At 43.7% G+C, this 288,358-nt stretch overlaps 3 protein-coding genes and 2 long non-coding RNA genes across 65 annotated transcripts; 2 read left to right on the top strand and 3 right to left on the bottom strand.

Moving 5' to 3' along the window:
• Positions 1-92,805: 92,805 nt before the first annotated feature.
• LOC138922045 (ral guanine nucleotide dissociation stimulator-like) lies at positions 92,806-184,454 on the top strand. Of its 50 annotated transcripts, XM_070258868.1 has the most exons (28): positions 92,866-93,082; positions 94,419-94,558; positions 95,112-95,167; positions 112,609-113,091; positions 116,206-116,300; positions 116,467-116,649; positions 120,567-120,770; positions 125,505-125,774; positions 151,092-151,247; positions 152,495-152,620; positions 157,085-157,134; positions 172,130-172,276; positions 172,678-172,770; positions 174,074-174,184; positions 175,837-175,947; positions 176,815-177,008; positions 177,606-177,713; positions 178,374-178,564; positions 178,711-179,015; positions 179,788-180,003; positions 180,370-180,473; positions 180,983-181,052; positions 181,823-181,891; positions 182,331-182,405; positions 182,982-183,008; positions 183,380-183,501; positions 183,707-183,810; positions 184,150-184,454. In XM_070258868.1, the coding sequence occupies exons 14-28, from the start codon at positions 174,080-174,082 to the stop codon at positions 184,167-184,169; spliced, it is 1,821 nt and encodes a 606-aa protein (XP_070114969.1). In that variant the 5' UTR covers positions 92,866-93,082; positions 94,419-94,558; positions 95,112-95,167; positions 112,609-113,091; positions 116,206-116,300; positions 116,467-116,649; positions 120,567-120,770; positions 125,505-125,774; positions 151,092-151,247; positions 152,495-152,620; positions 157,085-157,134; positions 172,130-172,276; positions 172,678-172,770; positions 174,074-174,079; the 3' UTR covers positions 184,170-184,454. The 50 variants fall into 50 exon arrangements, with proteins under 50 accessions (XP_070114929.1, XP_070114932.1, XP_070114962.1 ...); XM_070258861.1 differs by lacking the exon at positions 112,609-113,091 and having other exon boundaries at positions 92,829-92,956; XM_070258869.1 differs by lacking the exons at positions 116,467-116,649; positions 120,567-120,770 and adding an exon at positions 94,035-94,206 and having other exon boundaries at positions 92,843-93,082.
• On the bottom strand, positions 143,549-149,896 carry LOC138922044 (spermatogenesis-associated protein 31D4-like). Its single transcript, XM_070258826.1, has 4 exons — positions 149,623-149,896; positions 148,831-148,876; positions 148,175-148,235; positions 143,549-147,896 (listed from the first exon to the last, which is right to left on the bottom strand). The coding sequence occupies exons 1-4, from the start codon at positions 149,818-149,820 to the stop codon at positions 144,608-144,610; spliced, it is 3,594 nt and encodes a 1,197-aa protein (XP_070114927.1). The 5' UTR covers positions 149,821-149,896; the 3' UTR covers positions 143,549-144,607.
• Positions 184,455-202,476: 18,022 nt separating the features above from the next.
• On the top strand, positions 202,477-243,341 carry LOC138922042 (uncharacterized). 12 transcript variants are annotated; one of them, XR_011435155.1, is made up of 8 exons: positions 202,517-202,734; positions 204,664-204,737; positions 206,646-206,738; positions 207,076-207,135; positions 208,575-208,671; positions 226,040-226,245; positions 232,459-232,666; positions 235,952-238,840. It is a non-coding gene; the product is annotated as an uncharacterized lncRNA (long non-coding RNA). The 12 variants fall into 12 exon arrangements; XR_011435159.1 differs by lacking the exons at positions 204,664-204,737; positions 206,646-206,738 and adding an exon at positions 231,342-231,408 and having other exon boundaries at positions 202,477-202,734; XR_011435160.1 differs by lacking the exon at positions 204,664-204,737.
• Positions 243,342-244,892: 1,551 nt separating this feature from the next.
• LOC138922043 (uncharacterized) lies at positions 244,893-261,630 on the bottom strand. The gene is made up of 5 exons (XR_011435162.1): positions 260,386-261,630; positions 259,391-259,492; positions 258,806-258,994; positions 246,552-246,715; positions 244,893-245,093 (listed from the first exon to the last, which is right to left on the bottom strand). It is a non-coding gene; the product is annotated as an uncharacterized lncRNA (long non-coding RNA).
• A 48-nt stretch (positions 261,631-261,678) lies between these two features.
• On the bottom strand, positions 261,679-268,002 carry LOC138922047 (transcriptional protein SWT1-like). The gene is made up of 2 exons (XM_070258883.1): positions 267,269-268,002; positions 261,679-261,807 (listed from the first exon to the last, which is right to left on the bottom strand). Exons 1-2 carry the CDS (start codon positions 267,899-267,901, stop codon positions 261,679-261,681), a joined length of 762 nt encoding a protein of 253 aa, XP_070114984.1. The 5' UTR covers positions 267,902-268,002.
• Between the last annotated feature and the right edge of the window lie 20,356 nt (positions 268,003-288,358).

The following is a 288,358-nucleotide window of genomic DNA, read 5'->3' as shown; positions in this document are numbered from 1 at the left end:
GATTAATTCAGTTAAGCACTTGGAGAAGTACCCAAATAGAACGAGTGCTTAATAATTGTTAGGTATTATTAATATAGATTCATATCCTCTTATTCAAAACCAGACATGTTGTGAAATTTAGAATTATTCCTATTTTAGAAAGGCAAGGTGGCAAATAGACCATATAATGCATAACATCCCCAGTGGGTTCTGAGATAGTAACTGTAACCAAACTCTTGAGTATTCTGCCATGAAACATGATCATTCACACAAAATGGGAAAATAAAAATTCTAAAGGTTTTTGTATCACATCAGCTCAGGTTTTGTCACAAAAATTAGTCATAAAAACATTTTGGAGGGCCAGCCCCATCGCCTAGTGGTTAAGTTCCGTGCACTCCACTTCAACAGCCTGGGTTCCGTTCTCTGGTGTGGACCTACACCACTTGGTGGCAGCCATGCTGTTGTAGCATCCCATATACAAAATAGAAGAAGATTGGCACAAATGTTAGCTCAGGGCAAATCTTCCTCAAGCCAAAGAAACGAGGAAAATGAGGAAAATTAGCAACAAATGTTGGCTCAGGGCAAATCTTCCTCAGCTAAAAAAATGAAAAACGCACACATTTTGGTTTCCAGAGCATTTTGGATTTTAGGTTTGTAGATAAAGAATGGGGCCCAGTGTTAGCTTTGAAACATGGTGTGCCAGTGAGTCTTTGTGCGTGCATGGTGCTCTTGAAATGCCCTCTAGACCCCTTTTCATGTGTAAATCCTAGTCATGGCATGATCTCAAACATCACCTCCTCCTTTGAAGACCCATTATCCCCAAGCTAGAAATAATTTCTCCTGCCGCTGTGCTTTCACAGCATTGATCACTCTGAACCCGCTTGTTCTAATTACTTGTATTGATTCTTCAGCTTAGGGATTGTGTAAAACTCCAGGTGCTCCATAAATGTTCTTTGACTTCGGTGCTATATGCTGCCATCACCTAGTCCCTTCTGTCACGCCTAATACTAATGACTATTACTGTAGTTACCATTGCTAATAGCTGTCGAGTACTGGCAGGGTCCCAAGCACTGTGCAGAGCACTTACACTCACTGTCCTGACTTGGTCCTCACATCTCTCTGCAGTGAGGCTGGTCTTAGGCCTATTTTACAGACGAGGAAACCGAAGCAAAGCGAGATTTAATAGCCTGCCAATTAGTAAATGTTGGAGTCTGAGGATGAGAGTGTTGAATTGACATTCAGCCCAAAGACTTTCCATGTCCAGATGGTATTTGTTATTCCTTCTGACTCAGAACCGCAGGGGTACACTGCTTTTCAGAGCAGGTATCATCTAGGGAGTTCTTTTTGAATGAACAAATGAATCTTTTCCACATGGACCTTCCTTCTCCGGCATCCATATGTTGAAGAAAACCAGAGCCGAGCAGAAATTAGAGCAGGGAAAGCAAATTTTCTTCAGGAACTATTGCAATAGAGGAAGAGACCTCAGTATAGAACTGGGCTCCGTTCCAGATACAACAAGAAAACGGGATTCCTAGCCAAGGATCAGGATGGGGGTCAGCGGATGGAAAATTACTAAGAGGAAACACTGGGGGAAGGGGGGTTCTGGATAAACTGACGGTGCAGGAACTTTGGTGAAGCCAGGCCAGGGTGAGAGGATATTGAGGGTGTGGGTTGAGGAATGTGATCAGATATCAAGGGTTGAGAATTTTAGCTAAACTGACCCAGCAGGATTCTTGCTAGAACTGGATTAAATGGGCCAAAGACAGAGCCTAACATTGGGCCTTGTCAAAAATGAAGCTCAGAGGAGCCTGACCAAAGTTTGGTCAAGGAGAGAATCCTGTCACATGGAGATGGTCATCAAGATCTCGTTGGAGTCCCCCCAAAGCCCAGTACCTCCTAGTGCATACCCCTTTCAGGACATTTCAAATTAAGAATTCTCTACAACTTCACAAATTTCCTTTGTTTTACCGACTTGCGATATCTCTTCACTGACCCAGCTTCTGATCTCTTAGGGAACCATATCTTTGGCATCAGTGAGGGCAGTGGGGTGGAGGGAAAAGCGGTGGAGGTGATTGCGGAACACAGATCCATATGTGTCCATGTAGGTGGCCCATCTGACTCCCTGGCCTTGAGTGGCCCTTTCCCAAAGGTCTTCACTTGTCTTTCTTTCCCACAACTTGCTCCCACCGACATACTCAGACACGTGACCTCCCTAAAACGTTAAACCCTGTAAACGGACAGAGGCCAGGTCTTACTCATCTTTGTACTTTCCCTCTCCAAGGCTAGTGCAGGGCCTCACTAATAGAGGACACGCAGACAATATTGATTATCTGTTTAAATGAATGAATGATTGAACGGATGGATGGATAGGTGTTTGGATGGATGGATGACCAGGTGAATAAATGAATGAATGAATGATGATTGTCAAATTTCTTGTTTGATGCCATATAGATCTGACTGCTCTTCTCCTGAAATGTTGATTTTTAAACCAGTTCTTTTGAGTCATTTCAAACATATCTGGGTCAAAGGCTATTGAGGAATTGCAAGCCGAAGGAGGATAAAGGTCCAGGTTTGACACCTGCGAGCTGCATTCCTGAGCCTGGTAGGTAGGAGAGTGTGGACTTCGGAGTCTAACATACTTGCTCAGCATGATGCATTGATCAGCTGGCCTTCAGTTCCTTTGTCTGCAAATAAGTGCAGTAGTAAGCACCCCCACCTGGAGCTGTGCTGAGGATTAAGTAAAATAATGTATGTGATGCCTCTTGACACAAGCCCAACTTGGGGAAAGGCCCTCCGTGATGCCAGCTTTGATCACTCTTCCCATTATTATTGAAAACGCAGCCCGTGGATCCACTCCTCTGCCCCCACCCTGCTGTGCACTCCTTGTCCTGAGCAGCATGTGGATTCCCCGCACAAGCTGTTTCTGTTGGAAGCAGGGATTCTATCCAGGGGCATCCCGCTGAATCTTCTAATTAATCCCTCCCCCTGTAAAGGTTGACCCCCACCTGCTGCTAGGGCCTAGGCCTCCCAGCATCCTTTGGTGCTGGGCAGAACTGGAAGCAGAGAGGGGATTTAGATTAAAGGCTGCAGTCAGCAGTGGGTGTTCCTAGATCAGGCCTGAAGCAATGAATATGCAGCAGACCAGCTTGGAGCCACTGCTGATCTTTCCAAGGGATGCTGACTGTGGTTCCTGTCTCTGCCCATCCAATTTAGTATCCGCGGTGCTGCCTAGAAACTGGATCCTGGATGTGAATTACTGTTACTAGCTGGGTGATATTGGGCTAGTCACTTAACCTCTCTGAGTTTTGGTTTCCTTACCTATGAAATGGGGATAATAATACATTCCTAACTGTGTCAGGATGTACATGCAAGGCAATAAGTCACTAGCACACTAATCATAGGAGCTGTCATGTGGTACCACACACCCATATGGCAGCTTAGAGAAAGTCCAACCTCCCTAGTGAGGCTCATGGGCCTTTACTGTGTGTGCCCTACTTCACATTCTAGTCTTCAGGGTGCAGGCATCGGTACTTCAGCCCTGGAGGTGGCGATGGGCAGCCCAAAACTAAACTCCAGTTGTCGAACCATTTGCCACTCAGTAGAAAAAGCAATGCACTTCCCTATTCTTTAGCACCTTGGTAAGTGGGAGGGAAAACCAGGCCTCCTGATGCCAGTTTTGTCCAGATCCTCCTCTAGATCCCAGTCCAGGGGTCGGTGCTCTATGGACTGTGAGTCAAATCGCTTGCTGCCTGATTCTGTGTAGCCCACGAGCTAAGAATGGCTTTTACATTTCTAAGAGTTTGGAAAAAATCAAAAGAAGAATAATATTTTGTGATACATGAAATTCCTATGACATTCTCACTTCAGTGTCCATAAATAAAGTTTTCTTAGAGCACCTCCATGCCCATTTGTTCACATATTGTCTGCTAGGTGCTACATTTGGCTACAATGGCAGAGTTGAATGGTTGTGACAGAGATGACGTGGGCCATAAAGCTGAAAATATGTACTCTCTAATCCTGTAGAGAAGAAGTTTTCTGAGCTCTGTCCTGGGGAAGCTATTCGGTATAAGAAATGGTCCTTACCTTGGGGAGCTCATGGTCCAGGGTAGCAGAGGAAGAAATTTTCCTCTACCCTTCTAGGTTCTTCTGGCCAGTCTAAGAATTAAATTGACATGAGACAGATTAGTAAGAGAAAATCAGATAAAGTTTGATAACGTGTATACATGGGAGAAACCCAGGAAAAATGAGTAACTCTCCAAAATGGCAGAAGCCACCACCTTAAATACCATCTTCAGCTAAAGACAAAAGACGATGTTGAGAGTAGTGGTTTGGAACTTTAAAGGGGAGAGGAAGGCAATTCACATGGAGATGGAAAAGAGAATGTTTGGTAAAGAAATGTTTGTCATGCCATGCAGAGACAATGGGACATGGGGAGGACTCTGATCAAATGGGCCTTGCTGGGTCCCTCCCTGTCTACCACACCTAATTCATATCATACTATAGTTCTCTATGGGAGAGCTCTTTCCTAGAACAGGCCTTCCATCGTAGATTCTTTTAGACATTTAGGGGAAGAGTTTCTTCCTGAGTCTTTTGTTCTTAAAAATAATCAAGCCAAAGAGACACATTTTGAGATGGCAAATTCTGCACCCTGCAAGCTCAAAAACAGTGACTGTTCAGCTGACTTCTTCCAGGAGAGGAATGGATGAGTTAGGAGGCTGTGCCTTCTGTGATATTGGGCATTTTTAGATGATGGCCATCATTCCATAAAGGGGAGTCAAGCGTTTGTTTGGCAGTTGGACAAGATGGTCTCCTAAAGCTAGTGTCACTCTTTTCTAGCTTTTTAACCTCTCTCGGTCTCAGTTTCTTCATTTTTAAAATGGAAATAATAATTGTGTTTCACTCAAGGGCTGTTATGAGGCTTACACTGCATAAACATGAAAGGCACTCAGCTTGGTGCCTGGAACATATTAAAAAAGAATTAAAATATACGTTATTATTATTCATATTTTTTAAATATTACTCTCAGTCTCTTACTGGCTGTATGACTGAGGGCAAGTTATTCCATCTATCAAAGCCTTGGTTTCTTCATCTTTAAAATGGAGCCAATAACGAAACGAACCTCATCGAGCCGTTGGGAAGCTTAAATGTCTTCATAGATAGCACATTGCTGCATGCAGCCAGCATTCAGTGGATGCCTTCGTAAACCTCCCGCATTTCCCTGGAACACTGATATTCTGTGAGTTTGCGGTGTCCGTAGAACACTGAGGCTTTCACCTCTGGACCCCTCACTTGTCATTAGCCATGTATCATCTTACATCCTTTTAATGCATCTGTCATGGCCCTTTATGAATCGCGTAAGCCCTTGGAGGGCTGGGGTCTGGTGTGGCACTTCTTATTTATCTAAAACTAAGGTGAAGGAAAAGCCAGCTTGAATGATTTTAATATACGAATTGTATTCTGGCATGGTTTGATGGAGCTAAGTCTCGGCTTTCCTCCCAGGATTGGAGAGACCAGGCAAGTTATGCTTAGACTGTTGGGGAGCAGGTGGGGAAGCAGGCACCAAGGCGTGATGGCTCAACAGGCTTTCAGGGAGGAGCTTTGGGATTATGGTTCATCAGGAACCCAAACCCCTGCTCGTGGGTCCTTGCCTACTCCACAAGGCTCTGCCTGTCCATCCCCTGGATGCTAACAAGCTGGTTTATTGGAGGTGGGTTCCCTTTCTTCCTTAGTAATAGAATGCTTCTTCTTGCAGGGCATATCACCACTCATAAGAAGAACTACATCTCCCAGCTTCCTTTGTTACCCAATGAAGCCATGTAAATTCTGGCTAATGGCGTGTAAGCTGAGGTATTCAGTGGAACTCCCAAGAAATATTCTTTAAAGGGAAGAGCCTCACCCTTTTTCACCACTTGCACCTTCCTGGTGGCTGGAATGTGGGTGAGATGGGTGGAGCATGCGTGGCCAACTTAGACCATATGTTAGATTGGGTTCCCCCTGAAGAACAGACTCTGAAGCAGAGATTTGAGAGCAAGTTGTTTATTTGCCAAGTGATCCCAGGAAGCGCTGGTAGGGAGAACAAGGGAGTGAGATAGGAAGGGAAGGAGGCTGGTATAGGGTGTGCTAATGAGCATATTATGGTGGATTCACCCTGCTGGGGAACTCTGGGAAACTGTGTAGCACGTGCTCCAGAGATGTTCTCCTCGAAAAGCCAAAGAGCTGAGGTATTTATGCACCAATGCCTGTCTGCCGTTGGGTGAGGGCTGCTCCTGGGGGCATCACTTCCCTGGCACCACCAGGCTTCCATCTGTGGACCGAACACTGTGCCGGCGCTGAGAAAGGGGTGGAGAGTCTCAAGTGCTTATGGTCAGGAGCTGTTGGCATGTTTGGGACTGGCCAGTACGTACGGGATGTTGAGGCACCGGCAACTTCTGCAGACCTAGAGTTTGAGCAGGGCGGAGCAAAAGGAAAGAAGGTGCCTTGGTCCCTGCTGACCAAGGGGCCATCACACCAGGCCTGGTGGCTTCCCTTCAGACTCTTTATGTCAAAGAACAAAATCTCTTGTTTAAGCCATCGTTGGGCTTTCTGTCACTCACAACCAAATCTAATCCCAAATGATGCATCAAATAATAATAATAGTAATAATGATAATAAAGGTAATTAGCACACACTGAACATATGGGACATTTCAGTCAGCCCACTCCTTTGTTAATTACCCTCCCACACACACACATGTACACCAAGGTAAGCTTTGTGACCCTTCTGACTTGTTCACTGCCTGGTACCTAGTAAGGTGTCTGATACATGGCAAGCTGTCAGAAAACATTTATTGAATGAATGAGCAAAGAAATAAAGTAAAAGCCAAGATTTAAACCCTGATCTATCTGTTCCCAGTTCCCCAGCTCTTAATCACTATGCCTTGGTGAAAGGTTTAGCAATCTTATTTTATAGATGATTGAAGGAATCCAGTATAATGCCAGGGAGCCCAAGTCTTGGCAAAGACAGAAAGCTGGGATGGGATGAAGCAGTGAATGTGCTTGTGAAATAGTCTTCATAAAAAGATCAACATGAGGGGCCAGCACAGTGTCGCAGCAGTTAAGTGCACACGTTCCGCTTTGGCGGCCTGGGGTTCGCCAGTTTGGATCTCGGGTGTGGACCTACATACCACTTGTTAAGTCGTGCTGTGGCAGGCACCTCACATATAAAGTAGAGGAAGATGGGCACGGATGTGAGCTCAGGGCCTGTCTTCATCAGCAAAAAGAGGAGGATTGGTGGCGGATGTTAGCTTGGGCCTAATCGTCCTAAAAAGACAAAATCAACGTGAGGGGCTGAGTCAGAGGCTTGTAGCAAGGGACAATAGCAGCTCCTCACCTGGAAACTCTGTAAAACCAAAGCTGAGCCAGAGATAGGTAGTCCACGTGGTGGGACTCGGAACAAGGCATTTCTGAAAAAGCTACTACATTCCTCCCTTGGCGCTCAAAGCTCCTCTTGCAGATCTGCTGAGCCTGGGACCAGACAACCTTGAGGTACCCTTGGCCCCTAGCACAGCGGCGTTTACCCTAAAATTGTTCAGACAGAGGCTAGTTTGCAAACTGGTCAGGGATGCTACAGAAGATTATGGCTCTGGGCTAGAAGACTAGATAAGACAGGCTCTGTACAGTGTCCTAGAGGTGTGATAAACCCCATCTGTAGCTTTATAGCCTTCAGAATGAGTTTCCAGTCTGCAATTGGCAAGCATCTTTTTTCTCTTAGTGCAAGTTTTCATTCACTGGTAGTTTGTCTCCAGGAAACCCATACAAGTCTGGAGTTTCAAGCATTTGCCTACAATGCGTTAGCACTACAATGCGTTTCCCACTAGGCATCTTTACAATGGCTCTGTTAGTAGATGAGTATGCAAATTATATTTATCTCCTGTGTGGGCGTCACTCTGGTCTCTGTGCTCTATGAGTCTGACTAGGGGTTGCCTAGTGGTAGCTCTACCCACAGGGCACTTCTAATGAGATAATGTCATTCATGTATTTATTCAACAAGCATTTATTGGAGTGGTTAGTATGTTTAGGCCTTGGAGAGTGGAAGATGATATCAATCTGAATAGGACATGCTACTGTAGCTTGCAGTGTTTGGGGAAAAATAGACTCAAGTATATGACAGTGTGCCATGTGCTTTTTTAAGGTGTTATACGGAGGGAGGAGTGACGAAGGTCACCTGGAGGAGTTAGAGAAGCAACAGCGTGTCCTATGTTCTGACAACACTAAACTTCCCAGCACTCTGCAGTACCTCCGTGCCTTTGTGCTTCTGGATCCCTCTGCGTAGCCATCTTCTCTTCTTCCCTGTTCTTGGCAGAATCCCGCCCGTATTTTAAGGCTGTGGCAGACCCGGGCTAAGGTGAGGCTTTGCTTCCCAAAAGTTGCTCGCCTTTCCTCCATGTTTATAGAATCCTGTTCAAGGAGAAATGGCAGCATTTCAGGGAGGTCAGGCCCTGGTAATAAAGTTTGGTTGATCTAAGACAAGCGTTGTATCCGCTTCCCTTTGGCTCATTAATTCATTCTATAATTCGTTCTGTAAGTGTTTTATTAGTAGTAGTAAAGTTTTCATTGCAAAAACATACTACCACTGGGTACCACCAGTGGTAACAGTACCACCAAAGGTATTTAACCTGTGTCTCCCCCTGCCTTCCCCTGCAGTGTTGGTTTGTTGCCTCATGGCCCTTTGATGGCTGCTTCAAGTCTGAGCATCGCATTCACACACCCCCATGCTCATGGCATGAGAAAGAGGCAGGTCGTGCCCTGCTTCTCTTTCCTTCGTAGAGTAAAACCCTTCCTAGACCCCAACTGTGAAGTCTCTTTGGCCAAAACTAGGAGAGCTGCCCCTCCTCAGCTAGGGAAAGGGAAAGGCAAGGAGGGAATGGTAAGGCTAGAATATGGAATACTCTGATGACCCGTGGACGCCTTCCAGAAGCAAGAGGATGGGGGGATTAGGTTTGTGTCTTTACAAAAAGAGGACATCTGGTTTAAGCGTGGGTTTGGTGTTGCACTGGGGTGAAACTGGAGGCAAGGAGGGTCTAGCAATATTTCAGTCGAGAGAAGATCAGAGTCCCTTTGGGGTTAGTAATGGTGAGGACGGGAGGAGGTTGGAGAATGTGGACTCTGGAATACTCTGTGGTCAGAGCTGGTCTCTGATTCCTCCTTTGGAGAGAAGCCCTCCTGAGTGTCAGTCACACAGCACATCACCAACTTGAGCGCCTTCCGCTGCATCCTCTCCAGTAAAGGCCCGGAAAGGAAAATGATTGCACTCGATTCAGAGCAGTGGGCACACCACTGAAGGGATCTGTGTAATTAAATTGTATCTTCAGCTCTGTAGCCTATGAAAAATCCCAGAACCTTCCCCTGCTCTCTTAACACAAGCACTTTAAATCAAAAACAACCACATGAAGAAAAGAAGCTTGTCATTTGGCTAAGTTTAGCGTTTTCCGCCAGCCTGGGTAGTCTAAGTGGTTAAGATCCAACACTGTCACTGCCACAGCCCGGTTCGTTTCCTGGTCAGAGAACCACACCACTCATCTGTTGGTGGTGGCATGTGTTGCTGGAATGCTGAAAGTTTGGCCACTGGTGTATCAAACACCAGCAGGGTCACCCATGGTGGACAGATTTCAGTGGTGCTTCCAGACTAGACAGACTAGAAAGAATTTCCAAAAACATTGGCCAGGAAAACCCTATGAATAGCAGCAGAGCATAGTCTGATAGAGCGCCAGAAGGTGAGAGGATGCCGCAAAAAGACCAGGGCAGGGTTCTGCTCTGCAGTCCACAGGGGCGGGAGGAGTCAGAAGTGACTCGACAGCACTGACAACAAAAGTCTTTTCTCGGAGCCTACTGTGAGATCTGCAATGTGGAGACAGACAGAGGGACTCCTTAGATTAGGAGGTCTCATTCCATGCGCAGCCAGGTAGCATGACCACAGGCATGTGGGCTGCAGGGCAGCCCAAGTGGAGCCCCCTCACAGTCACCATGCACCTCTTTCCACAAGGAGTCTTTGCAGGCCTCCTGTGTGCCAGGCGCCGTTCTAGACTCTGGGTACTCCACAGGAACCAAGCCCTGGGGAGTCAATTTAGGGAGAGAGACAGATAATATGACAGTAATAAATGTTCAGAATAATAACTGCTCTGATGGGACAAATGCCGTGGGAACTCTGGGCCACCTCTGCTGCATAACAAACCTCGTTGAAATTTAGTGGCTTAAAGGATAACAATCATATTTTTGTTTATGATTCTGCAATTTGAGCAGAATGCAGTTAGGCAGACTTTCTTTTGATCTGTGCAGCGTCCACAGCGCTGGCTCATCAGGGCTGGAGCCTCTTCTTCTAGGATGCTTTCACTCACCAGGCTGGCAAACCCTTCCTGGCTTTCTGCTGGAGCCCAGTGGTGGCAGGGCGGCTCCTGCACGGGGCTTTGTCTCGTGGCTAGTGTTGGCTCCTCCCAGCCCTGCGGTGTCAGTGAAGTCAGACTTCTTGAAGGATGGCTGATTTCCTCCAAAGCACAAAAGCAGAAGCTACCGGGCCTTCTTAATGTCCGAGCTTAGTGGCGCCAGAATGTCACTCTACTATATTTTGTTGGTCGAAGCTGTCACAGGGCCAGCTCTGAGCCAAGGGACAGGTAAATCGACTCCATCTCTTGATGGGGGACTGACAAGATCACGTTGCTGAAGAGCCTCTGGAACAGGAGCTGTTGCTGCTGCCACCTTTGGCAATACAATCTACTCCAGGAACCCAGAGAAAGGGTACCTGTCTGGGGAGAGGGAGGCATGACCTAAAAGATAGGCATTATGAAGGACAGCAGAAAATGTACACCATCAGTATTCAGCCCAACACCTGATGTGATCCTGTGGGATTCATGGTTACAGTTGTTTCTCAAGTACTACTTTGCTTCTAGATAAAATAAATGGGAGGGGGGTCATTCTCCGGTGGGTCCATGAGACCATTAGAATAAGCCCCCTGGTCTGCCTTGCCCTGGAGGAACTATACCTGGAATTGTTTGGGTTTGCAGTCTGAAGGCCGGAGTTGCATGCCCACTTTGGCTACAAACTTGCCCTGTGACTGTGGCCCCATGATGTGAGATATCAGAGCCTGGGCCTCCAGGTCTTATAACGGGGAGCATTCCAGTAATATTAGCAAAATGCTGAGTGGTCAGGAGTTGAAAATGAGATAATAAATGTTAAAAATCAGAGTGAGGTTTTATTAACTTGCCTTGCCCAGCCCAACACCCCTCCCCATGAGCTCCCGAAGAAAATATGAATGGAGAGAAGCCTGTCCAAGGAAACCTGGGAGACACCTGCCAACTGCGCTTAATCCCCAGACTCCTGCTGTGGATGTCGGAGAATCAAGCTGAAGCGCTTGGCCTGTTCTCTCCTCACCCCCCGATTCCCCTTCCTGCAGTCCAAAAGAGACAAATTTTAACCCATAGAAGGACAAGAGAAAGCACTGGCCTCAGAGCAGCCCCTGGGACAATTTACTGCATCTTCCATCTTCTGCATGGTTGGAAGAAAGAAGAGATCAAGATCCAGTCTCTTGAGCTCATCTGTTAGTATGTGCGCAGCCAGGACCCCCATTGCAAATGTGCCCCTTAGGTGTCCCGGAGTCTGTCAAATGCACACTATTCCTTCTGTGTGGGAGCCGGGGGAGTGTTGAGTGGTGGTAAGAAGCAAGGGGAAGGATGAAGGCTTCTGCTCCCCAAGCTAGCCCTGATGTGGGCATGCTTATTATGTCTAGTGTCGTGTGACCTCCGCCTGCTCTGCTTTTCTGGTCATATTATTCCTTGTGTGGTTTCTCTCCGTGTGGTTTATTCTTTCATCGCTTTCAAAAGCAGTCACTGAACACGTATTTTACCCCATACTCTTTGAGAGACAATGAGCCTACAGAGATGAACATGATGTGTTTCCTGCCCTCCGGGAACAATAAAAATCAGAATTAATAATAACTACACAGAATATGTTTCTTACCCAGGGGAAGGGGCAATATGTCTGTGCCCACTGCTTTTTTCACTCCAGCTTACTCCAGGTCAAACCTAGGAATCCGAAGTATTATTTTACTGAATTATCAGAGCAACCTAACAACATAAATTTCTGTTATAAAGAAGGAGTAAGGGCCAGCCTGGTGGTGTAGCGGTTAAATTTGTGCACTCCACTTCAGCGGCCCGGGGTTCTCAGGTTCAGGTCCCGGGCGTGGTCCTACGCACTGCTCATCAAGCCATACTGTGGCAGGTGTCCCACATATAAAATAGAGGAAGATGGGCACAGATGTTAGCTCAGGTCCACTCTTCCTCAGCAAAAAGAGGAGGATTGGTGGCAGATGTTAGCTCAGGGATAATCTTCCTCACCAACAAAAAAAAAAAAAAAAAAAGGAGAAGGAGGAGTAAATTGATACACAGAGAGGTTATGTGACTTGTTTCTGGTCACACAGTAAATAAATGAAAGAGTTGGACAGAAAGATAGTTTTCCCTGACTTAACAAGTGCAAGCCCTTAACTTTTTTGCTGTACCACCTTCTAGCTCCTAATTATATATGTATATTTTCTCTGTAAACTGTGAAGAACAGGTATGCAAGGTGTGATGATGTTGTTGACATTTAGAAAATAAAACTCATTAGGCTTTTAGACAACTTGCAAGATTTTTGGTTACTAATTCTCTCTGTAGCCAGGTGTGATTGTAGTATGTGATTATAAAAAGAAGGAAATTGCAGACAAATAGTTCTTGAACACACTCAGTAGCATCTTCAGTATAATTTCTGATGTGGGCAGCTCTCATATACATCCGGGGAGGACAAAAAGGAGTGAGTTCCCCAGTGGGGCTCACGTCAACTCTTGGAACTGGTTCGAGATGAAATCCATCTTGGAAAATGTGAACAGAGCCACCAAAACTATGAACAAGGTGAGGGAAAAAAAGGAAGAACAGATTCCCAAAGCCCGATGGACGTGGGCTCAGTCTCAGCCTTGCCACTCACTGGTTTTGCGACCTTGGACATGTTACTTATCCTCTTTTGCCTCAATGTTCTCATCTGTAAGGTGGGTATGACAACAGTCTCCACCTGTTTTTGTCAGGGTAATTAGCTCATGCTAGCTTCTGTTAAAAAAACAAAACCAAATATCAGTGCCTAACAGCAATAAACATTTCTTGCTCATACAAACTGATGGAGGTCTCACATCTTTCCTGGATGTCTCTCCTTGAAGCAATAACTCAGGGATCCAGCCATGTCCATCATTTGGCTCCACTACTCTGGAATCCTTAATCTTGAAGTCCAGCCTGGAAAACATGGGGGCATCAAGATGGATACTTATCCATCTCAGCCTGGAGTGGCATGCATTGTTCTGCTTCATTCAGAACAAGCTACATGGCCAACCCAGCCGAGGCAGGCTGGGAGATGTGGAGGTGTCACTGGTGAATGCTCAGAATCTCTCACACTGTCTCATAGAGTTGTTGTGATTAAACGAGTTAATACATACAGCATCATCACTTATGTGCTTAGTCCAGCGTCTAGCACTACTAAGTACTCAAAACCTGCTAAGAGTACTGCTATTACTTCTCTCTTCCTCCTCCCATCTGGGATGCAGAGGAAAGCATAGTTATACCAAAACAGAGAGTAAGCCAGGGATAAGTTCCAGGGCAGCAGTAGCAAAAGGAATAAAAATCAAGTCCAGTCTAGAAAGCAATGGTGGGCTTCTGAACCGATGCAGAATCACTTTCTTGATGTATGTCACTTTGGCATCACCCCTGGACCCCACATTGCAAGCAGGGAGATGCAGCAGCTTGAATCTTGAGTTTCCAGATTTCACTCATGAACCAGGACTGTTCCCCGTGCAAGGCTGAAGGTGTCTGCCGCTTCTCTGCCCAACTCCAGTTCTTCGTGCTCCTGACTGCTGAACATCCATGTCTGCCGCCATGATTTACCTTCTACTCTAGCTTCTAGCCTTTCCACCCCCTCCTTAATTAGTGTCTCAGATCGACTATCTAAACTCCTGCCCCTGTGTACAGTCTTGGCACATATGGCCCCGCAATATTGGGAATATTCCCACTATAGTCTGAGAAAAAGAAACCTCAGCCAGTTATTGGTACAGCTGGACCTCAAACTTGCCCTCCAACTGCCCATCTCAAGCTGTTCTTGCTGCCTTTGCCCGACCTGTGAATTTCCCATTCCTAGATAGACCAGATACCATCAGTGAGTTTGACACAACAGCGTGTATCCACAGGGATTCCATCTGCGTTTTATTCTTGAAATCATCAAAGAACTTAGTGCTGTAATGCTGGAGGCAAACTTCCTCCCGTTGTAGCTCTACATCCTTGTCCTTTGCAGACCTGAAGGTATTTTGGTTGAGTGAGGACAGTCTTGCTGGAGGTCGGCTAATCTCGCGTTGGGGGAGGAGGAGCTGGCGAGGTGATTTGGTGTTCTTTGTGGGCAGGATTTCATGAGTGCCCTTGAAAATGGACCATCCGATATAACAAAATTAAAGAGCATTAAAAAGAAATGTCCCCAATCCTCTCATCTTAAAAATGTATGCAGCATTGTGACAGACACTGTTTTAAGTGCCGGACATGTTTCAACTTAGAAAACGCTCCTGCAGCCCTATGATCTCCCACTTTGCAGAAGAGGAAACTGAGGCATACTTATATACCTGCCCGAAGTCCCACAGCTAGAAATGGTAGAGTAGGGTTTAGATCCCAAGGAAGCTGGCTTGAGAGCTTGGACTTTTAATGCTCATGAGTCCTGCCGCTTAGTAAGGGATAATTGTTCAGTACAACGCTTCTTGTACATTCCTTTTCCAATTTCAGCCCAGAAGGAAATATTTCCCCATCAATTCAATCAGAGCATACACATCACCTTGCTTCCTGTAGTTTTATGTAACATTAGCTTATAAACATTATTTCATCTTGCCAGTTTTCTTGATGATATGTTGTAACGATTACATGATGTTCGTATATATCACTTAACCATTTATTCCTTGTATTTCATCTATTCCACAAATAGCTAATAAGTAGCTGCTATGTGCAAGGCAAAAGGCTAAGCACTAGGTGCATTACAATGAATCAGGCAGAATCTCTGTGCTGAAGACACTCAGGTTCACGGGGGACATTGTAACAGATAAAAGAAGGTGGGAATTCAGCTCTAGAGATGCACATCGTTAAAAGAAGGTGGGAGTTCAGCTCTAGAGATGCACATTGTGTTCGGTGTATAAAGGAGCTGGGGAGCTGGAGGTGGAAGATCCCCATCAGCGTGTCTGGGAGGCTGGCCCCTTTTGAAGGAGGTGCAGCAGAGGTAGTGGATGTTAACTTCAGCATCCCGGATCCTTTGCCAGGCAAGTCCGCTCACGAAGCCATGAGCAGAGGGGCTCTGCTATCTCCAGGGCCAGAACTCCTGCCACACAGGGACGTCCCTAATCAGAACGAGTGAGGCAGTGTGGATTCCCGAGTTGGGATAGTTAATGCCCAAGAAGTAAGTCATTGAGTCCACGGGCACATGCATTTCCTTCTGTGAATAGCTCTGACCCTTCCATCCATGAGCTCCATTGCTGTCTTCCGCAAAACTCTTCCTTGCTGAGTCCTTTCCTTTTATATCATGCCTGTTTCTTCAAATATCTTGTTAACCAAAATTTCCTTCTCACTCTCCATATCATGCTTACCTACCTGTACTGGCTTGAAGCGTTTATTCTTTACTCAAAATCATAATGAACAAGATATTTACTAGTATACTTGGTTGCAACATCATGTCTTTTTACATACAGAACTCTTTACAAGTACTTCCCTGTCTATATTATTAAATTTAACAGTGTGCCCCTGTTTCAGAAAATGGCAGCTAACATTTATGAGTGCCTCCCATGTGCCATGGCACTATTCTAAATGTAGTATGTGGGGCAAGTCATTGAATCTTCGCAGTAATCCATTAAAATGGCAGGATTATACCTGTTTTGCAGATGGATAAACTGAGGCCCAAGGAGATTCAGGGCATCCTCCAGGTCACATGACTAGAACGTCATACAACTGGGTATGTTGAACTCATTCAGTTCTGACGTCACTGCCTGCATGTTTCACCACCAATGCTTATCTGCCTCTCACTGTGCAATAATGTTATAATTCTTCCCCATTAGAGGGCTGGTGAGACCAGCGTATTTCTCCAAAATAAGCCCGTGAAAGCACCCTCTGACTCCTGACAGGGCCCAGTGGAGCGGCTCTACCACTTGGAGCATCAAGCCTCTTCCTCCCTTGAAGACTGTGCCTCATGTTCCTACCCACAGACTTGGACCTGGGGTGCTCCGTGGGTGGCCTGCCCCTGGATTCTTTATCTCCACAGGTAGCATGAGCTCCTGCAGGTAGGCCAGCAGCTGGACAGGTTGGTTTTTGACTGGGGGGTGACCGGATGACGAGCATCTGAAAGTTGCAGTGAATTCACCCGTTGGCTAGAGGTGAGAATTCCATCACTGCCCTCCATTTCTATTCTGGGAAGGTGGGTAGTCTGGTGGCAGGGAGACGGTCTTGTAACACATGCCTGCCCAGCTCTACCTAAATGTGAGATGTACTGGGTGGCAGTGGAGAGGTGGATATACCTGGAATGTGTTGCGTAGAGCCCCCTGGAACCAGCTCAGTAAAGGCTCCGGTTCTGAGGTGAAGTGTCTGGGCGGACACTGGAGGCTGAAGCTGCCCTTACCTAACTTTGGTGAGTATATTCAGAATGTTCCAGAGCAGTGGTCCCGGACCTGCAGCATCACTGTAGCCTGGGAGCTTTCTAGAACCACAACTTCTGGGCTCCTCCCCAGCACTGCAGCTTCAGAAACTCTAGGGTTGGGCTCCAGAAATCTAAGCTCTAACAAGCTCTCCAGGTGATTCTGGTGCAGGCTCAAGTTTGAGAACCACTGGTCCAGAGCAAGAACTGGATTTTATAGTTCTTATTTTAAAATCGGAAATTCAAAATATTTTATTATTTCACTTATTACGGACTTATGATAGAAATCCTACAATGTGCTTTTAGGAAAATTAGGAATAGCAAAAGGAAAAGTTAACAAAATTGCCCACAAATCTTCTCTCTTAGCAGGAGATAAGCATGATTAGGGTTTTGGTGTGTTTCTCTTTAGCCCGTTTCCTGCAAAAATCCTAATAAAGTTATCACTAGTTTGCCTTCATCTGGGTGAGTTAATGTGAGAATCACCTCCTGGATTCAGGCGAGAAGAGGGGAAAGATAAGGTTGAGACAGCTGGCTCAGTGGTGGAGTCGGGATCCCCGATGGGGATGGGGAGTGTGTGGCTCAAGGCCTCTGTGCCCGCCTTCATGGAGCCCTGGGGCCGGTGGGGCTTGTCGAGCTGCCCCAGAGGCTGCGGCTCTCGGCTACTCTAATCCACCTGTGAATACGGTGCCCCCTTTATCATTCTTGTTAGACGGGATCAGATTTATGTCAGCTCAGAAATCATTCCAATGATCACAATATGTGGAGGGCCGTCAGAGGGAAGAGGGATTAATCTCTCTGATTACAGGAGAAGTGGAGGCCCTTTCAGGGAGGGAAGGAAGCGGGGTGGGTGCGGGATGGGGTACATCTTAACTTGGGGTCAGGAAGAGTCTCGAGATCAGAATTAAGTGAGATGGCAGGACTGCCTAATGAAGGGGAGGGCTCATGGCCTGAGACCTGCTCGTTCTGAGGATGAGTTGCACACAGGCAGCCTGCAAGGAAACGAGGCCTGCAGTGTGTCCTGCACGGCCAGCACAGTGCTGACGTTTAACATCCAGACATTCCACTGCAGATCAGGGCATCTGCTGTCTCTGCAAAACCAGGCGCTCTGGAAACACAGCAGCCATCTTCCCACAAGGCAGCAAGCAGGGGGAGATGAGCAGTGGCTGCCCCCCCAGATGAGGCATGAGCCCCCCAATTTGCCCCTTTCCCTCATCACCCCCTCTGCTCCATACACTCTTGTTTCCCTGAGTTTGAGTGACAGCTGTCAGTATTTCATTCGTGTTTTTGTTTTCTGACACACCGCCTCCTTCCTGTATTCATGTCAATGATAAGTAGTATAATGTAGTATTTAAGAGTGCAGATTCTAGATCTCAATTGCTTGGGTTTAGATCCTGCTCCTGTCTCTCACTGGCTGTGTGACTTTCGGCTAGTTATTTAACCCCTGTGTGTGTTGTATTTCCTCAACTTTAAAATTCATAAAACAAGGTTGCTATGAGGAATTAATAGGTTAATCCAGGTGAGATACATAGAATAGTGTCTGGTAGTTAGTCACTATCCAACTAAAGCTCTACTTATTAGTGCTAGTGATCATAGTTACTACTGCTAGTCATCACTTACGTTATATACCGGCCACATCCACATGTGAGTTACTACTGGTTTAGTGTTCCTTTAGAGCATCTCTCGTGCTTCCATATCATGGGCCCAAAGTCTTCGGAACACAGGGTTTGGGGCACTTTTCCGTCTGGAATAGATATTTGAGACAGGGATGTTCTGGGATCCTGGCCATATGGAGGCTTCTAGCTGAATTCATTCAGAAATAGTGCTATCCTCCTGGGCTGGTGGGGACCCTGCTGGGAGCCCTGCAGTCTACCTGTGCAGAGCTGGTGGGAGTGGCAGCATGGTCATGTGTGCATGCGTGTGTGTGTGTGTGTATATGCACAAAAGTGCTTTGCAGAGCAGTCAGTGGACAGTGCAGCAGTGGGGTGAAGAGTCTGTGCTCTAGAGCTGGGTGGCCTCATTTCATTCCAGCTCCTCTTTTCCTGGCTGTGAGCTGGGGCAAGTCCCTTCGCCTCTCTGAGGGTCAGCTTCGCCTCCATAAAATGAACGCGGTGGTAACTCAGCAGCACAGGCCATTATTGAAGGAGGCAGTGTGCGTGTACCAGGCTGGCACACTGCAGACGCTGCAGTTTCGTGCCCTTTCCCTTCTTTTTTCCTAAGGGAAATGAAGGGCTTGCCATAGCATGAGCTTGAACTTAAGCTTGCCATGTACTGAGAAGGAGCAGATGGTCCCCATTTCAGATCATCTGGGAGCCTGGGAAAACCAGCTGATTACTCAGTGTGAGCGCCAGCACGGTCACACGCTCTGAGTCCAGGCACCTGTGTTGAGCTCCTAGGAGCAGAGCTCCATCCCAGCCCCAACCCCAAGCAAATGTGCTGCCCCCAGAGCGTAGAGCAGTGCTGCAGTGGCAGTCCTGTGGACTGAACGCATAAATGGACGGCACTCTCACTGTTGGTGACAGACCGGGGGCCGGAGGGGGGACTCTCATCCTAAACATGGGCACCCTCCCTTCCCCAACCCGTTCATCTAGCAGGCATGAATGGCGGGGCCAGCATAGGAATGGCCTTTGGAGTCCGAAATGACGGATTCGGATATCTGGCACTCTGTGTAACTCTGGGCAGACCCATGAGCAGTCTGAGCCTCAGTTTCCCCTTTGCAAAATGGAAATTGGACAGTCAAACTGTTGTGGCGATTAAACACAATTTGAGGACAAGGCCTGGAACATCATAATTGCTCAATTAATTAGTTTCCTTTTCCCCTTCCTCCAATTGTTTTAAAGTGAAGGAAGTGTTTTGGCCTTTGAAAAAAATCACTTTATACATGAATTAGATATTAAAGAAGCTCATGGTTAAATACATCCATGTCATCATAAACTCACTTCATTCATCCATCCATTCATTCATTTTTTTGTTTCATTTATTCACTCAATCATTCCTTTAATAGGGACGCCATTTATATGACACCCTTTCTACCAGCACCCTTTATACAACAAGCCCCTACGAGGCACTAGGGATGTGAAAATTAATAATACGAAATTCTTTGCTTGAGGACTTTACATTCTTTTGAGGGAGACGGAGAATAGTTACCTATGCCCTAACTTCATATGGTGAGATACGCAGCTTGCCACTGTTGCATTATGGCATCTGTCCTTGCCTCATGCAATCTGTTCCCACCCCTTGTTCGCTCGCCTCCCACCCAGGCATTAGACATGGACACTCTTGCAGAGGCTACTTGTTGGTAAAATGCTCTGTCTGGGCTGATGGTACAGTTTGATGAGGTTAATAGTGAGATTGCCACTTCCCTTGGCTCCTTCAGGGGTGAGCACCAGGCCCCTCCAGCGAGGGAAAGGAGAATACCATCCAACTGTTCATCCCTCCATTCTTATAGCATAGGGACCGAGAGTGAAGATTCTGGAGCCAGACTGCCTTGGGTCAAATCCTGGCTCTGCTGCTTATGAGCTGCATGATTTGCATGAAATTGCTGAACCATTCTGGGCCTTGCTTTACTAATCTAAAAAATGGGGTAGTAACTAGAGTACTTAAGTGGTTGTATTGGCTATCTATTGCTGTGTAACATATTACCCCAAAACTCAGTGGCTTGAAAAACAACATTTACCATCTCACAGTTTTCGTGGGTCAAGAGCTTAGGCACGGCCCATGTGGGTCCTCTGGCTCTGGGCCTCTCTCAAGGCTGCAGTCACGGGCTCAGCTGTGGCTGCATTGACTTGAAGGCTTGAGGTGGGTCAGGTTCCAAGCTCACTCAAGACGGTGTTGTCAGGATACAGTTGCTTTCCGATGGTTGGGTCTGAGTTCCAGCTCTCAGTTAGTCCCAAGCTGTTGGCCAGGAGCTTCCCATGGTCCCTCGCCATATGGATCTCTACCTAAGGCAGCTCACAGCGTGTCAGTTTGATGATCAGAGAGAGCAAGTGAGAGGAAAAGAGAGAGTGCCAGCCAGCCGGAAGTCCTAGTCTTTTGTCACCTAACCTCAGAGGTGGCATCCTATCACTTTTGTGTATTCTGTTCATTAGAAGTAAGTCACCAGGTCCAGCCCACACTCAGGGGAGGGGATTAGACATGGTGTGACTGCCAGAAGGCGTGAGGGATCCACGGGAGCCTGTCGGAAACTGCCCCTCACAGTGGTTGTGAGGATTAAATGAGTTATGCTTGTGAAGCATTTTGAGGAGTGTCAGGGACATAGTTCACACTTAATAACTCTTAGCTTATTGTTATTACTAACATTATTATTTATGTCATTTTTTTCAACAAGTATTCATTGTTGCCTACTATATCAAAGTCCCCATCTTCATTGCTAGTGGAATTACTAGAGGTGTAACTAGGAGCACATGAATTATAAGTGGATCCTTCCTCAAAGAATGCCCAGCGCCCTGGGGGATGGATGTTCATTTGAAAAACAAAGACCACAGAGTAGAAAATGATTGTCCTATAGTCAGGGGAGGGCAGGGAGGCGGAGCTGGAAGGCCCTGGATGTGCACAGGGATTAGCAATGGCTCAGTTTGCCTGGAAAGCAGGACACTTGAAGGTTGGAAAATTAGGTTAGTGCCAGATTGTGACAGCAGTGTGGAGTCCCTCTCCTGTGAAGTGAGAAGCCAGGAAGGACTTTTAAGCTGAGCAATGTCATAGGATAGCTGTATGGCCTGGAGGGGAGGGCACAAGGTGGAAGGCTCTGGAGCTACCTATTAAAGTTCAGAAAAGAGGTTATCTTTCTTGGTCACAACAATCCAATGGAAAGGAAATCCAGCGCGAGAAGCCAGTCTATTTCTCCTTCAATTCCCTTCTCCAAGTTGTGCCCCTAAGAGACCCCATTCTCTCCCTCCCAGTCTGAGTACTGCTTGGCTCCTGGAAAACAGTCCTAAGAACTCAGGGCTAATGTTAATGAGTCTGATCCCAGTGCCTTGTTCTGACCTTGAGCACATCATTTAATCCTTTGCAACTCAATTTCCTCATATGAAGATGGGATGATGTTGCTGACCTTGAATACTTGACAGTTACACACACACACACACACACAAACACACAAATGCTACTATTTACTGAGTACTTCTTAAGAACTCAACAGTTTTGTGGGCTTTTATCATCCCCATTCTACAGGTGAGGAAACTGACACTCAGAAAGGTTCATTGAGTGACTTGCTAATAATTGGCAGAGCACGACCCCAGGCTATTTGGCTTCATAGCCCATGGCCTCAACAATCTGCTGGAGCGCCAGTGTCTGAATGCTTAATAAGTGGCCCTTCCCTCTCAGCAAACGAGCTCTCAGAGGCATGGAAAAGTCTGTCTTCCTGAGGATTACACATACAAGATGGCTTGCTCGTAGGGCAGGGGCCAGCTCAGACCTGCCTCAGCTCCTTGCCCAGCTCTGACCAGAGACGAGGCTCTTATCCATACTTGTTCCACAACTGAAGGAATTTGAAATTTATATATTCTCCATTTTTCTCCATAATCTGTCTGCCTCTCTTTTTGAGAAGTCACCTTTAAATCTCTCTGAGCTGTCTTTATCTAAATACCATTTTATCAGTCATCGAGCCATTAGTTGGTACTACTGTATCTGACACTAGATCTGGTGAGACATCAGAGGGCCCTGTGTGGTCTCCAGGACCGTTTGTGCTCAAGCCGTTTCTAACTGCCCTCTGTGGTGTCCCAGGTAGCATCCCAGGGCATGGAGGCACGAAGCTGCCTGGCCACTTTCCAGGACCACATCCTGGGAAGGCCTCGGTGACAACATGAAAATGATGTTGAAATCGAGGCTCAGAAACTACATGATGCAAGTTCCTCCAGAGAGGTCCTTCAGTCTGGATTTCAGGATGGAAAATGTGTCCTGACTGAGAAGCCAGCAAAGGAAGGTGCTGGATTCTGAAAGCTCAGGTGACAGAGAAACTCTCCCCTCTGAGGGTCCTTCAGTGACTGAGGACCATGTTCCAAGAACACAGCATGGGATTTGTTGTCTGCAGGCGAGATATAACAGTGGTTATCTGTGAGAGGGGGCATTACAAACAATTTCTATTTCCTTTGTGTATTTTTTTTTTATTTTCCAAATTTTCTATAATGAATGTGTTATTTTATATGCCTTAACAAAAAATTGTGATTAGAAAAATTGCCATTTAAAAAAATTGTAGATGCTGACCTGGTGGTGTAGTGGTTACATTTGCATGCTCTGTTTCGGTGGCCCAGGGTTCACCAGTTTGGATCCTGGACGCAGACCTACATACCACTCACCAAGCTACGCTGAGGCAGCATCCCACATAGAAGAACTAGAAGGACCTACAAGTAGGATATACAACTATGTATCGGGGAGCTTTGGGGAGAAAGAAAAGAAAGAGGAAGATTGGCAACAGATGTTAGCTCAGGGCCAATCTTCCTCACCAAAAAGCAGAAAAAAAATTTTTTACATTTCTGGTCCTTAAATAACTTGTAATAGGAGATCACTGACATATTCAAAATTATAGAATCACATGAAATTACCATAATGATAATTTTAGACTTAATGTACCCAAACCAAATGCTTAGTTATTTGTTCCTTTCTCTTCCCAAATGTCCTCCAACACTGGCTTCCCCATTTCAGTAAGGAGCTGCTCCCATTCACCCCGTTGCTCAGGTCAGAGGCCTGGAATCATCCATGACCTCTTCTCTCACCATGTGTATCCAGTAACACAGCAGTGAATCCTGTCTTCTCTGCTTTTGAAAAATATCCAGAAGACTTCTTTCCACTGTAACCACACTGGTCTGAGCCAGCATCATTTCTCCCCCAGAGTATTGTGTAGCCTTCTAACGGGTGATCTGCCCCGCCCCCAACTTATTCTTTGCATGGCGGGGAGAGAGACTTTCTAAATGTCCCTTCTCTGTCAGATCTCTCTATGGATTCTGATCTCACCCAGAATAAAACTCACACATTAAATAGCTTCAAAAACATGATTTTAAAAAATGGCTACGTGGGCTGAGTAGTACGATATAGGAAGATAATTTATTTTACTATGAGTGGACCACCTGTATTTATTAATAGCATTCCATGATTCGCATAAACAGTGTCTTTCTTTACATCTCAGATCATTTATCGAAGATGGATTCTTAGAGGTAGAAGTGTTAAATAAAGGGAACTAAATAAAAGAAACTTGTCTGGTTTCATTAGGGAAGAAGTTGAATAATGCTGCCAGTTTAATTTCTGGAAAGTTTGTTCCAGTTTATATTTCCACCAAATGTGTATAAGGGTATCTGGAAAACCATACCCTCAGCAGCAGTGAATTTTACAGGTTTGTCCTGTATTCCAACGTCATCATTTAAAATCTTAACTTCATAATTTAAAATATTATATTTATTTGTTTTAATTGCATTTATTTTATTACAAGTGGCTCATTTGTCTTTTACAAACCATTATTGATCGTTTGTGAATTATCTGTTGGAGTGTCCTGCCTGTATTTCCCCAGGAATGTCAGTTTATGTCTCGACTGTCCTCATCACCGAATCTTCAGAAGAGTTTTGGGGCATCCTGCAAACATACATGGGCAGGGGCGGTCGGTGGGAGGCAGTGTGGGGGCTTATTTAGAATGGGGTGTCTGGGATCCCAGTACTGGTTTCTAACCACCGTTCTATTGCTTACCAGCTCTGAAACACAGCCAGAGAGGGTGCTCCCTAAAATTCTGTTTCCACCAGTAAACTGGGTCTAACAGGAGTGCATACCTGTCTCCTGGGCTAGAGTCAGCAAATTCTGAAGGGACAGGAGATAGTAAATATTTTTGGCTCTGCAGGACGTCTGTTCTCTGTTGCAGCCACCCACCTCTGCCGTTCTGGTTCTAAAGCAGCCACAGACATGTAAACAGATGAGCGTGGCTGTGTTCCAATGCGCTTTATTCCATGACACTGAAATTCGAATTTCATGTAATTTTCCCATCACAAAATCTCCTTCTTTTGCTTTTAGTTTTTTTTCCAACCACTTAATAATGTAAAAACCATTCTTCGCTCACAGGTGGGGTTCGGCCCATGGACTGCAGTGTGCATCTGACCCCTCATTCAGGGTCTTGGGCCGATTGAATGAGCGGATATTTGCAAGTAACTTGGCCTGTTGCTTGACACAGACTAAGTGCTTAGCATATATCATTATCATTATCATCATTATTATTATTATTATACGAACACGATTTTGTAATGTACTGTCCGAGTAGTCATTTTTTAAATGAGGGCTAATTCTCACCTCACATACTTGCTGGAGCATGACTAGGATGATCAATCTAATTTGTGTGGACATCCTCAGTACATCATAGGCATTTAATGCATTTGTTTCTCTTGCCCTGTGTAAATACGAATAATTTGTCTCCCACCTCATTCGTTGCTGCTCCCTACCTGTATTCTGTGCTCCAATTGACTGAAACTTTTTAGTTCTCTGAACACACCATGCTCTCTTTCACCTTTAAATTCTCATCACATTCTGTATCTTAATTCTTTCAACATGGCCCAACCGGTTTCCTGTCAATACTGAGACGATAAATGATCCTAACAGAGCCCCAGGACCTAAAAGGTCTTTACACCCAGTTATTTATTATCCAACCCAAAGTCTCTTTCTTTTTACATAGTTTCCCCCAGAGAATCACGTCCAAGTTTTCTGAACCTGCCCTTGAATGATTTTGAGAACCCCATGCCCAAATTGTTAACACTGCAGCCAGTTGCTGGCTTCTTTGGAATTTCAATCCCCAGTCCCATGATACTCAGCCTATAAAGGGAAAGTGGAAGGACATTGTGTATTCTTTAATGAAAGCAGGAGCAGTTACAGCTGTTGACAGTCTGATTCAACTCCTCTGTGGAGAGGAAGTGGAACTCCAAGCTCTTCTAGGCAACGCCCTGCTGTGTCCACTGGCGTCAGACACAGAGTGCTGCCCCCCAGCCTTGAGCCCTCTTTCTTGGAGGTCAGCAGATTGGAGTGGAAAAAGCAAGGCTTTTGAAGAGCGTCTGACCCAGGTGTGTAATTGGCCTCATCGCTTACTAGCTGTGTAACCTCGAGCAAGTACCTTCAAAGTTTTGAGCCTCTATTTCTTCATCTGCAAAATGGTGAGGAAAATGTCTACCATGCGAGAAGGTGGGAGGAGAGTGAGGCTGCCCTTACTGTGTCTGACGCGCAGTAGGTACTCAAGCCTGGTAACTGCCAACTAGTACTGTGTCAGCCAAAGCTAACTTTGAATTAAAGATGGGAGAGTGGATTGCCATATAATGTGCAGTAAGCTGGGACAATGACAGTTGGTTTTCCCAGTCTCAGGAGTTCCAGTCATTGGAAGAAAGAACAGAGGTATTTTCTAGAGAAAGGGTCAGCAACCTTTTGTATAAAGGGCTCAATAGTAAATATTTTAGGCTTTTCAGGCAATATAGTCTCTGTTCTAACTATTCAACGCTGCCACTGTAGTACAAAAACACTCATAGGTAATACCCTATGCATGGCTGTGTTACGATAAAACTTTATCACTAGATGGCCACTAGATTTGGCCTGGGGCCGTAGTTCCCCTCAGTGATGGTTAAGTTTACATGTCAACTTGACTGGATCATGGGGTGCCCAGATATTTGACTAAACATTATTGTGGGTGTGTCTGTGGGGGAGTTTCAGGATGAGATTAACATATTGATTGGTAGACTCAGGAAAGAAGATTGCCCTCCCTAAATGTGGGTGGGCCTCATCCAGTCCATTGAAGGCAGGAATAGAACAAAAGGCAGAGGGAGAGAGAATTTTCCCTCTCTGCCTGTCAGTCTTCCAGCTGGGATGCTGGTCCTGTCTTGCCTTCGGACTTGCGTTGAACTTACACTATCAGCTCTCCTGGGTCTCAGGTCTTCAGACTGCAGGTCTTAGGGCTTCTCAGCCTCCATAGTCATGTGAGCCAATTCCTTATGATAAATAAATATATATACAGATGGTCCCCTGACTTACAATGGTTCAACTTACAATTGATCAACTTTACAATGGTGCAAAAATGACACATATTCAGTTGAAACCATACTTGGAATTTTGAATTTTGATCTTTTCCCAAGCTAGCTCTAGACAGTATGATGCACGTGATCCCGGGGCGAAGACTGAGATACTCACAACAAATTGCACGAGATATTCAAGACTTTATTATAAAATAGGCTTTGTGTTAGATGATTTTGCCCAACCGTAGGCTAATGTAAGTGTTCTGAGCACATTTAAGGCAGGCTAGGCTAAGCTATGGTGTTCGGTAGGTTAGATGTATTAAATGCATTTTCAACTTACGATATTTTCAACTTATGATGGGTTTGTCAAAATGTTAACTCCATTATAAGTCAAAGAAGATCTGTGTATTATATATACACACATATATATAGGTCACATCTCATGTCTTTTCTTGGTCCAGTGGGTGGTTCTGACCTGGCCAAACCTCAGTTTCCTCATCTGAGAGCATAAAAGTCACTATTCTCTTTATGAATCTTGTGCCAAAATTCAGATCAACACAGGCAAGTCTCAGCATTCTCATTATGTCTTGCATGACTGACTTCCTCAGGATTAGAAACAGAAAATGTAGAAAAAAGGCAGAAAAAAACACAGCAAGGCTCAGGCAAAGCCGGGAAGAAGTTTTGAATGAGATACTTTAGGACCTGGAGACATACGTACCAAATGATAGTGATGGAGAGAGTGTACAACTGTGTCTAAATGAGGTCTCCGACTTGCCGTCTTTCTTAAGCTCTGGATCCTGCTTGCAGCTTTCCGTGGGGTATGTCTTTTTGGATGTCCTGTAAGACTCTGAAACTGAACTTGGCACTTCCCCTCTCCTCACCTGCGACTGGCTTCCTCTCTTCTGTGGCTCATTCCTCGGTGGACGGTGGTACCACCTTCCAGAGGTGCAGATCATAACCCCATGTCGTCCTTGACCCTCTTCCTCTCTCCAGCCACTCTCTTGAATCTGCTTCCTCCATTCCGTTTCCATTGCTGCCACTTCAGGCCCCATTAACTCTCCCTTGGACCATCCCACCTGCCTCCTTCCTGGTCTTCCTCTCTGCTGTCTTGCCCTCCTCTGATCCGTTCTCCACACAGCAGGTGTTTCTAAAACAAAAATCAGACTTGTTCCTCCTTGCCTAAGACTTCAGTGGCTCTGGGTTGTCTCCAGGATGCAGTCTAAACCACAGGTGTGATGTTCCAGGCCCTGTGTCCTCTCCAGCTTCATCCATGTCACTCCGCCTGTGCACTTTGCCCACTAATTCCCTAACACGTCATGCTGTCTGCTCTTGTCCTGGGACACACCCGTCCTCACCTTTTCCTGCTTCTCCTGGGTAACTTTTCCGTACCTTTTGGAACTCCATGTGGGTGTCATTTTGTCTGGGAGACTTTCTCTGATACTCTTTTTCTCCTGTGAGGCAGGATCAAGTCCCCCTCTTTTTGCACTATGAACACCGCGTACTTCCTGACTACACCATTTATCACAGTGTATTAAACAGTGGTTCCACGAAGCCAGCCGCTGCTGGATGCTCTTTGTACCCAGCATGGTGACCATCTCCTGTGGATCCTGGCAACAGAAGTTCAGTGGAATGGTCAGAACCATCCACCAAGGTTTAGGCATCCCTGAACCATCTGCCATCCCACGATAGCTCCCCATTTTTGCGCATACCCACCTGACAGACCCCTGCTGCTTTAAAATGTACCCGGGATTTATTTTAATCAGGTTTGGTAAGACCCACAGACATAGAAATGACTGTCATGAAGGAAGAAGTTTTTATCCTCACAGATCCCTAGAAACAGGAGGCAGGGCACACCACGGAGGGCCACACAGAGCAACATCAGTGTGGGTCAGGAAGCAGAAGGAGCGAGGGGAAAACGTGGGTGAGAGCCTTTCTTGTGGATTGCACGGGGAGGAAGGAATGAGGCAGGCGGGGTAGGCAAGCTTAGCAAGTTTGGGATTGGCTAGTTTGAATCCTTTCGGCAGGACTGTCCCTGGTTGTCTGGTACCTGGCCTTCGAGTCATTAGGGCAGAGGGATAGTGGCTGGGCATGTAAGAGGTAGTGGGGGGCTGGGGGGGGCCCATGTTGGTTTGCATATGAAAGATGTGCTCCAGGGTGAGTCATTTGCTAACTCTAGGAATTAGCCGACCCCTGGAGGGGCAGTCCCTTCCAGCGTCAGCAAGGCCCCAGGATGTCAGAGCAGTAAAATAAAAAAAAACACATATTCAATTCACCTCCCCATACTTCACACTTGAGCTTAGATCGCTTCCTCAGGCTAGATTATTAATCATACATAGCACGCTATGCATCTTCATCATGCAACTGATGTAATTATGGGATTATTAGGATAAATGTCTGTATCCCACATTGGACTATAAGACAAGTGGACAGAGGCTCAAGGTGTATTTCTCTCCATTGTGTTCCCAGCCTGGCATGTAGGAACCACTCAATAAATATTTGCTAAATGAATATATGAGATTAATGGCACTATCATTCTTCTATGAAAAGAAAAGTTTATTGAATTTTGCTTCTATCTTGCTTCTTTCTTCTGCTTTTATTTAGCCTATTTATATCTATATTCATTCACATGGGAAGAGTTCTGTAATATATTGTTCAATGCAAAAAGCAGGTTACAAAAGAGCATGTGTAGCATGATCTTATTTATGTAGAAAATATATATACACACACATACATGTAAATCTATACACATATATACATGTGTCTATGTGTGTCTGGAATGGTGTCCAACAAATTGTTAACAGTGTTTATCTACAGATGGTGAAAATTCAGATGATAAGTAATTTCATATAAACGCACACTCATATATATATATATGCACAATATCAGTTTTTTTAATTTGAATTTTCAACATGGAATTTTATCAGAATAGGATTGTTACTTTTGCTTTGGGTAAAAGAAATAAAAACTCTCTTAGGAGTTTTTAAAGACATAGCAAAAAGTAGGTACTCAAAAATACTGGTTCCTTCTCTTCAACCAGCCTGAGGACTATCCAGTAGATTACAGATTGGCAAATTCGTCTGTAAAGGGCCAAATAGTAACTATCTTAGGCTTTGCTGGCCATACAGTCTCATAGCAATTACTCAGCTCTGCTATTGTAGCCTGTAAGCAGCCATGGATGATACAGAAATGAATCGGTGTGGCTGTATTCCAATAAAACTTTATTGACACAGACAGGAAGTGGCTGGATTTGGCCTGTGGACTGTAGTTTGCCAGCCCCTGTAGTGGGGAGTTAAGGGTGGCACTGTGGTGGTGATTGTTTGCAGATGACAGGTCAGAGAAGCTCTGTTCCATGAGCACACCCCAGGCCCACAGAGGGAGCCTGGTAAATGCCAGAGCAGGGGCCCATGCAGCAGATGGCTTTCACCTGTGGTCTGTCCAGAGTTGCTGTATGGAGGGCACAGAGTCCACAGGCTTCCTCTGCCACCTCATCCTACAGGTGACAGTGGGGCTTTTCATTAAAGACTGAAATGAAGGGGCCAAGCCCCCACGGGGAGGCAGTCTATGCAGGACAGCTCAGCTCCCAGTCTTGGTTCTCCATGTAGTAACTGCCCAGTCTTGGAGCCTCAATCCCTTATTAACAAAATGGGGATAATGATAATGACGCCTGTCTCATAAATGGAACGTGCTCAGCCTGGCCGTGGCACACAGTTAGTGCTCAACAAATGACCCTTGGTATCATCACCTCATCAACAGCTGCAGTCATGTTCCCCTGGGAATTTAGAAGAACGTACATGAGTGCACACCAGCATGTGTTTGTATATTTGCACACACACATGCCCACACATGCACGGGGTTTCCATCCGTCTCCCCAGTGGCCCTCGTTTGTGCCTACACACCCCACCTTCTGGAAAGCTTTGCTAGAAGAATAAGGACCATCCTGCTTGGCCCAGGACACAGCTGAGGCTGGAGGAGGATGTTAGGGGAGATGAACTGAGGGTAACCCACTTTCACTGTGTTCTATGCTCTTCACTCACCCAGCTGGGTTCCCGATTTCCTGGTGTTCTTTGACAAATAGCCATCCCTCTGCCTTCCAAAACCCCCAGAAAAAAGTCAGACCATGTGTGCTGATAAGGCCTTGATTTGGAGCAACATCTGGCAGCCTGCGTAGGGTCACCTTGACTCTGTTGCCTCAGCCACCATTCCCTTGTCACAAACAGGTGCCTGGCTTTACTTTCTGGAGCCAAATGCCTCCCCAGCCACAGCTCTCTTATTAAAATAAAATCGATCATGGCCCTTCTGTTTAAAACTTTCAGTCTCCATATAGAAACCTGTGTCTACCTGAAAGTCCTAGTTGTTAGTCTGCAACCATCTCTTCTTTATTCCACAAATATTTATTGAGCACCAGCTGGGTAGCAGGCACTGTTCTGGGCACTGAGGATACAAGAGTGAAGGAAACAGGCAAGAACCCTGCCCTCACGGAGCTCCATTCAAGTGGAGGGAGGTCAATGATACCAATAAATGATGAAATATGTACTGCGTTGCGTGATGGTAAGTGCTAGAAGAAAAATGCGCAGAGGAAGGGAGAGGGAAGGACAGGACGATGAGGCTGCTGTTGCAGTCCTTTCACCGTCAGCCCAGCTTCCTTCTTTAGGCTCTCTTTCCACCATAGCCCCCTGTGCTCCAGCCTCACCAACCTTTCCACCCTTCCCTAAGCATGTCCAGGTTTCAGAAAGAGGTGGGACTGCTCTCCCTGCTTTACGTGACCGTTGGCTTCATCTCAGCTGTAGAAGGAGGATGATAACAGGACCTCCATCCCAGGATTTTGTGCAAAATGAATGGGATGAAGCATGTCAGACCTGCAGGGCGAGGCTCGACCGGCAGTTTGCACGCAGTGCACGTGTGTTCATAATGCACATCCTGTGCCTTGAATCCTCCTCTCTCCTTTTCTGCCTCCTTCAGCAGCCTTCCTCTGCTCCCTCAGGTAATCACTCCCTTTTATGAGCTCTCTAAACAACCTTTTACTGTTTTTCTGGCCACAGTCACCTGTGTGTGTTATAATTCGTGGTGGATGCCACAGTCCCTGGAGAGCAGAGACTCTTAGTTAGCTCTGACTGCCCAGTCCGCAGCAGAGTCTGGTATATATGTAGTCAGGGCTCCGTCAAAGCGTGTTGACTGAATGAATGAAAGTGGGACGTACATACTGTGTGACACACAGGATTCACCAGCCTGTGAGTCAGGTTTCTGGAAATCCGGAGGAACAGACTCACACAGATGGTGCTTTCAGGGCTGGAGGTTCATTAAAGGATGACATGGTGGCCTGGGGGTGGCATGGCTTCTGTTATCTTCAGCCTACAGTGACTCAGGATCCTAGTGAGACACACAGCATGTTTCATAGAGAACTGGAACAGCAGTTCAGCTTTGGGCCAAGGTGGCAAGGTGTACCAGGTAAATTCTGCTAACTGAACTCCCAGCCTCATCAATTGAGGGGGAGACTCTTAATCTTGGGATAGAAGGTCTTAGCGCAGTGTAGGCGTCATACTGTGGAGGTGGAATGTAGCGGTGAAGAGTGTTGGCTCAAATTAGGCTACTGGGTTTACGTTCCTGGGCCACCAATGACCAGTTCTACAAAACTGGGCAGTCACTTGAATGTTCTCTGTTTCAGTCTGCTTGTTTACAAAATGAATATCTCGTGCTTACATGGCATGGTAGCTGTGGGAATTCGATGAGGTGACACACGTGAAAATACCTACTTAAGTGCCCGGCACTTAAGAGTCACTCAGTACAGGTGACCTGAGACAATGTGAAGGAAGAGTCTCAAAGAAGCTAGAGTAGCAGTGGTTGGGGGAGATAGGAAGTTCAAGGAGAATGGGAGATGTACCAAGACTGGAGGTCCAGTGTTGAGATGCATGCTTGTAGTTCTGCAGAGAGTGATTTCAGGGAAATGGCGGAGCGTGAAAAATGTTCCAGAGACACGAAGCTGTTGGCCTGAGATCGCCAAATTGGTCATGGTGGAGGTGGAGCCTAGGGAGGAAGCGGGTCCTCCTACTTCAAGTTCATTTCTCCCGGAGCTTCCATAATAAGACACAACTCTTCTGTTTCTCCTCGTACTCTCTGGCTATTCTTTAGGTGTCCATTTGTTTCTTCCTTTCCTCTTAGAAGCTCCGTTTGCTAAGGCATAGTTCTCCGTTTTCATTCCTTCATGTCGTTTTCCTAAATTTTACCCATCATCTTGGTTTTATTCTCTGCTCTGAGAGTGAGCCACAAATCCTAAGCCTAACCCCTCATTTCTTTCTCGAAGCTCCAACTTGACTCACTTTCTGTTGAAAAGCTTTTCTTGGGGAGGCAAAGTGTATAGGGTGAATCACACAGTCTGTCTGTCAGTGAGTGGTTCTCAAACCCCAGCATGCACCAGAATCACCTAGAGAGCTTGTTAAAACACAGATGGCTGGGCCCGTCCTGCTGAGTTTCCGATGCAGTGCATGGAATGGGGCCCAAGGACTTGCATTTCTAACACGTTCCCAGGTAACACAGGTGTTGCTAGTCTGGTACCACATTTTGAGAACCACTGTGCTAGAGTGAGATTGACAGAAAACAGTGAGAGAAGAGAAACCTTTCTCTCCACTGTAGCAGGGGAGAAAGCCTGATTTCACATCACACTAGACTCCTGGCAGTTATCAGAGATGTTATGTGTTCATGAGGAGGGAGGGTGGGAAACAGGGACGGTAGTGCTACTAAGATTAGGTCATTGTTGTCAGTTTCCACAAAAGATAGTCTAAAGTCTGGAGAAGTTAACCATTCTGAGTTCACAGAAAAGATGACCCAAGGGTAAGTAAGCCCAGGGCAAATAGATACTTACATTCTGCAGTTTGGGACATTTCAAGAAACAGGTGTTTAAGGTGAGTCCAGGAAGACTCCTTTCTGTGGCTTCCAGTTTATCAAGAAAAGGGACATTTTAGGCCTGAGGAATGCAGTGCTTTTATGTGCAAGGGTTACATAAAGATCCTAACTCTTCCACTGCCTGAGTCCAAATCTGGCTTTGCCATTTATCAGCATTGTGATCTGGAGTAAGTTACTTAAGCTCTCTGAGCTTCCTCATTTTTAAAATATGGTTGCCTCATTCATTCAGTACCTATTGAGTGCCGACTTTGTGCAGCCCTATTGAAAGGGCTGGAGAAAAATGGCACACCAACAAGGCATTTACAGTGTTCAAGGAAGAAGGCACCTATAGTTTCCACCCTCATGGGGTTCAGGGTCCAGGGAGGGAGATAGAAATTCATCAAAGAATCAACAAATAAAGAAAGTCAGCTCTGGGAAAGATGCTGTAAAGAGATGTATAGGGCTTGTGAGAGTCTGTCACAGGCCTTTTAACCTGGGGTGGGCAGGTGTCAGCTGAAGCCACGCCGAGCTGAGAGCTGGAGCAGAGACCTCAGAGGTGGAATTCATGAGACAGGAGGCACAGGGAGGGAGGGGGCACTGCACACAGGGCAGCAGGTGTAGGGAGCCTGAGGCAGGAGGAAGCAAGGGGCTTTGGAGGAACTCAAAGCCAGCGGCCTGACACAGGGAGAGTGAAAGGATGCCTAGAACGAGTCAGGGATTTCGATGTACATCATAAGACAACTGGAAAATCAAGAAGATGTTTTAGCCAACATGGGGGCATTGGAGTCAGGGGTCAGATTTGCATCTTGAAAAGATCAGATGTGAGGTTTAAATATGATAATGTAGGTAAAGGGCTTGTTACCCGTAATACACAGAAGCTTCTTCACAGTAATGATTGTTAAGTAACAACGGTGATGATGATGATGTTGATGATAATGATGGTGTTGATGATGGTAGGGCCAAGGTCTGAATGTTTGTGTCTCCTGAAAATTCATATGTTGAAACCATAAGCCCTAAGGTGATGGTATTAAGAGGTGGGGCCTTTGGGATGTGATGAAGTCATGGGGGTAGAGCCCTCATGAATGGGATCAGTGCCCTTAGGAAGAAGCCTGAGAGAACTCCTCACCCCTCTGCCCCATGAGGACACAACAAGAAGTCTGCAGTCTGGAAGAGGGCCCTCGCTCGAGCATGGTGACACCCTGATCCTGGACTTCCAGCCTCCAGGACTGTGTGAAATAAACTTGTGTTGGCTATGAGCCAGCCAGTCTGTGCTATGTTGTTAGAGCAGCCCAAACAGACTAAGACAGGTGGCATCCAGTACTTCCTGAGCACTTCCTTGGCACCAGGCATTGTAGTGTTAATGGAAGTGAAACTGGGAGAAGTAGAACTAGCAACAGCATTAGATGTGGCACTGTTCGCCTGGCCATGTCAGGTGGGACGACACTGAAGATTATGAGAAGCATCTATATTAGTTATCTGTTGCTATGTAATAATTATCCTAAAATTTCTTAAAACAGCGTGTATGAATTAGCTCACAGTTTCTCTGGGTCAGAAATCCAGGCACAACTTACCCGAGTCCTCCATCTCAGAGTCTGCAGGCTGCGTTCTGGGTCCAGCTGGGGCTGTGGTCATCTCAGGCTCGAGATGGGGAGGGGCCACTTTCAAGCTCACTGCCATGGTTGTTGGTGGGATTCCATTCCACGCAGGCTGTTGGGCCGAGAGCCTCAGTTCTTCGCTGGTTGTTGGCTGGAGGGTTGCCCCCAGTTCCTGGCCACAGGGACACCTCCCCAGGGCAGCTCTCAGTGTGGCTTTCCTTAGAGTGAATGAGTGAAAGAGCCACAGTGCCAGCAAGAGGGAAGTGAGAGTTTCACATCCTCATCTCAGAGGTGACATCTCATCACGTCTGCCGTGTTCTGCCAGAAATGAGTCAGAGGGTGGAGTCTACACCCAAGGCCAGGGGATTCCACCCGGCATGAGGGCATGAGCACCAGGAGGCGTGGATGACTGGGGCTCTTAGAGGCTGCCTGCCATAGCAGCAAGCTAGTTCCAAAGGCTCACTGTGGGTGGAAACGAGGCCGCTCAAGAATGACCCAGAAGTCGGGTGCGGCTGGGACTGCAGAGGAAGGACAAGGCTGGTGATATGCCCTGGGAGAGCCTGGGAAGACACTGAAGACACTTGGGAAGACTCTGGCTTTCCGGCTCTCTTTCTTTTTAAACCGTGTTCTTATAACCCCCTTGAGTTGCTTCCTCCGAGCTATGGGATCTGGGGATAATATCCGCCTTCATTTCTGAGGTAATGATCCGTGTCATTGTCCTGAGTTAATATTTATTGCACGGCGTGGGTCAGCACTTGGCACTCAATGGACCTCAATACATATTAATAAAGATGAGCCAAGTGTATTATTCACCCCTTGCTGCTACTTGGTTTCATCTGTGGTAGCGACATGGGCAGTGTGCCAACACTGGAGTCGATGGTGGAGAATGCCAGGAAAGATCCTCCTGTCAGAGCTGCCCCTGGGGTTTGCCGAGTGTGCATGAAGCTCCATGTGAACCCCAGCATCCAACTAGAGAGAGTGGGGGAAGCGTGCGTGTGACCTTGAGCCTCAGTTCCCTCATCTATGAAGCAGGCAGGGTGATTCTTACCTCACCGGATGTCTTACTTCGGGTTGTCCCAGTGGCTGGCCCTGAGACAACAACTTAAGTGCAAAGAGTATATTCAGAAAGTGTTTCCAGGAGACAGTGATAGGGGCGCACGGCCAGGGAGGGCATCTAATAATGGGTAGGTTGCCACTGTGGGTTCATCATCCCACTGGGAGCTCTGGGAGCCAATGGAGAACTTGATCTTCAAGGTGATCCCACCCAAGAGGCGAGGGAGCTATTTGTATACCACCTCCCTTCAGCCACTGGTACGGCTAGTGTGTCCCAGAGTGTGGACAGGGACTGACGGCGTCTGCTACCTGGGGCGTCACTCAGGACCCCGGACGGCCTCTCTTGGTGCAGTTGTGTACAGCCTCCTCCTCTAGTCTGAGCTTCCTGGGGCCATTTCTTTAGCCTCCTCCCCCCGGTGAGGCGCATCTAGCCAGGACTGAGTGCATGTCTTTTGAATAAATTGTGACGGCTAGAAACATGTATTAAATGTTTAGTGTCGTTTCCAACACTTAGAACGCACCCCATGAACTTTTTGGCATTTTATGGCACTTTATTGGGCCAGTGAAGAAGAGTGTGTACTTAGGTTCCTTTGACCTTTGAGAAGGATCCGTAGCCCCTCGCCGACCTACAGAAAGCTTATCCCCTTTAATTCCCTGATTGTCTGAGGCACATCCATATAGTGATTGGCAGTTTCCAGAGGGGTTCCCTAAGCATCATGCCCTTGAACTCTCGCAGGAGCCCTTGTGGGAGGGGGTGATGGTGCTTTTCCTCTTGTGCGACGTGAGCCAGTCCAGCAGGCCTCCATTGTGTTTCCAAGCAGAGCTGACATGTCTGCTGGCAGATTCATTCCCACTCGTTCACTTGCCTGGAACAGTAGGTACATTTGCCTGTGTGGATACAGACAGACTTGGGGACCAAGGAAAAGGGAAGGGAGAGGGAGAAACTGCTTGCCTTTCTCAAGAAATGAGTCTGATAACTTCACTTTTACACCCAAAGTCCTGGACATTATTATTTTCTCCAGTTTATATGAGGACACTGATACTTAGATGGATGAAAGGACTTTGCCAAGGTCACCCAGTTAGTAAAGTGTAGAATCAGTATTAGAACCTGACTTTATATCCCCATCTCTGTGCATAGTGCCATAGGTGCTAACCAGGTTGTTTTAATTAATGTGATCAGGCACAAAGTACCCTGAACTCTCTTATAAGTTCTTGGTCCCTTAGAAAAGGAATCTGCTGCTGTCCTTAAGGAGCCTATAAGATCTCTGGGGTAATAGAATACATTCTTTGTAATAGAAAATTACGAAAGGGTGAGTCTGCAGGGCTAAAATGTTGAAGAATGTGTGTGCATTAAGAGTCTTTTAGTTGCAAGTGGTAGAAACTCAACTCAAAATGGCTTCAGGAGAAAAGAATACATGTATTGGAACACTTAACTGATTCAGATATGGCTGGATCAAGGAGTTCAAATAATGCCATTGGGTATATATCTCCTTTTGTTTTATTCTTGATTCTTAACCAGTCTCTCCTCAGTAAGGGAAAAGATGGGCACAGGCATCTCCAGGGTCTACACCCTACCAGCTTGTCCACCCCAGAATAAAAATTGTGTCTATTTCCCAACATAGGTTTAACAAACATCCTGAGGTACGGTAGTTGGCCCAGCTTGGGTGGTATCTCATTCTTGGAGCCTGGGGTTGGAGTTGAGCTTCAGATAAATCACCTGGACTGATAATTTGGATGTGCTGGCTCCCTTAAGAGAAAATTGGAGGTTACTTCCAGAAGGAGTGATTAATGACATAGGCAGGCAATAAAACAAAAAACATACTCTCCCTACAGATAGAATATTTGGAGTTTCAGATTAACCCATTTGTCCCGTTGTGATCCCTATGGGCTTCCTGGAGGAAGTAGATCTTCCCTTTGGCCTTGATAAACATGGAGGGTATTGTGGTGAGGAGAGAAACAGGAAAGGTATTTCAGGCAGGGAGCCCCTTCTTCGCAAAGACCTAGCTGTGGGAAGAGGATCAGTGTGCAGGGGCACTGAGGAGAGGGTTTGCCCTCAGAGAAAGGTTAGGGCTAGTGTCTCTTGATTAGGTCCCTGCTGTGTGCCCACAAGTGATCGAGCTCCTCGAAGGTCTATGGATAGTCGAGAGTCATCGCACAGTCTCTGGAGGCGGATGCTTGAGTTTCATCGTCATTTTCAGGCTGTGTGATGGGCAAAATCTTCACGTTCCAGGGCTCAGTCTCCTGTTCTGAAAAATGGGAATAATAGTACCACCTCGCTGTAAGAATTAAAGCCAGTGGGGGCCGGCCCAGTGGCACAGCGGTTAAGTGCGTACTTTCTGCTTCTCGGTGGCCCGGGCTTCGCCAGTTCGGATGCCAGGTGCGGACATGGCACAGCTTGGCAAGCCATGCTGTGGTAGGCGTCCCATGTATAAAGTTGAGGAAGCTGGGCAAGGGTATTAGCTCAGGGCCAGGCTTCCTCAGCAAAAAAGAGGAGGATTGGAAGCTCAGGGCTAATCTTCCTCAAAAAAAAAAAAAAAAAAGAATTAAAACCAGTGATGCCCAGAGAGTGCTTAGCATTGTGTCTGTCACATTAATATTCGATAAACATATTATTTTTATTTCCCTCAGTGACATGAGGTTAGTTTGACTCCCCCCTTTCAGATGAAGGTAAGTAACACGTGTAATGTGCTCTGAATCCAGAGACATGGCCCTCCTCTTATCAGAAAGCTCTTTGTTGGGGGGAAAGACAGTTAGATAGCTAAGGCAGGGCTGAATCGTGTGGAGTCTTACCTTGTCCTAACAGAGCTGTGCTCCCACCATCCCAAATCCATGTCAATGTGGGGTTTTTAGTCAGAAACACTTGCTTTTAGGTCCCACTTCTACCCTGTACTGGTTTTGTGACTCATGAGCTACTCTCACCATGCGCATTTTAGGATAAGTGACATCTTTCAATATCACACAGTTAAGAAGATTCAAAACCCAGATTTGAATGTTGGTCTTCTGATTCCAGACAGGGGAAATCACAATCCAGGATGTTTAACTCTAGGAATCTCTAGAAATTCAAGGGCTAAAATGACATGGTAGCAACCTCCTCCATCCATAAAAGCCCTTAGGAATTCAGGTAGCTCTTGGGGAACCCAAGGCCCCTCCTTGTCTCTCCACACCCCTTGGCCTCGTTCAGTCTCTGGGCCAACAGCTGAGCGCCCACCACATGTGGACGCTGTAGGAGGTAGGAGGCCGCCTGTTGTTCAACACATGACTCAGGACCCTCTGGCCTTCCTGGGGTCAAACGCAGCTTTTCCTGCCCACGGCATCCATCTTAGGGTCGCTCTTGATTGCAGGATGGGGTGTCAGAAGTCTACTCAGTCGTTCACACACATTAACCCACTGATCTGGATTATACAGCTCTGCCGTTTTGAAAGCTCTCTCATATATGTATTTTCGTACCATTCTCCTGGGAACAGCAATACCTACCATCTATTGGATATTTACTGTGTGAGTCTGGCTCTCTGCTCAGGTCCTGATGTATGTAGACCCACCAGGTTGTTTAAATGTCACCTTCTCAGTATGACCTTCTTGACCACTCTATTTAAAATTGCCTGCATCCTCCACCGCCCATTAGCATCCCCAGTCTCCTTCTTTCAGTTAATTTTTCTCAGTAACAGTTACCTCTCCCTAACGTGGCATCCAACGTAATTATTCATTTCCTAGTGTCTGTCTTCTCCCACTGGGATCTAAGTTCCACACAAGCAGTTGTTTCTGTTTTGATTACTTCCGTGTGCCCAGAACCAAGCCTGGAAACTGGCATTATGGATGAATGAATAAATGAGCTTAATATTCACAATATCTCTGGGAGGTCAGTTGTATTATTACCCCACTTTACAGACGATGAGGCTGAAGGTTAGGGGGAGTGCTTTGTTTTCATTTTCGTTTTTAGTTAATTTGCCCCCAATGTCACAAAACAGGAGAGACCAGAAGAGAGACTCACAGCCAGGGTCTCTGGTTCCCAGTCCCCTGCTGTCTGAGCAGCCACGCGGAGGGAAACAAGTCAATTCAGTGGCAGTCCTGTTTGAGTCAGCACTGCTGTTTATGCTTGCAGTGTCCATAAAAATGTTATTTTAGTCCTTACACTGATGCTTATGAATAAAATTTAGTCCTCATTCAAAAGCACATTAGCTGAAGCCATTTGGTGTCCTGTTACAGCGTTAATTTTTATGGAGAAGAATACACTGGCGAGGAGTACCTCTTCCACCTTCAAACAGAACAAGCACCTCGAAGGCCAGGCCTGGTGACGCTCCCTCTGATCATAAGGCATTCCGGCATGTTGCTGCCGCTTTACTTATGGGACCCGGGATGTAATTTTCAGATGCTGGTTTGTTTTGCCGCCGCGTTACATCTCGGGCTTGGCAATTACATTTCATTAACAGGGAAACATCAGCCGTAAATCATTGATCAGAAACAGGCTGTTAATCGGTCTAGTTAAAGCGGCTGCCGGCTGGTAGGGCGCGGACTACAAATTGATGGATGCCTGGGCTCAGAACTTGCCCAGGTAGCCCATTAAAGCAATACTGCTAATAATTTTCACTAATATTTATTGAGCTAGATTCCTATGTGCCTGTAAGTGCTTTATCCTCACAGCAACCCTAAAAGGACTATTCCCATATTACAGATGAGGAAATTGAATTCCAAAATGGTTAAATGATTGGCGGCAGTTTACACACCTTGCACGAGGCAGGGTTTGGACTCTGAAGCTGGTGCTCTTAGTACATTCCTCCTTCCTGAAGTTCACCATTGGAGGGGGAAAGGGGACCGCATTTGAGGCCACTGGCCAAATGTCTGACTTGCACACTGCTCCCCGTGGCGGCCCCTTTCTGGGGAACAGACCTAAGGCAACCACGAGGAGGTTTTGGGAGAAACGTAGAATTTGCAAGACTGAATTTTAATTTGTGCCTCCAAACAGCTGAAGTTGAGCAGCACGGCCAGGCTGCAGGCTAATTCGTCTGACTTCGTCTCCACGCCTGTCGTCCGCGAGCAGAGTGGTGGCAGCTGGGCCCGTTCACATCCTATTAACCTTGTCTGTTGGAATGACACCTGGCTGTGCTGAAGCCTTGGTTCCTGTAATTAGGAATGTAAACAACTCCAGCTTCCTCCCATCAGCGCTGGCTCTGTGCCTGCCTCCAGGTCTCCCAGCCCCAGGCTGTGCCTCCTGAAACAGGTGCCCTCCCCAAGCTGAGGCCCCATGGAACTGTGGGTGCCTTTTATTTTGGGTCTAACAGTGACCTGTTGGTCCCCTTACCCTTTCTAAGGCATGACCTCAGTTAAACTCATAGAGACCTCACCTGGGTTATTTATTCCCATTTTATGGATAAGAACATGACTTTGGGAGAGATTGAATGCATGAGCTAAGGTGACACAGCTACTTGATCGCTGGGACAGGTTTTTTTTTTAATTATCAAAAGTCCAGAGTATACATTAGTGTTCACTCTTGGTGTCGTACATTCTGTGTACAACATAAATTTGTTTGGACACATTTCTAAAGACATATACCCACCATCGTAGTATCATACAGAATAGTTTCACTGCTCTAAAAAATCTCTATACTCTGCCTGTTTCTCTCCTGGTCCCCCAACCCTGTGGAACACGCATCTTATTACTGTTTCAGTAGTGTTCCCTTTTCCAGAATGTCATATAGTTGGAATTATACAGTATGTAGCCTTTTCAGATTGGCTCCTTTCACTTAGTAATATGCATTTAAGCTTCCTCCATGTCTTTTCATGACTTAATACCTCATTTCTTTTCAGCACAGAATAATATTCCATTGTCTGGATGTCCCACAGCTTATTTATCCATTCACCTGTGGGACGACATCTTGATTGCCTACAGGTTTCGGCAGTTATGAATAAAGCCGCTGTAAACATCCACGTGCAGGTTTTTGTGTGGACATAAGTTTTCAGCTCCTTTGCATAAATACCAAGGAGCACAATTGGTGGGTCCTTGGTAGGAGTATGCTTAGTTTTGTGAGCAGCCGCCAAACTGTCTTCCACAGTGGCTGGACCATTTTGCATTCCCACCAGCAATGAACAAGAGTTTCTGCTGCTCCTCATCCTCACTCGCATTTGTTGGTGTCAGTGGTCTGGATTTTGGCCAGTCTAAAAAACTTTTGAACCCAGATGTTTTGGCTCTTAATCCAGTGAACCTTCTAGTGGGATAATAATGCGTATCTAATAGAACCAGTGTGAAGATGAAATGACATCACACATGTATTAGGAAAAGGAGAATATCTAACCTTTGGCATGTGCCTGGCGCTGTGCTAAGTGACAGGTGGACTTCATCCTCACAATAACCTCAGGACTCAGGTGCTGTTACTATCTCCATTTTTCAGATAAAGACAGCAGCTCAGCGAGATTAAGTGCTGTGCCCAAGGATGTGTAGGGAGTGGCAGAGCCAGATTGAAACCCAAAGCTGCCTGACTCTGGAGTCAGTGCCTTTAACCACTGGGCTCTGCCTTGCCTCGTATATAAGATAGGTGTTCAATAACAGTGTTGTTCTCCCTCAGGCACACAGCAGGATCAGTTTCCATTCATTGCAGCAAAGGATCCACTGTGATGCCAGGGTCTCCATCAGGTGGCCTGTGGTGGTGGTCCTTGCAGCTTTTGTTATAAGACCCTGCGGTCAGCTCGCCAGCACACCCCAGCAGAGCCCCGAGTCCGTGCCTGCGGAGAATACGGAAGCCCAGAGCATCACCCTCCTCACAGCCTCAGCATGCGCTCTGAATGCTCGTATCATCAATAACATTGATACCAACTAATTTAAACCCACTGAACCAGTGAACTTGGGCTGCAGATGTGTTTATGAGCAGGATACTAAGTAGCTATTTTAACTAAGTGGAACATTTCTTGCTTCAATTAATGAAAAGGTAGCAACTCTGAGGAAATATTAGGGGCATTAAGTTTTATATTGGCGCCATTGATTATATATGATTTTTAACACTTTTAATCACTTTATTCCATGTTGACAGCTACTGAGAGAAAAAGAGCTTTCCACAGTGAGTGTGACCCAGGAATTACTGTCAAGCTGAGATTGACAACCCCTGAGTTGTCTTGGTCCTTTGAGGAAATAGTGAGGATTTTATTAGTTTTATTAATGGCACTCAGGGATATCAAGTTATTGATTAGCAAAGAATGAGTCCTTAACACGCACATTTCTTGGAAAGGGTAAACGAAGTAGAAGGGAATTAACATTTATTCAGCACCTACTGTGTGCCAGGTGTGTGCTGGGCTATCTACATACTGAATTAAATCTCCAAGCAGTCCTGTGAGGCTGGCTACAGTGATGTCCATTACACAGAGGAGGAAACGGAAAGACTGAGATACTTACTCATTCAGTAAAACTTTTGCACCCTGCTAGTTCACGACGGGGCTTAGATCGTGAATACTATAGTACACTCCCTGCCCTCAGGAAGCTTCTATTCTGGTGGGGGAACTAGATATTTATGATTGTTTTTGATGATTATAATAGTGAAACAAGTGCTGGGACAAGAAGAGAATGGAGGTTCTCTGGGAACCTGGAAAAGGCAAACTTAGTTTAGACCTTAGGGTGAGAAGTTAAGGAGGGCTTCCTGGAGGAAGTGATGTCTAAGCTGAGATCTGGATGATGACCAGGCTCAGCCAGGCAAACAGGGGAGGTGGAAGAGGGGTGGAAGCGTGTGCCAGGTAGAGGGAATATTATGTACCAAGGCACAGCAGTAGGGCAGAACCACTAACTTCCCAAGGCTCGTGTCTCTAGTATGTGACAAAGCTAATGTCTGAATCCAGGTTTATCTGACGCTTTCTATTGAAACCCAAAACAAAAGGGAACCCGTGTTCTTCTTAGCCACATAATTAAAATATCTAGTCCTCAAAGCAAGCATCCAAGTAGTCCGAGATATGCCAGCGGCTCCTAGTTCGTGCCTTGGTGGTCTGACAGTGACGTCCGTGGTCCCAGAGAGTCAGCATCTTAGGGCTTTGAAGCTAGGCGTGAGAATTGTTCTTGGCTTCCTTCATGGTTTCTCACACAGCGATTTAAGGCTTCAAGGGGATGTCTCTGTAAATGTTAGGTTGTGAGGAAGGAATCCCCGGGCTCGCCAGCTCAAGCGCTTGTAAGGTGCGGGGAGCATTTTGCCTTCGCGTTGGCGTGACTGAGGGTAAAGCAGTGCCAGCAGAATGGTGGTTCTTTCTCCACTGCCTGGCTCCGTCTTGCACCCTATGTGGCCCATTCCCAGGCAGGTGCTCCCCCTAGTGGGGTGGATGGCTCTCGCCGTTGTGATTCTTCATATTGTCGGTTGAAGTCCCGACCATACACGCAGGATGGGGTGGGATGCGAGTGACAACCTAAGCTCAAATGGAAGCCCTGCCATCTGAGACCCCTGGCTCTGATTGGCCGGCTTCAGCCGTCTGCTCTCCCTGGAACACTCGCTGTTGTGAAGGGAATGTGATAAGCTGATTGGCTGAGGCCGGGCTCGGGCACTCCACGCCAGCTGCACAGGGGCTGTGCGTGTCCAAGACACGGTTCCGGTGGGGGGAAATGGGGCTGTAACTGAAAGGATGGGTGGTGGATCCCTGGCTCTTGCGAGACTACCTCATGCCCTAAGGATATCAGTCCTCTCTTGAAATCCCAGTGACACCCACGACAAACACCAGCCCTGGGGAAACGCTGAGGGGGAGCCCCAGCTGTTTCAGGGGTCGCGTGGAAGGAAGCCAGTCTGCTCTAGAAACCCCAACACCGGCGTTCCCGTCGAAGCTGCACTTCCACACACTGTGACACCTCAGGCACATCTTTTAGTCACTCCGGGCCTCAGCTTCCCTCTTTGTGAAATAGGAATGTTGATCCTGGTTTGCAGTGCTATTGGTAGGATAGATGGGATATGGGACATAAAACCCCCGGTACCTGTCACACACCGTCCACGCGGTAACCGCCAGCAGATCCAGTGAGCTGCCTGGCTTTGAGTCCTTCTGCTCCTCTTAGTACGTTATTCAACTCCGTTAGCTGTATGATATCTTCCTTTTTCCTATTATTACCTTATCATATTTTTCTTTCTGTTCTATGTAGTCTTGTTTGGTATTTTTAATCTTTTAGATTTATTTTTTAAATCTTATTATAACTTATTCTCTCTATTTACCCATTTTATCTTATGTTATCTACATAGCTTACCATTTCGTACGATATTGTAAAGAGAACATGATATACAGTGTTTATTTTCTAGTCACCATTTTTATCTTTCTAAGACTGCCTTTGAGCGAATTTCTTCTATTAGTAAATGCAATTAAGTTGATCCTACTTATTTATTTTTTAACCAATATTCGTTTCTTTAAATATGTTATTTGTTTTTAATGCTGGGTCTAAATGCTTGATGATTATCTGTTGTAATAATGGCACTGGAACTCTAAGCTGTACCCAGATACCCCAGCAACATTTAACAATATTACATTAGAGCCCTTTGCAATTAAAAAAATAAATAAAAGTACTGTAATAGCCAAGATCTTATTTTCGTCTCACAAAAGCTCTGCCAGGAGGAAGAGAAAAAATTAAAGTTCAGAAAAGTACACCCTCTTGACTCAAATTGCATAGCTGAATGGTGGAAGCAGAATTCTGTTTCTTTTCTTTTGACTCAGAGCCCATTGTTCTTTCCATGTTAACATGTTCTTTTGCTTCAGGACCATGCACCTGTTGAATAAAGCCAAATCCTTGGGAACTGGACTTCACTGTTTTTTTCAGGACAATTGAAATCTCATTTCCATTAAATTTCCCAGAATGTTCTTCACTAATCAAAGAGAGTGTAGAGTTCACAGCAGGCTGAGGACGTGTCAGGTATCACAGCAGATTCTTGAGTGAATTATACTATTTTCCTCCAGCTAAGAGTGTTTTACCAGGAAACAGGGCCTTGTAGAAAGATCATGACCTTTGGAGTCAAGAAGAAAGACGTTTATATCTTGGCTTTATCATTTCTTAGCTCTGTGGTGACTCGGTTAAGCAAGACATTTTCCATACCAGGGACAGCAGCCCAATGTAAAGTGGTTTAAGTAAATAGAGGAATTTATCAGTCTCTGTATATGCAGAGTTCAAAGGTAGCATTTGCTAGGTCTCGTGCCTATCTCTGAACCAATCTCTGTGTCCAGGGAGGGAAACACAGTGATTGGCTCTGCCTCAGCCATGTGCGCATCCCTGGATGCACAAGGACTCAGAATGGGGGTGGATAGTTTCTCAAAGAGAAATCAAGAGTCCTGAAAGGAGAGAACAGTCAGGAAGCTTCATCAAGAAAGTTATCACAATGACCTTGAGCAAATTATTTCACCTTGCTGAGCCTTAGTCTCCTTATTTATGAGACAGGAAGAATGACATACTTACTCTGCTTGTGGTTTGGATGAGATGTCAAAAATATTTTGCATGTAGTAGGTGAACAATAAGTGTGAGTTTTCTTACTCTCTTCTGATGCTTCCACCTCCATTTTTCCCAGACTCTCCCAGGAGTATGTATTGGAACAGCAATGGTGTGTCACCTTAGTAAGAAGCGTAGTTGCTTTAGTTGATTTGTTCTTCCTCCTTATAAAAAATGGTATATTTGTAGATAAGATGGAGCAGGAGATAACCAGTAAAAATAATGATACAGGAAATTCTTTCCTTGCTGAGAACCAAAAAAGAAATGTGATCTGAGACCAGATAAGATTTGGGATGAAAATGCTTTCTAATTGTTGTTTATAGCAATTCTCTGCAGACATTGGTGGTGGTAACATTCTACCCTGATAGTATGGTAACATTCTTCCTAGGTTCTCAGGAGAATCCTTAATTAGTTGTGTGACTGATTGCTTTATACCCGTCCTCTTCTACCAGAGGGCTGGGATAAGACTGAGGACAAGAGAAAGTGCTAGGAGAGAATTTTAGAGCTGTTTTGTGTGGTTTAAATATCTAGAGAGATGCATATCATTTAAAATTATAACATAGGATTTAACTATATTATTTTTTCTTTACATTTAGATTTTTAATCTATCTAAAATTTAATATACAGTATAAAGTAACAGATTTCATTTTTTTCCCAGATAAAAGGCAGTTGTGCCAACACTATTTGTTAAATAAAAGTATGCTTTGGTTACTGGCATTTTTCATTATTTACAATTGTCATCTATAATGCAGTTTATCTCAAGGTTCACCCCCCCATCTATTTATTTATTTATGTTAATACTGCATTGTTTTTATTATGATAATTTCATTATATGTTGTAATACCTTCAAGGCATGTCATTCCTCACTATTCTTCTTTATTGTATTTTTGGTTTTTTGGGGAAATTAGTTCTCCAAATGGAAATCACCATCACTTTATAAAATTGACAAAAGTTTGGTATCCAAATTGAAATTATATTGAATTAATATGATAATTTTCAAATAGTTGATATTTTAATACGTTGTCATGCCATCCATGGACATTTATCTTCCCACTTACTGTATCTACATTCATATTCTTAAATACAATTTTATAGATTTCTTCATTTAATTCCCATATCTTTGCGTTTAATGCATTTCTAAATATTTCCTAGCTTTTATCATGTTTATGAATATGTTTTTTCCATTTTTATTTCTGAGTGCTCAATTCAGAAATGTATTGATTTTTGTGTATTTATATTACACCCAGCCACTTTATCAAATTAAAATGTTTTTGTTTTTTTTGAGGAAGATTAGCCCTGAGCTAACTGCTGCTAAAATGGTTTTTGTCTGTAGACTCTTAGACTTTCTATATTTATAATCGTATCAGCAAAGATAAAAAAATTTTCTCTTCTTTTACAATAGTTCAGCAAGCATTTATTTTTCTTGTCTTATTGTATTTTATAAAACCTCCCCCAAAATGAAAAATAATGCTCGTGTGCAGAGCATCTTTACCTTGTTCTTGATGTCAATGAAATGGTTTTTGAGAGTTTAAGGAGAGCAGTCATGATGTCCATGTGCCATTTCAATTTCAAAATTAACAGTTCCTTTACTCGTATCTCATAAGACATGTTTTAAGGTTGAATTAGGTAGAAATCTTATGGCGGCAAATGGCAGAAACTGAACTTAAACTAGGTAAGGAACATTTGTAAATTCAAATAATTGAAAAGTTCATGTTGGCTTCAGGAACGATTGGACCAAGGTTCTCATTCATGACATCAGGAACCTCTCTCTCTCCATCTGTGATATTTTCTCCACTGGCTTCATGGCCACACTGTCCTCTAGTAACCCCGGACTTACGTCCCATCAATGCAGCAAGCCAAACAGAAAGTGCACATTTTCCTAATAGTTCCAACTGAAGTCCTGACCTGATTTGGTGATCATGAGCCTCAAAACTAATCAGTCGCTTTTGCCCAGAGGATAAAACTGTGACGGGACATGCCTGGATTATATGCCTATTGCTCTGGCTGATTTTAAGGCCCAGCATGGGCTAAGAATGGGGATGGGAGAGATGATTCCCTAAGGAAAAATGAAGTATTCTTCCCTAAAGAATCAGAATCGGCAAAACAACACTTTCCACCGAGTGACTCCTCATTATCCTAGTCTTCCTCTGGATATGTTCTCTCTCTTTTTAAGAAATTAATATTCCTTTAAAACTGAGTACTATATTAAGGTGTACTGACCAGAACACTGTGGAGGGAGACTATCATCTTCTTCTTTCCAGACAGTATACTTTTGCAGTATAACCTAAGATTCTTCACGTTTTTGCTAACCACATCATATTTCTGAGTCCTTTTGAGTTAGTGTTGAATAACTGACATCACAGATGTGACTACTTTCCCCATCTTATCTACCAAAGTTTAGTACCATATTTGGTATTTTTAGAATCAGCTCCATCACTCCAGATTATTGGACTATTTTCCATTCCTAGTCCTGACATTTAGTCCTTTTTTCATTCTTTTCAGGCTTGTGTCATTTGATGAATATTTATTTCCTCCATGTATTCATCCCTCCGAGCCTTTGCCCTCCAGATTCCCATTGCCTGGGATGAAAGTCCCTCTCCCATCCATTTGATGAATCCATAGTCTAATTTTGAGAACTAGAAAAATGCTCCTGCTGAAGTGCCCTGATAAGTTTTTAATATTTCTCTGTGAGCATTTATCACATTATGCTTTAAAAGAATGTTCTATAACAGATTAAATGACATAAGACTTTTCTATTTCTTGAAGATTTGACAGAATTCACTTCTGAAGCTTTCTAGGCATGTATTTTTTCTTGCAAGGTTGGATTGCCTCTGTGTCTGAGACTCTTTCTCCATTCTTCAATATTGAGAATTTGAATTTTGTTCTTCTTCTCTTTATTAAGTGAACAGATTTTTTTTTTCCCCAGAAAACCATGTTTGGAGTTGTATTCATCATTTCAACTTTTTTTTTTTCTATTTCCTAATCAGGTAATTTCTGCTTTGATCTTTGGAAAGTGCTGCCATCTGTTTTCCTTGAGTTAGGTATAATTTATTTTCATTTGTATAATTTAAAATTCATAACATTGAGAACTATGAATTTTCCTCTGAGACCTCCTTTGATACATCCTAGGGGTTCTCAGGAATTCATATTGAACTTTCTGTTTAAAGTATAATTTTAAATAATTATGTACTTACATCTTCTACCTGACTAATCATGAGCAAAGCTGAACAGTGTTTACAGAAATATGTGAACGCAGAATCTAAGAAATGTTAATCTGTTCTGTAGATAAATGTGCACAACGTTGAAGAGTAAGTGTGTGTATTATCATCTGAGTCTGTTACCATGCTTGGACTTCAGCAGCACAGGCCAGTATGAAAAAAGAGCATCAAGTCAGATTCTTGCAGTTGACAAGTTAGCTTAATCCACACGAGAATTTACCCACTCATGCAACTGAAAAGTCCTGGCTAATGAAGGATTCAGGCATGACGCAATCAGCTGCTTAAATGATGTCATCACATATCTCGTCCTCTCTTTTTCTCTTTCACACACACTTCAAGTTGTAGCTATGTTTTCCCTTATTATCCTCTCTCTCTGTATTGTAATAAGCTGCCCTTCCTCTACAGATCCGCACATGCACTCCTTATAATTCACAAGGCTTGAGGAAAAGAGGTACGTCCTGTGAAGTCCGGAGAAAGCCCAGGACAGCTCACCTTGGGATATGTGCCCATCCTTGCATTTCTGTGGCTAAGGAGAGGAAGGACCTTGATTGGCCATTCCTGGTCCCTGATGATATCTCTAGAACCACAGAAGTGGGATATACCCCATGGAAAAAATGAAGATTGAGCAGCATTAGTAAGGAATTCAGGGTTGGGGGGGCGTTCCCCAAAGTAATGGATGTTGGACAGGCAAACAGATTCCACAATGGCTGATCCCTAGGTGTTCAGTCAGACAGGGTTCATGGGTAATATCAAAAGGAGGAATGTGTGGACTCTAGGAAGAGTCAAAATTTAGAGACCTTGAATGCCACATTGAAAATATTAACAGGGTTTTACTTATGTGGCATCCAGTCGGGGAATGGTTCATTTAAATCTCATCATGAGGAAACATCAGACAAACCCAAATAAGGAAAGTTCCATTTAAAAGAAAAAAATGGACTCTACAAAAAAAAGGTCAATGTCATAAAAGATAAAGAAAGGTTGTAGGAATGTTCCAGATTAAAGGAAACCAAAGAGACACAGCAACTAAATGCAATCTGTGATCTACTACGTCCTGTACTAGAAGGAAGAAAACTGCAATAAGGGACTTTATTGGGTCAATTGACGATATTGGAATTCAGACGGTAGATTAGATAAAAGTATTGAATCAGTGTTAAATTTAGTGAAGAGGATAACTGGACAGTGGTGACATAAAAACACCTCTTATTCTCAGAAATACACACTGAACTATTAAAGGTAAAAGGCCGTGATATATATGACATACTCTAAAGTGGTTCTGGAAAATAATTGTGTGGTGTGTCTGAATATTTACATAGAGCAAATGATAACATAAAATGTTAGCAATAGGTAAATCTGAGTAAAGCGTATACAGGTATTCTTCGTAATATTTTTATTCTTTCAATTTTTCTGTAAGTTTTAAATTATTTCCAAATAGAACGTTTAAAAATATATTGGGATTTGTCTTTCTTTAGGCAATAGCAAAGTAATTGAAGTTTTTCAACAAGCTTGTGATATACGATACGTTTTTAAATCTATTTCAAAAGACACTGCAATTAAGGTCAACTCAGCCCTGATTCAGAACGTGATTGATTTCATCCTGTTGGCAGAGATATCACACCATGCTCTTATTGGTTATTTGAGGGCATTTTAAAGGGAATTCAGGAAAGGGTTTCCTCACTGCTTGTATCTGCTGTGCCCTTTTCTCTAAAAATCGAAAACACCTTTCAAAGAGAGATTGTGCTGTTTACGATGGCGAGGGCACATTAGAATGGAGATGACCTGGAGGTGGGAGGGTATTTAGTGGGCTCTTGGCAATAGTTCTGCCGAGAAACAATGAGGGGAAGAGAAGAGAGACTGTCTCTGGGAGATATTTAAGGGAGTGTTGTCAGGACTTAGTAACTAATTGAACATGGAAGCCGGTGCAAGGATGATGAAAAAGCCAAGTCGTCTGCTGTCGAATCCTGAGTGAATGATAATGCCGTTAGCGGAACTGAAATAGAGGTAGAGAAGTGGGTGGATGGAGCTTCTGGAACAACGTGGAAGAGAATGAGGTTGTTTTGGCGTTGTTGCCTCTAAGGGATTTCCAATTGCACGTATTGAGTAGGAGATTGGAATGAGAGGTATGGTGTTGAGAAGAAGAGTCAAGACGCCCTGTGAAGTTTGCGGGTCCTCAGGGCGTAGGTGGTCATAAAGCCTTGGGGACAGCTGGAATTCCTCAGGAAAAGTGGAGGCATGAAAAAGGAGAGGACTCTGGGATCATTGTTTTTTATGGATCACTCCAGAGCTCCTGGGACAATAAAAATTTACCACACTTGAAATATATCTCATGAAGCCAAGTGGGACAAGTTGGGCAAAATCCTAGTTTGTTTATTATCGAGGAAATAACTCAGAAATAGTGGAAGAGGTTAAGACTTAAATTCCTTGCTGACCAGAAATCTGAGTAGCTGGCAAATCCAGGCGAATGGTGGAAAGGTGGGCCTAGGTGTTGGGGGCTATCCAGAAATAAGAGCTGTTGAACATATGCCTTTAGAAAGAACACAAGAATTGGATTATTCCATTTCCAGAGAAAGGACTTTAGCTGCCCAAATGCATTGCTAGAGTTCCTTACTTGAAAACGAGTCACAGAAGTGTTTATTAAGGCTTTTACACAAATAGTCTTTCTCTGCTTGTCAGGTTCCCATCAGTAAAGATTTCTGGGTAGACGAGATAGTTGACTGGTTAAGTCTGTCTCTAACAGAAGGGACAGAAATCCACCTCCAACTGACTTAAACGAGTGTGTTGACTCACGGAACTCACCACCAGGGATTATACAGTATAATGTTTAAACTTTTAGGCTCTGGAACCTGACACCCTGAGTTAGAATCTTTGCTCCACTACTTACTTATCCAAACAGTTTTCTCCTCAGGAAAACAAAGACAATTATAGTACCTACGTCATAAGGCTGCATGAGGGTTAATTGATTTAATATCAGTAAATCTCTTAGAACAGGGTCTGACAGAGAGTAACTGCTAGTAAGCGTTGGCTAATTTTATCCCGGAGTAACTGGTGTTCCAACAATGCCCTGCATGAATCTGCCTCTGCTAGTTTTTGGACTGGCTCTCCTGTTGACATTGATCTCAGGCAAGCTCTCCCCTGCGCAAAGACCACCACCAGAAGCTGCAGGCTCGATGCTACCGGGTTAGCAATCCCGGCAGAAGGAATGTGTCTTTTGCTTAATATTTCCAGCAAAAGTTCCGAGGGGCCGGCTCCGTGGCTGAGTGGTTAAGTTCGCGCGCTCTGCTGCGGCGGCCCAGGGTTCGGATCCTGGGCGCGGACATGGCACCGCTCGTCAGGCTACGTTGAGGCAGCATCCCACATCCCACAACTAGAAGGACCTGCAACTAAGATATACAACTGTGTACAGGGGCGGTTTGGGGAGATAAAGCAGGAAAAAAAAAAGATTGGCATCAGTTAGCCCAGGCGACAATCCTTAAAAAACATTAAAAAAAAAAAATTGGCAACAGTTGTTAGCCCAGGTGCCAATCTTTAAAAGAAAAAAAAGAGTTCCGAGGGTGACTTTCACTGGAACTAGGTAAAACGGCCATCTCTGAACTGGTCACTATGGGCAGTGGAATGAACTAGACTAATGTTCCCTCTGGAGCCAAACACTGTGTTTGCTTCTCTTTCATATTGAAGGTATTTTCATCGTGACACTTGAGAGGGTAGGTTGGAAGCGGGTGAAGGGATGGCCTGGCAGTGCAGGACGAGAAAAGTAGACTTTTAACCAATCCTGCTGTATTTAGCTTTATGCCATGCACTCACCTCTTGCAAGTGCCTGGTACCCCCAAGTCCCAGGCCTTCCACGTTCCTTTGGAACAAATTTGCTTGCTCCTTTTTCGTGTCTGCCAGTGTGGATGCTTAGTTCCAGCTTTTTGCATCCTGCCAAGTCAGTTTTGTCACCCACTCTTGTCCCCTCTCAAGTTCAGTTTATCCGTGTATATTTACGCTACTTAACGTGTATTTACAGTCATGTTAGTGGACTTTCTGGAGAGAAAGGAGAAGAATGCACCTGTTTATTCCACCTTGTAATCTTGATGCCCTACAGAAAGTTTTCTTAAGGCGGTGATTCCTGCCGTGCTGACAAATACTGTTCTTGAGTTTAACGGTTTCCCTCAATAAGATGTGTTGGATAAATAGGAGAGACTATGGGTTCTGCCTGCTTCCCTGAGCAGTGAGGACGCTTCATTCTCTACCAGTGATAGGAGGCACAGCAGAACTATGCTTTAAGAGCAGCTGGTGAAGAAACTGGTTAGTAAGTACCCTTAAAGATGCTGTGGTAAGGACAGCATTTGGTAGAGAGATGGTACAATGGTTAAGATCATGTGTCCAGTCTTATTAATCATAAATAAAGGTAAAAGAGCCCTTAAATGAGATCTGTGGGGAAACTCAACACAAGAAGCAGATGCTTAACTTCTGTGGGCACTTCTGGAAGCATCCATTTCATGGCCAATGTCTCTGCGTTACATATGCAACAGTGTTTCTAGGTGCCAACACCTTGGGCCAGCATGTGGGATATGAAGGTGAATAAAACAGAGCATCCACGGGGGCTTTGTTTCCCATTAGAAGGACTAAAATATTTTGGTAAAATGTGATGGCTGCCAAAATAGTAAAATGCCCACTGTGGGATATGACATATAGCATGTTATACAGAATAAATTAAAATACCTGGTCAAAGTGATTTCCTGATTACGTTTTTTCAGACTCTTCAGTCAGTGGTTTCCACCTGAACTGGGAAGATATTTCTGTTTTTTTGTCCATAAGCATCAGCTCAGTGCCTATGGTTAATGTTCAGAGTTAACCCATTTTTATTATAATGCCTGTGGTTTTTGTATTTGTTGTTGTTACTTAATATCCGAGCTCATCTTCCCATTTAATGTCTTTTCTTTCAAGCATAAAATTTCCCCGCCTATGCTGAAATAGCATTTTAAAGAAAAAGGGTTCCCATATGAGTGTGTATTTTTAGGGCTAAAAGCAAAGATCCTCTTAAGGTGAATACAAAAACTCCACTCTCTAAGTTAGCCTTGGGGCTGGTTAAGACCCAGAAGGTGGCAGGTAGAAGGAAGTGCTCAGGCCGGTTTGGGAAATCAATGGGAAAGTGTAAAAGTGGAATTTCTTAATAATACCCCATCCTGAAAACTAAGGTGACTTTGTTTTTACTCAATAATATAATGAGTTTTATTTTGAGTGATGCTGGATTTAATGGCTAAATCCATATGTGTATTTAGCCTTGGGCTTTATTTCCACAGTAAGTGACAGGAGATAAGCAGCCTTAGAGTGTGTTAATTGGTTTGTGTTTAGCATTTAGGCTAATCAGCAGTAGCAGAGGTGCCCCGGGCCACTTCGGGCCTGGTAATGGGCTTTATCTAAACCAGGCTTTGTTTATGTTACTGACTGGAGTTGAATTGCTCCTGTTTCTTATACACTTGAATGTTAAGCTGGATTTGCAAGTGTAACTCAAGAATTAGCCCAGGTCTGGAACAAGGCAAACCAAATGAAAAGCAAGTATCATGCCATCCCTGGCATAGGACAGCTGTGAGGGGTAATAAGAGCTGGAGAAGACTTAGCTGGGTGAAGAAAACTTTAAACCAGTCATCAGAGCTCGAGGGACCACATGCGAAACCAGGATTTCTCAAATTCAGCACTATTGCCGCTTGGGGCTGGATAATTCTTTGGTGGGGGTTATCCTGTGCATGGGGGGGATGTTTAGAAGCATCCCTGGCCTCCTTCCAGCAGAGGAGAGTAGCACTCCTGCCCCAAGTTTTGACAAACAAGTGTCTCCAGACATTGCCGACTATCTCCTGGGAGCCAGCATCACACTGGATTGAGAACCACTGGGTTAAATGAGGCTCAGATATAGCTTTGGTCCCTGCAGAGGTAGGCATGTATGTATGTGTGTATTTCTATTAGATGCTAGAATTTTAATAGTTTGGAGATTTCACGTAATTATCTGCATTTTGGGGTTCTCCTGAAATATGAGGAGATCTTTCCTCAGTGCCACATGGTAATTACCAACAGGAGGTGGTTAGTAGCTGTCCCTTTTCAAAAAGACACATGCTGTCCAGGCCCCCCTCTGCTGTGTCTCTCCCAGGCTGCTTCTCTCATTTGCCTGCACTGGCTCCTTGAGGCATTTGCTTTTCTAACTCCTGCTTTAACTTTTGCACTGTCAGAAGCTTATCCCTTCACGCCAGGAGGATTTGGGATCAGATGGAACTGAACTTGGGTCTTGGCTTGACCATTACCGCTTTTGAGACTTCTCTGTGTCTCAGTTTCCTTATCTGTTGTATGGTTTAGCCTCAGGAGCATCTGCAAAATGGGAATGTTAACATATTCAATTTAGAGAAGTTAGAGACTTAAAAGGGACCATATCTGAAAGCCCTAGAACTTAATAAATGTTGCTCCCCTGTCTCATTTTTTCAAATGCCCCTGGGCTTCTGTTCCAAAGGTGCGCAGACTCATAAGATTAGGCCATTTCCTCCCTTTCTCATTTGCATCTTTTCAGGCCCTGGCGACTGGAGCCTCTATCCATCAGCTGACAATGGCCGTCAGGGCCGCCACACTTTGTTTTTATGAGCTATGAGGGGAAATGGGGGTTTATGAGCCAATATCAAGGGAAGCTGCTTCAATACTACTTTTCTCTCTTTCCCTTCAAGGACAAACGTCTGGGGACCAAGGCAGTTAGATACGGTGCCCCCGTTACACACACACACATACACACACACAAATCAAGCAGAAAGTCAGGCATTCAGGACATGCAGCACGGATTCGGACTCAGCTGGCGTCTGTGAATTAGCTCCTAGGACCTTGAGGTCCTGAGTAATTTCTCCTGTACTGTCTCACTTGGCAGCTTCCGTCCTGCTGGTGGTCAGAGAAAGTGGGACGTTCTGAGTTAGTTTCGCTGGTGCTTCAGTGGCCTTTACGCAGCTCCTTAAACTGTGGGGTCTTGTCCTGGAGTCTTTGCACGTGCTGTTCCCTCTGTCTCACGTGTGCCTCTCCTCTCCCCCAAACCCTTTATCTAGTTACTTGTTCCCTTCCTTCAGCTCTCTGCTCAATTGTGAATTCCTCAGGGAAATGTCTTCTGATCACCTGATTCTGTTAGTTTGTTTCATGGCCTCATGCTCCTCCTCTCAAAGCATCTGTCATTGTTACGCTGTAGTCTCTTTAATAAGTATTTGTCTTCCCCAGTAGACTTGCACTTCTCTCAGGTCAAAGGCCATATCTGATTTTGCACACTTTTATATCCTTAGCTCCCAGCATAGTGCCTAGAACATATTAGGTGCTCAATAAATATTTGTCAAGTGAATGAGAGAATAGGTTTTCCTGGAGTAGCAATCTCCAGATTCCAGTGGCTTAACACAGCAAAGGGGTCTTTCCCCTTCAGGCACGCTTCTTGTCCACAGCAGTAGGCTCCAGCCTCTGCCACGTGTCATCCTTGTTCAGATCTGTAGGCAGAGGCAGCCTCTGCCATCTGGACTGTTGCATGGTCAGTGTGGCCAAATGTGCACCAGCTCTTAAATAGCCTTCCACCCGGAAGTGACATATTTCACTTCTACTCACATTGTATGGGCTAAAGCAGGTCACATGTTCTTGCCTAACCTCAGTGGGGTGGGAAGTGCAATGCTCCTGTGTAAAAACCAGTTTAACCATCTTGGCTATAAGACCTGTGTGAACTACAGCCACTGACCTTGGGGAATCAACTCTGCCAAGTCAGCCTTTCATTTTAGCTTAATTTATCCTGGCAGCGTGGGCCACATCTCCCTTGTTCTTAGGAAGCCCACATTAGCATCCATTCTTCCATTCCTTCAACTAACATTTTCAGAAACTGCATTCTGGGCCAGGCCCAAGGTGAGCAATGAGGCCAAAGATGAGTAAGGCGTGGTCCCTGCCTTCAAGAGGTCTATAGACTAGTATGGGTGGGAGTTTTTAATGTGTTTATAGTCTAAGTGGCTTTACAGTGTGGAAAGTGTAACTTTTAAATATAGTTTTGTTTGTTAAGGTAGGGCTTTTAAATTGAGGTTCAAGGAAACCTGGCAATCTCTGGATATATTCTTGGATGTCTGTCACTGTCAAGTCTGAGAAGTATTCATCTAGGGGGATATTTACATGGAATCAAATAAATGCAACAAAGTCTGATGACTTCACAAAGACACATTATGTATAGTGCTGAGGGAATACTCAAGAGGGAATGACTGATTCTGCCTGTGGGAAGTGAAAGAAGCCTTCACAGAGGAGAGATTGTCTGAACTGGGTATTGAAGAAGAAGGCAGAATGACTAGATAACTTGTTAGAAGAGAGAGTATGTTTTGGAGCTGATAGCTGATTCCTAGTCTGGGATTTGCCATTGATCAGCTACATGATATTAAACAATTCTCTTAATCTCTCTAAACCCGGGTTTCTCTTCTGTAAGAATGGACGTGACAACACTCCCTGTTGTGAGAACGGTTAGCACACATACCACATTCACAGCTATCATTACCAGCTTGAGAAGGAAAAAAGAGTCCAAGTATGGAGGTACGTGTGCAGTGGCAGAAAGCTAAGACACAGCTTGGCATGGTTAGGAAAGTGGAAGTAGTTTAATGTGACTAGAGCTATGGATTGCTAACTCAAATTCCTCCAGGGGCCAGGCAGGTAAGAGCAACAAGGGAAACCAGAGAATAAAGATGGGTGGAGACTATGGCAAACTGGAGAGCCCACCTGTTGCCTGAAAACATTGAAATTTAACTGTTTAAAACACACGAGCAGGTACAATAAATCATGACTTCAGGCTGGGTTTGGCTGGTGGACTGCCAATAACAGCCTGATAACAGGTATGTGTGTGGTCATGAGTGTGTGTGCTTGTGTGCGTGTGCATGCAGAAAACGGGCTTGGAATGGAGACAATGTGAGGGATTATAATAGAAAGGGAGGCAAAATTACAGGCACTATATGAGGTTGAGATCTGAGTTACAGAAGTGAGGATATGAAATCTATAGATTCCAGGCTTCCCTTCCCATGTGTTATTCAAACCAAAATTAATGAAAGCCGGGCCAGGATCAAAGAGCCTTTGGAGTTTCTGGAAGAGATTGAGAGGGCTGTAAAGTTGGAGAACAGAGTAGATTCTAGACCTGAATAATCAGTTAATGCCTTTTTAATGATTGTGAAGGAGATATGTACAAGTTCCAAGTCAATCGCAAGGATTAATTAACCAAGGCAACAGGGCCTGTGTCTCAGCAGATAAACCAGCAGAGAGTGGCTTGCAGACAAGCCCATTTTACCGTCAAACAGGAAGACACAGATTCGCATCTTAACTCCTCTCACGTGGCATCTGCGGAAAGGACTCAGCATTTTTCTGTCAAAGTGTATGAGATTGAGGAGCAGGGAGAGGAGAAATGATATGCAAGAACACTAAAAAGAATGGAAGGTTTTTTCCTCATCCAATGAGCCAAATCTAATAAAGAAAGCTCCAGGGAGAAGAAAATCAAGATTCAGGCAGCTGAGAAAACCTGGTTAGCGGAATCTTTTCTAAGCGCTATTGAAGATTTCCTGAAATTTGTAATTACACTACCATAGCTTTTTGTTTCTCAGAAGCCACTAATATTTTTTCCATTGTTTATGAAAATGTCCGGGTACCCTAGCAATAAATTTTGTACATCACAGCCTCGGCTGACATGTCCCTGTTGGGAAGACAAGCTGAAAAGCATGAGACAGTTAAATGGCATTTCGAGGCTTGAAATAGTACATTATAATTTTGCCCTTGTCTCTACCCCTGCACTCCAGGAGGTATAGAGGCTGGGCCACATTCTTTATATTCCCTGTGCCTGTTCAAGGGCCGGGAACCTGGCAGGTGTTTGATCAATGCTTGTTGAATAAATAAATTTATTAAATAAGAAATTCACAGTAAAAGCCCAAGTGTGTTTGGAGAGGTCGCAACAAAGAGACCAGATCTTAGATTGGAGCTATTGTTAAAACGTGCAGTTCAGCAGAGTGGTCGGGGGCAAGGTCATCGAGAGCCAACTGCCCAGTTCCTATTCCTAGTTTTACCACTTAAAAGCTGTGTGAATTTGGGCAATTCACTTAAGACACTTGCCTCAGTTTCCTCATCTATCAAAATGGTGAAGAGAACGTTATCTCCCTCAGGAGGTTGTTGTGAGCATCACATACATTAGTTGATATTAAATCTATGGGAAGCACACAATAGAATTCAATCAGTATTATTCCTGGAGTGTTTTCTGGTGACATTCAACACACATTTATGCAGATACCTAAAAGATCCTTGAATTTTCATTTAAGTGCCAGGTACTGAGTTCATTAATTTTGTAGGCTTAATTTTCTTTAATCCTTGATGACTGTGTTTTCCTGTACTTCAAATATGCCAAACTTGTTCCTACCTAAGGACCTTTGCACAAATGATTCTCCTCAGGTGTTCTCGAAGGGCTCTGTTGAAAAGAACATCCACTCCTACTGTCCCTTTCTCTTCTCTTACCTGCTTCATTTCCTTGGTGGCACTTTTCATCATCTGAAGTTGTTCATTTGTGGTCCATCTCTCCTACTGGAATGTGAACTCCCTGAGGGCAGGGACCTCGTGTTGTTCACTGCTGTACCCTGGGGGCCAGTTCAGTGCCTGGCACATGGTGGGCACTCCCTGAATACTTAGTGAATGGACGAATGAAAGTTCTGTCATCACCATTTTACACATGAGGACAGCATGTCTCAAAAAGGTGAAGTCACTTGCCCACTATATATAAGCAAAGGGACAGAATTAGGATTTATAGTCATGATTCCGAGGTCCGGGCTATTTCCACCACACCTATGTGACTTAATGTGTTGGAAACTACTCCTGGCTGTTACAGTGAGCTAAAGCTCTTGAACACAGCCCTTCTCCCAAAGGAGCTATGCTGAGCCACCAGAGAAAAGATTTTTAAGACAAAATTAATAAAATTGATGGTTAAAAATAGATGACCCTATTACACCTGTACTTGGAGTTAGCCAAACGGGAGGTTAAGGATATAGTCTTCTAGATGCCCAGTCTGCCCAAGATTTCTGACTCCAGCCACAAGTTCAGGGATCCTCAGGGCCACTCTCACTTCAGACCAGCTGGTTACAAATTTGGGGGTTCCCACAACTACCCTCGGGTGCAATATTTCACCAGAATGACTCTCAGAGCTCAGGAAAGTGCTATACTTATGATTGTGCTTTATTAAAGCAAAAAGATACACATCAGAACCAGCCAAAGGAAGAGGCGTCTAGGGCAGAATCAGGAAGGCAGTTCCAAATGCAGAGCTTCTGTCCTCCTCAGAGCCTCATCCTCCGGACATCAAGTGTGGCCATTCGCATGTGGTATTGCCAAGGCAGGACGTTCCTCCAAGCTTTGTTGTCCAGAGTTTTCATTGAGGCTCCATGACTTCGGCATGACTGATTGAATGATTGCCCATGTGGTTGAGCTCCATCTCCAGCCCTCCTCCCCTCCACCCACGTCAGGCTGCTGCTGCAAAGCTCAAAGCCTCTGAGCACAGGGTTGGTCTTTGTGGTCAGGGCAGGGCCAGCCCCCTCTCAGGCAGTTGGGTGACAGTTTATAAACTATCTCTGGGCCCCGCTTTGAGGAACTTCATTAGCATAAACTATTCGGGTGCGGCCCCTCATGAATAACAGAGACATTCCAGTCACTCAGGAAATTCTCCTAAGAGCGAGGACAAAGGTCAGACCTCTCTCTAGAGGCCAAATTCCTTACTCCTCAAGCTGCCTCTCCAATTTTTTGGATTTAAGTTAAACCAACATTTCTCAGCTAAGAGTTCTTGGAATCCCACCCAGGGACATTGTCAGGTAGGAGAGACGTTTTTGGTTGTCACAACTGTGGTGGGAGGTGGTGCGACTGTTACCAAAATATGAACAGACCGATTTTGCCCTCTCACACGCTGTCTTGCTCCTGCAAACACAGCAACTCTGATGAGGCTGTCCTTATAGGTAAGGATATAGGAATCTGCCTACAAATGTGGTAGTCAGACCAGGCCCCAAATATCTGATTCTGTTCACCTAGACATGCTCTAAGTCAGAGTAGCTCACAGGTGTGAGTACGGCTGGTATATACTACATCATTCTAGAAGCTACGTGGACAGGGCGTTAAATAACACTGAGTCACATAATTAGGACGTTACTCACATTTTACTTCTCTTTCTGTCTGATTTTGCCAAGGAGAGTGTCTGAGTTTGGGGCTAGTGTATCTTTAACACCTCTCTATTGTTAGCTTACCTCCTTGTTTTTTATAAAGAAAGAGTGGTTTTCGACTTGGACCCTTTATTGACAATATCTACGTAAAATTTTAAAGTGTACTTCGTTTCTGTTTCTGATATATTTGTGCTTACCAGATCATCTATTTTTGGCAAATGATACCAGTTATGTTAAGTTTCCTTATACATATAATTTCTCTCAAGAAGTACAAGTTCTAATTTAAATGAGAGCTTTTTATGTAAAAGTCATTCAATTGAAAGACGATATTAAGTAAATGTGGTATAAACTTGTGGTGCTCACTTATATCTGGTCCTCCCTTTGGGCATCCAAGGGGACTCTGTCCCGTTTTCCTGCAGGTAAACAGGGCCGGGACATTAGTCCTGGCTCAGAGGCAGGCTGAGGCAGGGAGTAGCCCGCGTGATCTCCCCACTGTCACTCAGCCACCATCCACCCAGAAGCCATGTGCTGAGAGGACCGTAAGCACTTTCTGGTGGAGCCTCCCTGAGGTGGGGGCAGAGCACAGCTCCTGCCAGCCAACAGTGGGCACGTGGCATGAGCAAGAAGTAGGCATTGTCTGCATTAGACAATTGACACCTGAGGATTCGTTTGTTATTACAACATAGCCTAGCTCTCTTTGCAACACAGAAATTAGTACCAGGAGTGGGGTGATTTTATAACAACAACTGAAAATATGCAGCGTTAGCTTAGCAGTTGGAAGATGAGGCGCCTGGAAACTGCTGTCAGAGGCCACTGGCATGGTTCTCCCTGGTGGGCAGCAGCAAACATTTGGTCACACTGTCCCTTGTGATAACTTGGGAGGCAGACCATGCACCTGATTGACTGATGGCTCTAAGAAAGAATTGGAAAATAAGATACTAGGAGTGTGTGTTGGCTGCATGTGGCAATATATTGTGTGAAAGCAATGAGCTAGGAAAAAATGGGTCAGTTTGTAGTCAGAAATAAAAAATAAATGAATAAAGAGATTCCAGCAATTGTTTGCATAATCATAGTCATAGAACAGGAGGTATGTAGTTCTGGCCAAAACGGAAACCCTTCATGGCAGCACTGTCCTGAGCTGACTCTTTCTGTTGAGGAGTTACTGTTTAAGTGAAGTCCCCTGTGTGAGGAGGGCACGTCTCCAGGATCAGTCATCAGCAGAATCATGGAGTTCATGTGAAATCAGAACTAGGGTTCTTCAAGTTGGAAAGAGTCTTCAAGGAACTCCCTTGATGAATAAGGCTAAGATATAGGTTTAGGATATTTAAGGCTGAAGGGCTGAGGGAGGCAAGAGCCTTGAGAAGAAAACACAATTTGGAAGGAAAGGCAGGCTCCATGGATGGTACCCAAGGGAGATTGGGACAGCCAGGATTATGCTGAGAAGGACTGTCAGGAGGGAGCAGAGAGGGACTTCTGACATGAATTTTCAGAAGTCAGGGAGCAGCACCAGGATTCTAGAATGTGTTTTCTAAGGTAGGATTATCAGTGAGTTAGACAGCTGAGTCAAAAAGATACGCCAAAATGGCTCCTTGCACACATCTCCACTAGAGAGTTGATCACATGGCATTCCTCTTCCAGGCTCACTTGTTATTCGACCTCTCTAGTTTGGGTGCTGCTTGAGAGCAGAGCTAAGGTCGTTGTCTCTATGCCCAGTGCCCAGCACGGGACCTAACCTAGGAGAGTGGGACTACGTTAAGATTTCATAGATGAATGACTAAATGAGTGAAAGTGGATAAAGGGAAATATAAATTGAGCAAGCAGCAGAGTTGGGGACCAGGGTTTATGTCTTGGTCAACAGGACGAGGAGTTGCAGAGAGAAGACTGGTCAGAACTGACAGTAAGGAACCAGAAGACTGGATGTTAGGACCCTCACTCATTCTTTCATTTATTCAGTCATTCAGTAAACATTTTCTGTACACTAGCTATGCTCCCGGCACGTTGCTGTGCTCTGGGGGGATGCTGGTGAGCAAAAGAGACATAATAATTGCCCTCAAAGTGCTTACAGCCTAAAAGACTCTATTTTACAAATGAGGAAACTGAGTCCTAGAGAGGGAAGGGTAATACAGCCAGCTATTGACAAGGTCAGGAAAGGACACAATATCCTGACCTCTGCTTTTAAGTATTAGAAACTACACCAAAGACCGTAACTAGTGCCCCAGGAGCCATATCTGGTCCTCAAAAACATTGTATTTGGCTCACATAGTGTTTGGAAAATTGGGAAATTTAGACATACATCAAGTTTTCGACTTTCTCTTGAAAATCAGAAGATCTGGCAACGCTGGGCCCATGCTTCCTTGTGGCAAAAAACTGACAGGAGCTGAATAGCAAGCAGGTGTTTACTTTCAACACTGTCACCCCATCTCCATTCCCTTTGTGGCGCCACCTGTCTCCCGTAGTCATGTGACTTTGCAACCCCTGCTCCACACTATCTTTAATTTCCACATCTTGGTGCTAAGGATTCTTCCAGCTGTCTAACAAAGGGTGGCAAACATCACATTCTTATCCTGCAAGTGGAAGCTGCCAGCTACTCAACTTTTCTTTCTCATCCGATCTCCCCTCCATCTTGCCTCTCAAGCCTGACTTCTACTAGAGCATAGGAGCAAAATGGCGGGGTGAGCTGACCCAGGATTCTCTCCCCTCCAAAATACAACAAAAGATTGGAAGAAATGAATTTCAGAGAATAAACATAATGCCAGCTCATTAGAGACCTACAACACCAAGAAGGTGGAGATCATAAACCTAGCTTTACCCCTTTGGAGGCGCTGGAACTGTAGGAGAGAACATTGCTCCCTCCCCTAGAGTCTGCGATCGCTGCGGCGTGGGTCGGGAGGGAGCGGGGGAGGGGCCGCACGACCGGGGGATCATCCAGGACTCCTGCCAGTGATTCAGTGGAGACCCGCTGACGGGGGGAAAGCTTCCGTCCACAGGGACCCCATAAATCAAGGGCCTTGGGAGACCAGAGAACAGAACAGATCTGAACCCAGACCGGCACGTGTGAGTAACAGACTCTCCCCTCCGGCAAAGCCAGTGGGCGCAGCCATCTTGCCCCAAGGCGGAGAGCTAACACACCTCTCTCAACCCCCATCTAGTGGGGACAGGCTGTAACTGCAACTGAATTCTACCACCATGCGAAAAAACCGCTCCTCTACCATCCAGCAATTTATAAAAGCCCCAGACCAGAAGGAAAACAATAAAAACACAGAATTAAGTCCTGAGGACTTGGAATTAGGTAAACTAAGTGATAATGAATTCAGAGCAGCTATAATCAAAAAACTCAATGAGGTAGAGAGAAAGATAGAGAAACAACAAGCCGAGTTCTGGAGTTACTTTACAAAAGAGATTGAAATCATAAAGAAGAATCAAACAGAATTACTTGAGATGAAAAACACAATGGACCAGATAAAACAGAATACGGATTCCCTGAATGCCCGTGTAGACAATATAGAGGAGAAAATTAACATAATCGAAGATAATCTGAATGGCGCCAGGCAGAGGAAGAAAGAGAATTAAAAATTTAAAAAAATGAGGAAAATCTCCGAGAGATAATGGATTCAATGAGGAGTAAGAACATAAGGATCATAGGAATTCCCGAGAATATGGAAAAGGAAAATGGAGCAGAAAGTGTGCTTAACGAAATTATTGAAGAGAACTTCCCAAATCTAGGGATCAATGGAGAAATGTGTGTAGAGGAGGGTTTTAGCTCTCCTAGATTTGTCAATGTAAAAAGACCTACTGCAAGGCACATAGTAGTAAAGTTGGCAAATAGGAAAGATAAGTAGAGAATACTCAGGGAAGTAAAGGAAAAAAAGAGAATAACCTATAAAGGAACCCCTATCAGACTGTCAGTGGATTTCTCTACAGAAAACCTACAAGCTAGGAGAGAATGGAGTGACATATTCAAAGCTTTAAAGGATAAAAATCTTCAGCCAAGAATACTCTATCCAGCAAGAATTTCCTTCAGATATGAGGGAGAAATTAAGTCTTTTCCAGACAAATAAAAGTTAAGGGAATTTGTAAGTAAAAGCCCTCCATTACAAGAAATCCTCAAGAAGGCTCTCATACCTGAAACAAAGAAAAAAGGGAGAAAGGGGACACAATCCACAGACTAGGGAGACCGATGGATAGAACCAGAACAAGAAAGCAAATATTCAATTATAGCATTAGGGTAAAGGTAAGGAAACTACCAAAGCAAAGACGATCTTAGCATTTGAACTACAAATTAGTAAGACGAGTTGGAATAAAAAATGAAAATAATTATTTAGGAGGGGAAGAGCAAAGGGTCTAAATCAGTATTGGTCAAGTAGGTAAGAGACCACCAGAGAATAGACTATATTATACACGAGATTCTAAATACAAATTTCAAGGTAGACACTAAAATAAAGTACAGAACAGAGTCACAAATCATACATAAGGAAAAATCTAAGAAACCCAGCATGAGAAATTGCAGTATTAAATGGGTAGTCTAAAGCAAACAGGAAAAGAAACACAGGAAAACAAGATAATGAGTGACAGATTAACAGCATTAAGTCCACATGCATCAGTAATCACTCTCAATGTGAACGGATTGAACTCTCCAATAAGAAGACACAGAGTGGCAAAATGGATTAAAGAACATGATCCAACAATTTGTTGCCTCCAGGAAACACACCTCAGCCCCAAGGACAAACACAGACTCGGGGTGAAGGGGTGGAGGACAATACTTCAAGCAAATAGCAAGGAAAAAAAGGCAGGTGTTGCAATTCTCGTATCAGACCAAGTGGATTTCAAAATAAGACAGGTAAAGAGAGACACAGAGGGACAATATATAATGATCAAAGGGACACTTCATCAAGAAGAAATAACGCTTATAAATATCTATGCACCCAACACAGGAGCACCAAGATTCATAAAGCAACTATTAACAGACCTAAAGGAAGATGTTAAAAACAGCACAATAATAGTAGGAGACCTCAACACCCCAATCACATCAATGGACAGATCATCCAGACAGAAAATCAACAGGGAAATAGTGGAGCTGAATGAAAAACTAAAACAATTGGACTTAATAGACATATATAGATCACTCCACCCTGAAAGAGCTGAATACACTTTCTGCTCAAGTGCACATGGAACATTCTCTAGGATAGACCACACGTTGGGAAACAAGGCAAGCCTCTACAAATTAAAAAAAATTGAAATAATAACAAGCATCTTCTCAGATCATAGTGCTATAAGGCTAGAAATTAATTACAAGAAAAAAGCTGAGAAAAGCACAAAGATGAGGAGACTAAACAACACACTACTGAACAAGCAATGGATCATTGAACAAATTAAAGAAGAAATAAAAAAATACCTGGAAACAAATGAAAATGATAGCATGCCATACCAACTCATATGGGATACAGCAAAAGCTGTGTTAAGAGGAAAATTCATCGCAATACAGGCACATCTTAACAAACAAGAAAAATCCCAAATAAGCAAACTTAAAGCACACCTTACTGAACTAGAGAAAAAAGAACAAGTGAAGCTCAAAGTCAGCAAAAGGAGAGAAATAATAAAAATCAGAGCAGAAATAAATACTATTGAAACGAAAAAGGCAGTAGAAAGGATCAATGAGACAAAGAGCTGGTCTTTTGAGAAGATAAATAAAATTGACAAACCACTAGCCAGACTTACAAAGAAACAAAGGGAGAAAGCTCAAATAAACAAAATCAGAAATGAGCGAGGAGAAATAACAACAGACTCTGCAGAAATACAACAGATTATAAGAGAATACTACAAAAAATTATATGCCAACAGAATGGATAACCTAGAGGAAATGAATAAATTCTTGGACTCCTACAATCTCCCAAAACTCACTCAAGAAGAGGCAGACAATTTGAACAGACCAATCACAAGGAAAAAGATTGAAACAGCAATCAAAAACATCCCAAAGAATAAAACCCCAGGACCAGATGGCTTTCCTGGGGAATTCTACCAAACTTTCAGAGAGGATTTAATACCTATCCTTTTCAAGCTATTTCAAAAAATTAGGGAAGATGGAACACTTCCTAACACATTCTATGAGGCCAACATCACGCTGATACCAAAACCTGACAAGGACACCACGAAAAAAGAGAACTACAGGCCAAATATCACTGATGAACATAGATGCAAAAATTCTAAACAAAATTTTGGCAACCGGCATTCAGCAATTCATCAAAAGAATCATACGTCATGATCAGGTGGGATTCATACCAGGGACACAGGGATGGTTCAACATCCGCAAATCAATCAATGTGATACACCACGTCAACAAACTGAGGAATAAAAACCACATGATCATCTCAATAGATGTAGAGAAGGCATTTGGCAAGATCCAACAGCCATTTATGATAAAAACTCTGAACAAAATGGGCATAAGAAGGAAACTACCTCAACATAATAAAGGCCATATACGACAAACCCATAGCCAACATCATACTCAATGGGCAAAAACTGAACGCCATCTCCCTGAAAACAGGAACGAGACAAGGATGCCCTCTATCACCACTCTCATTCAATATAGTACTGGAGGTCCTGGCCAGAGCAATCAGGCAAGAAAAAGGAATAAAAGGAATCCAAATAGGGAGGGAAGAAGTGAAACTCTCACTATTTGCAGACGACATGATTTTATATATAGAAAACCCCAAAGAATCCATTGGAAAACTGTTAGAAGCAATCAACAACTACAGCAAAGTTGCAGGGTATAAAATCAATTTGAATAAATCAAGCCTGACTTCTAAACAGTGATAGGAATGTCCAGGGGTCCTGTGGTCTTCACACATCCTTCCATCCCCAGATCCCAAGGCATGGTGTTGGTGTGTGAGGAAGCACACCATCATCCATCCTATCATAGGGCACCATCATTTTTATATCCTAATCCTTCTGGTCTCTAAGTTCATTCATTATGTATGCAAAAATGGTAATATGCTGGTACTTTAATGCTCTTAAGCATCAATATTATTAAAACAAGTGCTGTTTTTTCATCCGTAATTGAATGGTTTGCTTTATTATTGCTTTATAGTAGTGACTTTCGATTTCCATTTTCTATAGAGTGCCTGATTTTACCAGGAGGGCACCCAGAATCAGGAGGGCTGGCTGTACTAATTGCCTTCATTATAAGAGCAGCTAGCATTCAGGCACCAGAGCGATAATGTTCCTGGGACCAGAGTGAAAACACACAAGGAGGGAGGTGGATCCCTCTGGCTCCTGGGAATCCAGTATGCCATTTCTTATCAAAAAAGATCCTGGATCTGCAAAATCTTTTCCTTACTGGTGACAGTTTGAACATTAACATGGATCGAGGGTTACTTATTTCAGTTTGTACATTTAATCAGGTATTTTTTGCAGTTTTCAGCGAGATGTGAACTCTATCTCTGTCCAGGGCGTTTGGTTCAAATCAGCTGAGACAGAGAATAATCAAGATTTATGAATCTCATTCTGACTCCCATCACACAGTCACTGCAATTGCTACTTGCCAGCTGCACCCTCCCCCCGCCATCCCCAGTCTGACTGACACCCACTTCACTTTTTCTCCAGCAAGTGATTTAATGTCCATCTTGAAAACTGTCAAAACACTTCTGGTGCTCCAGATAACAGCTGTGTGGTTTCTGTGGTCCCCCGACACCCCGCCTCCAATTACACCCAGCTCCCACCAATCTTCCCTTCCAAAGGCTATGGACATCTGAAGCCAGGGCATGGGGGCTTCTGAGAGGGGGTGTCAAGCCCAGAGCACACGGTGGCAGTCACCTTTGACAGGTGGTAGTGGAAACAAACAGGTGACTTGAGTCAAACCAGGATAACTTCCTCTTGCTTGATCTTGGCCTGAGTGGAGGGTAAATGTGCAAACCAGAGACGTTCTAAGGCCACAGCCCCTGCTTCTATTTAAAGAAGTGCTGCTCTTCATGAGGCGTCAGGAATTATAGATACACTAAGAGCCATTGGCACTCTCTGCTGTGTCTGCGCTACCCAGGCGAGAGTCAAGGTCCTAAGAGAGGGAGATCTGACACGGGTTACTTCCACAGGCAAGCTGGGCTCATCTGAAAGGGTGGGGCTGTGGGAGCCCTGTGACTGAGGCTTTGCATTTCTAAGCACTCCAGCTTGCATCAGAACCATCTGGAGGGCGTGGCAAACAGATTGCTGGGCCCCACCCCAAAACTTCAGGTCTGGGGTGGGACCTGATGAATTGCATTTCTAAGGGGCTCCCAGGGAGCGGAATCTGCGCTTAACTAGATCTTCAAATGATCCATGTCCACATTAAAGGGGGAGAGTTTCCGCTAAGAACACAAAGTCTGGACCCACGTTGCCTGGGTTCACACCCTATCTCTACACTTATGGGTTTTGTTATCTTTGGTGAATTACTTAACCTGTCTATGCATCAGTTTCCATGTCTGTACAATGGTGTTGGTGAAGATGGCCCTTGCCTCATAAAGGAATAGATGTGTTCACATATGTAAAGCTCTTACAACAGTGCCCAGCATGTGACAAGCACTCATTAAACGTAGTTGTTAATATTTATCTGAGTGTCTGGAGCTTTAATACTTTGAAGTAGACCTTGTGTAAGGACGTGAATATCCATCAGGTATTCAAATCTATGTCTGTCAGGTATACGTCTGAGATCGTTGCGAACTCACACATTTGTGAATTTAATTTTAGCAGACTTGGACAACTTTTCAGCCTACGGACCAAACTGGTCTGGCAAATTTCTATTGTTCCATGTGGTGATTTAAAAAAATAGTTGCCAACTTTTGAATATGGGGAGATTTTATGTCGCCTAATATCTGGATTTTCAGCTTCCTTAGAAACATTAAAAGATCTGGCCACTCTGGCTCTTCATTCCCACCGAACAGTGACCAGCCTGGGGTGGGCAGCAGCCTCCGTCATTAGACGGATGGGATGGGCATTTTTTCCCATTCATCTCTGTGTCTATCACTGCCTGTTGTCTTACAAGCAGCCCACTTTCCTCATTTGCATGATGTGTCTAGCGCCTATAGACATTTGAGTTAGCAGTGCCTGCACTTTATTATATGAGTTTCACTGACAGTGATATAAAGTGGCCATTCCTGAGTCTGCAGCAGAAACCACAGAGCTGCAAGGCAGTGCTCGAGGCCTCTGAACACAACCCATGGAGGTTCTCATCTCAGTAAAACTGGGAATACACACCTCACGGGTGAATCTCGGCTAGATTCAAGAAAGCCAAATCTAAATGTGTTAGTGGGAGGTGATTTCTAAGGTACTGATTTCTACTCTTTATCTACTGTTCCCACAGGACTAATACTGAGCAATGGGCAAGGGGACATGTTTATAATTGCAGCCCTCTAAGTCTGGGGTCAGCACACGTTTTCTGGAAAGCACAGATAGTAAAGATTTTTAGGCTTTAGGGGCTAAGAGGCCTTCTGCTCTAAACCTTTGTAGCATGAAGGCAGTGACAGAGTATACGTAAAGGAAGGCGCGTGGCTGCATTCACACGCTCTACGAAACAGGCAGCACGTCAGACCTGGCCTGTGGATCTCAGTTTGTTCATCCGCTCTAAGTCGATAAGAAGGCCCTGTTTGCAGAGTCCTTTCTAGTCTATGAAAATGCTTTCTAAATCACTGTGGTCATTTCAGTGCACATACCTCTTGGTATTTTTTCTTTTTCGTTATCTCACTTTATTTCTCAAGCATTTTCCTATGTTTTTAAAACATCTTAATGATTTTCATGGTTTATGGCTACAGATTATATCATATTGATGTAAGATTTGTGCCACGTGCTTCCCTATAAAGACAATGTATATCCATGGGTCATATGTATGCGGACCAGATATATGTATGTGGGTTTTTCTCCTGCCTGAAACATTGGCACAGCTGTTTTGATAAGAGGAAAGGTATTTAAATGAACAGAAGGACAGAATTTTAAAAAACAATTTTTTTAAGATTGTATTTTTTTTCCTTTTTCTCCCCAAAGCCCTACAGTACATAGTTGTATATTCTTCGTTGTGGGTCCTTCTAGTTGTGGCATGTGGGACACTGCCTCAGCATGGTTTGATGAGCAGTGCCATGTCCGTGCCCAGGATTCGAGCCAACGAAACACTGGGCTGCCTGCAGCGGAGCGCGTGAACTTAACCACTCGGCCACGGTTCCAGCCCCTAAAAAACAATTTTGATTGCATTGAAAGTCTAAGATGCGTAATAAAGGAGCCATCGGACTTCCTAGTTGATATGGCTCAATAGAGCAGAATGAACATGAGGTTTGCAGCTGGACATGTAAAAGTCTGCACCCTGGCTTTGTCACTTACAAGTCGTGTGATCTCAGCCAGTTGTTCAACCTGAGTCTCCATGTCTTCATCTGAAAATGCTTTTCCTGCAAGGTCATTCTTGGTATTAGAGGCAGTGTATAGAAAACACTTGGCTTAGTGCATGGTATCCAGAAGGTGTCTATAAATGAGATCTCTGAGTATTATCATAGGTCACTCAGTGTTATATCATGACCCAATTTAATAGTCCATCTTCCCTTTAGAACTATGACACAGTCACATGTAAGAAGAGCGCCCTAGAACTATTTTGTCTGTTTTTGTTTTTTTAAAACACGTCTTGTTTCACATAGCGCTTCATGGTTTATAAAACACTCTCAATACCTCTTTAATTGATCTTCGTATAATCCTAGCCTTAGCCAATTGACAGAATATAATCTAGCACAGGCCGCAAGTCAAGTGCAGCATTCCCATTTTTGTGGGTAAACCAAAGGCCAGATTATCTTAGTGACCTGCTTAGAGTTGTGTGGCCAGCTAGGAGCTTATCTGTAGGATATGACTTATCTTGATTTTGTGGACCCCCCTTTCCCCTTCCATTAGTAGTAAAGTTGCTAATGGGTAAGATTCTAATTTTATTTTTTTACTTAATTCCATCCTATCCATTCCAGACTGTGGGGTTCATGTTGCTCTTTTATAGATTTGCGGAGAATAAAAATGACACTCCTAAGCCACCTCTGATATAAGAAACTACGTATAGTGTTGCTTTTTAACAAAAAGGTCAAATTTTTCCAACAGGAAAGTACTACCCTATCACCTGGTGTTCAGATCGACCCCACTTGTGGGTGTGGTTGGTCACCAGGTTTCTCTGATTGCCTCACTGCCTGTTACTATTTCATTCTTACCCCGAGTTCCACATCTAATATCCAAAATGCTCCCCAGGACTCAAAGTGGTCTTTGGTCACCTGGCGATGTGCCATTGGGTCTTCAACTGTTAGCTAGCAAAGAGAGGGTGGTGAAGTCAACTCTTTAGCAAGAGTTTAAGGCTAGGATTGACTACTACTGCCTCTGTAGCATGGATGGATGTCACATGCAGGATGGGCAATCACAGGGAATCAAGTTTCCTAAGTAATGAAAGGCTTAGAAACAACAGTTTTTGTTGATAAACTTCCTTATCTCTCCTTACGTTTACAGCCAGGACCAATTCTTTGATTTCAAAAACTGCTATATTAGAGCTTCATCAGAAAGCGTGCTTTTAGCCGCACGTAACAAAGAGCTTTGATTCTTTCAGGTTACACAATAAGAACAGTTCGTTACTGCACATAAGGAGAAGTTGGAAGGTAGGGTGGCACCAAGGTTGGATAATTCAGCAGCTCAATGATGTCACGGGTGATCTAGTTATTCTTGGCTTTCTCCTCTCCTGTTGTGATAGGTCAGTTTTCTGTACAAGCTAGCTTTTCTTCATGGTCGTGAAGTAGATTCAGTAATATTAGGCATCACACCCAGAATCAACACCATCCAAAAGAACAAGAACGTGAAAAACAAGATATGACACCACATTTCTGGTGCCATTTTTTTTTTTTTGGTCAGAGAGGAAACCTTTCTTGGAAGCCACCCAGCTGATTTCTGCTCAAGTCTGTTCTCCAGAATTGGGTCACATAGCTCCCCTGCATGAATCACTGGCAAGAGAAATGGGATCGTCATAATTGTTTTGGATTAATCAGATGTGTCCTCTAAGGCAGATGGGGAAATGGACACTGGTGCTCAAGCCATCAAAGAAGGAGCCACAAGAACCTGCTGCCAAGGGCAAAGGGGGGAGTAGATGTCGTTATGGGTCATTTCAATGATAAATGACAAACCTTTTTATGTGCATACATCTGTGGGCTAAGCATTTAGAAAATATCCTGCGACACATGATAGAATCCTTACTCCTAAGTCATTGTCTTCCCTCCTCGTTCAAAGGGCCCCTGTTTATAAATTTCTACTGCCTGAGTCCCAACTATAGACCTTTGGAATATGAAAAAATACCCTTTTTAATTTCAGAAGTAAAATCTGTTTTACCTTTTCAAAAGTGAAAGTCAAACTCTGAGCTGGAGAATATTTGCATGCAGCCATGCCGTCGGGGAACTATAGAGAGGTCCATTCTTAAGAGGTAGTGTGGCTTTCATTGGCCGGTAATTGAAACACTACCTACTGAGTGCTTACTGTTCAGTCTAACAGCCCAGCTTAATATTTCCTCTTCCAAGAAGACTTCCTTAGTTCACCCAGTCTGAGGTCCTGTTTCCAGTTCTCTGTGAACATTGTCTTCTCTGTAGTCTAGTTATTTAGGTCCACGTTTACCTCCTCCTTGCTGACTAGTCTGTGAGCTCCTCTGGATCTTGGCCTCAATCTCATTCTGTTTCTGCAAACTGTGGTGCAGAGCTGGACATAGGAAGTATGCAGCAATATTTCTATATGTTGATAAATGAATGAATACGTGACTGAACCAGCAGAGGAGTTAGCTGAGAACAACTTAATAACACTACTGCCAATCACGCCACTACTAATTGTTAACCACCCATGAAGCACGTTACCAATATGCTGGGCGCTTAAGAGTCGCATCCTTATGAACTGGGCATTCCTTTATTACACGATGAAGAAACTGAGGCTTAGGAGAGGTTTGATACTTGCTCGAGTTGACACATCTGGTAACACGAGGGGCTGGGCCTAAACTCAGTTATGCCTGACTCCACGGTCTTAAGCACTTTGCACATCTAAGGATGTGGTTGGATTATGTTCCATCACATGGGAAAGAAATGACCTGGATAACAGAGTCTTCTTAATTTTGGTCTAAATGGACTAAATAGGGTAAAAGAGTGAGTGGGTGTGAACTTGGGGTTCTGTTTTTAAACCCCCTTAAAAATTGTGATAATTGAATAGAAAACTCTGATGCCTTGAATGGATGTGTTTGGTTATCAAGGAGACAAGCTTCTCGATCTGCTTGTTGAGTGCAGCCTGGAGGCCTGGTCCCTGGGATAGCCCAGGGATGAGGTGGCCTCGGCAGCAACAACAGTTTGTTAAGAAGTTCAGGCTACCTGGCGTCTCCAGTTGGGTTTCCTCTCTAGGCTTTGGGAAGATGTTCATGGCACTGGATGGTTGTTGACATGTGTTGATTCCATCTCTCAGCAAAGCCTAACTGGTCCAGGTCCTTTTTACAATCCAGGCACAAAACCTTCTGAAGTCGGGATTAGACACAGAAGCCCTGAGCTGTGGGCAGGAGGCACAGTAGCAGACTGTGTAAGAACATGGGCTTTGGTGTCAGAGGATCTCAGCTTTGAGCCCCGGGACTCCACAAATGTTATGCATTAGTTGTCATTTCATTATTATTCTGATCTTGACGTGGTTACTAATTCTGAGAACTTGATCAAGTCATTCTTGGCCTTACAGATTTAGTTTCCTCAGCTGGAACTTGGGCGTGACAATACTCAGTTCCCAGAATTGTCATGAAGAAAAAGTGAGATAAGGGAGGTGACGTTGTAGCTCAGGGAGACCAGGGGTAGGCCTGGCTTTGTGGGCATGTGGCCTGTGCAGTTTCACAGGGCCCTGTGCTTAGGAGAGCTCCACGCTTGGTTTAATGATCTACTGTCGCCATCTTGAAATTCTTAATAATTTCTGAACAGGGGTCCTCACGTTTTCATTTTGCGCTGGGCCCCACGAAGTCTGTAGCTGCTCTGCCTGGAGATCCCCTGGACATGTTACAGCACCAGTCCCAGGAGGAGAAAGATGCTCCCCAGAAGGAGCTGGCCAGGGAGGGGCTCTTCCTGGTTGGGAGAGCACCGTTTCCACATCTGGTGTCAAAAGGATTGAGTGATCATCTGGCCCATTTTTGGGGGAACCAGGATGTGCTCTTCCTTACCCCTGGACCTTTGCACACCCTTTCCTCTTGCCAGTAACACTTTTCCCCTGCATGCCTGTCAAGACTGAACTCTTAGTCCTCCACATCTTTTGCTCTTTATGAGAAAAGACCTTTCAAACTTGCGAGCAAGTGGCATGATAGTATAGCCCTGGGGACATTTGGGAATCTAGGCTTCCTTTAATGCAAGATCAATTTGTATCTCATCTTTGAGGAGTGAGTAGACATAGTGGGGAGGAATTGGACCCGGCACCAGCCAGCCTGGGTTCACATCCCAGCTCTGCCCCTTCCTAGCTCCATGACTTTGGGGGAGTTTCATAAACACTCAATCCTTCAGTCTCCTCATCTGTAAGAAGGAAATAATACTAAAATTACCTACATTCATAGTCAGCTAGGAGGAGCAGATGAACCCATGCAGACACAGCAGCTGGAGACATGCCTTTGCAGAGTGGGTACTCTTGTCCATAAGCTAGAATTATGATGCTTTTCCACGCTCTGTGACCTGATTAACTGAAAGACCTTTAGAATTAGTAAGAACCAGTTTGCAACTGCCCCTGGGAACTTGCTAGCTGTGCGAACCCAGGCACAAGCTGTTATATCTTGATCTTACCCCTTCAATCATAGGAATTCTGGGAGTAAGACCTGCGATCAGCTGCAAGAGGTAGGATGTAAGGGAAGGAGCATAGGTTCGGGTCTTAGAAGCCAGCGCTTACATTTCATCTCTTCTCTTTATCAGCTGTGTGAAATTCCAAGTTATGAAAACTCCCAGAACCTTATTTTTCTCTTTTAAAATGGGGGTAGCAGTATCATTTAGAGAGGTGCTCCTCCACAAAAGAACATGAGTTCCACAAGGAGAGGGGTTTGCTTGCTTTGTTCTTTGCTGCATCCCTCGGACAGTGCCTAGCACTCAGGAAATGCAAAATAAATATTTGAAGGAAGGGATTGTTCAGAGAATTAAATAGCATGATTTATGTAAAGTACCTAGCATGGAGACAGGCCCCTACATAGCAGATGCTCAGGAAAGCAGTGGCTGTGGATATTTTCAAGTCAGGTGGGTGGGAACACTGTGGGTCTAGCCAAGGGCTCCATTTGGAGCAGGACTGCCTGTCCCTGCTCCTGCCCAGGCGTGCTACTGGGATTGAGAAGAGGGATCTGCCAAAGCAAGGATGAGCAGAGTTGCTGAAGTGAAAACCAGGTGCATGGACCTCTCCAGCAGAACGAGGGGAAGCAGATGGCTCTAGGTCACGTGGCAGTTTCCACTTATGCAGCAGCAGGAAGAATGCCCCCCGACTCCCTCAGGCAGAGATGAGGCTCTCATCTCACTCTTTTCTATCAGAGTAAGCTTAGAATCGTGGTAGAGCTTAGCTTACCTGAGGAAGGTGTTTGTATTCCAGCCAGGGAGGGGCTGGGGAAGGCTGGCACCCACTGCAACACGCTGCACAAAAGCAAGCTCTGATTATCACTCCATTTCTTTTGACTAGGCAAGTGTTAGATCCTAATCAAGCAGAGAGGAGCAAATTGGTTCCAAATTTAAAAAATGAAAGAGAAGAATGATCGTTTAGAAAGCGTGTCAACAAGGCGCTGGCCTGATTCACCGGCAGCATGGCCCAGCGGAGAGTAAGGTGTGGTTTGAGTTCTGATTTCGACTCTAAGCCAGAATATCGTCATAATACATTAGGAGAAAGTGGCTCTAGCTCAGGTGTTCTCTTTACACTCACTGGAGAGTGTGTATGAGGTGAGACCCCCTCATCAAGACCTTGAAGAGAGGCTGTGAAGTTGAGTGGAATGAACACAGGCTGTGGAATTGGGCTGGTCTCGATTTGATGCATGCTCCACTGCTTGCAGGCTGGACAACCTCAGCCTCTCTGAGCCTCAGTTCCCTAAGCAAAAGTAATAAGAACGCCAGTGTGCAGTGAGAATTAAGTGGACATTGCATATAGTCTTGCTTAATAAATGTTCCCTGGGTCCATACCCCCGCAATCCAGAACCCCAGGTTCCACAAACAGATTTCAGCTCTGGCTGATTCTAGGAAAGCCAATGAGAGCTGCAATAAATGATTGAGAGAGTCTCACCCCTGATCGCCTCTTCTCTAGGACCTTCCTGGAGTCTCTGGTGTCTGACTGAATTCCACAGGTTCTTGGGAGGAGGGTAGGGTGAGGGAGGGACGGCGGGAGGCAGGCCCATGGATATCTTGATATCAGGGGCAAGACTCTGCTGGGTTCTAAGTGCAGATGCCCAACCACCGAGGCAGCACTTAAGGGTAATATATGCCAGGATGTCTGAATGACATCTTCAGCATCCTCAGCCAGACCTCATCACTGCTCCGTATATTCATCATCTGCAGAGTCATTAACACACATTTATTGAAGCCCGCTTTGTAACAAGCCTGTCCTGGCCCAAGAACACAAGAGGTTTAAGTCGTGGATCCTGCCCTTATTCTTGGGACCACATGGAATAAGTCAGATAATATCCCCAAGTTACCTTGCTCCCCATCCTGCATGGCTTCCAGCCTGCTCTCTGTGCCGGACCCTTGTCCACAGGACATAAACTAGTTCATCCATTCCTGTCCTAATGTGTAATCTCCCAAACTGGAGATGCTTCATGAAGTATGGAATAGGAGGTCTGGACACATAGAGTACAGGGTTTCAGATTCCAGATGCCTGGTGTCTCCATTTCAAGAAGAAATAAAAGACAAAATAGAATTAGCCTCATCGTCTGCCCAGATCTCTTTTGCCATCTCTATGCAAGGCATTGCTATGATTCTGCCATGAAAAATATTTAACAAAGTCAAAATACCATCTGCAGAAATTAGCAGGGGGGGAATATTGGGTTTAAGTAGGAACAAGTCATGGGTGCATGCATTTTGAGCGGTAGAAAAACCAAGAGCATAAATGTAAGATGGAAAGAGAGAGTTGTCGGAGGGAACACAGAGGGGACAGTTATGAGGTTGGTCTCTGGCTCGCTCTTCTCCCCTCACTGATATAATGCACATCTTTGGCTTTTTACGTGGACTGGCAAGTTAATATCTCCAACTCGGATACATCCTCAGTGTTCCATATTTGTATATCCAATTGCCTCTTAACACTTTCTCTTAGGTGTTTCAAAATACTCCAAACTGAAGCCATGCTCTTCATGACTCCCTTCCTTGAGTCTGCTTCTCTTTCTAATTTCCCTCTATCGGTGAAGTCACCGTGATCCATTCACTTGCACAAAGCGCAAACTTAGGAATCATTTGTGACATCTCTTTCTCCCTCCATCCCCCATATCCAATTCATCACCAGCCTGTTGACTTTAATTCCTAAAAGTCACTTGAGTCGATCTACTTCTCTTCTACCTCCTGCCAATATTCTAGTCCAAACTGCCATTTCTTTCCTCAAAACTCCCCACAGTCCTCCAGCTGGTCTTCTTGCATGCAGTTTCTTCCTCACCCTGCACCCAGAGGGATTCTACCCAGATGCATCTCTGATCACATGATCCTGCCATTGACTCTGTCTTCATAGGGACATAATAAAACTCTTCAGTGGTGGCTCCTTGCTCATATGATAAAGATAGGCTCTAGAGCTGGAGACAAAGTGAGCTCCCCCGAGCTGAGCACGGAAGTGGGAGTGGAGGAAGGGTCCTTTATCAAGGCCAGATACGAAACTGTTACACAAGGGGAAGTGGATGCTGGTCATGGAGAGACAGCAGACATCCACCCCAAGGGCAGTCTCTTAAGCGAGAGTTTTCTCAAGGAAGAACTTTGCAAGGGATTAACAGGATTTCAAGACCCTGTACAGGTGGGCTGAGATAATGGTTTCAGCAAGAGACTAAGAGACCTTATAGGCTTAGGGAAAAGCTGACTGAGTGGAATCAGGGCACGTATATCAAGTTTAGGGCAGCGTTAGTAAGACCACACTAGTGGTGAGGCCAAGGCACCTAATATGCATCTGACTGCTGAAGACTTCCAGTTCATGGAGCTATACAGGAGCAGGCTGGGGCTGACAGGAGTCTGGCATGACTTGGTCATACTGAACCTCCGTTGGCTTCTCCCTGCTCAGAAACCATCTGTTCTATAATGTCTTCTAGAATTGAACTGGGATTTGATGTTGTACTGCCCGATCTCTAATTCCTGGGAGTCGGCCTTGAATCTTTGTTCTTGCCTGAAAATGAGCTCAATTGCTCATCGCCAGTCTCCTGGTGTCTCTCTCACCTACCTACCCTGAAGATTTCTTCTTTCCTTCTTGAAGTTGAACTTATATTTCATAATAGGTGCCTCTGTTTAATCCACCGTTTGAAGTGCTGGAAGAGCAAGGAAGGCCAGACAGAGTTTCTTCCCTTTCAGCCCATCTTCTGTGTCTCTCTAGAGACATTAAAAAAAAAAAAGCCAGCTCTCTGTTTAAAAGCCTCCAATTTTCTGCAGACTAAAGTTCAACCACTCTAATGTGGCACATGGAATTCTTTGTAACACAGCCTGCATCTTGTGGGGTTTCTTGGTTACAGGCACAGTAACTATCTCTGAATGGTGCAAGCCTTATAAAGCTCATGGAATGGAAGGCATAGCTGATCAAAGAAGCCTAAGAAAGGACTGGAACCAGGAGACCTCCAATAATCCAGAGAATAGGACTTAAGCGACAGTCTCTTCAAGACCCTGTGGCTGGTACAAACCAGCTCCAAGACATTTCCCTCAGCCCCTCCGTTCATGATTTAAATTCCTAAGAACCACCTCCCACCACCATTGTGTAGCTTCTTAGAGGAAATACCAACCAAGGTGTCCCACGTCCCTTGGGTAAGGAGCAGTGACCTAAGCTCAGCTGGCTTGATTGAGGAGGGCAGCGCCATTCTTAAGCCCATGCAGAAAACATCCCTGCACTGAGTCATCCACCCTAGAAGTCTCCACTCTAGTCCTTCTCCCATCACGTCTTCCCAGGGGATAAGGAGGCCACAGGCCAAGGGCACTTGCCCACATCAACCTGCACCCTCCCTTCTGGACCATTCTCTTGGTCATGGAGACCCTGGACTTCCCTGCCCAAGTTGGCTCTTCCCTGGATCTGTCCTCCCGAGGGCACATGGCACATGAAAGCCAGAGGGGATGTAAAGACTGCTGTCCACCCATTTTCACTGTGCAGGTTATGATGTACTCACACACGTACAAAAAGCCCCTACAGTGATGGGCAGAGCTGGGAGTAGGAAGAGAAGTGGGGAACAGGCTGAGGGTAGGGATCCGGGAGCCATAAGCCAGGAGCCAGCTCTCCCTATGCTGCTATATTCTGGCAAGAAAATCTGAGAAGTCAGAGGATTCCAAATTTGAACTTGGCCTTCCGAGTCATTATGAAGATAGGAGGATAGTACATATTTTAAATGACACTTTAATAGATTGCTTTATAACTTTCAAATCCCTGGGCATGTGGTATATGGCCCTTCATTTGTACTCTTCCTCTGGGTCCTGCAAGGGTATAGGCAGGTCGGTCAAAGAGCATCAGGATGCTGCTACCCGAGGAAGAGGCCAGTGATGTCCATGTGCTGTTGAGATTCCGTGTTCCCACCCCTGTATGTAGTGACCCAATGCCCCGTGACTCAGCTGCCCAGGCCCTGAGCAGACCCTGCAAATGCCGGAGGCTCCCGTCTCCCTGCCTCCATGTTAGCCCCCTGGAGTCTTCTCAGTCAAGCATCCAGAGGTATCTTTGAAACATATAATGAATCAAGCCACTTCCCATTTTAAAAGCCTACGGTGACCGCTCCCCACCCCCACCTACCCCGCCCAGAGGAAAAGTCAAAATCCTTTCCACATTTCACAAAGCTTTGCACGACACCTCCCAGCCTCCATCCACTGTCTCTCTGTCCTCTTGGTGACCCACTCCAGCCATGCTGTCCTTCTGGTGATCGCTGGCACACGTCAAGTTCAGCCCTGCATGGGGTCCTCTGCACCTGCTGTCTTTGTGGCTGGAACATTCTTCCCTTGGTTGTCCCCATGTCTAGCTCTTTCAGCTCCTTCAGCTCTCTGTTTATGCTACTTCCTAGCACAATCTTCTCTGGTGACCCCAACTAAAGTAGGGGACCCCGTTCCCACCGCAGCATCTCCCACCTCCTTTCCCTGCATTATTCTCCGCACAGCACTCCCCGTCACACTATGCGTCTTGATTGTTTCTTGCATATTATCTATCTAGACAGACTAGAAGAGAAGCAAAGTGCGGGCAGGGACCTTTGTCTGTTCCCTGCTGTCTCTCCAGCACCTGAAACACTCCTGAGCTCAGAGGTGACACTCCACAAATGTTTGTTGACTGAATAATGGGATGAATGAATGAAAGCATACATGCCATGCCCCTGAGCCCCTGCATATGGTCCCCTCTCTTTCTGGGATGCCACCAACATCTTCTCCTTCAAGGCCTAGCTCAGCATTACCCTATCTCTGCGGCACCTTCTCCTCTCCATCCCACCCCAGCAGCATTGTTTTTGGTTCCCCCATCATACTTTACACATACTTCTCTAATAATACTCACTACATTCAATTATTGTCTGGTGGCTTTTTTTCTTTTAAAAGATGTACATAAGCAGTACATGAATACATTCACTTTATTAAATATTCAAACAATATAGTAAGTGAAAGATCTCCTCTAGGCTACTCTCAAAATCTACCTTTCCTTTCCAGAAGGAATCTTGTCTGGGAATTTACATACACATACATGGATAAAAAAGTAAAGTTTTGTTTTGAGTGTGCATGTGTGTGCTTTATTATACCTATGTTCTGGCATTTTCTATGATTTGCATCTTTGACACAGTGTACTTTGTGTGATTGTCCGTTTTGTACCGGTATGCATTTAAATCACTTTAAAAAATACTTTAGCATTGAATTAGATAGAATGGAGGCAAGAAGATTTAGTTGGCCATTCCCCATCTTATGGGTATTTAGATGGTTCACATTGCTGCAGCCATGCCACAGTGAAAGTTCCTACACAGGTCTGTTAGAGCATATGTGTTTCTCCAGACTACATACCTAGAAGGGAAATAGAGGATTTGAAAAGTGTGCAGATTTTAACCTGCCAATTCACCCTTTAAAAAGCCTGTAAAAATTATGCTTCTGTAAAGGTGGGATATTTTTAATATTTGCCTATTTGCTGGGAGAAAATGTCTCATTCGAGTTTTGTTTTTGATTTCTCTGATTATTGCTGAAGTTTACATGTTTGTCTATATTTATTAGAATTTACTTTCTCTTTTGTGACTCGTTTTTCCATCTTCTTGGCCCGTTTTTCTTTTCTCTTGCTGTCACTATCTTACGTACCTGTTTGTTTTACTTGACTGTGAGCTCCTTCAGGTGGTCATCACATCTTATTTATCAAGGTTTCCCCTTCCAGAGCACACAGACAGTGCTTAATGAATGTATATCCAATTGCATTATTGAAGCCATAGGCATTACCCTCTATCGTGGTTATCATTATTATCATCCTCCTCATCACTGCCAGTACCATTTATTTAGTCTCACAGGATGCTAAGCCCTGTCTTGGGAGGTGTGTGTATATTGTCTCTCATCTTCCTAATACCTCGCCCAACAAAGTGACTATTGGTAGCTCTGTTTTACAGATAAAGCAGTTGAGACTCATGCAAGTTACATGGGCTGCCCAAGGACACTCAGCCGGATTATGAAGGGAGGGATTATGGAGCAGAGTCTTTTCAGCCTGGTTCCAAAGTATGTGCAGTCTCCCTTAGAGCAATTGGCCTCTTCCTGGCCACGCATTAAAATCACCTGAACAGGCTTTTAAATGATAGCTATATCCAGTCCTACCCCAGGCCAATTGATTCAGAAACTCTGGGACTAGGTCTGGGGAAGTGGTGTTATAAAAATCCCTACATGATTTTGATGTGCAGAAATGGTTGAAAACCTTTGGTCTACATTGGGAGTGAACCAGCTTTTTTTGTAAAGTGCCAGATAGTAAATATTTTAGACTTTGACTGCCATAGAGTCTCTGTGACAACTATCCACCTTTGCTGTTGTAGGGTCAAAACAGCCAAAGACAAAAATGAACGAACATGAGTGTGTTCCAATTAAAACCCATTTACAAAAACAAATGGCAGCCAAATTCGGTCCATGGGCTGTAGTTTGTGGACCCCTAGTCTATATCATAATACTTCGAAGATCTTGGAATTTCGGATTGTCCCAGTCAAACCACGACATCTGGTCACATTAATTACCTTGCTAAGTCTCAAGGACAGTGGCATGAGAATCCTTGCCCCACCTCAAGAGATTCTGCTTCAGTAGGTTGGGGCCTGGGCGTCTGCATTTCAACAAGGGATGCAGCTGATTCTGATGTAAGCAGACTTCGTGGGTCCTTACTGCAAGAATCACTGGGCTACCGAAGCATAATGTTCTTGGCAAGTAGCGAAAGCTTGGCTGGAGAAGCAGAACTGTTTCTTATCCAAAAATTCTTTAAGCTCACGGATAGACTTTTTTTTTTTTTTAAAGTAGAGATTTTTTTTTTTAAAGATTTTATTTTTTCCTTTTTCTCCCCAAAGCCCCCCGGTACATAGTTGTGTATTCTTCGTGGTGGGTTCTTCTAGTTGTGGCATGTGGGACGCTGCCTCAGCATGGTCTGATGAGCAGTGCCATGTCTGCGCCCAGGATTCGAACTAACGAAACACTGGGCCGCCTGCAGCGGAGTGCGCGAACTTAACCACTCGGCCACGGGGCCAGCCCTCACGGATAGACATTTTGTGCGTCCCTGCCTGCCTTATGTTCCAGCATCCTGCCTCCAAGGTTCTGGGACCTTTGGTGCCCCAGCATCAAATCTTCCCAGTCTGCACGTTGGCAGAGAAGGAAGCCGTCCTGCCTCTTCAACTCTGAAATTAGTAGAAGACCAAAGTCCTTGTATATTTCAAAATATTGAAGAAGAAAGTGACTGTTTAACCACCTACGTGATAAAACTGATACTGGCATTTATCAGTCTGTGTGTGTGTGTGTGTTTTAATAGTTCAGTAGTTAGAAAATGGAGCCTCCATTTTCCCCTCATCCGCTTTGAAGCTATGTAGTGGGTGAATGCCATCATTTCTGTTTCCGACCTCTTTAGCATCCATTATTTCTCTGTTGTCCCCATCTAATAGTCTGGATCCTTTTAGTTGTTGATGGCGCAGCGATTACTGGGGCTGCTGCTTTAGGATGACATCCAAATGTCTCTGAACAGTTGAATTTACTTACTGCTTCCCTCCTGAAAGCTTTTTAGCATGATCCAGCTGGGGTGGTTTCATTGGGAAAACCATTATTTGTGGCTCTCTTTTTTTGAGGAGTAGAAATAAATTTCCCAAAAGATCAAAGTGGACGCTGTTCATTGTGGATCTGCAATCTTACTTTTTCTTCTATCTCCTTCTTACATTTCATTTGCACAGTTTTTCTCAGGAATGACTTCTTTCTGGGGAAATGGAATGTTCTAACTTGCACGATTGAGTCAAATCAATGTTTAGAGTGGTTTGGACTTTTAAGCCTTTTGCTGGATTTTGGCAGTATCATTTTATACTGTAAAACCCCTTTTTCCCAGGTAACCTATAATATTCATATTGAACATTATTCACAGCTTTCTAACACCCCCTCATTTCACTTACCTATCAGCTAAGCAAATAGTGCTCAAGAGTTAAAAATATGCTATTCTTCCTCTACAGCACATGCACTTTTATGTGAAAGGGGAACCGCTCTGTGTTCCTAATCTCTATATACATATCTATCTGTGCATGTCATAGCTTTCAACACTGTAATTAGACACAGAAACCACACCGTGCCAACACAGTGCACACATGCAGGTTTATAGAGCAGCTGTGACAAATATATAATATGGTAAAACACCTTTTCACTAGCTGGGACAAATTCTAGAGTATACAAGGAGAGTTTCAAATGAAAATTAGGTAGAAGAATCTGAACTATTTCATGCAGGAGGACTGCACAGATGAAAATATCTAGGACGCCTCTCTGGAAGAGTGTATTTGAGAGGCAGTGTGCAATACTGGAAGGCTGATAGCTCAAGGAGTCCAATCCTCTTGGATTTAAATCCCAGCCAAGGTGCTGTGTGATCTTAGGCAAGTTACTTTACCTCTCTGAGACTCAAGTACCCTGTTACGTCACAGAGATAATAGCAGCACGTTTACCTCATGGGGCTCGTGTGAGGATTAAGTGAGGTAACAAATGTCAGGCTGCAGACACACTTTCGTCATCTGAGGATCGGAACCACAGTGTGGTGATGAAAATGAAAGGAGATATGTCATCATTACAACAGAACTCTCTGGAATATGCCCCTCCCTGCCACACACACAGCAAATATGAGTCTCTCTTGTGAACTGTCAATGTTAATAGCATCCACATTTACTCAGCTACCCTCATAAAAAAATTAGGAGCTACACTTAAATGGTTTCTCTCTCCTCCTACCTGTCCCCTTCTTCTCGTGCCTGATCCCCCATGGTCACTTGGTACCAAATTGTGCCATTCAGCCTCCGAAATAACTTTCTAATTCGGTCTCCTCAGCTTCATCCTCCCTGTCACTGCCTCAGTTCAGACCCTTATTGTTTTTTGTCTGGATTAATGCAAGAACCTCTTAACCAATTTCAGTATCTTCGGCTTGGATCCTCCATGATCCATTAGTAGCCCCATTTTACAGATTAGAAAATTGAGACAGAGAGAGGTTCAATCAAGAGCCCCAAATCACACAGCTAGTAAGTGGTGTTATAGGGATTCCAACCTCAGCAGCCTGGCTCTAGGATCTCTGCCCTTTCCTACCTTGGACCTTGGTGCAGTGCATTATTTGGTTGTGGAAATCGGCAGTACCTCCTACGTCTGGTAATTGCCTCGAGTGAGTCCTGTTTCCCCCTCACCAGATGTTTCCTTAGAGCTGCTCTAACTGATACATCGATCCTGCAGGAGCTCCAAGGAGCAGCCAAGCCATTCTGCAGGAAGAGAGCGGGTGAAGGAGGAACAGGCAGAAATGTACAAATGAGTTCTAGTGGGAGACCATCAGTGCATCGTGGATGCTGTCCAGAGGCTGACGTGGGCCACGTATAAAAAGGGGAGGCTGAACTAGGGATGGAGAAAGTAGGGATTCAGGTCCATTTCAGCATTTCAGGAGTCTGGTCCAGGGGGTGGGGCCTGGCATGAAGAACTGCCAGGGGGGATGATGCTCGGATTCTGGCAGTAACAGAGGCTGCTGGTTTAGAGCAGGATCGCAGGCAGACGTGATGCTGTGGTACCACAGGGACAGATCATCCATGTTCCCGTGAAGCCACAGCCACTCTGAAGCCGGGGCCAGGGCTTTCCCACGCGCTGTGGTCATAGGCACTAGAGTGGCAGGAAAAGTAAACTGAGAAACTACAAGTTTCTCCTTGTAGAAACCTTACTCATTCTTTAAAGCTCACTTAAAAATTAATATTTATCTAAGGAATCCATACTTGTGCCTTTAAAATCAAATAGTACTGAAGGCTTTATAAAGAACTGTGACAGGCCCTCCCCAACCTCACAACCACAGTCCTTTCTATCCCCCCAGTTCCATTCCCCATGGAAACCACTTTAGCCATTTCTATCATAGCTGTTCTTGTGTTTACCTCCATTTATATAACTAGTACGAATACTTGTATTTAAAAGTAATTTTAAAATATTAGATACTAACTTCTTGCCGTGGTAGATAAAATTTGAGTAGGTAAAATTGCAGGTGGATGAAATTTGGTCGACACCCCATTCCCCTCTTCACTCTTCTCAGTCTGTCCTCACTTAAATCTTTATTCATGCAAAGTTCATCTTGGCATGGAAGGTGACCCCTTTCCTGGAACGTGTTCAGAGACTGCTCCTCCCCTGCTCCCACAGAGCTGTGTATCTCTCTTAGTGCACTGTTCCCCTTGCCCTTCCACGTTGAGGTTATCTATAGAACAGGTCACACAGCTGTGGTCTTTACTGCTGTGTGCCCGATATTGGTAAACCCTGCTCTTCTTCCCTGTCCCTAGCCATCTCTATATCTCTCTGCTTTGCCAGTCTCTGGGTGGGGGGAAACCAAAGTGGGTACTTCATGTGTGCCCTGAAAGGCTGGGACACTGGTCGTTCACTCTGCTCTCTCTTTCCCTGAAAGGAGAGCTCTTTCTAGCTGAGGAGTTCCCTCTTAGCACTGAGTAATGCCAGCTTAAAGGACGGGGTGATGCAGGCAAAATGAAGCTGTTCTTCTTTCTCTTTATGTGTGGTTATTCTCACATTTTTTGTTCTGCTATGTTGCTAAAGTTTCTTAAGGGGGCTTTAGAGCTCTCCCAGAACTCTTTTTGATCATGGGTAGGTAGCAGTCTAATTGTTGATCTTTCTGGGAGGACAGAGGCTAACATCTCCTACTCCCCCATCTTGGTGACATCACTCACTAACACATCGTTAAGGATTTTTCATTTATATTCATGAGGGATAGTGGTCTTGTCTTTGCATGTGATGTCTTCACTTGCCATTGAAATCAAGGTAACTCTGGCCAATAGAATGATGTGAGACCAGCTCTCTCCTTCGATATTTTCTGAAATAGATGGTGGGAGATTGGGATTGTTTGCTCCATTAATAGTCAATGGAATTCACCAGTTGAGTCATCCGAATCTGGGCTTTTCTTCCCTGAAAGGGTTTTAATTACTAATTTAATTTTCTTGTTTGTTACAGATCTATGGAGATTTTCTATTTCTCTTTCAGTCAGTTTTGGAAATTTGGATCTAAGAATTTGCCAATATCTTATAAGTTGTCTAATTTGTGGCATAAAGTTGTTCATAATATTCTCTTATAATCCTTTAATTTCTCTGTGGGTGGCCCTTTATAATTTCTGATATTGGTAAATTCTATCTTCTCTCTTCCTTGGGGATGCTAGCTAAGGGATAGTCAACTTTATCTGGTAAACAGCCAATTTCTGGTTTTATTGATTTTTGTGTTTTGTATTTCACAGACATGTGTTCTAATCTTTTGTATTTCCTTTCTTTTTCTTGTTTTCAGTTTGGTTTATTTTCCTTTCTTTCCTTTCTTAGGGTGGGAACTTAAATTATTGATTTGAGACTTTCCTCTCTTCCACTATAGGTGTTTAATACTATAAATTTCTCTCTAAGTACTGCTTTAGGCACATCCCGTAGACTTTGATATTCTATTTTTTAAATTTTCATTCACTTCAGACTCATGTGTTATTCAGATGGATGTCATTTAAGTTCCAAATGTTTGTGGATATCCCAAATATATTCCATTCTTGATAGCTCACATTCCATTGTGGTTGGAGAACATATTTTATATTATTTCATTCTTGCTAAATCTGTTGAATTTATTTTATGGCTGAGTACACGGTCTATCCTGGAGCATGTTCCATGTGCTATTGAAAAGAATGTGTGTTTTGTAGTCATTGAGTGCAGTGATCTATACACGTCACTTAATTTAATTTGGTTGATAGTGCTGTTCAAGTCTTTTATAACCTTGCTGATTGTCTTTCCTCTTTTTAATCCATTATGGACAGGAGGCAGTTGAAATTTCCAAGTATTGTTGTTGAATTGTCTCTTTCTCCTTTCATTTCTGTCAAATTTTACTTCACGTATCTTGAAGCTCTGTTGTTAGATTTGTAAGCATTGATAATTTTTATATCTTTCTGATGTATTGACATTTTGTCATTTGGATATGTCCCTCTTTGCTTCTAATAATATGTCTTGTTTTAAAGTCTGCATTGTCCAGTATTAATACAACCCTCTAGCAATCTTTTGGTAACTATTTGTATGATGTGTCTTTTCCATCCTTCTGGTTTCAACTTCTGTTTGTCTTTGAATCTAAGATGTGTCTTTTGTAGATCACATGTAGTTGGATCTTGCTTTATTATTCAATTTCCCAATCTCTGTCTTCTTATTGATTTTTAGACCATTCACATTTAGTGCAGTTATTGATAGGATCAGAGTTACATTTGCCATTTTGCTATTTGTTTTCTATGTCTTCAGGCTTTTTTGTTCTTTGTCCTTCCTTTATTAACTTCTTTTGTGCTAAATAAATCTTTCAGTATATCATTTTAATTCCTCTATTGAATATTTTTTACTGTTTTTGAGCTATTTTCCTAGTGTCTGTGCTAGGGATTCCAATATGCATTTTAACTGACTATGGTCTATTTCAAACGAATATTAACTTAATTCCTATGAAATATAGAATGTTTCCTCCAATGTAACTCTATTACTTTCCCCTCTTGTGCTATTATTTTTATATATATTATATCTATATATGTTACCAAACCAATACTACAATGTTACAATTATTTCTTTGTACAATCTCATGTCTTTTAAAGAATTTAACAGAAGAAATGAGAAAATATATTTATAGATTCTTTTTTTTAAAACCCAGAAATTTATTACTTAAGGCTCTCTTAATTTCTTCCAGCTGATTCGAGGTACTGTCTGATGTCATTTTCTTCCAGCCCAAAGAATTTCCTTTAGTATTTCTCACAATTCAGTTCTGATATCAAGAAATTCTTCCAGTCTTTTTAAATTTAAGAATGTCCTTATTTCACCTTTATAATTAGTGGATAGTCTTGCTGGATAAAAAATTTCTTCGTTACCATTTTTTCTTTCAGTATTTTGAATATGCCATTTCTCTGCCTTCTAGGGTCTATCTTCTCTGATGAGCAATTAGATATTATTTATGTTGATGCTCTCCTGTACATGTTCAGTTGTTTTTCCCTTTCTTCTTTCAAGGTTTTCTCTTTGTGTGTGGCTTCCAACAGTTTGACGATGATGTGTCTAGGTAAAACTATATCTTTGTATTTATCCTACTTGGAGTTCAGTAAGCTTCTTGGATGTGTAAATTAACATTGTTTCATCAACTTTGGGAAGTTTTGGACATTATTTCTTCAAAAAATTACAATAGCTATTAGATCCACAATTTGAGGAGGTGTATTAGATGAGATTTGGGACATTTACTGGGAAAGTCTAGGAACCTGGAAATTGGAATGATTACATGTATTTGGATTCAGATATAGCTGAACTCATTGGGCACAATGAGTCTCCCTTGATTTCATAAGCAGTTGTTTCTCCCTGTGTGAGGCTGTTCCTTCATTGCTGGTATTCAACTATAGGATGAATCTCAAAATCATTATCCTGAGTGAAAAAAAAGCCACACAAAAATACACTGTATGATTCCTTTTGCATGAAACCCTAAAAAGATAAAACTAATCTAATATTGACAGGCATAGAGAGAAACAGTTCCCAGATGGAGGTGTCTGAACACTTTGAAAAGTGATCCAATATACTGGGGCTCTCAATAGATTGCCTCAATTACTCACTCAGATAAGGCTTGAATACAAGAATATCTTCAAGAGGGACATTAAGTTCCTCAATATTTTATAAAATGATCACTACCCATATGAGGGTGAATGCCAGGTAAGTACACCTCCCCCAATTACTGCTAGAATGGACTCAGTGTGAGGTCAAGATTAAGGTGAATAAATTGTATTCCTTCACTTACATGGATTTACCGAGCATCTAGGAAGCCCAAAGTTATTATCAGAGGAGAAGGATATGGTCAAACATATACTACTACTTGGTCAGAACAGATATTCTATACTCTGTGCACTTTGCCTGGCAGGTGTACACTTGCCTCTGCACAGCTTTGAGGCTTATTAGACAGTTCAAGTTTGTTGTACCTGCCACACATTCTGCAATTTTAAGGCCTTTAAGGTATACTAAAAGTCACTGCTTTGAGGAGCTTAGAAAAAGAAGTGAAGAGTAACTGAATTCTGACAGTGTCTCTCTCACTTCTCTCTCTCTCTCCAAATCCTAAGGGGTGAGCCTAGTATAAGTTACCCCTGAAGGAGATACACACTATCCTCAGGCCCTGTCCAAACTTCCTTACTGGCTCCAGGCCCATAATGGGAATAAAAAAACAGCTATGTTCAGAGTAAAATTGCAAGAAATCCAGAAATTAAAAAACCAAAAACACAAAAGGAACTCAAGATCTTGCCCAATAAAGCAGAAACTAGGTAGCACATAAGGGGGTGGATCCTTACCATATTAGATTAGAAAGGATGAATTATGTTTGGATAGGCTCAAATTAATCAATATGAGTATACTCCCTGTGGACTCAGGAGCAGCCCATGTTGCATTTCAAAGCAATGGAATATGTATTTCCTCTAATGGGATACTGACAAATGTTTTTTAAAACTCTTAGAGTGTTTCTCATGTGCAGCCATCTTTTGTGGTGACATGGAGCACCTGTGCAGACCCTCAGTAGAATCTGCACACTGGGCCCCAGGCGCGCCAGGATGGGGCTCAGGGGTTGGTGGGTCCGGCGGCTGTAAAGGAACAGGGTGGAGGTCCCAGGTTGAAAAATTGTAAAATTATAATTTTACAGCTGTATAATTTAACTACTTCAGTCATCATGTCTTTTTCTTTTTACAAAGTCAATTTTCCTACATAACTCCAAATTTTTTTCACACCATCTAAGTAATATTTTAATATTTTCCATATCCAATCCGTATTCAAATTTCCCCAATTACCTCCAAATGACTTATGAAAAAAAATGCTATTTTAATCGGGAGCCAATAGCGGATTACCCTTTGCATTTGACAGCAGAATTCAGGCTTAACCCTTAACCTCTTCAGGCTCGGAGGACCCTGGGCAGGAGAGATTTAAGAACACCGTCCTCCCGCTTTCGTGGAAAGGCCAAGAGAGACTTGAAATGTACACGCGGAGGCCTATGGGAAATGTAGTTTTAAATAGGTGAGGTTCACCGCCTGGACTCTGGGAAGGGGACGCCACGCTCCTTCTGCGCAGGTGCAGCCGTAGTCGCCTCGTTTGTCTTCTCAGGACTCCAGAAAACCGTTGGGGAACTTTGGGGTGTGCTCGGAAAATGCAGGGTGCGCACCTAGGGCGAGGAACTAGCTGGGAAGGGTGTGCCTGTGCTTGGGGATGGGAGCAGAAAGTGTCTGGGACCTCGTCGCCCCCCGCGGCGGTGTATAAACCCGGGCGGGCCGTCAGAGCGGGTAAGGCCAATGGGGGAGACCCCGGCCCTCGGGCTCCCGGGGCGCAGATGTACGGGGCGGTCCGGGGTGCCCGAGGATCGTGTGACCAGCCCGCCTGCAGCCCGACCGGAGAGAAGCCCGTGTCGGCGGCGGTGGGTGCGGGAGGGAGGAGTGCGTTTATCAGGCGGACGGTGACCGTTGGTCTGCGGTGGAGCCCGAGCTCTGGAGCACTACAGGCCCGGTCAGTGCCAGCTGTAAGCAGGGGCGACAGAAGGAACCTGGACGAGAGTCAGGGTTCTCATCTATAAATATTAATAATGATTGTTTCACGGCGGCGTTTGGAAACATAGATCACTATTTTAGACAAGTGCCAGGTAGGAAGCCTTAAGTAAGTGACAACTGCTGTTATAGTTAGAGGATGCTTTGTTTTTTTTTCTGGATAGTTTAATGTACCCTGACAACCACTTCACCAGAAACCGAGGCTCGGGTCGGTGGCCCGATGTGCTCGAGTGAGGAGCTCCCAGCCAGGGAATTTGGATTCGAGGGCAGGTGTGCTTCGCTTCAGTCTCAGGCTTTGTCTGATGTCACACCTGCCCAAGACTGGCATTACAGCCTTCACAGCATTTAGGAACATGGCCTGTCCCTGCGTCCCCAGGGATGTAAAGGAAAGGATGTGGATGGAATCCCACCGTGTGTCACATGTATCCTGGGATTTCTAGTGTCTCTTCAGGTCCCTTGGGTCAGACAGAGGTGCCTGGCCCCCTCTGCATTGTCAGGCTTTCTGTCCTTGAAGTCTAACATTATAATGAATTCCAAGAGTCAGGCTTTTTGCCCCTAAAATGAATTTATTTCTCAGATCCATGTCCCAGTTGCCTTGAAACAAACCAGCCCTTGTGAGGCAGGAAGCAGGGGGCCTCTGTGAGGGAGTCTTACCTGGAAGAGAGCGCCCCTCTGACCTTAGACCTCTCTCCAGAGCTTCAGAGCAGAGACAAGAGCCCAGAAAGGAGCAGATGCTAGATTTGCAAGATCAGAAGCAGGTCTTGATCCCCCTGCCCAGAATGAACCAGACTTGATGATGATGCCACCTTCAGGAGCCACCACACTGTGTGACAGTGGGGCATTTGGGCCGTCCCTGGGAAGTACAGGTGAGCTTGGGTGGCCCAGGGGCAGGCTGCTCAGGAAAGGCTGCTTTGTTGGAGAGCCGTGAGGGCAAGGTCTGGGGGTAAGGGACAACCAGGCAGAGGAAGGAAGTTCTGTCTCCAGTCCCCTTAAATGGCCCCCGCTATTTACAGATGCGCTGCTGTCACACATGTCCACCACCACATGTGACATTAGTGACATTATCCTGATGTCACAGGATCCAAGAATGATGATCTGTGAAGAGTTTTCCGAGGTCACCTACTTCTAACTCTTTTGAAAGATTTAAAGACATTGGGCCTGAAAATTTCAGTGACTTGTCCAGGGAAACGCAGTTTGTGACAGTTCACTCTCTCACAGGTAAGTTACCAAAAGCATCTATCAAAAGGGCCTTTTGAGAAATACTTCCCAGCTGAAATGAACAATTAAAAATTCCTGTCTTGAATCCTCCCATCTCTTTTACTAGGCTTTCCGTGGATTGTGTATACCAGGGGTTAAATAATATTACTGAGAAAAATAGGTAAATGATGCAAACTGAGTATTTTTCTGCTAAGTTAACTTTAATGAAGGAATAGTGTCTTGTCGTTTGGCGTACTTTAATTCAACTAATCGGTTGTTTTTATTTCTTTCTGTTATTCAGAAGGACGCATGCGTTATTGTTAAATCAATCGAGTAAAGTTTATGTTCACTCAGTAAAAAACTGCAGATTTCAGCTCCATGGTCATTTCAGAATCACACAAAGACAGGTGTTGCTGCCTGTCTATGATCCTTCTTGTGCCTTTTCAAGGCCCAGAGGGCCCTGTGCCTATGGGGAGGATGATCCCCAACTGGGGTGCTGAGATTTGAGGAGGTGAATCTAAGAGCTGTAAGACAGCTAAATCTCAGGACCCCTGTCTTCTTTCTGTCCCCTCAGCTGAACCACAGTCCTCTGTACTCGCCCAGGAGCCACAGAAAGTGCACATCCCTCAGGTGAGCTCTTTATTCATTCCCTATTTTATATTGTAGTGGATTTATAAGGTTTAGCAGGATCCATGCATTAAAGGAAAAGGAGAAGTAGAAATAGTAGAAATCAAGTCAGTCTTGAGGAAAAATATACCGTGTTTTACTATTAATTGTGATGTTGGCTGTTAGCTTTGAGTGGGTAACTTTGTCAGGGTAAGTAGTTTCCCACTAAGCTACCTGTTTCAATCTCTTTACTTGTGATTGGGCTATTCAGATTCTCTGTTTCTTCTTGATTCAGTTTTGGGAAGTTGTATGAGTCTTAGAATTTATCTATTTCTTCTAGATTGTCCAGTTGGTTGCTATATAGTTTTTCATTGTATTCTCTTATAATCCTTTATATTTCTGTGGTATGTGTTGTAATTTCTCCTCTTTCATTTCTAATTTTATTTATTTGAGCCTTCTCTCTTTTTTTCTTAGAGAGTCAGGCTAAGGGTTTGTCAATTTTGCATATGTTCTCAAAGAACCAGTTCTTTGTTTCACTGATCTTTTCTACTATTCTTTTTTCTTTTTTGGTTTCAATTTCATTTATTTCTGCTCTGATTTTTATTATTTCCCTCCTTCGGCTGACTTTGGGCTTTGTTGGTTCTTCATTTTCTAACTGTATTTTAAGATTGCTTATGTGAGATCTTTCTTGTTTTTTAAGCTGGGCCTGTATTGCTAGGAATTTCCCTCATAGGACCACTTTTTCTGCATCCCATATGAGTTGGTGTGGTGTATTTTCATTTTCATTTGTCTCCAGATATTTTTTGATTTCTCTTTTAATTTCTTCAGTGATCCATTGGTTGTTCAGTAGCATGTTGTGTAGTCTCCACATATTTGTCACTTTCCCAGCTTTTTTCCTGTAGCTGATTTCTAGTCTCATAGCATTTTGGTCAGAAAAGGTGCTTGATGTGATTTCAATCTTCTTAAATTTATTGAGGCCTGTCTTGTTTCAAAGCATATGGTCTGTCCTTTGAATGCTCCATGTGTACTTGGGAAGAATGTGTATTCTGCTATTTTTGGATAGAATGTTCCATATATATCTATTAAGTCCATCTCGTCTAGTTTTTCATTTAATTCCACTATTTCCTTGTTAACTTTCTGTCTGGATGATCTATCCATCGATGTAAGTAGAGTGTTGGGGCCCCCTAGTATTATTATGTTGTTGTTAATATCTCTTTTTAGGTCTGTTAATAGTTGCTTTATGTACTTTGGTACTCCTTTGTTGGGTACACGTATATTTATAAGTGTTACGTCTTCTTGTTGGAGTGTCCCTTTTATCATTATATACTGCCCCTCTTTGTCTCTCATTGCCGTTTTTATCTTGAGGTCTACTGTGTCTGACGTAAGTATTGCAATAACTGCTTTCTTTTGTTTGCCATTGGCTTAGAGTATCATCTTCTGTCCCTTCACTCTGAGCCTGTGTTTGTCTTTAGAGCTAAGAGTGTTTCCTGGAGGCAGCATATTGATGAGTCTTGTTTTTCAATCCATCCCACCACTCTGTCTTTTGATTGGAGAATTCAATCCGTTTACATTTAGAGTGATTATTTATATATAAGGGCTTAATGCTGCCATTTTATCACTTGTTTTCCAGTTCTGTATTTCCCTTGTTTCTCATCTTGTGTATTTTGGACTGCCAGTTCAGTTTGGTAGTTCACTATGATGGTTTTCTCAGTTTTCTCTTTTTTGTGTGTGAGGAAGACTGGCCCTGAGCTAACATCTGTAAGCAATCTTCCTCTCTTTTAGCTTGAGGAAGATTGTTGCTGAGCTAACGTCTGTGTCAATCTTCCTCTGTTTTTTGTATGTGGGATGCCAGCACAGCAGGGCTTGATGAGAGATGCATAGGTCTGTGCCTGGGACCTGAAGCTGCAAACCCTGGGTGGCTGAAGCAGAGCATGCGAACTTAACCATTATGCCACTGGGACAGCCCCTCAGTTTTCTTTTTTTTTGTATCATTTGTGTCTCTGTTCTGATTATTTGTTTAGTGGTTACCATTAGGTTTGTATAAAAAATCTCGTAGATAAGATATACCATTTTCTGATAGCCTCTTATTTCCTTGGTCTAAGCCAGTTCCATCCCTTTCCTCTTCCTCTGATTTGTTGGTCATAACATATTCTGTTTTGTGTTGTGATTTTGTGGTTAAAATCACAAGATTATAGTTATTTTTGATGTTTTTCTTCCCTTTATCTTTAATGTCATAATTAAGTTTTTGCTAACCTGTTCTGGTAGAGAGCTGCAATTTTCTGACTTTGGCTGCCTATTTATCTCCTTGCTCAAGGCTTTGTGAACTCTTTTTGTTCTTTTTCAGGTATGAAGGTCTTCTTGAGCATTTCCTGTTTGGGGTGTCTTGTGGCGATGAACTACCTCAGCTTTTGTTTATGTGGGAAAGTTTTTATTTCTCCACCGTATATGTAGGATATTTTTCCCTGGATAGAGTATTCTTGGCTGAAGGTTTTTGTCTTTCAGAATTTTGAATATCTCATTCTACCTTCTCATATCCTGTAAAGATTCTGCTGAGAAATCTCCTGAAAGTCTGATATGGTCTTTGTAAGTTATTTTCTTCTGCCTTGCTGCCTTTAAAAATATTTCTTCTTTGTCACTGACTTTTGCCAGTTTTACTACTCTATGCCTTGGAGTAGGTCTTTTTACATTGATGTAATCAGAAGTTCTGTTAGCGTCTTTTACTTGTAATTCCAGCTCCTTTCCCAGGTTTGAACAGACTTTCTGCTCCTTTCTCCCTCCCTTCTCCCTCTATAATACCCATAGTTTTTATGTTGCATTTCCTAATTTAATCAGATATTTCTCAGAGAATTTCTTCGTTTCTTTTTAGTCTTAATTCTCTCTCCTCCTCCATCTGAAGCCTTTCTATATTTCGGTCCTCCAGATTGCTAATTCCATCTTCCATAATGTCAGCTCTGTAATTCAGGGTATCCAGATTTTTCTTTATCTCATTGTGTTTTTCATCTCCAACATTTCTGATTGGTTTCTCTTTATAGGGTCAATCTCTTTTGTGAAGTATTCCCTCTGTTTATTAATTTTATTCCTGATTTAATTGAACTATCTGAATTTTCTTGTAACTCGTTGAGTTTTTTAATGTTAGCTATTTTGAATTCTCTGTCGTTTACATTGTAAATTTGTGTGCCTTCAGGATTGATTTCTAGGTGCTTTTCATTTTCCTTCTGGTCTGGACTATTAATATATTTCTTCATACTATTTGATGGGGTTGGTTTGTGCCTTCACATAGATAGTATCTGGTTTCAGATTCCACCTGCCACCACTGGAGGAGGTTCAGGAGCTGTGTATTCTGAGCCTGCTGTGATCCCTGGTGTCTGTGCTTGTCCTTTGGAATCTATGCTGAGAGGACCCATCTGCGATTGCCTGCTTGTAGCTGCTGCTTTGCTAATGTATGCACGGACACTCTAGACGGGGTCCCTTGCTCTGGCTGACTGGCTGAGCTTGTGAGCCCAGCAGGGGGAGGGGCACTTCTTTTGCATGTGCCATCCCGTGGGTGTTCTCTCTTTGCCCTCGCTGTCTGTCCTCCTGGCGTGCTGGCTTCATGAAGACAACCCCACAATAGCTTAGCCTCCTCTGTGGAGCTTTCCTATGGGATGTGAGGGAACTTGGAGAGCGAAGGCATTCCCACAGAGTCTCCCCCCAGGCCCCTCTTTTCTCAGAGCTGTGCATGGTCCTGTGCCCTAGGTCATTGCTGGGGAGGGAGAGGAGATCCCCTTACTTCCTCCTTCTTCCTCCTGGGGGGTCCAGCACCTCCACCTTCAGACATATGGCTGCATGGGTCTCTCAGATGTCTTTTGTGTTGTGTGCCTGTCCTCTGTTGGTTTATGAATGTCCTTTTCATTGTTTCTTAGGGAGGAGAGTCTAAGGGAAGAGCTCACTCCGCCGTGATGCTGATGTCATGCCTGGACATTCTATTTTTAAGTTTTTGAGGAATCTCTGTACTGTTTTCCACAGTGGCTGCACCAATTTACATTCCCACCAGCAGTGTATGAGGGCTCCCTTTACTCCACATCCTCTCCAACACTTCTGTTTTCTTTGTAAAGACTGGCACCTGAGCTAACATCTGTTGTGTATCTTTTTTTACTTCTTGTTCTCCCAAAACCCTCCCAGTACATAGTTGTATATTCTAGTTGTATGTCCTTCTGTCTGTGCTGTGTGGGATGCCACCTCAGCATGGCTTGATGAGTGGTGCCGTGTCCAGGCCCAGGATCCAAACCGGCAAAACCCTGGGCTGCTGAAGTAGTGCACACGAACTTAACCACTCGGCCATGGCACTGGCCCCTCTCCAACACTTCTTATTTCTTGTCTTTTTAATAATAGCCATTCTGATGGGCATGAGGTGATATCTCATTGTGGTTTTGATTTGTATTTCTCTAATAATTAGTGATGTTGAACATCTTTTCATGTGCCTGTTGGCCATCTGTATATCTTTGGGAAAATGTCTGTTGAAATCCTCTGCCCATTTCTTGACAAAGTTTGTTCTTTTGTTGTTGAGTTCTTCATATATTTTGGATAGCAACCGCTTATTGGATAAATGATTTGCAGATATCTTCTTCCAATTGCTAGGTTGTCTTTTCATTTTATTGATGTTTCCTTTGCCATACAGATGCTTTTTAGTTTGATGTAGTCCCATTAGCTTATTTTTTCTTTTGTTTCCCTTTCCTGAGGAGACATATTCAAAAAGATACTGCTAAGAATGATAGCAAAGAGCTTACTGCCTACGTTTTCTTCTTTGGAGTTTTATGGTTTCAGGTCTTACATTCAAGTCTTTAATCCATTTTGAGTTAATTTTTGTGCATGGTGTAAGATAATGGTCTACTTTCATTCTTTTGTGTGTGGCTGTCCGTTTTCCCAAAAGTGTTTATTGAAGAGACTTTCCCTTCTCCATTGTATGTTCTTAGCTCCTTTGTTGAAAATTGGCTGTTCCTAAATGTATGGGTTTATTTCTTGGCTATCCATTGATCTGTGTCTGCTTTTCTGCCAGTATCGTGCTGTTTTGATTAATACAGCTTTGTAGTATACTTTGAAATTAGGGAATGTGATGCCTCCAGCTTTGCTCTTTTTTCTCTGGAGTGCTGTAGCTCTTTGGGGACTTTTGTTGTTTCCAATAAATTTTAGAATTCTTCTTTCTATTTCTGTGAAAAATGTCATTGGGGTTTTGATAGGGATTGCATTGAATCTGTAGATGGCTTTAGGTAATATGGACTTTTTCACTATGTTAATTCTTCTAATCCATGAGCACAGAATATCCTTCTATTTCTTTATGTCTTCTATAATTTCTTTCAACAATGTCTTATAGTCTTCAGTGTATAGGTCTTTCACCTCATTGGTTAAATTTATTCCTACCCACTTAATTCTTTTTGTTGTGATTGTAAATAGGATTATATTCTTGATTTTTTATTTCTGCTAGTTTGTTTTTAGTTTTTTGATGGATTCTTTAGCGTTTTCTATATGTAAAATCTCATCATCCACAAGTAGTGAGTTTTATTTCTTCCTTTCCAGTTTGAATATGTTTTATTTATTTTTCTTACTTGATTGCTCTGGCTAGGACTAAGAAGGGTGAGCGTGGGCATCCTTGTCTTGTTCCTGCTCTTAGAGGGATAGCTATCAGTTTATACCATTGAGTATAATGTTAGCTGTTGGTTTGTCATATATGGCCTTTATTATGTTGAGGTGCTTTCCTTCTATAATTATTTTATTCAGAGTTATTATCATAAATATGTGGTGAATCTTGTCAAATGCTTTCTCTGCATCTGTTGAGATGATCATGTGATTTTTATTCTTCATTTTGTTAATGTAGTTTATAACATTGATAAAGAATACTGTTGTAATCCTTTGTATTTCTGTTATATTGTTTGTGATTTCTTCTCTTTCTGATTTTATTTATTTGAGGCTTCTCTCTTTTTGTCTTATTCTACCTAAAGGTTTGTCAATTTTGTTTATATTTTCAAAGAACTAGCTCTTAGTTTTGCTGATCTTTTCTATTTTCTTTTTACTCTCCATGTCATTTATTTCAGCTCTGATTTCTAGTAGTTCCTTTGTTCTCCTGACTTTGGTCACTTCATTTTTCTTCTTTTCTGATTCTTTTGGATGTATTGTTAGATTGTTTATTTGAGATTTTTCCTGTTTCTCAAGGTAGGCCTGTGTTGCTAGGAACTTCCCTCTTAGTACTGCTTTTGCTGTATCCAATAGATTTTGGTACACTGTATTTTCCTTTTCATTTGTCTCCAGATATTTTTCCATTTCTCCTTTAATTTTGTTGTTGTTCCAATAGTTAATGAATAGCACGTTGTTTAGGCTCCACATATTTGTGACTTTTCCAGCTTTCTCCTTGTGGTTGATTTCTAGTTTCATACCATTGTGGTTGGAAAAGATGCTTGATATCTTTTCAGTCTCCTTAAGTTTATTGGGAGTTGTTTTGTTTCCCAACAAACAGTGTATCTTTGAGAATGTTTCATGTGTACTTGAGAGAAAATGTATATCCTGCTGCTTTTGGATTGAATATTATATATGTATCTATTCAATTCATCTGGTCTAGTGTTTCATTTAAGGTCAACGTTTCTCTGTTGATTTTTCTCTCTAGAAGACCTATCCATTGATGTAAGTGGGGTAGTAAGTTCCCTACTCTTATGGTGTTGCTGTCAGTTTCTCCCTTTAGATCTGTTAATAGTTGTTTTATAGACTTTGGTGCTTCTACGTTAGGTGCATATATATTAATAAATGTTATGTCTTCTTGATGGATCATCCCCTTTATCATTATATAATGCCCATCTCTGTCTCTTGTTTTTTTGGCTTGAAGGCTATTTTGTCTGATAGAATTATGGCTACATTCACTTTCTTTTGGTTGTCGTTTGGTTGGAGTATCGTCTTCCACCCCTTCACTCTGAGCCTATGTTTTTCTTTAGAGCTGAGATGAGTCTCCTGGAGGCAGCACGTTTTTGGGTCTTTTTCTTCTTTTGTTTTTTTTTTGGTTATTTTTTGTGTTTGTCTTCATCTTTATTTTTTATTTTATTTTTTTTAAGGGGCCTTCCCCCCCTTTTTTTTTATTGAGTTATTGATTAGTTACAATCTGGTGAAATTTCAATTGTACATTAATGTTTGTCAGTCATGTTGTAGGTGCACCACTTCACCCTTTGTGCCCAGCCCCCACCCCACCTTTCCCCTGGCATCCACTAAACTGTTCTTGGTCCATAGTTTTAAATTCCTCATATGAGTGGAGTCATACACAGATTATCTTTCTCTCGCTGGCTTATTTCACTTAACATAATTCTCTCAAGGTCCATCCATGTTATTGCAAATGGAATGATTTTGTTCTGTTTTGCAGCTGAGTAGTATTCCATTGTAAATATGTACCACATCTTCTTTATCCATTCGTCTGTTGATGGGCACTTAGGTTGCTTCCACGTCTTGACTATTGTAAACAGTGCTGCAATAAACATTGGGGTGCACAGGACTTTTGGGATTGCTGACTTCAGGCTCTTTGGATAAATACCCAGTAGTGGGATGGCTGGGTCATATGGTAGTTCTATTTTGAGTTTTTTGAGGAATCTCCATACTGTTTTCCATAGTGGCTGCACCAGTTTGCATTCTCACCAGCAGTGTATGAGGGTTCCTTTTTCTCTGCAACCTCTCCAACATTTGTTGCTATTAGTTTTAGATATTTTTGTCGTTCTAACGGGTGTAAGGTGATATCTTAGTGTAGTTTTGATTTGCATTTCCCTGATGATCAGCGATGATGAGCATCTTTTCATGTGCCTATTGGCCATCAGTATATCTTCTTTGGAGAAATGTCTGTTCATGTCTCCAGCCCATTTTTTGATTGGGTTGTTTGATGTTTTGTGGTTGAGTTGCGAGAGTTCTTTATATATTAAGGATATTAAGCCTTTGTCAGATATATGACTTGCAGATATTTTTTTCCCAGTTAGTGGGTTTTTTTTTTTGTTTCAATCCTGTTTTCATTTGCCTTGAAGAAGCTCTTTAATCTGATGAAGTCCCATTTGTTTATGCTTTCTATTGTTTCCCTTCTTTGAGAAGGCATGGTGTCCGAAACTATCCTTTTAATACTGATGTCAAAGAGTGTACTGCCTACGTTTTCTTCCAGAAGCCTTATGGTTTCAGGTCTCACCTTTAGGTCTTTAATCCATTTTGAGTTTATTTTGGTGAATGGTGAAAAAGAATGGTCAATTTTCATTCTTTTACATATGGCTTTCCAGTTTTCCCAGCACCATTTGTTGAAAACACTTTCTTTTCTCCATTGTATGTCCTCAGCTCCTTTGTCAAAGATAAGCTGTCCATAGATGTGTGGCTTTATTTCTGGGCTTTCAATTCTGTTCCATTGATCTGTGCACCTGTTTTTGTACCAGTACCATGCTGCTTTGATTACTGTAGCTTTGTAGTATGTTTTGAAGTCAGGGATTGTGATGCCTCCCGTTTTGTTCTTTTTTCTCAGGATTGCTTTAGCAATTCGGGGTCTTTTGTTGCCCCCTATGAATTTTAGGATTCTTTGTTTTAATTCTGTAAAGAATGTCATTGGGATTCTGATTGGGATGGCGTTGAATCTGTAGATTGCTTTAGGTAGAATGGACATTTTAACTATGTTTATTCTTCCAATCCATGTACATGGAATGTCTTTCCATCTCCTTTTGTCGTCATCCAATTGTCTCAGAAAGGCCTTGTAATTTTCATTATATAGGTCCTTCCTTCACTTCCTTAGTTAAATTTACCCCAAGGTATTTTATTCTTTTTGTTGCGATTGTGAATGGTATTGTATTCTTGAGTTCTTTTTCTGTTGGTTCATTACTGGAGTATAGAAATGCTACTGATTTATGCAAATTGATTTTATACCCTGCAACTTTGCTGTAGTTGTTGATTACTTCTAACAGTTTTCCAATTGATTCTTTGGGTTTTTCTATATATAAGATCATGTCGTCTGCAAACACCAAGAGTTTCACTTCTTCCCTCCCTATTTGGATTCCTTTTATTCCTTTTATTCCTTTTTCTTGCCTGATTGCTCTGGCCAGGACCTCCAGTACTATGTTGAATAAGAGTGGTGATAGAGGGCATCCTTTGTCTCGTTCCTGTTTTCAGGGGGATGGCGTTCAGTTTTTGCCCATTGAGTATGATGTTGGCTATGGGTTTGTCGTATATGGCCTTTATTATGTTGAGGTAGTTTCCTTCTATGCCCATTTTGTTCAGAGTTTTTTATCATAAATGGCTGTTGGATCTTGTCAAATGCCTTCTCTGCATCTATTGAGATGATCATGTGGTTTTTATTCCTCAGTTTGTTGATGTGGTGTATCACGTTGATTGATTTGTGGATGTTGAACCATCTCTGTGTCCCTGGTATGAATCCCACCTGATCCTGATGTATGATTCTTTTGATGAATTGCTGAATTCTGGTTGCCAAAATTTTGTTTAGAATTTTTGCATCTATGTTCATCAGTGATATTGGCCTGTAGTTCTCTTTTTTCGTGGTGTCCTTGTCAGGTTTTGGTATCAGTGTGATGTTGGCCTCATAGAATGTGTTAGGAAGTGTTCCATCTTCCCTAATTTTTTGGAATAGCTTGAAAAGGACAGGTATTAAATCCTCTCTGAAAGTTTGGTAGAATTCCCCAGGAAAGCCATCTGGTCCTGGGGTTTTATTCTTTGGGATGTTTTTGATTGCTGTTTCAATCTTTTTCCTTGTGATTGGTCTGTTCAAATTGTCTGCCTCTTCTTGAGTGAGCTTTGGGAGATTGTAGGAGTCCAAGAATTTATCCATTTCCTCTAGGTTATCCATTCTGTTGGCATATAGTTTTTTGTAGTATTCTCTTATAACCTGTTGTATTTCTGCAGAGTCTGTTGTTATTTCTCCTCGCTCATTTCTGATTTTGTTTATTTGAGCTTTCTCCCTTTTTTCTTTGTAAGTCTGGCTGGTTTTGGGTCTTTTTCTTAACCTGTCCAGCCTCTCTGTCTTTTCATTGGTGCATTCAATCCATTTACATTTAGGATGATTATGGATATATAGGGACTTACTATTGCCATTTTATCTTTTGTTTTATGGTTGCTCTATGTTTCCTTTGTTTCTTTTTCCTTGTGTTTCTCACTACAATTTCAGCTTGACGGTTTTTGGTGATGTGTTTTTCAGTTTCCTCTTTTTTTATGTTTCGTGACTCTGCCTTAATTTTTGTTTTGTGGTTACCATGAGGTTTGTATAAAAGGTCTCACAGATGAGATAGTTCTTTTTCTGCTGATAGCATTTTTCCTTCATTTGACTAGGCAAGTTCTGTCCTTTTCTTCTTCCCTTGCTATTTTTGTTGTCAAAATTATTTCTTTCTTTATTGCGAATTTGTTACCAAATTGGAATGGTTAATGTTATTTTTAATGCTTTCTTTCCCTTTAACATTTGCATCACAATTGTTTACTAACATGTTCTGATACAGAGTTGCAGTTTTCTGATTTTATCTATTTATCAACTTGTTTAAAGCTTTGTATCCTTTGCCTTTTCATTTCAGACAGGAGAGCTCTTTTTGACATTTCTTATAAGGCAGGTCTAGTGGCGATGGACTCCCTCAGTTTTTGTTTGTTCCTCACACTTTATTTCTCAGCTGCAGCAGTGGACCCCCAGCTGTCGCAGCACCCAAGGACACAGAGCTGATTATTACAGTGTTGATTAATACAGTCCCTAAGTAGCTCTCAAATACTTGTACTTTTTTGCATCCTTTCTGAAACCACCCTAGTCGAAGTAAGCAACTAAGTAACTGGATGACTTTAATGACCTCATGTCTCTGATCCTCAATTTCTTGGTTTGTGAAATGAGGCAGTTAGAAGGAACACCAAGTTTCTTCCTTCTCTTTCTTCTGTGATTATCAGAATCTACAACTATGGAGAGACTCAGGGAAAAATCAATTCCAGTGCTTTGGGAAACCATCTCACTTTCTCCATTTAAATTAACTCTTGGGGTGACTGAGATTGTGCCTCATATCCTCTCATAGCACTGCTCTTAAGGACAGTCTCAGAATCTTCAAGACAACTTAAAAGAAGGCCCTTTCTCTTAAATAGGAATCTGCCTTATGCCATGTTTTGAGCTGTAGAAAATATTTTAGAATGAGATTCTAGTGTTGGTAACAAATTTATCTACATTGTTAATTCATCTGAAAGCTCCTATTCTTGAAAATGGCCCATGTGGAGGTAGAGAAGTTCCATGCAAAGGTTTAGTCCATTTTTGTTGACAATCTCTTGAGTGTATGTTAAAAACCTGGATAACAGGATAATGTTAATGGAGATTGGGGGAGGGACAGTGATGTATGAGTTTGGTTGACTTTCAGCAGTAGTAAGGTCAAAAGGAAAGCATTATAAAAGAAGAGTAGAGATTTAGGTCAGGGCTTTCTATGAAAAACAAGTAAAAACCATAAGCAGATGGAAAAAGTTTAAGTGACACAGTATGGCAGATTCCACTGATGAGTTTAATAGGCAGCCATTTTAGTGGCAGAGAGAGTAGACTGAAAAGTGAGGAGAAGTTTGGAAAATTCAAGGGACAAGAACCAGAAAAGCAAGGGGTCCCATCCTGCCCTGAGGATTCTTTTGTTCTGAAGTGTGTTAGCCCAGCTGAGTGAAGACCTGGGGAGGATGTCGTAGATCCTCTAAAAGGGGCATCCATCAGCTGCAGGAAGATGTGCCATCTCTCCCCAAAGCTCATTAGCAGATTGGAAGTGGGATGCTGCATTACTCTGATTAGCATTAATTTTATAATTCTAGGCAGAGAACTTTCCTCCACATGAGTCAGCCTTCACACAAAAACACAGACTCACATGGTGTGGATAAAACACAAGTCACCTTACTGCCGCTTCCCATCTTCCAAGGACCCAGTGGGAAGGAAAACGTGGTTCCCTAGCAAAGAGGGGAGTTAAGGGCTGGAGTTTTCCAGCTCTCCAAGCTGGGTGCAGGTCCCACAAATCGGGGAGAAGTGCAATGCCATCTTTCTGGCAGACCAAGACTTTGGGAAAACTGGGTCCTTCTGATCTGGTTAGGGAAGACGCAGTATTTCCAACAGCCACTGCAGCAGGGCAACAGCAGCATTACAAGTGAGATGAGGAACGTTGCCTCAGAGCCTCCCAGGGAGAGAGCATTTAGGCCGCTACCATTTATTGGGATAACTGGTTCCTGGCCCTTTGGAAAATACCCAGTCATCCCAGGGCTAGACTTCTCAGGAAAAGTAACTTGACAGTCCCTTTTAAATTTGCAACTAAAACCTATCTACACTTTTATTTCTTACATATATTGTTGGGGCTTCATTTCAAAATGCTATATTACAAAACTGTTTCAGATAACTTTAAATCCATGGCAGTGACTTTCAAATTCTTTTGATGGCAACTCACAAAATAAATCTATAAATTACTTTTTATCGTAAATCAGTATATACGCACACACACCAAAAGAATATAAAAATTTTATGAAACTGTTCTTACCTTTTTACGTGTAATACACTCTAATATTATCTATTCCATTTTGTTTCATTGTTTTTTAAGTGCTTGTCACACCCTCTAGAATTATTTCATAATCCACTAATGGGTCAGGACCTGCAGTTTGAAAAACACTATTTTAAAATTATTGCTTCCAAGTACCCTAGCCAGTAGTCTGGTATCCAGATTTTTAAAAGGCTTATTAAAATGCATCATCAAAAAGCAATATTTGCTAAAGGACCCTCAGTCTCTATAAAGAGCACTGTCTTGGGGATTCCATCCATAAGTTACCAGATAAATAACCAGCTTTCCTTTGCAGAACTGAGATGTGAGCTCAACACCAAGTAAAAATGACATAAAATCAGAACAAAGTTGGAAAAGGAGGACCACCTCCAAATGCAATATGTGGTCCTTCTGGGAAACATGAAGCAGCCTAGAGTGAGGTGAGGGGTACAAAACAGAAAAAAAAACTTTAATGGAGAAAAAATCAAGCTTGTAACTGCTGTCTCCAGGCTTCACAAGGTGCACTTGTACTTCCAACCCTAAGAGACAGAGTGATGTTCAGCATGACTCCATAATCCTGTGGCCTTGAGAACCTCAGCTGACATCAGTTAAGTCATTTAAGGATAACTGCAAATTAAATTAGTTCATCCTAATTATGCAAAAATGATAAATTCAAATAAGCAAGGTAATTCAATTCTGAATTAAAAATTTTTTCAATCACTTGCCATCTCAAATCAAAGCAAATGGGTAATGTTACCAATTATATCAATTCGACTCTATATTTCAATACATAGATATATGATGAACAATTAAAATTCTTATGTGATATGCATTTAACTTGTTAACATTTATGCTACAGTAGGGAACCACACTCGAGAAACAGGGTCATGTCCTTGAAAACCAAAGAAGGTTATCACAAAAGAGTCTTTGTAAGAATCCAGCAACAGAATGAGTCCCCAAAATCTATTAAGTAAACTATCCCACAGGAAAAGTGAGGCAGATCACACTAGTAAAGGCAACACTATGGAAGCTTATGAAATAGTTATCAAGGGAAATACTTGATACATAATAAAAATATTTAGTTTTAGGAAGCAGTATGATAGGCTCTGATATGGTTGCACTTATGAGTACAGGACTTTCATAGGAAGGAAAGAAATGGAAATTCACTGAATGTCTGTGTTTTGTCATGCATCACTAAATACCTTCGATTACATTATAGCATTGGAAACTAGGAAGCAGAAATGTTAAATAACTTGTTGTAGGCCACACAGTAATAAATGACAGAACTAGGACTTAAACTCCATCTTCTAATTACACATCCATTATTCTTGTCACATCAATACCACTTTATCCTGAGCTGGTACTCAAAATATGATAGTGCTTAAACTATTTGCTTAAGCATTTCTTAGGATTTCTGATCAAGGCCAATTCAAATTCCAATTTCAAGGCTAATGAATAAGAAAGTGACCTTTAAAAGGAAAAAAATACGTAAAACATATACATGCATTCCGGGTGGCATGATGAATCTTCAGACTTTCGAGATTCTTTGTGTCTCATGTAAGGATGAAAAAAGTTATCTATTGCTGTATAACAAACCACAACAAAGTGGAGTAGCTTGAAACAGTAACTTATTCTTGTCTCTTATTGTTCTGTGGATTGGCTGGGATTCGCTGGGCAGTTCTTGCTTGGGGTTTCCTAGGAAGTACAGTCAGATGTCATCTTGGGCTGAAATCCTCTTTGCCTCTATTGTGCTGGATGTCAAGATGGTTCATTTCTGTGTTTGCTGAGGATGCTGGCTGTTATCTTATTCGGGGCTGCCAACTGGAGGGCCTGCATGTGGCCTCTTCATGTGACTTGGGCATCTCTCAGAGTGGTGGCTGGGTTCCAAAAGAAAGCATCCCAAGAGGAAATATTCCAAAAGACCAGGCTTCTTACAGCCTAGCCTCAGAAGTCCCAGAAAGTCAACTCCACAGCATCCTATTGGTTGAGCCAGTCACTGAGGCCTAGGGGGAGGGATGTAGACTCCATCTTTTGATATGAGAAGCAGCAGGCAATAAGGGAGGGAGGGAGACTGCCCATGTCACCTTAGTCTTTAGCCTCCCATCTGGCATCTCTACTTTACCCAACTGAGTTAGAAGTGGAAATAGGTGATACAACTACAATAACACAAATTATTGTGTGGTGTTTCTCGATCTCTTTGGCACCCTCTCTTTCTCTGGAAACACAGCACTTCTTGAATGGATGGATAAATGAGTCTCTCCCTTTTCCTCTCTACTCCTTTTTTGCCTCCTCACCTTTCTTTTCTTCTTTTTAACTGCAGATGAAAGGTTAAAAAAATGTTTTAAGCAGCAACATACTCTAATTAGTAAATCTTATAGTTAGTTTCTACTCAGATCTCCCATTTGATGTCTACCTGCCTGATTCAGTCATCGTCCTATCAGGGAAGGTGATAAGAACGCAAGCAAAGGAGAGAAGAGAGGGAAAAATGGGAAAGCAAAAGTAGATTATCAAGGGAAGAAGGAAAATATAAATGGGAAGGGAAATAAATCAGGAGCACTGAACACCGTTAAGCCCAAATGGCTGAAAAGACAAAGGGAAAGAAGCAAATTTTTCCCTTATGATGCTGCATCCATCCTTCCTTCCTTTCCAATCCATGGCCGCCATCGCCAGCCTAGTCTAACCTTATTTCTTAATGCCTGAATTTTTGCTATATCATCTTACCTAAGCTCCCTGCCTAGTTTTTACCCCTTAGAAATCACCAAAAATGGGGCCAGCCCAGTGGTGTAGAGGTTAAGTTTGTGTGCTCCTCTTTGGCGGCCTGGGGTTTGTAGGTTCCCATTCTGGCACAGACCTATACACTGCTTATCAGGCCATGCTGTGGCAGGTGAGCCACGGATGAAATGGAGGAAGATGGGCACGGGTGTTAGCTCAGGGCCAATCTTCCTCCAAGAAAAGAGAAAGAAATAAAATAGATCATCAAAAACACTCCTTTCCTCCTGGTGCTCTCAATTACAAAAAAAGAAAAGAGAACACTAAATGACTTCTGAAGGATTAAGTCCAATATAAACATTTTAAGAATTTTCATAATCTGACCTAACTTTTCTTGCCACTCTTGTTTCTCAAGTCTCCCATATGTGAAACTCTTTACTCAGCCAGAGCACTCTACTCAGTGTATCCAAATACACAGAAAAATGAGACTAGATCTCACTATTACATCATGAAAAATACAAAACCTGAATCAAGGAAAATAACAGACAACAAAAATATTACATTACAGAAAGCAGTGTGGTGACATTATAAGCTTATAATTATAGCGGCTATGGTCCAGCTCACTTCTCACGAATACAGCCTTCTCCTTTTGTCTTCTGTCCTTTGCTCTAAGGATCCTATCACCAGGAGCATTCCCCACCGCTCTCTGTCTTCCTAAATCCTGTCTCGTCAGGACCCACAATATTAACTGACTAATTTGGAAGAAGTGTGATTAACAGAATTATTCTGGACCTGAAGTCCCTTGTTAACACTACAGCATCAGATTCGATTCTCGATGGACACCAAGTCACTCAAATTCCATCTCAGTTTTTACTCTGTAGATTTGTTCAGTATACGGTTGATTAAAGGACCATTCACCCCAGTTTGGTAGATAATTCAACCAGCCTCCAATCCAAAGTTTGTATAACTTTGATTTGTAGTAATTACAGACAGTAATTACAGAAACAGTTAAAACATTCATTGCTAATATTGTAACTCTTTGGGAACCTCATATAAATGCAGTTTTAAAAAACAGGATATTTGAAGATAGTAACATACACCGTGATTAACAAGATTTTGTGGTGAGAGTAGTTTATTGTCAGGTATAATTAAAGCTGTAGATGCTATTCTGAAAGTACAGACTTTAGGGGGCAAGGGAAGAGAGTTTTTGAAGCAAAGTACAAATTAGGAATAATTACAATGATGGTTATGGAATGTCAACATCCATTTCATCATGATGAGCTCAATCTCCTTCAAAATTCACTTGAGTCCGGGAAAGCATTAGTGTAAGACAAAAGGCAGCTTTGGGAAAAATACCTTTGATGTATTAAGGAGTAGAGTGATTGGCAGTCAGCAAACATAAAAATGGACGAAAGAGTAAATGTCTTGATCACCTACGGAAAGTGTACACTTCAAGTATCTTATTAAAAAACCAGTTTTCTTTTTCATGTCCAATGTTGAATGCACCTGCAATTGTTGGTTTTTAATCTATTTTGATCCCCAAACTGGATATAACTAAATGTTTTATGGGAGTCTATAAAGGTGATGAAATTATAAAGAAAAGTAAGTGAAAGATTATCAGACAGGAGAGTGGAGGCTTCTGGGGTGATATCAACATTGTATGATTTGACATGAGTGGTGTGTCTGTGGGTGCTCACTTCATTCTCCTTGTTTATGGTTTATGCGTGTTGCTCTTTACAAAGCAGTATGTAGAAAATCCGCTGACACTAATACCTTCGACAGTTCATTAGCCCAAGGGTGTCTGTTATGCTTTAACCAGGGCTTTGCTCACGTTCCCTTTTGCCCACATGAAGCCAGTTGTGCATTAAGAGATGACACAAACATGTCTTGAAACAAGAGATTTCTTCTTGTTTTCTAGAAGAAATAGCGAAGCTGGTCTAGCGCTTGGTGATATTTCCAAACAGTCCTTTTGTGAATGGCCGTGAGAAGATGTCCTTCTTCAGCCAAGGATGAAGTCTTATACTTTGTATTATTTAAAGTACCTGATGCCATGCTACACAACTAGTGTGTGTGCATCCATTCATCTGACAGATATTTATTGACTCACCTACCAGCTGACTCCCTGGGAAGCCAGAGCAGTTTGCCAACTAATATGGTTAATTGGGATTTGATAAGTGCTATAAAGACACCAGAGATTCAGCAGTTTCTCCCAGCTTTCGAACTTATTTTGGCTAATGGATATCACTCCCACTCCCATTTCAGTCTTACACAGGGATGCTAGAAGAGGATTGACCAGTCAGAAGGTGGAAACTTAATAAAAATTGGAAGTCAGAGACGGGAGGGAATGAAAGCAGCAGAGGAAGAAGGAGGCAGAGACTGGACGGCCAGCAAGGCCTCAGTGCCCTGCACAGTTTAAGCCGAGCCAGGTATTCTTCCTGTTTCCTTGCTTGATCTTTGCTTGATCCTCCCTCTTGCCGACGCCCTCACCTGGAGGAGTCAAGCCCAGCACAGATGCCACTGAGACAGGTCAAAGCCAGGGAAAGGTCCTGGGATCAAAACTTGGCTAAGTATGATCCAAACTTCCAAGCAGTCAGAAGTAAAAAGAGCCAGAAGATAAACCTAACCCATTTTTGAAGGGGTGCCAAAGGTGAAAAGCAGGAAAACCAAAATTACTCATCAAGTCTAAAGGGGGAGCACAGAGCCAGAAGCTGAGAGGAGAAGAGGAGTCAAGCAAGTCAGTGCCAGGTAAAAACAGAAATAGAGAGTTGAAAAAAAAAAAAAACAAAGCAAAGCAAAATGAAGGGTCCAAGACAATAATTGGGAGCATTCCTTGGGGTTTGATAATGGATTTTATGGGTTAGCTTAAGTTAAAAGCAAAAGATGTGAGCGGGTACCTTCCTTCCTTCTGACATTATCTCCCACCTTATCAACAGTCCATTGTTACCAAGGCATTAACAACACTTACCAAACAAAGTCTAGAAGCCCTTTGGGCAGTCTTGCTAAAAACCATCTTAGTCTAGACTGATTTGGCCTTGAGGATGACCACATCTCCGTAGGACAGTTCTCCCTGGATTCCTTCATTGGCTGTTTTGGGAAATGACGCACTTGGACAAATGGTCTACCTAAATGAATGATTCAGGTCTGAGCAGCATGAGACACTGGCAGATAGGAATGCCTCCCTTAGCAGCAGAAAATTTAGCACTTACCACGTCCCATGCGGCATGCTCTCCCAGAATACTTTTAATATGATATCCCAGTGTATTTAACATTTTAAAATTACTCCATTTGGTTAAAATCAATTAGATTTTTTTGAGGATCTTGGTCTTTCTCCAGCCCAGTTTAAACCATAATTTCCTGAAGACTAGGATTATCTCGCCATGTTCTTTTTCACGTCCCCGTCGTTTCTAGTCAAGCCTCAAAACATGAAGTCTGCACTGTGGGTTCATAGCACCTCAGAGATCATCTCGATTCTCCCCATCCCACAGTGGGAAAGTGACCTCAGTCAACGTGGAGTAGAGTGTTTAGTCTCAGCATTAAAATAAGTGTTTTCTTTTTTATTGTCTTTTCTTCCTGTCTGCTTTTCAGAGTAGAAGCAACAGTAATTTAAACTTTTCTGCTATGTGACCTACACTCCACAGGTACCTTATAATAGCTGAGGCAGGGCTTAACAAAGGAATTGGGTGTGTGTGGTATTTGTGTGAGCATGTGCTTGTGTGTGTGTGTGTGTGTGTGTGTGTCACAATCTGATTGCCGATGTGGGATGGGAGATGGGAAAGAATGTTTAGGCACTTGTGTATTTATATCAAAGAGATGGTAGGACCCACAAAAAAGAATTCATTTTTTGTGATGTTAATGTTATATTTTGGGGGGAGGTTTTGGGGGAGGAAGATTTGCTTCTAAGGGGTGGACTCATATCTCTGTGTGGGGAGGCTCAGTTATAACGACAACTGAAGTCTCTCCTGGCGTTGGGATATTTCATTCTCATAGGGAGAAATGCAATGCTCATCCCTCCTCCCTCACACCCCCCCCCACCACTTCCTTGGTGCCCTTCCAAGGTAGGGCCCTTGGTGGTGGCTGCTCAGTCCTCCCCCAGGGGTGGCTTTCCAAGGCCAAGAGGGCCAGAGAGGGCTGCTGCCAGAGATGCTTCTGTTCTGGCTCCTTCTCACTCCCCTTCCTGTCTGCTGGGGCTTTTGGTGGCAGCACCTAGTCCTGATGGGGTTAGAATACCACCCTGGAGTGGATGGTGTGTGCACCAGCAAGCATCCAGTCAATTCATGAGTTGTCCTCTGCGTGAGCTGGGCTGTGATGTGCCGTTATCTTCCTGCTCCCATTGTACACTTCACACACCAGCTTTCTCTCCAGACAGTTGTTTGATCACTAACTACTTCGAATATCATGACCATAGGCTCATTTATTTTTTTCTGTTTTAAAGGATGGTGCTGGTGTGCACAGGGAGCAGCCACGTCAATTCACACATTTGCCAAGGTATCCGATTGTGAGCTGCCTGTCAAGGTGCTGACTTTAATAAAAGCTTATTACCGTGAGCATTATTTAGCATTTATGTGGCTCCTCACAATTGTTTACCCATTATTTCTCAGCGCTCCCCTGTCCAGGTGATCAGTGTTAGCAACTCACATTGTAGAGGCAATAAATCCGGGGTCCTGGAGAGGTTTTAGTAATATCCCCAAAAGGACACAAAGTGAATAACCACAGAACAGTGACTTTCCTGGAACCTCTTGAAACTGGCCTGGACCCCTCTCCCTCTAGCATATTTGGCGAGTTCACTCATTCCATCATCTGGTTTGCAGACCTGCACAGAGTGGGCTCTTCTCGCAGATTGCAGCTCAGATACCCTGAGGCCTTCCCTGGTGACCTTATCTACAACAGCATCCCCTCCCCAAGGCTCTATCACATTCCTGTGTTTATGGACTCCACAGAGCTTAGTGCCACCTGAAGTTATCTGTTTATGTGAAGTTGTGTGTCTTTGTGTTTGTTGTCTGTCTGCACCATTCAGGAAGGTCATCACTATGAAAATAGCAGTCTTGCCTGGGTTGTTCATTGCTGTGTCCATCCTCTTTGTTGAAAGCACCTGTCATTACAGTAGGCACTCAATAATGCTTGTTGAGAGAATGACAGAGACAGACCCTGTAAATACTGTTACTCACACGTCATTTTCTTTGCCTTTTCATCTCTTTCTGGATTTTCTGGCCATAGTCACACATACAGTCAGTTATTCTCAATTACGCTGGAGCTAATGATCCAGGCTGTGGATGGCCCAGGTCCTTGGCTTCCTTCCCTCTCTGGCTTCCTCTCCTCTGGAGATTCCTCCAGATCTTTCGGTCTTTTCTGGCCTTAGTTGAGAGGGGTCGAGAGGAGAGTAGGGCAATGAAAGTCCTATTAGACAATTTTGCAAGTTCTAATAGCTTTTGACAGGTACAAAGTTGAAATTATTGATCTTAAGATTTATTTTTTACCTTATTTGTGGATTTAAAAAAATGCCTCTGTTTTATATATGCAGTACAGTGAAAAGTGCTTTGAAGAAGTTAAAAGCACTGTATAAATGTAAGAGAGAATTATGTATGCATGTAGTCCCATTAACCTTGGTAATTGAGACTTGGTTGTAGATTTAAAATATAATTAGTTTTGATAGAACAGTAGCTCACACTTTTCTAATGGGTAGAGCCAGACAAGGCTTAGAAAACGTGCCTTTGGTAGATTTTATTTTTGAGCCATCAAATCAAGACAAAGCTTACAATCCCTTCAGAGGCTAAAAGGGTGGCAGTAGTGGTGATTTCTCATCAACAAGTCAGAATAGGCAAATGGTCTTAAATGATTGAATTTTCTTGCTTCAAATTTCAGGACAATGAGAATACAGTTTCCTCCAAAAAAATCTTAGGCTGATCTTGGAAGAAAGACCCCCTGGATCATCTAAAAATAAAGTTTTCTATTTAAAGGTTGGTTTTAATGCTCGTTATAGCCCTATGTGCTACCAGAAAATGGTTTGCCTTTTTGTTTTAAACATAAGGAATCAATGTAATGCCTTATACCTGATAACCTGTGCTGTTGTATTTGGTCCTCCCTACAACTCTGTCCATAGATATTATTGTTGCCACTTTATAGGTGAAAAAACGGAAGCAAAACCATTAAGTGCCTTCCCCAAGGTCTTAAAAGAAGTCACCAAGAAGGTGGTGTGGCTCAAGTCTCCTGACTCTAGTTTACTATTCCCCACAATAATGTTGGAAAACCACATTGGAACGGGAAGACTCATTCCAAGTACTGCTGTCACACCAGCAAGCTTCAAAGGTCAGGCAGATATTTTACTTTACAGTTAAATTGGCCACGTTTGCTCAGTGTGTACTATATCCCAGGCCCTGTGCTTTGCCCTGGGAGGATTCAGAGAAAGTAAAAGACGGATTAGACTTTCCTGGCTCTTACAAGCTGGTGGGAATGGGAGACACATACATACAAACGTGAAAGGGCAAGGGGGACAGTGCACTAAGAGAGATACACAGCTCTGTGGGAGCAGGGGAGGAGCAGTCTCTGAACACGTTCCAGGAAAGGGGTCACCTTCCATGCCAAGATGAACTTTGCATGAATAAAGATTTAAGTGAGGACAGATTGAGAAGAGTGAAGAGGGGAATGGGGTGTCGACCAAATTTCATCCACCTGCAATTTTACCTACTCAAATTTTATCTACCACGGCAAGAAGTTAATGTCTAATATTTTAAAATTACTTTTAAATACAAGTATTTGCGTATTAGTTATATAAATAGAGGTAAACACCAGAACAACTATGATAGAAATGGCTCAAGTGGTTTCCATGGGGAATGGAACTGGGGGGATAGGAAGGATTGGGGTTGTGAGGTGGGGGAGGGCCTGCCGTGGTTCTTTAGAAAGCCTTCAGTACTATTTGGTTTTAAAGGCACAGGTATGGATTCCTTAGATAAATATTAATTTTTCAGTGAGCCTTAAAGAATGAGCAAGGTTTCTCCAAGGAGAGGGAGGAGGTGGGTATTTCTAGCAGAGGACCCAACATTAACAGAGAGAGGCGGCAGGAGAGCAGAGGGAAGAGCAGGTAACCCATTAGGATAACTGTGGAACACACCTCCCTGCGTGGGGACACATGAGCTGGTGCTTGATTGCAGAAGGCCTTGGATAGAAGGGCACGCACAGACACACACACACACACTCATGTGGTTGTCGGCAGGAAAGCAATAAAGGGTATTGGGCAAAGGGGTGATATGCTCAGAACTGAGCTTTACGTACAGCAGTGGTTCTCACCTTGGAGATTGCTGGGCCCCACATCAAAGTTTCTTCTTGAGTAGGTCCAGAGTGAGGCCCAAGAATCTGCATTTCTAATAAGTTCCCAGGCAATGCTAATGCTGCTGGTCTGGGAACCACAATTTGAGAAGCAATAATAGAGTAATCTAGCAACAAGGAGAAGTCGAGACTAGAGTAGTGGGAGAATGAAGGTCAAGGGACAGTTCCACTAGGACAGAGCAGAAGGAATGGGGCCCTGATGGGGAGTGATGGTGAGAAAGTCCAGAACAGCAATCAAGAGAACAGACTGACTGCTTCAAAGGATAGAGGACCATTGGGCCATGTTCTGGGTCACACCAAATCACAAATCACTGTTAAATCTCCAGTGCTTGGGCCAAGTATGCCAAGAAGCACCTGAAATTCATTTTTAAAGCAGCAATCCTGTCTAGAAATTAAGCTGTGAGTTTTACCTTACTTTCCCTTTCTTCCCCATCTCTAACGTCATTCTAGTGCAATTTAGGTTACAAAAGCATCTTCCAGGGAGAGCATTCATATCTGCACGTGGTCAGAAAGTGTATCTGTCTGTATATATAAAATCGTATTAAAGCTGGTTTCCTTATTATTTCATTTTAGAACATCCCTGTAGCTAAATGGTGTTCAAAGTAAACATGGAGAACAGAAAGCATCCATCTCTACCTAGTGGGGCAAAAAATGACTGAATTCCCATACCATATAAATACCCCATGAAAACACAGAGGAATCCTTGTTCCACCCAGCATTCACTGAGTATCTGCCTCGTGGCAAGCACTGCGGATGTGCTTGGAAACAAAGATAAATAAAACGTGGGCCCACTCCCCGCAGTTCAACATCTAGCAGTCTTTGTCCCATGCTCTTAAATCTTGCTAAGGATTGGGTTTTGTTTGTAATAGAAATTCTAAAGCAGGGACAGAAGAAGTTATCTTTCCTAAATTGCCCACCTCTGTTGTCTAATTATTCCACTGAGGAAAACACTTGGTCCTTCGCTGAGCTCAGATATGTTTTGCTGACACACAGAGTCTGGGCAGCGTCCAGCCCCCCGTTTACTCCCTGGTCTTTAAGTCTAGTAAGTATTTTATCATTTACACCTTTCGATGTCCAAAGAGAGTGCCGCTCGGGGTTTAAAACATGTAATTTCCTTTACTACTTCCCCAAATAACGGGGTCATTTCAGGACCAGGACAGTTTGGCACTGGGACGTGTTTCCCAGCAGTACTAATAGTTCGAGAGAGGAGCAAGTGTCTTCACATCTGCAGGTCTGGGTGCCGAACTTTCTATTGTCAGTGAGAATCATGTCCCAGTGAAAATGTAGAAGTGAACCAACCCTCAAAGGGATAAGGTGACAGGGAGTGGTGTTTACTTGAGTCAGAGAGTAACTGAAAATGACTTCTGCAGCTGGAATGAAACAAAGGGTTGAAGGTCAACTTCCTCTTTGATTTTGGCTAGTCAGCAGTTCAAGCAGCCTTTTCAAATGTTTCGTGTCTGCTGACTTGTCCAACTCTATAAAAGACCCCACATCTTGCACCAACCTGTACCTCTTGGGCACTGGAGCGAAACAAAAGGAAAAATGTTCCATCTTATTAGAATTAATGAAGTCATGCCACTCACATCCGTCCACGTTACTCCACTTTGGTCACCACCATTGTGGTCCATGCTGACATCATTTCTTTCGTAGATTACTGCAGTGGCCTTCTCACTGGTCTCTCACATCCTGTTTACCCCATCCAAAGCATTCTTCACATTAAATCACTGTAATTCATTAATTCACAGTATTAATTCACAGTAATCTTTTGGAAACTCAAATAATACAACTAAAATCTGAATACCCTACACATATAAATAAATCCTAACTTAAAAATTTCCCCTGGCTCCCCATTGCTCCAAAGACTTAACTAGTTGATTTGGCCCAGAGAACTCTGCTTAATCTGTGCCTCCCACGCTTTTCCCTCTTCTTGTTGCATCACATTCCTCCCTCCTCACTCTCTCTGCTCTCATCACCCAGATTCCTCTGCCTGGAACACTTCTCCCTCCCTGCTTTGCCAAGTTGTCTCCTACTCACCTTTTACCTCTTAAGCCTTATCAGCTCCTGAGGGGTGGGTGAGGAAGACCCTCTTCTCCTTGGTTAGGCCAAATCCCCATGTTTTAAACTCCCTTGGCACCGACAACCAGCTCATGAACCCTTCATAGAATGTAACATGGGACATTTACACAATCTTGTATAATTAATTTCTGCCTGATCTCCCCTCTAGACTGTAAGATCCATGAAGGCAGGGACTCTACCTTTTTGCTTACCATTGTATTCCAGAGCCTGGCATAGTGTCTGGCACATGTTAGGTACTAAATAAATTCATTCTGAAGGAAGGAAGAATGAATGAGTGGTAAATTGATACTTCTAAAATAATAAAGAGGAGGCCTAGCATTTTAAATGAGTGATAATAATGGGTAGCACATATTAAACTTCTAGTGTCAGGTAAACACTGTTTGAAACTCTTTACTCATTCATTCCAGTTCCGAGGACCAACCCTATCAGTACACATCAGTATCTGCGCATAATAGATGAGATCTGAGACTCAGGCTACTTGTGCAAGGCCAGGCAGCCAGTGTAAGGTGAAGCCTTAACAGTTGTCAATATTGTTACTCTATTTATTACTATTCTCACCTTGGTGGAGTTCCTAAGAGTGCCATCGTCAAAGGGGGTGGTGTTGGGCAGGCACAGCCCTGCCCCCAGGCCTCTGAGTGCCTTCTAAGGCTGGGCCTGGAGTGAGAGTTTGGGGGCCCAGGGGCTGTGAGGGCCTGCCCACCGTAATGGAAATGGCAGATGGAGGAAAGGATCCTTCAGGCTGGGCAGTGGGGAAGGTCACTCAGGCATCCAGAAACCTTCCTCAGAACCTGTCTTTGAATTAAATCTCAACTCATATCTTCCAGAAGCCTGAGGTGAGATGTCTGGCCATGTTGCTGGTGCCGTCGCCCTCAAGAAGCCAAAGAGGCTCTGAGTCTCTCAGGCCCTGCCCCCAGACGTGGCCCCGCCCCAGAGCATGCTGGGCAGGACCTCCCCATCGATCCCTCCTATTGCCAATGTATTCCTCCAGAGGATTCTGAGCTCTGCTTGGTGTTTCCAGCTGTGATGAGGTAAATGTAGTCTTGGTCCTCTGGAAAAGTAGATAATTAAGGCAGATAGTCCACACATGTGAAAGTGTTGTGACTTGGAAAGGGCGGCCAGATCCCAGGTTGGGAGGATTAAGGAAAGCATTGAGGGAAACCTTTCAGTATGGTGGGAAGGAAGGAGGAAAGAAGAGATGGAGGATCTCATTTTGGTTTTGGTTTTGTTTTGTTTTGAAGTTTTTATGAAGAAAAGTTCCCATCTGATGACTTCTCTGTTTCCCTCTGGTGGTCCAGCACATATGATCAATGAGCGGGGAGTGTGGACAAGGTGTAGGAAAGTGGAATTGTTTTGAGAACTTAGGCAAGCGAGTTGACTGAGAAAACAATCACAGAAGCTCCCCCGAGACAGGGCCTCTGTTTGTTGCCTCCACTGGGTGTCCCAAGTGCTTGGAAGAGCATCTGGCACATGGTAACACAGGAGGAATGACTGGATTCTGAGGCAGTGGTGGAGCTGAGCAACAAATGTAGAACAGAAGTTTATGGGGCACAAACACACTTGTGTGATTTTATCCAAGACGAAGCAGGCCCTTATTTGAAGGCAGTTCTAAAAAAGGCAGAGTTGGAGTTTGCTAGACAGGACGAATGAAAGAAGGGGGTAGGCTGTTTAGAGCAGAGCAGTATATTTAGGTTTAGGATTAAGTGATGCCCCATGAAGTTTTCCTTGGAGAGGGAGGAAATGAAGACAAAGGTTGTCAGGTGAGCAGGGGAAAGTATAGAGTGGCTTGTAGTTCCTGAATAGGTTGAGGAATTAACATGCTGAGGGCATAAGCTGAGAGGATAAAGGGTGGAATGTCAGACTGTATTTTTTCAGAACACACAAGTGTTGCTGGTGATAAGTTCTAGGATATGGCCATAACTGAACTGGAATGAAGGTAAAGGACTCTAAGATGAGAAGGAGCAGACAGTGAGAGATCAGATCATTGGATGGTCTATCCGGATGGATGTTGGGGCCTCTGATTGATTCCTTCCACTTTGAGTTCCTTTCCTGTCCTCCACAGAATTGGCATTTCCTCTAACTCTAACCTTCAGTCCATGGCATGACTCTGGACAAGAAGGCAGAAATGGGGTGGTGAGAGAGAGGGCTGAAGTAGACATCCGTTTTGTTTTTGTTTTTATTTTGACACTCAGCATTCACTCACCTTCTAAAAATAGTCCTTCTTTTGCCCTCTGGGGATCTAACCCCATTGTCAGTTTCAGTCCATGTCAAGTGGAGTTGTTTATCACTAACGCTCTTACTTTAAAGGAGGGCATTGAAGTCAGGCTTGGCCAAAAAGATTGGTCCATGCTTTTGGCAACAGCGTTTGGTCAGGGATGGGCATGTGACCCAACTGGAGACAATAAGGCACAGTGGGACTTTTAAAGGGACTAGTGGGAGAAACAACCCATTTTTGGCTGTGCTTTTAGTTTGGAAGATGTAGCTACGAACTTGCCAGACAGACTTACAAGGTAGCCAGTCCAGAATCTAGAGCAGAGAAATGGATAGAAACTGAAACTTGATGAGATCAGCTGAGCCCCAATATGAATCCTCCTGCCTGAGGGCAGCCTTACTCCCAGACCTTTTTCAGGTGCCTGAGTCAACAGATCCTGTTTTTAAAGTCAGTTGAATTGTACTTGCCATCATTTACATCCAAAGAATCCCTCACAGCGTAAGGGGGCTCTCCATCCCTGGCTCCCTCTTCTGTGCTAGCACTCTGAATATATATTACCTTCTCTGCCCTTCAGGTCGTGCTCTTCTATAAAAGAGGGTAAAGAAACCTACTTCAAAGCATTGTAAAGTTTAAATGGGATAATATACATAAAAAGCATAAATTTGTTTCACAACATTGAAGTACAATAAGCAGTACTTAATTTTTCTAAATTAAATTAAATCTGGCTCAAAGACCCCATTTTAAAGGGTAGGAAGATATACAATAGTAGTCATTAATGGGAGCTTTTTGCCTATTTAGTTAAGTATTCACCATCAAATATGTAGGTAAGAGCCTGTGATCTTGAGTCCATCTCGGTTGCCCCTGGGATTTTCATTGCCCAAGCCCTTCAGGCCCATTGAAAGGCCAGTGGCTGCACAGCCTCTGTGCTAAGTGTGAGCAATGCCGTGTCTTGCGACAGCTCTCAAGATGATGGGGCTTGATGATTAGTCATCTCAGCATCATCACTTCATCCCTTAAAACATTGTGCTGTCTCCTAGAGGACTTCCACACAGAACCCGTCCACCTAAGGGACTCGTGTCTACATCCTGATTCTCAGGGTCTTGGAGCCACTGCTACCTTTAGGCAACTCTCCTTCTCTCACCCCAGCACTTGTGTCAACCCCTATCTCCTCTCTCCTTGGAGCAGCCAGCTAAAGTCTCCTCCCACATGAGGGTCTGGACAGGACTGTACGACAGGTGTCTCACAACTTCTCCTTGGGTTCAGGAAACATGAAAGCCATTAATAACTCCTGAACCCAGAAGCCCAGAACTTCCTGTAAGACAAATGAGGAAAGGTAGCTTTTATTCCTTCTGGAGTCCCCTCAGGTGGAGGGTAGAAACAGCATTATCCTGCTTCAAATGAAGGTTGCCTCAAGCTGGGCAAGAATCCCTGCAAAGGAAAATTACCTACTCTTGTCAGCCCAACCCCCTCCCACAGTGAAGCATTGCTAAACTTGCATAATAGTCAGTTCCTTCTCTACCTCCTGGCCCCCATAGAAGGAAGGAACAGACCCCGAGTCTCCTGGGAGAGATAGGGAGGCAGCCTCCACAAATCTCTGAGCTTCCACTTGGCCTCCCTAAGGAAGACCAAACGTGTCCTTGTGACCCCAGGAAAATAGCCTAATTTAGGCTCTGATCCAGGACCAATGGAAGTTCCAGAGGAAAGGCCTCAAGAGGAGCCCCGGGGCCAGCCCCATGGCCAAGTGGTTAAGTTCGCATGCTCCGCATTGGCGGCCCAGGGTTTCACTGGTTCGGATCCTGGGTGTGGACATGGCACTGCTCATCAGGCCACATTGAGGCGGCGTCCCATATGCCACAACTAGAGGGACCCACAACTGAAATATACAACTATGTACTGAGGGGATTTGGGGAGAAAAAAGAGAAAAAAAGAAGAAGAAGATTGGCAACAGTTGTTAGCTCAGGTGCCAATCTTTAAAAAAAAAAAGAGAGAGAGAGAGAAGAGCCCCTTCTCATAGCCTTGGCCCCTTCATTGTGGCTGCAGATTAGGGCACAGTTCTGAGTGTTAATCCATGTGAAGGCTGCCTCAAGAAAGCTGATTCCCTTAGGCAGCACCTGGTACCAGAGAAATTCACAGTACCTGAAGCTGGGATCTGGGGTTCCCATACCCAAGCCACATCAAGGTACCAGTCAATTCATGCATTTTATTGGCCCTGACATTAGGTTTGGAGTGTGGGCTTGAGGGTATAAAAATTCAGGTAACCCATTCCCATCACATTCTATGTCACTGAAAATTCTTCAGGCGCCACAGAATATCGTGTAAATGAGACCCCCACCCCCACCCCCACCCCCCACATCCCCCAAGCTGCACAGCACTGATCTCTGGGTATAAGCAGCAAGCCCATGAAATCTGTTTGTAGAGAAATTCATCCTCATCTCTCCAGTCACTGTTCAGCTAATACGTTTTCCTTCTTTTGGTAAGAGTCCTGCTTTCCCATAGGAACTGGAATCTGGGAAAAAGGAAAACAGTACTAGAAGCAGAATAAGAGTGTGGGATCACTCCTGGGTGGTACTGTCACCTCATTTGGACAGTTCACTGCCTAGATGTGCTGAGTGTGCAAATTCTGTCTCGTTGCCTCATCCAGTGTTTCTCTGAATAGAAGCAAATATCTGGGCACCAGGTATGACTTGTTTTGTGACCCCAGCCAGTAAGTCAGCCCTTTTGAGCCACCACCTCTCCTTTGGTTAGAAGCTCTTCGGCAATGGGTTCATGGAAAACATCCCAGAATGGGAGCTACATGCTGAATTCCCTAGTACTGGCTTTGCCATAGATTGTGTGATTCATCCTCTCGGATGTTCAAGCTGTGAGAAGCAAATTTGAAATGATGGATGTGCTATATTAAATATATCAATAAGAGCAGAAGTTAAACCTTGCAAGCTGTAGGGTTTGCTTCCTCTATAAGCCTGGCTATCTCTATGGGAACTGAAGGTTGCTTCTTTAGGCCTGTAGTCGGGGAGATAGAGCAGAGTGGAGATACGGTGGCGGAGTGAGGATGAGCCGTCTTGCACCTAATTTTTCCTCCCCTCTAAGTCTGAATACTGGCAGTGGCGAGGCAGGTGGTTCTAAGGGCTCCTTTCACTTTACCGTTCATGATGACCCCACACCGCCTTTACCTCCATGCCACCTTTCCCTCCTTCTTTGGATGCTTCAATCTCTTTGATGTTTTTCTTACCAGACGTTACTCCGCTTAGCCATTAAACAGCTTTAACTTTGATGACGTGGATATGGATGAGCACAAGGATCCACTTGGTCCCTTTGGTCACTTTTGCTTCAGTGAACTCAGTGGGATGTCCAAGAAGAAACCCTTGTGTTAGGAAGAGTTCTAAGAAGGTTCCAAAGATCCCTTCTTTTGCTAGTCATACCCTTGTATAAACTGCTCCCCTTGAGTGTAAGCTGGACCTCATGATTTGCTTCTGACTAATAGGATAAGGGAAAGGTGATGGGATATCATTTCCCTCATTAGTTTACAAGATTGTGACTTCTGTCCTGCTAGCAGACTCTCTCCTGGCTTTGATGAAGCAAGCTGCCATGTTGGAGAGGCCTACATGACAAGGAACTGAAGGTTGCCTCCGGCCAACTCCAGCCAACAGCCATCCAGGAATTGAGGCTCTCAGTCCAACAGGCCTTGAGGAACTGCATCCAGCCAGCAGCTATAGAAGTGAGCGAAGAAGTGTGTATTTCCCCAGTCAAGCCTTCAGCTGAGACCCCAGCCCCAGCTGACACCTTAATTGCAGCCTTGTGAGAGACCTTGGAGCAGAGAACCCAGGTAGGCCTTGCCTAGATTCCTCACCAACAGAAACTATGAATTAATAAATATTTGGTTTTTTAAGTCACTAACTTTTGGGGTATTTGTTATATAGTAACTAACACACCCCTAAATTACTGTAACCTTGGTGTAAGATGTAGCATGGCTGGGAAGGCAGGCACCAAATGAGAGGACAACCTCCTTGACAACATTCCTGGAGATACTGTCTTCAATCTCGAAGACTATCCCCAATTCTCTTAGCTGCAGTGGTATCATTGTGCTCCCCCCAGCCCTGATTAGTCTCCAGGAGGTGAGGCCTAGGTAAGGTAGTGCTGGGTGGAATGGATGGCCAGGATGTGGGGTGTTAATCTGTCTGGAAGGGACATTGTGAGCTCGAAGTGACCCTCAGGGATCATGAGGAGTGATGATAAGGTCATTCTTCCCCTCCTCATTTTTTCCTTCCTTTTCCACTCACTCCACCATTCCTTTTTCCCTACTTGTTTTCTCCTTTTGCCCCAAATTCTGGGTGGCTGCCCGACGACCATTCCTACAAATGATAGCCAGGTGATCTCTTGGTCTTGCAATAATCCTACCAAGCTGGGCCTCCTGAGGAAGTTTCCCTCGGGAGCGGCTCCTCCCATTCCTTGAGGTGTCCTCACATGCAGGGAGACCTCATTGTTGAGCTCAGAATGTGCCTTCCAGACAGATTAACACCCCACATATAACAGATTCTTCAGCGGGACTCACCCAGTTCCTGGACCCTGCCCTGGCCACTCCAGTGTCCACAATCGCAAAACCCATCCATACGCACACCTGCACTGACTGCTCACCTGTGAGATACTCAGGAATCAGCAACTTTTTCTAAATGAAGGTAAGCTACCGTTTTCAGGAAAAGATTCATATCTCTGGTCCTTTTCAGAGCTGCGAGTTCTCTCCTCCCTTCTGCTCCAGGAAGGGTAGAGGAAGGGGAAGGGTGAACTGCTCCCCATTTCCGTTAGGGTCAGCTGAGGCGTGGGGACGTGGCCCACCACCCAGACCTCCTGAGGGAGAGAAAGGCTCTTAGGAGCAGGTGACATTCATTCCTCACCAAGAGATCCAAGAGCAACATTTCCCCCTGCCACTCACCTCAGGGCCTAAACACCCCCACACTTCCAATTCCAAAACTTTCTGAGGCAACAAGGGGAAATTCTGGCTGTATCCTTCCAGAGGAACGCATCCCACCCTGCAGCTGTGTATAGTTCAGGATAGTGAGGGAGCAGATGGAAAGACAAGTTGAGCCAAGTTCTGGACTTGAAGGGTTTTTCTCATTTTGAAAAGGCCCGGAAGTTTTTAGAGTAAACTTTTTGTACTTTTTATGAAAAAGTAAAGTGTTTTAAGTACAGGACATCTGAATAAGGTCAAATACAGGACCCAAGATAAAACTGAGAAAGCCACTGTCAGGCCCCCTACAAGGGACTGGTCATCTTGCAGAAACCGAAAGAGGAAATCAGTCAGAGCTGACTTCCCTCCTTCCTTTCCCTGAGCATAAGCGCTGGGAACCCCAAATCCACTCCCCCAAAGCACCACACAGAGAACACTACTCTCTCCTAGCAGAAACATTTATTGAGGACGATCAGTATCCTTGGTTGTGTTAACCATGGTTCTCATCAGAGGATGTGTTCTCGTGAAAACTGCAATGCTTTCTCAACAAGGACTGAATGATTTCTTTGGGGACATTTTTCCTCCCTGGAAGTGTTGGAGAAGCATTTCCTGTTTGAATAGAAGAGTCAGATCTCTGAACACAGTGCTTTCATTAGAGGTGAGGGTGGCTGGAGGGACGTGGCATACATCATGCATGCAGGTGGGTCTTGGATGGGGCACAGACTCCCTGTAGGGTGAGGAAGGGGGTTGACTCTGGCATAAATGCTGGTCCTTGAAGGCCACAACTTTCCAGGGCTGTCTGATCCTGTCTCTTTTCTGTCTAACCCTTGTACGAAAACTCTTGTCAGGAGGGACAGCATCTTGGCTGCAGGATGTGGTCCTTGCCCATTCCCCTGGCTGTGGGTCAGAGAGCCCCGTAGTTGGAGGGATGCCCCTCGTCAGGCTCTACCTGGGCCTGCAGTTCCCCCTTCTGCTGACTTAACTCTGCAGCCTCAGGTTCGTATCTACATGCCAGTTTCTCCTCTAGGATCTTCCCGATGGCTCCCATGAGCTCATGAGCTTCAGGAGGCCCACAGCTCACGAGAGCTTCACTTTGAGCCTGGGTCTCAGAGCGGTGCAAAGGTTGACGTGAACTTGGCTTTTTGCTGGGGACTTTCCTGCCCTGTGATTTTTTCCTTGGAATTAATCCACTGAAAAAACTGCCTCATTATTTTTCTGAAGTAACTTTCAGGAGGAAACTGTTCATTCTGTGACAGATACGGGGAAGTGCCCTGTAATTCTCTGTCCTCAATAGAGTGGCTCTTCTTTCTGGCTTTAGACGTCCCAACTCCTGAATCCTCACTTCCACATTCTCCTGCTCTGGAGTCCAGAGGTCCCACTCTCTTTGCAGCTGGTGGGAAATTCCTATCCTGGCATTTCCATGAGACATGCTTAGAGGCCCAGGGTTCCCGCTAATCTCCAATGTCCTCCAAGTGGACTTGCAGCACCTGGGAAGCTCCCATGTCCCCACTGGAGACGCTCTGGGACTGAGTCAGTGAGGAGTCGAAGGCAAGCTATCTGAAGTAAGGGATATGTCAGCGGGAGAGCCTTTAGGCTGGCTATGTTCCTTGCTCTTCAATTGAAACTTCAACTCGGTAGGGAGCTGTTTTTTAATGTCTGATGGTTTGGAATCTTGGGGAACTGGTATTTTTGATGAGGGACGTTCACTGGTCAGGGTAGTTTCTACTTTGCTCACATTGATATTTACCATTTGGGAGCTTCCCAACTTGTTGGTTGTCAAGATGTCACAAGATTGTGATGTAAGAACGCACAGCTCCTCAGCCTTGAATATCTCCCTGAAGTTCATGGTGGACGTGGAAAAATGTTTTGAATTCTTCTCCACTATCTTTTGGCCCTGAATCATGTCCTCTCTATCACTGGAACTCACATTCTCATCCCTTGGCACATGTCCAGCCCCAGCTTGCCTTGTGGGCACCTCTCAGCTGCATCTGTTATTGTCTAGTGCAGTCTTACTGTGACTCACTTTGTCTATAAAGCTGTGTGTGAGGATCTCTGAAGTCTGTCTGCCATGCTCGATTGCCTGGATGTCCTTGGCAAGCTCCCGGTCGATATCAGAGTGGGATGGTTTTAGGGACCCCTGTCCTTCGTTGCCCACAGATGAGGTAGCAGGGAGTGGAAGATCCAGGATGGGGACTGAATTCGTTGTTTGCAACTTATTTCCCTGAAAACTTTTAGAGCTTCCCTCAGGGGGCTTGGAAACCTCAGCTTTGGAATCCACCCCAGAAATATAGGTGGCTGAGGAGAGAAAGTCAAATTGGGGAAGAGGCCATGTTTTGGCTTCTCTCAACTTATAGGATTTTATGGATTCAAGAACTTTGAGGGGTAGGCCCCACCTCTGACTCACACGAAACCTTATAATATGGGCTTCTAGCACCTGTCGGGTGTTGGGATCCAGAAAAGAAAGCTCTGGAGTGGTCATCTGGGGGTGGACCCCACCTACTGTTATGTTTTTCAAATTTCTGTTTTCCATATTGTTCTGGGAACTCCGAGAAGGAGGGGATGGGTTGTCCTCAGCCAGCCATGAATGACACACCCCAAGGGGGCTCCTCCCCGCAGTGATCTGCCAAAACTTCTGGCTTAGATGTAATCTAAGAATGGTTTTCATTTCATTCTGGTCTGTGTCCTTCCTTGAGACATTTAAGAGTTCATTCCCTGAGTAATTTCTTGAGTGACACACACAGCTACTTTCTGTCTCTGAGGCAGCCCTCAGACTCTTTAGTAGGTAGCATTCTGAGACCCTTGGAGGACTATCTTCTGGGCTCTTCTCTAGGATATATCCAAGATTCCTCTTCATGTCCTGCCTTAGTTGAAACTTTGTTGAGATCGTCTCATGGAAGCTTCCTGGGAAACTCAATTCAGTCTCTGCTCGATCCTTGCTACTCTGGCCCTGAAGCTGACGGAGCTGTGAGTGAGCATGTCTGCCTTTTTGCTGAGATGTTTCTGTGCATTTACACAGAGACTCTAGATTCCTACTGGCATAGAGGCAGCAGTGTGAGAATAGCCTCCTTGGAATGTGGAGCTCCATTTTATCCTGGGGTTCACTGGTGATATGAAAATGGCCAGGAAGGACAGAGACTGGTACATAGGCATGGGAGGACTGGCTGACCAAAGGAGGGGTGAGAGCTTGAGGACAAGTGGCTTCTTGAGATTTTTGGAATGCAGGGACTAAACCCCACAGACTTTCTTGTTGCTTCTGCAACATGTGCCATTTCAGGTGTTGATTTTCAGTTGAGATATGAGAGTCTGACTCAATCTGGGATCTATGGAAAGACACTCCATGGTCCCTAATCTGGGATGGAGAAGAAGATGGTAGGATTGAGAGTGGGGATTGAAGGTGGGCATGGGGCTGGACCTGAGTGAAAGGTGGGGGCTGGGATTGGGGGTTGGTCTGAGAGAAGGGTTGCAGATGTACATCGGGGAGGGGAGGAGGGTGAGAATGGGGAAGTGATGGAGATTCTTGATCCCACATCTTGACTGCAGAAGCATTACAGATTCCATTGAATAAGACAAAATGGGACCCTAGTGGGGCACTACTACTAGAAACCAGGAGAGTGGCCAGCAGGGACTCACTGTGCAGAGAGGGAAGACCCCAAAAGAGCTGGGTATATTTCTGCTGCAAGTTTTCTCCCAAAGTCTTGACATACAGTAGCTGTTGACAAATGCTCAGCTGCTCTGGTTTGCCTGTGATGTCCCAGCCAGTTTAGGGGGCTGTGGTGTCTTGTACGTCAAGTGGCTGCAATGAATTCCCTGAAGACATCCGTTGGTTTTCTGAGCACATTTGTTTTGAAAATAGTCCTTCCTCCTTTTCTTTCTTCTCTAATATCTGGAAATCCATTCTCTTTTTTATTTGTCTTGCCAAGAATGCCTGGCCGTTAAGGCCAAGGAAAGAATGGCTGCTGGCCTCCATGTGATTGGTAGCAGAGTCTCCCCAGAGACAGGTCTCTGGTAGACGGAGGGAAACTTGCTCTCGTTGAAAATCAGAGTGTGATAATGCGGGGAGGAACATGTTCTTGGCAGGAGCCTGACAACAAGAGAATTCTGAAATTGACAGACTTGAATGGTCAGTGCCTCTGACTGTTGGGACATAAGTGGACAACCCACCAGGGCTATCTGGAGATGAGTTCTCTGGAACAGACTTCAATAAGATGGAAACCGATTTAGATTGAGTCACAGTTAAAGGGTGGTCTGTCGGTGGTGAGACAGACAGGCTTGGTGCTGTGTGATGACAAACCAGTGAATCATTGGGATTCATTATCTGGGACAAATTTGGTAAGGCGTTAATATCTTGGGAAAGGGTGCGGTCAAGAGAGAAGATCGTATTCAGAGACAGAGTGGCCTCTGGTTGGAGAATAGGCCCTGTTGCCTGGGTGTCATGTGGTGGGAGAGGGGGAAGGGCAAGGGGTTGGGGTGGGGAATGGTCTGCTGGGAAGTTGGACTCCAAGGGAGGAAAAGGCTCTGGTGGCATAGAGTGACCCGGTGGTGAGGGTGAAAGAAAGTCAGCTAAGGGTGTCATTGGGTTAGGTGAGAGGACGGAGGGGTGCGGTGGGGAAGGGTCAGGTGGAGGGGATGGTGTTAGGTCTCCTGGAGGGACTTCTGAGAAGGCGGAGGACAGAGTGAATGATGACTCAGTCCCAGAAGCTGTGGAAGCCAGAGAGGACACAGAGGCAGTATCATCTTCCAGGTCCTCCAGGAACAGCAGCCGATTGACCTCCATGGTTGTGTTATTACACACCTCACAGGAGGGGTCTGGACATAGCAGTTGACGAAAGCAGGTGGTATCGTGATACTGGCCCCGGGGACTGAAGGAGACAGGATATACATAGCTGCAGCCAGGACCAGAACAAATATATGGGGCCCTGGCAGGTCTGACAGAGTTAGGGGCACCCATTGCATACTGTCCTTTCACATCCCCCCACTTCCTTGAGCTCACAATCTATGTTATTTCCTTCTCCCTAAGACTTTCACAATCTGGATTTCAAAATCTGAGGATTTTCCCTCCCTTATCAATCTCACGTTTCACTGAGGCCCTAGAAATTCTTAGACCCTGCTAAGAAGCGGGATACAGGAAAGAAGGATTGTATTTAGTCACCTTTGCAGCAGAGAAAGCACCTTCCTTGCCTCCTCTGCTTCACTCTGGCAAGCTCTCCAACCTGGGAAACCAGGAAAGTGATGAAGACAGAAGCAAAGAGATATTTTAGGAGGCAGAGTAGAATGTCCTGTATGGTACCCTTGGTAGATTGGACTTGGAGAGCTCCAAGAATTGGGATTCAAGATCACACGGTTAATGATAATAATAAAGCTCACGTATGTATGTTGCTTTATCATTCACAAAGGGCTTTCATTCATATATGTATGTCATCCTATGTGAGGCTCAAAAACACCATGTGAGGAACATAGGTCACTGGTTACTTCAAGGAAGAATCTGATCATCCAGGAAGTCAAAGTACTTTCACAAGGTCAGGAGACAGAAGTTCTGACTCTTGACATCTCATATGGCCACTTATTGGGAAACGCCCATTGCCCAGGTCCATCACTGCTTCATGCCCAGATGTGGGCAGAGCAGGAATCTGAGAAGTGTTTCAGATTCTGACTGCTTTCCCATGATCCTCTCCTCTGAGGGCTCTGTTTTCTGAGAGGGACTGTATCTAGTGACTGACATCCTCAGAGACCATGGACCTGGGACCTTATGGAGAGGACAGGAAAGGTCACCCTTGGAGAGCTCAGGTGGGATAGGTAGAAGCTTACCACTTGGTGTTCCACCTTTTCTTCTCCTCTTGGCTCTGCCCTGACACTGAGAACAAAAAGAAAAGAAGGAAGGGCTGGGACTCATTGGTCTCACTTCTCTGTTTAGGAAAGTCAGATATTTGTTATCCAAGAATAATATGACTCTCTATTTTAATTCCTATAATTTTGCATTCCTTCCTTTTATTAATTTTTAAAGGTGATAAAATACTTTCAGTTTTTCCTGCTTTGAAAACCTTGAAGGAGGATTTTTGGCTAGAGTCCACACTTGATGTTCTCAGTCAGAAGTCCTCTGCTCAAGGAGGGCATAGACTCTGAGGCCCACAGTCACATCTGTGCTTCCTCAGATAGGCCCCTGTATCCTGGAACAGAGCTCACACTCCAGTGTCTGCTCAGAGACTCAGCTCTGTTCTCCTGATCTGCCCAACACGAAGGAAGGCTTGGCAAGTGGCGCCTGACATGGCAAGATGACTCATGATCAAGTGCTGGGAACGGTGTTCTCCTACACAGATCTGAAATGCTAAATAACTGAATCAAGGACTACAGAATCACTGTTTGGGATTTTATTTGGGAACCTACCAGCACACCCAGATGGTCTGTGAGCTTTAAATGGAATCCTTAGTCCTCCCTGAAGCCCTAGTTCTGCCTGTTCTCTTCCCCTAAAAGAGCAATGGTCTGTCCTCTCCTCAGACTTCCCATTTTAGGTGTCTCTCTGGCCCAGCCAAACTCATTTAAAAATGTGAGAAAGGGAACAGGAAAATAAAGAATTATCCTTTGAGGAGCGACTTTTGGTTCCAGCTCCAACACTTAAAGATCTTGGGAGTCTTTACTACGGTCCTTAGGAGAAGCAAAAGCTGAGCAAACTGAAAATCAATGGCTTTTCTTGAAGTCACCAGAGAATTGAGGTTGCAGGGCAAACTACTACCCCAAATCTTCAGAGAGGGTGAATGCAGAGAATCACAGTTAAGATCAGCTTACCTGGAGCAGAAGCCACTAGAGCCATAAACTGGTAGAAACACGTAAAAGACACTGACAAACTGCTGAGGATGCATGTGGGCTAGCATGAAAGTGAGAAACTCCTGGAGGACCATTTAAGGGGAGGCCCCACTTACTCGTGAGTTTTACTTCCAGGAACCCTACTAAGTTTTCACAGTGAAGAACCATGAAGAAACTCTGATGTTTCTGGCATGGGAGGGTGGGGGAGAAAGGTTACCATTTTGAAACGACTTTGAAATATCCCCTGAGTGTGCTCCGTAATAGAAGCCTCCTCAGCAGGGGAAAAGAGTACCAAGCCTTATCCCACGTGGGTGAAGGGCAATTACCCAACTGCAGCCCTCTGTAGCCTTCCTGTCTCATCTAAAGAGTTCAAAGAAAAGAAAAAAAAGCTTAGAAACACTTGTGAAGGTCACAACCCAGGGACACAGGCCCACTAAAAGATTTAATTATATCCCCTCCCTTAACACCTTCCCACCGCGTCCCCAGGGCTGCAGTATAGTGATGGGATCATAGCTGAAAGAGTTGCAAGGCATAGGCTCTGTTTAAGGAGGAGAGTTAGGGGAACCTAAAGACACAAGAAACACAAAAACAAGGACACTAGAGGAAATTGAAGCCTCTGACATGCACAGCTACGGTAAATATTAAACACAGCCCAACACCTAGCCAGATGAGCATAAAACTTCACACTAAAGGTTTATTTATTTCAGTTCCTATTTCCTAATACAGCATGTCTGGCTTTCAACCAAAAATTACAAGGCATGCTAAAAGGCAAGAAAAAATAGTCTAAACAGACAAAGCAAGTATCAGATCCACATTCACATTGACACAGGTTTTGGAAGTATCACACATAGAATCCAAAATAACCATGATTAGTATGTTAAGGGCTCTGATGGAAAAAATAGATGGCACACAAGAACAGATGAGGAATGTCAACAGACAGAGGGAAATTCTAAGAAAGAATCAAAAAGGAATGTTAGAAACCAAAAACACTACAAGAAATGGAGAAGGCCTGTGATTGGCTCATCTGTAGATTGCATACGGCCAAGGAAGGAATATGTGAGTTTGAATATATGTCAATAGAAACTTTGCAAACTGAAATTCACAGAGAAAAAGAAAAAAAATTTTAAAGCCCAGACTATCCAAGAACTGTGAGACAGTTTCAAAATATGTAGCATGTGTAATTGGCATACCAGAAGGAGAAAAGAGAAAGAACAGAGTAGAAAAATATTTGAAGTAATAATGGCCAAGGATGTTCCAAAATTAATGACAGGTTAACGATAGATTGTAGAAGCTCAGAAAAGACCCCAACAAGATAAATACTAAAAAAGTCTATACTTGGACATATCGTCTTCAAACTGTAGGAAACCAAAAGATAAATCTTGAAAGAATCCAGAGGAAAATAAACACCCTACATCTAGAAGAACAAGGATGAGAATTGTGGGATTCTCATCATAAACCATGCAAGCAAGAAGAGAGTGAAATATTTAAAGTGTTGAAAGAAGAAAAAACACCACCCACCTAGAATTTTATATCTAGTGAGATTATCATTCAAAAGTGAAGGAGAAATAAAACCTTTCTCAGACAAACAAAAACTGAGGGAATTCATCAGCAGCAGACCTGCTCTGCAATAAATATTTTTTAAAAGTTCCTCAGGGAGAAGGAAAATGATAACTTGGATCTTGATTAAAAAGAGGAAGAGAAGGAATAAATTAAGGTAAAATGAAACTTTTATTTTTCTTATTCTCAATTGAGCTAATAATAATAGTGACAATGTATTGGGTGATTATAGTATATGGATAAGTGAAAGGAATGAAAACAATGTTACAGAGGACTTACATTTCTTATAAACGTATATTACAAACTCTACAGCAACCACTGAAATTTTTTTAAAGAACAATTGATATAGTAAGAGATGAGAGAAAATGGAATCATAGAAAATGCTTGTCTAAAACCAGAAAACGCAGAAAAAGAGAAGAAAAAAGAATAGATATAATGAATAGTAAACAGTTATAGACATTGTAGGTATGAGTCCTACCGTATTTTAAAAAAATCGCTAAATATAAATCGTGTAAATTCACCAATTAAAAAACAGAGACTGTCAGTGGATAAAAAAACAAGACCCAATTAAATGTTGTATACAAAATGCCCACTTTAAAAATAAAGATACAGATAGATTACAAATAAAGACAGAGAAAAATGTACCCTGCTAACACTAACCAAAAGAAAACAGGAGTAACTATATTAATTTCAGACAAAGCAGACTTCAGAACAAGGAAAACTATCAGGGATAAAGAGGGGTATTACATAACCATAAAGGGTCCATGCTCCAACAAGACACACAGTCCTCAACATGTATACATCGAACAACATAGTGTCAAAATATGAGGCAAAAACTGGTAGAACTGCAAAGAGAAATAGTTGAATCCATTGTTATGCTTGGAGATTTCACCCTCTCTCTCAGAAATGGACAGATTCAGCAGGCAGAAAATCAGTATAGATGCAGTCGACCTGAACAGCACCATCAGTCAACGTGATCTAATTGACATTTTGTAGAGTACTTCATCCGATAATACACATTCTTCTCAAACTCTCATGGAACATTCACCAAGATAGACCACTTTCTTGGCCACAAAACACACTTTAATAATAAATAAAATAATAATAATAATAAAATAAATAGAGATTGGACAAAGTATGTTTTCAGACCATAATGGAATTAAACTAGGAATCAATTACAGAAGGATAGCTGGAAATCCTAAAATGTCTGGAGATTAAACAACATGCTACTAAACACATTGGTCAAGGAAGAAGTCTCAAAGTATTTTAAGCTAAATGAAAATTAAAATAGAACATATTAAAATTTATAAGGTATAGCAAAAGCAGTACTTAGGGAGAAATTGATAGCATTGAATGCATCTATTTGAAAAGAAAGATTTGATATTTCTGAGGGACCTGATTTACTTACCTGATTGATGTCTCTCTCTTTCCGAAATTTTGGGAAACATGGACTCCTCTTTAGGTAGCAGAGTGACAGAAGAAGGAGCCCCACCCCACACAGGAAGGCAGGGATGGGAATACCTAGGAACTCAAGCTGGAGCTCAGCCGTGGTGCATTAACATTCCTCAGACAAAGAGGGTGATCTGCATCACCAGAAGTGCACTGCCACCTCAGGCAGCTGGGCGTTAAGAGTGCACATTCTAGACTAGAGTTCCAGGCCCACGTCACAGAGCTTTAGCATAGACACCAAAGGTTCTTGATGGTCGGGGAGGGGAAAACACAGAAGTGATGAACCCACAACCCTTCCCCCACCATCCAGGCCAGCAAATCAGTCCACCCCTGAGGCCCTTTAGATCCTTCCAACTTACCTTCCAACTCCACATATTCACCATAGCATATATTTCACCTTGGTGAAATTTTCTATTTATTCTGTTACCCAGCTATTACCTAAGAGCCTTTTATTGCTTGGTGATCTCCTTTTGGACCCCCACGTCATCTTTGAAAGTCGGTCCTGTGCCCAGGGATTTACATCCCCAAGATCTACTCGGCCTTCAACTAAAACTTCCCCTCATACATAATGTGTTTTTACCTGTATGAAACCAGAAATACACTCAGCAGCAGCCCCACCTCCCCTTATCTCCTCAAAAGAATCCACTATCACCAAAAAGCATGAGAGAACAGAGTAGCCTGTATCAACCAACAGAAAGCATGAGAAAGAGGGCCACAAGGGCGTGGCACATCCGTGGACCCAGGGCAAACAACTTGAAAATGTTTGGTAGTTCTTCTTTTCCCCGAATCCCTCTTAGGCTAGTCAGCCTCTAAAGGTTCTCAAATCTGGCCCCCTCCACCCATACGGTGTCTCACCCTGCTGCTCCCTCTTTTTCTCTGCCAAATCCCCTCCTCCCAGCAAAATTTTAAACTTTTCCATTATTTTACAGAGCAATTGTGCTGGACCATGACCTGCAAGGTCAAACTCATCTTGATTTAGGGACTAGGCTTCTCTTTAGCATAACTTCTAGTGAGCACAGTTGTAATCATATTTGACAGTACCTTTAGATTTTTTTGGAATCACACCTATGGTTACTTCTTCCATGAAAGGTTTTATGATTTTTTTCCCCATCTACTTTCTATCTTTTCCCCAAAATTCCCATTGACATCTCTACCTTTTTAAACAATAATGTCATTTTTGTTGATGGTGTATATATATTTATTTCATCTCTCCCCACGCTAGCTAGTCATTTAATAGGTATAACTTTTACAGCTTCATTGTTTAGTGCTAAACTGCTGGAATGAAGCCCTGTGTCATGTCCTCCCTTTGCCTGCCCGCATTCCCTCGCTGAGTCTGATGAATCTATCTTGGCCGCAGACACCCAATCCTTTCCCTCCCATGTGAGAGGGTTTACCAGTAATGACAGCTCCTTTCTTTCCCTGTCTTCTCCCTCATCCACAGCTTCACCATCGTCTCTACCCAAAAGGAAGGTACACTTCAAGCCCACCCCTCTCATGTACCCTCCCTCGACTGCAGGAGGTCTCTGTTCAGACAAATCCCTCTATGTATCTTTGCTTCTCTGGCATTGTTTTTTTTATAGCAAGTCTGGTCCTGACTGCCCCTAAGGTCCCCAGGACTCATGATTGTAAAGTCATCCTTTAAAGTCTGAGCAAGATAAGCTCCACCAACAATAGTTTCAGGTGGGGCCGCCCCCGTGGTCGAGTGGTTAAGTTTGCACACTCCGCTTTGGTGGCCCAGCATTTCGCCGGTTTGGATCCCGGGCGCGGACATGGCACATTCATGGACATCCGTGTGTGTGTGTGTGTGTGTGTGTGTGTGTGTGTGTGCTGATATAGAGAGAAAGGGGAGGGAGGGAGCGGAGACAGAGACAAAATGGAGAGATATCGAAAATGGGTCAAAATACTAATGGGTACACCTGGATAAGGGGGGGGAAGGTTGTTTACCATCCATCCAACTTTTCCACAAGTTTATCTTTAAATAAATACATTTTAAAAATGGACTGTTGGCTGTTGTCCCAAATTTTGCCTAACCTTTGAAATTTCTGGCCTTTATTCCCGCACCTGCCATCGCTAGCCTACCCAGACCCCAGAAGTGTGCAATGGTGACTTTAAAACAGTTGTCGCAGGTTCTGTCCCAGGCAAGAAACCCTGGATCCTCTTTGCACATTTAAAGTGTGCTAACATTTCAACAGGGTTTCGCAAAATACTGGAAAAGAGCATCCCCCCCAAATTTTTTTTTAAAAAAATTATACATAATATAAAACAAGAACCAAAGGAAAGAACAAAATATTCAACATGTGTACAGCATGAAACCCTTAATTTCTTCCTTATCTGGTGCCACCGGGTCGTCCGTCTTCTGGGGTTTTGTGGTGTGAGTTGGTTTGCCGGCACTTCCTCTGCTCTGCTAGTCAGTTACCACTCCTGCACCGGATTTCCGTCTTCAAAAAATGTGTTGACATCTTTTGTCATATCTTCTCCCCTTCTTGTCATCCTCAAGGGCCTTATTCTTTTTAAATCCTTTACTTGTTTTGGCAGCTTTATTGAAATATAGTTCACATACTATACAACTTACCCATTTAAAGTGTATAATTCCATGATTTTTAGTATATTCACAGATGGGTGACCATCACCACAGTCAATTTTAAAGCATTTTCATGACTTCAAAAAGAAACTTCATAACCTTTAGCTGTCATGCCCCTGTCCTCTCATCCCCCCAGCCCTAAGCAACCACTAGTCTTCCTCTCTCTCTAGATTTCCCTGTTCTGGACATTTCGTATGAATGGAATCATATGAGGTTATTTGTGACTGGCCTCTTTCACTTCTGCATAATGTTGTCAGGGTTTGTGCATATTGTAGCATGTATCAGTAGTTTTTATTGCCAAAAAATATTACGTTGTGTGGATATACCATAATTTATTTACCCATTCGTCAGTTGATGGACGTTTAGGTTGTTTCCGTCTTTTGACCGTTATGAATAATACTGCTATGGACATTTGTGTACAAGTTCTTGTGTGGACATATGTTTTCATTTCTCTTGAGTGTATAGCTAGAAGTGGAATTTCTAGGTAATATGGTAATTCTGTGTTTAACTTTTGAGGAACTGCCAGACGGTTTTCCAAAACAGCTGCCCCATTTTTCATACCCACCAGCAGCATAGAAGGGTTTCAGTTTCTCGGCCTTCTAACACTTGCTATTATCTAACTTTTTGATTCTAGCCATCCTGTGTGTGAAGTGCTATCTCACAGTGGTTTTGATTTGCATTTCCCTGGTGACTAATGATGTGGAGCATCTTTTCATGTAATATTTTACTTTTGGGGAAGGAGAGGAGATAAAAAAGTGTTTGATCTCCTGTGTTTAACTCATCATACAGTAGCTCGTTTTAAATGTATTACAGGAAAGAAACTTTCTTCTAAATCTTTGAAAACACTTGCATGGTGATGTGAAGTCCTTATCACATGTACAGTTTTCTCCTTCTGTGCTCTCTACGTGCTGCAGTCACTGTGTGACTGAGGGACTGCAACACCGTGCACTGCATTTGCTTAGGAAGATTCCTTTCTGCGTGGGGTGGAGGGAGGAGTTAACTCAGTGACTTCTCAGGCTTGACTACAGGGCTGAGCAGAACTGATGGCCAGAGCATCTGAAGCTCAGTGCATTTCCTCCCCATGGCTCTGTCCATCTGTTTTGGGTCAGTGAGCTCCACAGGTAGTAAATGTCAAAGAAACGTGAGAGCTGTGACATGGGCACAAAGCATACACCTGAGAGACGGATGTCAGGATGTTCCCATGGGCTTTTGCCCCTTAACCGTAGTGTAGGAGACGGGCCGTATCACACGTGCCAGATGATGACTGTGAAAGTGGGGTAGGGGTACATGGGAAGTTCCACTGCTCTCGTGCTTGTTTAAACATTTCTGTAATAGAAGCTTAAAATAATGAAAGAAGCTGAGTGCCTCCTAAAGAGAGGGAGGGGACGAGAGGATACCTGGCAAGGGGGCTCAGTCCGTCAAGACGAGGGTTTAGCTCTCTCAATAAGGACATTTCAGGAAGTGTAATCATTGAGGTTAGGAAGGAAACCTCTTTTCATATAACAGGAAAGAAGGAAAGGAGGAACGGGAAAAGGTTTTTGTGAAGGTTTATTGACGGAAAGTTCCTGTCTCATGACTTCTAGTTCCTCTGTGATCAGTGGTCCAGCACATCTACTGAGCAAATGGAGACAGCCTAAATTTGAGGAAAGTGGAGGAGATTTGAAATACGTTTGAGTGTCCCTGGAGAGAGAATGGAATAAGGAAACAGCGACCTAAGCTCCATTTGTCTTGTTCTCATGTTAGTAAGCATGGGATAATTCTTTGTGGAATGAGTGAGTGATTTCCAGCTAGTACTGGGGCTGAATTTACTGTGGCATCGGTAGACTCCATTGTGAGATTTAATCCAATAGTGATCAATTAGTTATAGGAAGGCATTTCTGGGAAAGGCAGAGAGATGGGATTTTGCCAGACAGGAAGGATTAAAAGGGATTGGATGGGGCCCATTAGTAGCGGAGCTTTTTAAATGTTGGTTAGCTGACAGACCATCGAGTCTACCCCGGAGAGGGAGGAAATGTAAACAAGAGCTTGACCGACAGACAAGGAGTAAGTGGAAAAATGAAGGGCCTGGAGTTGAAAAGTTAACAAGGGGCATATGAATCAGAAGAATGAGAGACGAGGCCAAGGGGTGGAATGTCCGACTGTAATAATCTGGATGGCTGAAGTGTTCCTGGTGATAAGCTCTGGAGTGTGGCAGTAACTACACTGGAATGGAAGTAAAGGACCCTAAGATGAGATGATGTAGAAACTGAGAGGCTGGTCTTTGGCTGGTCTATCCACATCGATGGTAGAGCCCTCCATGGCCTCCTCACCTCTTCAAGTCTCCCGCCCTGGGCCCCATCCCCCTCCCAGGACCTCCACAGAATCTGCATTCTTTCTTTGACCTCAAGTTTCAGACATTGTGGGTTCAATGGCATAACTCTGGACAAGAAGATACAAGTGTGGAGTGAGAGAGGCTGTAGTGGACACCGGTTTTGTTTTTGGTTTTCGTTTTAACACCTAGCATTCACAAGCCTTTCTGGGAAAACTACCTCCAGTGCCCTCTGGGATACTCACCCCATTTGTGTAGTGTGTGTGTGTGTGTGTGTGTGTGTGTGTGCGAGCGTGCGTGTTTGGTTTTGTTACAATAGTTACCATTATACTTGTATCTTTTCTAATGTCCTCAAATTCCTTTCCCTTACTCGGAGTCTTATTTCGTTTGTCACCTATATCTTGACCCCCTCTTATTACTTATAGAACAATCATTTTATTCTATTTTTCCCTTTTTCTCCTCCCTTCCATTTTTAAAATCATGTTGTTTTTAGAAAACAAAATTGGTATTTTATTTTTCCACCCTTGTAGCCATCTTTATTTTACTTAGACGTCTACAACTTAATGTATTTAATGCTCACCATCATAATGCTTTTTGAATTTTGCCCCAGTTGACACTCAGCCAATTTTTGAGTCCCAGTCTGTCTAAGTGGAGTTGCCTTTCCTCCAAACCCCTATTGTAAGGGTGGGTATGTGTGTAGTCCATGGTGAGACCCCCATATATCTGTAACCTGGTGCACAGTCTGGGACTCACCTCTGGTTCATGAGCTGCAGGTGTTCTGGGGGAGACCAGCCATGGCTCCACCAAGGCCGTGAATATCAGAGGCGGCACTTCCATCCCGATAGGTGAACTGTACACACTAAGGGCAAGATCTTGTATATTCCTATTAAGCATAGATGGAAGGAAGGCAGCAAGATCACCTTCCCCAAAGAGGGGGATGCCATGCCTGACGACCTCCCTGCAGATATTGTTTAGTATTCAAAGAACAGCCCAGTGCCTTTTTGGAATAAGGCATCAGTGTGCTGTGCAGTGCCTGGATCAGCCTCAAGGTGGTGATGCCTGGATCAGATTGAGGAGGGGGCGGGGGGGAACAGGACAGGGTCACCATATGGATGATGAGGCATAAAGCTTTGTTCTACCAGCAAGGTCCTTCTTTCCCCTCTTCATTTTTTCTTCCCTCCTCGCTTACTCCAAGTCATCTTTTCCTTACTCTCAGCTTTATTTTATCCTGGGAGGTAGGTGGCTACCTGGTCAACATTGTTACTACTGGCAGCTGAGTGATGCTTTTGCTCTGCAACAAAATATCATTTGGCAGTCTGAAGAAATACCTAGAGGGGAACCACTTCCCCCAGGTGCCTTTCCAGTAGGGAAACCTCAATGTAAAGTTTAAAGTATTCTTCCCTAACACATTAATATGACTCGCATGACAGATTCTTAAGGCGCGTCTGTGCTGTTCCTAGCCCCTCCCCCACCAGCCCAGGATCCACTGCAGCAATACCCTCCCCCACCCCCCAAATCCCATTCAGGGTTCACCCACCTGTGGGGTCCTCTGGTCACTGACCTCTAAATCATGATGAAGCCACTGTTTTTTCTTCATTGTTGTTTTATGAATTGCATACCTATTCTTGACCCTCTTCGGATAGAGAACACCTGTCTTCCCTACTCTCTGAAGGATGTAAAACATTCAGTGAGCGGAAGGTGTGGGCTGCTCTACACTTTCGTTAAGGCTAAGCGAAGAGGCAGGAGGCAGAGCCCACCTCCTCAAACTTCAACAGGGAGGAAATGGGCTTTTGGGGGCACGTGATATCTCTTTGTCAACAAGAGCTCCAGAGCACTGGTGACCTTTTAGAAGCCAGAGGAAGCAATCAGTAAGAGCTGAACTCACTCCTCCTTTTCCCTAAGCACAAGCCCTGAGTTACCTGAAACCCATGCCCCCAACACAGGACACAGAAAAGACATCACTATTATTAGAGAATCATTTATTGGGGAGAATTAATATTCTCCACAAGAAGGAAATATTTTGCGGTGGGAAATTTTCCGCTCTCGAAACGCTGGAAAAGCGTTTTCTGTTGACATAGAGACAGATCCCTAAACATAGTGCCTTTAGCAGTGGTGAGAACAGCTGGAGGCCCCTGGGCCGGCTTGATGCCTGCAGGTGGAGCTCGGATGGGGCACATGCTCCCTGCGGGGCACAGATAAGGGACGCTTCTGATCCAATAGCTGATCTTTAAACGCCATGACTTTCTGAGGGTGTCTGTTCTGGTCTCTGATCCGTCTAGAACATGTAGGATAATTCTGGCCAGCAAAGACAACTTCTTGGTGGCAGGACTTGGTGCTTGGCACTTTACAGGAGGGAGCCCTGTAGTTGGAAGGATGCCCCTGGACGGGCTCTGCCTGGGCCTGCTCTTCTGCCTTCTGGTCAGTTTTCACAAACTTCCTCAGGGAAGGAAGGGGCTCTTGAGGGCGGGTGACCTCTGCTGCACACTGCTGCCCCAGTTTCTCCACTGGGAACTTCCCAGGGACCGTCCTGGTCTTCTGAGCCGTGGTGGTCCCAGTAACGGCAGCTCTCCCTTTAACCAGGCCTCTGCTCTGTGCAGATGATATGGGGCTGCCCTTTTCCTGGGGATGTTCTTGGTTTTTGCCTTTTGTCCCAGGACGAAGCCATTGAAAAATGTGGTTCATCTTTTTTCTGAACAGACTTTCAGGAGGAGGCTGTGCCTTCTGTGATGAGGTCTGGGAAGACTTGCTCCCACGCGTCTCCTCTGATGCTGTGATCTGAGTAGGGAAACTCTTTCTTGTAGGTTGGGATGTCCCCAACCCTGCATCCCCTCCACCAAGCTCTTCTTTGTTGGTGCCCGGGGGGCTCACTCTCATTGTAGCTGGTGGGAATTTCTTATCCTCGTACCTCTTTCGGTCTTTCTTAGGGATCCAAGGCTCCTGCCGCTGCTGCCTGCTGATCCCAGTGTCCTCCAGATGGACATGCAGCACCTGGGAAGCTCCCATGTCCCCACTGGAGACACCTCAGGCATGAGTCAGTGAGGCCTTGCAAGTCAAGCTCTCTGAGGCAGGGGACCTGTCAGTGTGTTGGCCTTGGACCTGGCTCTGATTCCTCTTCTCTAGTTTCGACTTTAATTCCCTAAACAGATGTTCCTTAAGATCCGATGACTTCGGGTCTTGGGGAACTTGTCTTTTTGGTGCAGGGCTTTCAATGGTCCCAATAATTTCTATTTTACTGTGATTCTCACGTATCCTTTGGGAGCTTCCTGGCTTGCTGGTTGTCAACACATTACCAGTTTTTGACTGCAGAGCGTTGAGCTCCTTGGCCCTGAATATGTCCCTGGCCGTGCTGTGCACGGAAAAGGGTTCCGACTTCATCTTTTTGTCCTGTCGCCCTTCTCTTCTATCACTGGGACTCACTCTCTCATCCTTTGTCTCATGTTTGGCACCAGCTTGCCTTGCAGGCAGCTCTGGGGGGCATCTGTTGCCTAGCTGAGTAAATTTCTGACTCGCTTTGCCTGTGATGCCACATGTGACAGGCAGATGAGTCTGCCTGGCACCCTTACTCCTCTGAACAACCTCTGCAATCTCTTGGTTGATACCAGAGGGTGATTGCCTCGGCACCCCTTGTCCTTGCCTGCCCATAGGTGAAGTAGCAGGGCAAAGACGATCCAGGACCAGGGCTGAATTTGTTGTTTCCGCTTTTTCTTGAAGAACAGATTTAGAGCTTCCTCTATGGGGCTCGAAGCCCTCGGATTTGGAGTCCACTTCCAAAGTTGGGTTATTTGAGGGGGGACAGTAGAAATAGGTCAAGGACTGGGATGCAGCATCTTCCAATTTAAACGCCTGTATGGATTCAAGGACCCTGCAGGGAAGGCCCCACTCCATTCTCATACGAAAGCTTTTAATATGGGTTTCCATCATCTGTTGTGCGCTGGAATCAATGAAGCAAAGCTCCTGGAAGGTATTCATGGAGGAGTCCCCACCCACTGAAGGTGGCAAACTCCTCTGTGTTATTTGGGTGCGGGATTTGTCAGAAAGCAGCAATGTCTGCTTGCTGGCATGCCATGAACTGCGCACCGTCCCAGGGAGCCGAGCCTCACTGATTTCCTCAAACTTCTTGCTCAAATGTGCTTTCAGGACATTTTCAAGTTGTTTCTGATCTAGACTTTCCTCCAAGGCCCTTGAATTTTTCCCTGACAGACTTGCCACGTGACTATTTAGGTCTTTCTCAGAGTCATATGCCGGATCCTTATCTGAAGAGCTCTCTGGGTCACTCAACAGATGAGCTTTTGGGCCGTTCTCTGGGCTATGTCCCTGATCCTTCCCCATCTCCTTCTCTACCTCAAGCAGTTCTGAACCCCTCTCATGGAAGCTTTTGGATTGGCTCAATCCAACATTTAGATCTTTGTTCACCGAGATCCGTGAGAGTCCACGATTGCTCTCTGACTTAGCTATCTCTGAGAAATCTCTTGGAGGCATCATCAGTGACAGACACTCACAGATCCTGCGGGGCAGGCCCCACCGGTGTTGGATGAGCCTCTTTCGAAGGTGATGTTCCAGTTTCTTCCTCAGCTCATCACTGAGAGGAAACTCTACGGGAAGGGTGGAGATGGAGGCATGGGCCTGGGAGGCCTGATGGTAAGGAAAGTTGGGAGCTGAAGAACAAAATTCTTCCTGAGATCTTTGGACTACAGAGGGGGAACCCCACAAACTTTCCTGTTGCTTCTGCAACACTTTCCATTCCAGTTGTTGAATTTCAGATGAGGTGAGAGACTCTGATTCATCCTGGGGTCTATGGTGACACACTCCACAGATCCTTATCTGGGGTAGAGGACCAGATGGTAGGATTGGGAGTGGGGATTTAAGGTGGGCCTGGGACTTGACCTGAGTGAGAGGTAGGGGCTGGGATTGGGGCAGGGTTTGAGGCAAGGGTTGGGGCTGGATCTCAGGCAAGGATGGAGGTGGGCGATGGAGAGGTACTGGGGATTCTTGGCCCGTGGAGGCATTTGAGATGGTATTGAAAAGGAAGATTGTGGTGCAGTCACTTGAGTCACGGATAGCAGAGGGCAAGGACTCGCTGTGCAGAGATGGGAGACCCCAGAAGAGCTGCATACATTTTTCCTGTAAATGGTCCTCCAAGATTTTAGGATATGGGGGCTGCTCATGCATGTGCAGCTCCTTTGGTTTCCCTGCACTGCTCCAAAAAGGAAGGGAGAATGCTGAGTCACACTCATCAGCATTTGACTCTGACATTTTCCCCGAAGGATTTAGTTGGTGGCCTGGCCTAAGTTTTTTTGGAAAAGAACCCTTCTCCTTCTCCTTTTCCTTCCACATCAGGAAATCACTCCTCTTTCGGACTTGTCTCTCCAGGAGTGCCAGGACATGAGGGCTAAGAAATGAGAGGTTACCAGGCTCTATAAGGTTAGCTGTAGGGTGTCTCTCCAGAGAGGACTCTGAAGAATGGAGGGCAAGAAACTCTTGATTAAAATCACATGGTGCCAAGGTGGAAGGTGCTAAGAACAAGCCTTTGGCACAAGCTTGCCACCAGGATAATTCTGAAATTGACAGGCTTGAATGGTCAGTGCCTCTGATTGTTGGGACATAAGTGGACAACCCACCAGGGCTATCTGGAGATGAGTTCTCTGGAACAGACTTCAATAAGATGGAAACCGATTTAGATTGAGTCACAGTTAAAGGGTGGTCTGTCGGTGGTGAGACAGACAGGCTTGGTGCTGTGTGATGACAAGCCAGTGAATCAGTGGGATTGATTATCTGGGACAAATTTGGTAAGGGGTTAATATCTTGGGAAAGGGTGCGGTCAAGGGAGAAGATCGTATTCAGAGACAGAGTGGCCTCTGGTTGGAGAATAGGCCCCGTTGCCTGGGTGTCATGTGGTGGGAGAGGGGGAAGGGCAAGGGGTTGGGGTGGGGGACGGTCTGCTGGGAATTTGGACTCCAAGGGAGGAAAAGGCTCTGGTGGCATAGAGTGACCCGGTGGTGAGGGTGAAAGAAAGTCAGCTAAGGGTGTCATTGGGTTAGGTGAGAGGACGGAGGGGTGCGGTGGGGAAGGGTCAGGTGGAGGGGATGGTGTTAGGTCTCCTGGAGGGACTTCTGAGAAGGCGGAGGACAGAGTGAATGATGACTCAGTCCCAGAAGCTGTGGAAGCCATAGAGGACACAGAGGCGGTATCATCTTCCAGGTCCTCCAGGAGCCGATTGATCTCAGCAGTTGTGCTATTACACACCTCACAGGAGGGGTCTGGGCATAATAGTTGACGAAAGCGGGTGGTATCGAGAGGCCGGCCTAGGGGCCTGCGGGAGACAGGAAGTAGAAAACTGTAGCCAGGACCAGAACAAGGAAAGGAGGACCTGCTGGCCTGTCAGGGGAGGGGCCACCTGAAGCCTGCTGCCCCTTCACAATGCCCCACGTCTATGACTTCACCATACACTCAGCAGCCCTCACACCAAGGCCTTCATTCACATACCCGTTCCTATGGCAAACCCCTCCCATGACTACTGCAGGCTGTACTGAATCCCTGGAATTGCAGAGAACATGTTAAAGAGCGATCAGGAAAGAAAAGACTAGTCACCTTTTCAGAATAGAAATTAGCCTCCTTTTCTCCTCTGTTTCCCTCTGGTAATTTCTCCAACCTGGGAAACCAGAAGAGTGAATTACATGTAATAAAGGTAGAAGTGTAGGTGTTACACAGGAGTCCCTTTATGGGAGACCCTTGGGATATTAACGGGCTATTAACTCTGAAAGCCCCAAGAATCAGTAGATGTGGTCAAACGGTCAATGATAATATTAATAAGGTTCACATGTGTTTGTTGCTTCATTTATAAAGTACTGTCACATACATTATCCCATGGGATGTTCAAAACCACCATGTGAGGAACATAGGTCAATGGTTACCTCAAGGAGTCTGATCATCCAGGAAGTCAACGTAGTTTCACAAGGTCAGGAGACAGAAGTTCTGACTCTTGACGTCTCCCATGGCCACCCACTGGGCAACACCCATTGTCCAGGCCCATCACTGCTTCATGCCCAGAGCTGGGCAGAGCAGGAATCTGAGAAATGTCTCGGGTTCTGACTACCTTCCCATGAGCCTTTCCTCTGAGGCCTCTATCTTCTGAGAGGGACTCTATCTAATGACTGACATCCTCAGAGACCATGGACCTGGGACCTCATGGAGAGGACAGGAAGGGTCACCCTTGGAGAGCTCAGGTGGGATAGGTGGAACCTTACCACTTGATGTTCCACCTCTTCTTCTCCTCTTGGCTCTGCCCTGATGCTGAGAACAAAAAGAAAAGAATGAGGAGCGAGGACTTAGTTGGCTTGCTCCTCTCTCTAGGAAACTCAGATATTCATCCAAGATTAATGTCACTCTCTATTTTTATTACTAGCACTTTGTGTTCTTTCCCTTTCTGAATTTCTAAAGGTGATAAGATACTTTCAATTTTTCCTTCTTTGAAAAACTCGAAGGAGGATTTTTGGCTAGAGTCCACACTTGATGTTCTCAGTCAGAAGTCCTCTGCTCAAGGCGGGCATAGACTCTGAGGCCCACAGTCACATCTGTGCTTCCTCAGATGGGCCCCTGTATCCTGGGACAGAGCTCACACTCCAGTGTCTGCTCAGAGGCTCAGCCCTGCTCTCCTGATCTGCCCAATACAAAGGACGGTTTGGTCGAATGACGCCCGACATGGGAATGTGACTCATGATCCAGTGTTGGGAACAGTGTTCTCCTACACAGATCCCAAACTCTCTAAATAACCTAATGCAGGGCCGTGAAATCAGTGATGGGATTTTATCCAGGAATCCTCCACCACACCCAGATGGTCTGTGAGTTTTAAATGGGAAACAGTCCCAGCTGAACCCCTAGTCCTGCCTGGCCTAGTCCCCTAAAAGGATGATGTTCTATCCTCTATTCAGACTTGCCATCTTAGGAGTCTCTCTGGACCAACTCATTTAAAAATGTGGGACTAGAAATGGAAACAACAATAAAAAATCCCTGTTGGTGGCTTGCCCAGGGATCCTTACCTTTTGGTAGATTTTGGTTTTCCAGAAGGTTGGTAAAGATGGAATCCCCACCAGGAAGCACAGGAACAGAAGAAGCAACCACAACCCACACACGATGGTGAGGTTGTGGTCACTATCTAAGAATGTTGAGCAGATGCTCAAAAACAACTCAATATGGCTATTCAGAAATGAGAGAACATTCCATTGACTGAACTCCATTTTCTGAATCGCAAGGCTGCCTGAGGCAACTGAGCTCTGAGAGTGTCCACACTTGCCTATAATCCCAGGCCTGCATCACAGAGCACTGAAGAGTCACAAAGGGTTTCAGAGGGTGGGGGAGGGGACATGAAGAGGGTGTGCCCATGGCCCCTTCCCCCCACCAGCCCAGCTGATCTCTCCATCCATCCTGGGCCCTCCAGGTCCCTCTGCCCTACCCTGCCATCCTATTTTCCAACTCTGTCCGTTCATCATATCATACAATTACATTAATGGAATTTTCTGCCTGTTCCACCTGTACTCCAGATATTACCTGGGCCCCCTTTACTGTTTGGAGAGCTTGACTTTGGTTTCACCAATTCCACTGCCTCGAAAGTCTGAAATGCTCCCTGGAATTTTTTCTAGTACCCAGACATTTACACTCAGAATCATATATGTCCTCAAATCCATCTTTCCTTTAGAATGTTTTTGCCTTACATGAACCCTGATATAGAACTTAAAGTTCTTTACTCATTTGGTTTTGTGAATGTTGAATAACAAATTTTAGTTTTTTGCTTCAGTCAGCCTTTACCGTCTTCAGCCAGTGGGGCTGGCTCAAATAATTGAAATGAATGATTCATTATTCAACATTCACAAGACTAAAATCAGTACGGGCATACCTCACTTAATGAAAGGGACATGTTTTGAGAAATGCATCATTAGGCACTTTCACTGTTGTGTGAACATCACACAATGTACTTACACAAACCTAAGTGGTAGAGCCTACTACACACCCAGGCTATGTGGTGCTACCCCTATGGGACCACTGTCATATATGTGGTCCATTAGTGACCGAAACATCGTTAATATTGTTACATGGTGCGTGACTGTGGTGGATGACAATGACAAAATGGAGTACCATTTTCAAGGCTTCTAAAATGGAGCTGGGAGGCCATTAAGGAAGTGGGGCTTATGCTTGTACACCACATCCACCACCAGATGTTAACTGAACTTTTGAGCTTTACCTGACAGCAGAGGTCACATCTTGAAGTGTTTCCTCATTCCAAGAAGGGGCAGTCTGCCTAGGACCAACTATGTTCTGGCAAGTCAGCTCACCCCATGCCAGAACCAGTCATTAACTGTTCACTGTAGACCTTTGTAAGCCTGTGTCCTTTCCTTTTATCTACCCCTGCCTCCTTTGTCTTCCTAGGAGCACATTTGAGCTTCTACTCGAATCTACATCTCCTGAATTGCAGTTCTTGAGACCCCAAATAAACTTTTTGGTTCTTTTGCAGTTTATGCCTCTTATTTGCTGACTTTACATGGTGACAGAAGTGGGATCCCTAGCTACTGACCTTCAATTCTGGTGCCACTTCACAGACACAAGCAAGGTGCCTGCAAAGAATCTTTTGTGCTCTGTCGTCTCCTCCTGGTGGCTCTGGTTCCTGGTGGTAAGTCCTCCTGGGCCTGGACCTCCCATTTTTGGTAGAGGTCCAGACTCTTTATGTAGGCGTCCTTTGATAGTGGTTCTGGCCATCCTTCCATTGTCAGCTTTGTTAGAAACTTCTGTTTCTTTCACTCCTTTTTTGGGCCTTTGATCCTTTGGTAAGTTCATACAAATGAGAAATCCATTTTCTAAGAGGACCACCAAAGAACAGCCCCACTCTGGGACTCCTGCTGGTTTTGTCTTTAAAGAATACAGACCTTCTACATGTAGATTTTTGTCCCACTGGGCTCAGATTACTCAGGGTGATTTAAAGCTTCACTGGCCTAAATGGAGCTCCTTTGAAATTCCTAAATTGGTTTATCTGTGCACTCAATTGGAAAAAGCCTATCAAACCAAACAAATAAAATGGGAAACTTTTTAAAATTGGTATCTTGAGGCCTCTAAATGAAACACTGAAAAGGACACTTCCTTGCAAGCCATAACAATGTCATAACTAAGAATTTCAAATGATTAAATGTAAATGCCATCGATAAAAGAATATTAACTCCTCCTGTATTTGTCAGGGTTCTCTGGAGAACCAAGGAGATTATCTATATATATATAATATATATTAATATTGATATATAATAGAATATATACTCCATTGTATCTATATTTAAATTCATTTATTTAGTTCTATAAATTACATATATACACATAAAATTTATATATAAAAGAAACTTTGGCCTCGCCCCTAACTGCTTAAAAGAATTTAAGACAGAAGGCCTGTTCCAGGAAGGAGCTGTCAACGTAGGGAACTCTAGATGTGGTAGAGAAGAAGGTACCTAGCCGGGCCCATTTTACACAAGTTCTCTCTCATTTGTTTAGAGATGGCCCAGCAAACATTTGGTTTTCTGTCTCCTTGTGAATTGGCTTCCTCCTCTTTGAAGTCCCAAACCATGACCCCCAACCCCGCGCCTTTGTAAAATATCTAAACCCTAACCATAGACCTGGCAGACACGCTGTAGACTGAGCAGCAGCATGAAGACCAGGGTCAACCTGATGACATTGTGGGTGGGACTACTGGCTGTTTGTCCACATCCTTGTCCTGGGTGCCCAGGAAGGCAGTCACCCAGCAACTTGCAGTGAGGTGTGGCATGTGACTATGTTTCAGCCAATGCAATGGGAGTAGAAGTGGTGTGTGCCATTTCCAGGTTGGAACTTTTGAAAGCAGGTGTGTCTTCTCCGTGTTTCTTCTTTCTCCTTGTGCAGATTGGTTGCAGACAATGATACAGGCGTCAGGAATGGCAGAGCCAAGAGACGGGAATTCATGGGTGACTGACACACCCTGTGGAAGAGAACCACCTGCCCAACACGAAACCCACCTTGGCCTGTAAGGTAATCACACATAAATTTCTACTCTCTGGTTATTCTTTTTCGGGATCTGCTTGTTATTTTCTTAACTATTATGGAAATATTTCAAATATGCAGAAGAGTACATAGTATGGCCTCTATCTCCGGCCCCAATACCCAGAAAGAATAGACGTTAAATTCTGCCCTATTTGCTTCCGATGTTGCATTCATTTGCTGGGGCTGCCATGAGAAAATACCACACGTAGGATGGCTTAAACAATAGAAATTTATTTTCTCACGGTTCTGGAGGCTGAAGTTCAAGATCAAGGCATTGGCCGGTATAGTCTCTTCTGAGGCCTCTCTCCCCGGCCGCTTCTCCCTGTGTCCTCACACGGTCTTCCCTCTGTGTGTGTCTGAGTTCTAATCTTCTCTTCTTACGTGACTATCAGTCACATTGGATTGGAGCCTACCCATGTGACCTCACTTTACCTTAATTACCTCTTTAGAGGCCCTCTCTCCAAATACAGCCCTATTTTGAGGTCCTGGAGTTAGGACTTCAACATATGAATTTTCAGGGACATGATTCAGCCCACAACGATATCTCTGTTTTTAAGAAGCAAAATGTTGCCGTCACACCTAAAATTCACATTTCCATCCCGTTCTCCTCCCTCCCTCATCATAGGTATCAATATCCTAAAATTAATTACATTCTTTATGATTCCAAGAATATCCATGTGCATGGCTCCATTAACAACAGATTACATTTTTATGCATAGTCAAGATATACATGTGTATGTCTCCGTTAACAAATTCTTACATTGTTATGCACTTAAAAAATGTACAGGAACAGCATCACACTGCACATGTCCTTCTTTGATTGGCTTTGGGCTATAAATGGGGAAGGAAAAACAGCAGCTGAGGGTAAGAGAATAAATAAACGGCTTATGCATAAAAACCCAAAAGGACAGATTTCCAAGAGCATCCAGGTTGGTGACCATGTGCAGGTTCTGGGAGAGTGGTTACCTGGAGAGGACGTGGAAGCTCAGTGCCCTTTCCCCATGTCTTGCCCTATGCGTCTGTTCCATCGAGCTATTCCCGAGTCATATCCTTTTCTAATAAACAGGTAATCTAGTAAGTAAAAGGTTTCTCTGAGTTCTGGGAGCCACCCTAGCAAATTCGTCAAACCGGAGTAGAGAGTCTTGAGAACCTCCTACTGACAGCCAGTTGCTCAGAAGCATAGGCGACAACCTAGACTTGCTCTTGGCACCTGCAGTGGGGGCAGTCTTGGGGACTGAACCCTTAACCTGTGGGATGTGATGCTGTCTCTGGGTGCATAGTGTCAGAATCGAGTTGAATTGTAGGACACCCAGCTGGTGTCCCAAGAATTGCTTGTTGGTGGGGGGGACTCCCCTGACCCACAACCCCACACACATTGGAATTGGTACCAGAACCTAGGAACAAACTGTGAAAGATAAGCGTCTTAGCTTGGGTTCCCATAACAAAATGCCATAGCGTGGGTGACTTAAACAACAGAAATTTATTTTCTCACCATTCTGGGGGCTGGAAGCCTGAGCTCAGGATGCCAGCATGGTCAGGTTCTGGCGAGGGCTCTCTCCTCAGCTTGCATAAGGTCCCCTTCTCACTGAGTCCTCAGATGGCGGGGTGTGTGTATGCGTGTGAAGAAACAGAAAGAGAGATCTCTTCCACTTCTGATGAGGCCACAGTCCTATCTCATTTAGGTTCCACCGTTATGACTTCATTTTCACCATAATTACTTCCTAAAGACCTTGTGTCTGGACATGGTCACAAGGGGGGGTCAGGGCTTCCATATATGAATGGTGGGGAGAGAGAATTCAGTCCATAGCAATAAATAAAGAGCAAATAAATAGAAACAAAGATTTGGCGTTTCTCTTCCGCATTTCCTTTCTTCCTGACTTTACTGTCTTGCTCTTTGTCTAGCTTCTTGAACAAGTAGCTCATTGGTTTCTAATTTTTCTTTTTAGATACATATGTTGAAGGTATCTTTCTTCTAAGTATTGTTTAATTCCATCCACCAGATTTTGCCATGTAGTGCTTTCAGCTATAAATATTTCCTGAGTTCCATATGAGATCCCTTTCAATGCAAGGTTGTATAGGTTCCCAGCCATTATTATTATTTTCTCATCTGTCGCTCCTTTTACAAGTATGTAATGTTCCTCCTTGTCACCATGTTGGTTTTGTCTGGAGCTTTACCTCCAGATTTCTATAGATATACTTTTTTATTGACAGGTAAAGGACAAAATGAGGAAATATTTTTGCTATATATAAGCATGGTATCTGTCTACACTCCTGGGACAGTGTAGACTTCTAATCTGTCACTTATCCACCTTTGTGAAAAGGAATTCTAATATTGGCTCACTGAAGTCATTTTGGTCAACAGCACAGGAAATTGGTAATATGTATGTGTGGGGACCTGGAAATGGCCACCCCAAGATATGTCTCTTTGGCATCAGGATTATTTGAGGCTGATTGCTTTTGATAAACTGGGACAGGGAAGGAGGAATGGAACTTGCCCTTTGTTAGGGCACATTTACATTTGTAAGGTAAATCTCTATCTGTAAAAGTTGCCTCCCTCTCTGTACCAGGAAGAAGAAAGGAGATGACCTTCTCTCTAAAAACTCTTAATCAATACCAAAGGCAAGGACTTAAATCTGCATTTTATTGTGCTAGTCTGGTAACCTCCTGTAACTGACTTTCCTCCCCCTCCCAACGTTGGCATTTCTTAAGGATTAAGCATCTTTCCTTAGGCTAGGAACTGATTGCTGAGCTCACCTGTGACCGCCCAGCTCCAGACAATCGACTTGAGTCCTGCTATGCCCACTGAGATAGAAGACCCACTACCTGCTGTGTCCATCAAGTGCCGACAGGGCAATCTTGTGACTATTGTGGGAGGGACATTTCAATCACATGTAAAACACCCCATTTGGCGGTATATAACCACTATGTGCACCCCACTTCTTTGGTGCCCTTCAGGAAGAAAGGCACCAGGCCACGGTTCCTCATAAAGCTTTGTTTAATTTTCTCTTGCTTTTCTGTCTCATGTGAATTTAATTCGTTCTCCAGCCAGACGAACCCACATTTGGGAAGAGGAAATGTCTTCCTCCCCTACATATGTTTTCATCAGTCAGATAGTCCATGTTGTGCTGTATTCACAACAAACTCCTAAGTCTCAGCTAAAAATAACCAAGGTTTATTTCTCGAACATGCTCCATGTCATCAGAGGCTGGCTCTGTATTATCCTTGCTCAGTCTGGAGGATTGAGTAGATGGCAGCTAAAAGATGCTCGATCCAACTTCTTGCACAACTGCCAGGCAGGAAAAACACACTCCTACTGTTTGCCAAAGGTTTGTCTGGAAGAGACAGCCTCATTTTTGCTCAAGTTTCATTTGCCAAAGGCTCACAAAGTCACATTTGACTTTAAGGGGCCAAGAAGATACATCCCTTCTGTGTGCCAGAGAAGAGCCGACAATATTTGATGAACGGCAGTAATAATAACTATACACTGTGCTCTATTGTGTCTTCCAAAGCTTATTTTTGCTTTTTGTTTGTTGATTTTTTCAAAAATTCCCTTCAGTTATGTGAGTTACCGTAAATCCTTCTAGTCAATTTCTTCAGTAAGAAAACTGAAGTTAGCCAGAGTTAGCTTCTTTTGCTTAAAAAAAAAACCGATCTAACGCATTAGACTTTGCGTTATAAATGTTACTGAGCAGCTTAGGAAAATGAACTTCAGTTTACACCTTGGGCTAGTTTTCAAGAAAGGGTACACACCGATTTTTGAAGGATAAGGTTTTAATAGGAAAAGAAGCAGGGCATGGCATGAGCCAATATTTAGATCCGAATAATTATTGGTGACTGCAGCATGTCAGGCAGGGAGCCAGCTGTTTTTGCATATGCTCTCTAAGTCAATTTTAATTCTTTATAAGAGCAATATGAGGTGAATCTTACTATTCATCACTTATATATGCAGAAACTGAGGGTCAGGGAGGTGAAATGACCTGTGCAAAAGTCACTTAACTAGCAAATGATGGCTTTGTTTCAAGTCCATCATCTGATCAGGCAGAGGTGAAAGAGAAGAATGCAATGTGTGTTTTTGGGTAGTGGGTACTGTTCGGTTTGGCAGGACTGTGGGATACATGAAAGGCGGAGGGGCCCTTGAGTGCTAAGGCAGAGAGTTGGAGTCTATCAGGTAGGCAGTGAGAGGAAGGTTTCCGCATCAGAGAGGGCACTGGTGGAGCCATGCCTCAGAAACATTGATCTGCTATTGTCCTCTACGATGAAGAGAAATGAGGCACGCTGGAGGCTTGGAGACCAGTTGGAGGAGCATTGTAAAAACTCACATAGGCCTGAATGGGCATGGGTGTTGGCAATGGAAAAAGAAAAAAGTATTCTATCGAGTCTCCAGATGCCCAGGGAATTGCTGAACGAAGTCTGAGTTCTCCCTATGTAGATAGCTCATACTTTTCATTATAGGTTTCTCAAGAACTTGCTCCCAGAAAAAACCTGGATGGAGAACAAAACAGGTAAGTGCCCGAGTGAGAAATCTACAAAGCTCCTCTCCCCCAAAATCACCTCTTCCCCATCTGGCATGTCTGGTTCTGGCATGTCTTGCAGGTGGTCAGTCATGTCCGTCACCTGGTTCCGGTGTGTGCGACACCTGTATCTGGTGTATCCGGCAGGTGGTTCTCACAAGACTTGTAGGTGGTTCAGACGTGTCCAGAAGGTGGTTCAGGCGTGTCGGGCACCTGGTTACAGTGTGCCTGGCATGTGGTTCAGGATTCTCCATCTAGTGGTTCAGGCTGGTCTAACAGGTGGTTCAGGTGTGTCCAGCCGCTGTTTCAGCTGTTTCTGGAACCTGGTTCTGGCCTGTGCTGGACCTGATTCTGGTGTATCCATCATATGGATCTGGCATGTCCAGCACAGTGTTTGGGCGTGTTCAGCAGGTGGCTTCAGCGTACTGGGCGCCTGGTTCCATCGTATCTGACCATTGGTTCCGTGGTGTCTGGCAGGTAGTTCCTGTGTGTCTGGCATATGGTTCCAGTATGTTCTGAAGGTGGTTCCGGCGTGTCCGACTGGTGGCTACCATGTGTCCGGAACCTGATTCCTTCGTGTGTGGTTGGTGCGTTCAATGTGTCCAGGTGTTGGTTCCGGCGTGTTTGACAGTTGGTTCCCGCATGCCTGGCGGGGGATTCCAGGCTGTCTGGCAGGTTGCTCTGGCCTTTTCTGGAAATTGGTTCTGGCGTATCCAGGACCTGGTTCCGGTTTATCCAGCAGGTGATTTTGGCATGTCCGGCAGGTTGTGCTGGCGTGTTAGGCTGGTGGTTCCAGCTTGTCTGGCATGTGTTTGTGGCATGGCCAGCACCTGGTTCTGGCGTATTCGGGAGGTGGTTTCAGTGTATCTGGCACATGGTCTCGGCATATCCAACAGGTGGTTGCGAAGTGTGTGACAGGTGGTTCCTGTGTGTCTGGCATGTGGTTCTGGTACGTTCGGAAGATGGTTCCAGCATGTCCTTTGGGTGCTTCTGGCATGTCTGCAAGGTGGTTCTGGTGTGTCAGTGTCATGGTTCCAGTGTGTCCGGCGGGTGGTTCCAGGTGGTTCTGGCGTGTCTGGTGGGTGCTTCTGGTGTGTATGGCGGGTCATTCAGGCATGTCTGTATGGTGGTTCCAGCGTGTGCGGCAGGCGCTTCTGGCATGTCTGTTGGCTTTTTCCGGCTTCTAAGGGGCCTGGTTCCAGTGTATCTGGCAGGTGATTTTGGCTTGTCCAGAAGGTGGTTCCGGCGAGTGAAGCAGGTGGTTCAGGCGTGTCCAGCAGGTATTTCATGTCTGTCAGTGATGTGGTTCCGGCATTTCCAGCACATGGTTCTGGCACTCTGAGAGATGGTTCTTTCATGCCCGTCATGTGATTCTGGAGTGTCCATCAAGTGGTTCTTGTGTATCCGGCAGGTGATTTTGGCGTTTGAGTCAGATGGTTCTGGTGTGTCCTGCAGGTGCTTCTGGCACGTTTTGGACCTGATTCTCACATCTGCGGTGGGTGGTTCCACCGTTTCCAGATGATGCTTCTGAAGTGTCCAACAGTTGGTTCCAGCATTTAAGGCAGGTGGGTCACACAAGTCCCGCCCGAATCATTCGGCTGAGGCACGAATGGTTGCCCTTCCACATGCTTAGGAGGAGAGAGACAATAGGATTTTAACCAACCACTCTTTGGAAGTTAAGAAAAACTCGCTTTCCACAGTGCTCTTACAGCATACTGGCAACCTCTCATGCCGCCCTTGTGCATGGGTGGAGAGAGTGTTCACAAAGCAGCTATGGAAGACAGGCCAAGTTTGCTCCGCAGAGTCCTACATTGCCCTAAAATTGCAAGGCACAAAACACTGCCTCCAACCCTCAAGGGGAGATGAGCAATAATCCATCTTGCTTCCAGCTCTTTAGGAAGCTGAGAAAGAACTCACTTTCCACACTGTTCTTATAGTGTACCTTGAACATCTCATACAAAGGCACCTGAAATGCTGTTTATTTGGAGCCCTTAACTCATTGCTTTAGAACTTCTGCTTTTGGGGCATTTCCATCTTGCCAACCCAGCTCAGACAAAATGCCTACATCTTCTCCTTAAGCAAGGGGGCTGAGGCCCGAATGATTGTGCATCCACATGCTTAGGAGGAGAGAGACAATAGGCTTTTAACCAACCGCTTTTGTGCACTGGAGGAGAGAGTGTCAGAAAGCACCTATGGAAGAAAGGCCCCTTTGCTCTCAGCCGTGCCCTACATTGCTCTAGAGGTGGAAGGCACAAAGCACCGCCTCCATCCCTCAAGGGGAGACAGGACACAAACCATCTTGCTTCCAGCTCTTTAGGAAGCTGAGAAAGAAGTCGCTTTCCACAGTGCTCTTACAGCATATTGGGAACCTCTCATACACAGGCAGCTGAACGCCATTTCCTCCCAGCCCTTAACTCGCTGCTTTAGAACTTCTGCTTCTGCCACATTTCCCTCTTGCCAACTCGGCTCAGGGGTAATGGCTACATCTTCCCCTTAAGCAATGGGGCCAAGGCCCGAATGATTGTGATTCCACAAGCTTAGGAGGATAGAGACAAGAGGCTTTTAACCAACTGTCCTTGTGCATTCGTGGAGAGAGTGTCAGAAAGCCCCTATGTCAGAAAGGCCCATTTGCTCTCAACCATGCCCTATATTGCTCGAGAGGTGGATGGCACAAAGCACTGTCTCCGTCCCTCAAGCGGAGACAAGCCACAAACTGTCTTGCTTCCAGCTCTTTAGGAAGCTGAGAAAGAACTCACCTGCTGGATATGCTTGAACCAGGCACCTTAGAGGCTGGAAAAACCCGACAGGCATGCCAAAAGCACCCGCTGAACACTCTGGAACCACCACACAGACATCCCATAATGACCCAGCAGACTCACTGGAAGCACCCACCGGACACACCAGATCCACCTGGAACCACCCACTGGACACACTGGAAACATGAGTCTGACACACCAGAACCAACTTCCAGACATTCTGGAAGCACCTAACGGACAGGCCGGAACCATCTTCTGAACCTACCAGAACCACATGCCACACACTTTGGAACCACCTGTTGGATATCCCAGAACCAAGTACCAGATACACTGAAACCACCTCCCAAATATGCCAGAACCAGGTGCCAGACACGCCACAAACACCTGCCACACAAGCTGGAACCACCATCCTAACACGCCAGAACAACCTGCTGGATACGCCAAAATCACCTGCCAGATACACCGGAACCAGGTCCTGGATACGCCAGTACCAATTTCTGGAAAAGGCTGGAAAGTCTGCCAGACACGCCAGAATCACCCACCGGACATGTGGGAACTAATTGCAAGACAGGCCAGAACCAAAGCCAGGACACTCTGAAAGCATCAACCGGACAGGATGGAATCAGGTCCCAGACACACTGTTGCAACCTGCTGGACATGCCGGAACCACCTTTCGAATGTACCAGAACCATATGCCAGACACACAGGAACCACCTGCCAGACACCATGGAACCAACTGTCAGATACACCGGAACCAGGCTCCCAGTATGCTGAAGCCACCTACCGAATATGCCAGAACCATGTGCCAGACACGCTGGAACCATGTGACGGATACACCAGAAACAGGTCCAGCACAGGCCAGAACCAGGTGCCGGACACGCCTGAAACAGCTGCTGGACACACCTGAAACACCTGCTAGACCAGCTTGAACCACTTCACAGACAGTCTGGAACCACATGCTGGGCACACCAGAATCAGGTGCCCGACATGCCAGAACCACCTGCTGGACACGCCTGAAGCACCTGCCAGTCTTGTGAGAACCACCTGCCGAGAACTCCAGAAACAGGTGTTGCACACGCCAAAACCAGGTGCTGGACATGAATGAACCACCTTAAAGAAATGCCAGAACCAAGTCCCAGACACGAGTGAGTCACCTGCAAGACATGCCAGAACCAGGTGCCTGACATGCTGGAACCACCTGCCGCTCACGTCAAAATCACCTGCCGGATACGCCGGAACCATGTGCTGCACAGGCGGGAATCACGTACCAGACATGCCGGGACCACCTGTTGGATATGCCAGAACCAGGTGCCTGATTCACTGAAACTACCTGCCGGGCACACAAGAACCAGGTGTCAGACAGGCCTCGATAACCGACAGGGCACGTTGAAATCACCTGCATGATACCCCGTAACCATGTGCCAGACAGAACGGGACCACCTGCCGGACACACCGGAGCCACCTCTCAGATATGCCAGAACCACATGTTGGACACACCGGAACCATCTCCCGGACAGACTTGAACCACCTGCTGGACACGCCAAAATCACCTGCCTGATACGCTGGAACCAGGCACCTTGGATGCTGGAAAAACCTGGTAGACATGCCGTAACCACCCGCCACACACTCTGGAACCACCACACAGACATGCCAGAACGACCCGCCAGACACACTGGAAGCACCCACCAGACAAGCCAGAACCACCTGGAACCAAATGACGGACATGCTGGGACCATGACTCTGACACGCCAGAACCAACTCCCGCACATGCCTGAAGCACCCAACGGTCACGCCTGAGCCATCTTCCGAACGTACTAGAACCACATGCTAGACACTTCGGAACCACCTGCCAGACACTTCAGAACCACCAGTTGGATGTGCCACACCCAGGTACCAGATACTCTGAAACCACCTGCCGTATACGCCAGAATCAGGTGCCAGACATGCCACAAACACCTGCCACGGAGGCCGGAACCACCAGCGTAACACATTGGAACAACCTGCTGGACACGCCAAAATCACCTGCCAGATACACCAGAACCAGGTCCTGGGTACACCAGAAGCAATTTCTGGAAAAGGCCGGAACAATCTGCCGGACACACCGGAATCACCCCTGGACATGCGGGAACCAACGGCCAGACATGCTGGAACCAACACCTGGACACTCTGAAAGTACCAACCGCACACGATGGAATCAGGTCCTGGACACATGGTAGCCACCTGACGGACACGCTGGAACCACATTCAGAGCGTACCGGAACCACATGCCAGACACGCAGGAACCACCTGCCAGAAACCATGGAACCCACTGTCAGATACGCCGGAACCAGGCACCCAGTACGCTGAAGCCACCTGCCGAATATGCCAGAACCATGTGCCAGCCACACTGGAACCATGTGATGGATACACCAGAAACAGGTACAGCAGAGGCCAAAACCAGGTGCCTGAAATGCCAGAAACACCTGCTTGACACACCTGAACCACCTGTCAGTCTTGTAAGAACCACTTGCCGGATACACCAGACGCAGGTGTCGCACATGCCAAAACCAGGTGCCAGACACATGTGAACCACCTGCCAGTCTTGTGAGTACCACCTGCCAGATACACCAGACACAGGTGTCGCACATGCCAAAACCAGGTGCCGACATGACTGAACCACCTGCAAAACATGCCAGAACCAGGTGCTGGACATGCTGGAACCACCTGCCGGACACGTCGAAATCCCCTGCCGGATACGCCGGAACCACATGTCACATGTGCTGGAATCGCCTACCAGACATGCCGGGACCGCCTGTTGGATACGCCGGAACCAGGTGCCTGATTCACTGAAACTACCTGCCGGACACGCCAGAATCAGGTGTCGGACACGCATGGAAAACACACAGGATATGTCGAAATCACCTGCATGATATCCCATAACAATGTGCCAGAAAATAAAGTACCTAGGATGTGTGAAATCCTATTGAGGCATATTCATATAATGCATTTATTATCATCTTTCTCGCTTTTTCTGTTTTATTGTTATAATTTTTTTTTTTTTGAGGAAGATTAGCCCTGACTAACATCTACCACCAATCCTCCTCTTTTTGCTGAGGAAGACTGGCCCTGTGCTAACATCCATGCCCACCTTCCTCTACATTATATGTGGGACTCCTGCCACAGCATGGCTTGATGAGTGGTGCATAGGTCTGCACCCAGGATCTGAACCGGTGAACCCCGGGCCACTGAAGGAGAACACGCAAACCTAACCACTGTGCCACCAGGCCGGCCCCAAGTTTTCTGTTTTATTAAAGCAATTTCAATTCTTGCATTGGTTTCACAAGCAGTGGTATCATCATCTTGGACAGTTTCCTCCAGAGTCACAGTATCTAAAATTTGGAGCATTTCTGTTGCTTGTTTGGATAAGTGATGTCGGAATGTCTAGTAAATCTTCCCTAGAGAACTATCTAAAAGACATCTCAATTTAGCAACTGCAGGCACATGTATATTCAACATTTCAATCGATAGTAGTTCATTTTTGTAGAACTCTTCTGATAATTCTCCCAGCTTCTCTTTAGTTTTACAGGTGTTGAAAAATCCCTCAAGTCAGTCCAACAGTTCCACTTTAACAGCAGGATATGACTTCTCTTTTAAATCTGTACCATCTGCAAACAGCACAGGCGTGTGGTCAACAAAAGTGAGTGGGAATTGGGCTGGGTACTGCCCACAATCTGAACCATCAGTGCAGCTGCCCCAATCCTGTGCAGTGGTGGCAGATCCTGAGTATTGCTGGCCAGGTAGGTCATGCTGCAGATGAGACTTAGGATGGTGCTCTGCAGCCCTCGAGCAGGCAGCGCCACACCAGCTGCCAGTTGCAAGTCCAGTCCACACTGGGTGCACATGGGGGAGCTTGGAAGCAGGAAGCCATCTGGGTGAGCAGCAGCAGGAAGTGGCTGAAGAAAAATTATGGGAAGATGAGGGGAGAAAATGTATAATAAATAAAGCTTGCCTTGTTATGCAGATAAATCTCTCAGTTAAAAAAATTCTCTAGGGGTTGGCCTGATGGTTCACTGGTTAAGTGCGCACGTTCCACTTTGGTGGCCTGGGGTTTGCCGGTTCTGATCCCGGGTGCAGACATGGCACTACTTGACACGCCAGGCTGTGGCAGGTGTCCCACACATAAAGCAGAGGAAGATGGGCGTGGATGCTAGCTCAGGGCCAGTCTTCCTCAGCAAAAAGAAGAGGATTGGCAGCAGTTAGCTCAGGGCTAATCTTCCTAAAAAAAAAAAAATTCTGTAGGGGCTGGCCTGGTGGCACACGGGTTAAATTCACACATTCTGCTTTGATGGCCTGGGGTTCACCAGTTCAGATCCCAGGTGCGGACCTACACAACACTTATCAAGCCATGCTGTGGCAGGCATCCCACGTATAAAGTAGAGGAGGATGAGCATGGATGTTAGCTCAGGGCCTATCTTTTTAAGCAAAAAGAGGAGGGTTGGTGGGGAATGTTAGCTCAGGGCTAATCTTCCTCAAAAAAAAATTCTCTAAGAGTCATTCTCTTTCTGGTGCAGATGCTTTTACTAATGGAAATTTCCTTTGTAAACATAAATTTCCTTTCCAAAGAGGAAGTCTATCCTTCATTTAAAGCAGTCAAGGTGGAGATCAAGAGTTTTTCCTGCATCTGCTGGCTCTCGATTGCTTTTGGCGCCAAATAATTTGTATGTCAAAGTACCATACTTTGGGCATCTTCAGCATTCCTTCAAGAAGAAACAACTTGTTCTTGGAAGTCTCTGTCTCCTCCCCAACCCAGATGCACTCAAGCTGTTAGGGGCCAACAGCAAACAGGGTTCTGCCTCAAGAAGCTTTGGGGAAGCCTCTTCACCCTCAAAGGCCTGAGACACACTAGAGGGATAGATCACTGCAGGATCTTCAGCCATTGAAAATAATATAAACAGCTCCATTCTCATAAATTTAACAACTTGAAAACAAGGAACAACTTACCAAAAATTTCAAACTAACAAAACTCAACCAAGGTGATAGTATTTTCCTCAGTCGGGCGCTGCTAGCCAAGCTTTTTGCCACAAAACTCAAGACTTGGATTCACGCGACACACCTGAAGAAAGCACAAACTCTGGGGGGAACTGCACATCATTTGGTGACTTAAAAATAAAGATTTCTCCAAATGGAAGCAGACAGTATCTGATGCGAAGGTTTCCAAGGTGTCTGGACCAGGTCTGTTGGAAGTTTGTCTGCCAAACCTTTGAGGATGACATGACACTTCAGATCATCTCCAATGCCTCTGATCTTGATAGCGTGCAAACTTCAGGTAAAAAGTGCCAGAGAGTTCTCCCTCCTCTCACTCTGTGTTCCTCAAATGTGGCCACAATAGGTTTCCAATCTGTGTGTTTTTCCTCCAACCTGGGACATGACTCCCAGAGAAGCTCCTTCCTGGCATCGAGGGACGAGAGGCTACTGAAAGTGGAAAAATCTGACTGCAGATCAACAGTGCTTTCAGAGAAAGATCGCAATCAAAATGGGGACATGTGAAAGTTAATAAACGGAAACGTAGTTGAAATAGTGTTGGAAGGCTAATAGAGGGAGTTCTCATGCCCTATGTCAAAGGCGCAGTGCAACAGGAAGAATAAAGACTTTCTCTTCCTGACCAGTCAGAAACTAAGCCAAGGAGAGACTGTCACAACTCTGCCGATGAAAAGCCACTGCCCTCAAGACTGTGTCCAATAGCCCCCACAGTTTTCCCCACTCTGAGATAAAAGAGCTTCTCCTCTCTTCCTTGCTGGGTGCTCCTGCATGGCTTGCCATGGTTGCACACTCCAAATGGCTATTCTTTGCTAATCCCAGATAAACCAATTTTTGCCAGAGAAATAACTGGCTGTCTATTTGTTTAAGGGCAAGACTTGTGAATAAGCAAGAGATGTAGAGAAAACATTTGATACAATCCAACTCCTGTTTGTCATAAAATTTTCTAGCAAGTTTGAAATAGATGGAAACTACTTTCACTTGTTGAAGGTCATCTACAGAAAATGCACAGTTGACTTCATGCTTAACAGGGAAAGACTAAATGATTCTCCCCACAATAAGGAACAAGGAAAGGAATACCACTTTCACTACTCTTATTCAACAAAATACTGAGGCTTCTGGCAATAACCGAAGTAAAGGAAATAAAAGCCATAGAGTTTAGAAAGGAAAAAATGTAACCATTCCTAGTTTCATTGTTGTCTGTGTAAAAAAACTCTGGGAATCTACAAAAAAAAAAAAAAATCAGAACTAATACATGAGTACAAAAAGTTCACCAAGTACAAAGTACAAGATCAACACACAAAAGACAATTTTATTTCTACAACTAATGATGAACCTGCAGATGATAAACTTGAAAATGCTGTATTATTTAAAACCACTCCGAAGAACATGAAATATTCAGGCATAAATTCAAGAACATGTGTACAGGATCTGATGCTGAAAATTATAAAATACCGATTACAGTGATTAAAGAAGATGCAAATAAATTGAGAGCCTTACTATTGTCAGAGACAAATGCAGCAGAAATTAGTTAAAGTGGTGAAAGCAGATTTTATTCAGTAACAGCTGACAGAAGCTGAGCTGCGCTCAGATTTGTACGGAGGTGAATCTAGAATTTTAAGGAGGGAATGAAGGAGCAGGGTTCAGGGGCTCAGTAGAGTCAAAGAAGTGAAAAAGTACAAAGGTTGGTCAGTGTAACTGTGATTAGACCCACTGTGTTCGTTACTTTGCAGTTATCAAAGTTAGGATTCTATCCTCACTCAGAAGTTGAGAGAAAGAGGCTCTATCTGTCTTAATGATCGTATTTCAAAGGAGTGGCTCTTAGGTCCTTTAGAGAATTGTGAGAGATACATATCTACAGTTGTAAGCCCTCTTTAGTAAATACTCTAAGAAGGGGGATCAGAGGCCTATAATTGGGTGTTGACTAAAATAAATAGCAAATTTTTCTGTCAGCTTTGAGCTCTCAGGAAGGCATTTTCATGGTGGGCTGGAGTCATTCCGGTTACACAGACTTATGCAGCTAGAAGTCACGCCAGAGTTTGGTTGAGTCTCCTCCTGGTGTGGGGGTTTGGAAGGAGTTGTTATGTGCTGAGAATTCTGCAGTCCTCACCATGTTACTGGATAGAATAATGAGTACAGGTCTCAATTATCCCCAAATTGATCTATAGGTCTAATATTATTCTAATAAAAATTCCACCACAGTTTGTAGACAGAGACACCTTTTTCTAAAATTTATATAGAAAGGCACATAGCTGAGAGTAGCTAAAACAATCATGACAGGAAGAATAATGCGGCAGTAAACACTTTAACAATATTTAGTATTGCCTTGTACATACTGTAATCACAGCATCATCATTTTCATTGTAGGACAGCTACATAAATCAATGGAACAGAGTAGAGAATCCAGAAAGGGACCACAGAGTTATACCTTAGTGATCTCTGACACCAAGAGTGAACCTTAATGTAAATTATGGACTTTGAGTGATAATGATGTGCCTATGTATGTTCATCAATTGTGAAAAGTATACTACTCTGACGAGGGATATTGACAACAGAAAGGTTATGCATATGTGGGGGCAAGGACTATATGAGAACACTGTGTATTTCATTAAATTTTGCTGTAAACGTAAAACTGCTCTAAAAAATAACATCCATTGATTTTTTAATAGGCAATACAAGAATACCTTGTAGTGATAAAACTGGTCATTATTTTAGCTGTGATGGATACAGAAACTTGCACATCTGATAAAATTGTACAGAACTAAATACACAGGAACAAATTAGTACAAGTAAAACTGGAGAAATCTGAATAAGATAGTGGATTGCATCAATGCCAACAAGCTGGCTCAGGTATCGTTCTATAGTTTTGCAGAATGTTATCATTGTAAGGAACTGGGTAAAGTGTACACTGGAACTTTTGGAGTTATTCCTTACAGCAGTGTAGAATCTACAACGATCACACTATAAATTTCAATTAAAAATAGTTGGCAAATGGAAAGTCAGTCTATGTTTTAAGTTAGGAAGTTTCATTAAATGGTCAGTCCCATTACTTTATAAATTGAATACAATGCCAATAAAATTTTAACGAGCTTTTCTGTTGAGTTAGATAAATGATCCTACATGGAAAAAATAAACGCATAAGCTAAGCTAGGAAAATATGGACCAGGAAGAACTCTGAGGGAGGAGCTGCTCTATCACACGCTAAAAATATTGCAGAGACTGTAATGCGACAGGAGAGGATTGTTGCATGCACAAGAAGAGGAGAGAAGGGAAAGGGAGGGGAGAGGGTGGCAGAGGTCAGGGGAGTGGGGGAGGGGTGGCCTGATTGGAAGTTGTTGACATGGGGAAGCCGGAGGTCACTAAGTAGAAGGCAGGCATCCTATGTGATGGTTTAGGGAGCATATGTGGCTTTCTCTGGCGGTCCTGTGTTGAAAGCAGAACAAGAGTTTTGGAAACTGGCAGTTACTGACCAAGTGCTGACTGTTCTGTGCTGAATGCTGCAGGGGCTGTGATTTGGCTTCTTGGGATGTTTGCTTCCCACGTTGGGGGTCAGAGTTATACTGTCATATATGATCTGGCCTTTGTCCATTTGTATATTCAGTCTCAAAAAAACAGTTGGTGCACAAATTCATCAGTTAGCTCGTCATTAAAAAATAGTCTCTTGGAAAGTTAAACCTTCGAAAGTTAAAAAGATGAAAATGGTAAAAAGATGAAAGATGCCAAATAAGTTTTATAGATAAATATGAAGAAATTGAATAAGAATCTCAAAATAAAATGTCCAGCAGTTAAGTATATTTACTTGAGAATATATCATGCAAACTATGTTTCAGTAGAGTGTCATTTTTATTATCAGCATAGGAGAAAAGATGAGTTATGGAAGGGATTCTGCTCATGCTCAGTTATTTCCTTTACTTAACATTAAATCTTGAATAAAGTATAATGTCAAGCTGACTCATTTACTCCTTCATTTTAAAAGCTGAAGACTATTTCCTTGGTTTTTAAATAATGAGGTGTAAAGGAGGGGGTGAGGTGTTGAAAATAACTTCCACTGAGATTGACAGTAGCAATTGCTCTTGATTTTTTTGAGAGTCGTGGGGTCACCCATCAAAGCAGGAATGCTATTTATGTTCAGAAATTAAGAATCTGAATTTTATTAGAAATTTTGACTTTTATACACCCTCAAAAAGTAAACTTAGGAATTTATTTGAATTTTTAGCTCTGTTGAGGTATGAGTAATAGACAAAAAATGCACACGTTTTCTATATGTGTATTGGTTAGTTTGGACATATGCATACACCCATGATATCATCCCCACAACCAAGTGCTGAACGCATCCATGACCTCCAAAACTTTCCTTGTGATTTTTGTGTGTTTTTTTAAGCTTAGGAATTTCATGGATTTTAACCTAATGCTCAGATAAAAGAGGGAGAAGATGAGGTGTACATTGTTTCATTATGGTACCTTAAGACATAGACTTTCAACATACACATGACTTCTGAAAAGCAACATTTATTACTTTCACAATGAAATATTTTCTCCTATTTCCTTCAAATATATGGCCTTCTTATTCTACCCCCCACCCACTTCCTTTTTGAGTAGGGACTCAGGAGAAATTTCCAATGGTACTAACAAACAGGGTCCAAGGGGTGGCTGCCCCTCAGCCCTGCAGGCTTTTCCCCTGTGAGAAGCGACCACTTTGCACGTGTGTGAGCCAGTGTGGAACAGGACAGAGTATGTCTGCAGACTGGTTCAGCCTGCTGAGCCCCTTTGCTGCTTCTAACCTATGGCCACGAAAAAGGCTAAATGGAGGGAAATTAAACTTTGATGTGTTGATGATTGAAAAGGAAAGTGCCTTGCTTTCTAAGGGATAAAGTCATTTGGAGGAAAATGAAATAACTATCATAGTTATTTTTTCCTATCTTATTTTTCCACTGAAGCCACTAGATATTTCAATCTTTCTGACTTCCTAACAGAATCCAGTAGTACTTTCCTTTTCTAAGGCCAATGAACTGTTATGTAAGGGGCTTCTATTGCTTTTTCCAAACCCTCCCGGGATTCTGTTTATCTACTGTTCGTTTTTCACCCCCTGCTTTTCAGATTGCTTTGTTCACTGTCCTTGTAAAATAAATGTGGCTCATTAAAATAACCAGCATTAATATGTATCTCTTTCACTGCATTTTATTTAAGAAATATGCTGAAGATTTTCTGTATTCTGCATGTGAATCCTTTGCTGAATATTGGAAGTGGGACAATCTCTTCGCATCCTGTGACTTGCAAATTCCCTCTTGTAATGTGTCTTATGATGAACCGAAAGCCTAAATTTTAATGAATCCCAGTTTACCGATATTTCTTTTATGGAGAGTGTGTGTGTGTGTGTGTGTCTCCTTTGAGAAGTTTTTTCTACCCTGTGGTCCCAAGGATGTTTTCTTATGTTGTCTTCTAGAAGTTTCATTATTTTACCTTTCCCCTTTAGGTCAAAGTGTCCAGGAATTGAGTTTTGTGTATTGTGAGGGTAGGGCTCAAGGTTTCCTTTACATCCATATGCCCGTCTCTACGAGTAATAACAGGCAGCATTGGGACAGGTGGACACAAGCCTGGGAGTTAGGGGTCCTGTATTCTCAGCCTTAACCTCCCTTTAAAGCACCCTCTGAACGTGGGCAGGTGATTTTCCCAGTTCTCCCTCCTCTCAGACTCCTTCCTTCCTCTCTTCCTTCTATCCTTCATTCCTCCCTCCCTCCCTCCCTCCAATCTTTCCTTCCTTCCTTCCATCTATCCACCCAAGCATCTGTCCAGGTATCAATCTGTCCAACTGTCCTCCTGCCTGTTCGCCTGTTTGTCCTTCTTCTCTCCTTCCGTCCTCTTTCCTCCCATGTCTCAACTTCTCTTCCTTGTCTTTGTTCTTCCTGCTTTCCCTGTGACCCTCCATTTGTCCGCTCTTCCTCTGTCCATCCAGGTATCCCCTCTATCTGTGCCTCTACTTATCTCTTTGTCGCGTCTCTCTCTTCTTCAAGCACACTGTCTCTCTTGGGTTCATCTCACTCACAGGCTCGAACATCCCTCTACTCACACAATCCCTCCTTCTGTCACTCACATTTATGGCTCACCTGTGAATGGTTGTCCCGGGACAGCCACTGTTGGAGTGCAGATGAGCCTGTGGGGCTTCACCCACTGTGTGGGGTCTCTGTCTCTCCCAGACGACAGCCCTTTCCACAGCTCCTGAGCCGGGCAGCATGTTCCTGCCTACTTCCTCATTGCTTGAGCAACCAGAAGACACCACAGGCCTAGGGGGCCCCTCTCCCTTCCCCAGAGGAGCTCTCCAGCCCCACACCTCAACTGACCAATTCTTACTGGGCAGCTGGGAAGCCGAGGTGTGCAATTCTGCTTTGAGGGCAAGCATGTTGATCACAAGGATTATACCAATATTTCAATCTGATGCAGCCCACAGAGAGCCCCTGGTCTTGTGAAAGTCACAGAAAATTCTAATACAAGGTGGGATGTTTTGAGGAGAAGCACCTGGCATCCTTTGGGTGGGAAGGGCTCTCTGGAGGAAGTTTTGCCCAATTGGGGTCTTTAAGAAGGAGTAGGAGTTATATAGGGAAATAAGGTGTGGAGCATGTTCCTGGCAGAGGAAATTGCATGAGCAATGGCCCTGTAGGCAAAATCAGCATAGTGTACAGGAGAATTGACAGGAATTTGGTTTGCCTGAAGCACAAAGCCTAACTCAGAGTGAATGCATCAATGAGGCTGAAGAGTCAGCAGGAGTCAGATGTGCAAGGGCTTTGAGTGCCAGGTCAAGAAGTTTGAACTTAACCCTGAAGGACTTAGGGAGCCATGGGTGATGCTAGAGCAGGAGTGTTCTAGTGAGATCTTCATTTCAGAAAAATGCTTCTAATGTTCAAGGCAGAGAACATCCTTTAGACAATGCATCCAGTGAGCATGTTAGGGTGTTGGTTCCCGTGAGAAAAGATCAGACCTACCTGGGACGTGAATGAACAGAAGGAACGCATTGAGGAGCAATCTGTAAGTGCAATTGGTGTTACTGGCAGGGGAGGGAGGAGGAGCTGAGAGATATGCTGGCTTCAACTTGGACGAGCACAGCATTGGGTGGTGGTTCCACTGGGAGCAAAGGCAACAGATGATACTGAGTTCAGGCTTCTGGTCTGGTCTCAGGCCAGCTCTCAGTGATGGCCATCTCTCTCCCTCTCTTCTTGCAGCCAAGGGGCACGACCTGAAGGCCCTCACACTCAACTCCACCATCTCCAGTATTTGACAGACATGAGCAAGGGCTCAGCCACATTGAACTCCACTGAGAGAGTCCTGCAGCACCTGATGAGACCCTGGTGCCAGCAGCTCCCGGCAGGGTGAGTCCCAGCCAGCCGTACCCCACCTGCTGTCTCTCCTGCTCGTCCTCCTCCTGCCTCCTCCCCCGCTTGGATCCTTGTTCAAGAAGAGCAGCCTGGGCCCCTTGTCTTGGGCTGTAGACTGATCTCCCTCAGGGAAGTCCCTTTTCTGAGCATTTGAGAGTCATGAACACTTTCGGTGACCACCCCAGTTTTCACTCTTCCCACTGACTGCCAATTTGCTCCTCCCTCCCTCTGGCCCCCATTATCAGAGGATTCAGGACATCTCTCTAGAGTCCCCACATTCCTCTCTCCCCGGGCCTGTGGAGGAAGGGGCAGCCTCCAGCATGGAAGCTGTCTGCACCTACCACCCTGACCCCATGGCTCATGATGGAGAGTGTGACAGAGACCCCATGTGACAGAGAGCAGCATTCCTGGGTGCTGAACCAGCTGATCCACCATGTGACCCAGAGGGGGCCTCTACTGCCTGGTCAGGGACAGCCTTTTTGTCAGTGGTGAGTGTTCCTGCTGAGCTGGATTGACAGTGAGCGTTACTTATGCCTGTTCTGCTTTATTTCCTCTCTAACATGTCAGCCCAGGTTCTGAGTGGGGGACACAGAAACCGCATATGTATAAAGTTTCAACTTACAAACGGAGACTATGTAAATGGATTTGTTGATCCCAATAAAAAAAAATGTGAACTATCTCACTATTAATTTTTATATAGATTGCCTGGACAAATGGTAATATCTTGGTTATAATGGGTTTAAATATACTATTAAAATTAGTTTAACTTGTTTATTTTTACTTTTTTAAATGTGAGTATTTAAAAAAAGTTTAAATTTCATAAGATAGAGTGTGAAATTCTACTGTTGGACAGCACTGTTCAAGACATGAAAATAAAGCCCAGAGAAAGTGGTTAGAGACAATTTTTCCAAGGAAAGGAGTCAATCTGACCCACGTGGCAAGATGCAGAAAACAGTCTCATACACACATACACACACACACTTAGAAAGCAAGACCAACATCATCATAGAGTTGAACCACTACTTCTCAAGTGGCAAGAGGTTGCAGTCCTGCATTGCAGCCAAGATCCCAGAGAGGTTTTCGGTGGGTGTGATTGAAGGAAGGGGCCCAGGTAAGGGAAACTTGAGGAAGTGACCTCACTTCCTTGGAGACAGACCCCAACAGAACTTAGCACACTGGTCTCCAGGCGCCCACATTCTAGACATAGCATCCTATTGAGCCCACTTGAGTGGCGACACTGAAGACAAGAGGATGTTCTCCTGTTGTCTCCCGAGTTGTGGAGGCTCCGGCTTCAGGAAATCCAAGAGAAAGAGACTTTTCAGTCACTATAGACACTGGCTTGGCCCTCACCTGCACCGCCTCTGTCCAACTGGCAGGAGGAGCACTCAGGTAACACAGGGAAAGCCAACCGGGTTAGGCCACAATTGGATGCCACCCACACACCACTTTGAGCCTCCTTGTGTGTCGGGGGGGAGTGGAGTGAGGGACAGCGCTGTGGAGCGGGGACCCACCGTGAGCATGAGACATTTGCTTGGCCTTAGAACCCTGGCAGTGTGTCATGTTCCCAGCCTAGGTGGTGGCTAGCAGGATGGGAGAGTGAGTGCTGGGGACCAAGCTCCTCTGCCCATAAGTTAGTCCTGAGCCCTCCGGGTGTCATCTCATTCCCCCCTTGGCTGGAGGTCTACGTAGATGCTGCTGTGTACATGATCTGTGCCAGGGTTTCCTCCTGTGGCCAAGTCGAGGCAGGCCCCTGAGACCTCCCTGCCCAGCTCTCGGGCACTGTCTTTGCAGAGATGCATGCAGGAGACGGTTGAAGAGCTGGCAGATGGCTTCGGGTACTCCATCTCCCTGGACCGGGCGCAGCTCCACCCCGCCAACAATAGTGACCAGGGCTGCTCTGAGGTGAGAGTGGGCACAGAGGGGTCTTCCCACCCAGAACCCTGAGATGACCAGGCCCGGCCCAGAATCCAAATTCAAACTCAGGTTCTCCTGCCTGTCCTTGGCCGATCATTCCCTCCATTCTCTCCTATAGAGCCTCTACATAGGGCAACTGAAAACATGCACACTTGCTCCCCTAGTTCCAGAGATATATGATACAGGGAGAGAGAGAGATGGAAACATGAGGAGGGAAGGAGGGAGGGGGCTGAAGAAAATGAGTAAGAAGGAAGGGCCAGGCTTTTTGTTCTTAACCCTGGGTTGCGTGCCATCCCATCACCTTGGCTGCATTCTGTTCAGAAGCCAGTTCCTGACCACTGTGTGTTCCACAAGGATGCGCACAGCAGAAGACAGTGAGCACCGGGAGCCGTGGTGGAGGCTGCCCACCACATAGGCCGACACGAGGCACTTGGGTCTGATTCTAAGTCAAACAGGAGACCATGCAAGGTTTCATGCCAGTGAATGGAAATATCTGAATTTCCCCTAATTTCCACCTCTTAAAGGTGCAGAGCTGGAACCCAGGCCTGTTTTGAGGGCTACTCCACACTACATCCCACCCCTTCTTGTCATTCATTCATCTCTAAGTGTGTGCATCAGACACATGGTAACCAGACCACAGGTGTTGTCGCTATTGTCTGTTCTACACCTGAGGATGTCCCGAGGGAGATATTTCTGGCATTGTCCCCATCGTGCAGGTTGGGTGATTGAGGAGCCCCTGGGAGGCACGATGGCGTTTCCAGGACACAGAGCTTGTAGGAAAAAAGAGGTCGGAACTCAGCTGCATGTCCTCAAGCTTGAACCCTGCTTTCATCACAGGGTCCTGTGTTGGGATCTGTGCTGGCTATTTGTGTACAGTTCTGGAGGTGACATGGGCAAGGAGGGTGAGCAGCCAAGATCCCAGAGGGGTTTTCGGTGGGTGTGACTGAAGAAGGGGCCAAGGTAAGGGAACCCAGAGGTAGTGACCTCACTTCCTTGGAGACAGACCCCAACAGAACTTAGCACACTGGTCTCCAGGCACCCACATTCTACACATAGTGTCCTACGGAGCTCACTTGAGTGGAGACGTTCAACAGAACAGCATGTTTTCCTGTTGTCTCCCGAGTTGTGGAGGCTGTGGCTTCAGGAAAGCCAAGAAAAAGAGACTTTTCAGTCACTATAGACACTGGCTTGGCCCTCACCTGCACCGCCTCTGTCCATTTGTCAGGAGGAGCCCTCAGGTAACACAGGGCAGGCCAACAGGGTTAGGCCACAACTGGGTGCCACCCGCACACCCCTTTGAGCCTCCTTGTGTGTCAGGGGGGAATGGAGTGAGGGACGGCGGGGCAGAGCGGGGACCCACCCTGGGCAGGAGCCGTTTGCTCGGTGTTGGAAGCCTGACAGTGCGTCTTGTTCCTAGCCTAGGTGGTGGCTAACATGATGGGAGAGTGGGTGCTGGGGACCAAACTCCTCTACCCATAGGTTAGTCCCGAGCCATCCAGGTATCATCTCATTCCCTCCTTGGCTGGAGGTCTATGCAGACGCTGCTGGGTACCTGATCTGTGCTGGGGTTTCCTCCCGTGGCCAAGCCGAGGAAGGCCCCTGAAACCTCCCGGCCCGGCTCTCGGGCACTCTCTTTGCAGAGCAGCACACAGGAGGTGGTCGAAGAGCTGACGGATGGCTTCGGGTACTCCATCTCCCTGGACAGGGACCAGCTGCACCATGCCACCATCAATAACCAGGGCTGCTCTGAGGTGAGAGTGGGCACAGAGGGGTCTTCCCACCCAGGCCCCTGAGATGACCAGGGCAGGCCCAGAATCCAACCTCAAACTGCTGTTCTCCTGGGACCCTAACAGGGCTGTCCCCCATGAGTGTCCCACAGTCCCAAAGGAATCTGGACTTCCGCTCTTCCCCACCAGCTGCATAGGAGGGTAGGAGGGCAGTCTTTGCATTTCCCTAGGAAGATTAGAGAAAAGGTTGTTGTCGTTGTCACTTCCCAATAGGCCCTGAGTATCTTTGAATTTTGCCTTTTTTGGAAAATGGAACCTCGACAACGAGGGTCTCCAAACTCCCTTTAATGTAAGAGAAATAACCATCAGCGTGTTTTGGAAGTCAAAGGGATTCTCAGAGTGTGTCACTGCCTTGTACACTGTTTCCAGACCTGGGAGGGGTGGGGTGGCTGCATAACGTTTCCCTCCAGGTCGGGGCCCACTGAAGCCTCAGGCAGTTAGAGGGGCTGGCCCTCGGCCCTCACTTTGGGCGGTTCTTAGCTCTGACCCACAGGACCTAGAGAAGCCACTTGGCATGCCTAAGCCTCTGCTCTCCTCTGTGGAGAGGGGGTGTCTGTTGAGGATTCACTGGGCTGGTGCTCTGCACAGAGGGAGCTTTGTTGTCCCTCAGCAAGCAAATGGCCTCGAGGGAGCTCAGTGTGGAATCCTTCAACACACCCAAAGTCAGATTGTACTGTGAGAGCCCAGAACCTTGCTGAGTGTGGGAGCTCATGTGTCTCCTGTTGCAGATGTGTGGGAGGGGCTAGGAGTTCCTGGGTCAGCTGCAGACCTTGATAATCCTGGTGGTTTGAAGTGGTGGTCCTGACCCTCTGTCCTCCTCATCCCACCCAGAGTGAAGATGAGTCCACTCTGTCTGTCACTGAGGCCTGCAGGATGCGTGCCCTCCAGGCAGGCGTGATGCAGAGGCTCTCAGAGTCTGTGCTGCCAGCCTTCCCCAGCAGAGTCCTCTGCAGTGTCATCACCTCCCTCTGCAGCTACTCAGGCTCCAGCACAGCCCACCAGGTGCTGGACCAGCTGTTTCCCAGGTGACTTCCCACCTCCTCCTCAGCACAGTGGTGACTCTGCCCACTGCCAGCTGTGTGTCTTGCCTTGGGAATGTCAGCGCATCTCTCTGAGCCTGAGTTGGCTCCTCTGAAACGTGGGGTGGGAGAGGATGTACTTGCTAGGCTTCTCCCAGGAATGAATGGGATCAGCCCTCCAGGTGCTGCCCTGGTGCCCGGCTCTGCAGAGAGGGTGGTGGGCCATGCTGTGGTTGCTGGTGGTGATTATTTCTCTGTTCCCCACGGAAAGTAGTCTTCGTCTCCCTTCACTGGCTTGTGGCTTTTTGAGTTTGGAAAAGCACCTGGAGAGCACCCTGTCAAGGAGTTTGAGATGCCATCCAGCTGGTCCTGGTGCTTGTCCTTGGTGTAGCCACTTAGGGATCTCTAGGGCCACAGAGGGGCCACAGGCCCACTCAGACACCTGAGGTGGTTCTGGTTGGAGTTCATTTAACAATGGCTATGAAGGACGTACTGTGTGCAGGGCATCTGGACACACTAAGGGTCACTCAATAAATGAAGCAGACAGCCTCCCTGGTCCTCCTCTCTAATCTGAGAGTCAGTCACACTTGACATCATTCCTAGGTCCCATCTCCCCTCCATCCCGGCCGATGCCCTCATCCCCTTTGGGACACATGGAGGCAGCTTGGCCCATTGTGTGCAGGATGCTGGAAGACAGCACCACCTCCCAAAGTGAGTGGTCTTTGGGTGCAGACGGAGGGCCTCCTGTCTCTAGCAAACAGGGTGCGGGGAGAGGATGGAGGCTGTGGCCGGGTCAGGCCTGGGAGAACCCTGCATCTCACCCATCTTGTGATTCCCATGGGAGGGCTGAGTTCTGGTGGCTTCCACTCCAGCAGGACTGGACTCAGAGCTATGCATGGGTCCCAGGCCCCCTGAGAACCGGAAGGGAGGCTGGGCTGAGTTGCCTCCTAGAGACCCAATCCCAGCAGAGTCCCAGGTCCTTCTGCCTCCCTTTCTCCACATCCACCCCTTGTGAGCACCACCACCAGGTCCATAGTAGGAGGTGTGTGAGCCAGCTGCTCACAGATCTGCTGGAGTCTTCATTCCAGTGGTCCACTTGCATGGAGGGCTGGGGTGGGCTGTGTCCAGACCCTTGGGGAGGAGAGTGTCAGTAGGAACAAGAGACTCTCACAGACTCTGTGTTCGGCCTGCTGGATGAGCAGGCCTGCCACTGCCAGGACAGCCAGCCAGGGCTCAGGGCTGGGATGGGCCCCTCCTCTGGAGGGGGAGGGGATGGCACAGGGGCCCAGATGCTAACAAGGCTGCCTTGGGCGGGCAGTGTTTAAGGAAAGGCCGGGCCACTGACTCTCTGGCCCATCTGCCTCCCCGCAGTGCTATCTATTTCCTGCTGGGAACCTGGCTGGGCCAAGGACAGGATTGCAGGGAGCCCCTACAGTTTCCATGCTGGACCCTGCAGCTGGCCACTCTGCACGTCAGCTTTGGTGGCTCACATGTGGAGGACCATGCCTACCTTCTGCCAGGACACCTGGAGCACCTGAAGGCCATTGAGGCCAAACAGAAAGGTGAGGGGACTGGAGTCTGAGAAGACTGTCTGTGTTGAGGTTCATGGTCTAGAGTTCCCTTAAAGGCGGTGGAGTCCTTCCTATCTTTGGAAAGGCACAGAAACTGTCAGGTGTGTGGGTGAAACTTTCTCCTTATCCTGCTGCAGAGCCAGCTCCAAAGCTCCTGCCACATCCAGAGCCAGAGCCAGAGCCAGAACCAGCCCCTGGGCTACAGCCATCTCCACTTCCAGCCCCACCACCCATGGCAGAGCTGGAGCCAGCGTCACCTGCATCGGACCCTACAGGGCTGGAGGAAGGGGCACCATTAGCTTCAGCCTTAGTGCCAGCTCCTGAACTAGAGCCCACTGGACCCTGGGCTGTGACCACCGAAAACCAGCTGCTGGAGGAGAAGCCGAACATCTTGGACTTACCTCCCCGGCTGGTGGCAGAGCAGCTGACAAGGATGGAGGCAGTGAGCAGTGGGGCTTGCAGGGCAGGGGGGCCCTGCCTTCCTGTGCCATGAGCTGCCCCACACCTGCCATTCCCTGATCCAAAATCTGATGATCTGGGTTCACATTCCTGCTCCCCCGTTACCAACACTGCGACTTGGGCACTTTCTTAACCCCAAGCACTTGCTGTCCCCACGTGCACAGCAGAGCCAGACACTAAGGGCACCTGCTGCACGGGGTGGCTGTGCCGATGAATGAGGTGGAACAGAGAGGAAGTTGGGCAGGGTCTGGCCCTTTGGTGCAGGAGGGAGCTCACTGAAGTGCTGCCAGGTCCTTGGGCCGATCACGCGTGTGCCCAGGGGGCCTTCAAATCCTCAGCACACATCAGGCATGTGATGTGTACTGACTCCAGCAGAGACAATCACATAAAGCCGGTGCTTCTCCCTGCCTCGGGGGAATGTGCATGGGAATGGGGAGTGGGACCCGAGGGGGGACTGCGATGGGTGGAAGATGTCCCTTGGGGTGGGCTGGTGAGGGCTGTTTTCCGGAGCTTGGAGGAAGTGAGATGGGGCTGGGAGCAAATGCCCTCCCTTCTGCACAGCACTGTGTCCCAGTCATCTTGTGCTGACACCTTCAGTGGACACAGACAAAACCCAGGGAATCCCACACACCTCAGAGATCACATCCTCTGCTTCCTGAGCTCCTGCTCTGTCCTCAACCCGCCTGGGACTGTGGAGGACCATGGATGCCAAGCTGGGGTGAGGCAGTGCTGGCAACACTCTGAATCTTCCTCAGGAGCTGTTCAAGAAATTGGTGCCTGCCCACTGCCTGGGCTCCATCTGGTCCCAGCGAGACCGCAGGGACCACAAATTCCTGGCACCCACCATCCGTGACACTGTGGCACACACGAACACCTTGGCCAACAGTGTCATCGCTACGTGCCTCGGGGCCCTGGGCATGACAGCGCAGGACAGGGCCAGGATGGTAGAGCTGTGGATTCATGTGGCCGAGGTAAGTCATGGGAGGCCCATGGAGGCCCTGTCTGGAGTCATGGGAATTGCCTCTTGTTTCTCAGCTGTCGATATTGAAGTCTGTGGTCTGAGTCCCTGCACTGGCCCTAGACACTCCTGCCAGGGCCACACTGACCTTGACTTGAGGTCCTGGTGGTGGCAAGCTCACTTCCTTCCTGTGCTCCTTCCTTGTGTTCAGCTAAAAATCCTTGCGCCTGGCAGTGTTACTCCTCAGGTCCCAGGTGTGCCCTCCCTGGGTTTCCTGGGCATCTGTCTCATCCAGGACAGGAGAAGTCCATGAGGGGACAGAATCCAGAGCTGGAGAGCTCCAGCCCCCACTCACAGCTCAATCTCTTCCCTTCCCTAGGGGTGCCTAGGCCTCAGAAATTTCGCATCCTTCCACACGATCTTTTCTGCTCTGCAGAGCCCTGCCATTAAGCGTCTCAAACACACCTGGGGACAAGTGTCCAGGTGGGTAGGCTGCCCTCCATCCAAGCACCACGAGGGGGAGGTGGACCCTGCACCCGGCATTGGGTCGCCATGGCCCCGCAGTCAGCTGAGACCACCTGGGAGACAGTGAATGCCTGGGACACAGACTGATCTGGTTGCTGGGTCCCTGAGCCTCTCAGGGCCCTTAGGCCAGCGGTTCTGCCCAGGAACTCATTTCCTTCAATATCAGATCCTGACTTGAGCCCAGTTGGAGATTCTCAAGTGTTTCCTTTGCAGCAACAGACATCTCCATCCAACTGAAACCAAGAGTGTTCAAAACTGATCTGTGTGGTAGATACGGGAATGGAGGCCCCAGGTGACAACAGGAGAGGCCCCTCCCCAGTCCCATGGGGACCTCGGGGCTCAGAGCAACCCAGTGAAATCCCTCATCCAGGCCCCAGGCTGTTTGGGTCTTCTGGGATGTCAAACAAACGGGATTTGCCCTTCGACCACCCCATAATCTTTCTTTCTTTCTTTCCCCACTCCCCCAGGGAGAGATCCTACACCTTTAAGAAGTGGTGCAGGGGACAGCAGCACGTGAGCAAGAGACTGTTCCTGAAGGTAACCTGGGGCTGGAGATCTGGGAGGAGGGGTATGCGAGGGGGCCGGGAACATCCTGAGGGCAGCCTAGGAAGTGAGGCTATGGTGAGGCCATCCTAGGGTTCAGAGACCCCTGTCGGTGGGGCAGGAAGGAGATGCCGCACGGCCACCACCAACACCCTCTGCCCTCTCCCTCCATGTCTCAGTTTGGTTATTGTCGGGACACACTCTGGGAGTGCAGAGGTCAGGACCGTGGTCAGTGGTGGGGCAGGGAGAGGGGTGAAGGCAGCGGGGACAGGGACTCTGGCTGGGACAGAGACTGGCCTCTCCTCAGTGGGTCCTTGAGCAAGTCTCTGCCCCTCTGTGGGCCTCGGTCTCCTCCTCTGGGAAATGGAGGGAGATGACATGGTGCAGGCCTCACGGCAAGGTGATACCGTCCAAGGGAGGACAGGAATGGGAGGAGATTTGTGCTGGCTCCTCCTCGAGAGCTGAGGGGAGAGCAGTGATGACAATCAGATGACAGGGAGTCCTCAGGAGAGCCCTGGAGGCAGGTGGAGTTCTCCCCACTCTTTCCTGATGAGGAAAGAGTCTCAGGGAAGCCTGGGCAGGCCCAAGGTCACACAAGAGTGAGTCTTGGAGCCAGGACTGGTCTAGAATCAGAGCACCCTGGAGGTGGGAACAGCATAGGCAGCAGGGGACTGGAGCCAGATGGCCAGGGTCTGAGGTCAGGGGCCTTGAGGGACATGTGGAAGGGAGCAGGGCCTCTCTGACCCTGTCCTCGGCACTGACAGGAGGCGACCTCCGTGTTGGCCACTGCACAGAGGGGCCGCCATGGAGCCCGGGAGAGGCGGCGGCAGCAGGTGAGGGTGCCTGGGGGGGAGGTGCCCAGGAGTCAGAGGAGAGGGTGCTCCCCCTCCCAGCTAGAGGCCTGCCCCAGGAGAGGGGCCTTCCTCCTCCAGCACATCTGCTGTGGCTGCCGAGCCTGAAGTGCCTGCACTGGCAGTGAGCAGGAGGAGGCCTGGAAGGGCTGGGAGCAGGGTGGTTTTGGGGTAGGGAGGGACAGGGGCCACACCCCCTGGGATTGGCCACACCCAGCCCTGGGACGTGACTGGGGGAGTTTGGTGTTCCTGGAGGGGAGGGGAGGAGGGCATTGTGTGTGGTGGGGGCTCCTGAGGGTCCTAGGCTACTGTACGTGGGAGCCTGGGGTGGGCAGGTGGCTGGGGTAAGGGGTTTCAGGGGAGGGTTCATGGGGGCACCTGAGTGCTGGAACTCATCACCATCCCCACCTTGATGGAGCAGGGTGTCATCCCCTCCCTCGAGATGATCTTCAGTTACCTGGAGCTGCTGCATGATGAGACGGATTATTATGTGGAGGTGAGTGAGCCTGGAGGTGGGGCCGTGGGATCAGGCTCCTGAGGGTTTGGGAGGAGAGAGTCCTGCCTGAGCCCTGAGCTCTCACACTTGGAAAGGTCCTCTCTGCAGAGCCTCCCAGCCTCCTGTGGAAGCCAGGGCATCAGGCCCATCTCAACAATGAGTGATGGGAGGCTCTGCCTAGGCCGCCATCCAGGCTCCCAGGGCTGCTGAGGCTCAGAGCTGCCTGGCTGTGTGGCCGCAGGAGGTGGTGTCTGAGCTGGACTCAGCCTCTCCCTCTGGCCCTGCCCAAGAGGGAAGAGAAGTCGGGCCCCTCCCAGTCAGGAAGCACATCAGAGGCTGAGCTGTCCCTTCCTGCCTGAGGCCTCAGTCTCCCCATGTGTCATCAGAGAGGGTTAGATTACAAGGTCTCAGCTCCTCTGCCCCCAGGTCTGGAGCCCAGAGCCTGGCCCAGGTCCAAGTCCGGTCTCTGGAAGGGCCTGCCCACTGGCAGCAGTGCAACACTGGAAGGGGTGGGATGGGGGCTAGTTCTGGGCTAAGGGGGCTGTTTCTGATGGACTTTGGCTGTCTGCCTTCCAGGGCAATGTGCTCAGCTGTCGGAATGAGGTAAGGAGCTGCGGCCTCACTGTGGTGAGTGTGGGTGTGTGGGAATGAGAGAGCCCCCCTTTCATAACAAGCCCTCTAACTCAATCCCTGGGGTCGGACATTTATTTACAGAGTTCAATATACAGAGCTGGGGATCCTATGGTGTTGGCGGGTGGGGGAAGGGCTGGCATCAATGACCCCTTCCTGGTAGAGGATCTATTTCGGGCCAACTGTGAGAACAGGCACGTCCTGACTGGAATTGCAGGGAAGGAGAGTTCCCAAGTTGGCAAAGGCCCCACACTGGCTCCTTGTCCCCCTCCTCACCCCCTCCAAGAGCCTTGCAGGGTCCCCCACCCAGGCCATGTCTCCATCCTGTCCTTCCTCTGTCCCAGGAATTCAAATTCATCAAGGACATCGAGATGGTCCAGAAGGCTGCAAATCTGTACACCGTGCAGCCCGATGAGTATTTGGGGGCCTGGTTCCAGGCCGTGGAGCCCCTGAGCGAGGAGGCGAGGTGAGGCGGGGCAGGAGTTGGGTGAGGGCAGGGCAGACTCTCTCTGCAGACCAGCTCCAGAGCCCATGGCCGTGGCTCCATGGTCAGCCTCAGATCTGGCTGCATGGCGACCCCTGGGGCCCTGGGACTCCAGCTGCTGGGAGGCTCTGGGAGGCACAGCTCAGGCGTGGCTCCTGGGAGCCCACAACTTCACTCTGTCCTGTAGCTACAGCCTGTCCTGTCAGCTGGAGCCACGATACCAGTGGACCAGAAAGATTCGACTCTTCTTCAAAGACAAGAAGAGCCAGTCATCTTCCCGCCCAGGGCTGAGTGAGTGTCTGGACTGGCAGTGGCTGAATCCAGGGGCTCAGTACAGATTCAGGCCAAGTCTGGGCCAGGGGAGTCAGACAGCTGTGGTGCTGGGGCCCCAGCTCCACCGCTGAGCAGTCCTGTCACGGGCGATTCCCCTCGCATTTCTGGGACTGGTTTGTTCCTCTGTGAAGTGGGTGACACTAAATATCAGCCCCTGTGTCAGGGACATGGGGTGCTGTTGGCTGACTGAGCACTCAGCACCGGGGCTGGGGCACAGGGTACAGTGGGTGCGGGGAGGGGGGAGAGTATGCTGTGTTTCTGGGGGAGGCCCCCTAGGAAAGTCCTCTCTCTATCCAGACACCAGGCCCCCAAAATAGAGCCCAGCGGTGGTGGCAGATGACGCTCCTGAGACCAGCTGAACTGCAGCAGGGACACAGCGGGGACACTCAGGTGCATGGGGCCACCTCTCAGAGGCTGATGTGAATGAAAACTTTGTGATCCATTTCCTGGGGTCCCTGAAGGCAACAAGGGAGTGGACGATCCCCCCATCTCCCTCACACATTTTCCCCAGCGCCTATTTCCCTCTTTGGAGGGGCCATGTTTTTGTTGTCAATGATAAATGCTAAGTTTGGGTATTCTATTAAATTTCTGATTTTTCTCTGCCTGGGAGTGGACATGTGATCCTTTCACTCTCTGTGCTCATGAAAATGAGATCCAGAATCTCACATTCCTCCTTGAATTCAGAAACCTCGCAGAGTCCTCCGCTCAGGGCATGTGGTGAAGGGAGAAGGGCCAGTGCCGTCCCTGGCTGCTGAAGGACAGTCCCGTGTCCCCCTCACTCAGAGGACAGGATCATTGCAGTGTGGTTCACCTGGTCCTGGAGCAGAAGCGGCCCCTCCGATCTCCCGGGGCTGAGACGTTGGAGGGACTTTCTCTGGCAGAACAACAGCCACGGAAACGGGGGTGTCTTTAAAAGTAGCACTTGCTTGGGGCCAGCCCAGTGGTGCAGCGGTTCAGTTCCCATGGTCCCCTTTGGCCCCCTGAGGTACGCTGGTACAGATCCCGAGTGCGGACCTAAGCATCCCTTGTCCAGCCACGCTGTGGCAGGTATCCCGCATATAAAGTAGAGGATGATGGGCACGGATGTTAGCTCAGGGTCAGTCTTCCTCAGCAAAAATAGGAGGACTGGCTGCAGATGTTAGCTCAGACCTAACCTTCCTCAATAGCCAAAAAGCTGGCCCTGGCCTGTGCCTAGCACAATTCCTGCCCAGGACCGTGGCTGCCTTGCTGCACTTGGAGGACGAGGGAACATTTTCCCAGTTCCTCTTGCCCAAATGAGGAACTTGTTTTCTGATTCAGTCCCTGGAATTGCATCCACTTTAAGTGGGGAAAATCCTGTAAAACCTCAAAATGTGCACGTGGAGAGGGCGAGGCTAGAGGAAGGCCCTGTGCAAAGGGACTAAGGGCAGGCAGGACCCTCCCTCTCTGGGCCCCTCTAGGGTCTCCCTGTTCACCTTTGACCTGGGCTTGGTCCTCCTGGGATTCCGGTCCATGACTCTGATTCCCACTTCCTGCTTATTTTCTCTCCAAGGGGAAAGATTGGGGAGGCAGATTTTAGCGCCACAGCCAGGTCTCCCTCCACGAACCTGGTGCTCCCTGTGAACTAGGATTTTCAGAATCCCTGCACTTCCGCATGCAATTCTCTCTTAGGGCAGAAATTCCCTAGATGCCCCCAGCCTTTCTGTCAGGTCCATCGTGGCCACTCCTTCCAGGCTGGATCTGATGGATCCCAGGTGAGCTCTGGTTTTCCAGGATAACAGACCATCATCCTGACCAGGAATGACCCCACAGTGTTCCTTGCTGCCCAGGGTGACCTCTGGGCCTGTGAGGTACTCAGGTCCATGGTCTTGGACAATCACCAGTTTACACACTCTGGTGTAATTTGACTGGCGTTTCCGAAAGTGGTAGCTGGGCCCGAGCCCATGAAGCACGCAGCCCCTGGGGTGACTAGGGTCTTTTCCACAGTCTTGTGCGGTGGTTCTGTCATTGAGGTGTGAACCTTTCCTGTTGGGAAGTTGGAAAGATGAGGCCTAAGAAAGGTGTGAGTTGGGGGTCCTGCGGGCAATGCCACCAAACTAACGTTCTGTGGATGTGCATGGACACAGCCTCACCAAGTATAATCTGGAAATGCTCCCCGTGTGGGTGTCCAACAGACATGGGTCTGGCTCAACTGGAGAACCCGCCTGAGAACCAACAGCTACGGGGTGACCACCCGGCATTTCGAGCTTCATCCCCAGGAAACACCATGTAAGCAAGGAGCAGATGAATCGCTTGTCACTTCTGAGTTATCCCCTCCTTCCTGATCACTGCAAGTGTCACTCAGACACTTGGCAGGCCGGACTCTGCCAGGGAGGCTGTCTCAGGACAGCCAGAAGCTGAGGATCAATCCTGGTTCCCGGCAGCCCAGGCCCTTGCTGATGCGGCACAGCCACCCAGAAAAGAGACTTGCCAGAGGAAGGTGGGGAAGGCTGTGCTGTCCCTCCAGGGAGAAAGAGTCGTGGCAGGTCCCAGGGCTAGTCCAGGGCCAGGATGAAGGCACGGGTGTCCCACGAGTGTCTCCTCCAGGACTGGGGTGCTCCTGAGAGCTGACCCGGCAGGTAGCAACATTCAGTAAGTCACGTGGGTACAGCTGTGGCAGAGGAGGGACAATTTATCCCATCTTTGGGTTTCCCAGTTGGAAATTGGTTGCTGAAGTCCATGAGTAAAGCAGTTAGAAAATCTGGGTGACATGTTAATTTTTGAAGGAAAGTATGAGTTACCAAAACTGGCTTCCCAAGAGCTAACTAAAGGGAAGAGAAAATAACAATGTGAATCTCTTGAAATCCCTCAGGTGCATATAGTGTCAGAGAGAAATCGTCAGAATATTTGAGGAACTGGAAAGCAGGGTTCTGTTTAAACTGTTGCAGGTGTAAGGTGGGGATGGGTGCTTGCATCTCGTCTTCCAGTGTAAGTGAAAACAAGATCACATTAGGAGTGAACTCAGTCTTTCCAAAGTGGTGTAAGACATGGGATTGTACTCCTCACTCACGTCCCTCAAGAATCTCTTGCCACGTGGTCCATTCATTGATGCATCTTCCATTTACAGGAGCTAACAAAAAATCTGTCCCATTGACAGCCATACCATCCAGCTAAATGCCACCTCACCCCACTCACAGTGTCCCGCAAGCCTCTCTTGGTGATCTGTCTCATCACAGTGAGGGATTCATGCCAGAGTATTCCAGAACCTTGGGAACCATATTCATACCACCTCCAATTGCCAAGACAGGAGGGTCTCTGAATGGGAAACCTGACTCTCAAACACTGCCTTTCCCTTGGTTCGCCTTAGGATTTCTCCCTGAATGACATGATTGGCCCATTCACCTGACTGCTGCCCCCTCGGTTTTGGTGGCTCTGGAAGAGGTACCAAGATGTACTGGCCTTTCCTTCACCATTGAGGAGACCAATGAGAACCCTTCTTGACTCCTCAACCTGCCCTTAGGTTTTGATGTGTACACTGCCTGTCCCAGTGACCACAAGACCTTGGAGACCACTCTGACTCTCCTTAGGGAATTGAACTCTCTCTAACTACAACCACCAGACTAGAGCAAAACTGGGGCCACTGTTTTAGGAACAACTTCAGCATTTGCAGCTAAGGTTGGAACACTTCTGGAGATCTACCAAAGCCCCTGGGTAAGGGGTCTGGATTCTAGAGAGAGAGATTCTGGTCTTCACCAATCAGTTCTCTCATCCAATCATAGGGAAAGGCAGAAGCTCTACGTATGTCATCCCAAGGACTTCTCAGTTTGTGAGATTATTAACTGGGTTGGGAGGGAAGATGAGGGTGAAGGAGAAGTGCCATGGAAACATTGAGACTCAGCCCAGGGTCATGCTCAAGGCCAATGCATCCACCGCACAGCTCCTGGGAACATTGGCTGAGGACAGCTCACAGCTCTTTCCCTCACAGGATATGCCCACAGCATAGGGAACCGCCTAACCTTAGGACACAGCCCTCTCGAGGGACAGCCAGAGGCCCATGTCTGGCTGATAAGGGAATAGAAGCCTGGTCTCAATTTGGGACAACACCAAAGGGCTGTCCCAGCTCCAGAGATCCTTGAGAGTTGGCAGAGACTCAGTGGCAACTGTCTTGGCCTTCAGCTTCTCCTTCAACTATCCCCACCTTGCTAACTTCCCATAGGGATATCTCCCCAGAACGCTTCCCTAAACCTTCCACATGGAATCCTCCCCCTCACAGTCTCTTTTCAGGGCCCCATCTGTGACAGGCAGTAATCAGGAGACATTAATGCAGAACACAGCAGCATGAGATTCGGCAAATGCTGTTCTGGAAGAATGATCTGTTAGACAATCTGAGAGGGTAGGTCATTGTAATCTCCAGGATAACTTAGGTAATGCTCCGGTAATAAATGCAGCAATTGAGAAATTCATGACTAAAGATGTATTTCTCCTCAGATTTACATCATACATTGATAGTTGAGGTGAAGGGACCCCTGCTTCCTAAGTCACGTGGGGCAAGGCTGATGGAGGCCCCATGATCTTGTTGGTACACCATCTGAAACTGATGCCTTCTTCAGTTGCCACCAAAGGACAGAAAGAGCACCTAGGGTCTTACACCTCCTCTTTTATTCTTTGGCTTAAAAGTGATGCCATTGGTTGGAAGGTGCCACATATCCTTTCCAAAACCAAGAGGTCTAGGAAACATAGTCTTCTGTGTGCGAGAGTGAAAGCAGAAGTGGATGCTGGCACCACACTCTCTTTCTTTTCACCAAAGGATATGATTGCTTTCCCTCTCACATAGAGAATTCACTCACCCTCTTTCCCAAGGAGGACATCTGAAGACCCGGTAGACTCAGAAACCCTAGCCAACCCTTGGGCTAATGGGACAAAGACTTCAGGGGCCACACATGACAAAGAATACAGAACTCGCAGGAGTGGATCAGAAAATTCACTAAAGAAATGAACAAGGACTATTGTAATAAGCAGAAACAAGAAACGCTGGGGATGGGGAGAACCTGACATCCTCAATTGTCACATCATCCTATTCCAAATACTCAGTCTCCTGCAAGAAGTTGCAGGGCATACAAAGGGACAAAGAAGGATGGCTCATACAGAGGAAAACTTAATGATTAGAAGGGGCCCTTGAGGAAGCACTGAGGGGTTACTGCAGAAACTTTTGTCTGCTTGTTGCTATTCACATTCCTGTGCTGAGCCTATGTCTTCATAAGCTTGTCGCAGGGATGCTGAACAGCTCTGTTTCAGGGTAAGACAGAGTCAGAGGTCATGGATACCAGCACCTGATTTGTCTGTTCTCTTCTGTCTTTCTCCATGACTATATCTACTGTCTCATCTTGCTTTACAAGCAAAACCTGGAAAACCTACCAAAGCAATTGTTTTTGGGTTTTTCTACCAATAGTACAGAAAATATGGCTGTTACTTTTGGTGCTGAAACTCAATTTTGTGGAGCAAATTTCAACCTGAATTTGAAGTTTGTTTAAAATAGTTAAACATAGAATAACCATATGACCTGGCACTTCCACTCCTAGATATTTACCCCCTAAAATCAAACACAGGTATACAACCAACAATTTGTCTAGGAATATTCACATCAGCCCTGTGCATAATAGTCCAAGGTGCAAGGTCCATCAACTGATGAAGGGAGAAACAAAAATGGGGACATCCATGCAATGGGATATGAATCAGCCATGGAAAGAAGTGAACTGCTGATGTGTGTATAATCTTTAAAAACACTATGCTAGTGAAAGAAGGCAGACACAAAAGGAGAAATCTTTGTGTTTCTATAGATACGAAAAGTCCAGAAAAGGCAGATCAATAGATAGAATGTCCCTTCCTGGTTGCCAGAGGTTGGGCATAGGGAGGAATGGGGAGCGACTGCTTAATTTATATGCGGTTTCCTTTAGGATGATGAAATCTTGTGGTCCAGACAGCAGTGATGATTGCACAGCACTGGGAGTGTCCTAAACCCCACTGAATTGTGGGTGATTCACCTTTTCACAGTGAATTTTACGTGACGTGAATTTTACCTTAATTTAAGAAAACAATACAGAGTTCATTAGCTCCCACAACAGAGTGTCAAGAGCCCCTGTGGCTCAAGGATGAAAGGGCTCTATCAACAACCTCATGACTACTCCAGGAGTGGTAGATTTTCATTTTCTCTCATAGTGAGAGTGTTCTGTCCATTGTCACAAGACTATTCGATTCTTGGCCCCAAATGTCCAAAGACAGTGAGAGAAAATATGCCCTGTCATACCCCTTTTCACTAGACAGGGCTTTCCTTCCAGAAGCCCCAAGGGAACTTTCTGGGTCAGGGTTGCAATCCAGCCCATCACTAAGCTACACTTTGAGCAGTGACAGGATTGCATTCAATTCCTTCCCCACTGTTCTCAGGTGAGAAGAAAAGGTCATGTCGCCTGAGTCCATGAGATGGGAAACACCCAAACCAAACTTAGGTTCTAGCAAGGAGAAAGCCATCAGTACACAAATAACTCCCTGTTCTAGGATTTAATTTTCTTATTAATAGACTTTACTTTTTAGAATAATTTTAAGTTTACAGAAAAATTCAGCATGGGGCTGGCTCAGTGGCATAGTGGTTAAGTTTGTATGTTCCAGTTTGGTGGCCCGGGTGTCCCAGGCTCGATCCCAGGTGCAGACCTATGTACCACTGATGAAGCCATGCTGTGGTGTTGTCCCACATACAAAATATAGGAAGATTGGCACAGATGTCAGCTCAGCAGCAGTCTTCCTCAAGCAAAAAGAGGAAGATTAGCAATACATGTTAGCCCAGGGCCAATCTTCCCCAGCAAAAAAAAATATATATATATACAGCAGACAGCACAAGTTCCAATATCCTCCCTCATACCCCAGTTCACGCACACTTTCCCTTGTCATCAATATCTTGCATTTGTGAGATACATTGGTTATATTTGATGAGCCAACACTGATACAATATAAAGTAAACAGCTTATATTAGGGTTCACTCTGTGTGTTTTATCTTTAATGGGCTTTGAAGACTGTATAAGGACATCTATCCACTGTTACAGTATCACACAGCATAATTTCTCTGCTCTAAAAATCCTCTGTGCTCCTCCTATTCATTCCTCCCTCCCTCTGCCCAAGTCCCGGTAACTACTGAAGTTTTTACCATCTCCTTGGTTTTGCCTTCTCCAAAATGGCACATAAATGGAATCAGACAGTGTGCAGCCTTTTCCAATTGGCTTCTTTTACTAAGAAATGTGCATTTAAGATTCCTCCATGTTTTTTTCCTGGCTTGATAATTCATTTCTTTTCTATTGTTGAATAATATTCCATTGTTTGAATAGACAACAGTTTGTTTATCCATTTACCTCTTGGAGGGCATCTTGTTTATTTGCCATCTTTTCCAATAATGAATAAAGCTGACATAAACATTCAACTGTAGGTTTTGTGTGGATATATGTTTTCAATTCATTCAAGTATATATCAAGGAGTGAAATTGCTGGATCTTAGGGCAAGAATGTCTAGCTTTGTAAGACACTTCCAAACTCTCCTCCAAAGTGGCCGCACTGTCTTGCATTCCCAACAGCGATGGATGAAGCTTCCTGTTGCTCCATGTCCGCCTCAGCATTTGCAGTTGTTAGTGTTCTGGGTTTTGGCCGTTCTAATAGGCCTGTACTTGTATCTGATTGTTATTTCTAATTTGCATTTCCCTGATGGCAAGGATGTTGAGCATCTTTCTGTGTGCTCATTTGCCATCTGTGTATGAAAGGGCAGAAACAGAATGGACTGCAGGAAAAGAGATGGCTGGGATGACAGGAAAGTGGAGGCAGAGATGATCTTCAGGGCTAACTAGGCACTGACTATGCCCTCTGTCAGATAAATTGTGGTCTACCTAACATTGAGTTTTGAGTGAAAACTCCATAGTATCTGGTTGTGCACACATATATCTTATTGAGGCTTGAGTTTTTATATATGTTTTTACTGAAAGATGCTGTAAGCCCTATGTATAAACAGGTTGCTGTACAGCAGGTGATGACAGTGTCAGAGATGATGAGAGTCTATCTTGAGTGGATGATGTCTGCCATGCAAGCAGCATGTGTTGCCTATCACCAGAGGCAGAAACCCAAACACTTCTGCCACTGCGTCTTAGTATTGGAGTCTCCAAGGAAAACACAATGCAGCCAAGCACTGGGTGGAACAATGCTTTACTCACACAGAGGAGACAGAGCAAGATCAGTTTCAGTGGTAGGCAGTGGTCCCCCATGGCCAGTGGGTTCCTCCTGGCAGCTGAAGCAGCGCAGCTGGCCTGCACACACCCTTCACATGCTGTAGAAGAAAGAACCTGACCCCCTCTGCAAGGGACAAGTATAGCAGTGGAGTTGGCCAGCTGCCATGTGACGCCCAAGCTTAAGCAGAACGAAGGAGAACACATTGAGTCTGGAATGGGAAAAGATAGTCCCACAAGAGGTGACAAGTCCAGCACAGGCTGTGCAGACTCCTTACCTCTTGGTGAGGAAGTGTTCCCCACCCAAGACTCCTTCCTAAGTGGCCTAGTGAGGGTCCACAGACCACATGAGCTGGATTGCCTCTCCCGGCAGTGTCAGTGGCAGCCAATGCCTCTCCCATTATGCATTTTCATTTTGCATTTGCCACCAGAGAGAGCCCTGAGAGGAGCTACATCTCTTTTATCTCTTGGAGGACACTTCATTCCTGAGAAGTTTCCGTATTCTTGGCTACATTGGGTTCATAATCTAATGATTTTTATATTTGTGTATGTAGCATGCGCAGTATCCCCTCTCTAATGTTCAGTTCACTTGCAACACTGGAGGTGCTTACTATTATATTTCTATTTTAGAGCTGAAGATTCTGAGGTCAGAAGAGATTACATAACATCTACGAAGTTATCACGTTTACTAAGTGCTGAAGCCATGTTACCAGGTCAGACAAGCTTCCTTCAGAGCTGACCTTTTTAACCTCTAACGACTTCTTGTAGAAAAGAGAAGAGTAAATGCAAGTGCTTTCTCAAGATCATTGATTGCAGGAGTTCTTTGAAAAGAAAACAAAAAGCAACGCCTTCGTGTTAGGAAAAACCTTACAGTTCTCCTTTACCCGGTGTCTCATCTTAATTTTCACACGGAACACCTCACTTCACCAAATCTGTGTGGGTTTTCCCCACACCAAGCAATTCCGTGGACACCAGCTGGGCGTTCTACAATTTAACCTAATTCTGACACTCTGTAGCTGGAGATAGCGTCAGATCCCACTGGTTGAGGGCTCAGTCCCATGACACTGCCCCCCACTTCAGATGCCAATGGCAAGTAGTAGGTCCCCAGGTTACCCACATTTTCTGTCCAATTTAACTACAAATCAGAGGTTACCACAACTTCCTCCTCAGGTTCGATTAATTTTCTAGAGCAGTTCACAGAACTCAGGGAAACATTTATATATGTTTACCAGTTTATTGAAGGATATGACGAATGATACAGATGAACAGCCTAATGAAGAGACACACAGGGTCAGGTTGGGGAGGGTCCCAAACATGAGAGCATCTGTCCCTGTGGAGTCGGGATGGATCACCCCCACTGTAGACAGATGTGTTCACCAACCTGGAGGCACCCCAAAGCCCATAGTATTGGGATTTCATGGAGGCTCCCTCACATAAGCATGACCGATTATTAACTCGACTTCCAGCCCCTCCTCTCTCTCTAGAGAAGTTGGAGGAGAAAGGGGGGATGGAAATCCCAAGCTTCTAATCACAGCCTGGTCTTTCTGGTGTCCAGCCTGCATCCAAAAGCCACACAGGAGCTCACCCAGAGTCGCCTAGTTAGAACAAAAGAAGCTTCTATTGCTCTTGGCACTTAGGAATTTACCAGTGTTCCAGGAGCGCTGTGTCAGGAACTGTGGGCAGAGACCTATCTATATTTCCTATTATCTCACAACGTTTTTTCCATTTCACATTACTGTCTCCAGATACTGACTGTCGATACAGCACATGTTTGCACCCTTCTCTGCTGTATTAAGCCTGGGTGGGCTTGACTGCTCCCAGAGGCCACAGACGGGGAAGCATCCGTAATCTGTAACGCCTGTTCATGAGTATCTGACTACAAATACTCTGCTCCTCAGGCATATGCAGACATGGATAAGCTGCAGCCAGAGGCTCAAAATCCGGAAAGAAGGGGCTATTAGAAGCTGAATCCCTACATAGGATGGGGGGGGGAAGAATTTTCCCTCTATTCTTCTAGGTTCTTCTGGCTGTTCTAAGAGTTAAATTGACATAAGACAGAAAAAAGGAGAAAAAGAAAACAAAGTTTAATAACGTGTATGCATGGGAGAAACCTAGGAAAACTGAGTAACTCACCAAAACGGCTGAAGCCACCACCTTAATTACCAACTCAAGCTGAAGACACAGGGGATGTTGGCGGTGGGGGTTTGGGACTTCCAGGGTCAATTCACGTGGAGATGGAAAAGTAAATGTTTGGTAAATAATTGTTGCCGTACCTGGCAGAGACTTTGGAGACAGAGAGGACTGTGATCCACCGGGCCTCTCTGGGTTCCTCGCTGTCTGTCACACCTCGTTCATATCACACTGTAGTTTCCACGGTAGGAGCTCCCTCCTGGAACAGGCCTTCCATCTAGAATTCTTTTAGGCAGTTATGGGGAAGGTCAAAGTCTTTTGCTCTTAAAATTGATCAAGCCAAAGAGACACATTTTGGGGTAGCAAATTCTGCTCCCCTACAGTAGTTAGATTCATGAGGAACTGGAGCAAATGGGAAATGTAAAGTTCTCAAAGGAGGCCCACATTTTAGTTATCAGCATTATTACATATTTAAGTATGTAATGCATACATAGCACAACCATTCAAAAGGTAAAAGGGGTCAGCAAACTTTCCTTCCAAGTGCTCAGACACACAGTAGTTCACTTCAGAGAGAACAGTGCTTTAATTTTGGTGTGTATCCTTGCAGAGAAGTTACTTTCATATACAAGTAGGCAGATGCTGAAAATACATACACCTACCTATATGCGTATATAAATATATAGGTCTATACTATGTTAATATGCAATCTCAAATACATATATGCATTTGTAGGTATTTATTTTTTTCTTCACACACATGTGGTTCCAAATCAGTACATTAGATGTGTCGTCATTTCCCACAGCTTCAAATTAGGTCACAGTATGTGTGGCTGCACCCTAGGTTAAATAACCCGCCTTCTAGTAACACGCATTAAGGATTTCCCTGTATTCTTACAAGCAGCGCTCCAATTATTAAACCTGCATAAACTACAGTTTTCATCTATGTAGGCTTACATGTAAGCTAAATTTTCAAAAGTGTATTTTCTGGGTGCATTTTCACTTGTGATGAGTTTTCACTTGAGTGTCTTTTCACTTGAAAAATTTCTCATGGTGACTGTACCATTTTACGTTTTCACAGCAATGTGTGAGTGTCTGTTTCCCCAGCCCTCAGTTCCTACTCTGACTCTCCATTCTTCTTGCGCTAATGCTCTACTTTCTCCTCACCTCAAATATCATTCAAAGAGACGTTTTCCCTCTGTGTCAAGGCTCAGCGAGGATTCCACATTTGTCACTTTAGCCACATTTGTACTACAAATAGGAGAACACTGCAATATTATTCCTTTTGTAGGTTCAGCAAAATAAAATCTCATTCACACACATATTTCTAAGATTACTTAGGGTGTTTCAATCTCTGACAATGGATAAAAACTAGGCTGAGAACATGATCCAGTACCTCTATAAAGAGTTTAACTGTTTAAAAAAATGTTATGTTTTGTGAACACTGAAAGCTCATGGAATAGGAGTAAACATGAGTTGGGAACTGTGAAGTAATAAGAAATATATATATTGATGTCTTCCCCTGGTTCCTGACACAGAGCTCCTAAAACCCTTGTAAAAACCTAAGTGGTGAGAGCAGTAGGAGCATCTTTTGTCCCAACAGGTGACTCTGGTGGGCCTCCGGATGACTCCAGGATGGGAGCGGGTTACCAGAAAGACCAAGTCTTGACTAGAAGTTTGGAATTTTGAGCCCCATCCTTCATCCTCCAGAGAGGGAGAGGGGCTGGAGACGGAGTTAATAATTGATCACGCCCACGAGAGAAAGCCTCCGGAAAACCCCAACAGTACAGCGTCTGGGGAGCTTCTGGGTGAACACGTGGAGGTGCTGGGAAAGTAGCATGCCTGGAGAGTGCATGGATCTGTGCCGGTTCCCCATGCCTTGCCCTAGGCATCTCTTCCATTTCGTTGTTTCAGAGTTATATTCTTCTATGATAAACTGGTAATCTTAAAAGTAAAACATATCTCTGAGTTCTTTGAGCTGCTGTAGCAAATTAAATTGAACCCAAGGAGGAGGTTGTGGGAACGTCTGATCTATAGCCTGTCGGTCAGAAGTGCAAGTGACAACTGGGGCTTGGGATTGGCACCTGAAGTTGGGGGGGGGAACTGTCTGGTAGGACTGAACCCTCAACCTGTGAAATCTGATGCTGTCTCCAGGTAAACAGTGTCAGAATTTGGGTGAATTGAGTTGCATTGTAGGACAGCCAGCTGGTCCAGGGTCCTGGGTCCAGGAACCTCAAAGAGGAACAGAGAAGGAAGTGACATGAAATAGCTGTTCTTTAATAATTCTATTATAAGAATTAATAATATTATCTGAGGAAATGTGGAAATCACACAAGCCAGGGAAGGAGAGACAAATGGCCATAAGATGCTTGTACAATAAAAAGAAATGTGAAAATTTGTTTGTGTGCTATAGAATTTTGCTTGTGTGTGTGCATTTTAAAGTATTATAACTTAATATACAATTATAACCCAGTTTCAGCTATCAGTATCGTAACAAAATAATTTCCCCATACAAAAAAATAAACACTTAAACATTTTAACGGCTACGAAATTATATTGAGGGTGTTTCGTTACTTACTTAACCATCTCAATATTTGGGAAATTTAGTTGTTTTCCATAATATGCGATTATAAACGATGCTGGTATTAACATATATTCATACTAAAACATTCTGTATATTTTTTTATTTTCTTACGCTAGGCGTATAAGAGAGCATGAACTGAGAAAAATTTTAATTGCTCCTAATTTATATTTCCACCAGCACTACATAAAGTTTCTTACGTCAACAGCATTACCATAAGGGATTAGTATTTCTTTAAACAATAATTTTGGAAAGGGAGCCTTGGAATGCAATCACAAAGGTAACCATTGCAGGACAGGAATTCTGAGTTTCCTTCCTATATAGATTTTAAGAACTCTGCCTAAAGCCAAAGAGAAGCCCGATCTTCTTTTCTTTATTTTTTTATTTTTCCCAAGGATTGGCACCTGGGCTAACAACTGTTGCCAATCTTTTTTTTTTCTGCTTTTATCTCCCCAACCCCCCCCCCCGTATAGTTGTATATCTTAGTTGCACATCCTTCTAGTTGTGGGATGTGGGACACCGCCTTAACTCGGCCTGACGAGCAGTGCCATGTCCGCGCCCAGGATCCGAACCCTGGGCCGCCACAGCGGAGTGCACGAACTTAACCATTCGGCCACGGTGCCAGTCCCTGGATCTTCTTTTATTTTATATGAATTTTTTTTTTCTTTTTTACCCCTTTTACAAAAGAAAGATCCAACATCAAGTGATGGAGCCATTGGCCTCCCCAAAGATGTTCACAGATTGCTGCATCCTTTGTCTCTCTTTTCTGGGAGGGGTACATGTGATCAGGCTATGTTAAACAACTTGATCACGAATATCATGTTGAGCTAGCTGATTTGATTACTCCTTCCCTGAGACTTCAGTGCCACAGGGACTACTGGATTTGGAAAAATGACCCGAGACCAAAAGGGGATATTGGGTAGGTTCCAGAACTTTTTAAAAATGTCTACTGCAGCGGAATGAATAAGACAACAGAGAGAAACTTTATTAAGCTGGATTTCAGGGTTTCTCAGCCTAGGCTTCCACTATAGGGATAAGGTCCCTAGCAGAGAAATTTCTCTGTTAATCCTAGATCACTTAGAAGAACTATTACTTACTTTTGGAGGGCCAGAACTGACATGTTGAACTAGGACATTGGAAGCGGGAAGAGTTAACAGTGGATGTCTGTGGAGTGTGCTGAGGAAAGCTTTGTCTTGCCATGTCTCCTTAATGGACACAAGAAGATTCATACATATAAGGGAACTCCATTTTCCTGTGAACATGTCCTCGCCTCATTGAAATACAGGAATTTTCTATAATTCAAAGGATGGAATGTATCATCAAGAAAATTCTGAATGAGAATCAAAGCAAACAATGCTTTATTTTGATAAAAAACAACAATAATAACAAAAACACTGAAGCAGTTATGCAGGTGCCATATCCCTCTGGTGTGCTGGGTTCCCTGCCCTGGTCTGAAGAGGAGAGTCCTCGCTACGACCTCACACAGCATTCCCTTCTGTATGTCTATGACATCTTCCATGTGTTTACTCCTGGAACACAAGGAGAGATCTCCAACTCAGTGACACCATGCCAGTTGATGCACGCGGGCCATCTGGCCACTGAGGGCTCTGACAGTCTTCACTGATGGTCATGACCTCATGATGCATGGCACAGAACAATCTTCTCCACTTTGCCAAGTTTTAACATCCTCCACGATTACAGTGTTTAGACAATGAGTTACATGCTTATACGTTACAGTAGCTGGGAGGGGTTTCCTTCCAACTTCTGGTATTGGAGGAAAAGAAAGGACAACTTTGTGAGTCAGTCAAGCCATAGGAGACACACAAAGGCTGTTCACATTGTAGGAAATAATCAGACCTATTTAAAAAAAAAAAATCAGTCTGTTGAGTGTTGAAGTCATTCTCTCCAACGTTTTGTCACTTGCAGAAATTCTTGTATGAATTCATTATAGGAGAAACCGAGTTTCTTCTGACTTTCTTATTATAATTAGAAACAGTGAGATGAAGGTGCTTAATAGGATTACTCCAGGGCAAGAGGGGTCCCTCTCTGAAGGGTCCTGTAGATGTGGATTTCCTACATACAATAAGTAGAATGATGGGATTTCATCTTTAGTTTAAGAAGAGGTCTTTTCATTAAACATTGTTCTTGGAAACAAGAGGGCGAGATGTTTGCAGTAGCAGGGATAATGAAACTATTTTGAAATAAGCAGAACTTCAAACTGAGGAAACCTAGGGGATTTTTCCAGTGGCAATGAGGAAAGCGGGAACTGGAGAGACTATGCCACCAGCTTGGGGTAACAGGAACCTCACAGCTCCAACGGTGATCTGTCAGCATGAAGGAGGGTTAAGTGGTCTAATCATCAGAATATGAAGAAAAGGACAAAAAGAAGACACCACAAGTCAACTCAGACCTAGGAAGAGACCCAGAGGCTTCACTTTGGGATCCTCCACGGTTAATAAACCTGTGTTCTTTCATAATTGTGAAAGGAGGCTCGCCTCCCCCAACAGTCACATTCAATTTCCATTATTAAGTTGACAAAATTAAGAATTTTTTTCTTTCTCCTCCAAAGCATACTGACAAATAAATGCTAGATTTGCTGAGGCAGGATTCCTGTTTTGAGATCCACAGAAAAAAGAGCCTGAGTGAATTGTAGCTCTGTGAAAATAATCTTTGAAAATGTCCAGTTAAGCTTATTTTAAGTACTGAGGCAATCAGATCGTAACCTACGGACTCAGAGGTCAGTGTGAGCTGGTCATTGACTTGAAATACATTTACAAAGAACAGTTACACTTGTCCTGAAAACAGTGTTTGTGCTTTCACTTTTTTAGAATCTGAATTTGGAGAAAAACCTGATTGACCAAAATTATAACTTTAAGAACTTCATGAATAGAGAAATTTCTTTCTTTTCACCTTCCTTTCTTCTATTTCATTTTCATTGTGAAATATACAAACACAAAAATGGATACATATTAGACAAGGAGAACTGATCGGTGGTTGCCAGGGGAAAGGGGGGGTAGGGGGAGGGCACAAAGGGTGAAGTGGTGTACCCACAACATGACCAACAATAATGTACAACTGAAATCTCACAAGGTTGTAAACTATCATAATCTTAACAAAAAAAAATGGATACATATAGATGGTTATTAAATAAACAACTGTGTGACATCAACCCAGGTCAAGAAATAGAGTACTACTACCACCAGTAGGTCTCCTGCATGCCCCCTACTGTTGCTAGACTCCTCTTGCTCCCAGGGTATCGAATATCCAAATTAGTATAATAACCCTCCCTTGCCTTTCTTTATACTCTTATCATGTCTATTTCTATGCCAAAATCATAGTCTGATTTTTGCCTGTTTTTTTTCCCTTGTGTAATTAGGGTAACATATATATACTGTTGCATCTGATTTCTTTCATTCAATATTAAGTATTTAAGATTCATACTCAGTGTTGCAAGTTAATCCTATGAATACACCATTTTGTTTATTCCTTCGATTGTTGATGGAGGTCTGGATTGGGTTCACTTTTGGCAGTTACAAATGATGCTTCTGAGACGATTCTTCTGTGTGTATATATATATATATATATATATACACACATATATATATCTGGTTACCATTCGCATGGATTTACTTATGGTATTAAGCAGGGATCATAGGGTAACCATATCTTCAGCTTTACTGGGGATATTGTCATTTTTTTCTTCAAAGTCAACAAACCAATTGATAGTCCCACACTGTAATTCCCATATCTTCACATTCTTGCTGACACTTAATACTGTCCAGATTTTAATTTGAGGCTTCTGGCGGGTGTGTGGTGATGACTGTGGTGTAAATTTACTCAGCCTTTTCCTTTCTGTAATTCTGTCCCTGGTCAAGATTTGTGTGTGGGGGACAGGGTAGGAGGGAACCCGGGATTCCTACATCATCCTACGTGAAAATGTTTGTGGGGCACTGATATCATTTATTTCTTTTACTTTACTTGGTATTTCAAGTGCACTGTCCAGTAGTGTGGCCAGGACACAGAGTCATTTCTCAAGGACCCCACGGAGTCTAAATATTAAACTCTAAATATTAGGTCTTCTTGTTTCCTTTGAAATAGCTTCTTTTGTCCATCTGATAAAACAACCTCGAGTACTCTTTTTAAAAACAATAATTAAGATATAATTGACATATTATATTAGTTTCAGGTGTACAACATAGCGATTCAATATCTGTGTATATTGTGAAATGGTCACCACAATAAGTCTAGTTAACATCCATCACTATGCATAATTACATATTTTTTTCTTCTGATGAGAAATTTTAGGATCTATTCAGCCACTTTCAAATACACAATATAGCGTTAACTATAGTTAATATAAATATAAATAGAGTCAACAAGTGCGTTACATCCCCAAGACATTTATTTATAGCTGGAAGTTTGTTATTCAACCCTCTTCATCCCTTTCACCCCCCATCCCGACCCCCCACCTCAATTACTCTTGAGGGAGCATAAAATCCTCATACTGACTAATCGTGGGTACTTCCAAATTATTTGTCGGCTTCCACCCAGATCTTGCATTGAAAATCTCAAAGAGAGAGTTTAGATTTTCTTTCCTTCTCACTGCCTGACCTGACCGAAATGTCATGCATCGCTACTGGCCTATTGCTACATCCAGGAGAGTCACTTGAGGAATAGACAAAACTGGAGGAAAAAACACATGGATAATTTATCACTACATTGTCATCACAAGCATGGAATTCACCAATGATGCCTAGGAAGAAATTGGGATCATTTATGGAATAGTGTAAAGAGAACGTAGGAGACGTCTCAGCTGAAGAGAAAGAAGCTACAAAAAATAATTATGAAAAAGATGGAGCAATAAAATGCATCAGGAGATTCAGGAGCATAAACAGAGTTAAGGGAATAAAATGACCCATATTTTCTTAGTTACTCATTATGGAGAGCAGGATCAATTCCTAAAAGGTCAAGTAATTCTGATTCTGATGTATTTGATGATAATATTTATTACTAATGGTAATTTGTATTTTCAACTATCATCATGTAATGCTGATAATTTGCATATATAATTTATATTTCTATAGTTATTGCTACTCTCCTCTTAGACTAGTGACCATTATTTTGAGCGACAAAAACACAGTGCCTTGAGATTATCTGTCTGTTCATTACATGTGTTAAGTTATTGAATTTTTGTCTTGCATCAATTTTTATTTCAATAATTGATTGTCATTTAGATGATTCGGATGTTTACACATAATTATCAAGTCAAATCTCAGTATTTATTTAGCATTTCTCTCTTCAGTTATGGTTGGAAAATCTGTCCCTAACTTAATATTACAAAAACATATGCAGGTGTATCTCCAGATCGCTTTTACATTTAATTATTCATTCCATTTTGACTATTATAGCTTAGCCTAGAGAATTAAGTAAATGTGTATTACTTCACTCCTACACACTGTTTAAACGCAGCTAACAGACACTGAATAAACCAGCCCATCCCCGGCGGGATCGAGAGTTGCTTGCCCCACATGCTGTCCCCAGGCTGCAGCCGCCTGAGGGGACTCGCCCGGGGCCCCGCCCTCAGAGCTCACACCCGCCGTGCGCTCTCGCCCCGGGGCCGCCCCGCCGACCCTCCCGCGCGGCTCTGCGCGCACAACCCTGCTCGGCCTCCTGGGCGCAGCGCCGCCTCTGGACCGAGCACGCGCACCAGCGGCCTCCGCGCAGGCTCCGTGCCCGCGCACGCGCCCTCGCGTCGCGCTCCTGGTGGAGAGACCTGCGCTCGGGCCGGGCTCCGGGCGGTTCTCGAGCTGCCGTTCCAACGGGACTTCCGCGCTTCGGCGGCCTTTCGGACGAGCCGCGGCGCCCAGAGATGTTCAGGTTGGAGCGACACTTCCCAGAGGGTAGCGGTCACTCCAGATCTTCGGCTTCCATTCCGTGTTCGCGCGGTTCTCCCTCTTTGCAGGGTGAGTGGAGCTCATTTGTGGATGTGTTAGCACAGGATGCGGGAATCCTGTGAAGCGAGTCAATTCGAGCCCGACGTGAACCAGGAGGGCTGGCGGCGGAAGCGCTCACAGCCTGGAGGCCCGTAGTAGGGACGCCAGTCCTCACGGGACTCTCGGGCCTGAAAGGCAGAGGACGGTGTGTGTCTGTGGGGACAGACGGGCAGCGTGTGGCGGGGTGTGTGTGTGAGAGACGCGAGTGAGCGGTGGGATGCGCCTCCGTGCCGTGGGTGTGGCTGCGAGGCTGTGACAGGTGCGTGGCTGTGCTGGGGTGACGGGGATTTGGTGCATGTCCTTCACCTGTGCAGGTGTGATGGCTGTGGCTCTGTGGCTTCACTGTCTGGTGGCTCTGGGCTCCCTGGCGCTTCTTCCTCTTCTCTCCTCACAGCTGCTTGGCTGCAAGAGGGAAGTAGGACATTGAGCCCTAAAGGGAGATTTCCAGCCAGGGGGCACCGAGGTCAGTTTGGGAAAGCCTGGGGAGTTTTCTACTTGGGAGCTCTGAGGGGCAGCTACTGTCTCAGAGCCTGGGGGTTCCCAGAGCTCCGACCCCAGGAACGTGCTGTAAACCTATTCCCGTACTCCAGGCTCTGTCCTCTTTTCCATCCGTTTATGTGTATGAGCAGGGCGGGTGTGGACCTGGAGAGTGTCGTGTAAGGAAGTCATTCTGTGCCCCAAGAAAAGCCTGGTGCCTCCTGACTTCCTCCTCAGTCCTGCCATCCCCAAAAGAAGAACCATGAAAAGGGAAAATAATTGTTTTACACAAAAAAGTCAACATTGAGGATAGTTTTTTTTTCCATAACATCATTGATTTTAAATTATTGATATAAGAAAAACTTAACAAAACTTTGCAATAATATCTGATTTTAGTTGTCTTCCCAAAAACATTTCCAAATACTGATTGAAATAGAAGAAACTAAGGAATCATTTTATTTCCCCACGTCTTTCTTTGCTGCTTCAGGGCACTGAGAGTCTTACTGATGTTCTCACTTATGAGATGCTTGATCACATCAGCTTCTTTGGGCAGGTTGTGATTCACAAATGTCTCTTTGATTCTGCTGCATTTCGGTGGGAGGGAAATTTCCTCCTCCTCTTTTCTAGAAACTCTTGATTTATGAATTAAAAATGCATTCTCAAGCAAAAGTCCTGACTTTTTTCCCTTTGTTTTGTGAGCATTATCAGAGCAGGGCTGATAAGCACAATTTTAATCTAAGAATAATTGTTTCTTTTATAATACCCAATTAGAGGGCATGCAATGTTCTTCAGTAAAAATATCTAACATATTTATATAGGATTACAACATGTTATTAAGTTTTTATGTAGATTATATTTCTCCAAGATATTCATGCTTAGTAAGTGATCTTCACACTCTTAGTTTTGCTGATGAACAACCCAAGGCATTAAAATGTCATGAACTCTAAGAGCAGTTACGTTTAGAAAATCTGAGAACAGAATCTGTCTTAAGTTTCAACTGGATCCCCAGTTATGAGTGCGTATTTTACACTTGGACCAGTATCATCCTGATTAATAATGCTGTACCTGCCATCATATAGCAGAACCAAGTTAATTAACCTGTTCCGTTAGATTTTTGTGTTTCTAGTTTTGGCTGTCATAAACTAAGTATTGAACATACTTGTACGTGCATTTCTTTATCTCAGTATTTTCTTAAGAAATGTCTAGAACTAGAATTTGGGGTAGAATAATCAGATTTTTAGTAAGTGCTTATGATATGCCAGAGCATGCCATCTTAGTATTCGGGGTGATAAAAAGACTCAAATGACATAGTTGACACTTTTACATTCCTTCTGGTAAGTAAAGTAAACCCTGAATAGGAATAGATGCATCGAAGGCCACTAGGGAGATTCAGATAATGTGACTTGGTGTTTTATACGGCAGTGATGTCATTCTGACTGCAGTCACCACTGTCGGGTTGTGATTAAACTCTGATGACCTATGAGAGCACCGTGATGGTAAGGAATTTATGTTGCAAATTTTTACATTACTTTTTAAGTTGAGATAGATTCATGATCATAAAATTCACTGTTTTTTTTTGTTTTGTTTTTTGTTTTTTTGGTGAGGAAGATTGGCCCTGAGCTAACACCTGTTGCCAGTCTTCCTCTTTTTGCTTGAGGAAGAGTGGCCCTGAGCAAACATCTGTGCACATCTTCCTCTATTGTGTATGTGGGGTGCCACCACAGCATGACTTGTTGAGTGGCGTAGGTCCATGCCTGGGATCCAAACGTGTGAACCTGGGCCAACAAAGCAAAGTGTGCTGAACTTGACCACTATGCTACTGGGCCAGCCCCAAAATTCACCTTGTAAAAATGTACTCAAAAGAAAACGTTTTACTATATTCACAAGGTTGTAAAAATCAGTACCACTATCTAATTCCAAAACATTTTATCACCTTAGTAAGAAACCCTGGCCTTGTTAGCTGTCACTTCCTATCCCTCGTCCTCCCATACTCTGGAGACCACTAACACGTCGTCTGTCTCCATGGATTTGCTGAGTCTTGAAATTCAGTCTACGTGGAATCATGCAGTGTGTGTCCTTTTATGTCTAGCTCCTTTCACCTAGCAAGAGTTTTTCAAAGTTCGTCCATGTGGTAGATAAGCACATTATTCTTTTACTTTACTTTGGAAAGTATACATGGCATTACATTTGCCATTTTAACCACTTTTCAGTGTACAGTTCTGTGACAGTAAGTGCATTCACATTGTTGTGTGACCATCAGCACTGTCCACTTCCAGGACTTTTTCATCTTCGACTGAAACTCTGTCCCATTAAACCCTAACTCCCCATTCCCCTCTCCGCCCAGTCCTGGCAACCACCGTTCTCCTTTCTGTCTCTATGAATTTGACTTCTCTAGGACCCTCATAGTAGAGCAATCGTGCAAAATTTATGCTTTCATGACTAGCTCATTTTACTTAGCACAGTGTCCTCAAGGTCATCCACGAGGAGTCGGTATCAAAATAGCCTTCAGTTTTATGTCCGTGTAATATTCCCTTATATCCATAAACGACATTTTCCTCACCCATCTGTGGACATTTGGGTTGCTCCCACTTTTTGGCTGTTAGAAATGTGAACATTTGTGTACCAGTTTTTGTGTGAATGCATACTTCCATTCTCTTGGGTATATAGCTAAGGGCAGAAGTGCTGGGTCACACGGTAACTCCTACATTACATTTTTTATTCTGATGATGGTGGTTGCTGAGTGAGACTGATGGGATAAGATAATTGAGCAGCTTTCTGGAGGACGTGACTCACAGGGTGGGAAAGGGTTCCGTACAGAAAACTTGCAGAAGGATGTAACCCCGAGACCAGAAACAATACATATTAGCTATACTCAGGGACTTGACCATCTGTCTAGACAGTCATCCAACAATGAGCATGCCTAGAAACCTGAGAGGAGATTGTGTCACTGGTAACGGAAAGAAACAAAAAACATTTAGTAAAACAACCCAAATTTAGTACATTTCTCCAAGACCTACTAAAAAGAATGAACTTTCCACATTTTAGAAAACAGCTTCCACTTAACACACAACAAATTTTCACATGCATAGATATTTTAAGAAATGGCCATTGAATCAGCAAGTTAATACATACTTAAACAAAACCCCCATCAGGAACAAAAGATAAGCACTGTTAATATTTGAATGTACAACTTTCTAGCTTGTTTTCTGTCTATTGAAGTCTGATGATTTTTCAGTCATTTGATATTGAGATACACATATGTTCTTCAAATGGTATCATATTGTACCTAGTTTTATAACCTGATTTTTCTACTGACAGTATTTCTGGAATGTTTTCCATGTTCACGATATTTTTCCTGACTTCACGTTTATTACATGAATATGTCGTAATGTCTTTAATCGCAGTCAGTTTTTCTGGAATTGGAATACTGAATACTTCCTGACCAGTTCTATGTCTTTTCTAACCTCTTCAACCTCACGGGACCCCAAGGCCATGAGGTAAGGTGTGGTTGGATGGCGTGGCTCCTTTTCAGTCCTGGAAGGTGTGAATGGAGGGACGAGGACCTGTTCAGGGCAGGGCTGAGCAGCCTAGTCTCAGGTGCAGAGCAGCTTCCCCAAAGTGGAGGACAGGCCAGAAAACTGTCTGCTGAAGTGTTTGGGTTTCCTGGGGGTTAGGGGAAGAGTTTGGGGTTATCTACAATCCTTCTAATCTTTTCATATTGTGTTTGTACAGTTAGTGGTATTATGCAAAATGGAATGGAGGAGCCAAATGTTACTTCCTTTCATGGTAACCCTAAATTATGCTTGCTCTCATGGTCTCTTTTTCCTTTCCCAGCTCTGGATTCTCTTTGTTCTTTCCCAGTAGAGGAATCCCAAGGAGGACTGATCAGTTTTGGTAGGTGCAAAACCATGGTATGTGTAAGTTAGTGTTTCCTTCTCGTTGAAATAGTGAGACGTAAACGTTTTCATTAATTGTTCTAAGAACCCCATTTGATTATGTGCTTCCCAGTTCCTCCCATTCCAGTGAACTGAACAATGGTTCCAAATAACCTAGTCCTTCTTATGTGGCCCAGTCTTTTCCAGCCAGTGTTTATGTATTCACTGACCAGATTATTCTCTCCTATGTGCTCAACTTAGTAATATTAAGAGCTATAATGGAGGAATGAAGAAATTAAGTCCTGTCAAGAAATTATTTGAGCTTCCCGTGTCAGAACTGTAGCTGGAGGAGAGATGGAGATCCCATTTGGCCAAGCAGGGAAAGACTCTGACATTCTCACAGACGTGAGTTTTCTAGATACATGTGATAAAGCCCAGCAATGAACGGTCTCTGGAGGCTGAGATCCAATGCTCTGTGAGGTTTTTGGAATTGAATAGCAATATGATTTAGGACTTGAAATTATATGGATCATGGTCCTTTGTAAGGGATTCCTGAATGATAAGTATGACTATTTTATTGCTAACTAGGATGCAATGAATTTGAATGAATTTGACACAACTCTGGATCATGCTACATTAGTATCCTCTAACTCATGAACCACAGAAGTACTCAGTCAGGGATTGCTAGTGGCCATAAAAGAGAATAAAATCATAAGTCTTAAATTAACAAAGAGCAAGAACTGAAAAGACCTTAGATAAGTTGTCCAACTTAATGTATAGCATCGTAATATCTAAACATGATTAATTCTATTATAACCATAAATTAGAGTGCTATGCAGCAATTCAAAATATTTGTCAAAATAACGAAACTACATATGATAGAATTTAACAAAGACTCTGAGTATTTAAGATATTCTTTTGCTTTTTTTTAGTGCTGTTTTTCTATCTGTTATGACAAACTCTAAGTTTCAATTGGAGAATTTTATGCTTTTACATTTAATGTAATTATTGACAGTTAGATTTAGGTCATCCATTTTACTATATGTTTTCTTTTTTTCCATTTGGCTTTTGTTCCCCTTTCTCTTTTTTGCTTCTTTGGGGTTAATAATATTTATTTTAAATTCCATTTTAACTTGCTTTTTCTATGTGTGCCTATTTTTAGTGGTCACTGTCTATATTTACATATATATATATATATATATATATATATATATATATATGTACCTGTATATACAGTTATTTTATTGGGTCCTATTGGCTTTCAACCTTGTATACATTTCAGGTGTCTATCATTAGACTTCAGTTTCTCTTTAGACTGCATTGTGTTCATCACCAATAATTCAGTTTTTATCCGTCACCATACATATGTGGCTTTACCATTTCATCCTCCCTCATCCCTTTTTCCTCTGGTAACCACTAATCTATTCTCATCTATGTGTTTGCTTATATTCCACATAGGAGTGAAATCATACAGTATTTCTTTCTCCGTCTGACTTGTTTTGCTCAAGATCCATCCATCTTGTCTCACATGGGATGAGTTTGTCTGTTTTTATGGGTGAGTACTATTCCATTGTATATATATACAACACTTTCTTATCCATTTGTCCCTTGATGGGCACCTAGGTTGCTTCCACATCTTGCCTATTGTGAATAATGCTGTGGTGAGCATACGGGTGCATATATCTTTTTGAATTATTGATTTCATGTTCTTTTGATGAATACCCAGTAGTGGGATGGCTGGATCATACAGTATTTCTGTTTTTAAGTTTTTGAGAAATTTCCATACTGTTTTCCACAGTGGCTGCACTGGTTTGCATTCCCACCACCAGTTTATGAGCATTCCCTTTACTCCACATCCTCTCCAACATGTGCTATTTTTTGTCTTGGTAATTATAGCCATTTGACTGGTGTGAGGTGATACCTCATTGTCATTTTGATTTGCATTTCCCTGATGATTAGTGATGTCAAACATCTTTTTATGTACCTGTGGGCCTTCTGGATATATTCTTTGAAAAATGTCTGTTCATATCCTCTGTCCATTTTTTTGATTGGATTATTCTTTTTTTTGTTATTGAGTTGTATGAGTTCTTTATATATTTTGGAAAGTAACGCCTTGTGAGATGTATGATTTGCAAATATTTTCTTCCCATTGGTAGGCTGTCTTTTCATTTTGATGATGGTTTCCTTTGCCTTGCGGAAGCTCTTTAGTCTGATGTAGTCCCATTTCTTTATTTTGTCTTTTGATTCCCTTTCCTGTGGAGACATGGTATTCAGAAAGATACTACTAAGACCTACACCAAATCTGTACTGCCTATATGTTCTTCTAAGAGTTTTATGGTTTCAGGTCTTACATCCAAGTCTTTAATCCATTTAGAGTTAATTTTTGTGTATCATGTGAGACAGTGGTCTACGTTCATTCTTTTGCATGTGGCTCTCCAATTTTCTCAACACTGTTAATTGAAGAGACTGTCCTTTCTTCATTGTGTGTTCTTGGCTTCTTTGTTGAAGATTTGCTGTCCCTTGATGTGTGGTTTTACTTCTAGGCTTTCAGTTCTGTTCCAAGGATCTGTATATCTGGGTTTTTTATGCCAGTACCATGCTGTTTTGATTACTACAGCTTTGTACTATATTTTGAGTTCAGGGAGCATGATACATCCAAGTGTATTTTTCCCCCCTCAGGATTGCTTTGGCTATTCAGTCTTATTTGTTTTTACATATAAATTTTAAGATTCTTTTTTATCTTTTCATGAAGAATATCATTGGTATTCCATTCAGGTTTGCATTAAGTTTGTAGATTGAGCTGTAGATCAATCTGTAGATTGATTTAGGTAATATGGACATTTTAACTGTGTTTATTCTTCCAATACATGAACATGGAAGATCTTTCCATTTCTTTGTCTTCTTTGATTTCTTTCATTAATGTCATAGTTATTGGTGTATATGGCATTCACCTCCTTGGTTAAATTTATTCCAGGTATTTTATTCTTTTTTGTTGCAATTGTAAATAGGATTATAGTCTTGACTTCTCTTTCTGCTGGTCCATTATTAGTGTATAGGAATGCAACTGATTTTGTGTGTGTGAGTAAGACTGGCCTTGAGATAACATCTTTTGCCTATCTTACTCTTTTATTTTCTCCCCAAAGCCCCAGTACATAGTTTATATCCTAGTTGTAAATCATTCTAGTTCTTCTCTTTGGGATGCCACCATGGCACGGCCTGATGAGCGGTGTATAGTTCCAAACTGGCAAACCACAGGCCACTGTAGTGGAGTGAAATGCAAATAATTTTTGAATGTTGATTTTGTACCCTGCAGCTTTACTGTATTTGTTGATTATTTCTAATAGTTTTTTGTTGGATTCTTTACAGTTTTCTGTATATAGAATCATGTCAACCGCAAATAGTGATAGTTTTAATTCTTCCTTTCCTTTTTGGATACCTATTATTTCTTTTTCTTGCCTTACTGCTTTGGCTAAAATTTCCAGTACTATGTTGAAGAAGAGTGGCAAGAGTGGGCACCCTTGTCTTGTTCCTGTTCTCAGAGGAATGGCTTTCACTTTTTGACTATTGCGTATGATGTTGGTGGTGGGTTGGTGATATATGGCCTTTGTAATGGTGAGGTACTTTCCTTCTATACCCATTTTATTGAGAGTTTTTATCAAAAATGGATGTTGGAAATTGTCAGATGTTTTCTCTCCATCTATTGAGATGATCATGTGATTTTCAGTCTTCATTTTGTTAATGTGATACATCACATTGATGGATTTGCTAATGTTGAACCATTTCTGCACCCCTAGAGTAAATCCCACCTGATCGTGGTGTATGATCCTTTTAATGTATTGTTGTATTCAATTTCCTAATATTTTGTTGAGTACTTTTGCGTCTATGTTCATCACTGATATTGGCCTGTAATTTTGCTTTTTTGTGTTGTCCTTGTCTGGTTTTCATATCAGGATAATGTTTGCCTCAGAAAATGAATTCAGAAGTGTCCTGTCCTCCCAATTTTTCAGAATAGTTTGAGAAGCATAGGAATTACATCTTCTTTGAATGTTTGGTAGAATTCACCAGAGAAGCTGTATGGTCCTGGACTTTTTCTTTGGGAGGCTTTTGATAACAGTTTCAATCTCTGCTTGTGATTGGTGTATTCAGATTCTCTATTTCTTCATGATTCCGTTTTGAGGGGTCATATGGTTCTAAGAATTTATCCATTTCTTCTAGGCTATTCAGTTTGTTGACATATAGTGTTTCATAGTATCTTCTGTAATCCAATGTGTTTCTGCAGTGTCCACTGTAGTTACTCCTCTTTAATTTCTGATTGTATTTATTCGAGTCTTCTCTCTTTTTTTCTGAATCTGGCTGAGATATTGTCAATTTTGTTTATCTCCTCAGAGAACCGCTTCTTAGTTTCATTGATCCTTTCTATTGTTTTTCTACTTCCTGTTTCATTTATTTCTGCTCTGATTTCATTATTTCCTTCCTTCTCCTGACGTTGGGCTTTGTTTGTTCTTTTTCTAGGTCTTCCAGGTATAGTGAGGCTGGTCTATCTGAGACCCCACTGGCTTTCTGTTGGCTCCCATAGGCGTGGGTGCTGCTGCCCCATCATGACCGGTGATGCTTGTCCTGGGTTGTCTGAAGGTGCTGGTTGCACTGCTGCCAGGGGTGCTGGGTTCACAGGTGTCACTTTCCCTGCCAGGGACCTGGAGAACTATATGTATCTCCTGCTGCTGCTGAGCTGGTGTTGGGGGGGGGGGGGTGCCACCAGTGGGGGCTGGGTCATCAGTTCTGCTGTGTTTCCTGAAGGCTCTGGTCACACATTCCACCTGCCAGTGTTGGGGCAAAGGGGCTATTTGTTATGCCCCAACTCCATTTGCTCACAGTTGTGTGGGCCAGGCCACCTCCACTGTGCCAGCAGTCACACAGGCCAGGGTGCCACCATCCATGCTCCACTGGCAGTCATGTGAGCTGGGCTGTCCTCACCACTTGTGCAAGCCACTGTGTGAGGATCCACAACCTGGATTGCTGCTGCTCAGGGAGGGTGGTGGGGGCTTCTCCCCTAGCACTGCTTACTGGGGGTTGAGTCCACCCACCTTCAGATGTATAGATGCATGGATCTCTTAGGCATCCTCTAGTGCTGTATAGGAAATCCTCTCTTGGTCAGTGCATGTCCATTTGGCTGTAACTGAGAGGGGAGAGACAAGGGGGAAAATTCCACCATGATGCTGATGTCACTCATGTTGTCTCACTTTTTTTGAACTTTACAAAAAACCAATTTAAAAAAAATTATTGTGGTCTAAATAGTTTATAATATTGTGAAATTTCAGTTGTACATCAATATTTATCAAACACCATATCAATGTGCCACTGCACCCCTTGTACCCACTCTCCTGCCGCCACAGTAACCACTAAATTGTTCTCTTTGTTCATAAGTTTGTTTATATTCTACATATGAGTAAAATCATATGGTCTTTTCTCTCTCTGTGTGGCTTATTTCTCTCAACATGATGCCCTCAAGTTCCATCCATGTGGTTGTGAATGAGACAATTATGTCCTTTTTATGGTGGAGTAGTATTCCATAGTATATATATACCACGTCATCTTTATCCAATCATCAGTCATTGGGCACTGGGGTTGCTTCCACATCTTGGCTATTGTGAATAATGCTGCAGTGAACATAGGGGTGCATACGTCTCTTTGTATTGTTGATTTCAAGATCTTTGGATAAATACCCAGTAGCGGGATAGCTTGGTCATATGGTAATTACATTTTTAATTTTTTGAGAAATCTCCATTCTGTTTTCCAAAGTGGCTGCACCAGTTTGCCTTCCAACCTGCGGTAGATGAGGGTTCCCTTTTCTCCACAACCACTCCAACATTTGTTATTTTTTTGTCTTGGTGATTGTAACTGTTCTAACAGGCGTAAGATGATATCTAACTGTAACTTTGATTTGTATCTCCCTGATGATTGGTGATGTTTAGCACCTTGTCATCTGCCTATTGACCATCTGTATATCTTCCTTGGAAAAATGCCTGTTCATATCCTCTGCCCACTTATTGATTGGGTCATTTATTCTTTCATAGTTCAGTTGTGTGAGCTCTTTATATATTATGGAGATTAATCCCTTAACATATATATGATTTGCAAATATTTTCTCTCAGTTCCTGGGTTGTTTTTTCATTTTGATCTTGGTTTCTTTTGCCTTCCAGAAGCTCTTTAGTCTGATGAAGTCGTGGCCACTTGTTTATTGTTTCTTTTGTTTCCCTTGTCTGAGTGGACACTATGTTTGTAAAGATCCTTTTAAGGCTGATGGCAAAGAGTGTACTGCCTATATTTTCTTCCAGAAGTTTTATAATTTCTGGTCGTACATTCAAGTCTTAGATCCATTTTGGGTCTATTTTTGTCTATGGAGAATGATAATGGTCTACTTTCATTATTTTAGATGTGGTTCCTTAGTTTTCTCAGCACCACTTATTGAAGAGGCTTTCCTTACTCCATTCTATGTTCTTGGTTCCTTTATTTTTTATTTATTTATTTGTTTTTGAGGAAAATTAGCCCTGAGCTAAAGTCTGCTGTCAATTCTCCTCTTTTTGCTGAGGAAGAATGGCCCTGAGCTAACATCTGTGCCTATCCTCCTCTACTTTATATGTGGGATGCCTACCACAGCATGGCATGCCAAGCGGTGCCATGTGCACACCCAGGATCCAAACTGGCCAACCCTGGGCCACCAAAGAGGAATGAGCAAAGTTAACCACGGTGCTAGCAGGCCAGCCCCTCTTGCTTCCTTTATTGAGGATTAGCTGTCCATATATGTGTGGTTTTTTTCAGGGCTTTCAGTTCTGTTCCATTTACCTGTGTGCCTGTTTTTGTTCTGGTACCATGCTGTTATGATTACTATAGCTTTGTAATATGTTTTGAAATCAGGGATTGCGATGCCATCAGTTTTCTTCCTGTTTCTCAGGACTGCTTTGGCTATTCTGGGTCTTTTGTTGCCCCATACAATTTTTAAGATTCTTTGTTCTATTTCTGTGAAGATTTTCATTGGGATTTTGATTGGGATTGCATTGAATCTGTGGATTGCTTTAGGTAGTATGGCCATTTTAGCTATGTTTATCCTTCCAATCCAAGTTCATGGAATATGTTTCCATTTCTTTATGTCATCATCAATTTCTTCCAGTAATGTCTTATAGTTTTCATTGTATAGGTCTTTTACCTCCTTGATTAAATTTATTCCTAGATATTTTATTCTTTTTGTTGCAATTGTAAATGGGATTGTATTCTTCAATTCTCTGTTAGTTCATTATTAGAGTATAGAAATGCAACTGATCTTTGTAAGTTTGTATTGTACCCTGCAACTTTGCCGTAATTTTTTATTATTTCTAATAGACTTGCATCTCTTCTCTATTCTTTTTTTTTAATTTTTATTCAGTTAATGATGGGTTACAATCTTGTGCAATTTCAGTTATACATTATCGTTTGTCACTCGTTTTGTAGGTGCACCCCTTGACCATTTGTGCCCAACCCCCCCCATCTTTCCCCTGGTAGCCACTAATCTGTTCTCTTGTCTACATTTTTAAATTCCTCGTATGGGTGGAGTCATAGAGAGATTGTCCTTCTATAACTGGCTTATTTCACTTAACATAATTCCCTCAAGTTCCATCCATGTTGTTGCAAATGGGACGATTTTGTTCTTTTTTATAGCTGAGTAATATTCCATTGTATATATACACACCACATCTTCTTATCCAACCATCTGTTGATGGGCACTTAGGTTGCTTCCAAGTCTTGGCTATTGTAAATAGGCTGCAATAAACATTGGGGTGCATAGGACTTTTGGAATTACTGACTTCAAGCTCTTTGGGTAGATACCCAGTAGTGGGATAGCTGGGGGTTATGGTAGTTCTATTTTTAATTTTTTGAGGAATCTCCATACTGTTTTCCATAGTGGCTGCACCAGTTTGCATTCCCACCAGCAGTGTATGAGGGTTCCTTTTTCTCCACAGCCTCTCCAACATTTGTTACTATCAGTTTTAGATATTTTTGTCATTCTAATAGGTGTAAGGTGATATCTTAGTGTAGTTTTGATTTGCATTTCTCTGATGATCAGCGATGATGAACATCTTTCATGTGCCTATTGGCCATCCATATATCTTCTTTGGAGAAATGTCTGTTCATGTCTTCAGCCCATTTTTTGACCAGGTTGTTTGATTTTTTGTTGTTGAGTTGTGTGAGTTCTTTATATATTATGGATATTAAGCCTTTGTCAGATATATGACTTGCAAATATTTTTTCCCAGTTATTGGGTTGTTTTTTTGTTTCAATCCTGTTTTCATTTGCCTTGAAGAAGCTCTTTAGTCTGATGAAGTCCCATTTGTTTAATCTTTCTATTGTTTCCCTTCTCTGAGAAGACATGGTGTCTGAAAAGATCCTTTTAATACTGATATCAAAGAGTGTATTGCCTACGTTTTCTTCTAGAAGTCTTATGGTTTCAGGTCTCACCTTTAGGTCTTTGATCCATTTTGAGTTTATTTTTGTGAATGGTGAGAAAGAATGGTCAATTTTCATTCTTTTACATATGGCTTTCCAGTTTTCCCAGCACCATTTGTTGAAAAGACTTTCCTTTCTCCATTGTATGCCCTCAGCTCCTTTGTCGAAGATTAGCTGCCCATAGATGTGTGGTTTTATTTCTGAGCTTTCAATTCTGCTCCATTGATCTGTGCACCTGGTTTTGTACCAGTACCATGCTGTTTTGATTACTGTAGCTCTGTAGTATGTTTTGAAGTCAGGGATTGTGATGCCTCCCATTTTCCTCTTTTTTCTCAGGATTGCTTTAGCAATTTGGGGTCTTTTGTTGCCCCATATGAATTTTAGGATTCTTTGTTCTAATTCTGTAAAGAATGTCATTGGGATTCTGATTTGGATATCATTGAATCTATAAATTGCTTTAGGCAGAACAGACATTTTAACTATGTTTATTCTTCCAATCCATGTACATGGAATGTCTTTCCGTCTCCTTATGTCATCATCCAATTCTCTCAGAAAGGCCTTTTAATTTTCATTGTATAGGTCTTTCACTTCCTTAGTTAAATTCACCACGACGTATTGTATTCTTTTTGTAGCGATTGTGAATGGTATTGTGTTCTTGGGTTCTTTTTCCTGTTAGTTTGTTATTAGAATATAGAAATGCTACTGATTTATGCAAATTACTGTTATATGCTGAAACTTTGCTGTAGTTATTGATTACTTCTGAGAGTTTTCCAATGGATTCTTTGGGGGTTTCTATATATAAGATCATGTCATCTGCAACAAGCGAGAGTTTCAATTCTTCCCTCCCTATTTGGATTCCTCTTATTCCTTTTTCTTGCCTGATTGCTCTGGCCAGGACCTCCAGTACTATGTTAAATAAGAGTGGTAATAGAGGGCATCCTTGTCTCGTTCCTGATTTGAGGGGGATGGCACTCAGTTTTTGCCCATTGAGTATGATGTTGGCTATGGGTTTCTCGTATATGGCCTCTATTATGTTGAGGTCGTTCCCTTCTATGCCCATTTTGTTCAGAGTTTTTATCATGAACGACTGTTGAATCTTGTCAGATGCTTTCTGTGTATCTATTGAGATGATCGTGTGGTGTTTATTCCTCAGTTTGTAGATGTGGTGTATCACGTTGGTTGATTTGCGGATGTTGAACCATCCCTGTGTCCCTGGTATGAATCCCAGTTGATCCTGATGTATGATCCTTTGGATGAACTGCAGAATTCTGGTTGCCAAAGTTTTGTTTAGAATTTTTGCATCGATGTTCATCAGTGATATTGGCCTGTAGTTCTCTTTTTCTGTGGTGTCCTTGTCAGGCTTTGGTATCAGCGTGATGCTGGCCTCGTAGAATGTCTTAGGAAGTGTTCCATCCTCCATAATTTTTTGGAATAGCTTGAAAAGGATAGGTATTAAATCCTCTCTGAAAGTTTGGTCGAATTCCCCAGGAAAGCCATCTGGTCCTGGGGTTTTATTCTTTGGGATGTTTTTGATTGCTGTTTCAATCTCTTTCCTTGTGATTGGTCTGTTCAAATTGTCTGCTTCTTCTTGAGTGAGCTTTGGGAGATTGCAGGAGTCCAAGAATTTATCCATTTCCTCTAGGTTATCCATTCTGTTGGCATATACTTTTTCATAGTCGTCTCTTATAATCTGTTGTATTTCTTTGGAGTCTATTGTTATTTCTCCTCTTTAATTTTTGATTTTGTTTATTTGAGCTTTCTCCCTTTTTTCTTTGTAAGTCTGGCTAGGGGTTTGTCAATTTTATTTATCTTCTCAAAAGACCAGCTCTTTGTCTCATTGATCCTTTCTACTGCCTTTTTCGTTTCAATAGCATTTGTTTCTGCTCTGATTTTTATTATTTCTCTCCTTCTGCTGACTTTGGGCTGTGTTTGTTCTTCCTCTAATTCGATTAGGTGTAATTTAAAATTGCATATTTGGGATTTTTCTTGTCTGTTAAGATGTGTCTGTATTGAGATGAATTTTCCTCTTAATACAGCTTTTGCTGTATCCCATATGAGTTGGCATGGTATGTTATCATTTCCATTTGTCTCCATTTTTTGATTTCTTGTTTAATTTCTTCAATGATCCATTGCTTGTTCAGTAGCATATTGTTTAGTCTCCACATCCTTGTGCCTTTCTCAGGTTTTTTCTTGTAATAAATTTCTAGCCTTCTAACATTATGATTGGAGAAGATGCTTGTCATTATTTCAATTTTTTAAAATTAGTAGAGGCTTGCCTTGTTTCCCCACGTATGATCTATCCTTGAGAATGTTCCACACGCACTTGAGAAGAATGCGTATTCTGCTGTTTTTGCATGAAGTGTTCTGTATATGTCTATTAAGTCCAATTGTTTTAGTTTTTCATTAAGCTCCACTATTTCCCTGTTGATTTTCTGTCTGGATGATCTGTCCATTGATGTGAGTGGGGTGTTGAGGTCCCCTACTATTATTGTTTTTTTTTTAACATCTTCCTTTAGGTCTGTTAATAGTTGCTTTATGAACTTTGGTGCTCCTGTGTTGGATGGGTAGATATTTATAAGCATTATTTCTTCTTGATGAAGTGTCCCTTTGATCATTATATATTGCCCTTCTGTGTCTCTCTTTACCTGCCTTATTTTGAAATCCGTTTTGTCTGATATAAGTACTGCAACACCTGCTTTCTTTTGCTTGCTATTAGCTTGAAGTATTGTCTTCCATCCCTTCACTCTGAGCTTGTGTTTGTCCTTGGGTCTGAGGTGTGTTTCCTGGAGGCAACAAATTGTTGGATCTTGTTCTTCAATCCACTTTGCCACTCAGTGTCTTTTTATTGGAGAGTTCAATCCGTTTACATTGAGGGTGATTATTGATGCACATGGACTTAATGCTGTCATATCTGGTTTCCCTGCATTACCTTTGTTTCTGGTCCTGTGTGTTTTAGCCTACCCATTGACTTCTGCAATTTCTTATGCTGGGTTTCTTAGATTTTTCCTTATTTATATTTCGTGGCTCTGTTCTGTTTTTTAGTTTAGTGGCTACCCTCAAATTTGTATTTAGAGTCTCATGTATAATATAGTCTATTCTCTGGTGGTCTCTTACTTACTTGGCCTAGACTGATTTAGTCCCTTTCCTCTTCCCCTCCTATATTATTATTTTCATCTCTTATTCCAACTTGTGTTATGAGTTTGTAGTCAGAGTGATAAGATCGTCTTTACTTTGGTGGTTTCCTTACCTTTATCCTAATGCTATAGTTGAATATTTGCTATCGTATTCTGGTTCTAGCTATCTGTCTCCCTACTCTGTGGCTTGTGACCTCTTTCTCACTTTTTTTTCTTTTTTCAGGTATGAGAGCCTTCTTAAGGATTTTTTGTAGTGGAGGACTTTTGGTTACAAATTCCCTTAACTTTTGTTAGGAAAAGATTTAATTTCTCCCTCACATCTGAAAGATATTTTTGCTGGATAGAGCATTCTTGGCTGAAGATTTTTATCTTTTAAAGTTTTGAATATGTCACTCCATGCTCTCCTACCTTGTAAGTTTTCTGTACAGAAATCCGCTGTAAGTCGGGTAGGAGTTCTTTTGTAGGTTATTTTCTTTTGTCTTGCTGCCCTGAGTATTCTTTCTTTGTCTTTCATTTTTGCCATTTTTATTACTATATGCCTTGCAGTAGGTCTTTCTACATTGACAAATCCAGGAGATCTGAAAACTTCCTCCACACACATTTCTCCCTCAATCCCTAGATTTGGGAAGTTCTCTTCTATAATTTCATTAAGCACACTTTCTGCTCCATTTTCCTTTTCCATGCCCTCAGGAATTCCGATGATTCTTAAATTCATTCTCCTCATTGAATCTGATATCTCTCTGATATTTTCCTCATTCTTTTTAATCCTTAGTTCTCTTTCTTCCTCTGTCTGGAGCCATTCAGCCTATCTATCTTCGATTATGCTAATTTGCTCCTCTATGGTGTCTACATGGGCATTCAGGGAATCCGTATTCTGATTTGTCTGATCCATCGTATTTTTCATCTCTAGTATTTCTGATTGATTCTTCTTTATAGTTTCAATCTCTTTTGTGAAGTAACTCCAGAAGTCATTGACTTGTTTCTCTTTCTTTCCCTCTACCTCGTTGAGCTTTTTGATGATAGCTACTCTGAGCTCATTTTCACTTAGTTTACCTATTTCCAAGTCCTCAGGACTTAATTCTGTGTTTTTATTGTTTTCCTTCTGTTCTGGAGCTTTTATAAATTGCTGGATGTTAGAGGAGCAGTTTTTGCACATGATGGTAGTATTCGTTTGCAGTTACAGCCTGTCACCACTAGATGGGGGTTGAGAGCCACACATTCTGAGCTCTCCGCCTTCAGGCAAGATGGCGGCAACCAGTGCAGGTTGGGGAGCAGGGGCCCTTTCTCTCACGCACCGATCTGGATTCTGACCAGCTCTCGTTCTCTCGTCTCCCGGTGCCCTGGCTTGATGGGGTCCCCATGCACAGAAGCTTTCCCCTGTCAGTGGGTTTCCACTGTACCAGCTGCGGGAGTCCTGGACGATCCCCGGTTGTGCAGCCCCTTCCCCACTCCTTCCCTCACCCACAGCAGCGATCCCAGTCTCTAGAGGAGGGAACGAAGTTCTCTCCTACCCCGTTCTAGCTCCTCCAAGGCCGTCTGCAGCCTCTCCATCCTCCGTGGTCTTGTTTCTGTAGTTCTCTGATGGTCTGGCATTAGGATTATTGGCTGAAGTTCAGTTTTTCCAATCCTTTGTTGTAGTTTGGAGTGGAGAGAGTCCCAGGTCAGCTCACCCCGCCATTTCGCTCTGCCCCTCTCCCTGTCTTCTCTTTTCTTGATCATTTCCTTCCTTCTGCTTGCTTTTGGTTTTTTTGCTCTTCTTTTATATCTTCTTAAGGTGAACAATTAGGTATTTATTTAAAATGATTTTTTCTAATATAGGTGTTACAGCTATAAATTTTCCTCTGCATCCTCGTTTACTTGTTATCAGTTGTGGGATGTTGTTTTTGTTTCATTCATTCCAATTATTTTTAGTTTCCATCGTGATTTCTTCTTTGACATATGGGCGGTTTAGAAGCAGGTAGTTTAATTTCCAAACTTTGAGATTTTCCCACATTTCTTTCTGTTGATTTTTAATTCAATTATATTGTGATAGGAGAACTTGACATTATTTCGGTTCTTTTAAATATATTGAGTGATTTATAGCCTAGCATATGGTCTGTGCCTCTATTCTATACGTGACACCATTCCAATTGGCAGATAAGATTGTTCATATTCATTTTTTAATCTAGTTTTTCTCTCCATTATTGGGAATACAGTGTGACAGTTAAAAAATTATTGACTCAGCTATAAGTTCATTCATTCTGGCTGCTCTGTAAATACACTTTTGCTCTGTAATCACACACCCATCCTTGGGTTATTTTGTGGTGGAGTATCTCCTTGGCTCCTGCATCACTCAGAGCTTCCCCAATGCCTGGTGCCAGCAGCTCACACTAATCAGCAGCTTCCATGTGTGTCTCCCATTGAGCAGTTTTGCAGTTAAGTATCTCTGGTGAGATGTCCCGTGGACAGCTTTACGCAGCACCCTAGGGGGTGGGCTTCTTGAAGATCCATTCTCACAGCCTACGTGCACTGTCCTTTCAGTAAGTGAATGCCTTGCCCTCTCCCACAAGGTCTGCATCTCATTCCTGTCAAGTGGATCTTCCATGGGCCCTCAATCTCAGCCCTGTTTAGTGTTCCTTATATGTCTAGTCTTATATTCTGTAGCGTTCTGTTTACTTACTTGCTAATCTCTCATTATTCTAATTTGCTTATGTAAGTATTAATTAATAGTCATTTATATTAACAGTTTCCTGTTCAAATTACTGTGAGGTTTCTCTTTCTTCATTGGACCCAGCCTGAGAATGGCATATTAAAGACCCCAGCCATTGTTGACAATTTGTTTATATCTTCTTTAATTCTGTCAGACTTTCTTCATGTATTTTGTTGCTCAGTTGTCAAATATGTTTATGTTTATAATTGTTAAATATTTATGTAAGTTGCCCTTTTCCTCCTTATAAAATATTCCTTTTTGTCTCTAGTGACGTTTTTGACATCAAAGAGTATTTTGCCTGATATTGATATAGCCACTTCAGCTATTTTGTTACTATTTGCATGGTGTAATTTACTATGATTTTACTTTGAACCTGTTTGTCTATTTGAATCTAAAGTGTGTCTCTTGTAAACAGCATACAGTTGTATATTGTTGTGTTTCGAGATTGACAATCTTTGGTTTTTTTTCCCTGAACATAATTGGCCCTGAGCTAACATCTGTTGGCAGTCTTCCTCTTTTTGCCTGAGGAAGATTGTTGCTGAGCTAACATCTGTGCCAATCTTGCTCTGCTTTAGTGGGATGTGGCTGCAGTGTGGCCTGATGAGGGCTGATAGGTCCCACCTGAGATCAGAACCTGCAAACCCTGGGTGACGGAAGCAGAGCACATGAACTTAGCCACTATGCCAAAGAGCTGGCCCCAACCATCTCAGCTTTCAATTGGAGTCCTTCATACATTTCAAATTTAATTCAATTATCGATGTTGTTTACTTTATAACTCCCATTTTGCTGTTTCCTATGTTTTATGTGCTTTTGTGCCTTTTTTACTGCTTTTTTATATTAAATATATTTTTTCCAGAGGAACATTTTACTGGTTCTCTTAATATCCTGAATTATTTTCTTAGTAGTTATTCAGGGGAAGACAATATACATCTTAACATAATACTCTTAAGATTAATATTAATTAACTTCCAGTAAGGTTTAGAAACTGTTTCAATATAGCTCCATTCCTCCCTGCCTTTGTCCCATTTTCATATATATATTACATCTTTATATAGGTCCAACAATACAGTTTTATCGTTTTGTGCAATCATCTTTACAATCAGTTAAAAGAAAGAGAAAAATGCATTTTCAATGTTATCTGGCCTCCATTGTTTCTGAAGAGAAGTCAGCTTCAGTTGCTTGTGGTTCCCTTGTACATAATGAGTCCTCTTTCTCTTGCTTCTTGCAAGATTTTCTACTTGTCTTTGGCCTTCAGTAGCTTGACTATGATGTGTTAATATGTGAATTTCCTTTTGTTTATACTGCTTGAAGTTTGTTGACCTTCTTGCATTTCTAGATTGGTTTTTCCTCATTTGGGGAAATGTTGGGCCATTATTTCTTCAAAGAACTTTTCTGCCCTTTTCTCTGCTCTCCTTCAAAGTAACTATTATACTCCTGGAACTTGAGTCATGTGTATTCTTGCTATGCTTGACTGTTTTCCCAGCAGGTTGTGACATTCTGTTAATTTTTATTCCTTTTATCTTTGTTTCTTCAGACTGGAAATCTCCATTGACCTATCAGCCGGGTCACAAAATCTTCCTTCTGACGACTCAATTTGCTGTTGAGCTTGTCTTTGGAACTTTTCATTTCAGATATTCAACACTTTATGTCTTGAATTTCTGTTATGTTCTTTTTAAAAAGTAATCTCTCTTTATTGATTCTCTATTTGATGAGCCATTGTAGACATTATTTTCGTTTGTCAAATATGGTTTCATTTAGATCTTTGAATATATTTATAATAGCTCTTTTTAAGTATTTTTTTCCTGAGTCCAATATCTTCACCTCCCCCAGAAACAGTTTCTGTTGACTTTTCCCCATGTATGGTTCACACTTTCCCATTTCTTTGCAGGTCTCATTTTTTATTGTTGACAACTGGACATTTTAGATAATATTGCACCAACTCTGGATTTAGATCTCCTACTTCTCCCGGAATTGATATTGTTGCTTTTGTGTACCGACTTGAGTAATTATGTAATCTGTCTCCTTTGCAACATGGAGAGGCTGATGTCTCTGACCAGTTTATTATTATTTTTTTAATTCTTTTTTTCTCTTCTAAGCCTGGCTTCATAGAGTCACTTCTGGGTCACCATAGCTTAGTGGTCAGCTGATGAATGGCCAGATGTTGCCATTCTACCCCTTGACAATGGATCTGAGTGTTGGTTGGGAAACACATTAAAATTCCCAGCTTTTAGCAGACAAAGAGAAACACCATATGATTTCACTCATAAATGGAAGATAAACTAACAGACAAAGAGAACAATTTGGTGTTACCAGAGGCAAAGGGTGTTGGGGGGAAGGCACAAGGGGTGAAGGGGCACATTAATATAGTGACAGACATATAATAATGTACAACTGACATTTCACAATGATATAAATTATTATGACCTCAAGAAAATAAAAAAAATAGATCCTTGACTTTTTACTTTCTGCAGGGCCTTCTCCTGTCACCTCTTTGCATACTCAAGACCTCATATTCAGCCAGAGATGAACAGATGGCTAGGGTTCTCACAACTTTATGCATACACCCAACCTTCCAGACCGCCACGAATATGTCAAATTTTATTAAGAGCTTCTCTGGCTTTCTCATTTCCAGAATTGTCTTGATTAACCTCTGGTTAGTCTCATGATACTGCACCCTCAGACCATCTGTGTTAGCTATCCATCCCCAATTGTTTGCACTGAGGTTCATATTCCTTTTGCACAGCACCTCCAGGCATGGGGTTTTTCCATACTCCATTCTAACTCATGGCAGTCTCCTAGAGCTCAAAGGTGCTGGTTTTCATACCTTGTTCAGCTCTGGTAAAACAAAGCCAGAGGGAGATGGGAGCATCCCTAGGCTAAAACTCTGGACACTCTCATCGTCCCTTCCTAGAGTTCAGTAGTTTTGCTTGAATAAATGCTTCTTGATTCATTTATGTGTTTGCTCAATTTTCATAGTGTGAAAGTAATTGTTTTAATAATTTTATGCAGTTTCATCATTGCTTTTTGGGGAAAATTGCCAAGTTACTCATTACACCATTCTGAGGGTCCCACTCAGTTATCTTTTTACTAATTTAAAAAATAAGAAAAAAATATACTTACACACATTTTTATCATGTTGAGAACATTTTATGAGAGTCCAGAATGGGTAAGCTGGGTGTCCAGGAATTCCTCTGCTCAGAGACTCCAGCAAGTCTTCCCAGTGGCTCATCTGAGGGCACAAATGGTTTCACAGACCGGGGCAAAAAATGACACTATTTTAAAACAAAATTTCAGATCAATCCTTGATTTTGATACCTTTTCATTTGAAAACCGAATTTTCTCCCCTTCACAAATTATCACAATGAATAATACCACTTATTAGTCATTCATTTTTTCCCTTAACCTCTTTCTTTAATACCTATTGTGATGTAACATGGAAGACATAAATTCAAAAGGGGATCCAGTACTCGATTACCGGAATGTGTGAAACGGTTTTAACATATTATACTGTAGTGATTGATTTTATTGAGAATTATTTTAGTAGCTAGATGGGGAAGAAGCCAATGTTCCTTTTGAGAAATATTCTAAAGAAAAACTAATTTGGTTGAAAAAGTTCTAAATAAGGAATTTGTATGTTGATTGTCCATAGGTCTACAATAAAAAATGTGTAATTACTTATGATTTGGTAACAGTGAAGAAAAGTGAAGTTGTTTACATTTGTATTGCCAAAGTTAAATGCAAATAGACAATATTAACTTTGGTTAAAAAAAAAAACCTCCTAAAACACAGATAGCAATGCTAAGAACACAATAAATTAGCAAGTGAAAGGGATTTAAGAAGAACTGAGTTAGAGACTGAATGATGTTCACTCTCAAGAAGTCCACCCATTTTATTGAGCAAAAATGTCCTTGCCCTCTGTAATGGGTTGAATTGTGTCCCCCCTCCCCCCATAAAGGATATGTTGCCCTGCTAACTCCTAGCTCCTCAGAGTGGGACCTTATTTGGAGACATGGTCTTTGCAGAGGTTCAGTTTAAATGAGGTCACAAGAGTGGGCCCGAATCCAATATGACTGGTGTCCTTATAAGAAGGGGAAATTTGGATGTGTATGCACATAAGGAGAGTGCCAGGTGAAGATGTAGGCAAAGATCAAGGGGGTGTATCTACAAGCCCAGGAACACCAAAGATTGCCAGCAAACCACCAGAAACTAGGAGAAAGACCTGGAACAGGTTCTCTCTCACAGCGTCAGAAGGAACCAAATCTGCTTAAACCATGATCTTGGACTTCCAGCCTCTAGTGCTGTAAGAGAATAAATCTGTGTTGTTGAAGCCACCCAGTTTGCGGTGCTTTGTTATGGCAGCCTGAACAAGCTAATACACGCTCATTCTCTCACTCATACAGTGGGGGTTAAAAATAAAAAACAACCCCAGCAGAGTAAACAGCAGCAGCAGCAGCCTCCTGAAGGTTTACAGCATAGAGAGACGGTGGAAGAATGAGTGCCTAGGCTCTCTTCAGCTGGAAACAACCCCATTCTTCTTCAGAGAGCTGCTCCTACCACTGATCAAGAGCCACAGCCCTGTGGTTTCAGTAAAAGCTGCCAATCACTTTCCCTCTCATCTCCAGGTGACAGATGATCTGCATCTTGCTTTGCCATCCAATTAGAGCTTGGAAAAGGGATTGAGTTCCTCCCTAGAGGAGACATCAGAGTCTAGAGCTGTTGGCTGCCGTGTCTTCCTTACTGTGAAGGAAGCTGATCTGTCGTGTGAAGGAACAGAGTCAACATACAGAAGGAAGTGGACTTGAGTGGGAGACAAGGAGAGAAGCTGATGGTGTGTGAGAACCTGGTCTCAGCCATCCTCAAAGCTCAGCTGCACACAACCTTTCCAGCTGTGTCCTGTCCTGCTTGTGGTTTGTTCATATGAGCACTTGCATTCCTCTAAGCTAGTTTAGTTGTGTTTCTGTTCTTGCAAGTAAACAACTCCACGTTAATATACCACTGGAAAATTAAGTGGATTTTAGTATTCCTATATGCCAAAAGTGTGGTTTGGGTGTCTTGAGCAGGTGCCTAAATTGATATCACAGATTTAAAAAGGGTTTGAAAACCATAAGCGTTATCATCTTAAAGTTGTACTCAATGCATGTTTTCATTAGATCAAATTATATAGTGTTGGAATTCAGAGTTACTGTTGCATGGGGAGTCAGGTATTAGTAATTCTGATGACATAACTTTATCTCTCTATATAAATTTTTTACAAGTTATTTCTTTAAATCTTGCCCTGTGTCTTTCTAACAAGTCGCACTGACATTGAATCAGAAGGAATATTGAGTTGCAATTTTAAATATCACTCTTCAGCCAGGGACTCACTGAACTGAGACAGACGGTATCTGGGTATTATAAATTCACCTCTAGACTCTTCCAACAGGGCTTGTTTTTCTGCCACAAGCTTGTACCTCCTCCAATTAAACCTGCTACTGCCACAACATTAATCTTTTTAAACCTCATTCAATCATCTATGTGTTCATTCATTTGCTCAGTAATTCACATGTCAAGTTTTTATTGTGTGCCTATGTGTGACCATTACTCTGATTGGTGTTGGGAATGTTTAGATTCAAGGAATATAGCACCAGCCCTCAGGAGTTTCCAGTCAGCACACAGTTCATGCCAATTCTTGACTTGAAAATGGTCCATACTTCCAATGGCTCATAGGATAGTGTCAGAATGCCTTGGCTGACCAAAGTGTCCCTTAGCTGGAGTTGAAAGTGCAGCTAACTCAAAAACTGAGAAGTCAGCTGGTGACCAGGAAGATAATCTGAAGCATTCAGATAAGTTGCCAAAACTCATGGAGGTATCAGGAACTAGAGCACGAAACTTCATCACAGCCAAATGTCGGCCAGGGAAAGTATGTAGCTGTTAACCCCTCCTGTGTGAATCAGCCCATGCAGCTGAGCCCTGGCTTATAATACAGGCTTAAATGTGGACTTCTGGGTTGACTTCAGACAGGAAGGTTGAAAATAGAATCGTTTGCCACCCTTGGAAAGTGAAAAAAAAAAAAAAAAGGCTTAATGACTTATTCTTTGCTTCATTAATTCATTCATAAAATCACCAAATATTATACTCCAGTCATGGTGCTGGGTTCATAGAGTCTAGGACAGTAGTGACCTTGGGAGTATGGAGCTTGCACCGTCTCTGGCAAGATGAGTGTTGAACCAACAGCTATAATCATGGTGAAGGATTACAAGAGCTCCTCCCCTCATCTCCCAGTCAAGAAATGGCGGCCCCATCTATGCCATTACTCAAATCAAAAATGGAGGCATTGCCCTTGACACCTCCTGTGATCAATATTAGCTATGTGCCCCAATACCCGGTTTCCCTCCACTGTTTTCCACAGAGAATAACTCTACTTTTCCCTCCCCTTGACCAAATGATCCTTGCCAATGAGCTGTGAGTAGAGGTGACAGGTGTCACCATTGTGTGGAAGCATTTACAAGTCAGTGCATGATTGTCTGTATTCTTTTAATCCTAATTCAGCAAGCAGCCACATTCCAAGTGCAGCGTCTCCATCAACCTGGGTCTTTGAGTGGGGACAATGTGGAACAAAGTCCCTACTGAATTTCCATGGACATGGAGCATGGAGGGGGAGTTAATCTAAGTTGTTCTAAGCCATTAAGATTTTGGTGCTGTGTGTCACACAGTATAGCCCGCTCATACTGAAGGATATACTTCACTATCTCTCAGCATCAAGCAATACATCAGCAGTTCCTGTTGACTAATTCAAGATAAGTCCTGCATCTATCCACTTCTCATCATCTCTTTACAGTCATCCCAGCCCAAGCCACAAGCCATCTTTTGCCTGGACCATTGCAATATCCCCTCTTTGGTCTCCTTGTTTCTACTTTTGGCCACTTAAATAGACATTAGAGTGATGCTTTTAAAACTCAACTCAAATCAAATCATGTCAGTCTTCATTCTGAAACCCAACAATAGCTTGCTGTTAAACCTAGCAGAAAATGTAAACTGCTGCCATGGGTACAAGACCCTACATGGTCTTCCTCCCGCCTGCCTGTCCTAACTCGTCTCTGGTCACATTGCCTTTGTTCATTACACTTCAAAAACGCCAGCCTTCATTTCCTTTCCCAAGGTTCCAAGATGTCCCCTCTGCCCGGAATGTTCTTGCTTTGACCTTCACTCACCTGGCTCCTTTGCTTCAATGTCACCTCTTCAGAGAGATCTTTCCTGACCAGAAAACCAAAGGAGCTTTCTAGTGCGTGTTATTTTCATTTTCCACATAACACTCATCACCACCTGATGCTTCTCTTGCTTACGTGTTTGGTTGTTTTCAGTCTATCCCCATGAGAAGGCCAGCTCTTTTAAAGCAGGGGCCTTGCCTTCCTTTTTTTGAATATCTCCCTAGAGCTTAAGGAGGTCTTTAGTCAAAATGCGTGGCCTGCCCCAATGAACGAGGGATCCGTGTGTGAGTGAATGAAGGAGCGTGTGCTAACAACTACAACAGGAGTGCTGGGCACAAAGGAGCTTGCTGCCGGGGAACAATCCGCCAGCAGGGACTTGTTGCCAACAGTGACTTCCACACCCATTTTTGTGCAAATCTTTCATCCTGTGCTAGTGAGCTGGTCTATAAAAATTAAAAAAACAGCACATAAGTGAAATCTCTCCTCTCTCTCTTAAGAGAACAAGAGGAAACAAGCTCCTAGTGCAGCACTTCGAATATAAAGTGGTGAAGGGTTTTAGGGCACCATAATAGAGTGTTATTCCTTTTGTGAAAATCCCATTCCTGGAGATCTTTAAAAATAGGATAATATAAAGATGTAGTTTAATTTTTACTCATTTCTGAAACCCCATGGTTATTTCAACAACAACAGCAATGAGGGATGTTGCACAGAGAGTTGCCGTAGACATCTCTCCATGATAGTGATCGCTTGGAAGCAGTGGAAAGCTCCACACTTAATAACTGTTTCAGTGTTTGCTTTTCTCTTTTATTTGAAGATGTACATAAATGATACTCAACAGAAATAGTGGGCTTAAAAGAGGGACCCGCCTGTCTTTTTGTTGTTGAGGCGTGTTTAGGTTTGTCTTACCTTCTTGGTAAGCATTGGATTATAATCCAGTTGTGGCTGGATGATTGTCTGTGCCTTTCCTTTGATCGCAGTTTTGCGGCAGGTAAGAATCCTGATGGGTTGAAAACGCAGGCAGTTTTTTGACACTGCAAAATGTCAAACCATAGAGAATGAAGCTCCTTTTGGCTAATTTAAAATAGTATTTCGCTTATTTTTTCCACTTCATGATCTTCCTTTTTTCTCTGAGACAATACCACTATTATTTCTTCTAATTCTAGTTCTTCTGGTTACAATGTCCCATTAGGTTTGGACTTAAAGGTTGTTCATATGGGGTGAGACATTCAAAACAGAAATGCTCCAGGAAAGATTCTGGTTCTCTTAACCTGACATATTCGGGAAGCCTGGTGACGTGTTTTATGGGGTATGTGGACATGGTGGGCTATCTGATACAGCACTGAAGCAGTCATAAAGTTTGTTTTAACAGACATTTAAACAAAGCCTGCTCATTCTTAAGTTTATTGAAATTGATCACTTGCTACCTGGACTGAAACCATAGAGGAATTTATTGGTCCCCAAGAGCATTGGCATTTGAGCGGCAAGCTGGGTAAACTGAGGCCTAGAAAGGATTCAACCCAGGGCAAATGGAAGTGGGGGAATTGGCTCTAGTTTATAGGTTTCCAGGACTCAGGTCACAGGCAATTTTCTGGCCCAGGGGTGCAGGGTTTTGTCTTATTTTCCTTTTTGGTTTTGTTTTTCAATATCAATTTAAGCTTGAATGGCTGATGTTTGCTGCTAAGATTTTAGGCAAAATGCCAAATATTTTCTTCACAAAGAATTGGCAAAAGCCAAAAGCCTGCTGATTTTGCTTTGGTGCTGTGTATAATTTTTTTTCATATATCTTCACAGCTCATCCTGCCTGATCTTTTTTGTCTTAAACCTTTATGATATATTTATAAAAATCTCATGCTTTTGTATAATTCTAAAAGAATTCCAGAAAGGAGGAAAAGATCCAGGATACTCTGGTAAAATTCAATGGAATTTAAATTCTAGGAAAGGATCTATACTCTGGGCCTCCTCCACCATCCCAGATTCTCAGCACAGCCCGATGCCTCCCTTCCTCTCCTACTCCAGCCGAGAGGGGTTCTCTGAGTAGTGGATATACTACCTTGAGTCAAAGATCCCCACAATTCCTTAAAATGATCTAAGAATTTCAAATAAACAAACTGAGACATACCACTGGAGAACAGTGAAAAGAAAATAGAACATCCCTTCAGTCAAAATACCCTGCATCTTCACATACAGCTTCATGACACATGACAGGTAGAAGATGACATTTCCTATAACTAGTCAAAAATAAAATCTATGTTGAGTGTGAATTGCCTTTAGAAAAAAAGACAAGAATATTCCCCCCGCCCTCCCCTCCCCGCCCCAATAATCCTGAATCTGTAGTAGGGTCTCTCAACCTGGAATCTTGCTCCAAAGTGGTGTTTGGGCGCTGGGAGGGGTGGGAAAGAAATGGTTCATTGTTTGTGGGAAGTTAATAAGGGAGAAAACACACTTGATTCCTACTGTGTGAAACAGCATTTAACACATTATGTCATTTTTTATACAGTAATTCTTTCCGATAGTTTTGGTAGGAAGTGAGAGTTCCAGTTTCGATAGGGTTGACGGCAGCAGTGGAGTTCCTTAACTTTTCATTTCTCTTTGGCTTTTGCACTCAACTTTTTGCTTTTCGATTTTGTCTCTTAGCTTCTCCTTGTGTCTGTCTGTCTGTCTGTCTCTCTCTCTCACACACACACACACACACACATTCAAAGTAACCTCATTTTTAGTTTTTTTTTTTTTTCTGTAGTGGTTGCCCCAGAAGAAATCCTCTCCACTGGAGCTGGTGCCTGTCACCACAGCCCATCACTTGCCTGGTAATTAAACTCTGACTGGTTTATTGACTGACACCCAACAAATCCCAATCGAGTTTTTATTATATACATACTTCCTCGGACTAAATTCACTGAAACAACCCAGTCAGAGGCGGAGGCGAGGGGGAGAGGGAGGTCAGGGATGGTGGGGAGAAGGGTGAGCCGAACCGTATGAAAGTCTATGCCGAAACCAGCATTCATTGGCAAAAGGAGACATTTTGCAAAAGAAAGAAAGAAAAAAAAAGGAAAACTCAGTGCAACATCTTTTTCAAATCCAGAGTTCTGGGGAGAACAGGGGAAAAGCTGGTAAACATCATTACTTTGGCTTTAAGACTCATTTGAACCGCCTCACGTACAAAAGCGCTCTGAAGGGGAAAACAAGACGTGCTCGCAGCTAACATTACAGTCAAGTTCCAATTTTACCTAAGGGAAAGCAGCTTTATTAAAAGTCATGACTGAAATTGCATGACAGGTGCCAATATTCTCCACCCTGACAGATGGGTCAGTTTGCAAATGCCATTTTCTTGTCAGCAGTCCCTCGATCGAGTTCCTCGCATCACCATTTGTCTCTCTTCCAGCGAGATCACACATGCCCGATGTTTGCCTCCAAGCTGCGCTGCGTGGTTTGCCATGTGGAATCCTCACAATGAGACTTATTAAAAGACAGTCCATTATTTTTATTTAGAGCATTTCCAAAACAAGCGGAGCGCGCTCAGAGATAATTTAAAAATCGTGTGGCAGGTCACCTCCAGGCCAGCGTGGCTCCATTTGAAATGCATAAGAAAGTAGCGTCACATCTCGATCCTTCCAGACACACACACACACGCATACACACGTACACACTTTCCAGTTCATAACGGGCGTGATTTGAGTGACATTTAACCCTTGACAAACAACCCCGGCTGTGCAAAGCACTATTTCGCTATAAACCACAGAGCATTTCGACAGGAAGGATTGACTATTCCTGCTCCCTTTTTTCTCTAAATCTTTCTTCCTTCTCTTCTTTATTTTTTGCTTCTTATTTCTTTGCATCCCTCTTCTATTTTGTTACAGGTGGGCTTTCTCACTGCAGCAATAGATATAAAATACTCCTGATTGGCTGTATTGATGGGGCATTTTCATCCTCCTGGTGGTTTCAAATACAAAGAAAAATGGTCTCTCTCCACCGTGCCTGGTTTGAACAGCAGGTAAACTCCAGCAGCCTCCTCTCCAGCCTCTGATGGAAAATTATTACAGATGAAATGATTCCGTCATGGAAATGGTAAGAGGAAAGTTTTGGCTTAAAGGATATTTGTGCTGACATGGAGGGGAGGCCGTGACACACAATGGATTCTGCCACCAGGACAGGTGTGACCCAAGCTGGCTTTGCTTTCCAGGCTGGGAAAGGGCAGAAGGCGGGGCAGCCTTTGCAGAGCTGAACAACACTGCCAATAGCAAAGATTAGAATTTACCGGCATGAAATTTGTTCTCAGGTGAACTGCTGGATTTCACGCCTCTTACTGCTTTATCTGGCAGAGTTAGATCCAAGTGAAATCTCAGTGTCGATAGGCATTGATTCTGCAGGCTCATTCCCATGCAGCATGGACACTGGTTAACCTTCTCAGACCAGGAGCAGCATTTGGCAAGTTGCCCCAGCAGCAGTCTACAGTCTGGAAAGGCAGCCATCCTGGAACAGTGGGATGCGTTTAAGTCAGCTTTGAGGTGTTGCGCACACAAGGCAGGGGCCTGGCAGAGCATTTGTGGAAGGGCTTGTACAACCTGCCCTGCCCTCATCCTGGCTCTCTCCAGAGCTATCAGGCTCTTGTTTTTACGGCCACCCTAGCGATCCTCGAAACAGTAAAAGGAAAGAAGGAGAAAATCTCGTAAAAAATTGCCACCTTACTGTCATAACCTTGAAATGACAGGTGGGCTCCAGAGGAAGGATGGTCTCCTGAGGTCCCCCTGGGTGATGGCAGGTGATGGTGGGTAGACCACACCACCTTCACACCCTGGAGGAAGGTGATGGATGCAGACACTTGAAGGGGCATCTGAGTATATTCATTTGCATTTAGTATTTATTTTTTGAGAGCCTGCTAGCCTACTAAGGCAGTGTGCTCAGTGCTAGGAACCAAAGACATCAAATATGTGGTTTCTAGCTTTAAAGAGGTCACAGATATTAAACAGATAATAGGATTTCCTACTTTGTTTTCCTTAGTAAGTATGTGTATTTACATATCACTTCTGCTGAAACTGTTAATTAACTACTCGATATTTATTCTGCTATGGAGTGTTAGTGTTCATCCCTCCTATAGTCATTTTTATCATGTAACCAAGATGAGTACGTTTGTTGCTCTCAGTTTCACCAATTACAGCATCCTGTCATCTCTTCATTCCTACCTATGTGTTGTGCACATGTGTTGAAAGTCCACAGGAAGTGTGCTCACTAGGAATGGTACCTCTTGTTTTCCCCTGACTTTGGGACATATTCTTTTTACTACCATTTAGTTATTGACTCATCCAAGGAGAACACAAGATGTAGGATTGATTCCCTCCTTCTCATGTAGAAGCTGTCTACGCAAAGCTGGAGGGCACTGGTCTTCCTTGTTCTTCCTCCTTTCATAAAGATTGAAATTATTTGGGGGTCATTTTCATTGTTTCACTCACTTATCCGATATTTCCTTCACTTTTTCAACAAATTTTAATTGAACACTTGGGGCTTGGTGATGAACACAGACATTGGCGCTCTCATGTATCTTAAAATCCTAGGAGCTCAGGGCTGTCCTTGCCCTTGACCATTATGAAAAATTTTTAACTGCCCTATTCACCAGATTATTTGGATTTGTATGTCTGTCTATTCTTTGGTATTCCATAGTCTTTAGGAGAGGAGGTTCTGTGTTTTATTTTGGTTAAAGAAAAAAGTATTTACTTATATAATTTTGTATGATTATTTTATTTCCTCACTTAGAAGCCTTTGTTGCCTGGCAAATAAATCCAAATTCTTTTCCTTGGCCTTCAAGGTCCTTCCCTAACCTAATTATCTGGACTTTCATTTCTTGCCCCTCCTGGCTCGTCCTGTCCCACACGCTCTAGCCACTGAATCTTACAATTTGCTCAACAGGATGTGCATTTCACATCTCTGTATCTCTGTATAAACTCTAGTTTCCCCTGTAATTCATGCAGGTTAATAAAATTGTCTCTTTCAGGACCAGTCTTTACTGCCTTCTCTGACTCCTCCTCCTCCTCCCTTGTATGTGCCTCTAATACAGCACTTCTAACACTGTAGCAAACATTGTTTTTTATTCATCATGTCCCACACCAGACTGGACGCTCTCCACGGACAGGATCTGTGTCTTCTTCATTGTCTTTTATCCATAAATGTCTCCTGGAACATCTCAGTGAGCCTACATGAACATTTCCCAAATACACCTAAACCTTACCACATTATTGGCTTTCCAGGCACAATTCCCAGAGCTTTGGAATGACCTCTTACGAATCTCTAGCTGCTGGAGGCTTAGTAGTTCTTGAGAAATCATTTGGAGTGGAAAATCCATTCCTGCATGAATTCCTCACATTCCTCTAGTTAGATCTGATCTTTTTCTCCTAAGAACACTCAAGAGCTTTATTTATATCTTTACAGGGACATTACCTTCCACTTAGTAATAAAGTTATTTGTGTACATACTTGTTCCCACTGGTAGATTTTAAATATCTGAAAAGGAGGTGGTTAATTGCAGCTGATAGCTCTCATGGAGCATAGCACAAAAACACAATGACCATCACATGGTGAGGGCACAGTGAGCCCTAATAGAAGGGTTAGGGAAGGAATTGGTGTACTATGTGTTCACATACGACTTCAACTTCATCTGTCTAAAGTCAACTTCTAAGATGACGCATTATAGCAAGTTGGTCTATGTACTTTTCATTCAAGCTATTCCCCTCCTTCTCTCAAGGAAGAAGAAACCAACTGATAAGATAAAAGTGTGCTGGACTCAACACATCCGTTGAAGAACCTTTCTTGCACTCCCACTTACACTATTTCTTGAACTACTCTCAGGATCCTGATTTCAGTAACATTTGACCACCAAGAACATTAGAGTTATGAAGGTGGTAACATATAAAATACTCAATTAAAAAGAGAGAGGAAAAGAAAGGGAATGAAAAAGGAAAGAATGGAGTAGCTGGAACAGGTCCACCTAACGTGTCGGGTCCCCGCATGGTCCCAGGGCCTACTGACGGGAGCTGTCAAGTGAGGACGTTTCTTTAAAATCTTGCAGGCTGTTTTGACACGTAGGAAGTGTGTAAAGATTTGTGCCTCATTTGGATCACTCACGCCCATGGAGCTATTTGTCAGACAGGCACCTGAGACCCTGCTGAACATGGTGACTGAGAAGAGAATGATTAACAACCTTTTTGAGCTTTTTCAGGAAGTAATTTTATTCACATTTCAAGAACCACAGGGTATCCCAGAATCCAAGTTCTCCTTTTCTTGTTTCTGTTAGATTTATTCTTTGGCTCTATTTTAAGGTCTCCTAAAAATACTTTTAACTGCTAAATATGTCTCCTCTCAGGTCACTTACAGAGCCCCCAGTGAACTGGAACTGCCCAGCGGTGACGAGCTTCAGATCTTACCTGTACTTCCATCTCTGACAGAACTGTTTTTCATTTTTTTTTAACCAAAGAGTTTACAGGAACAAATCCCCCTTATTGTCTTAAAACTAAGAAGCTCAGTGGACTTGTCACAGAAGGTGAGGAGCAAAAAGAGGTAATTGGCTAAAATTCTGAAAAGAGGGACAAAAGGAGAATAAAAGAAAACAGGAGAAGTTCCCCTCTGACCAGGAGAGACCTGTGTTCACGAACTGGGCTCCATTATGCACAGCATCTTCTGTCTGCCATATGAATGGAGAATAGAAAGTGTTGGGAGAGAGAGAGAGGTGGGGCAGGCCATTAGTGGAGAAAACAGACTAGTGGAAGAGTGAGCAGAGCAGAAACTAGATGAATGAACACGTGGTTCGAGGGAAGAAGATTCTGTCCAGCTTCCTCAGGGCACGTCACACCCCTCTCCAGGCCAAGCAGTGCCTTTGCGCTGGATTAGGACTGAGAGAGGCTCAATCGAGCAAATGCTGCTCTATCTACACACAGAAATCCCTTCGTGATAAATAATCAACCTCAGTTGTTCTTTTATAATGGGTCATTAGTAACTCTGGCAAAAAAGTGCTAAGACACCAGTTCTTGCTGCTGAGTCAAGAAAAGATCCTCAGGTTTACAGAAGGTTCACTATTTCTCCCATGCTGAATCATCCCACCACTTTAGCATGCTTCTTCTTCTTGTTCCTAGTTACTACCCCACACTCAATGAAAAGAATCTTTATTACCCAAAATCCTTATTCCTAAGTATCTGAACCTGTTTGTAGATAATCTATGACTATTGAGATTGTGGAGTAAACTCAAACAAAAATGTTCCTGTCACTATATTTGCAAACCAAATTGGAAAAAAACCTTATCTAATTCAGTCAGACAATTTACCTTCAAAGCAGACAGTTTAATCCAGTCCCTCTCCCCAAAGGCCACAGTCCCGTGGCTATTATCGCTTGTTCCTGCTTTATTTGGAAGACTAGCTACTCCCTTCACTCATCACCCTCCTCCAGTCCCTAGGGGTTTGCTCTGGGAAACAAGCATTGATGACCCCGTGCTTAAGAATTCCTGTGTCTAAGGGCAAAGGAAACAGGTGGTGTATGTGTGTGCCTGTTTGTGTGTGTGTGTGTGTGTGTGTGTGTGTGTGTGTGTGTGTGTGTGTGTTTGAATCAAAGGTTTCCTCCAGAAGACCTGGAAGAGTGATGAGGACCACTCTCACTTCAGACTGCCATAGACACCTCAAAGATCAGCCTTAAATGGCAAAGCACCAGCTAGATCTCTCAGGGAAGGAGGCTCCCTCAGCCATCACCCCAGTCCCCAGTCCCAACTAGAAGATAATTGCTTTAGCAAAGGACATGGGTGTTCTTCAAGTTTCTTGGGGAGATGCTTGGGAGGGTTACAAAGATTTGAACTTCTTTGCAAAAAGTTTTCTTTTGCCTTTGGGAAAAGCCAGACTTAGCCTGCCATGTTTTCTCCTACATGAAGTTCCCTTAGTCACCTTGTGAACCTACAGTAGTCTATGTCCCCAAAGGCGGCCTTACACAATCTCCATAATTGTATGTGGAGCCCTTTGGGGGGTTTCAGGAGATGAGCTGCAGCAAAGGCAGTGGTGGCCTTTGACTTAGGGGTTTGGGGAGGAACACGACCAATAAGGAGAAAACTCAGGAGCTGACATGAGACAAACTACTCCTTCCAAGAACCAGATGCTAATTTAGTGGTGATGGGGTGATAAGGTAGAAAATTGGGGTGTAGGGTAACAGCCCTATTTATATACCTGTCTCCTTCCACTGGACTGTCAGCTCCTGAAGAGCCAGTGCTGTGGCTTGTTCATCATAGTAGCTGAGTGTCTGGCCCAGAGGAGGGACTCAGGAAGTCTCTACTGCCTAAACTGTGAATTTTATTGAAATATGATAATTTAAACATATTTCCAAGTAGTTAAAGTCTGGAACAGAAGGCAATGCTTTTTCTGGATCAATCCCTATAGATAGTACTGAATAGAATGACTCAAAGGACATCGACAGTGTGTTTTCCATTCTCTTCTCTCCCTCCCCCAACAGCCCTTAAAAGTGTTCCTGTTCAGTTGTCTATACCTAGATCTGGATCATCTGCATCCAGACCTGGACAGACACACTCACACTCATTATATGTTAGGGGTCTAATTCAGGCCATCTGCTCTTTCATAAAAAGTGACAGCTTTTAGATTCCTTTAATGTTTCTGCTTATAAAAGATCATAGCTCTGTATAATAATTGGTCTTTTCCTACTAATTGGTGACAACTTGAATCCCCTTTTACCTGAGCATCAAAACGTTTTGAATATTAACTGAGCTTCACGACCTCTCAGTGTGCTTTGTGCCGTGTGTCTGTGGTAGAGATGGGTCAACTGGTCCACTGAAGCACCGCCCGCTCCGGGGCTTGTGGGGGATCTCAGGGCCCGTCACCGACAGCATCACACACAGGCCACGGGCAGCCCAGACCCAAAGCCATGTGAAAGTGGCCGTCCCTGCACTGTAGAATACTGCTGTACGTAAGACCTGGCTTTTCTCCAAACCCTGTGCCTATCCCATTTGATTTCTAAAAGTCCAGTCAGTCAAACAACTCATTTCACATTTCACTGGTGTGATCAGTCAACAGAAAGAAAGGACTCTAATCATGTATGTGCACAAATACTTCAGCAAAAGCGTGTTTTAAAGGGATTCATACCATGTGCTTGATTTAAATGTTAAATGACCTAAGCATCGTTTGGGGGAAATTTACCAATACTTTAGCTATGTCTGTGCTTATACGAGTTGATATTTTTGTAATAAAGTGCACCCATTTGTTTACTATATAGATTTATAATTAATTATGTAAAAATAATTATGTAATAATTACATACTACATAATATTAATTATATAATAAAATCACATAAACTCAATAATATAATTATTAAAATTATATTTTATAATTTTTATATTTTATTATATAATTATATTATTTTAATTCATTACATGTAATTAATATAACATAATTTATAGATTATATATTAAAATAAAGTCATTGTTTGTAAGAGCAATATTTTTAAAAGTATTAATATTTGTATATTGCTTTCTAGTTTAAAAGCTTGAGTAATACTGATGCAAACCATAGGCCAATTCAGGGAAATCCAGAATGTGGTATGAGCTGGAATCCACAGGACTCCGGAGGGTTATGTGAGGAAAAGTGAGCTTCCTCCGTAATCTCACCCCTTCCAGACAATATATATATATATATATATATATGTTAGATGAAAGCAGCATTAATATCTTATCTAGTAATTTTGATAATGAGGTTTTTTGAGCAGTTTCTGGCACACAAACCTCCCAGAATTTCCCAGATTTGAAATTAGAAGACTGTAGAAATAGAGTATTACCAGGGACAAAACTTACATAGTTTAAAAGGGGTAAAAAGTCATGACACCTAGGCTGACTGCACAAGAATCACATGAAGACACTTGTTAAATTGGTAGGTCGATTGGCAAAGTCTGAACGAGGTCTATAGGTTCAAAAATTGTACTGTATCAGCACTGATTTCCTAACTAATTATGCTAGTTACATAAGATATCCTTATTCTTTAGGAAATTTATATGGAACTATTTAGGGGTAAAGGAGCATCAGACCCACAACACACTCTTAAAGAGTTCAGAAAAAAATGTGGATAGGTAAGTTGATAGACAGGTAGGCAGGTAGAAAGGAAAAACAATGAAGCAAATGTGCTAAGATGTAACATCAGGAAACCAGGTAAAGGATATATACGGGAATTCTTTGTACTACTCTTGCAAATTTTTTCTAAGTTTTAAATTATTTCAAAATAAAAAGTAAAACAAGAACAACAACATTACTGGGCACCACTGCCAGAAATTTGACTCAGTAACGTCTGATAAAGGCTTGGCATCTGCATGTTTTAAAAAATTTCCAGAGTATTTTGATGCATGTTTTGATCCCCTGGTCTGGAGCACTGGAAAATGAACAATCAAACAACACTGCACAGCTTTCTTCCATCCATAAATGAAATAATATAAAATCCCAGCACTGCTGTGACACGGCTTCCATAGGAGGATGTGTGTTTTATAACTTATAATAATAACTGTTTACTCTCCATTCAATTCACTTAGTATTTGCTTAATGCCTTTAGTACATTAGAATAAGTTAGAATGAAAATATCCTTTACCTGCTGTTGTCTGCTAAATACATTTTTAGAAGGTATGTGATTAGCTACTCTAAACAGCATTCCAAAGGTATCTTACCTCTGCAAATGTTTGGAGCAGTTTACTTGAGCAAAGGCCTGTGGAAGAATAGCATCACAATGCGACCTTGTGCTGAAAGCATGTAAAAACTCTTAGAATCCTGAAGCAGGAATTCCACTGTTGTAAAATCCACTGCACTGTTAGCTGGAAACTGAAAATTAAGAAGGAAAAAACACATAAGAATGAGTATACAACACAAAAACATCTTTGTAAAGCCAATCTAATATTAATTATGGAAGTTAAGAAGAGTACGCATTCACACCTACATGCCACTCCTAATTTATCGCTCTGGTGTAAAAAGCAACAATTAAACAGGCTTTGTTGGAGATAAAGTTCTTGGAGTTGCTTCTGGTATTGTGTATTCAGATTCCAGGAGTTCCCTAAACACGGTCAACTTCAAAATAAAAGTTAAGTGAAAGAACATTATCCTCTTCAGAAAAGAGAGAGAATCACCAAATGAGTTAAACAACAGATTTTGAAAACTGAGGTTGTTTCATACACAAATTACTGTGGAGGCATTGGAAGAGTCACATTTTGGTGGTAGGCGTGTAAGTTCTATGTGGTACCTCTCAATCAACTCAGTTATCACGTTGAGATTTACCTTCACATTCCATTACATGAAATGTAATACTAGGTTTATTGAAAATAATGTGTGCTCTCTCTCTGCACAACACAACTTCAGCAAAAAATAAACAATTTGGGTAAAAGTGAGCTGTGGGCAAAAGAAGCTGGCAGAATTTTTGTCCCCTGTAAATTAGTAAAGTGAGTTAATCTACAAATAATGATTTAATGGTATAACAATTTTCTCTCAAGAAACTAAATTACTTACATTAAATTCTCAAACCAATTAGAGGTTAGTGGCAATAATTTCAAAGATTTAAAAAGTTAAGAACAGTGAAGATAAGTAACTTTCTAATGTCACCAAAACTCAGATCAGAAAAAATTCTTTCCATTACTAAGATAGAATGCTACATAGTTTTCAAAGGCATTTAGAATAACCATGCTACAATGTGTTTGTTTTGTTTTCTTTTAATGTTCATCGTTTCAGAGACTCTGTTATATTCTGAAACATCAGCATAGTTTTTTTACTGGAACTGTGAGGTAAAGTAACAGAGTTCCTCTGTTTTTCTTTTTTTTCTTTTTGAGGAAGATCAGCCCTGAGCTAACATCTGCCAATCCTCTTTTTGCTGAGGAAGACTGGCCCTGAGCTAACATCCGTGCCCATCCTTCTCTACGTTCTATGTGGGACGCCTACCACAGCATGGCTTGCCAAGCGGTGGCATGTCCGCACCTGGGATCCAAACCAGCGAACCCCAGGCCGCCAAAGCGGAATGTGCACTTAACTGCTGCACCACCGGGCCGGCCCCCAGAGTTCCTCTGTATCACTTACACAAGAAGCATTTGTTTATGAAATACTGAAAGATGAAATGAAAATAAAAAGATTTTAATACTTAATTATACAACATTCAGAAATTCTAATCTAATCTGATGGTTATAGCCAAGCTTCTGGCTTCTCCTTTATCAAACAAACACTATTATTTCCTTACAAAACACTTTTAGTTGGGGGCTGGCCCAGTGGCACAGCAGTTAAGTTCGCATGTTCTGCTCCTTGGCGGCCCGGGGTTCACCGGTTCGGATCCCGGGTGCGGACAGGGCACTGCTTGGCAAGCCATGCTGTGGCAGGCGTCCCACATATAAAGTAGAGGAAGATGGGTACAGATGTTAGCTCAGGGCCAGGCTTCCTCAGTAAAAAGAGGAGGACTGGCAGTAGTTAGCTCAGGGCTAATCTTCCTCAAAAAAAAAACCAAAAACACATTTTTAGTTATTTTTTAAATCAATGAGTTTAAATTCCTGTGGGAAAAGAGAGATGAGAGATGCTACACATAGGACAGCATGTAGACTAGATGAATCCAGTAAGTCTCCTGAGGAGGAGAAACTGGACACAACTTCTTTTAAGGGTGCTTCTCCAAGGCAGTCAGTGTTCAGGAGGGCTTACATTCTTGAATCAATCATTTGACTTCTGTCATACAAAAATCCTTTACTAAGATTTGGGCAAAAGGGAAATAAACATAAATTCAGTACTTAGACACAACGTAAAGAAATCTACACGGTTTAAACAGTTTAATGCTTATATAGGTCAATAATTATTTAGATTAAAGTAAATATAGATAACAAAGCCAGAAAAAACTATTAGTCATTTTCCATACAATTTTCTATGAATGGATCTAAGGATACGAGTTTGCTATACTGAAGTTAAACACATATGCATAACTCAACAGCTGAGGATACTATTAAAAGATATTAAACAAGGGGCTGGCCCCGTGGCGGAGTGGTTAAGTTTGTGCACTCCGCAGCAGGCGGCCCGGTGTTTCGTTGGTTCAAATCCTGGGCGCGGACATGGCACTGCTCATCAGACCACACTGAGGCAGCGTCCCACATGCCACAACTAGAAGAACCCACAACGAAGAATACACAACTATGTACCGGGGGGCTTTGGGGAGAAAAAGGAAAAAATAAAATCTTTAAAGAAAAAAAAAGATATTAAACAAAATCATAAACTGTGATTTTTCCAATTCAAAATTATTTTGGAGCAGAAGGCACTTTTGTACTTCTATTATGTATTCTTCACAAGTCAGTAAACATTAGGCATCAGATTCTTCTAGACCAAGGGTCAATAAATTACACACACAATGATTCCAAAAATGACTTTTTAGCAGAAGCAAAAGTCACCATCTTTTCACTTCTCTCCCTACTGCCAGTTAGAGCTGCTGCCCACTACCTCTGAGCTGCGTGTAAGAGTGAAACACGGCCCACCGCTGGAAAACAGACAGATAGAAGATGGCAACCAAATACCCTCTGTTTGAAACCAAATCTCGTTCAAGATCATACACGGTTTATGGATTTTCTCTTTTGAGAGACTCCACTAAATTATGCCCCTAGTAAAAGATATGAAAAGTGTTTCTATATATCTTGTAAAACTGCTTTGAAGACATGTCCAGTAGGTTGTTCCATGTCCCTTAAATAATAATACCCCTAATAAATAAGTTCCATAAGTTAAAGACAATGCCTGGAAAGTATCTTTATTTTAAAAATTGGTAACTTTTAAAAAGAGACATTCATGCAACATCTACCACGTATAAGTCATAAGTCGCTAATTAGGAGCTTTAAATCCCCTGGAGGAATTTTTAAAAATATAAAAATTTTCAAAGAGTTTACACTTCAGGGGAAAGAGAGAGAGAACTGGTATACCTACTATAGAATACGTTTTTGCTTTTGTTCTGTCTTAGCTTCCAGGAAGCTGAGTGTTCAAATCTGTATTCAAGTGATGCAATAATTGTTTGCATATGTTTTACGGTAAAGCTATCTTTCTGATTCTTTATTACCTGGCTCTTGTGCCTTTAAACCTAACTTAAACCCTCTTGTAATCAGATTGTTATTTAATAGCCCTCATACTCACAGTTACTTTTTAAAAGTTGACAGGATATAAGTAATAAATAAAGTAATACATAGAATAAATAGATCACTTCATGTTAGGAGTTCAAAAAAATCAAGAACTGAACATCCTAGTAATGGTTACACTTTGCTTTTTATTTGTTTGTTTTTTGAGGAAGATTAGCCCTGAGCTAACATCTGCTGCCAATCCTCCTCTTTTTGCTGAGGAAGACTGGCCCTGAGCTAAGATCCGTGTCCATCTTCCTCCACTTTACATGTGGGATGCCTGCCACAGCATGGCTTGCCAAGCGGTGCCATGTCTGTACCCGGGATCCGAACCGGCACCTGGAATCTGAACTGGCAAAGCCCGGGTGGCCAAAGTGGAACTTGTGAACTTAACCACTGCGCCACGCCACGGGGCTGGCCCCTACACTTTGCTTTTTAAAGGTACAGCAATACATACCTGTTTGACTCTGGATAAATCACTTACCCTCTCAGGGCTAGTTTTCTTCATCATACAACAATGGGCTTTAATAACATTAGATCAGTGCTTTTCACATCTTTTTCTTCTTAGCAGAGAAACTTTCTTTTTCAAATCTTACATGGAATTTCCAAATATAAACAGATAAAAGGAAGCTGCATGACTAAAGTCGGAGTTGAGGGCCAGAGGCCACTTACCAGGCTCCCCATTCACCAACCTTTCCTCCTCCAGTCTGTGGCAACTCCAGAGGTGCTGCAAGAGGTTCTGTACCACGTACTTTAAAAGCCACCAACTAAGTGCTGGAATATAGTCTTTGGTGGTTCTAAAATTCACTACGCACCACAGCCAAAGCTTTCCTATTCCTTATCCCTACAGCTTAGATAGAAACCTTGATACATTATTTTTAAAATTAGTACATGAAATGTGGTCAGAGTTTGCATGTTAAACCTAATGAGAAATTAAAAAAAATCTAAATAATTCTATTTGTATATCTGAATAAACTGTAAAATATGGTTTAAAAAGTTTTAAACATTATTAAAAATTATATATTCACAACATCCAGTAACATCAACAATGATACCATTAAGAGTCATAAGCTCTGTTCAACCAGCTGTCACAAATTCCTATTTGAAATTAGAATTAAAAATGAATAATTAAGAAGTAAATGACAAATTTTTTATTAATTCATCTTCACATCCCATGGAATATATCTCCTAGTCTCACTTTAACACAACACTGCTAAATACAAAATAAAAGATTCATACCTTTGTAGAGATTTTCATATAGGCTCTCAATGGTTAAAAGCAAGTTCTTTTCCATAACTAATCCAAATATAGCCAACCAATGTTTTCTAAAGCACTGTAACAAATGTATTAGAGTCCATGGTGGTTTCAAGTACAGCATCTAAAAAGTATTTAGAAAAAAATAGCATCTATTGATTTATTTATTATTCCTATTATTAAAAAGTACCTATTCAGGAATTCCTACATACATTTTTGGGCAAAATATAGTTAAATTCTTTTTAAACTAAAAAGATGTTTTATTAAAGCCAATCATAATCTTAAAGGCTAATTCCATTGCAAATTGCTTTTGTAAAATTCATATTTGTATTAGTCCTTATAGTTTCAGAAACTATATGTGTGAAAAGCAAGCACAGTTCTAATTGGAAAAAGCATAGTTTTAACCAGCAAAGGGCATCAATCTACTTTTCAACACAGTCATTTCTTTGAGGAAATCAGTCTAGTTATTTCATATAATTGGAAAAAATCTATATAGAAAAAGTTGTCAACTATGCTCGACACTTGCTACACTCTTGCAAAGACATGTATAAAAAGAGACTGAGGGGCTGGCCCCGTGGCCAAGTGGTTAAGTTCTCCCGCTCCACTGCAGGCGGCCCAGTGTTTCATGAGTTCGAATCCTGGGTGCGGACATGGCACTGCTCATCAAGCCACGCTGAGGCGGAATCCCACGTGCCACAACTAGAAGGACCCAAAACTAAGAATATACAACTATGTACTGGGGGACTTTGGGGAGAAAAAGGAAAAAAATAAAATCTTTCAAAAAAAAAAAAGATTGATCACTTAGTACCTCAAGACGTCAGCATGGCCTTTTTGGAAGCATTCACATGCAATGATTTTCCTAGACTCTATTAGGAAATATCTAATTTATGTCAACCCTCCTAGAAGCATCTGATCATTCTTCATCTTGGTTCAACACTTGATAATAACCAAGCAGCAAACACATCATATTGGCAAACATTAGCATCTCCGTGAACATCTGGAATAGATACAGTCTATAGTTGATGGGGAATAATGTTTCTCCCAGCTATAAATGTCAACAGCAAACAAACCTTAAACTAAACTAAAAAGGCCACTATTGCCAAATGCTGTGTTTTACTGATTGCAGAAAAGATGTGAGTCTAAAGAAAATTCAAGATATCTTGCTAATAAGATCAAATTTATACTCTGATTCTCATATTTACATGACATAAGCCAAAATATATACTTCTTTGAATACATATTGCTAGGGGAATTCCCTATACAAGACATTTTGACTCACATATGAGAGAAATTTTTCTGAATTCAACTTCAGCTCCATGAGGCAAGGTGTTTGACACTAGTAGATTCACAATAAATATTTGTTCACTGAAAAAATGAATAAAATATAGTCCTGGTCTTTAGGAAATGTCCATCAATTAATTTTCAAAAAGTATTTTCAAAAACTTCAAAAAAAAACCATAATATTATATAGATTAGTACAATGAAGCTTACACATTTTATACAAGAAATATTTCTTAAAGTAAGGTAACAAATCTTTAGCAATAAAAGAGAAATTTTCATCTATTAGGGTTGAAATAATCACCTCCATCCAAAGGTTTCCAAAAGCAATTTTCATTTCTGTTTCTAATATTGAAGATAAAGTTGTTCCAAGAGATTTTTCAAGGTCAGATATGATGCTTTCAAGTAGAATGAGTAGTCCAGAATTTGTAGATTCTTCCTCATAGCTCTCTTCCAAAGGTGCTGCTTCTTTAAAAAAACCAGTTACAGGCTTTATTTAGGACACGAATAGTAAACATTTCACATATACAGTTAGTATTAAGCCATAATTAATAAATACTTTATGTATATAATTAGTATTTGAATTACTTGGAAAACAAACCAATACTTTCTTTAGAAACATGTATCTCTAGTATACTTGTTTTAGATGCAAGATAAATATACTATGTTAGCCAATGCTTTATCTTTTTGACAAAAGGCAACTAAATATTTTTACTAAAATAGAAATTTAAGAAATGAGTGTGATATTTTAACTACAATTTTATTTTTATTTTCCACAAAAGGAAAAATTCAAAAAATGCTTTACATATATTTATAATAGAAAACCAAGAACTATGGATCAAAATGTTTTGCTTCCAAAAATAGTATATTTTTCCAATTGCTGCTCACATCAAGAAGGATGAAATATGTTATGAAAGCACCAAAATCTCCAGCTTAACTGCCTTTACACCCTCTCCTTTTAAAATGAGCTTTTATTATTTTAATTAATATCATTTCATTAACATTACTATTTTGATACCTGAAAAGAACTGCAATTTCTTTATTGGAAAATTCAAAATATTAAGTGGTTTATCTCTAGACATACAAACTAAGGATTAAAAATGACAGTCATATAATGGGCAAACTGAAAGTATGTGACCCCTGAAAAACCATACACTGGAATATCCTGTTACCTCTAATAAATGCCATTTTGAATTTTATGACAAAAGAAATTTTATTACCAAAAAGGTCAAAAAAGTAGCATGTGTACATATGAATTTTTCTATAATTATATGTAAAAGGTACATACAATATTAGAGATTTCAATAATTACACTCCCCACAGAGGAAAAAGGTGGGATGTATTTTTAAATTATGTCAGATTTAATATAATATACCATCAAATAACAAGCTATAGAACAGATTATTCTGGTCAAGAAAAAGAGATTAAACAACAGTATGGCCTTTAGCTTTTTTAAGTATTAGTTTAAAATTAAAAAATAATTATTACTAGAGTCCCTCAAGTTTCTCTATTACTGAGTTTTTACTGTATTAATAGAAGGTTATGAATATAAGGCTAATTGTAGAAAGAAACAAAAAAATTCTCTCCACCTCAAATGAATATTTCCTGTAGCTACTATTAATTTAAAATCCATACTCTTCAAGGTACAAAATAGCATGCATACAGTGATTATAAATATGTAAAAATGTGAGTGTGCAGACAAAAATTCAAATTAATTTGTAAAAGTGTATGTAGAAGGCAATAATGTTAATTATGTTTTCTTTTGGATTACCATTATAGCATTCATTTATTTCTACCATTTATGTGCCAGCAAATATTCCAAACAATGTTATTTTAAATGTACAAGATGAAAATTTACTATTAATTCCAATTGTTATCAATAATCTTAGTATATAAAATAAGATATATTTCTAATTATTTGTAGTAAGAATACTACCTGCTTTCAATTGTTGCTTAGATATACAGGGCTGATGACATACATCTGTGTTCAGAGATAAGTTTAACAACTCTGCACTCAATTATTCTTTACTGAGTGACTTCACACCACTTATTAGGCCTTTGTTTCTTAAATTTCTATCATACCTAAGGTTGAGGTTAGGAGTAAAAAATATTTTATTTTTTGTAAGATAAATCACACAGCAACTCAAAATACATGGGATCTAATCAGAGGTTGGTGATTCTCAGCATACATATTAACAAAGGATAGCAATTTTTTTAACAGAAAAGATAAAGGAATTAACACATAGCAGAGGCACATCATATGAGTTTTTGAGGATAATAATAATTATTATATATCAAAAGTTTTCCTGGTACCAGGCACTGTTCTAAGCACTTTACACATATCAATCCATTTAATTCTCACAACAAACCTCCTAGGTGGGAGTGGTACTAATCTTATCGCCATTTCACAGATGAGAACCTGAGGTGTAAAAAGTTTAAGTAACTTGTCCAAAGTTATACCTGGTACGTGGAAGCCAGATTTGAACACAAGAATACGATCATCCAAAAAGAAATAAATAGAGAGCCACAGTAAGAGAAATAATTTACACAGGGCAGGCAATTACAAATTTAGTCTGAGGGAGCATAAGACAAATGGTGTAAATTTGCTATTTGCAGAAAGAAGTCGGTATAATTAGAGCATAGTGCAGGAGACCAATTTACGTGGCTAGAGAGAAAGGCAAGGACCTTAACAAATGCAAAGACATTTTTAAGGGCTTCAATGGGGAAGTGACATGATCACATCTGTGTCTGTTAAATTGTTATTCTGGAGTCCAGCAGGCTTCCGGCTTTTGTTAATGGCAGAACAGCTTGATCAGACTAACTTTCCCACAGATGAGAATTAGAAAATCTGAACAACAACAGAAAACTATCTGAAGGCTCTCGAGAGCACTAAAATGTAGGCAGAAGCTAGAAGAGGGTCTACCCTCAAGACAGACACTACACTGGTGAAAACAAGAAGTTTCTATCTTTTCGCCTGAGGGCATTCCCCAATTCATCAACGGCTTATGACAGAAAGCCACAGTCTTAGTGGCTTGAAATGTCAGAAGACAATGTTCAGGACTGGCCAGGGCAGATAGAAAGTTAAAGGCGAAACTGAAGAAGGGAGGAAACCACAGAGTAGGTGAGCCCTAAAAGCTGCACATAAATTCTGCCTAGAAAAAACAACACACTGCCAAGAGATGAAGCAATCAACAGAACCAGATTCTGATATGACACAGATGTTGAAGGTATCTGATTGGGAATTTAAAATAATTTTGATTAATATGCTAAAGGATATGGAAAAGTTAATGGAAAAGGGAAATAGCATGCAAAATCAAATGGGCAGTTTCCGCACAGATGAAAATTATAAGAATCAAATGGAAGTGGCTAGCAATTAAAAAAAAAGCAGTTATCAGAAATGAAGAATGCCTTTGACAGGCTCCTCAGCAGACTTGAAATACGTGAGGAAAGAAAAACAAATTTGAAGACAAGTCAACAGGAATTACCCAAACTGAAACAAAAAGAGACTAAAAGGTTAAAAAAAAACCCAGAGCTGTGGGACAACATCAAACAGTCTAACATACACACATGTATTAGTTATCTACTGCTGTGTAACAAGTTATCCCAAAACTTAGCAACTTAAAACAAGCATTTATTCTCTCACAGCTCCTAAGAGTCAGGAATCTAGGAGCAAGCTGACTGGATGGTTCTGGCTCAAGTTCTCTCACAAGGCAGGAGCATGGTATTGCCTAGGGTTGCAGCCATTTCAAGGTTAGTTGGCACTCATTCATGTGGCTGTTGGCAGGCCTCAGGCCCTCACTGGTTCTTGGCTGGAGGCTTCAGTTTCTCACTATGTGGGCCTCTCCAGAGGGCTGCTCACATCATGGCAGCCTGCTTCCCCAGAAGAAGTGATCCAAGAGAGAGAGGAAGAAAGAGAGTGACCAAGAAGGAAGTCCCAGTCTTTTATAACCTAATCGCAGAAGTAACATTATCAGTTCTGATGCCTGCTCTTTATTATGCAGTCAACTGAGCCTGGTATGGTGGAGGAGGGGACTACACATAGGCTTTAATACTAAGAGGCAGAGATCATTGGGGTGATCTTGGAGGCTGGCTACTACAATGTAATTCTGTAATAACAGAGGACAAAAGAGGGAATGGAGCAGAAGAAATATCTGAAGAAATAACGACTAAGAATTTTTCAAAACTAAAGACAGGCACCAAACTACAGATCCAAGAAGCTCAGAGAACATCAAACAGCATAACTTCCCTCTTCTCTACCCTGCCCCCACATACACAAACACACACCTGGGCACATCTGCTAAAAACTGCTAAAACAAACTGCTAAAAAAGCAAAAGACAAAGAAAAAAATCCTGAAAACAATGAGAGGGAAAAAAGACACATTATATAAAGAGGAATCAAAACAATTATAGCAGACTTCTCATCAGAAACCACACAAGCTAGAAGAAAATGGAGTGACATCTTTGAAATACCAGAAGAAAAAAAAGTCAACCCAGAATTGCATATCCAGCAAAAATACCTTTCAAAAATAAATAATAAATAATGACATTATCAGGCAAACAAAACTAGAAAATTCATTGCCAACAAACTTACACATGTCAAAGAAAGTTGTTTAGGCAGAAAGAATATGATACCAGACAAAAACCTGAATCTATAAAAAGCAATGAAAAGTGCTAAAAATGGAATGAAAGATTAAAATATTCATTTTTTTATTTTTAAATGCTTTAAACAGTAAATGACTGAAGCAAAAATAGTAGCAAAGTACTATGTGTTTATTATTTCATAAAGGTAAAATATATGACAATGACATCACAAAGCATGAGAGAAAGAAATTGGGAATATACTGTTATAAGATCCTTACACCTCATGTGAAGCAATATAATATTATTTGAAAGTAGGCTTGGATCAAATAAAGACGTATATTGTAAACACTAGGGAAACCATTAAAAAGTTTTTTCAAAAAGGTATAAATAAATCAATAATGGAGATAAAATGGCACCATAAAAAATAACCTAAGAAAGAAAAAGAGAAGAAAAGAGCAGATGAAACAAATAGAAAATAATTAGCAAAATGGTAGATTTTGATCCAACCAAATAAATCAATGATATAAACTCATCAATTAAAAGACAAAAATTGTCAGCTTGGACAAAGTACCAACTCTATGCCATCCTCAAAAAAACTAAAGACTCAGATAGTAAATAGATGTAAATAGATGGAAAAAGATATACCACATAAATACTAACCAAAACAAAACTGGAATAGTGATCTTAACACTAAACAAAGGAGACTTCAGAACCAGGAATATTGTCAGAAACAAAGAGAGATATTATATAATGAGAAAGGGGTAAATTCTCCAAGAAGAGAATCCTAAATAATCCTAAATTTGTATCCATCTTACTACAGAGTTTCATAATATATGAAGTAAAACAAATAGAACTGAAAAGAGAAGTAAACAAATCCACAATTATAGTTGGAGATTTCCATACTCTTCTCTCAGTAATCGTAGAATAAGTAGACAGATAATCAGAAAAGTTATAGAAGACCCAAACAACACTATCAACCAACTTGACCTAATGGAAGTTTATAGAATACTCCACCCACAAGAGCAGAATATACATTCTTTTTAAGTGCACATAAAACATTCACCAACGTAGACCATATTCTTGGCCATAAAACAAACTTTAACAAATTTAAAAGAATAGAAATCCTATAAATTATGTTTTCAAGCCATAGCAGAATTAAAGTACAGATAAATAACAAAAAGATAACTGGAAAAATTGCAAATATTTGGAATTAAGCAGCAAACATCTAAATGACCTATGGGTCAAAAAGGAAATCATAAGGGAAGTTATAAAGGATATTGAATTGAATAAAAATAAACAAACAACATATCAAAATTTGTGGGATGCAGCTAAAGCAGTGCTTAAAAAGAAATCTACAGCAGTCTCAAATAAATGACTTAAGCTTCCACCTTTAGAAACCAGAAAAAGAGCACAAAGGGGCAATGGAAGTGTTCTATATATCAAGGAGGATGCAGGCTACACCAGTGTACCCACTGTCAACATTGTAGAGTTAAGATTTGTGCATTTTAATATTGTATGTTCTTCCTCAAAAAAAAAAAAGAACTGTATGAAGATAACCATATGGGGAACAGAGAGTGGATGGAAATATAGATAGAAGACGGCAGAATTACGGTAATTGTTGCAGCTGGGTACTTTGGAGTTTATCAGCTCTCTTTCATTTTGAATATGTTGAAATTCTCCATAATGAAATTTTTTAAATTAAAAATTTAAAAATACCATTATTACTTTTTGAAGAGTAAATGAAGGAGAGCTAGTGTAGAAGTAGAGAGCATAATTAATCTTAGAGTAGAAAAGGAAGAAAAGAGGAAAAATAACATGGCTTGACATAGGATGGTGGCAGGGGAGATAAAGAAAAGACCATACAAGACTCGCGAATTGACTGGATATAGATTATGAGGGGAAGCCAGGTATCAAAAATGACTCCGAGTTTTCTGGCTTTAGCAAATGGGTGGAAGGTGGGACTTTTTGTTCAGATGGAAACAGTTTAGAAGGAAAGATCAGGAGTTCGTTTCTGGAGACAGTACGTCCCAGATGTCTGTGAGACATCCAAGTAGAGATATCAAATAAGTAGATGAATGTACTAGTCTAGAGTTTAGAAGAGAGATATGGACTGAAGTTACTAACAAGGGGTTGCTGGCCCATATTTAGGATTGTAAATGTAAGTAGAGCACTTAGAATGAGGTATAGTATATAGTATGATAGAAGGGTTCTCCTTTACTATCATTATCAATTAATATTAATTATCATCTTCATCATCCATTTAAGCAATATAAATGTATCCTTATAATAAGGAGGTGTGACTTACACAGTAGGCATGACTATCACCCTTTATAGGAAAAAATAAAAATAAAAACAGGCTCATGTGGAGCATGCTAACGCCAGAATGAAAAGTAAGGTGTGACGCATGGATAAGGATAACAGATTGGAGGTTACCAGAGAAGGGGATTCGGGGAGGGTGAAAGGGGTAAATGGACACATATGTGTGGTGACAGATAAAAACTAGACTATTGGTGGTATACATGATGCAGTCTATATAGAAACTGATATATAATAATGTATTTGTGTGTGTGTGTGTGAGAGAAAGATTGCCCCTGATCTAATATCTGTGTCAATCTTCCTCTATTTTGTACATGGGAGGCTGCTACAGTGGTGTGTAGGTCCACACCTGGGATCCAAACCTATGAAACCCAGGCCACAGAGCACACAAACTTAACCACTACACCTCTGGGCTGGCCCCACATAATAAACTACATCTGAAATTTGCACAATATTATAAGCCAATATGACCTCAATAAAATAATTTTTTTTTAAAAGTAAGGTTTGATTACAAATGTTCATTTCACTACAAAATGTTACATCTGTTAATCCCAAAACACTGATTGCAGAAATAATGGAGAGTTGATAAAGTCTCTTCAATTTAATTTTCATTCTAAGTTGAACTTTAAAAAAATTACATAACAATTATCTCTCAAATCTAGCTTATCTCAAATTCAAACTGATCAACATATTACTAGTTCTATTTCAGCCTTGAACAAACTCCAAAACGATATATTATGTCCTTCATCAAAAAAAATTTAAAACCTAGAGATAGAAATCTCTAATATTTCATTTAATGCCAAAATGAATAACATCTTTGAAGACAGCTAAAATGATAACTGACCAAGCCCCCTTACAAGAAAAATCTTAGGGCTCTTCATTTCTATAATCACTCCATTTCACAGAGAATTCAGGCACAATCATGAAATTGTAAAACTCCCATTTTGCAGTGAATAAAATTCAGACTAAAGCTGCAAATTAAAATTGCTCTGCTTGGTTCCTTCAGAGCTTTTTCTCACATATGATGAATACAATTTTGCTTTACATTGTTAGTTTTACCTTAGAATTAAGTTATGAAAATATCACTTGGGAACGGAAGAAAGGAAGGAGGAGGAAGGAAGGAGGACGAAAAACTCTTATAGAGAGCATCTGATGTACTAGGCACAACTTTAAGTCCTTTATATATATATATTTTTTTTTCTCTAAATACTCACAATAACCTCACGAGGCAAGTATTATTATTCTCCCTATATTTTACACGTAAGAAAACTAAGTGAAGCAACTTTCCAAGGTCACAAAGCTGATAAGTGGCAGACCCAGGACTCCAACTCCAACCCCATAACAGGCACCCAGGACATAAGTGTTACATAACCTACCCTCCCCAACAAACTAATTAGTCGATTAAATAAACTTCTTGCCTCATGACCAAAAAATGTCAGATTTTTATTTCTGAACTACTTTACTGGGATATTAAATTGACTTTCCCCTGCTTTTTCAAAAGTCTTCTAAATATCATACAAATTAAATTGAAATGAAATTTCATGAGATTCAAATCTCATTCTTCTATAGCTTACACATTATAAGAATGTGAGATATAACTGAATATGCTTACCGGCAGATTTAGAAAATTATGCATGTTTCAGATCCTTGGTATGGTGGATACAGTATGATTTTTAAAAATTCTTTGGGATAAGTTGCTATTAAAACAAAAGAGTAAAATGACTATGAAACTCACATGCACAGAATAACAAGAGAACAAGGGAATAATTCCTGGTACTGAAGACAGCATTTTAATACTCAATCATCATTGTTCTCGTCACTCAATCCATCTGCAAATTTAACAAAAGCAACAATCAATCAGCACACTAAAATTCCAGATACTGGGGCTGGCCCCGTGGCCGAGTGGTTAAGTTCGCGTGCTCCGCTGCAGGTGGCCCAGTGTTTCGTTGGTTCGAATCCTGGGCGCGGACATGGCACTGCTCATCAAGCCACGCTGAGGCAGCGTCCCACATGCCACAACCAGAACGACCCACAACGAAGAATGTGCAACTATGTGCCAGGGGGCTTTGGGGAGAAAAAGGAAAAAAAAATCCAGATACTATATGAACAATCTAGGCTGTATTTACAAATCAAAAACATCTAAAAGAAAGAAAACTTTTTAAATAAAAAGAGGAAGGTAAGACACAGTAAAATAATGCCATGAAAATTCTAGATCTAGAATTCAGTAGCATATAGTCATGGGTTTAACAAAGTGGTTAGTTTACTGCTAAAATGGAATAAGATATGCCTATTCAGGAACACAAAGGAAAGAAACATAATCAGCAAGTTAAGTGCCATACTAGAAACCAAATGCTATGAATTCTAGTCTCAGTTCAGTCACTTAGAGATTATAAGTAAATTAGGCGATTACATCATGCTTAAAGCTATCTCAACTTAAAAGACGTTTTTAGGATACATGGGGTTGGAAAAGACACTTAAAACTGCAAGAATAGTCATGAAGTATTTATTGAACAAATATTTTTGAGCATCTGCTCAGGTACTATTCAAAAGTGAACAAAACAAAGTCTCTGGAAACAGACGAATCTGGGTTTGAATCCCTGCTTTCTCACTTACCAGACGTATAACCTTGGGCAAACTGCTTAACCAGGAGGTTTAAAGGAGGAAATTGATATGAAGCACTTGGCCCAACATATGGCAACAGCATGTGCTTTTTAAGTTATATATACTTACTAAGAGTCAGCTTAAATGGCACCTCAACAGCAATGACCTATACTGACATACAACACCAAAACAAATTCTGTATAAACTACAGTTAATATGATTTTTAATACTAAATAGAATTTAAGCCTCTCAGCAGCAGGCTGTGTGTGTTTCATTCACTGCTGCAGCCCCAACACTTACAACAGCATTGGCACAAATATTTGGCAAATAAATGAATCAACAAAAAATATAATAAAAGAAAACATAAAAATGATGGAACAAACGTCTGGTAGGGGAGGTGGCATATAACTTTATTTTTGCCTTTAATTATTTTTACCTTATTATAAAAATAAAATAACTATAGAAAATCAGGAAAATTCAGAAAATATAAAGAAAATTAAAATAACTCATAATTCATCAGCTAAATATAACCAACATTCACTAAGTATATATGCATAATCTAACAAATTTGGAGTTGTACTTTATATTCTTTTAAATCGTATTTTGTTTAATATTACATTTGATTAACATTTTTCAAAATATAGTATTCCCTCATATGGCTATAGCATCGTATATAACTTCTCCAATTGTTACATTGTTTCAAATTTTTTGCTATATAAATAACGCTGTGGTGAACACTATTTATATAAATCACTGTGAGCATCTCTATTTCTTTAGGATACATTTCTAGAAAGAGAATTATATCTTTAGGCTTCTTGATCCACACTGATAAATTGCTCTCCTGAAAGTTACTAACTCATATTCCTAAAGCCCTGAAGCACTGTAAGTATTCCCAGCAGCTGCTGAGAAGGAGGAACTTTCTAAACTTAGAAGCAATAAAAAAAAAAAAAGGAAAAAGTGAAAGCTACAAAATAAAAATTTTTATACATGGGAAATTAATAATATTAAAAACAACAAACAGGAACATATTTGCAGCAAACAATGGGCTGACTAGTTGTATTTCTTCTTTTGTGAATTACCTATTAATAATCTTTGTCCATTTAGGGGAAGAGAATTTTACATATTCCAATCAACCTGCATAAGCTTTTCATATAATGAAGACATGAGAGAATTATCACCTACTGCAGGCCATGAGCAATCAAGTACTATAATGTAACATATTAACCAATCTTCACAACCACTTTTTGATCTGGAGGTTATTAGCTCAGGGCCAGTCTTCCTCAAAAAAAAAAAATGGGGCTAATAAAATTATCTTCCACAAGTACTATAAGGTTTGAATGAGATATTAGCTGTAAAGCACTTGGAAAAGGGTCTGGAGAATAATGGTCATATAAGTGTTATCTATAATTATCATTAATATCTATATCATTATATAATAAAATGCATTTTGCATCAACAAACTAAAAACAATAAAATATTAAGAGTAAGAAAAATTCCCACCGCTTATAAGGACTGGGGCTTTACCAAAATGATAGCTTAGATCAGGGATTAGTTTTGTTAACTGTGTGGCTGTTTAAAATAAAACGTCTTGGGGCCGGCCCCATGGTTGAGTGGTTAAGTTTGCGTGCTCCACTTCAGTGGCCTAGGGTTTCACCGGTTCAGATCCTAGGCGTGGACATGGCCACTGGTCAGGCCATGTTGAGGGAGCGTCCCACATGCCACAACTAGAAGGACCCACAACTAAAATACACAACTATGTACTGGGGGGATTTGGGGAGAAAAAGCAACAAGAAAATAATAATAAAATAAAAAGTCTTATATGTTAGTAACACATACCAAAGTATTTATGGGTAAAAATGATATGATATGTTATCTGGGGTTTGATTCAAACTACTGCAGGAGTTCCAGGAGTTGGGGGAGAAGTAGAAAAGAAAATGAGAAAATAAACAATAGCAAAATGTGGAAAACAAGTGATAGGTACATAGGGATTCATTATATTATTCTCTTCTGCATTTGAAATTTTTCATAAAGAAAAGTAAAAAAAAGACTAAGATGTCCAATTTAATACAATGTGTTTAAATATTTTAACATTTTATTGATTCTAATAAGTCATATTTACTCATGGTTTTCCTTTAAAAGCTCTGAAACATCATACGAACTTACTTCTCAAAATGCATAAGCACTGTATCTGGGATATACCAAGAGCTAATAAATATTTGCAAAGGGAATGAATGAATGGATGGTGGAAGCCTTTTTTCCTCAAAGAGTTAAGACTAAATAGCTGTGCCAAAAGGCTTCTCAGGATTAATATCATGATTAGATTCAGTTTTGGACAAAGTCTTTCATGTCTTATAGTGAAATATGGGTACAGTAAATAACATAAATCCATGATATTTAAAATAATGTGAATCTACATATACAAATAATTCTGAGTTGGGAAGAAACAAATTTTTGAAGCATGAAATAAATCCTCTACACGTGTATATAACAGTGTTGCTCTACACACAGATTTTTTTCTAAAAAGTTATATAAAACATAAAAAACATACTTGGTTCTAAGACTAGAGTGATTTAAAAATGACATAAAAGAAACTAATACAGAAAAAAAAAATTAGGAGGAAATCTATAGACCTTTATTATAAGAACACCTGCTTACTATAGATTCTGACAGACGAGAGGAAAACAGTGCCTGCTTCTGCATCATACTAACTGCATACAGTGACAGACTAGAAACCCAGATCACTTACTGGCCTCATCACTCAACAATGATCTTTACAAAAGGAATTCAAAGTACTGTAATATAGACAACTATACGTTAGAACTATGTTGTCACTATCTGTGAAATACACACATAACCTAAGGTGGTCTAGGAGAAAAAGAAAAAGAAAAATCAAAGACCCCCAAAACCAAAGCCTAATAGAATACCCCAAACGATCACTGTGTTCTGCATTTCACATTCCAATTGTTATAAGTTTCTTAGAAGTTCTGCACCATTTCCCTCCAACGAGTCAGCACCCAAACAAATCTTAATCAGGAAGGACCGTGAGAGAACAATACTTACAAAGTTTTTGAGATTCGAGTTGTATTGACTGACCCCATAGCTTTCGATCTTGATCTTTGAGACTGTCATTGATGAAATGAACTGCAGGTATGGCTTTGTGCTGGGCATGTTTTAGCAGTTTTCCTGCCGTCATACAATCTAGCTCTTGCACAACAACCCAGGGAATTATTAATACAAGTCTGTCAAAGCCTGAAAAATGAAAAGATTTCTTAGAAGTCAACAAGTACTTATTACTAAATTGAACTGCTGTAGGAGAATTTGAAGTTTTTTAAAGTAAGGAATTCACAACCTAAACAAAGAGATAATACATAAAAAATGAAAATTAAAAATAGATGTAAGTGTCAAAAGAATGTTACAAAAACAAATACTATTCGATATCAAACAAGAGAAGTTTAGATTGCTGGGTTAACCTGTGAAGGCTCTGTTGTTGTTTTTTTTTTTACTTAAGCTGATTATGCTTAATACATATGTGCTTAATAGCATACCGAAATGGAAACATACGTGGGGAAAAAACCCCACATCACTGTTAATATAAAATATCAACTCAAATAAGAAAATCAGAATCAGTAAATGTTTTATAAATACCTGTGATTTCTGTTGTCTTCAAAATTTTAGCAAATTTGAGATGATTCATCAGAATATCTGTATCAATTACGATTAGAAGCTTTTTGTCTGAAGCAGTATTTGCTAGAGAAAAACAGCAAAGTTAGGATTTGATGACACCTCATAATAGAGTTGTATAATAACTAAAATTTCGATATCACAGAACTTTGAGAGCATTCTTAAGAGAAGGTATTCCTTTAGACAACAATAACAAAGGTAAATTTACTCCAATTCTTATTTAAGAACAGTAATCAGTGTTTAATTATGCACTCGCAGAATATTATGAATTGCTGAATTTTGACTTCAGCTGAATATGATAAATGGGTGAATTTTCAATCATAAACTAACCTGCCCTAGTAGTAACTATGTTGCCAAACACTGTCCTGCATCACTGGTAATTGTGTGCTTAGGAATTATAAGTTAATTTTAAATATACTCTGAGTAAAATATAATTGAAAAGATAAATATGTGTAAAAGAAAGAAAACGTAAACGTGAGGATCAGATAAGTTAATGCACAGGAAACACTTAGTAAACTGAAAAATGCAATGTGAATGTAAGACAGCATTACTATTTTTATAAACACAAATTGAGAGAGTATACCAACAGATTTTGGATAATATCTGTCATTATCTTCTCCCATAGTGAGAATGATCAAAATTTTATATATAAGAAATCCATGAATAGAAATACCTTTGAGCAATTTGCATTATTTCTGATCAGTGCTTTACATAAATGAAATTGTTAAAAGTTATGATTAAGAGCAAGAATAAAACACAACTCACAACTCTGATTACCGCCCCTTGGCAAAAAGAGAAAGCGAAAATCTTTCTAACCATCTAATAATGTGAGATATATAAAACAAATGATGATAAGACAAATATTAGACCTTATCGTTGTAGCCAAAAGAAATATACTTTCTTAATTTTTAAGAAAGCACAGGAGATCATGAACATTATTATACGCATATAGAGTATACCAGCAGAAGAATGTACATCATCTTCCACCAAGTCAATTTCCAACCTCGTTAACTCTCCAGAAGGTGGAAGCACAGGTAAATCCACACTTTTTCCCACATGCGCAGCACGAGGCTCTTCTACTATCTGCATCTACATTGTAAAGGACTCACAGTAAAATAGTTTGAATTATTTAGTCTGCAGATTAGCAAGAGAAGACGGCAATTAACTGACTTAAGACGAGATGATTTGTGGAAATAAAGAAATTTACAGAAATATGGAGACAGCATGGTAAAAGAATAGAGATTGTAAACACACACAGGGTTTCTAAAAATAGGTCTTTTCTCATTACTTTAATTTAGGCAAGCAAGTTATACAACTGCCTTGAGTCTCAGTTTATGCATCTACAAAATAGGAATGTTAAATACCTATTCCCTTTGAGCATTTGTGTGAGGATTAAGTGAGATAATGTGATGCTCCTCTCACCGAGCCTAGTACATGGTACACCTTCAAAATAACTTAATCCTCATTCCTATTAGCACTTCAAAGTATTTTAGGAGCCAAATATGTTTTTATGTGGATGGTGAGTGCTCTTCTTGAGATTTCTAAGATAGTTTATGAACCATCACAAACTGAAGTCTAGCTCTCAAGACCCTTCTCACTTAGGGGGAGTAGTTCCCTGATGTATTTTGATCCAAAGAAATGAAAATATAATCTGGCTTTAGAGCAAAGGGCAGAGATCTTTCTTCTACCAAGCAGCACTGACCCAGAAGACAGAAAAATACAAAAATTTGAATGCTGTCACAAATAAAAAGCAAACAACATGGTTTTAAAGTCTTCTTTAAATAGAAAACACAAAGTATTCTATGAATCTAAGTTTAATTTAGGACCAGAGACCATAAAATCCTATGCAACAACTCTGAGGGTCAATCAGGAGATTCTAGCAGGGAAATGAAGCAGCAGGTAAAAATAAATATGCAGCACTCTCATTTTCACTGAACAACATTTTCACGTTATTGCTAATTAGAAAAAGGAGGCGAAAACACGTTAATATACTGCATTTTGGCAAGCCTAGGCATAAGCATGCCAAAAGTGTGATAACACTAAATAAAAATCGACATAACTTGTGAGCCATAGGCTGCATGCTCTTCATTCAAAACAGATTAGAGCTTATCAGAAACAAAGGCAAAAAGGTGATCAAGTAAATGTAAATACTTTTCCAAATAATTTTCCATCACTTCATAAAAACTTATATATTGATTTAAGTAGCGATCACTGTTATTTTTATATCACCAAGGTTTTTATGGTCATTATTTCTAATTAAAACTAGAACTGTTTGACATAATTTCATTAAAAATCTTCAAACAAATAAGTATTTGAGTAACCTCTTGATCTGTATCTTGAATACTTTCAAGGGACACTGAAGAACACGGTGCTTCAAAACTCTGAAACGCAAAGTAATTTTATTAGTTAAGAATGAAGCAGATACCCAGGGTAGGGTTTTCCAGCCTGGGCACTATTGACACTTGGGGTCGGATAATTCTTTGCTTTGGGGGCTGTTCTGCACATTGTAGGATGTTTAGCAGTATCTCTGGCCTCAGCCCACTAGATATCACTAGCACGACCCGCTCCCTCTCCTGACAATCAACAATGTCTCCACGAAGGCAGTTGCCGAATGCCCCCTAAGGGGCAAAACTACCCCCAGATGAGAAACTGCCCCTAGAATAGAAAAGCCTCATTCTGTTAAGTCATGAAAGACGGTAGAAATTCTTTAGGGTTTTCTCATTCATATATGCATTCCTACAAATATTCATATTCTGAGAAAAAAACTATATGCCACTCTAAGAAATAGAAAGAACCATGGCAAAGGTAAACAGGCTGGCCTTCGGTGGTGGGAAGTTTTCATCCAGAAGTAACTGAGCCATTTCTAAAAGGGACATGACAAAACAACAAAGGGAACTTGAAGATTATAACATGGTTGAGGAGGAAAAGCCAAAAAACGCACAATTGTATTACACAGGGGTGGAGCACCAGAGGTTTGTGCTTTATTTCTGGTCTTCCAGCAGAGATTGAAAATCTCTCCACTAACTCCAGTGTCTCACTGGCACTTTTGCTGAGTGGACGAGACCTACCTGACCCTACAAACCAGTAGGGAACTTGGCAAAAGACACTACTAAACCAAATTATCTTCTAAGAATTCTCCAAGTTAACACCAAACTCACATGTATTTTACAGGAGGCTACACATGGTACAAATTACAGACCCTCTTTAAACAAGTGTATCGAATGCTGCTTCATTGGGAATTCAGCTTCCAACCTAACTGCCTAACATCCATCTTCACGTGATATAACACTTTATACATCACACACTTAGGCCCATGACAGCTTTTCTATTCCATGACCCTGGATTTCATGATCCCTTCTCCACCTGATTTTCAAGCTCACTAGATCTTTAAGGTTCTCTTCAGCTAAGAAGTGCCAAGCAAGCTAATAGCAGAACTTCCTGAAGCTCCTGACATTTGAAATCTTTAATTCTGTCACTTACGTCACTACTACCCTTCACTCTCTTTGACCACAGGCCACTTCCAGTGACTTCAATAAATTTTCTATCACCCCCAAATCCAGAAAAGTTCATGTCAATTGTCCCTGAAAACTTCCTCCTTATCCAAAAAGAAAGTCTTAATGGGCATTTAACTATTTGCCCTCCCCCACCATGCTTAATAAATACATGGAATGGGATGAAGCTTTCCCTAGGGATGACAAAAAGAATACCAACAATGAGGGTAATAATGGTTTTACCTACTGGAGTGGTTCTAAAGTGAAAATCTGATTAGACTGCTTCCCTGATTACATTTCAGGGGCTCTGTACTATCTACAGAATACAAGATAGAAAACCAATCTTTCCCATGGGATATGAAGTAATACATTGGCTTCCTCTCTAACTTCTTCTCCTATGGATTCTCCATATATCTCAACTCCAGTCATACTGACCAGCTTAGTGCCCACGCACACTCTTGCCATTCAATTTCACAACTCTGTGCCATTACACACACTAGCCCTCAACCGTGGTGGGACAAAACTGCTATTCCTTGCTCTATATACCCTTAACACCAAGCTTAAGAATCTCCACATTTGTGAGCCCTCCCTAAACTCATCCCAAAATTTATACTAACACCAACCCAATTCTTAGGGCTCTACTATTTCCTTCACTGTATCACAGAGTATTTGTTTACAAATCTCCCTCCCTGGGAACTTCTTGAGGATAAAGAGCACCTTATTTATCTTTAAGTCCCTAGAACCTAGAAACATACCTGATACATAATAAGTACATTTAATTAATGTTTGATAAACTGATAAATTTCTACTTCACAGACTTGTAAGGATTAAGTGGGATACTGTTTGTAAAAGTGGCCTATAAGTGACAAATCTCTAGAACATTAATTTGCCATGGTGAGGGAAGGGCGCAAACTCAGAGTGGTCTATATCAAAGGACTCCAAGACCTCAGAAACAGAAGAAGTTATTTTCTCTCAGGAAAGTATAACAAGATTTCTAAACCACAGGATTACTAAATCCAGAAAATACAATTATTTCCTTGTAAAGTACACTCATTATTTCAGGCAGATAATTATCTATTGCGGAATTTGTGAGGAAAACGACAATAAACATAATATTAAGATGATTAGCTACAGTCAATAATATGCTAAAGATAATATATTCAAGAAAGAACAATATTTCCTTACTGCTCCTGTGTCTCAATGACTTTAAGTCAGATAAGACTGCTATTAAAGGCATAGTTTATAAAGAGTATTAATTCCAATAACTGGAAAGTAATCATGTGTGGGGGCCTGGAATTGGCCATCCCAAGATATGTCTCTTTGGCATGATGATTATTTGGGGCTGGAAGGCAACTGGTAAGTAGAATTTACTTACCCTTTATAAGAGACATTTACATTGTAAAGGAAATCTCCATCTGTAACGATATCTCCCTCTCTACCAGGAAGAAGGGGGGATGACCTTATCTCTAGAGACTTAATCAATGGGGAAGGCAAGCACTTAAATCTGCATTTGTTTATTGTGCCTGTCTGGTAACCTCCTGTAACTGACTCCCCCCACCCCTAACATCATCCTTTGTCTTCAGCTGGATATGATGTTTGGGGTGGTGGTTTCAGCCATTTTGGTGAGTTGCTTGGCTTGCCTGAGCCTCTCCCATGTATACATTGACAAATAGAAATGGCAAGCAATAGGATATATTGGAGTACACGAGGAAGCCATTTGGTGTAAACCTAATTCGGCCTGACTTTGCATTTTTCCAAAAGGACCTGACTGTGGCCATTGAGCACGCACTGCATATCTGCTTTAAAACATTTACTATGGCAAGAACAAATGGCCTTAAGACAAAGGTGCAACTTCCCCCCAACATTGGCATTTCCTTAAGGATAAGCATCTTTCCTTAGGCTAGGAACTGATTGCTGCACTCACCTTCGACCACCCAACTCACCTGTGACCACCCAGCTTGAGACAACAGACCTGCCACCCTGCTGTGTTCACCAAGACAGCACACCTATCTGCTGTTTCCATCAATCACTGTGCTGACAGAGCAGTCTCGCGACTATTGTAAAATGGACATTTCAATCCTACATGAAACATCCTGTTTGGGGGTATATAACCACTCTGTGCACCCCACTTCTTCGGTACCCTTTCTTCCTTCGGGAAGAAAGGCCCTGGGCCATGGTCCTCAGAATATAAAGCTTTGTTTAATTTTCTCCTGCTATTCTGTCTCCTGTGAATTTAATTAGTTCTCCAGCCAGACGAACCAAGAGAGGGTAGAGGAAATGTGTTCCTCCCCTACACATGCAAAAACTGCTTCCCCTACAACTTAATATTCATGCTATGTACCTCCTTCGGTTTGTGTAGCAATTCAGTATAGAGACCAAAGGAACCCAGAAGATGCATTGCAGGGATTTCTCATACTATTCCTGAGGTGTACACCACAAGAAGAAGATGAAGCAATGATACGACGATGTTTACTGAACATGCTGGCAACTTCAAGTTCCTTTCTTGCATTTACTCTAGGGAACTAATTATAACACAGGAGAAAACTGGAGCTTTCCTTTAAGAAAGCAATAAAAAGAACAAACTCAATTCTTTCTCTCTTTGGACCCTTTAAGTTCACTGAACAAAAAGTGCTCTCTCTCAAGCTCTTCTGGCCTTGCTCTTTATAATCCCTCCGTTTTTCACAGGAAGTATCTTATACTGCGATCTATAGTCTTGATTCCTAAAAGCAGGTAGGTTCAACCACCACTATTTCAAGCAGTCTCTAAATTTCAGAATTTCTGAAGTTTTCAAGTTCTAAAGTTACCGAAGTTCTAAAAGTTTTCTTAAAGGTAAATAATTTGCCATAGAAACAAAGCTATAGAGATTAGTTTCTCAAATTAGTCCACAAAAGCCAATTTATTACATAATTTCAAAGCAAACTAGATGTGCCAAGCTTTGTAGCCTGGATCTCTGTACATGTACAGTCAACAATGGACCGCATATGCTACTGTGGTCCCACAGATTAGTACTGTATAGCATTGCTGTGTAGTATAGGCTATACTATCTAGGTTTGTGCAAGTACGGTGGGAGAGGAAGAAATTTTCCTCTACCCTTCTAGATTCTTCTGGCTGGTAAGATTAAATTGACATGAGACAGATTAACATGAGAAAAACAAACAAATGCTTAATAACACATATATATGGGAGAAATCTAGGAAAACTGAGTAACTTGCCAAAATGGCTGAAACTCTCACCTTAAATAACATCCTCAGCTAAAGACAAAAGATGTCGGGGACGGGCAGAGTCAGGGACTTCAAAGGGAAGGAAGATAATTTACAAGTAGGTGAAAAGGAGCAAATATTTGGAAAACAAGTGTTGGGCCATACAGAAACAGATGGACACAAAGGGGAGCCCAACAAACAGGCTTGTCTAGGTTCCTCCCTGTCTACCACCTAGTTCATGTTGTGCTAAGGTGATAGCTCACTTCCTGAGACACGTTTTTTACATTCGTTTAGGCAGTTAAGGGGAAGGTAACGTGAAAGACTTCCTGAATCTTTTGTTTCTTAAAAATAACCAACCTAAAGTAATCTCCATGTTGAAGAGACACATTTTGGGGTGGTAAATTTTGTTTCCCTTCAGTACACTCTATGATGTTCGCACAATGACAAAATCACCTAACCACACATTTCTCAGAACACATCCCTTCGTTAAGGGTTCATTAACGCAGGACTGTAGTTCCCTTTGCCTAGAACATCCCTCCTTCTCCCATCCCACCCACCTCGCCTTCGCCTGAATAATTCCTATGCATTCTTTAGTTCTCAGTTTAAACATTACCCCCTCCAGTAAACCTTTCTTAACTAATCCCTCCACAGTGTACCAAGGCCATGTTAATCCTCCACTGTAATCCCATATTAAGTGATAAGTACTTATCAGACTTAGGGTGACAGCTTGCATGTCTCCTCACAGGAATAAGTCTCTGAAAACAGACTGTGACTGCAGTGCCTGGCACACAGGGGCACTCCAAAAATAATTTGTTAAAGCTATTCAGGATATTAAGCCCTGGGTGTTCTATAGTACCTGGGGTTACAGAAGAGCCTAAGACACTGGAGCAGTGCTTTCTGAAAGGACTATCTCTAACTGCATCTTTCTACATTTTTACACATTCCCTTCTATTACTTATCCTTCATGCTTACCAGGATATCTTCCTAAGGAACTTGGAATTAAAAGGGCAAAATAAAGGAACCAATACAAATCTTCCTAACTAAATTTGAATCAGCCCTCTACGATCATAATCAGTGAAAGGAACAACTCAAATCTGACCATATTGAAACTCTTCACTAAAACCTGTATTCTTCATTTTGTACTACTTTACCTGGGTTAGGTTTGCACTAGAACTTGAATCATTACTTTCATGATGCTCACGATGATATTTTCCTTTTGACTCATGAACAGTCTGCTTACACGTGGAATCTGAAAATAAACGTTCTCTTGGGTGCCTAGTCAAATTTAATGACACCCGGCAGCCTTCCAGGCATTCTTTGTTCTCCAGCTTAGTCTTCGACTTGGTAGAATCTACACTGAAGACACTTCCTCCTACAAGCTTCTGGAGAGTATCACAGGATTTTTGCTGGGATTTTGAAACTGATCTTCCTTCTTCTAGATTTGAGGGTTCCTTAATTATCTTGTTGGAACTGTAATCCTGAGAAAACTGGATTCTCTTCCATTTCTCCAAAACACATTTTTCAGAACTGTCTCCAAATTTATTGTACTTTTCTTTCTTGTGTTCCTTCATCTTCTCCCTCTGAGCAAGTAAATGAGCCCATCTTTTCCATTTGCCTTCAGCTTTGGGTTTCACATCTTTGGCAATCTCAGGACTGCTAAAGTTTTTATTTCCATGGTCAAGCTTACTCCCAACATTTGTCAATTTACTATCTTTCACTTTAAAATCTACACATTTATTGATATCCTTTTTAGTTCCATTTGAAGAAAAACTCTGGGAAATCATTTGATTATTATTTGAATATGATGCTTCTTGGAGTTTAACGGGTCCTTGGGATGAAGAACTGATTTTTGGTCTCTTTCATGCAGTGTCACTTTCTACATTCAGTCTGTAAAGCAGTACAGAAACCAATGTTACATTATGATTACACACGATTATACATAATGTTGCACTGTATAATTTTAGTTAGGAAATAACATAACTGGACTGACGCAAACTTCATAAAAAGTAAGAAATGGCTACATTAAGAATGAAGTAGAGGGGCCAGCCAGGTGGTGTAGTGGTTAAGTTCACACACTTTGCATTAGTGGCCCAGGGTTCAGGGGTTCGGATTCCAGGTGCAGACCTGGCACTGCTCGTCAAGCCAAGCTGTGGCAGCATCCCACATAAAATATAGGAAGACTGGCACAGATGTTAGCTCAGCGACAAATTTCCTCAAGCAAAAAGAGGAGGACTAGCAACAGATGTTATCCCAGGGCCAATCCTCCTCACCAAAAAAAAAAAAAGAAGAAGAAGAAGTGGAAGGATTACTCAACAAATGGGTGTTGCAATAATCAGTTTACTATTTGGAAAAAGTCCAAATTTACAGCTTTATATAATACCAGACAGCATAAATGAAAATTAAAAGGGCTTGGAATTGGTATTTGTTATAAATGTGACAGATTATTAGTCTTAGTTAATAAAAAGCTCATCAAAAACTACTAAGACTCTAGAATAGGACGTCAACAGAAAATTAATGAAAAAGAAAAAGAGAACAGCTAATAAACATTTGGGGAAAGTCTGACTTCTCTAGGAATCACAGACACACTAATTACAACATATCATTTTCTTCTATCAAATTAGCAAAAGATTTTAAAGTAACATTAAATATTGGCAAGAAGTTATAAAGTGGACTCTCTCATATGTTCCTGGTGGAAATGCAAAATGATACAATTCCACAAAATAATTTGACAATATAATTAAGAATTCTAAAAATACTCATATTCTTTCACGTCTCAGTAATTACCATTTTAGAAATCTATACCAAGGTGAAAAAAATCTGAAATGGACTAAAAAATAAAAAGATATTCAATTCAGGATAACTTATAATAGCAAAAAATCAGGCAGAAAGTAAATGCTAAAATTTTGGAAATGACTAAGAAACATATCATTCTATCAAATATGACAGAATACCATAGTCATTTCAAATGATGTTTATACAAAGATTTCAATAACATAACAAAAAATATTGATATAACATTAAGCAAAAAACAAGCAGGGCACAAATCTGTATACATAATGTGATCTCAACAATTTAAATAAGCATAGTAAAAAGGCCAGAAAGAAATGTGCTAAACTATCAGAAACAGCAATAGCTAGAGGTAGTAATAATATTTTCCTTTTTAAAGTAGATATTAGTTTGTAGTCAAAATGAAACACAATACAGTAATTTATATTAATAAACCCTTGCGTGTTCTAAGTGCCTGCCACTCTGGAGAGGCAGCGGAGGACACACCACGTAGAGTCCTTACCCTCAAATGGCTTACAGTCCAGCAGGGGAGAAAGAGATGGCAAATAAGTGACTTCCCAAGTAATTAATCATGCAAGAGCAAACTGTAAACATCACAGAGTTTTTATAGGAGTTTTACTTGAGTCTTCATCTGGTTTTATTTTCTTTGCTATCTTCCTACAAAAAGACTGCCTATCATTATCTACCTGTTATTAAGTAACAATAAAACAAAACTTCACATTTTAATGGGAACTTGCTTGGCATCTAATAGTATATCATGTAAGGTGTCAACTGTATTAAAGAAAAATCAGGAAAACAACCACTTTAAGAGGCCCCTGCAGTTCTCGGAGCATTTCCATATTCCTCTTTGATGTGTTCTTCCCAATAGCCCTGTGCTGCATATTTCATAGCAATCTACGCACCATGTTCTGTATGGTCATAAATAATGAAAACTCAACATTACAAGGCCTTTTAAAAGACCAATAAAATTAAATCTTAAAATTACCTCTTATCAGCTAGTTTTGTGAAATGCTGTAGTAAGATAGTGCAGTTTTATATTTGCAACCCAAAATACTAAAGTTCTGAGATCTTTTTAGACATAAAAGTTAGACATGCAGCAAATACTTTTTTATCAATGACTTAGTGTAAAATCCATATTCAGCTGAAGCTGAATAGCATCATCCTGGATTGAACGCTTACGCCAAAAGAATAAATGTGAAATTTTGTCAAGATCTAATTATAATTAGCTTATTTTAAAACTTAGTAACCATTTTAAAATGTAACATGCTGCATGAACAATAACTTCTCAACATTATCAGCTCCTAGATTGCTCCGTTGCTCATGATAATGCCCATTTAGGATACTAAATTACATACTTAATCTCAACTTAGGTCAATTGAAGAATAAAGTACTTTTCAGCTAATTCTGCCAGTAATGGGTACTACTGATAGCAATACTGTCATCTCTCTAATAGTAACTGAGGCAAAACTTATCTCCTTTTCAACTCCTGGAATTAAAGACTTGGTCAATGGTGAAGATTCAATTTTATCGACAAAATCCCACAAACTGAAAGTGTGCTGCTTCTAGAAAGGCTTTCTGAGTCTTTTCAAAAACAGACTTAAAGTTGTTGCCCTTTTTACATTTTTATTGATAATACATCTTTATGTACTTAAACCACAGAGCTGGAATTGTGGCAATGGTACAATGTAACTGGCTTTCAGAATGACAAAATTCTCTCTGATTTTCCATCTGCATCTCAGCTTTCGCTGTTTGCACACCAATTTCGAGGCCTTCCCCATAGTTGAATATGGAGATTTTTACAGAAGATGCCATATACTATAAATAAATACTTGTAACCTTAAGGCAAACTAGTTTGCTTACTTTTCCAACAAGTAAATAACAGCAAACAAACCACTTTCTCTGCAGGCAACGATTGTCAGAAATCCTGCACTCGTTTTTTTTGTGGGGTGTTTTTCTTGGTGAGGAAGATTGGCCCTGAGCTAACATCTGTTGCCAATCTTCCTCTTTGCTTGAGGAGGATTGTCACTGAGCTAACATCTGTGCTAATCTTCCTCTATTTTATGTGGGATGCTGCCACAGCATGGCTTGACAAGCGGTGCTCGGTTCACACTGGAGATCCAAACCTGTGAACTGTGGGCCTCCAAAGCGTAGTGTGCGAACTTAACCACTATGCCCCAGACCAGCCCCTGCACTGTTGATATTAATGTCTGCAAAAGCACAGTGTTACAGCATTCTTTCATCCAAGTAACCTTTTAAATATGCAATAGCTCCTATAACATATTGTTTAAGTATATGACAAGGAAGTTCTAAAATATCTTGTATGTCAAATAGTTTGTCTTTGTTTATTTATTTATTTATTTATTTATTTATTTTTGAGGAAGATTAGCCCTGAGCTAACATCTGCTGCCAATCCTCCTCTTTTGGGGGAGGAAGACTGGCCCTGAGCTAACATCCATGCTCATCTTCCTCTACTTTATATGTGGGACACCTTCCACAGCATGGCTTGTCAAGTGGTGCCATGTCCACACCCAGGATCCAAACCGGCAAACCCCAGGCTGCCAAAGTGGAACATGTGCACTTAACCGCTGCGCCACCAGGCCAGCCCCAGTTTGTCTTTGACAAAAGAAAATTTCACTACAAGTTACACGTAGAGTGCTTGCCAATATTTGCAAGTGAATATTCAGATATTAGCAATGAATCCAAATGCCATGCCTTGCTCATATTATTGACATTGTTACCCTTATGATGTTATATGATGATAACCCACACAGTGGTATGGTCATTGATCACATGTGGGTTCAGGGATGCAGAAATGTTGTTGAAGTAGGCATTCAACTATTCAGCATTGCAAAGGCTGAAGCCAAATAGCGGCTTTTGAGTAAATTCATGAATCCTTAGAATAATGTAAATGCTAATCCAAAAATAATTCAGCAACATTATTTTTTCCTCCTCCCAAGATTATGTGAACAAGTCTAAGGGGGTAATATACAGATCAGAAGTCTGTTTACACTCTTATACATGGATATAAAATCAAGGGCTAGAAAATGTGCCCTTAAGCAAATCAAACAGTGTTTTAGAACTCAAAAGAAAAGAAAAAAAGTATACTAGTACAAAAGGCATTAAAAACCCAGTCCGAAAAATTCAGAAAGTGATAGCATAACATGATATTTGCGACAGAACATACTTCCACAGATAACAACACAGAAGCAAAGTATCACAAAAACTAGGAGGAGATGATCCAAAAGAAAAGCTGAAGAAGAGTCAGAGACAAGCTGGATTTGTTGTTTTTAGCAAACATAACTGAGCTTGTCTGGAAAGCAGAACTTTTATTTCTATACTTAATGCCATTTTACTTGTTTTCTCATAACTCCCTATTTTCAGAGAAACCTTGATATTATCAACTTTGATCATGCATTATACTTTTTATATTTACCCCCATTAGTGGCAAGAAATTCCTTTACCACAAAATTCTCTGAAATTTTTATCCAAAGAATGCAGAAGTTAAAGATCAATAATCTCCAATATTCTCCTATCCCCCAAGTTCTTTAGTTGTAGCCACATTCAGTTTAATTCACATGGTTTTAAAGCCATTTCAATTCAATAAGCTATATAGTCTCTTCATGGGTGATATGTAAAAATAATTTATCCAAAATTTCTAAATCAGGCTCGTGACTTTTTCTGTAACTATATGTAATGAAGTGACAAATAAAAATGGCAAGCAATAGGATATATTGGAGAATATGAGGAAGCCATTTGGTGTAAACCTAATTCGGCCTGACCTTGTCTTTCCAAAAGGGCCTGACCGAGGCAGTTGAGCATGCATTGTATATCTGCTTTAGAGATTCCCTATGGCAAGAGCGAAGGCCCTTGAGATAAAGGTGCAACTTCCCTCCCCCTCCAAACGTTGGCATTTCCTTAAGGATTAAGCATCTTTCCTTAGGCTAGGAACTGATTGCTGTGCTCACCTGTGACAACCCAGCTTGAGACAATAGACTTGCCTCCTGCTACGCCCAGCCCACCGAGATAGCAGACCCACTACCTGCTGTGTCCATCAAGCGCTGTGCCCAAAGGGCAATCTTGTGACTACTGTGGGAGGGACATTTCAATCATATGTAAAGCATCCTCTTTGGGGGTATATAACACAGGGCGCCTTCCCGCTCCGCAAAGGTCCGAAGCGTGTGGGCGGGGCCGCAGGAGTTCTGCCAGGAGGGTGTCCCTGTCGCTGTCCGCAGTCCACCGCCGGAGGGGGGGGGCGGGGCAACGGCCGGGCAGCGTCTGGGCGGCGGCGCGCGCGCGCGCGAGGAGAGGAGAGGAGCGCGCGGCTGCTGGGCCGCCGTCCTGGGAGGCGTGGGAGGCGTCGGCGAGCCGCGCCTGCCTGCCCAGAGCCGAGCCCGGCGGAGTCCGGCCGCGCTGTGCTGCTCTCTCCCGGGCCGGGCTCGTCCGTTCCCCCGGCGTCCGTGGACGGCGCTCCGCGTCCCCGCTGGGCACAGCAGCCCGGGCCGTGCACAGCCACGGCCGCTAGCCTGAGGAGGCCGTCCTTCAGCTCCCGCTCTTCCTGCTCGCCGGACACGGACCACCGGGGCGCCTGCGAAGATGATTCCATCTGGGAGAGGTACCTGGGGGCGTGGGCCTGGGGGCTGGTGGGAGGCGAGCGCGTCCCTGAGGAATAGGCTTGTGCGCCAAGAGGTGCCCGTCAGGTCGCGGGACAGCTGTGGGGCGCGGGGAGCGAGGGGGTCTCTTCGTGCGCTTGAGGCGTTCGTGGAACGGGCGGTGTGTGCCGGGCACGGGGCCAGCCTGGGCATGCGGTGCCCGGGAGTCGGGCGCTGGAAGCGCCAGCCGTGGTCTCGGCTTCTCGGAAGGACAGGCGCGAAGTCGATAAGGACACTGGTCTCGAGGCGTTCTGAGGAGTGCAGGTCTCCCTCTTTTCGAGGCTACGTTCCGTTGGGGTTTTCCTGAAGCCTGTTGTGGCCCTGAAGCTCAGGCCGGTTCAGGGGAAGTGGCCTGTCGAGGGCCACGTAAGATTTGTGTGCAGAGCCAGTGCTTTCCAAAGCCCTTGACTGTGCAGAAGTCTACCTGTTAGGGGTGCAGTGGGGGCTGTCCGGGGAGCGTTGTGAGCAGAGGTATGTGCCCCACACTTGAAAGCATGGAAGAGAAAGCGTGAGGCTGGAGGGTGCTCCGTTCGTTCCCTCCTTGCACAGAAAGTCTGGAGAGTTGACTTTGGGACAAGTCCTTCCTTTCCTCTGGTCGGTGCGTGTTCAGTGGTCTGGACACTTGGTGAGCAAGACTGACAGGCTGTTTGACGTACTGGCCCTCACAGCCTGGTTGGAAAGGACAGACAGGCAGCCACCAATTACCTAGGAGATACGTAAAAGCAATTTTGTGTTGAGTGTTGAGAAAGACGGCATTTCCTGTTAGACTTGGTGACTTAGGCAGTGATGTTGAAGCTGAGAGCAGATGCCTAAAAGAAAAGGAGGACCTGGGCGGGAGAGTGTTGGGACAGGGCAAGGGAGGAGTAGGGCCTGTCAGAGGAGCTGAAAGCATGCCCTGGAGACTGGGGCCGCCGCGTAGGGACTGTAGGGTGGGGAAAAGAAAACTTTTCGATTGAGGCTGGCACTTTCTCTAGGTTTTTGGGGACTAAGCGTGGTGATTCAGAACGTGGACTCTGGAGCCAGACTCTGTCACATGGGTCCTGGCTCTGCCACCTACGGGCTGTGTGAACTTGGGCAAGTTACTGTACCATTCTGTGTGTCAGTTTCCTGATCTGTAAAACGGGGATGATTATCATACACACTCCATAGGTGAGTGTAAAGGTGAGAGGATATTTCATATCCGTAAAGTACTTAGAGCAGTGTCTGTCCTTTAGTAGGCGTTGGTAGTGGTTGATTAAAGAAATGGATGAATGCATACATAAGTATTCAAGGCTTGGAGGCTGTCCCTGGTGAAGCGTGTGAACTGGAATGGATTACACCCAACTTTGTTTTGTTTCCTTTCCAGCTTGCAGTTGCTACTGACCGCATCTGCAGCACTGTGGCATTAGAAATAATCTCCCTCGACTTGGCCGCTCTTGGTAAAACAATCTAATGCTGTCCAAATTATCCCAGGGAAACAAAAGCCTTTTCAGTGGCATAGTAGGGTTAGGCTTATTTAATATGCATTGTTTATATGGGTTTGTTTAGTGTTTCTTGGTAACCTTTTCTTTCTTTCTTTCTTTCTTTCTTTCTTTATTTTTTTTTTTGGTAAAGCTGCTCGGTTAAAAAAAGCAGATTAGCTATGAAATGGTTCAGAGCCAGAGAAAAGTAGAGAGTCGTGTAAGCAGAGCACGCCTTTCCTTGACTCTCTGTCGAGAGCTTTTGTGATTCCAGCTGCTCTCTGCCTCAGACGAGGTGCCCTCTGCGTGTGCAGTCATCTAAACAGTGCAGGGTCTGGGACCGTGGAGAATCCAAGGCAGTATAGTCATGCTTTGCTTAACAGTGGGGATAAGTTCTGAGGAGTGTGTCATGGTCAGGCAATCTCGAGACTGCGCAAACACCACGGAGTTCCTAAACCTGGATGGCAGAGCCTCCTACACACCTAGGCCATATGGGACTAATCTGATGGGACCCCCGTTGTTGACTGAAACGTCCCGAGGTAGGGCATGACCGGACTTCCCAACTCCAGGGGCACGGAACTGTAGCCTGTGGGGCTTTGGAAAAGAACAGAGACGCTCAAGGCCTACTCTGGACCCACTGACTCAGAATCTACTGGGATAGTTCCCGGCTTTAAAGACCAGACGTAGTCCTCCTCTGCAGACATGTCCTCAACGGTTTTTCACAGTGGGTTTTCCCTCCTCTGAGAAAACAGGCCAAGAGATTGTGAGGATCCATAATTAGTGTTTTAAGACCTTTAGCAGGACTCGGTGTTTTTCACATTCTGGGATCTGCATCTCCACTGGAATGTGTGAAACCTTGAAATCTTGTCCAAAAGTCATGTCATTACCTAGGGAATCCTTCTGTGAATTGCAGGCAGATTGCCATCTTTCTGCTTCCGCCTCCTCACCTTTGCAATGGGGAGAATAACAGTAACCTACCTTTTGGATGTGAGGATTAAATGAGACAGTTGGTGTAGAGCAGTCGGCGCAGGATCTGGCACAAAGTGAAGCCTTCAATCAATTATGATGACAGTAGTCTTGATTTCCCTCCAGTCGGAATATAGTTTACTTGAAGTTGGTGGCTGTGTCACAGCTGTGTCTCAGGCTGGTGCCTGCCACCCTGAGCTAAGCCATAAAGATCCCTGGAATAACTTTTCAAAAGCCTGTTAGCCTCTTGAGGCTCCTACACTTTTTTATTTTATTTTATTTTATTTTATTTTATTTTATTGCAGTAACAGTGGATCCTAAGATGATATAGCTTTCAGATGTACGTTGTAATATATTTTGAATTCTGTGTAGATTACATCGTGTTCACCACCCGAAAACTAATGATAGTGCGTCACCTCACATGTGAGCCTCATCACCCCTTTGGCTCTCTCCCCTCCCCCCTCCCCCTATGGTAACCACCAATGCAATCTCCTTTGCTCTGTGTGCGTTTGTCGTTGTTTTTATCTTCTCCTTATGAGTGAGATCACACGGTGTTTGACTTTGTCCCTCTGATTTATTTCACTTCACATAATACCCTCAAGGTCCATCGACGTTGTCACAAATGGGCGGATCTCATCATTTCTTAGGGCCGAGTGGCATTCCATTGTGTATACATACCACATCTTCTTTATCCATTCTTCCCTTGATGGGCACCTAGGTTGCTTCCAAGTTTTGGCTGTTGTGAATAATGCTGCAGTGAGCCTAGGGGTGCATGTGTCCCTCTGCATTGGTGTTTTCAAGTTCTTTGGATGAATAGCCAGCAGTGGGCTAGCTGGATCATACATATGGTAGATGTGTTCTTAGTTTTCTGAGGATACTCCATCCTGCTTTCCGTAGTGGCTGCACCAGTCTGCCCTCCCACCAGCAGTGCAGGAGAGTTCCCTTCTCTGCACATCCTCTCCGACACTTGTCTCTTGTCTTGTTAATTAGAGCCATTCTGACCAGAGTAAGGGGACATCTCCTTGTAGTTGTGATTTGCATTTCTCTGATCGCTAAGGATGTTGAGTCCCTTTCCATATGCCTGTTGGCCATCCGTATACCTTCTTTGGAGAAATCACTGCTCAGATCTTTTGCCCGCCTTTTCAATTGGGTTGTTGATGTTTTTTGCTGTTGAGATGTATGAGTTCTTTCTGTGTTTTGGATATTAACCCCTTATCCGATATACGGTTTGCAAGAATCTTCTCCCAGTTGTTAGGTTGTGTTTTGGTTTTGTGGATGGTTTCCTTTGCGGTGCAGAGGATGTTTTTTGACTTTGATGTAGTCCCGTTTGTTCATTTTGTATTTTGTTTCCCTTGCCCAGTCAGACGTGGTACTTGAAAATAGGCTGCTAAGACTGATGTCAAAGAGCACACTGCCTATGTTTGCTTGTAGACGTTGCATGGTTTCGGGTGTGACATTCAAGTGAAAGCCGAGGGAGGAGGCTGCAGTTCCCCGAGAGCGAGCGTAGCGGGGACCCTGCGTCCCTGTCAGCGCACCTTCCCGCTCCGCGAAGGTCCCAAGCATGTGGGCGGGGCCGCAGGAGTTCTCCCAGGAGGGTGTCCCCGTCGCTGTCCGCAGTCCACCGCCGGAGGGGGGGGGGGCGGGGCAACGGCCGGGCAGCGTCTGGGCGGCGGCGCGCGCGCGCGCGCGAGGAGAGGAGAGGAGCGCGCGGCTGTTGGGCCGCCGTCCTGGGAGGCGTGGGAGGCGTCGGCGAGCCGCGCCTGCCTGCCCAGAGCCGAGCCCGGCGGAGTCCGGCCGCGCTGTGCTGCTCTCTCCCGGGCCGGGCTCGTCCGTTCCCCCGGCGTCCGTGGACGGCGCTCCGCGTCCCCGCTGGGCACAGCAGCCCGGGCCGTGCACAGCCACGGCCGCTAGCCTGAGGAGGCCGTCCTTCAGCTCCCGCTCTTCCTGCTCGCCGGACACGGACGACCAGGGCGCCTGCGAAGAGGATTCCATCTGAGAGAGGTACCTGGGGGGCGTGGGCGTGGGCCTGGGGGCTGGTGGGAGGCGAGCGTGTCCCTGAGGAATAGGCTTGTGCGCCGAGAGGTGCCCGTCAGGTCGCGGGACAGCTGTGCGGCGCGGGGAGCGAGGGGGTCTCTTCGTGCGCTTGAGGCGTTCGTGAAACGGGCGGTGTGTGCCGGGCACCTGCCCAGGGGCCAGCCTGGGCATGCGGTGCCCGGGAGTCGGGCGCTGAAGCGCCAGCCGTGGTCTTGGCTTCTTGGAAGGACAGACGCGAAGTCGATAAGGACACTGGTCTCGAGGCGTTCTGAGGAGTGCGGGTCTCCCTCTTTTCGAGGCTACGTTCCGTTGGGGTTTTCACGAAGCCTGTTGTGGGCCTGAAGCTCAGGCCGGTTCAGGGGCAGTGGCCTGTCGAGGGCCACGTAAGATTTGTGTGCAGAGCCAGTGCTTTCCAAAGCCCTTGACTGTGCAGAAGTCTACCTGTTAGGGGTGCAGTGGGGGCTGTCCGGGGAGCGTTGTGAGCAGAGGTATGTGCCCCACACTTGAAAGCATGGAAGAGAAAGCGTGAGGCTGGAGGGTGCTCCGTTCGTTCCCTCCTTGCACAGAAAGTCTGGAGAGTTGACTTTGGGACAAGTCCTTCCTTTCCTCTGGTCGGTGCGTGTTCAGTGGTCTGGACACTTGGTGAGCAAGACTGACAGGCTGTTTGACGTACTGGCCCTCACAGCCTGGTTGGAAAGGACAGACAGGCAGCCACCAATTACCTAGGAGATACGTAAAAGCAATTTTGTGTTGAGTGTTGAGAAAGACGGCATTTCCTGTTAGACTTGGTGACTTAGGCAGTGATGTTGAAGCTGAGAGCAGATGCCTAAAAGAAAAGGAGGACCTGTGCGGGAGAGTGTTGGGACAGGGCAAGGGAGGAGTAGGGCCTGTCAGAGGAGCTGAAAGCATGCCCTGGAGACTGGGGCCGCCGCGTAGGGACTGTAGGGTGGGGAAAAGAAAACTTTTCGATTGAGGCTGGCGCTTTCTCTAGGTTTTTGGGGACTAAGCGTGGTGATTCAGAACGTGGACTCTGGAGCCAGACTCTGTCACATGGGTCCTGGCTCTGCCACCTACGGGCTGTGTGAACTTGGGCAAGTTACTGTACCATTCTGTGTGTCAGTTTCCTGATCTGTAAAACGGGGATGATTATCATACACACTCCATAGGTGAGTGTAAAGGTGAGAGGATATTTCATATCCGTAAAGTACTTAGAGCAGTGTCTGGCCTTTAGCAGGCGTTAGTAGTGGTTGATTAAAGAAATGGCTAAATGCATACCTAACTATTCAAGGCTTGGAGGCTGTCCCTGGTGAAACGTGTGAACTTGAATGGATTACACCCAACTTTGTTTTGTTTCCTTTCCGGCTTGCAGTTGCTACTGACCGCATCTGCAGCACTGTGGAATTAGAAATAATCTCCCTGGACTTGGCTGCTCTTGGTAAAACAATCTAATGCTGTCCAAATTATCCCAGGGAAATAAAAGCCTTTTCAGTAGCATAGTAGGGTTAGGCTTATTTAATATGTATTGTTTATATTGGTTTGTTTAGTGTTTGTTGGTAACTTTGTGTTTTTTCTTTTTTTTTTTTTTTGGCAAAGCTGCTCGGTTAACAAAAGCAGATTAGCTAGGAAATGGTTCAGACCCAGAGAAAAGTAGAGAGTCGTGTAAGCAGAGCACGCCTTTCCTTGACTCTCTGTCGAGAGCTTTTGTGATTCCAGCTGCTCTCTGCCTCAGACACGGTGCCCTCTGCGTGTGCAGTCATCTAAACAGTTCAGGTCTGGGACCATGGAGAATCCAAGGCGGTATAGTCATGCTTTGCTTAACAGTGGGGATGAGTTCTGAGGAGTGTGTCATGGTCAGGCAATCTCGAGACTGTGCAAACACCACGGAGTTCCTAAACCTGGATGGCAGAGCCTCCTACACACCTAGGCCATATGGGACTAATCTGATGGGACCCCCGTTGTTGACTGAAACGTCCCGAGGTAGGGCATGACCGGACTTCCCAACTCCAGGGGCACGGAAGTGTAGCCTGTGGGGCTTTGGAAAAGAACAGAGACGCTCAAGGCCTACTCTGGACCCACTGACTCAGAATCTACTGGGATAGTTCCCGGCTTTAAAGACCAGACGTAGTCCTCCTCTGCAGACATCTCCTCAACGGTTTTTCACAGTGGGTTTTCCCTCCTCTGAGAAAACAGGCCAAGAGATTGTGAGGATCCATAATTAGTGTTTTAAGACCTTTAGCAGGACTCGGTGTTTTTTCACATTCTGGGATCTGCATCTCCACTGGAATGTGTGAAACCTTGAAACCTTGTCCAAAAGTCATGTCATTACCTAGGGAATCCTTCTGTGAATTGCAGGCAGATTGCCATCTTTCTGCTTCCGCCTCCTCACCTTTGCAATGGGGAGAATAACAGTAACCTACCTTTTGGATGTGAGGATTAAATGAGACAGTTGGTGTAGAGCAGTCGGTGCAGGATCTGGCACAAAGTGAAGCCTTCAATCAATTATGATGACAGTAGTCTTGATTTCCCTCCAGTCGGAATATAGTTTACTTGAAGTTGGTGGCTGTGTCACAGCTGTGTCTCAGGCTGGTGCCTGCCGCCCTGAGCTAAGCCATAAAGATCCCTGGAATAACTTTTCAAAAGCCTGTTAGCCTCTTGAGGCTCCTACACTTTTTTATTTTATTTTATTTTATTTTATTTTATTTTATTTTATTTTATTGCAGTAACAGTGGATCCTAAGATGATATAGCTTTCAGATGTACGTTGTAATATATTTTGAATTCTGTGTAGATTACATCGTGTTCACCACCCGAAAACTAATGATAGTGCGTCACCTCACATGTGAGCCTCATCACCCCTTTGGCTCTCTCCCCTCCCCCCTCCCCCTATGGTAACCACCAATGCAATCTCCTTTGCTCTGTGTGCGTTTGTCGTTGTTTTTATCTTCTCCTTATGAGTGAGATCACACGGTGTTTGACTTTGTCCCTCTGATTTATTTCACTTCACATAATACCCTCAAGGTCCATCGACGTTGTCACAAATGGGCGGATCTCATCATTTCTTAGGGCCGAGTGGCATTCCATTGTGTATACATACCACATCTTCTTTATCCATTCTTCCCTTGATGGGCACCTAGGTTGCTTCCAAGTTTTGGCTGTTGTGAATAATGCTGCAGTGAGCCTAGGGGTGCATGTGTCCCTCTGCATTGGTGTTTTCAAGTTCTTTGGATGAATAGCCAGCAGTGGGCTAGCTGGATCATACATATGGTAGATGTATTCTTAGTTTTCTGAGGATACTCCATCCTGCTTTCCGTAGTGGCTGCACCAGTCTGCCCTCCCACCAGCAGTGCAGGAGAGTTCCCTTCTCTGCACATCCTCTCCGACACTTGTCTCTTGTCTTGTTAATTAGAGCCATTCTGACCAGAGTAAGGGGACATCTCCTTGTAGTTGTGATTTGCATTTCTCTGATCGCTAAGGATGTTGAGTCCCTTTCCATATGCCTGTTGGCCATCCGTATACCTTCTTTGGAGAAATCACTGCTCAGATCTTTTGCCCGCCTTTTCAATTGGGTTGTTGATGTTTTTTGCTGTTGAGATGTATGAGTTCTTTCTGTGTTTTGGATATTAACCCCTTATCCGATATACGGTTTGCAAGAATCTTCTCCCAGTTGTTAGGTTGTGTTTTGGTTTTGTGGATGGTTTCCTTTGCGGTGCAGAGGATGTTTTTTGACTTTGATGTAGTCCCGTTTGTTCATTTTGTATTTTGTTTCCCTTGCCCAGTCAGACGTGGTACTTGAAAATAGGCTGCTAAGACTGATGTCAAAGAGCACACTGCCTATGTTTGCTTGTAGACGTTGCATGGTTTCGGGTGTGACATTCAAGTGAAAGCCGAGGGAGGAGGCTGCAGTTCCCCGAGAGCGAGCGTAGCGGGGACCCTGCGTCCCTGTCAGCGCACCTTCCCGCTCCGCGAAGGTCCCAAGCATGTGGGCGGGGCCGCAGGAGTTCTCCCAGGAGGGTGTCCCCGTCGCTGTCCGCAGTCCACCGCCGGAGGGGGGGGGGCGGGGCAACGGCCGGGCAGCGTCTGGGCGGCGGCTGCGCGCTGCGCGCGCGAGGAGAGGAGAGGAGCGCGCGGCTGCTGGGCCGCCGTCCTGGGAGGCGTGGGAGGCGTCGGCGAGCCGCGCCTGCCTGCCCAGAGCCGAGCCCGGCGGAGTCCGGCCGCGCTGTGCTGCTCTCTCCCGGGCCGGGCTCGTCCGTTCCCCCGGCGTCCGTGGACGGCGCTCCGCGTCCCCGCTGGGCACAGCAGCCCGGGCCGTGCACAGCCACGGCCGCTAGCCTGAGGAGGCCGTCCTTCAGCTCCCGCTCTTCCTGCTCGCCGGACACGGACGACCAGGGCGCCTGCGAAGAGGATTCCATCTGAGAGAGGTACCTGGGGGGCGTGGGCGTGGGCCTGGGGGCTGGTGGGAGGCGAGCGTGTCCCTGAGGAATAGGCTTGTGCGCCGAGAGGTGCCCGTCAGGTCGCGGGACAGCTGTGCGGCGCGGGGAGCGAGGGGGTCTCTTCGTGCGCTTGAGGCGTTCGTGAAACGGGCGGTGTGTGCCGGGCACCTGCCCAGGGGCCAGCCTGGGCATGCGGTGCCCGGGAGTCGGGCGCTGAAGCGCCAGCCGTGGTCTTGGCTTCTTGGAAGGACAGACGCGAAGTCGATAAGGACACTGGTCTCGAGGCGTTCTGAGGAGTGCGGGTCTCCCTCTTTTCGAGGCTACGTTCCGTTGGGGTTTTCACGAAGCCTGTTGTGGGCCTGAAGCTCAGGCCGGTTCAGGGGCAGTGGCCTGTCGAGGGCCACGTAAGATTTGTGTGCAGAGCCAGTGCTTTCCAAAGCCCTTGACTGTGCAGAAGTCTACCTGTTAGGGGTGCAGTGGGGGCTGTCCGGGGAGCGTTGTGAGCAGAGGTATGTGCCCCACACTTGAAAGCATGGAAGAGAAAGCGTGAGGCTGGAGGGTGCTCCGTTCGTTCCCTCCTTGCACAGAAAGTCTGGAGAGTTGACTTTGGGACAAGTCCTTCCTTTCCTCTGGTCGGTGCGTGTTCAGTGGTCTGGACACTTGGTGAGCAAGACTGACAGGCTGTTTGACGTACTGGCCCTCACAGCCTGGTTGGAAAGGACAGACAGGCAGCCACCAATTACCTAGGAGATACGTAAAAGCAATTTTGTGTTGAGTGTTGAGAAAGACGGCATTTCCTGTTAGACTTGGTGACTTAGGCAGTGATGTTGAAGCTGAGAGCAGATGCCTAAAAGAAAAGGAGGACCTGGGCGGGGAGAGTGTTGGGACAGGGCAAGGGAGGAGTAGGGCCTGTCAGAGGAGCTGAAAGCATGCCCTGGAGACTGGGGCCGCCGCGTAGGGACTGTAGGGTGGGGAAAAGAAAACTTTTCGATTGAGGCTGGCGCTTTCTCTAGGTTTTTGGGGACTAAGCGTGGTGATTCAGAACGTGGACTCTGGAGCCAGACTCTGTCACATGGGTCCTGGCTCTGCCACCTACGGGCTGTGTGAACTCGGGCAAGTTACTGTACCATTCTGTGTGTCAGTTTCCTGATCTGTAAAACGGGGATGATTATCATACACACTCCATAGGTGAGTGTAAAGGTGAGAGGATATTTCATATCCGTAAAGTACTTAGAGCAGTGTCTGGCCTTTAGCAGGCGTTAGTAGTGGTTGATTAAAGAAATGGCTAAATGCATACCTAACTATTCAAGGCTTGGAGGCTGTCCCTGGTGAAACGTGTGAACTTGAATGGATTACACCCAACTTTGTTTTGTTTTGTTTCCTTTCCGGCTTGCAGTTGCTACTGACCGCATCTGCAGCACTGTGGAATTAGAAATAATCTCCCTGGACTTGGCTGCTCTTGGTAAAACAATCTAATGCTGTCCAAATTATCCCAGGGAAATAAAAGCCTTTTCAGTAGCATAGTAGGGTTAGGCTTATTTAATATGTATTGTTTATATTGGTTTGTTTAGTGTTTGTTGGTAACTTTGTGTTTTTTCTTTTTTTTTTTTTTTTGGCAAAGCTGCTCGGTTAAAAAAAGCAGATTAGCTAGGAAATGGTTCAGACCCAGAGAAAAGTAGAGAGTCGTGTAAGCAGAGCACGCCTTTCCTTGACTCTCTGTCGAGAGCTTTTGTGATTCCAGCTGCTCTCTGCCTCAGACACGGTGCCCTCTGCGTGTGCAGTCATCTAAACAGTTCAGGTCTGGGACCGTGGAGAATCCAAGGCGGTATAGTCATGCTTTGCTTAACAGTGGGGATGAGTTCTGAGGAGTGTGTCATGGTCAGGCAATCTCGAGACTGTGCAAACACCACGGAGTTCCTAAACCTGGATGGCAGAGCCTCCTACACACCTAGGCCATATGGGACTAATCTGATGGGACCCCCGTTGTTGACTGAAACGTCCCGAGGTAGGGCATGACCGGACTTCCCAACTCCAGGGGCACGGAAGTGTAGCCTGTGGGGCTTTGGAAAAGAACAGAGACGCTCAAGGCCTACTCTGGACCCACTGACTCAGAATCTACTGGGATAGTTCCCGGCTTTAAAGACCAGACGTAGTCCTCCTCTGCAGACATCTCCTCAACGGTTTTTCACAGTGGGTTTTCCCTCCTCTGAGAAAAACAGGCCAAGAGATTGTGAGGATCCATAATTAGTGTTTTAAGACCTTTAGCAGGACTCGGTGTTTTTCACATTCTGGGATCTGCATCTCCACTGGAATGTGTGAAACCTTGAAACCTTGTCCAAAAGTCATGTCATTACCTAGGGAATCCTTCTGTGAATTGCAGGCAGATTGCCATCTTTCTGCTTCCGCCTCCTCACCTTTGCAATGGGGAGAATAACAGTAACCTACCTTTTGGATGTGAGGATTAAATGAGACAGTTGGTGTAGAGCAGTCGGTGCAGGATCTGGCACAAAGTGAAGCCTTCAATCAATTATGATGACAGTAGTCTTGATTTCCCTCCAGTCGGAATATAGTTTACTTGAAGTTGGTGGCTGTGTCACAGCTGTGTCTCAGGCTGGTGCCTGCCGCCCTGAGCTAAGCCATAAAGATCCCTGGAATAACTTTTCAAAAGCCTGTTAGCCTCTTGAGGCTCCTACACTTTTTTATTTTATTTTATTTTATTTTATTTTATTTTATTTTATTTTATTGCAGTAACAGTGGATCCTAAGATGATATAGCTTTCAGATGTACGTTGTAATATATTTTGAATTCTGTGTAGATTACATCGTGTTCACCACCCGAAAACTAATGATAGTGCGTCACCTCACATGTGAGCCTCATCACCCCTTTGGCTCTCTCCCCTCCCCCCTCCCCCTATGGTAACCACCAATGCAATCTCCTTTGCTCTGTGTGCGTTTGTCGTTGTTTTTATCTTCTCCTTATGAGTGAGATCACACGGTGTTTGACTTTGTCCCTCTGATTTATTTCACTTCACATAATACCCTCAAGGTCCATCGACGTTGTCACAAATGGGCGGATCTCATCATTTCTTAGGGCCGAGTGGCATTCCATTGTGTATACATACCACATCTTCTTTATCCATTCTTCCCTTGATGGGCACCTAGGTTGCTTCCAAGTTTTGGCTGTTGTGAATAATGCTGCAGTGAGCCTAGGGGTGCATGTGTCCCTCTGCATTGGTGTTTTCAAGTTCTTTGGATGAATAGCCAGCAGTGGGCTAGCTGGATCATACATATGGTAGATGTATTCTTAGTTTTCTGAGGATACTCCATCCTGCTTTCCGTAGTGGCTGCACCAGTCTGCCCTCCCACCAGCAGTGCAGGAGAGTTCCCTTCTCTGCACATCCTCTCCGACACTTGTCTCTTGTCTTGTTAATTAGAGCCATTCTGACCAGAGTAAGGGGACATCTCCTTGTAGTTGTGATTTGCATTTCTCTGATCGCTAAGGATGTTGAGTCCCTTTCCATATGCCTGTTGGCCATCCGTATACCTTCTTTGGAGAAATCACTGCTCAGATCTTTTGCCCGCCTTTTCAATTGGGTTGTTGATGTTTTTTGCTGTTGAGATGTATGAGTTCTTTCTGTGTTTTGGATATTAACCCCTTATCCGATATACGGTTTGCAAGAATCTTCTCCCAGTTGTTAGGTTGTGTTTTGGTTTTGTGGATGGTTTCCTTTGCGGTGCAAAGGATGTTTTTTGACTTTGATGTAGTCCCGTTTGTTCATTTTGTATTTTGTTTCCCTTGCCCAGTCAGACGTGGTACTTGAAAATAGGCTGCTAAGACTGATGTCAAAGAGCACACTGCCTATGTTTGCTTGTAGACGTTGCATGGTTTCGGGTGTGACATTCAAGTGAAAGCCGAGGGAGGAGGCTGCAGTTCCCCGAGAGCGAGCGTAGCGGGGACCCTGCGTCCCTGTCAGCGCACCTTCCCGCTCCGCGAAGGTCCCCAAGCATGTGGGCGGGGCCGCAGGAGTTCTCCCAGGAGGGTGTCCCCCGTCGCTGTCCGCAGTCCACCGCCGGAGGGGGGGGGGCGGGGCAACGGCCGGGCAGCGTCTGGGCCGCGGCTGCGCCGCGCGCGCAGCGCGCGCGAGGAGAGGAGAGGAGCGCGCGGCTGCTGGGCCGCCGTCCTGGGAGGCGTGGGAGGCGTCGGCGAGCCGCGCCTGCCTGCCCAGAGCCGAGCCCGGCGGAGTCCGGCCGCGCTGTGCTGCTCTCTCCCGGGCCGGGCTCGTCCGTTCCCCCGGCGTCCGTGGACGGCGCTCCGCGTCCCCGCTGGGCACAGCAGCCCGGGCCGTGCACAGCCACGGCCGCTAGCCTGAGGAGGCCGTCCTTCAGCTCCCGCTCTTCCTGCTCGCCGGACACGGACGACCAGGGCGCCTGCGAAGAGGATTCCATCTGAGAGAGGTACCTGGGGGGCGTGGGCGTGGGCCTGGGGGCTGGTGGGAGGCGAGCGTGTCCCTGAGGAATAGGCTTGTGCGCCGAGAGGTGCCCGTCAGGTCGCGGGACAGCTGTGCGGCGCGGGGAGCGAGGGGGTCTCTTCGTGCGCTTGAGGCGTTCGTGGAACGGGCGGTGTGTGCCGGGCACCTGCCCAGGGGCCAGCCTGGGCATGCGGTGCCCGGGAGTCGGGCGCTGAAGCGCCAGCCGTGGTCTTGGCTTCTTGGAAGGACAGACGCGAAGTCGATAAGGACACTGGTCTCGAGGCGTTCTGAGGAGTGCGGGTCTCCCTCTTTTCGAGGCTACGTTCCGTTGGGGTTTTCACGAAGCCTGTTGTGGGCCTGAAGCTCAGGCCGGTTCAGGGGCAGTGGCCTGTCGAGGGCCACGTAAGATTTGTGTGCAGAGCCAGTGCTTTCCAAAGCCCTTGACTGTGCAGAAGTCTACCTGTTAGGGGTGCAGTGGGGGCTGTCCGGGGAGCGTTGTGAGCAGAGGTATGTGCCCCACACTTGAAAGCATGGAAGAGAAAGCGTGAGGCTGGAGGGTGCTCCGTTCGTTCCCTCCTTGCACAGAAAGTCTGGAGAGTTGACTTTGGGACAAGTCCTTCCTTTCCTCTGGTCGGTGCGTGTTCAGTGGTCTGGACACTTGGTGAGCAAGACTGACAGGCTGTTTGACGTACTGGCCCTCACAGCCTGGTTGGAAAGGACAGACAGGCAGCCACCAATTACCTAGGAGATACGTAAAAGCAATTTTGTGTTGAGTGTTGAGAAAGACGGCATTTCCTGTTAGACTTGGTGACTTAGGCAGTGATGTTGAAGCTGAGAGCAGATGCCTAAAAGAAAAGGAGGACCTGGGCGGGAGAGTGTTGGGACAGGGCAAGGGAGGAGTAGGGCCTGTCAGAGGAGCTGAAAGCATGCCCTGGAGACTGGGCCGCCGCGTAGGGACTGTAGGGTGGGGAAAAGAAAACTTTTCGATTGAGGCTGGCGCTTTCTCTAGGTTTTTGGGGACTAAGCGTGGTGATTCAGAACGTGGACTCTGGAGCCAGACTCTGTCACATGGGTCCTGGCTCTGCCACCTACGGGCTGTGTGAACTTGGGCAAGTTAGTGTACCATTCTGTGTGTCAGTTTCCTGATCTGTAAAACGGGGATGATTATCATACACACTCCATAGGTGAGTGTAAAGGTGAGAGGATATTTCATATCCGTAAAGTACTTAGAGCAGTGTCTGGCCTTTAGCAGGCGTTAGTAGTGGTTGACTAAAGAAATGGCTAAATGCATACCTAACTATTCAAGGCTTGGAGGCTGTCCCTGGTGAAACGTCTGAACTTGAATGGATTACACCCAACTTTGTTTTGTTTCCTTTCCGGCTTGCAGTTGCTACTGACCGCATCTGCAGCACTGTGGAATTAGAAATAATCTCCCTGGACTTGGCTGCTCTTGGTAAAACAATCTAATG

This window comes from Equus caballus, unplaced genomic scaffold (assembly GCF_041296265.1).
Source record: "Equus caballus isolate H_3958 breed thoroughbred unplaced genomic scaffold, TB-T2T haplotype1-0000340, whole genome shotgun sequence".
NCBI lineage: Eukaryota > Metazoa > Chordata > Mammalia > Perissodactyla > Equidae > Equus > Equus caballus.
This window is presented reverse-complemented; position numbering and strand designations above follow the sequence as displayed.

Bases quoted from the DNA above. Each gene is read 5' to 3' on its own strand.
- LOC138922044 (XM_070258826.1), bottom strand. From the start codon at position 149,820: ATGGAGTTCAGTCAATGGAATGTTCTCTCATTTCTGAATAGCCATATT. The intron at 148,877-149,622 runs GTAAGGATCCCT...TTTTGTTCTCAG, and splicing joins AAACCAAAATCTACCAAAAG to CATCAGGGCAGAGCCAAGAG. The intron at 147,897-148,174 runs GTGACTAGTCTT...TGTCTCCCGCAG, and splicing joins CTAATTTCTATTCTGAAAAG to GCCCCTAGGCCGGCCTCTCG.
- LOC138922045 (XM_070258831.1), top strand. From the start codon at position 174,080: ATGCAGGAGACGGTTGAAGAGCTGGCAGATGGCTTCGGGTACTCCATC. The intron at 175,948-176,814 runs GTGAGAGTGGGC...CATCCCACCCAG, and splicing joins ATAACCAGGGCTGCTCTGAG to AGTGAAGATGAGTCCACTCT. The intron at 177,009-177,605 runs GTGACTTCCCAC...CATCATTCCTAG, and splicing joins CTGGACCAGCTGTTTCCCAG to GTCCCATCTCCCCTCCATCC.
- LOC138922047 (XM_070258883.1), bottom strand. From the start codon at position 267,901: ATGATTTCCCAGAGTTTTTCTTCAAATGGAACTAAAAAGGATATCAAT. The intron at 261,808-267,268 runs GTAAAGTAGTAC...TTTGCGTTTCAG, and splicing joins CTAGTGCAAACCTAACCCAG to AGTTTTGAAGCACCGTGTTC.